The sequence below is a fragment of the Saccopteryx leptura genome, chromosome 1, assembly GCF_036850995.1.
Source record: "Saccopteryx leptura isolate mSacLep1 chromosome 1, mSacLep1_pri_phased_curated, whole genome shotgun sequence".
NCBI classification, from domain to species: domain Eukaryota; kingdom Metazoa; phylum Chordata; class Mammalia; order Chiroptera; family Emballonuridae; genus Saccopteryx; species Saccopteryx leptura.
The window spans coordinates 331,933-557,099 of NC_089503.1; the positions used below are offsets into that span (position 1 = coordinate 331,933).

General features: G+C 55.1%; 16 protein-coding genes, 2 long non-coding RNA genes and 1 pseudogene across 35 annotated transcripts in view; 11 read left to right on the plus strand and 8 right to left on the minus strand.

Annotated features, from left to right (window-relative positions):
- The first annotated feature begins 1,202 nt into the window (after positions 1–1,202).
- SCGB1C1 (secretoglobin family 1C member 1) lies at positions 1,203–2,616 on the plus strand. Its single transcript, XM_066360331.1, has 3 exons — positions 1,203–1,339; positions 1,769–1,968; positions 2,454–2,616. The coding sequence occupies exons 1-3, from the start codon at positions 1,285–1,287 to the stop codon at positions 2,484–2,486; spliced, it is 288 nt and encodes a 95-aa protein (XP_066216428.1). The 5' UTR covers positions 1,203–1,284; the 3' UTR covers positions 2,487–2,616.
- Positions 2,617–4,070: 1,454 nt separating this feature from the next.
- Positions 4,071–6,894, plus strand: CIMAP1A (ciliary microtubule associated protein 1A). Its single transcript, XM_066360332.1, has 6 exons — positions 4,071–4,179; positions 4,340–4,540; positions 5,176–5,277; positions 5,434–5,555; positions 6,236–6,376; positions 6,744–6,894. Exons 1-6 carry the CDS (start codon positions 4,071–4,073, stop codon positions 6,831–6,833), a joined length of 765 nt encoding a protein of 254 aa, XP_066216429.1. The 3' UTR covers positions 6,834–6,894.
- Positions 6,895–9,889: 2,995 nt separating this feature from the next.
- BET1L (Bet1 golgi vesicular membrane trafficking protein like) lies at positions 9,890–11,954 on the minus strand. Its single transcript, XM_066363210.1, has 4 exons — positions 11,865–11,954; positions 10,635–10,726; positions 10,352–10,408; positions 9,890–10,234 (listed from the first exon to the last, which is right to left on the minus strand). Exons 1-4 carry the CDS (start codon positions 11,881–11,883, stop codon positions 10,067–10,069), a joined length of 336 nt encoding a protein of 111 aa, XP_066219307.1. The 5' UTR covers positions 11,884–11,954; the 3' UTR covers positions 9,890–10,066.
- A 37-nt stretch (positions 11,955–11,991) lies between these two features.
- On the plus strand, positions 11,992–19,234 carry RIC8A (RIC8 guanine nucleotide exchange factor A). The gene is made up of 10 exons (XM_066363321.1): positions 11,992–13,068; positions 13,312–13,359; positions 13,445–14,035; positions 14,430–14,521; positions 15,066–15,216; positions 16,205–16,300; positions 16,379–16,523; positions 17,375–17,519; positions 17,819–17,938; positions 18,606–19,234. Exons 1-10 carry the CDS (start codon positions 12,985–12,987, stop codon positions 18,724–18,726), a joined length of 1,593 nt encoding a protein of 530 aa, XP_066219418.1. The 5' UTR covers positions 11,992–12,984; the 3' UTR covers positions 18,727–19,234.
- On the minus strand, positions 18,679–37,721 carry SIRT3 (sirtuin 3). Of its 3 annotated transcripts, none has more exons than XM_066363409.1 (8): positions 37,489–37,721; positions 30,128–30,319; positions 29,814–30,046; positions 27,827–27,927; positions 24,311–24,472; positions 22,085–22,294; positions 20,250–20,433; positions 18,679–20,203 (listed from the first exon to the last, which is right to left on the minus strand). In XM_066363409.1, exons 1-7 carry the CDS (start codon positions 37,719–37,721, stop codon positions 20,413–20,415), a joined length of 1,152 nt encoding a protein of 383 aa, XP_066219506.1. In that variant the 3' UTR covers positions 18,679–20,203; positions 20,250–20,412. The 3 variants fall into 3 exon arrangements, with proteins under 3 accessions (XP_066219506.1, XP_066219575.1, XP_066219649.1); XM_066363478.1 differs by lacking the exon at positions 37,489–37,721 and adding an exon at positions 37,012–37,133; XM_066363552.1 differs by lacking the exons at positions 30,128–30,319; positions 37,489–37,721 and adding an exon at positions 37,012–37,125.
- A 17-nt stretch (positions 37,722–37,738) lies between these two features.
- On the plus strand, positions 37,739–49,892 carry PSMD13 (proteasome 26S subunit, non-ATPase 13). 2 transcript variants are annotated; one of them, XM_066363665.1, is made up of 13 exons: positions 37,739–37,870; positions 39,056–39,134; positions 42,772–42,806; positions 42,891–42,946; positions 43,177–43,220; positions 43,387–43,473; positions 45,179–45,350; positions 46,253–46,332; positions 46,407–46,532; positions 47,789–47,851; positions 48,536–48,616; positions 48,761–48,877; positions 49,552–49,892. In XM_066363665.1, the coding sequence occupies exons 1-13, from the start codon at positions 37,776–37,778 to the stop codon at positions 49,645–49,647; spliced, it is 1,131 nt and encodes a 376-aa protein (XP_066219762.1). In that variant the 5' UTR covers positions 37,739–37,775; the 3' UTR covers positions 49,648–49,892. The 2 variants fall into 2 exon arrangements, with proteins under 2 accessions (XP_066219762.1, XP_066219845.1); XM_066363748.1 differs by lacking the exon at positions 46,407–46,532.
- An 8,309-nt stretch (positions 49,893–58,201) lies between these two features.
- Positions 58,202–59,796, plus strand: LOC136388509 (uncharacterized). The gene is made up of 2 exons (XR_010748183.1): positions 58,202–58,580; positions 59,445–59,796. It is a non-coding gene; the product is annotated as an uncharacterized lncRNA (long non-coding RNA).
- Positions 59,797–64,893: 5,097 nt separating this feature from the next.
- Positions 64,894–73,318, plus strand: NLRP6 (NLR family pyrin domain containing 6). 3 transcript variants are annotated; one of them, XM_066363972.1, is made up of 8 exons: positions 64,894–65,160; positions 66,519–66,814; positions 67,079–67,117; positions 67,371–69,144; positions 70,122–70,217; positions 71,314–71,484; positions 71,565–71,732; positions 72,494–73,318. In XM_066363972.1, the coding sequence occupies exons 1-8, from the start codon at positions 65,132–65,134 to the stop codon at positions 72,630–72,632; spliced, it is 2,712 nt and encodes a 903-aa protein (XP_066220069.1). In that variant the 5' UTR covers positions 64,894–65,131; the 3' UTR covers positions 72,633–73,318. The 3 variants fall into 3 exon arrangements, with proteins under 3 accessions (XP_066220069.1, XP_066220143.1, XP_066220212.1); XM_066364046.1 differs by having other exon boundaries at positions 70,125–70,217; XM_066364115.1 differs by having other exon boundaries at positions 66,534–66,814.
- A 2,220-nt stretch (positions 73,319–75,538) lies between these two features.
- On the plus strand, positions 75,539–82,098 carry PGGHG (protein-glucosylgalactosylhydroxylysine glucosidase). 2 transcript variants are annotated; one of them, XM_066364231.1, is made up of 14 exons: positions 75,539–75,782; positions 76,022–76,305; positions 76,668–76,878; positions 76,953–77,388; positions 78,185–78,304; positions 79,272–79,403; positions 79,601–79,712; positions 80,509–80,581; positions 80,679–80,815; positions 80,908–81,041; positions 81,163–81,258; positions 81,455–81,552; positions 81,632–81,843; positions 81,919–82,098. In XM_066364231.1, the coding sequence occupies exons 2-14, from the start codon at positions 76,047–76,049 to the stop codon at positions 82,002–82,004; spliced, it is 2,106 nt and encodes a 701-aa protein (XP_066220328.1). In that variant the 5' UTR covers positions 75,539–75,782; positions 76,022–76,046; the 3' UTR covers positions 82,005–82,098. The 2 variants fall into 2 exon arrangements, with proteins under 2 accessions (XP_066220328.1, XP_066220386.1); XM_066364289.1 differs by having other exon boundaries at positions 78,221–78,304.
- A 2,901-nt stretch (positions 82,099–84,999) lies between these two features.
- On the minus strand, positions 85,000–88,133 carry IFITM5 (interferon induced transmembrane protein 5). The gene is made up of 2 exons (XM_066364734.1): positions 87,793–88,133; positions 85,000–87,307 (listed from the first exon to the last, which is right to left on the minus strand). The coding sequence occupies exons 1-2, from the start codon at positions 87,982–87,984 to the stop codon at positions 87,095–87,097; spliced, it is 405 nt and encodes a 134-aa protein (XP_066220831.1). The 5' UTR covers positions 87,985–88,133; the 3' UTR covers positions 85,000–87,094.
- A 1,476-nt stretch (positions 88,134–89,609) lies between these two features.
- Positions 89,610–100,996, minus strand: LOC136392743 (interferon-induced transmembrane protein 3-like). Of its 6 annotated transcripts, none has more exons than XM_066365570.1 (4): positions 100,921–100,973; positions 98,573–98,732; positions 90,654–90,867; positions 89,610–90,065 (listed from the first exon to the last, which is right to left on the minus strand). In XM_066365570.1, exons 3-4 carry the CDS (start codon positions 90,837–90,839, stop codon positions 89,904–89,906), a joined length of 348 nt encoding a protein of 115 aa, XP_066221667.1. In that variant the 5' UTR covers positions 90,840–90,867; positions 98,573–98,732; positions 100,921–100,973; the 3' UTR covers positions 89,610–89,903. The 6 variants fall into 6 exon arrangements, with proteins under 6 accessions (XP_066221667.1, XP_066221508.1, XP_066221417.1 ...); XM_066365411.1 differs by lacking the exons at positions 98,573–98,732; positions 100,921–100,973 and adding exons at positions 96,401–96,498; positions 96,801–96,854 and having other exon boundaries at positions 90,654–90,847; XM_066365320.1 differs by lacking the exons at positions 98,573–98,732; positions 100,921–100,973 and adding exons at positions 96,401–96,498; positions 96,801–96,854.
- Positions 100,997–121,235: 20,239 nt separating this feature from the next.
- On the plus strand, positions 121,236–122,353 carry LOC136388510 (interferon-induced transmembrane protein 3-like). Its single transcript, XM_066360334.1, has 2 exons — positions 121,236–121,521; positions 122,110–122,353. Exons 1-2 carry the CDS (start codon positions 121,336–121,338, stop codon positions 122,254–122,256), a joined length of 333 nt encoding a protein of 110 aa, XP_066216431.1. The 5' UTR covers positions 121,236–121,335; the 3' UTR covers positions 122,257–122,353.
- Positions 122,354–125,752: 3,399 nt separating this feature from the next.
- Positions 125,753–126,905, minus strand: LOC136392694 (interferon-induced transmembrane protein 3-like). The gene is made up of 2 exons (XM_066365186.1): positions 126,582–126,905; positions 125,753–126,049 (listed from the first exon to the last, which is right to left on the minus strand). The coding sequence occupies exons 1-2, from the start codon at positions 126,762–126,764 to the stop codon at positions 125,867–125,869; spliced, it is 366 nt and encodes a 121-aa protein (XP_066221283.1). The 5' UTR covers positions 126,765–126,905; the 3' UTR covers positions 125,753–125,866.
- Positions 126,906–158,331: 31,426 nt separating this feature from the next.
- On the plus strand, positions 158,332–159,484 carry LOC136392283 (interferon-induced transmembrane protein 3-like). Its single transcript, XM_066364402.1, has 2 exons — positions 158,332–158,661; positions 159,185–159,484. Exons 1-2 carry the CDS (start codon positions 158,476–158,478, stop codon positions 159,362–159,364), a joined length of 366 nt encoding a protein of 121 aa, XP_066220499.1. The 5' UTR covers positions 158,332–158,475; the 3' UTR covers positions 159,365–159,484.
- Positions 159,485–170,603: 11,119 nt separating this feature from the next.
- LOC136392430 (interferon-induced transmembrane protein 3-like) lies at positions 170,604–171,769 on the plus strand. The gene is made up of 2 exons (XM_066364624.1): positions 170,604–170,940; positions 171,471–171,769. Exons 1-2 carry the CDS (start codon positions 170,692–170,694, stop codon positions 171,627–171,629), a joined length of 408 nt encoding a protein of 135 aa, XP_066220721.1. The 5' UTR covers positions 170,604–170,691; the 3' UTR covers positions 171,630–171,769.
- A 4,466-nt stretch (positions 171,770–176,235) lies between these two features.
- On the minus strand, positions 176,236–184,120 carry LOC136392570 (interferon-induced transmembrane protein 3-like). Of its 3 annotated transcripts, none has more exons than XM_066365051.1 (3): positions 184,055–184,120; positions 177,410–177,749; positions 176,236–176,518 (listed from the first exon to the last, which is right to left on the minus strand). In XM_066365051.1, the coding sequence occupies exons 2-3, from the start codon at positions 177,593–177,595 to the stop codon at positions 176,324–176,326; spliced, it is 381 nt and encodes a 126-aa protein (XP_066221148.1). In that variant the 5' UTR covers positions 177,596–177,749; positions 184,055–184,120; the 3' UTR covers positions 176,236–176,323. The 3 variants fall into 3 exon arrangements, with proteins under 3 accessions (XP_066221148.1, XP_066221056.1, XP_066220962.1); XM_066364959.1 differs by lacking the exon at positions 184,055–184,120 and adding an exon at positions 178,127–178,181; XM_066364865.1 differs by lacking the exon at positions 184,055–184,120 and adding an exon at positions 178,127–178,172 and having other exon boundaries at positions 177,410–177,814.
- Positions 180,352–182,192, minus strand: LOC136388511 (lupus La protein-like; annotated as a pseudogene).
- Positions 184,121–188,552: 4,432 nt separating the features above from the next.
- LOC136393080 (uncharacterized) lies at positions 188,553–194,727 on the minus strand. 4 transcript variants are annotated; one of them, XR_010749059.1, is made up of 4 exons: positions 193,977–194,727; positions 192,786–193,040; positions 189,199–189,311; positions 188,553–189,032 (listed from the first exon to the last, which is right to left on the minus strand). It is a non-coding gene; the product is annotated as an uncharacterized lncRNA (long non-coding RNA). The 4 variants fall into 4 exon arrangements; XR_010749053.1 differs by adding an exon at positions 193,256–193,365 and having other exon boundaries at positions 188,553–189,311; XR_010749038.1 differs by having other exon boundaries at positions 188,553–189,311.
- A 21,006-nt stretch (positions 194,728–215,733) lies between these two features.
- B4GALNT4 (beta-1,4-N-acetyl-galactosaminyltransferase 4) overlaps positions 215,734–225,167 on the plus strand; it is a 16,855-nt gene continuing 7,421 nt past the window's right edge. Inside the window, exons 1-14 of one of the 2 annotated variants that reach the window (XM_066365879.1) lie at positions 215,734–216,144; positions 218,843–218,946; positions 219,208–219,303; positions 219,373–219,468; positions 219,558–219,648; positions 219,741–219,841; positions 220,420–220,487; positions 220,675–220,753; positions 221,837–221,903; positions 222,039–222,173; positions 222,258–222,367; positions 222,469–222,569; positions 222,728–222,825; positions 222,905–223,844. In XM_066365879.1, coding sequence (XP_066221976.1) covers positions 215,994–216,144; positions 218,843–218,946; positions 219,208–219,303; positions 219,373–219,468; positions 219,558–219,648; positions 219,741–219,841; positions 220,420–220,487; positions 220,675–220,753; positions 221,837–221,903; positions 222,039–222,173; positions 222,258–222,367; positions 222,469–222,569; positions 222,728–222,825; positions 222,905–223,844 — 2,237 coding nt within the window. In that variant the 5' untranslated portion in view covers positions 215,734–215,993. The remainder of the gene's footprint in view (positions 216,145–218,842; positions 218,947–219,207; positions 219,304–219,372; positions 219,469–219,557; positions 219,649–219,740; positions 219,842–220,419; positions 220,488–220,674; positions 220,754–221,836; positions 221,904–222,038; positions 222,174–222,257; positions 222,368–222,468; positions 222,570–222,727; positions 222,826–222,904; positions 223,845–225,167) is intronic. The other variant, XM_066365941.1, reaches the window with a different exon arrangement.

Genomic DNA, 225,167 nt, shown 5'->3' on the forward strand with positions numbered 1-225,167 from the left:
CGCTGCTGCCCAGCGCAGGCCTCCTGCGACCCTGAGCCCACCTCCCACACGCCGCTGCCCAGCGCAGGCCTCCTGCGACCCTGAGCCCACCTCCCACACGCCGCTGCCCAGCGCAGGCCTCCTGCGACCCTGAGCCCACCTCCCACACGCTGCTGCCCAGCGCAGGCCTCCTGCGACCCTGAGCCCACCTCCCACACGCTGCTGCCCAGCGCAGGCCTCCTGCGACCCTGAGCCCACCTCCCACACGCTGCTGCCCAGCGCAGGCCTCCTGCGACCCTGAGCCCACCTCCCACACGCTGCTGCCCAGCGCAGGCCTCCTGCGACCCTGAGCCCACCTCCCACACGCTGCTGCCCAGCGCAGGCCTCCTGCGACCCTGAGCCCACCTCCCACACGCCGCTGCCCAGGGCAGGCCTCCTGCGACCCTGAGCCCACCTCCCACACGCTGCTGCCCAGGGCAGGCCTCCTGCGACCCTGAGCCCACCTCCCACACGCCGCTGCCCAGGGCAGGCCTCCTGCGACCCTGAGCCCACCTCCCACACGCTGCTGCCCAGCGCAGGCCTCCTGCGACCCTGAGCCCACCTCCCACACGCTGCTGCCCAGGGCAGGCCTCCTGCGACCCTGAGCCCACCTCCCACACGCCGCTGCCCAGCGCAGGCCTCCTGCGACCCTGAGCCCACCTCCCACACGCCGCTGCCCAGCGCAGGCCTCCTGCGACCCTGAGCCCACCTCCCACACGCCGCTGCCCAGCGCAGGCCTCCTGCGACCCTGAGCCCACCTCCCACACGCTGCTGCCCAGCGCAGGCCTCCTGCGACCCTGAGCCCACCTCCCACGCCCAGATGCACCAGGAAACCCCAGAAAGCCCTCCCTCTGCTGCTGCGGAGCCGCCAGCTCGAGTCCCTGGGCTCTGAGCCAGACGCCGACCTGTCCAGTGCAGGGGAGCTGCCCCCAAAGACAGACCCAGGACCAACCCAGAGGCTGCTGCTCTGAGCCTGGGCCAGAGACCCTTGGCTGCAGCCCCCACCATTCTTGCTCACTGACCGGGCTCACATCACCCCTCACCTATGTCCACTCATGCCCAAACCTTTTGCAAAACACAGCTCACACCCACGCGTGTGACTGCTCGCACCCACCGGAGGACGCGAGGAAGACACGCCTTCGCTGCCCCACCTGTGCTCTCGCTGGCCAGGCCCTGAAGGGCAGGTCGGCCCGCCCCCAGCGAGGTGCCTCCGCCCGGCAGACATAAAGCCGGCTGAGGCGGCTCCTGGGAACCCCGCTGTCTGCCATGAAGGGGAGCAGCTCCTTCCTGCTGGTGGCCGTCACCTGGCTCTGCGCCTGCGGTGAGTCTGCACAGACAGGTGCTTCCAGACATTCGCTGTGGGAGGTGGGCAGGGGCCTAGGAAGCTGGAAGTCCAGGTGCTGGGCCCCTTACAGCAGGCGGTGCCCACCTCCAGCCACTGCCTACTCCAGTCCCCGAACCAGCCCAGCCTGACCTGACCCTCCGAGCCCCGGGCCAGCCAACCTCACAGACACGGGAGGGGACCCTGCAGCAGGGGTTTGACCTTCCTGCCTCGTGACCCAGGGAACAGGGAGTGAGTAAAGCTGAGGTTAGGGTGGCAGGTGGATTTGGGGGTGTGGAGGAAGGCGGGGGCAGGTGAGGTGGGCGCTGTCGGGGAACATCTGGAGACCAGGGAGTTTGGAGATGAGGAGGTCAGGGGCTGGGGCTGGACTTCCCTCCCGCCCCGGCATCATCTTGCCCCACCACACAGGGCTGGCCACAGGGGAGAACAACAATGAGTTTTTCATGGACTTCCTACAAACGCTGCTGGTGGGGTCCCCAGAAGAGCTCTGCGTGGGGCCCCTCAGCAAGTACGACGTCAGTGCAGATGCCAAGGCGGCCATAACCTCGGTCAAGTCCTGCATAGACGGCCTGCAGCCCAAGCACAAGGCAGACCTGGTCGACTTGCTGGTACTGTGTCTGGGAGGGCACCCCACTCCCTACAGCCCTGCCCCCCAGACCCTGTACCCCCCGACACCCCAGCCTGCCTCAGCAGCAGCCCTCAGTGCGCGCGCACGCACACACACACACACACACTACACACACACTACACACACTACACACATACTACACTACACACACACTACACACACTACACACACTACACTACACACACACTACACAAATGCGCGCGCACACACTACACAAACGCGCGCGCACACACTGCACACACTCTACACACACATACACGCACGCACACGCACACACACACATACACACACTACACACACACACACTCACACACACACACACACACACACACTGCTTTCCCAGCTGCCATGTGCCAGAGCCCACCGTCCCCCCAGAGGGTGGCCTGGGCCTGTTTTTGTGATAGAGCTGTGGCTCTCTAGTTATTGATCATGATGGATGGGACCCCACCTGTTTCTGCTTTCCAGGTGGAAGTGCTGGGCGATCAGGACAGCAAGTGACAGACTCCAGATGTGGCTACAAGCAACTAGAGGACTTGCTACACAGGCAGTCCTGGCCACACCCCCACGACCACTCCAGCTTGCTTGAATGTATCCTCAACTGTTCAATCAATAAAGCCCCTGCCGCTCAGACTCTGGCCCCTGCCTCTTCCCACACTCAGCGAACTACATGCACATCCAATAGCACATACACAGGGCCACACGCATGAAGCACGCACATGTAACTTCCCACACAGAGGGCAGACCCACCCATGGGAACCCAGTCTGACTCCCATAGAGGCCAATGGGCGGAGCAAGACCGACAGGCAGGGAGACACCGGACAGGAGAAGGTGTTCAGTCGCGGGTGGAGGGGGAACGAGCTCAGAGCAGGGAGGGCAGAGAGCCCCCCAAACGAGGAAGGGGGCAGGCGGGGAGGCCAGGCTGAAGGGTGCTCTGTTCCAGGCAGTAAATACACACAGTACACGGAAGGCACAGGTCCAGGGGTTGAGAGCGAGCTCTCTCACGAGAGTCCGGAGGACACTCAAACCAGAGCCCCCAGAGGAACCCTGAGGAAGTAAAGAGGACCTGCACCTGCTCATGCAGACAGAGTCCGAGGGAGCAGCTGGCCAGCCGCGGTGCAGGAGACAGAGCAGGGTCTAGAGAGGGGCTGCAGGAGAGCACCCACTCCCTCTGGCTCTCACCTGCCCCAAACCGGTGCAGGCTCCACACTCACCCCGGCCCGGGACTCTCTCCTGCCTCTGGAGGAGATACTTCCTGCTCAGCGCTCCGCCGGGGGCCGGGCTCAGAGGGCTCAGCTCCGCCCCTACTGCCTGGCTCTTTGGCAACCTGGATCTGGGCCCTGTGGCCTCACCGACCCCTTCCCAGACTGTTTCCTGCAGCGAGGAGCAGAACAAAGTCCTGAGACCAGAGCCCTGACTGGCACGGGTGGGAGTCTCTCTGGGACTCCCATGGGAGGTCCTGGCCCTCTGGGAGAGGCCATTGTCTCCATCACACAGACGATGATCTAGAACCCACCGTCCCACAGAGCCACATTCTAGAGCTCAGGGGCCAGGACCCTCCCCAGCTCTCAAAGCCCACCCGGGTGGGAGAGGCGAGGCGGGTGGAGGCCTCCTCTTCACTTCTTTTCTGGGAAACCCCCGACACCAAGGACCACCTCTGAGGCTCGGTCCTTGGTTGCTCTGCACACACCTGGACCAGAGCGGTAAGGGCCACTCCAGAGGGCCAGCACCGCCTCAGGCGAGAAGCCTCCCACCCCCGCCCCCTGCTCCTGCCCAGGCGTGCCCAGCACTGAGCAGGCAGAACCTCAGAGCCATGATGGGTGTCAGCAAGGCCTGGAGCAGAGAGCTAGTCTGGGCTTGTTCCCGAGGGTCTGACGCTGCTGCCTTGGGCACTGGAGTGGGCAGAGCAAGCCCACTACTCCTCACAGAAGCTTCCGCTGCCCTCAGACCTTGGCCCCAGCGTGTGAGCCCGCTGAGGAGTGGGTGTTCTGCAGTCCTGACCATCCGTGGGGGCAGAGGCAGGGAGGGGTGGGGCCGGGGCCTCCCAGCCCCTGCTCACCGTCTCATCCACAGACAGAGCCGGCCATGGTGGAGGAAGTGTGGGTGGGAGCCTGGAGGCCCCATCGCCCCAGGGGGCCCATCATGGCCCTCTACAGCAGCCCTGGACCCAAGTACCTGATCCCACCTACCACAGGTAGGTGCCTGGAAGCCGGGGAAGGTCTGGGGGGGGGGCTGGGGCTGTATGAGCAGGCATGGGGCTCACCCCGGCTGCCAGCAGCAACTCCTCTGGGGTCAACAGGGTGGGGAGAAGGTTGGGGTCTGGTTCCAGACTGCTGAGAGCCCCCGCCCCACAGGCTTCGTGAAGCACATTCCCACCAAGTTGTGCGCGCCGGCCTTCAGTTTCCGCGGGGCCCCCATGCTCCTGGCAGAGAACTGCTCCCCGGGGCCTCGCTACAGCGTGAACCCCAAGATCCTGAGGACCGGCAAGGACCTGGGCCCCGCATTCACCATCCTGGGGCGCTACCACACCAAGACCACGCGGACCCCCGGTCCCTGTGAGTGACAGGGGTGCAGCCTCAGCTCGGCCCAGCCCTGTGGTGGCCGCTGCACTGAGCCGAGCCATGCGGGAGCACAGGCACCCGTGTCCTCCTGGTCCCTTTCTTCTTGAAGGGGGCAGCCACCGGGCCAGGGCAGAGGGGCTGCTGGCTGCTGACCCAGGGGCCCTCTGAGACACCTGGGCCCTTACCCCACACACACACAGCGTTTCCCTCTGGACACCCTGACTGGTCTCCGTCACCCTCCATACTGGGGCCCAGAGACCCCCCCCCACACACACACACAGCGTTTCCCTCTGGACACCCTGACTGGTCTCCATCACCCTCCATACTGGGGCCCAGAGACCCCCCCACACACACACACACACAGCGTTTCCCTCTGGACACCCTGACTGGTCTCCATCACCCTCCATACTGGGGCCCAGAGATACACACACACACACACACACACACACACACACACACACACACACACACAGCGTTTCCCTCTGGACACCCTGACTGGTCTCCGTCACCCTCCATACTGGGGCCCAGAGACCAGCACCACACTGTCGGGGTTCCCCTGAGGCTCCCGCGCTGGCCAGGCATCTGCAGGACGGCCCTGGGCCCAGAACCCCTCTGCTCCTCCTCTGCAGGCGACTACTTTCCAGAGAAGTCAGCCAAGCACGTGTTCGACTCGGCGCCCAGCCACTCTATTTCTGCACGGACCAAGACCTTCCGAGTGGACAGCACCCCAGGTCTGCAGCTAGCCCCACAGACCGGGCGGGGATCTGGTGGGGCAGGCAAGGTGGGCGGCCTGGTGTCTGGAGGCGGAGAGCCCCAGGAAGGAGCCAGCAGGGACTCCAGGCACGGAGGCTGCCTGGCCTGGGACTCAGCGCTGCTGTGCCCTGCAGGCCCCGCCGCCTACATGCTGCCCATGGTGATGGGGGCCCACACCGTCAGCAAGGTCTGCCAGCCCTCCTTCTCCATCAAGGGCCGCAGCAAACTGGGCGGCTTCAGTGACGACCTGCACAAGGCAAGGGGTGCCCAGCAGGGCAGAGCTTACCCCCAGGGACTTGGCCTGTCTGGTCCCTTCCCCAGAACCCAGGACCCCGCAGCCTGACCCAGTCCTCATAAAGCCCCTCAGCTCTGCATCCCTGGGTTCCTGCCACGGGCCTGGGTCACATTCGAGTGCTGAGGAGGGCTGTGCAGGGACGTGGTCCACAGACCCCTGCGTGGCAGGCCAGGGACAGGGAGGCGGGACACGAGCCCCGACAGCTGGGGGGGACGCCAGGTGCGACACCAGAAACAGGCCCTGTGTGGGCACCAGAAACAGGCCCTGTGTGGGCACGGGCCCGGGCTTGAAGCGCACCGTTACCCCCGCCTGTCCAGCTCTGCCCACGGCCCTCCGGCCCAAGGGACAGCATGCCAGCCCAGAAGAGGCCTCTCACCCGCTCACAAGGGGATCCGCCCGGGGCTGCCACACACTGGGGTGTCATGTAGCTGCCACACACTTCAGGTGCCATGCAGCTGAAGTCAAGGGTGACATTCCACAGACGGGGTCCCACAGTGTGGGGAACTGTTTGGAGACAGAAGGGCCCCTGACAGAGGCACAGTGACTCATGGCCTGAACCCCAGCCTCCCCAGCTGGCCCCTTGACCTCTGGGATCACATGCCCTGGCAGGCCACGTCTGTCTGAGCCTCTTTGCCCCCCAGACCCCAGGTCCTGCGGCCTACCATCAGACTGACATGCAGCTGACCAAGCTCAAGGCCCCACAGTACACCATAGCTGCCCGAGTGGAGCCCCCAGGAGACAAGACCCTCAAGCCAGGACCAGGAGCCCACAGCCCTGAGAAGGTCTTGGAAGCAGGGGGGTACAGTGACAAGGGGGTGGGGACAGGGGTGACGGCCCAGAAGGCATGGAGTCGGGAAGGGCTTGCGAGCCTGCAAGGGTCCCAGTGGCCACGCACCCTCAGAACGTGGTGCATTTCGGCAGCTGGCACTTCTTCCCAGCTGGCAGGCTGTGTCCCAACATTGGTGACAGTCAATGCCACTGAGGGCTCACCACACACCAAGATGGTTAAAGCTGGCAGTGTGGCCCTCACGCTGGGCATCCTGGCCTGGGGCTCAGCAAGGACAGTAGAGCCGTCAGCAGCCCCAGCCTGTGATGGCAGGGCCTGTGGGGTGGATGGGTGCTGTCTCCTCACAGCCTCTCCTCTTCCAGGTGACAGTGACCAAGCACTGCGCCCCCATCGTCACCTTTGGCATCAAACATTCCGACTACATGACACCCCTGGTTGTGCATGTGGAATAGCTCTGGTCCCCAGCCCACCATCACCCCAAGCCCAGCACGTCACATCCCACAGGCACCCTGGTCCGTGGGCTCAGGACACTCCTCCGCCAGCTGGGCTGGGCCTGCTATTCTGACAACTCTGATGTTTTCTCTGTGCTACTTCTCCATTCGCTAGCCTGCTTCCCTGCTGTACCCACGTTTAATAAATCATGATTCCAATAGTGATGGGCTCGTCTGTGGGTGGGATGGTCATGCTTACCCGTCTGTGGTCTGAGCAGCCGGAGGGCGTGGGAGCGTGGATGCCGCCTGCCCCGATTCTGCTTGGAGCCCAGCCCTCCTTGCTGTGCTGTAGTCATCCCTGCCCCTGTCCCTCCCATGAGACCCTCCCCCTCTAAGAGAAAGGGGTCTGTATCCCTCCCCTCAAATTTTGACTAGAGCCTGTGACCACCCTGAACCAAGTGATGACAGGTGACTCCAGGGCCAGGCCACACAATGCACAGAGGAGCAGCTTCCGCCTGGACCCCCACCCAACCGAGCCCACCTTCAGCACCAGCACCAGCTAGCACAAAGCTTGGGCAGCACTCCTGCAGCCGGGCCAGCTGGCCCTCAGCTCACACCAGCACTGACGGGGACTGGGGGGGTGGGGGCTTCAGGTGATGGCAACACAGGCTATTTCACCCGTGAGGCCTTGACATCCTATCTTAAGTTCCAACCAGTCCCTGTGGGACGTAAATCATGGCTGCAATTTAAGAAGCTAAGTTTTAAGGTGATCAGTGACAAGTCACAGACAAGGAGGCAATCACAGGGCCGTGTCCTGTCTTCACTCTAAGCACCTCACTCACGTTCACTCAGTTAACCCCTGAGAGCTAATACCCTCCCTCCTCAACCCCACGTGAGTCTCAGGAACGTGGGCAGAGAATGCCACCGGAGAGAACAAACGAGTGAGGTGAGGGGCCTGGGAGAACCTGACAGGGAAGGAGGGGAGCCGGTCCAGCCCCCAAGTGCCCCTCACGTCCATGGACCAGGGCCAGTGCCCCACACGTCCCTCTCAAGCCAAGCCCCCAGGGACATAAAGAAGCTATTTATTCCAGATTTTTATTGTTTAATGTCTTGCTCTTGGTCATGGGATAAAGCCTGGCAGCGTGTCCTCCTGGGACACAGACTGGTCTCAGGGGTGAGTGTTGGCAAACCCTTCCACCTGCAGGGCTGAGCAGGAAGGTGACCAGTGCAGGACACCCAGCTCTGACTTAGTCACCCTACCCCCTCCATGGAATGCATCCTAACACAGGGGGAACAGGAAGCAAAAAGTAAACCAGACAGGAACTGAACCCCAGGCCCCCAATGGCTGGAAGCTGCAAGGGGCCGTGGAGACCGATGGGCATGAACGGCAACCAGACGAATCAGACCCAGAAAGCAGTTCTGAAGGCCAGGCCAAAACGCAAACCTCACACCTAGTCTGCACCAGACACGAGGGGGCACAGCCACCCTCAGGTGTGGCCACCTGATGCCACAGCCCAGCTGTGTTCTCAGGGCGTGAGGTCATCACTGCGAGCCCAGGGAGGGCTGGGAGACACGGAGCTCAGATCCAGGCGTTTGCCGTGACCAGATGTGTGCAGAAAGCAGCCGTGCAGTGTGAGAACCATGAACAAACCCCACGGTGAGGACTCGTTTGAGATGAGCAGAGGTGGGCAGGGTCAGCGGGAAGCGGGCAGCAGGCTGCACTGTCAGAGGGGAGGCAGCCCCGAAGATGCAGGGGCAGATCAGCGACCACGGCAACATGAAGACAGGCGTCCAGGGCTCAAGGCCAGAGCAAGGCAGGAGCTGACAGGCCCACGGACAAGACCATATGGGGTAGCCATGCGGGCAGGGAGAGGACAAGCCCACAGTCCACAGGCAGTGAAGGGGAATGTCCAGGAAGGCAGAGGATGGACATAGAGCCAATGACAAGTGTTTCTATGTGAAGACAAGGGCACCGAGTTCTCACTGTGAGACGAGAAACCGCTGACCTGGCTGCACCTGGGTCTGCTCTGTGTGCACGTGGGGGTGGCCAGGTGGGCAGTTACGGCTCAGGGACAGGCAGTTGGAGTGGACAGTCTGGAGAAACTAGGGATGAGGGGCTGGCTCAGAGCTCTCTCACAGCAAAGGAAGACTCCCTGTGGGAGGAAGGGCCTGGTTTGATGGACAGGAAACTGCCCAGTGACCCTCAAAGGCCCTGGACGGTTAGGTCAGTGGTGTCGGCCTGGCCTGTGGATGTCCCAGGTTTGATTCCTGGTCAGGGCACACAGAAGCGACCATCTGCTTCTCCACCCCTTCACCACTTCTCCCACAGCCATGGCTCGATTGGTTCAAGGGCATCAGCCCTGGGCACTATGGATGGCTCCATGGAACCTCTACCTCAGGCGCTAGAACTAGTTCGTTTGTGATCATGGCCCAAGATGGGCAGAGCATTGGCCCCAGATGGGGGTTGCCAAGTGGATCCTGGTCGGGGCACATACGGGAGTCTGTCTCTCTCTCCCCTCCTCACTTGGAAAAGAAAAGTGACCCATGGGTCCTACGAAGAAAGCCCTTGCACAGAAGCCCCCACGACACACACACTGCCTGACTCTGAATCACCACAAGGACCTGTTTCTAGTGATCTGATCTCCAGAAAAGGCATCTTTGGGTAGATCCTCAATGCCGAGAAAATGTGGGTTTCTGCTCTTGGATAAATGGCTGCAAGATCCGCAAGGATCCGGGCCCAGGGCCTCCAGCCAGGACTGTAGTCCACTCCTTCATCCACTACCCCACCCCACCCTCCCCCAGATGCCTGGCTTCAGCCGTGGGGCTGGACGGCAGGCAGAGGCCGAGCGGTGGGCCCTCGGCACTGGCCCACCAGTCTCGGCACCCCTGGCCAGGAGGAACTGCCACCCCCAGGCTGACACTCGGGTGGAGATGATGGCGCCCCGTCACAGGTCCAGTCACCTCAGAGACCACAGCGGCCTGACTCAGACAAGGTGGGGCAGAGGAGCCTTGAGATCTCAAAGCCCTCAGGGCTGGGGAAGGCCATGTCCCCGCCTTCCAGCTGCTCTGCTCAGACACGGCAACAGCCAGCAGTCAGAGACAGCACGGTCTCCCAGCCGCACAGGAAGAAGATTCCTAAGCCACGAGCGTCATTTCAAAGGGGTATTTTGTAGGAGGTCCTCTGGAGCCCAGGACACCGGGCAGGGGAAGACCCTGGCCGCCCCGGGCACCCAGAGCAGCCAGCGCTCCGTGGCTCACGTCCTTGCCCTCGACAGGAGATAGGAGAGGATGAAGAAGACGACGACCAGGCTCACGGCCACACCGCACAGCAGCTTTCGGTGGTCTCGCCCAGACCGCGCCATTGTGGAGAAGCGCTTCACGCTGCCCGTGAGCAGGCCTGTCATGCTCGTGAAGTCCGTGTCCTGAGGGAGGAACCCCGGCGGTCACACAGGGAGGAGCCTCCACGACCCGGGTTGGGGCCTGCACCGCAGGCAGAGGGAAGAGCTGACCGAAACACTCGTGCACGTCGCAGACCTTACCATGCTATCCAGGTACCGGTTCTGGTCCTCCGTATCCCTATCGATGTCCAGGGCGAGCTGGTCGGAGCACAGGGGAGCAGTGTCGGGCCAGAGCACACACTGGACAGCGCCTAACCCCCCCCCACAACAGCTCTGCCAAACACCACGCTGCCCCCAGGGATCAGGCCCGTGGGTCACCTGGGCCTCACCCAGGTGGGAAGAACGTGAAACCCTGCCAGGCCTCTACCCCCTCTCGTCCCCGCTGCAGGGGGCCGGCTGGAGGCCAGAGTGGACCACTACTGACCGACTTGAGCCTGGTGACCTTGGAGGCCAGGCTGTCGGCCATCCGCAGGTTCTCCTGGTCTAGAATCTCCTCCACGGCGCCAGAGCTCTGAGCTACAAGGAGAGACAGGCTGAAGAGGCGTGGCCAATCATGACCCCTTGACCCCTGCACGCAGCCCCTAGCCCTTTGCGACCTCTCAGCTCTCACTACAACCCCACCTGGATGAGTCTTACATCTGGGGGGACTGCGTACACTTGTGCCTGCCAAGCAGGTCCAGCCCTAACCCAGGGTCTGGTGCATGGACTTCACACACGTGAGACAGGCTGCATGACCACCTGTCAAGTGAACATACGTCCTGTGTATACGTCCAAGATGGGATGGGCGGACACCCCTACAATGTCCATCACCAAGCAGTTCAGTCAAACTGGCACTTTCAGATAAACTGTGACAGAACTATACTATCTCCCTAAGGGTGCCACCATTGGTGTCATGATGACCTGTTCTCTGAGATTAACACTAAACTGTGCTATGGATGTAGGAAGGATTTAGGAAGAGCACCCGGGGACAGTAAGAACACCCCTGCAGGGGTCAGCTGTAAACGGGATCCTGGAAAAGGGAAAGTAACCAAAGAGAAAACTGAGCAGTACCCCCCAAACAACAGAAGGGGGCTGGTGTCCACCTCGAGGTCAGGGCCTGGGCCTGCCCACCCTGCGGCCGACACGGGGCCGTGTGTGCGCACGCTGCCTGCTTAGACAGGACCCTCCACTGGGGCCAGCCAGGCGATTCGGAATGACCACCGCACCAGGTGTGTGAAAACCACTCCCCAAAGCTGCCGAGAACCGAATGTCTCAATGTGACCCAATGGCGGGGCTGCAGCCCTAGGAAGGCGTCCCGACCCCAAAGGGAAGCGCGCTGACGTCCTACCGGCCGCTCTGCGCTCACGCCTCCCCAGTGGTCAGAGCGCAGCGAGCCGCCATCGGCACCCCTGCGCCGTGAGAACGGGGCTCCCCCAGGAAAGGACACGGGTGCGCCCCCACCCCAGGGTCCGGCCGCGGGGACGTGCCGTCGAGCCCGGAGCAGAGCGGCCCCGCGGGCGCGCCGGCGGCGGGACTCTGGGTGCCAAGACCGCGCCGCCCCGCGGACCCGCCCGCCCCCCAGGAGCTCCCCGCGAGGCCACCACGGGCGGGCTCCTGCGGACAGCGGTCGGTCTCGGCGGCCCCGCGCCGTCCGGCTCCGCTCTCCCGCGCTCACCCCGACCCCAGTCCGCCATCGCGCCGACCCAGCCCGGACTCCGACCCGACACAGCCTCCCGCGACGTGGCGCAGTCCCGCGAGAGTTCCGGCCACGCCCCTTCCGCCACGGGCCGCGACTTCCGGCCTCGGGCTGGCTCCGGCTGGGGCGGCGCGGGAGGACCGGGTGGCCCGGCTCCGAGAGAGCGGCCTCCGCTCTCGGCGCGCGGCGGTTGCTGTTTTCGGGGCCGGCTACGGGGCTGGCGGACGCGGGCTCGTCTGGCCTCCAGGCGGCAGAGGCGGGAGGCCCCGCTGACCGCAGCGGGACAGCGGAGATCGGTGCCGCGGGAGCCAGCGCGGGGCAAGCGCTCCGAGCGGGAGTGGGGTGCCTCGCCTTGCACCCGGGCACCGATTGAGTGCCCGGCACCACGTAGCTGCCCAGCAAATGCTAATTGCATACGTGACCCGCCACCGCAGTGGAGCGTTTGCTGTGTGTCATTCCGAAATGGGAACTGGTATCGTCTCGGTGTTCAGAAGGGTGAACGGAGTTGCAAGCCAGTGTCTGGGTCACACAGCTAGAAAGTCCCTGCACGAGGCCAGGCTCTGCCCCCGCCCTGGTCTCTCCTCACAGCCCCCTGTCTAGGTCATTCCCACTGGCTGCGCCTTCTGTCTGCAGTGACCTTCCTCCACACCCTTTCCTGGCTCACTTCTTATCGTCCGGGCTCAGCAAAACGACCACTTGCTCAGATCCCTTCGTGGCCCACCATGAAGCCGAGCCGGAATAACTAAATTCCCCCTCCCCCGCCCCAGTTTCTTGCAAGAAGTTAGACCCGCCCAAATAAGCGGTGAAGGGGGTTCAGTTCAAGGGCGACTCGGGCCCCGAGGTAGGACGATCACCGAGGCTGATCTTGAACCCCGGGCTCATCCGGGGGTAGTGCTTTCAGGTTCGCCACCTTAAGGCGCGCGCAGCCAAGCCCCCGCCCCGCCTCGCGGCGCCGCGCACGCCGGCTCTGCCTCCCCCGCGCGCACGCCCGGCCCTGCCTCTCCCGGCGCGCGGGACCAGGGCGGGGCGTGTGGACTAGGTCCCGGAACCACGGAACGAGGCCCCTCCCGCCTTCCAGGCTCCAGGTGCCGGGGGCGCCATGGACCCCCGAGCGGTTGCGGATGCCGTGGAGACGGGAGAGGAGGACGTGATCATGGAGGCTCTGTGCGCATACAACCGGGAGGTGAGCTAGACTAGACGTGGGACGTGCAAGGCGGAGATGGCAGGGTGGGGCACGCGCGTGGCCAACGGTGGTGTGGGAGTGGGACTGTGGGAGGGAGCGGGACGGGACATCGAGCGTGCGACGAGTTGTCGAGGAGAGGTCGGTCGGGGTGCGCACCTGGGGGCAGGTGTGTGGGGTGAGGCTCCATCTGTTCAAAGCGCTGCCTGCGGCCTGTGTTCGCTCAGTCTCTGGACCTCTTCACAGAACTCCCAGAGCTTCACGTTCGATGCTGCCCAACAGGAAGACAGGAAGGTGGGTGCTGACCGAGAGACCAAGGGTCAGGGACGGGTGGCTCCTGTCAGAGGGGCCTGCTGGAGCCCCGCTTCTCTCCCCACAGAGGTTGGCGGAGCTGCTGGTGTCCGTCCTGGAGCAGGGCTTGCCACCCTCCGGCCGCGTCACCTGGCTGCAGAGCATCCGCATCCTGTCCAGGGACCGCAGCTGCCTGGAGCCCTTCACCAGCCGCCAGAGCCTGCAGGCCCTTGCTGTCTACGCTGGCATCTCCATCACTGAGGGATCAGTCCCTGAGCTCCTGGACATGGACGTTGTACTCGAATCCCTCAAGTGCCTGTGCAATCTCGTGCTCAGCAGCCCCTGTGCCCAGGTGCTGGCAGCAGAGGCGCGTCTGGTCGTGAGGCTCGCTGAGCGAGTGGGGCTGCACCAGGAGAGCCGCTGCCCACACGACGTCCGGTTCTTCGACTTGCGCCTCCTGTTCTTGCTCACGGCACTGCGCACTGATGTGCGCCGGCAGCTGTTCCAGGAGCTGCAGGGCGTGCACCTGCTGACGGATGCGCTGCAGCTGACACTGGGAACAACCTCTGGACAGACCCCCCCAGAACTCCTTCCTCCCCAGGAGACAGAGCGGGCCATGGAGATCCTTAAGGTGCTCTTCAACATCACTTTCGACTCCGTCAAAAGGGAGGTGGATGAGGTGAGGGCTGATCTGAACCCATGGCTGGTGCTTGCTTAATAGTCTGGTCATTTCCTGCACTTACCGGGCTGATGGGGCTTGTCAAGTGTCTGGTGTCAGACAGGACGGGCGGAAGGAGCTCTCAGCTTCCTGGAAGGAGGCAAGGAGAAGACCATTCTGGGCAGGGGCCACGAGGAAGCTTTCTGAGGAAGTGAGAGGCTATAAGGACTTCCCACCACAAGGTTGAGTGTGGAGCCAGGACACAGTGTGATGTCACCAATGGGGGTGACATGCACTAGCAGTGATGCATAGTCAGTTCACATGGTCCTGGAGGGAGGCAGACAGCGCTACCTCAGCTGGCAGCAGTGGGGACAGGGTGGCTCTCTGTCACAGGACCCCCTTTCTGTTTGGTCAGGAAGATGCTGCCCTTTACCGGCGCCTGGGGGTCCTCCTGCGACACTGTTTGATGGTTGCTGCTGCTGGAGACCGCACGGAGGAGTTCCACGGGTGAGGGTGGGCCCTGCTGTGTGGAGGGAAGTGTGCTCATGTCCAGACGGTGCGGCAGGCTCCACCCTAGAGAGTCTTCATCTGCCTGGGCGGAGCCAGACTTCGCTGTGGGTCCAGACAGCCTGGACACTTACAGTACCTCCTAGGACAAGAGCCGTGAGTGGGGGACAGGAATATGCCACTGGGCCTTGGATAGTGGCAGTGGACAGTGTGTTATCAACAGGGCAGTGTGGTTACTCAGCCCTGTTCTCAGTGACCTGTATTTAGGCAGATTCTGGTTTTCCAGAGATTGCCTATGACTCTTCAGCCCAGACAGGATAGCAGGTGGGGCATCTGCAGAAAGTGCCTTTCTTAGGGACCTACCCACTGAGTGCAACCTTGTGATTGGTTTTCCCCCTACCCCCCAGGCAGCTCTGGCCCCTAGAGCTGCTCCTTCGGTTCCCGGACACTGGCTCATGTCACATGCACACCAGCAGGGTGCACCAAGGGTTGTGGTGCGCGAGGGAACTGGAGTCACCATGCTCCTCTCCCGATCTGTCCCTAGCCACACGGTGAACCTCCTAGGAAACCTGCCCCTGAACTGTCTGGACGTGCTCCTCACCCTGGAGCGGCACAAGGGCTCCCTGGAGTTCCTGGGCGTGAACATGGATGTGATGACTGTCCTCCTCAGCTTTCTGGAGAAACGCCTGCACCAGGTAGGCGGGGGGGGCCTACTGTTTGGGCTTCCCGGTGGCTGTGGCTTTCCCAAGCAGTTGTGGTCACTGCTTTGGCAAATTTCCCCAGTAGTAAGTGGAGGTCAGCTCAGTAGTGTGATCCTAGGATTCCTCCAGCCAGCCAGGAAACCAGACCCATCCTGAGGAGCATGTGGACCCCCCCACACACACATATCTGAAGGTTTCACTTGGGGAATGAAGTTTGCAGTCTAGCAAAGTACTTGGTTTTAGGGTCTATTTGTGTATCCCTCTTAAGTGGTCCTGAGAGGCACCCCAGTCCCTGCTTGTGACCCTTGACTCTTAGGGCCACTGTGGATAGGCATTCCTTGGTGACCAGCATAAGCTGTCCCATGACCCACAAAGACTTCAAGCCAGAGCCTCTGATGCCTACATCCACCAGAAGAAACTGACTGGCAGTTTAACTGGCCTCTCTGGGAGCTTGCAGACATTGTGGTCCGGCTAGAGCCTCAGACCTAGCCAGACTGAGGTTCAGTGGACCCCCTGGGAATCCGTGTCACCCACCCCACACACAGTGAGCTGGGTCACGCATGCCTGGCATCGGATACACTACTAGTGGTCATCTGTTCCTGTCACTACCACTGCTGATGTTGGAGTCCAGGGAGGCAAGGAGGGGGTGTGTGGGGAGAGACAGGAGCTTCCTGGTCTCTGCCCACAAATCCACAGGGTAGAGATTTTGTTCCTGTTTTTAGGCCACTGATTTCTGAGGGGAGTTTGCATGCCAGTGCTGTGCCAACAGCTTTAAATGCCGTTTCCCCCACAACCTGTTCTGTGGAGGAGGAAGTTAAGAGCAGCCGAGTCACAGAGCATGCAAAGGCCTCTGCAGGGAGGTCGCATCCCGGTCCGTCTCAAAGCAGACTGTCCGCTCTTGGCCCCTCAAGCGGGGCCCCTTTGTGAGTGCCTCCTGCCAGCAGCATGGGGAGTGGCCGCCTCACTGACACGCTCCTTACAGACCCACAGGCTCAAGGAGAGCGTGGCCCCCGTGCTCAGCGTGCTGACCGAGTGCGCCCGCATGCACCGCCCTGCCAGGAAGTTCCTGAAGGCTCAGGTACAGCAGAGGAGCTAGGGCGAGCCCTGGTCACTCCAGCTACTTTCGGCCCAGGCTGACGGACAGCTGCCACCCCAGGTGCTGCCCCCGCTGAGGGATGTGAAGACCCGGCCTGAGGTGGGGGAGCTGTTGCGGAACAAGCTTGTCCGCCTCATGACGCACCTGGACACCGACGTGAAGAGGGTGGCAGCGGAGTTCCTCTTCGTCCTGTGCTCCGAGAGTGGTGAGTGCGGAGGCCGCTGTGCACCCGCTCCTCCCCAGCCGTGTGTGTATGCTCCTCCCCAGCCGTGAGCGTGCGCTCCTCCCCAGCCGTGTGTGTGCGTGTGCTCCTCCCCAGCCGTGTGTGTATGCTCCTCCCCAGCTGTGTGTGTGTGCTCCTCCCCAGCCGTGTGTGTGTGCTCCTCCCCAGCCGTGTGTGCGCTCCTCCCCAGCCGTGTGTGTGCTCCTCCCCAGCCGTGTGTGTGTGCTCCTCCCCAGCCGTGTGTGCGCTCCTCCCCAGCCGTGTGTGTGCTCCTCCCCAGCCGTGTGTGTGTGCTCCTCCCCAGCCGTGTGTGTGTGCTCCTCCCCAGCCGTGTGTGCGCTCCTCCCCAGCCGTGTGTGTGCTCCTCCCCAGCCGTGTGCGTGTGCTCCTCCCCAGCCGTGAGCGTGTGCTCCTCCCCAGCCGTGAGCGTGTGCTCCTCCCCAGCCGTGTGTGTGTGCGCTCCTCCCCAGCCGTGTGTGTGTGTGCGCTCCTCCCCAGCCGTGTGTGTGTGCTCCTCCCCAGCTGTGAGCGTGTGCTCCTCCCCAGCTGTGAGCGTGTGCTCCTCCCCAGCCGTGTGTGTGTGCTCCTCCCCAGCCGTGAGCGTGTGCTCCTCCCCAGCCGTGAGCGCGCGCTCCTCCCCAGCCGTGAGCGTGCGCTCCTCCCCAGCCGTGAGTGCTCCTCCCCAGCCGTGAGCACGCGCTCCTCCCCAGCCGTGTGTGCTCCTCCCCAGCCGTGAGTGCTCCTCCCCAGCCATGAGTGTGTGCTCCTCCCCAGCCGTGAGCGTGTGCTCCTCCCCAGCCGTGAGTGGGCACTGACCCCTGCTCTCCCCCCAGTGCCCCGTTTCATCAAGTACACAGGCTACGGGAACGCTGCTGGCCTCCTGGCTGCCCGGGGCCTCATGGCCGGGGGCCGGCCCGAGGGCCAGTACTCAGACGAGGAGGACACAGACACAGAAGAGTACCGGGAAGCCAAGGCCAGGCATGTGCCCACACCACTGGGCTCCCACACCCCCCTGGGCCCCTGGGGTGAGCGGGACCTCTCAGAGCCCAGCACTGTTCCTGAGTGACACGGGTCCCGATGTCGGGATGTTTTGTTGAGAACAGAGGGTAAAGGGGGGTGGGCACTCCGGGGGAACAGGTGGCCCAGATAGCAGGAGCTGACTAATTGCTGCTCCAGGAGGGAGATCTCTTTGCACAGTTAGCTCACCTCCCCCCTCCACACAGCCCCCTCCTGTCCTGAGACTAATGCGTTCCCCACGTCCCTTCCCTGGGAAGCAGCATAAACCCAGTGACTGGGAGGGTGGAGGAAAAGCCGCCCAACCCCATGGAGGGCATGACGGAGGAGCAGAAGGAACACGAGGCCATGAAGCTGGTGAACATGTTTGACACACTCTCCAGGTACATGGTCTAGCAGGAGGCCCCTGTCCTGTCATGAAACCCAGGAGGTCAGAGGAGGGTTTGGGGTCCTAGAAGTCTGTTACTAAGGTTTGGAGCCACCTTCCCTGGAGGAAACCCCCCACCCAGCCTCGAGTTAGGGTTGAGATCAGCATTATACCCTTTCTACATGTGATGGAAACTAAGGCCTAGAAAAACGAAGAGACAGCCTAAGGTGTCAGAGCCACTGGGCTGCAGTTAGGGTTCGGGCGTGGCTGACCCGGGAAAAGGACCCACCTGCCACTCCTTTGTTAGGGTTCGGGCGTGGCTGACCCGGGGAAAAGGACCCACCTGCCACCCCTTTGTTAGGGTTCAGGCGTGGCTGACACGGGGAAAGGACCCACCTGCCACTCCTTTGTTAGGGTTCGGGCGTGGCTGACCCGGGAAAAGGACCCACCTGCCACTCCTTTGTTAGGGTTCAGGCGTGGCTGACACGGGGAAAAGGACCCACCAGCCACTCCTTTGTTAGGGTTCGGGCGTGGCTGACAGGGGGAAAGGACCCACCTGCCACTCCTTTGTTAGGGTTCGGGCGTGGCTGACCCGGGGAAAGGACCCACCTGCCACCCCTTTGTTAGGGTTCGGGCATGGCTGACCCGGGGAAAAGGACCCACCGGCCACTCCTTTCCTGCAGGCACAGAGTCATCCAGCCCCTGGGGGTGAGTCCCCGGGGCCAGCTCACCTCCCTGCAGGACGCTGTGTGCGAGAGCATGGAGGGCCAGCTGTCCTCAGACCCCGACTCGGACCCCGACTGAGGGTGGCCACCCGCTCCCGTCAGAACCGGTGCTGCTTCCAGAGATGTCCTCGGGACCCTTTCTCTTCACTCCCCAAGTCTTGTTCCTCACTCGCCTCTGGTCCAGTTTCTTTCCTCCGGGACTGAGGGTCCTGCCCTGCAGTCCCTCTGGAAACTTGCCTTCGTTTCCTCAGATGGAGTGGTTTCTGTCATTAGCCAGGAGTGTGCGGAAGCTGCCGCCAGAGGGCAGAGCTGGCGGGTGCAGAGTGCAGGCGAGTCAGTGGCTGACACGCTGGCTGCATCTGAATGGGGGGAAGAACCTACTAGAACTTCACATTAACGTCAGAAGCACTTGCAAGGGATGTGCTGCCATCTCCATCCCCAGTGAGCACAGGGCCGCTGGTCTCTTTGTCTTCTTGGCCCTAACTCAGCCACCTGCTGTCCACAGCACCCGACTTCTCACCGGTCGTGACAGTTGAATCTCAGTCTCTCCCACTGGCATAGATCATAAATACATAAGGAAAACCCCACTCGCGAGACCTCGTGTTTCTGTTGTGTTCCACAAAACATCACAGAAACATCGTCCTGGAATAGTTTCAGGCAACAGTGTGTGTGTGAATATGTGTCAAACGTCCAGTAAAGGTGCATCAAGTAGCAAGAGGAACTAATTTTGCTCAATGGCCAACTGAACATTTTTCCCAGATCAACACTCCTGTCTCTTGTTGCGCAGTGAGGCCACCAGACCCCCTCTGAACAGTCTGTCTGGTAAACTGGCCCTGGTGGTTTCCTGCCCAGGACACTGGGCAAGCATGGTGCTAGGAGGGAGGGGACACCTGGGGCAACTCCAGCAGAAGTCGCAGGTCCCAGCAGCGGTGTGGCCTGAGCACAGGTCGGAGCCCAGCAGACCAGGGCCAGCCGAGGTTTGCACGGTCGTGCCTTCCAGGCGTTACTAGAAGCCTGGTGGGGAGCATGGGGCAGGGTCTGGATCCGATGGTTTCAGGGAGGCTGATGTGAAAGGAAGGCGTCAGGTGAGGAGGACGAGATGACCTTCAGTGTGGGGGGAATCGGTGACAAACGTGTCTGTGGACACCCAAGGTCCCCTTCCCACATTCACTGTTGGGTTGCATTCCCTTTGAGGGGACAAAAATGGGATGCCCATTTCTATAGTAAAATTTATTTCATGCCAGAAGTGGAGGAACTTCCTCTAATTAAAAACAAGCCTGCTGAGGAGACGGACGAGCCCACAGAGCCCAGTGCCCTTCCTGGGACCCAGGACTGCACTTCGGGGGCAATGGCGTGCTCAGCCTGAGGCAGGGCCTTTGGGCAGATGCAGAGCCTGCCCTTCAGATGACACCAGACACAGGAAGAGTGGATGTGGTTGGAGGTCCCAGGGCCACGGTCAGAAGAAAGAGTTTGGCATTAAGAGCTACAGTAGAGTGAAGGGTTAAAAGCGCAAGAAGGCAGGCTGGCGATGCCTGTGCTGAGTGGGGGGGTGCAGCCTGGGAGGGTATGCCCGCCGCAGCCTGTGCTAAGTGGTGGTGCAGCCTGGGAGGGTGTGCCGGCCGCAGCCGCCCTCTGCTCCTCGGGTCCGTGTTCTGGGTCGGCCGTAATTTCTAACCCTCCCCACGCTGTTCTTCAGGCATGAGGTCTGTTCAGAAATGGTGGTGGCTCCATGTAACCACTCATGGTCTGGGGAACGGCTGTCACACTATCTGTCCCGTCCACTGAGCTAGAACACAAAGGAGAAAGTGAACCGGTTACCTGAAAACACCTTGGCAGGGAAACATCTCAGAGCCTAGGCACAAACTATTTCTTAAAAACGAAGCTTTTCTGTCTCTGAGAATGCTGTTGAGACAAATTAAGATGACGCCAGAAGGGTTGGGCAAGACTGGGTGGCTAAACAAAGGGCCTTATTTAAGCAGCCAGTCAAGCTGTACCCTAAACGGTCTGGCCCGAAGGACTGTGTGGTTAGAGCATCATACTGAAGCATACCGATTGACAGTGTGATCCCCGGTCAGGGTACATACAGGAACAGGTCACTGTTCCTGTCTCCCTTCTAAAATCAATAAAATTTAAAAAAAAAGAGTGTGCCAACCTGTACTCTTGAATAGCAAATCTAACCCCCTAAAATCATAACCCCAGTTTATATTATGAAACTAGGAAATTCCACAGGTCTAAACTTATAGGACTAGTTCTCAAATGGGGTGGGGGGTAATAATCTTGCTGTGATGGGAGTCAAAGCCCGAATAAGGCTCCTGAGCAAACGAGGAGGTCTGAGCGAGGCACCTGCTGCGCACAACACAGAGCGTCGGGCTGATTCTGTTTCTATAAAGCAATGAAAAAGTGGCCTGGACTTGGTTGGTCTTGACTTCCCTCCATGTCGTGAAAAATGGCACCAGCCAACATGTGAGCCCTGAGAACCAGACTGGAAGGCAAGGCCTGAGGTCCCAGTGGCACTGGTGTGTGACGTGGGATGTGAGTGCCAGTCTCACCTTAGTCAGCCTCGATTTCTCTGGACCAACGTGGTAGGAAAGGAGGCTGCTGCCAGAGGAACTGACAGCAGTCACAGCGGGCGGGGGGGGGGGGGGTCCCGAAACATCAGCCTCGGGGCCACAGGAACCAGTCGGCCCATCCTGGCGAATCCCGCAGGCAGTGTTCTGCCTGCAGAGTGCTGTCCTCTGAGGCAGCTGGACTCCAGACACTCGATGCGACCTCCTGGAGAGTCCCCCTCACAGCAAGGTGACACATGCTGAGTCTCGTGGGAAACCGTTTTCTGTAACCTCGCGTGTCTGTGGGGCTGAAGTCTAGAGCTTCAAGGCTCTGGCATGCTATTTCTGCCCTCAGCAGACAGGTCAGCGGCCCCCACACCACTTCCTGAAGCATCACCACGGGGCCTCATCCCACACAGGCACAGAGAACTCCACATCTCACAGCTCCCGCCTGTCACCTCAGAACCAGGCCTTAGCACAGAGCTGTGGAAGCGCTTTACTTCAGGGAACAAAAGGCAAGGCTGACGTGCACGCTGCACACGCCTGGGTCCCGGGCTTGTGTCCCTGCTCTGCACCTGTCAGCAGGCACTCGGCCGGTGTCTTCCTCCCTAAGCAGAGGTAATAGGAACCAACAGCCCTGATTCATGAGCCCAGAGAGTTCCAGGTCGAGCCTGGTCCAGCACTGACAGCCAGCATTACTATCACTGTTACTGTCTTAGCCCAACAGGGCTCCGCCCCCAGAGGACTCCGCCCCCAGAGGACCCGCCCCCAGAGGACTCCGCCCCCAGAGGACCCGCCCCCAGAGGACCCGCCCCCAGAGGACCCGCCCCCAGAGGACCCGCCCCCAGAGGACCCGCCCCCAGAGGGGTGACCCGGCTCAGCAGCTGGTACCTTCCCGGTCTCCCGCTGGACAAGGTCCTTCAGCTCTTCCGTCCAGCCCAGCAGTTCCACCAGCCTTTCCACGCTGTCAACCAGGTCCCCCAGCTGCACCACGTCCTTACTGCGAGGATGCCAGGCCAAGGGCCCCACTGCTTCCCGGTTCATGAACAGTCGGGGCACGGAGCTGCGCACGGCCTCAGACAGGCTGGCGAAAGGTTCCACCTGAAAGCTGCCGGACGTGAGGAGCAATGTCCAGCCTCCAGCCCCTCAGCAGGCTGGTGCTGAGCCCTCGGAGAGGGAGACCCACCACCCATCTCAGGTCCTCCTCTGCTGCTCCCTCACCCCCAGTTTTTCTGTTGCCCACTTCCAGCTACTGCGGGTCTCCCTGCCCAGGCTCGTTGAGGCTCAACTCCAGCAATTACACACAATCTCACCTGTCCTCCCCACCTCCAGGCCACATCTCCCAGCACGCCCTGACATGTGACACATCTTGTCATCTGTCCCCACTCCCTGCGGCAAGGACCTGGTCCCACACTGAGTGTATGTGAGAGATCTGGCATTTCTCTATGATCAGTGAAGTTCATCCTCTCTGACGAGGGCTCCCAATGTGCCCACAGGCCGGGTGCTGGCCCCTCTCCACAACCACCACGCAGACCTCCAGACAGGCCTGTCTCGGGCCATGTGTTTGCACCCAGCTCTCAGTAGAACGCTCATTCAAGCGTCAGTGTGGGCCCTGGCTGGTTGGCTCAGAGGCAGAGCGTCACTCTGGCATGTGGATATCCCAGGTTTGATTCCCAGTCAGGGCACACAGGAGGGGCGCCCATCTGCTTCTCCGACGGGCATCACACTGTCCCACCTGCCCCACCTGCACAAACACCCAGCTGCATCACCCCTGGGTCGCCACCTGCTCCACGCCTGTCCCCATGATCTGTTCAGGATACAGCCCTCAGAGGACAGGAGTCAGACCATCATCACTGCTGCTGTCCGTCTCTGCTGCAGTGTCTCCTCCAGACCTGTCCCCTCACACTCGCACCTCCTCCAGCTCCTGACCAGTCCCAGCCCCGTCTAGACTTTCTGTGCCAGATGTCATGCTTCCCACAGCACAGCTGGCCCCGGACACTCACCGTGTGTCCAAAGCACACACCAGACAGATATGCTGAGCCCACACACCACCCTGGCCTCTAGGGCTGGCCAGGCCCTGACCACAGGTCCCTCTTGTCCTTCTGGCCCTTCAACCCTGGTGCCTACATCCAACCAGGTACAGCCCATGCCTTGGTCGCACTTCTTGCCCTCTTCACACCTTTACAAACGGCCTTCTTCCAATCCAGACGGGGAACACTTCTCGGACATGCCCAGCAGGCAGTCTCCCTGACACCGCACACACACGTGCAGGATGTCCTCCCTTCAGATTCCTCCTCACAGCAAGCGCTCTGCACCTCTGAAGACCGAGCCAGCAGTCCCTGTCCTCAGTGTCTCACAGGCCGCAGGGTCTGACCACGCCCAGCGCTCTGCTCTTCCCAGGACCAGCCTCCTAGACACCTGCTCGCCTTAGTCCTATCCCAGCAGTGTCTGACCCTGACACTACGTCCCTCATCAAGCTCTTCAAGTCTGTCACTGCTGCTAGCACAAAACTGGTCTGTGACTCAGGAAGCCAACGTCTGCCGCACTGCTCCCACACCCCCCACAGTGCACCCTTCTCCCCCCACACACATGCACCCCCACAGTGCACCCTTCTCCCCCACACACACAAGCACCCCCCACAGTGCACCCTTCTCCCCCCCACCCCCCCACAGTGCACCCTCCTCCCCCCCCACACATGCACCCCCCCATAGTGCACCCTTCTCCCCCCCCCACACACATGCACCCCCCACAGTGCATCCTTCTCCCCCCCACACACACACGCACCCCCACAGTGCATCCTTCTCCCCCACACACACATGCACCCCCCCACAGTGCATCCTTCTCCCCCACACACACACATGCACCCCCCCACAGTGCATCCTTCTCCCCCCCACACACACACGCACCCCCCCACAGTGCACCCTTCTCCCCCACACACACGCACACCCCCCACAGTGCACCCTTCCCCCACACACGCACACGCACACACGCACACGCACACACACGCACCCCCCACAGTGCACCCTTCTCCCCCCCACAGTGCACCCTTCTCCCACACACGCACACACACGCACACACACGCACACGCTTCCTGCAACTCCGAGCCTGTGGACAAACCTGCAAGGAGGTCCCCAGGATGAGCAGTAGGTCTGCGGAGGGGAAATCCACCACATGCAGCCAAAACCTCTGGGGCAGCGCCTCCCCAAAGAACACGATGTCGGGCTTCACCACGCCCGTGCAGACTGTGCAGCGGGGGATGCTGTCCCCCCTCACAGCGGCCTGGGAAGACGCAGAAAACGGGTCTAAGATATCGCAACACATAAAAAGAGACAAAACAACTTAAAATTGCAAGCCCTCACAGCAGCCAAGTAGTATAATTAACCCCCATGTACATACCAGCTTCACCATGACAGTTTATACATTGTTTCAAAGAGCACCCAACACTTTGAGGGACTCCACTGTGATGCTCTGGAAAGGGAGCTGAGGGGACAGGGACGGGTCAGGGGCTGCCAGGGGTGGGAGGGCAGGAACGGGGCTCACTGATGTGTGGATCCGGGTTCCCTTTCGGGGTGAAGGATGTTTTCAATTAGAAAGAGGTGATGCCCCGGCTGGGGAGCTCAGCTGGTGAGAGCATCCGCCCGACAATCTAAGTTTTGCGGGTTTGATCCCCAGTCAGGGCACACACAAGAATCAACCAAAGAATGTATACATAAGTGGAACAAACATATCTCTCTCTCTCTTCCTTCCTCTCTCTCTCAAAGTAATTTTTAAAATTTTTTATTTTTTTAAGTGAGAGGAGAGGAGACAGACAGATTCCCGCACACACCCCAACTGGGATCGACCCAGCAACCCCATCTGAGGTCGATACTCGAATCAGCTGAGCTACTGGCTTTGAGAGGAGAAGAGGGAGAGAGGGGAAGAGGGCTGGGGAGAAAAGCAGAGGGTCGCTTCTCCTTTGTGCCCTGACCGGGTATCGAACCTGGGACATCTGCATGCAGGGCTGACACTGTACCCACTGAGCCAACCAGTCAGGGCTCTAAATTTTTTTTTTTCTAAAATTAATTTTTAAAAATGAAAAAATAGGCCCTGGCCAGTTGGCTCAGTAGTAGAGCGACGACCCACCATGTGGAAATTCCAGGTTCAATCCCCAGTCAGGACACAAAGGAGAAGTGACCATCTGCTTCTCCACCTCTGCCCCTCCACCTTCTCCTCTCTCTCTCTCTTTCTTCTGTCGGAGCCATGGCTTAACTCAGTGGTTCTCAACCTTTCTAATGCCGTGACCCTCCAATACAGTTCCTCATGTTGCGGTGACCCCAAACCAAAAAATAATTTCGGTGGCTACTTCATAACTGTAATTTTGCTACAGTTATGATTCGGAATGTAAATACCTGATATGCATTATGTATTTTCCTACGGCTTTAGACGACCCCGCCGGGGTCGCAACCCACAGGTTGAGAACCGCTGGCTTCACTGATTCAAGCATGTCGGCCTTGGATGCTGAAGATGGCTCCATGGAACCTCTACCTCAGGCGCTAGAAATAGCTCGGTTGTGATCATGGCCCAAGACGGGCAGAGCATCAGCCCCAGACGGGGGTTGCCAAGTGGATCCTGGTTGGGGAACATGAGGGAATCTGTCTCTGTATCTCCCCTACTCTCACTTTAAAAAGTAAAATAAAATAAAAGAGGTGATGGCTGCACCACAGGGTGAACACATGAGTGCCAGTGACTTGTACTCTAACACGACTGTTTTATGTTGTGTGGGTTTCACCCAATGAAACATAAAACGCAGGGTCCGTGTCACGTTGATGTTTCACTTTTATCTCTAAGATGCTCGTTCAGCTCTGTTCCACCGGCAGACGCCCGTCCTGCAGAAGCACAAGCGTGGGCATCTCTACTGTGAACCCCCTAAATATCCCACAACAGGTGAGAGGCCAGGTGTAATCTCTGTAGCCGCAAAAACAGGGAGCAGACTGTACTTACTGACAAAACATCCCTAAACTTCTGCTCAGTAATGAAGCAAGGTGCAGAATTTTAAGCTCAGAGGTCCCACTACTGAAAACACTGTGACTGTGTGTGGGAGGAGGTATGTATGCGTGTGTGTTTTATACACGTCTTTTTTTTTAATATTTTATTTATTGCCTGACCAGTGGTGACACAGTAGTGAAAGAGTCGACTTGGGACTCTGAGGCACCAGGTTTGAAACCCAGAGGTTGCTGGCTTGAGTGTGGGCTCCTCCAGCTTGAGTCTGAGATCACAGACATGACTCTACGGTCGCTGGCTTGAGCAAGGGGTCTCTGGCTCCACTTGAGCCCCCAGATCATGGCACAGATGAGAGGCAATCAATGAACAACTAAAGTGATACAACTACAAGTTGATCCCTCTCATTTCTCTCTCTCTCTCTCTCTCTCAAAAAAAAGAGATTTATTGATTTTATAGAGAGAGTGGAATGAGAAGTATCAACTCATAGTTGCTTCACTTTACTTATTTATTTATTAAAGGCTTTATTTATTGATTATAGAGAGAAAGGTGGGGCGGGGGAGCATCAACTCATAGTTGCTTCTGATATGTGCCTTGACCAGGCAAGCCTGGGGTTTTGAACCAGTGACCTCAGTATTCCAGGTTGCCGCTATATCCACTGCACCACCACAGGTTAGGCACACAAATCTTTTTATTTTTTATTTTTTTTGTATTTTTCTGAAGTTGGAAACAGGGAGGCAGTCAGACAGACTCCCGCATGCGCTCGACTGGCATGCCCACCAGGGGGCAATGCTCCGCCCATCTGGGGCATCACTCTGTTGCAACCAGAGCCATTCTAGCACCTGAAGCAGAGGCCACAGAGCCATCCTCAGCGCCCAGGCCAACTTTGCTCCACTGGAGCCTTGGCTGCGGGAGGGGAAGAGAGAGACAGAGAGGAAGGAGAGGGGGAGGGGTGGAGAAGCAGATGGGCACTTCTCCTGTGTGCCCTAGCCAGGAGTCAAACCCGGGACTCCTGCACACCAGGATGACGCTCTACCACTGAGCCAACCGGCCAGGGCTCAATTTTTTATTTATTTATTTATTTTTTTAACAAAGGCAGAGATAGACAGGGACAGACAGACAGGAACGGAGAGAGATGAGAAGCATCAATCATCAGTTTTTCGTTGTGACTTCTAAGTTGTTCATTGATTGCTCCCTCACATGTGCCTTGACCGCGGCCTTCAGCAGACGGAGCAACCCCTTGCTGGAGCCAGCGACCCTGGGTCCAAGCTGGTGGGCTTTTTGCCCAAGCCAGATGAGCCCGCGCTCAAGCTGGTGACCTCGGGGTCTCGAACCTGGGTCCTCCGCATCCCAGTCCGACGCTCTATCCACTGCGCCACCACCTGGTCAGGCTCAAATCTTTTTTTTAAAGGCATCAACATTACACACCAAACTGTTACAAGTGGTTGACAGGAGATTCCCCTTTCCTACATATTCCTGTACACCTTAATTTTTTACAAGCGTGTATTATATTTCTAATTTTCAAATAAAGGAGAATATTTTCACACCATTACTGTTCCATCTTTATGACAAAATGCTCATAAAATTTCACTTTCTAGATCACCCCCACCACCCCCCGAAAATGCAGAAGGGAGAACCGTCTGAATGACAACTCACCCAGAAGTCCTCCCCTGGGAAGTTTCTGAGGCAGACAGTGCACGTGGCAGAGGCAAAGGACCCATGAGCTTCAACCAGCTTGGAGTCAGGGATGCCCGACGCTGAAAGTGAAACCACAGCTGAGGGCAGCTGCCTCGGGTGGGCACACTGGCCCCAGAGCACACCTTCTGGGCTTAGGAGCCCCTGGGAGGAGTTGCAACCTCACTGAAGCCTGATAACCTTCCCTCTGTCACCAACAGGGACGCCCCTCGACCAGAGAGCAGAGCAGAGGGCTCCCCATGGGGCCGTCACATGAACATGGCCTGGAGACACAGCACACACAGGTGATGTATGCTCAGGTAAAACTTACTCCAACACCTAGGCAAACAGTTTCTACTCTACAGACACCAAATACAGGTGACAAAGTAACAGAAATACAATAAATTTCCAAAAATTGTGGGAAAACAGACATGCAGTAACATGATGACACAGCTAACTAACCACTGCTGGCTCCGGAAAACCTGTGGGTGAGCAGACATGTCCCAGCTGCAGGCGACCTCCTGCCATTGCAGTGTTTGTCCTGACTGCACAGCCTGGAGCCACGGCCAGGGGCCTGCCGCCCCACAGACCTGCCCTGCACACCTCCGGGAGCAGACACCGTCCCCACGGGCCTGCCCTGCACACCTCCGGGGGCAGACACCGTCCCCACGGGCCTGCCCCGCACACCTCCAGGGGCAGACACCGTCCCCACAGCACTGCCCTGCACACCTCCGGGAGCAGACACCATCCCCACAGAACTGCCCCGCACACCTCCAGGGGCAGACACCGTCCCCACGGGCCTCCCCGCACACCTCCGGGGGCAGACACCGTCCCCACGGAACTGCCCCGCACACCTCCGGGAGCAGACACCATCCCCACGGGCCTGCCCTGCACACCTCCGGGAGCAGACACCGTCCCCACAGAACTGCCCTGCACACCTCCGGGAGCAGACACCATCCCCACGGGCCTGCCCTGCACACCTCCGGGGGCAGACACCGTCCCCACGGGCCTGCCCTGCACACCTCCGGGGGCAGACACCGTCCCCACGGGCCTGCCCTGCACACCTCCGGGAGCAGACACCGTCCCCACGGAACTGCCCCGCACACCTCCGGGAGCAGACACCATCCCCACGGCACTGCCCTGCACACCTCCGGGAGCAGACACCATCCCCACGGGCCTGCCCTGCACACCTCCGGGGGCAGACACCGTCCCCACGGGGTGTCCACAGCTGGACAACTCTTCTAGCAAGGGAACCTTTTCCTGGAGTGGAGGTGACTTCTTTTATCAAACCACAGACATGCAGCCTGGCTGAGTGACGGTTAGGGTTAGTTGCCGGTCAGCACCGGTAGCATCGCCACAAGGAGGAAAAGGCCCCAGCGCATGACCCTCTAACGCACAGCCGGGCTCAGCACCGCCTCGGAGCCACTGCTATGGCCACTACGCAGACACAGCCAAGAAATCATCCGTCATATACTGAGTCTGACAATAGTAAGGAATTATTGGTGATTTATGTGATATTGTAGTTACATTTTAAAAGTCTTTGTCTTCTAGAGATAGCCATCATGAGTTCATACATTAAATTTATAACATGAGAAATCTGTTTCAAAATAATCCAGAAACGAGAAAGAAAAACGTGAGGAGGGCGTAAGGGATGACTGGGCATGAGGTTCATCCACTCTTCTCTTTACGCTCACATGCTCGAAACATCCCATAGCAACGTTTTTTAAAAAGAAGTCATCATATTAGATGAGCAAAACTAGATGCTTCTGATGTCAACTTCAGTTCTATCCAAAACTCAGACCTGCAGGTACACTGGAAAACAGGTCCAACCACGAGGTCCCATCAGTGACCCTCCCAGTGGGCGTCTGGGTGAGGAGCAAGGTGGCCCAAGCACAGACTCAGCACCCTGACTATCTACCTCTACGGCAGCTGAGTGGTCCCGCGGCGGGGACCCCGGGGCCGGCCTCACCTCGCTCCAGCCCGTCGATGTTCTGTGTGTAGAGCCGCAGCAGCAGCCCCTTGTCGTGCAGCAGTCGGAGGAAGTAGTGAATGACGTTGGGCCTGTAGCTCCCAGGGAACATGTCCCTGGCCCATGTGAAAAAGGGCTTGGGGTTGTGAAAGAAGTACGTGAGTTCAAAAATGGCCTCCGGGTACGGGACATCACAGTGCTGGAGGCTGCTGTAGAAGCCAGTCCCTGGAGACCTGCAGAGAGAAGCCAGGGCCATCAGAGAGCAGGCAGAGGAGCAGCAGGGCCAGAGGGGACCGCGTGGGCTCGGAGGGCACCTGAAGTCTGGGATGCCGCTGGGAGTGCTGATGCCAGCCCCCACCATGACCACCACCCTCTGGCAGGCCCTGGCTCGAATCAGCTCAGCGATGTCCTGAAGGAAGAGCTTCTCCTTCTGACTGTCACCTCCATTTCCAAAGACACTTGAGGCACCAGCAGAAAGCGATATGGGTGTCTTTCCACCTGCAATACTGACAGAAAAGGGAGGGTGACCAGGGAACCGCCACCACGTACATCCACGCAGGGGGTTGTGAGACATCCGCCCTTCCCCGATTCTACTGCTGAGATGACCACGCACGGCCCTCCTGTTCCCCATCACGAATGAATTATTGAGCTCAACTCCAAAATCAAGACTTACTTGGGGGCAAAAAAGTTTGTGTGAATGGAACTGTGCAGATGTGGAAAGCAGTTTCCCGCCCCAGTTACCACTGTCCAGTGCTGACAGGGTCAGCTCCACACCAGGGGCTCAGTGTTTCCCGCCCCAGTTATCACTGTCCAGCGCTGACAGGGTCAGCTACACACCAGGGGCTCAGTGTTTCCCGCCCCAGTTACCACTGTCCAGTGCTGACAGGGTCAGCTCCACACCAGGGGCTCAGTGTTTCCCGCCCCAGTTACCACTGTCCAGCGCTGACAGGGTCAGCTACACGCCAGGGGCTCAGTGTTTACCGCCCCAGTTACCACTGTCCAGTGCTGACAGGGTCAGCTACACGCCAGGGGCTCAGTGTTTCCCGCCCCAGTTACCACTGTCCAGTGCTGACAGGGTCAGCCCCACACCAGGGGCTCAGTGTTTCCCGCCCCAGTTACCACTGTCCAGTGCTGACAGGGTCAGCTACACGCCAGGGGCTCAGTGTTTCCCGCCCCAGTTACCACTGTCCAGTGCTGACAGGGTCAGCCCCACACCAGGGGCTCAGTGTTTCCCGCCCCAGTTACCACTGTCCAGTGCTGACAGGGTCAGCCCCACACCAGGGGCTCAGTGTTTCCCGCCCCAGTTACCACTGTCCAGCGCTGACAGGGTCAGCTACACGCCAGGGGCTCAGTGTTTCCCGCCCCAGTTACCACTGTCCAGCGCTGACAGGGTCAGCTCCACGCCAGGGGCTCAGTGTTTCCCGCCCCAGTTACCACTGTCCAGCGCTGACAGGGTCAGCTACACGCCAGGGGCTCAGTGTTTCCCGCCCCAGTTACCACTGTCCAGCACTGACAGGGTCAGCTACACGCCAGGGGCTCAGTGTTTCCCGCCCCAGTTACCACTGTCCAGTGCTGACAGGGTCAGCTCCACGCCAGGGGCTCAGTGTTTCCCGCCCCAGTTACCACTGTCCAGCGCTGACAGGGTCAGCTCCACGCCAGGGGCTCAGTGTTTCCCGCCCCAGTTACCACTGTCCAGCGCTGACAGGGTCAGCTCCACGCCAGGGGCTCAGTGTTTCCCGCCCCAGTTACCACTGTCCAGCGCTGACAGGGTCAGCTACACGCCAGGGGCTCAGTGTTTCCCGCCCCAGTTACCACTGTCCAGCGCTGACAGGGTCAGCTCCAAGCCAGGGGCTCAGCCCAGAGCCAGGAGCGCCCCTTCGTGGGCTGCAGGCATGCTTCACAGAGCCTTCCACACTAACACACCTGGATGTGACAGATATGTCGTGACATTTAAAGAGAATTAAACATCTCAAACGTTACACCAAGTATTGTCAAGTAGACAAGTGAAAAGTCAATTCTAGAGACCATTCCAGAAAGAAACGTCCACACCGTAACAGCTAGGGGTTCAGACTGCTGCCAACTTCAACATCCACAGCCAGTCTAGAGGCTGCTCACGTCAGAGCCACGGTGAGGCAGGGAGTGGGCACTCCCCGCAGAGCTCTGGCAGTCTGCTCGGTCCCCTCCAGAAGCAAGGAACCAAGACATTCACAAAAGCTCCCCCATTTAGGAGTATGAGACGGTCTTCCACAGGACCAAGGCGCAGGACACACAGTGAAACAAGCCCCAGCTCTCAGGGAGCCCCCGGGGCCAGCAACGGGAAGAAACGGAGCAGTGCCAGTAACAAACGCTGAAAGCCGGAGGCTACGCTCCACTCAAGGGCTGGGAAGGGCCCCCTGAGCCGATGACCTGCTCTTCGGCCCTCACTTGCATCTAACCAAGCTGCACAGCTCTATCTCCCGGTACCACGCTGGTCACTCACCCAGAGTTCAGGACTGCCCGCCCACTGCTCAGGGAACCTTTCTCAAACCCCAGAGGCTGGACATGTATGACTTCAGGATAGAGAGCCCTCCACCCTGACAGGAATAAGGAGGCAACAAATTGAACAAACAACCCTCCCCAGATGATGAGTCTAAGTGAACGCAGACATAAATACAGGAAACTGCCTGGCTTGTGGTGGCACAGGGGACAGAGCGCTGAACTGGAGCCAAAGTCACTAGTTTGAAACCCTGAGATTGCCTGGTCAAGGCAAATAGGAGAAGTAGTAACAAGCAAGCAATGAATAACTACACTGAAGAAACTATACTTCTTGCTGTAAAAAACAAAACAAAACACTAAACAAAACAGAAAACTGAGTATTTCTTTTTTTTTACCTGACTGGGGATCAAACTGGCAACCTCTCTGCTTTGGGACGATGCTCTAACTAACTAAGCTATTCAGCCAGGGCTCTTTAACTCACTTGTGATACATAAAAGAAATAAGAGCCCTGGCCAGTCGGCTCAGTGGAGAGAGCGTCAGCCTGGCATGTGGACGTCCTGGGTTCGAATCCCTGGTCAGGGCACACAAGAGAAGCGACTATCTGCTTCCCTCCCCCTCCTCTCCCTCTTACCCTCCCACAGCCAGTGGCTCAATTGGTTCAAGGGTCAGCCCAGGCACTGAGTGTAGCTCTGTGGGTCCAAGTACATCAGCCTTAGGTGCTAAAAATAGCTCCATCAATTCAAACATTGACTCCAGACAGGGGTTGTTGGGTGGATGCTGGTTAGGGTGCATGCAGGAGTCTGTCTCATAATTTCTCCTCCTCTCCAAAAAAAGGGAGGGAGGGAGGAAGGCGGAAGCCCCCTAAATGCAAATCTTTAGACACTTGTGAGTAAAATTTAGAGCTTATCTTCTAGGACCCTAACTCCCTGTCCTGCTTACTGTCTCTTTTGTGTCTTTTGCTCCTTACTGAATCAGCACTCAAATGTCTTACACATGGCTGCTGGGGTCTGTTGGCAGCTCTCTGCTCCCATAGGACCCTAACATCTTACCACTGCCTGTCCCACTTCAGGGACAACCCTCTCACATACTCCGCCTTTCGGCCCAAGAGCTTCCTGGTTCTTATGCGCCTACACCCAGCTTCCTCTCCATCTCCACAAATCTCCCAGGGGCGAGGCTCAGATCAAATGCCAGCTCCTCATGAAGCCACTGCTGACCCCAGTGGGAGGTCACCTGCCCTCCTCTGAAAGGTGACAGTACTGGCTCCCTGCTCCCTTCAGAGTCACCCCTCCCCTTCATGCAGAGACCCTACAGGGCGGCCCCTCACTCCATTCTAGGGTCAGCAACAGTGCAGTTCAGGGACTTGCTTGCCATTCAGTCCACATGCGTTCCTCTATGTTGTCACCTCTCATCACACAAAGTGTCATCTGGGTTATCCAAAGAACAGACCTCTGAAAGATATATAATGAGAAAAAGGACCATGACAAGGGCTGGCCTATGTGCAGGGCTGAGGACACCAAAAGCAGTCAGAACCCGAGCTTGCTGCCTGTCTCATCAAGTCACTCAAATACCCCGAGCCTCAGCTGCCAAAGCCAAGCAAGGCAGAGAGAGACGATTCTTACAGTCTTGTGTAAAAAGGGCCTGCCGCAGCTGTCAACCTGCCCGCCAAACAAGGCTCCCTCCTCCGGTGCTCCTGCAGAGACCCCTCAGTTCTGAGCACAGCTCTGTTGCATGAACACATGCAGCTCTCTGAGAAAAGTCGAAAACATCTCCAAGGAGCTTTTCTAATGAGAACTGGTCAGATGGTCAGGAAGGAATGTCAGTGCCCTGGACCCAACCATGCCACTGAAAACCCAGCATGCACTGAGCTCCTCCTAAACGCAAGCTGTTCTAAGTACAGAAGGAAAGAGAGGGAAGTTGTGACACTGTGATTTATAACAAACACAAATTTTGGTCTTCACCCATGATGGGCTCACAGCTCACCAAACATGTGGGCTACCCTAAGTGAAAAGAACACTGGGAGCACCCTTAATTGAAATATTTGGTCTTTTATCCTCAGTTCCTGACATTGAATCAGACCCATAAATGAGTGTCTTCTTATTCATAACAAGCCCATTTCAATCATACTGACTTTGTGATAATGAGGGACTTTTGGAAATCCCCTTAAGAGTGGGGACTAGCTGCCAGGAGAACCAACCATAATTAGAGGGTTGGAACCTCCCTAAAAAAACAAAAAGTGGGGGCCTCAGAGAGCTTCCAGATTGGAAAACCATAAAGCATCCATGTGCCAGGCAGGCATCAGGGCCCAGACACTGGGACTGAAACTCCTTTGTTGGGACCCTTCTGTTAGGTCAAGTAGCCAGTTAAATAGCCAGGACTCACAAAAAGGGGAAGGGGTGAATTGCCCCCATGCATTCCTGCACATCTGCAGGGTCTAGATCAAGGGTCGGGGACCTATGGCTCTCGAGCCAGATGTGGCTCTTTTGATGGCTGCATCTGGCTGGCAAATCTTTAATAAAAAAAAAATAACGTTAAAAATATAAAACATTCTCATGTATTACAATCCATTCATTTCCTACCGCTCATGTTCATGGTTGCGGGTGGCTGGAGCCAATCACAGCTGTCCTCCGGGACAACACCACATTTTTATTGGATAATGTGTAATGTACACGGGTCATTGTATGGCTCTCATGGAATTACATCTTAAAATGTGTGGCGTTCATGGCTCTCTCAGCCAAAAAGGTTCCCGACCCCTGGTCTAGATGAATCTTGGAACAGGCCTCATGACACCAAGACTGGTGGTCAGGAGTCCCCTGATACAGTATCAGCTACAATGAGCATAAAAGAGAGGAAAACCTGGAAATACAGGGGGCCACGTGGACGACGAGAACGGAAGTCTTCACTTGTCTAGTCGTGTCCTTTAGTGCCCTCTGTAATAAACCCGAGTCTAGTAAGTAAACTGGTTTCTGAGTCCTGTGAGCCACTCTAGCAAATTAATCAAAACTGGGAAGGGGGGTCATGTCATGGGAACCTCTGATTTATAGCCAGTCGGTCAGAAGCAGAGGTGACAGCCTGCACTGACATCTGAAGTGGGGGCAGTATCGTGGGACTGAGCCTTTAACTGTGGGGTCTGGTGCTATCTCCAGATTGACAGTGTCAGAACTAGGTCAAATTTATGGGATTCCTAGTCAGTGTGGAGAAAATTGAACTGCTTGGTGGTGCTGAAAAAACTAAGCACACATCGTAGAAATGACTGTTGTTGACACTGCTGAGTGCTTGTTGAACCCTGTGTCCCTTTCTCATCTGCATAAATGTTTCTCACTGAAAATCACGTGGACAGAATTTTACCAAATGTCTAGAATGTACTTAAGGTGTGAACTTAGAGTCTACAGGTGGTAAAATTTACTGGGTGTAGGGGAGCAAGCATGGGCGCTACCTGGAAAAGGGAAACAAAGATGATTTCATACAAGAGCCCAAAATCTAAACCTAAAGGGCAGAAAGACTGTGCAAACCGACAGCTCCTCACAGGCCCCTGTGCCTCCTGTCCTGGGCAGAGTGTTACAGGGATCGGCTTGAGAGATCCAGACTCTTAAGCAGCCCCCGGTCACTCCCTTCACTATTCAAGCATGCCCCACCCTCACAACCGCAGATTCCGGTGTTGGGACAGGCTGCATGGAAGCATATGTCCATCTAGCTCCTGCTGTATCCTCAGCACCTACAACAGAATCTGGAACAGATTACAGGGGGCCAGATCACTGTCCCTCAGACCGTTGGAGGGCCGCCACATACAGTGCTCCTCTCACTGACCAATGAAAGAGGTGCCCCTTTCAGAAGTGCGGAGGGGCTGGATAAATGGCCTCAGGGCGCCGAAGTTTGGGGACGCCTGGATTAAGAGTTTAAAGGCTTCTTAAACTCTTCTACGCTGAATAAAAATCTCCTCCGTATCACTTCATCAACCATTTCACTAATATTTTTAGGAACTGTGTTAGACAGCATCAAGTGACTATACCAACACTCACTTAACATTCGTCCAATATTGGGCATTGAATTTAGTTTCCTAACCAGCATGGGCTTTAAGATTTGTTTCATATGTGGCTTCAGTTTCCAGAAAATGATTCCAAAATATGCAATTACTGGGTAAAAAGAAGGCTATGAATACATGCTGGCGGAGATATTACCTGCACAACCTTCACAGGGGGCCATGAAACGCATCCAGGTTTAGACCCAGAGGTTCCACTACTAAGAATTTATCCAAAAAGTGAGCTGCAAACCAGCTAATTCACCACGGCATTGCCTGTAAGAACTCGAGAGTAGAAACTATTTCAGAAGGAGAAGGGTTAAGTGTATCGGACACATCGGTCGGATGGGACCCCACCGCTCAGTCTAGAAGACCGAGACAGCTCGTGTTCTGAAACAGATGCCCAATCGCACTGCGAAGCGAAAAGCCAGGAACACACGCGACTCCTAAGGAGTGGCGGTGTCAACAACGGACACGTGAGCGCCGCGCGCCACGCCCAGGGTCCCGCGAGAAAAAAGAACCGGGCTGGGAACCGCTCACGCAGCGCAGGTTCTCCCGTCGCCCCGCCCACCGCGCGGGGGAGCCCGACAGCGGCCTCGCGCGGCTCGGATGCCCTGCGCTTTCACTCAGACCAACGACCAGTACGGCAGCCCCGAGGCGGCCCGCTCCGCCCTGCTCCCCCCTCCCGCGCCCGCTAGTCGGACGAACCGAGGCCGACGGGCCCAGGCCCGCTCACCGCCCGGGCCCCAGAGCCTTAGAGCGCGAACAGCACGCCGAGCCCACAGCGCCATGTTTGCCGCCGGCGCCCTGCGTCGTCGCGGCCGCGCGCTCGCCCCGCCCCGCCTCGCCCCACCTCGCCCCACCTCGCGCACTAGCCCCGCCCCTCTCCCCGCCCCGCGCGCTCACCTCCCCTCGCCCCGCCCCACGCACTAGCCCCGCCCCGCGGACTCACCCCGCCCCACGCTCGCCCCGCCCCGCCCCGCGCGTGTCGGGCCGCAGACGCCAGGTCGGGGCGGTTCCCGAGTCCAAAGAGCTCCACCCCGGAGACAAAGCGGAAGCCCGCGTTCTTCTCATCCCGCACTCCCCCCTTTTTCTTCAGTCGGGTGGCGGTGGCTCTGTGAGCGCTCACTCTGATCAGTCATTACGTTTACACATAGTCCTCGCAAGACCCTACTGGGAACGTACTACCATCGTCTCCGCTGGAGAAACGGCGGGTCGCAAAGGCCGAGGCCACACAGCCACGCGCCCGCACGCTCCACCCCTTCAGCGGCGCGGCCAGCTGAGGGCAGGCGGACGACCTCCGGGCACAGAGGCGCAGTTACCCTGACAACCAGCCGGCGCGCCGAGCCGCGGACGACGCTCCCGGCCTGCCCCGCGCGGCGCGGCGCCGGATGTGAGTGAGCATTTCCGGTCGCCATCCCCGCGGCTCCAACTGCTCCGTGGTCCCTGCCGTTTGGGGGTCTTTCGCCATCATGAAGGATGTACCCGGCTTCCTACAGCAGAGCCAGAGCTCTGGGCCAGGAGAGGCCGCCGTGTGGCACCGTCTGGAGGAGCTCTACACGAAGAAGTGAGCGCCGCGCCGAGGGGGCCGCGGAGAGAGCGAGAGGGAGAGGGCTGACGGGGGAGGGGCGGCCCTGACGGACTTGGGGGACTCGGACCGCGGGGGGCAGAACCCGGGCCGGCTGGGCCGGAGAGGCGGGCGGAGGAGGCCAGAGGGCCAGGCCGGAGGAGAAGGAGGGGTGACAGCCCGCGGGGACCAGGATTGGGGGGTCTCGGGGTCCCTGCCTTCCTGACTGAGGGGCTGCGCTTCGGTCCTGAGCTGCTTTCCCTTCCTGCTGGTCTCAGGAAGAGGGGTCCGCGCCGGCCAGTGGGTTTAGCTCTGGGTCCCATTCAGACTAGCCAGCTCCGTCTCGGACACAGGCGGCCCTGGTTTCGGACCGCGGTTGCTGGCGCCTTGCTTGGCCTTGTCGAGGTGTGACTGGACCCACAGCGGCTTCCTCTTCGGTCTCGGACGGGCGAACCAGAGGCCACCGGCGCCCGCTTAGAAACATGATAACCTTCAGAACGATTACATTGTCAGGTCTTAAGCACCGACCTTTTTTTTTTTTTTTTAAACGAATAGAATCCATTGCTAGCTCCGGGTGTTCCGTGGGAGGTACAGCTCCTGTAATGACCTCCGTGTTAACCGCCCTACGTTTCGCCTAGCGCCCTTCACCTACGTACTCAATACGTGTTAACAGTTTTTGAGAAAAAAAATGTTAGTATTTAGCAAATAATTGCGTCTGTTTGGTAGCTTTTGTTTCAGATGTGCTGTCATTCCAGAGGTGTTCTGTACTCATTCGTGTCATTCTTCCACTCAGCCCATTCACAGATGAGGAAACTGGAGCTCCGTTTAAGCTCCTTGCCTGAGACGCTCGGTTAATAAGTAGAAAGAGCCAGATTTCAATTTAAGAATGTATAATTCCAATTCTTGTTTCCAGTCAGACCTCACTGTAACCATTCGAGGTAGTTTAGAAAGATGTTCTCCATTTATAGCTGGGAAAACTGTCTCAGAGAGGAGAAGTGATCTCAAGGGGACATAACCCTGGAGTAGCCAAGTCAGAAAAGAGCTCGGGTTCATTAGCACCTGTGTTAGCGTTCTTCCGGGTACACAGAGACTGGTTACTGTTGACTATTTGATGGGACCATCTAGGCTGCCCGTGTCTGTGACTGGGTATTAGTTTGTGCGTCTTACAGACCTTATGTTTTTTAGGTTGTGGCATCAGCTGACACTTCAGGTACTTGACTTTGTGCAGGACCCATGCTTTGCCCAAGGAGATGGTCTCATTAAGGTAAATGATTTATTGTGCTACATCAGGTTATATAAATATGCTCAAGGACTTCTTAAAATAATAGGTAGGATTTATATTATAATAAAAGCGAGCTGCACCTGTTCAGCAGTCACTCTGTGTTAGCTGCTATTCTAAGTGCTTTACACTTCTACTTCTTTTTCTCTTTATTCTTCATAACAACACTGAAAGACAGGCATGGCTGCTACCCGACTTTTCACCTTGTAATTAGAAGCAAAAGACGAAGGAATTTCGCTGTAGATCACTTGCTATTAAGTGACACACATTCTATTTTCTAAAATCCCAGACTAAAATAGTGCCTTATAGCATGCTCCTGTATCTTACTGTTCATAGACTTTTTTTTTAGTATTGTACTTTGGAAAACGTTACCCAAAAATTGGAAGTTCAGAACTAGTTAGGGGTGGGGTAGGATATAGAAGATCACTGTAGCATCTTTTAAATAACTCTTCTCTCAGCCCTCACTGACGTTGCTTGCTGGTCCAGACCTTTGTCCTAGGTCATGTGGAAGATGGAGTGCCTTCTGTGCTTGACTTGGGGCAGAGAGGGAAGCAATGAGAATTGCAGGGGGACCCTGCCTCTGTAATAGAGCCCTTTTAGAATTTTCTCAACATTAAAAAGTCCCTCTCTCCTGACCTATGGTGGCACAGTGGATAAAGCGTCGACCTGGAAACGCTGAGGTCGCCGGTTCAAAACCCTGGGCTTGCCTGGTCAAGGCACATATGGGAGTTGATGCTTCCTGCTCCTCCTTCCCCCTTCTCTCTCTCTCTCTGTCTCACTCTCTCTTCTCTCTAAAAATTAATAAAAATTTTAAAAAAGGCACTTTAAAAAAAATAAAAATAAAAGTCCCTCTCTGCTCCAGCCTTTCCAAGATCTACTGAGAAACCCCCATTTATTTGTTCTCTGGAAACTTCCTCTGTGCAGTTTTTCTTGAAATCTTTCTCTTGGATTCTGAATGAATCAGAGATTTATATTTACTTGAAACTGAAAGCCAGTTTGTAATGACAGCTTGAGCTATATGCCCTGGATACATAACATCATGTGTGCTCACAGTGATGCTTACCACCTTAGCTCTACCTGAGCTAAGATTTTTCTGTTCTATACACATCAGTTTGACATTTTACTACTCAAAGGAACATGCAGTCATCTGTAAGCTTGGGGGTTTTGCTGGGCTATGTGGAGAAATCATAATTGTTTATTTCTGTCTATTGCCTTTTTGTCTTTCGATTGCTTTATACACATAGCAAAACAGTCCCTCAACCTTGTAACGTGACACTTATTTAGGTCGGCAGATTTAAGTCTGCTATTTCTGTGGACAAAATAAACCTTTAAAAACTGTTGGGACCCAGCCTACATAACTTTCAGATAGATTATATTCATGAATTTGCAGTCACCAGAGGTAATTTTGAGTTTCTAGATTTAGTGGACTTATTTCTTTAGAGCTTTTTTCTTTAGACACTTCCATAACTTAAAATAGGCATCAGAAGTGTTGGTTGAAACATTCCTCCTTAATAAGGAAAATATCTTTGAAATAGCCTTTTGTAATGAAAAAGGCTTTTTATTTACATGGCTTTTTGCTGAGTGACAGATTGAAATATCTAACTGGCTGCTACAGTGACATTTCTTTACCCCCCAAGTTTTGTTGAGAAATAATTAACATACATTGTATTCTCAGGTGTACAGCATAGGACCTGATATGTGTATAAATGGGAGATGATAAACCACATTAAGTTTAGTTAACACTTACCACCTCACAGTTACATTTTTTCCTTGTGAAGAGCACTTCTAAGACCTACCTGTTTAACAACTTTCAGGTACAACACAGTTCTATTAACTGGAGTCCCCATGCTGCACAACTCATTCTCAGGGCTCTTTGATCTTAAAAGTGGAAGTTTATACCTCTTAATCCCCTTCACTCAGTTGACACCCACTGTTCCCTGCCCCTGGCAACCACCACAGTGTTCTGTCTCTGTGAGTTTGGTTTTTTCAGATTCCACGTGTGAGATTATATGGTCTTTGTTGTCCTCTGTCTGGCTGTGTCACTCAGCATCGCGCCCTCTGGATCTGTCCTTGTCACCAGTAGCAGGGTTTTCTTCTTTATGGCCGGGTGGTGTGTGTGTGTGTGTGTACACACCCATCCTCCACATTTCCTGCAGGGACATTTCTGTCTGCTGCATACCCCAGAGGAACTTCAGACTCCACCCCCGCTTGGCCTGGTCTGGAGGGTCCCTCTCCCTCCTTTGTCCAGTTACCCAGCCATAAACTCAGAGGACATGTTCAGCTCCCCTTCTCTGTGACCTACCCGCAGATCTCAGACTGGTCACCTGTCCTCACTGTCCTCGCTCCCTCAGCCTGTCTCTGCTGTTCTTTCTGCCCCCAAGTCAGAGAGAAGAGGTGTGATCACATGTCTCCAGTGGTTAGCCCTGACTTCAGACGGAGCCAGGCCTCCATGCCTCCCGCTCACTCTCTGCCCTCAGAAACACTCCTGAAACACAGTGCAGGTTTCTCTTCCGTGCTGTTGCACGTGTCGGTTCCTGTCTGGAGTGTCCTCAGCTGCCCCTCTCCACACCACGTGTGTCACCTTTCATTGCTCTTCACCTGTGGAGTAACCATTGACACCTCTTGTTGTGGCTCTCCACTGTGAGCTTTGATTCCCTGTACTCGTAAGCTCTCAGTGATGTCATCTGTTTGAGCCAGAACACTTTCTGTGTCTTGAGCACCAGCAAAGTCTGAGGAAGTGCCCTCCCATTTGCTGAATGGTGGAGGAATCTGGTAATGAGGTAGAATCAGCTGGAATCTTTCCTTTTCCCTTCTGGGGCACACCACTCAGCTGGAAGCACTGTGACACCAGCCGCCATCTCCACCACTCCCCCTCACTCCCACTCACTCCCACAGCCTTTCCAGGCCTTGCACTTCATTTAGCAGACGGACCTGGAAATGGGTCACTTGGTTCTTACGGAGTCTGCTGCCTGCAGTCTTCTAAAATCTGAGGTTGCTGAACCTTTTGAACTGGTGGTCTGTTTTGCTTAGAGCATTTTGGAGGAAGAATACAGGAATTAGTCTTCAGGAGATTTTTACAGGGAAGGTTCTTTTTGTTTGTTTTTAAGTGAGAGAAGGGGAATAGTGAAATAGACTCTCACATGCATCCCAATTAGGATCCACCTGGCAACCCCTGTCTGGGGCTGATGCTCAAATTAACTGAGCTATTTTTAGTGCCCAGGGCCGATGCTCAAACCAGTCAAGCCACTGGCTGCAAGAGAGGAAGAGGGAGAGAAGGGGGGCGGGGGGAGAAGCAGATGGCCGCTTCTCATGTGTGCCCTAACCAGGGATTGAACCTGGGACGTCCATATACTGGGCCCACACTCTGTCCACTGAGCCAGCCAGCCAGGGCCACAGGGCAGGTTCAAATTCCTAAAGTGAGAAAAATCCTAGCTTTCTTTTTATTGGTGATCATTTATGTGAACCTAATAAGCCCAAATATGGATCTTCTGTCAAATACTTAATGAGTCTTCAGCAAACATGTCTGCAGTGCCCACCGTGCAGTTGGCATTGTGTGGTGTCTGGAGTCGATTTTGCAGAGCAAAGGATATACTGTAATTTCTCTCGTGTTTTGACTCCACAGCTTTATGAAAACTTCATTAGTGAATTTGAACACAGGTAAGACTCTTTTGTCTGTTTTTGACTTTGAAAATTAAAACATTGATACTTGTTGACACTCAAAGGCTGGTGGTTTTGTTTCAGGGTGAACCCTTTGTCCCTGGTGGAAATAATTCTTCATGTAGTCAGACAGATGACGGGTGAGTCTCCCTTGTTTCTTAAAGGAATGGACCCAAACAGTAATTAAAATCTTGAAATATAATTTCATTGTACTTTTGCATTTTGATAGAAAGCATCATATTCTAAGGCATATTTTTGTCATATTTTATGTATTAAGCCTAAAGATTCCAGCTAAATCCTGGTTGGTGAAACCAGTCTAAAGGTACTCCGTTGGTGTCTCTGACTTTCCTTGTTCTGCTTGCTTTTCCAGATCCTAACGTAGCTCTTACTTTCCTGGAGAAGACGCGTGAGAAGGTAAATGAAGTTTCAACCAGACCTTCTAGAATACGTTCCTGTTGGTGTCTGTGCGCTCTGTCCACAGTGCTGGGGACCAGTGTCTGCTTGTGGCAGCCACCGGGCACAGGTGCCTGCTGTGCGGGTCTGCGCCCATCCTGAGCTCCCTCGTTTCCCACGTCTGCAGGTGAAAAGTAGCGACGAGGCCGTGATCCTGTGTAAAACCGCAATTGGAGCCCTAAAATTAAACATCGGGGACCTACAGGTTACAAAGGTGAGATTGCTGCAACACAGGCCTATCTTTCATTAAAAAGACATTTAAAACTGGGGAAATCCTGTTTTTCTTCTTTTAACTGTTTAAAAAATAATTTAAGTTACAGGAGAGTTGTAGAAATAGCACAAATACTTGTGCTGTGCCCTCACCTCAGATTATCATCGTTCATGTCCCACCTCCTTGCCCCGTCATTCTCTGTGTGTGTATATAGTTTCTTCCTCCCCAAGTCATTTAAGAGTGAGTTGCTGGTATGTTGCCATTATCCTTAAACAGAGGAGTGCTGCCTGTCGGACAAACTACATTTGTTCACTTTTGTTTGGTTTCGATTTTTTTGGTATTTACAATATTGAAGGAAATATTGGGGATAAGGTTCATGTCCTTGTTGCCCTAAAAAAACCCTTTTGATTGTTTCTTTCTACTTCCCAGTCTTAGCCCACATGCAAACTTACTAAACCTTTGGTCTGAAACAATTGGGAGAGACTGAAAGCTGTAAAATCCTGTAAAGCGTGCTGTAATGGCAGCCAGCTGCCCGCTCAGGTTAGGATGCAGCACAGAGCAGCTGGGCAGCGAGGCATCCGGCCACACCTGCCCTGATGGCACACCTCACGCTTGTGTGTCCATGTCCTCCAGCTCCTGAGATAGGGACCTGCAACTCTGAAGGACGCACAGTGGTGTGCCTCTCCTGCTGGCTGTTAGGTTTGGGGGTCACCGTGGACAGTGTAACCACATGCTTTTTCTTGTTGTTTCGGTATCTCACTGTATAAACACTTCTCAGCATCTGATTCAGAGGGCTTTGGGTTGTTTCTATTACAAACCATGCTGTTGTCAGCATTTACGTGCCTGGCTGCTCTGTGTGTGGACAGAGCCTCCCCAGGACGTGTGCCTAGAGGTGAGATGACAGGTGTGTGGTGAGTGCTGTCCACCATGGCCAGGTATTATCAGGATTTCTCCATGATGGCAATTCCCTGACATGTGGCTCCCACGGTATCCGTATTTCAGTGCTTGGTATTCTGAGACTGTTCAGTTCTTGCTGATCTGGTGGAGGTGGAATGGTATCTTGTTGGGGTATATAATTTGTGTTTTTTCTTTTTTGTGACAGAGACAGAAAGGGACAGACAGAAAGGGAGAGAGATGAGAAGCATCAGTTTTTTGTTGTGCACTTTAGTTGTTCATTGATTGCTGTCTCATATGTGCCCTGACTGGGGGTCTGCAGCAGACCAAGTGACCCCATGCTCAAGCCAGCGACCTTGGGCTCAAGCTGGGTGAGCCTGGCTCAAACCAGATGAGCCTGCGCTCAAGCCAGCGACCTCAGGGTTTCGAACCTGGGTCCTTCGTGTTCCAGTCCGACGTTCTTTTCTCTGCGCCAGCGCCTGGTCAGGCTGTATTTCTTGACTGGTGGTCACTGGAGGTCACTGGTGGTTTAGTGACCTATCTGCATCTCCACTTCTGTAAATTACCTAATATCTTTTTTTTTGTCCCTTTTCCTGTGTTGCTTGTATTCTGCAGACTGTAAGAGTTTCTTCTGTAGTGTTGGTCACGTTCCCTTGTGGGTTATTTGTGCCATAACTGTCTTTTCCTTTGGTTCTCTTTTCTGTGTTTCTGACGAACTAGTTTTCAGATTTAATGTAGTCACGTTTCTTTGTACTTTTCATCTCTTCACAATGTTGTCAGTTAAAGGGAATGCTGTCTTGCTCCCGGTGTACAGGAGACGATCGAGGACATCGAAGAAATGCTGAGCACCCTCCCCGGTGTGACGTCGGTCCACAGTCGCTTCTATGACCTCTCGAGCAAATACTACCAGACGATCGGCAGCCACGCATCCTACTATAAGGACGCTCTGCGGTTTCTGGGCTGTGTGGACATCAAGGACCTCCCAGGTAAGTGCATTTGTCCACGTCCCACGAGGAGCTCACTCTGAGACAACCTGGGCGGGGCTGGAGGCAGCAGGTCTCAGAAAGCCCTCAGGTGTACTTGTCCCTCTGAAGAAAGCCTGTGTGCACAGAGGGGAGAGCTGTTTACGCTTTAGTTTCTGCGTTGCATTTGTCTTTGGCATTTAATTCAGATGAGAATGAGGTTTAACTGCTTCTTCTCCAAGTCTTGACTGCTGTCCACGTCTCAGGTCTTTGTGACAGATACACTGATATTAGTACCTGGACCCTGACCCCGACCCTAAAACTCTTATTATGAAAACTGAAATGCTTTACCCAGGGAAATAAATTACAGAAACCTTTCACGGATTTGAGGGTAGAAAGAAAAGTGACCACTGAGTTTTGGGGATAGTGCAATGAATATATGATTAGAAAGGACACTTTGGCAAATTTTGGGGATTTCTTACGGTATACTGTTAAAGCTAATGAGACCAGCAATTCCTAGAAATGTTAGTGTAGTGTGATTGCTGCATCTCAGGAAAACATGGGAAAAAGCGACAAATGTGGTCAGGAGGGCGGGGACTTGCTGTGTGGGAACAGAGTGGGCTTGTTCCCGTCTGAAAGAGGCTGAGTGAGGGGCTGCCGTTTCCCACTCGAGGCAGGGGACATGCGGAGCACAGGACTCCCGGAAACAGGCCGGCCATGGAAATACAGTCACATTCCCACAAAGCCTGTGGGTGTGGGTTCCCAGATACTCTGAACTAACCCAGCACTTTTAAAAGGTGACGCATATTAATGCTGTACTGTAACCATCCCAGGTCATGGCTTCTGTACTTCCTGATGTCAGGTTTTTAAAGCTGAGCAGGACCATGTGTGTAACTGGTGTGTGACCAGGGGTGTTGTCGTTCTAGTGCCGGAGCAGCAGGAGAGAGCGTTCACGCTGGGACTGGCAGGGCTTCTCGGCGAGGGAGTGTTTAACTTCGGAGAACTTGTAAGTAGCCCTGGGCACAGGCTCTGCACCAGGGAGCACTGCGCTTTGCCAGCTGACCGAGTCTGTCCTTGCAGCTCATGCACCCCGTGTTGGAGTCGCTGAGGGGCACTGACCGGCAGTGGCTGATTGACACCCTTTATGCCTTCAACAGCGGCAACGTCGAGAGATTCCAGACTCTGAAGGCCGCCTGGGGTCAGCAGGTCAGTCCAGGCAGGGCTGGCTGAGCGTCCACGTGCTCCTGCCTCCGTCACCATGTGTGTGGGCGTTTATTCAACACGTGTATACTGAGCACCTCGCTCTCCACTGGGCACTGGGAGGAGACTGAGACAGCAGCCTTGCTCTCACCCAGCACAGGAGAGCTCAGCTACTGTCCTGCACTCTGTGCTGCAGAGTCCTGGGTGAGGAGTGCTGGGTGGAGGGGTGTCCCAGTCTCCCCGCAGAGTGGACCTTGCCCACAGCACAGAAACTAGCTGGTGAGGAACACGGGAAGAGCGTAGGCAGCAGAGGACAAGGGAGCCTTGAGAACAGGCGTGTGGGGGCCTGTGAGGGAGTGAGAAACTGGGAGTCTGCACGGGGTGGGAGGAGTGGTCATTGCAGGGCGAGGCTGCTAGGAACTGGGAATTAGGGAGGGGTGCTTCGCAAGGACTGGAGCTTTGACAGGAAGTGTATTCCTTTTTAATGAAATTATATCAATTGTTATTTTTGTACTTTTCTGAAACGTTCAGCTTTCTCAAAGTTTAAAAAAACTTGTAGAATTCACCCCTAATTCCATAACGAAGCAGAGTAGCTGCACACGGACCGTGAGTAGGCAGGAAGCAGACCCAGTCGTGCCTGGCTGTGTGTCAGTGTCTCAGAAGAAGACGTGTGGCTCAGAAAGGAAGAGGGGCCTGAGCCCCAGCGCCCATTGTAGGACTGGGGCCCTTTATGCAGAATCAGCCTGCCCAGTCCCTGCAGAGAGGACCCTGTTGGGGCTGCGGCATCAGGGTTGCAGTCAGGAAGCTCACTCCCTGGGGTCTGGTTCTCTGCTAAGCAAATTACCCCTCGTCCAGCTGTGAAGAGAACATGCTGGCCTGGGTCTCACAACACGCTGTTTCCCTTTGTAAAGAAAGAACCTGCTCTTCATCTCAGAGCAAGTCCCTGGAACTAGAGTCTTCCTCCGAGGCCCCCGTGCAGCTGGACGTGCTCAGGCACAGCATGTCTCTGCTTCTCCCGAGTCTTCCTGAACTGCCTCCCGTGGTCTGTCCCTGGTGTTTGTGGGTTAGCACAGCTCTGACCTTGTAAACTCCTTGTGTTGGGAATGGCCGTTCAGCTAGGACTGTTCTCGTGATTTCTTTAAGAAAGGGAGGTTGGAATGACTTGAAGCTGATCATGAGTCTCGTGACCCACAGTGCCCTTGTTTGCCTGTTTCTTTTTGTCCATCTGCTGGTCAGGTGAGTGGTGTCTTTCTGCTTCACAGCCTGACCTCGCTGCCAACGAAGCTCAGCTTCTGAGGAAAATCCAGCTCTTGTGCCTCATGGAGGTAAGCAAGCAGCAGGACCCTTTGTGGTGGAGACCTGCAGGTGAGCCCGTGGGCCCTGCAGACTCCACGCCTCCGTGAGGCCGAAACGGCAGTGAAGTCTCAGCTAAAACAATGCGGTGTTTCTCCTCTTGCCTTTCTAAGTTTCTGTTTGGGTCTCAGCGCCCGTGAGTCCTAGAGAGGCCTGGCCGGACCCTGAGCTCCCGCGGCTGCCCCTTGATTGCACTCACTGCTACTTGTCTACTGGAGAGGCCTGGCCAGACCCTGAGCTCCCGCGGCTGCCCCTTGGTTGCACTCACTGCTCCTTGTCTACAAGCCCACCTGCCTTTCCCACCATAGTCGGAGCTTTTTCAGAAAAGGGACCTCGTATTTCTGTCAGCATGGTGTAGTTCTGCCAGCTCTGAGTAGTTGCTCAGGAAGTGAACAGTAACTATTTAGAAAACTACTGTCCAGTTAGTTTCACCTTCTTATCTAAGCAAGTAACTATTTAGAAAACTATTGTCCAGTTAGTTTCACTTTCTTATCTAAGCATTGAAAGCTTGTTCTTAATAAGTGTGTAACTAATAATAAGAAAATTTTGTGTAGGAGTAAAAAACCTCATTTTCAGAGTAAGTTTGATAAAAAAACATTATCAGTTCTCTGACAATTTTTGTTTGGAAAAATAGTTAATAAGACTTTTTTTTTCAGATGACTTTCACAAGACCTGCCAATCACAGACAACTCACTTTTGAAGAAATTGCCAAAAGTGCTAAGATCAGTGTGAACGAGGTATGGTTCTTGGACTCTGTACCAGAGGGCTGGGTTTTCTAACTCAACCCACTCAACAGAACCGCGTCTTTTCCTTGTATTTTGGAGCCGGCTGGTGCACGGGGCAGGTGCTGGCACCGGCGGCTCACACGGCCCTCTGACCAGGTGGAGCTGCTGGTGATGAAGGCGCTCTCGGTGGGGCTGGTGAAAGGCAGCATCGACGAGGTGGACAGGCGGGTCCACATGACCTGGGTGCAGCCCCGCGTGCTGGACCTGCAGCAGGTGATTGACGGGAGTGCACTCACTGCAGGTGCTGGGTGTGTCTGCGTCTGTTTGCCGTGGACGGGAGCCGTTTAGGACAAAAGCATTATTAGATGAGAGAGTTTGGAGAAGGAATCACTGCTGTAGGGACTTAAGGGTTTTTCAAATAACATAACTTAGTGCCAGTCTGGGATTTGAACCCTATATTTAAACAGTGATTATGATAACAGTGTTGGTCGTGCTGGTGATGCCGTTTAATCTTAAAATTGCTCCTCTTATCAGATGCGTTCCTGCTTCTGTGGTTTGAGCTTAAATCTGTCTTGTTCATATTGGCTGGGACCGTAATCCTGTGGATTTCCTCTGTTCTTACCTGTTTTTCATGCCAGCTTTTGAAAATAAATGTCCTTGTCAGAATTGACTGGAATAGTGCCCTCCCCTGCACACCCCAGCTCAGGCGTCCCCGTCATGACTGCCGTCTCAGAGCAGCTCAGGCGTCCCCGTCATGACTGCTGTTTCAGAGCAGCTCAGGCGTCCCCGTCATGACTGCCGTCTCAGAGCAGCTCAGGCGTCCCCGTCATGACTGCCGTCTCAGAGCAGCTCAGGCGTCCCCGTCATGACTGCTGTTTCAGAGCAGCTCAGGTGTCTGGAACTGCCCTGCCGTCACCCTGACGCCTGTGTGGTCTGCTCTCTCTCAGATCAAGGGGATGAAGGACCGCCTGGAGTTCTGGTGCACTGATGTCAAGAGCATGGAGATGCTGGTGGAGCACCAGGCCCACGACATCCTCACCTAGCAGCCACGGCCTTCGGGAGCCGAGTTCTTCATTAAATCGGCCGGGTGGGGGTTCTGTTTGGAATAGGACTGTTCTTGCTGTGAAAACAAGCCGGTCATAGTCTGCAGTGTGGAGGGGCCACTGGGTCTCGGGGTGAGGCGGGCAGGAGTAGGGGCGGCCCTGAGTGTGCAGGGCACCCCCCACGTGAACATCTTTCCAGTATGGTGTGACAGTGACCCTGTAATAAATGTTTCCCGTGGTTTGTCCTTGTGGTGTGTCCTTGGACTCAGCTGCAGTCCAGCCTGTGCTGGAGAGGACAGGTGGAACCTGGGGGGGTTTGAGGGGTGTGGCCATGGCCTTGGCTCCACTCTGCTCAGAAAAGAGATCCCAGCACATGAGGGTCTGGGGTGGAGCCAGACGGAGGGCCAGGGAACCATCCCTTCCGACAGGTGTCTGCCCCCTCCCCACCAGCCAGCATTCTGTGACCCGATTGCCCGGTGCTGAGAGTCAGGGAGGGACACACATGCATGAGTCACCAGGCGAGCATCAGGTGGGGGAAGCGTTTAATGATCTTGACTCCTGGCTCAGAGCGGCGGCTGCTGGGCCTTCAAGCTGAGGAGCTTTTCTTGTAGCTGTCCAGGTGGGATAGGACCCAGCCCGCAGGGACTATGAAGCTGATGAACGTCACCACGAGCGCAGTGGCCTGCTCCTGGGGGAGGGAAGCACACATGAGTCCCCTGCGCCCGTGCGGGGGTCAGTCCTGGGTCGTTAGGGGAGGCCGTCTACCTGCCCCCATCCCTGGGTCCTAACAGCAACTCGAGCTCTGCACACACGGCCCCTCAGCCAGCCTGGGCCCCGTGACCTTCCCAGGCGCACAGTGCTCGTCTGCTGCATGCCGGTGGCAGACAGCTGAGCTACGTTGCTTGCCATCGTCTAAGTGACAGTCCTGTTCTGAAGCCTGGATGAGGGAAATGGGGTTCCCTGGCTGTCCACATGTACCCCAGAACCCGGTTTTCTCAGTGGCTGAACTTTTGGGGCCTGGTTCTGAAGAAGCAGCTATATTTCTCCTCTGTTTCCTCCTGGAACTGCCTGGCCCAGGCTTCCCATTTGCTGTCAGATGCCAAATGGGAGACTAATCCTTCCTATTGACTTCAACTGCCAGAGGTTTGAGAGCAGAGTTGGCCTTGAGCAGGGAGGGGCCTTAGGCTGGGCTCTGATGTAAGCTCCATCTAGTCACGTGCGCTTGCAGATGACCTTGTAGACCTTGATTATTCAGGCTAAAAAAAATGGCTGTCTGCTCCCCGGAGCCCAGGGGTGTCTGAGGTTGGTGTCCCCCTGTGCTCTCTCTCTCGCTGACCTTCAAAGCAGCCCACCTTCCCCTTTAACAGGTATGAAGGCGCCAGACACGGCGAGCACGGTCCCAGCCCTTAGCACCCGTCATTTGCCAGGAGAGTAGGGGCCTGAGAATGAGATCTCCTGCCCCCTGATTGCTGACTGCTGGGACCCCAGCCTGCAGTTGGAACATTGACCCAGCACCAAGACCACTCCTAGGAGCTACAGGCCTGAGCAGATGTCCCCTCCCCTCTACCAGCCTGGCTCTCTGTGCCCACCCTGAAACCCTCCTCATCCTGAGGACATCTCCAGACTACCCACCCTTCCCCGGGCCAGCCCCCTGCTGCCTCACAGCTACTTACCGGGGGAGAAGTGGGTGTTTTGGCCGGCTTGGCAGAGATGTGGGCCTTGGGGACCACACAGCCCCTCAGGGGGGCTTGTAGCAGCCGGATGGCGGGGGCCAGCTTCATGGTTGCTGGGCCAAGCTCCCTGAGTCCGTGCAGCTCTGTGTGCCCTCTGCTTGCTCGGGCGTTGGGCTTTTTATAGCTCGAGGGGAAGCCACAGCTGTCCCGCTCTGTCACAGGCCTTGGCAGAGAGGATGCCTGCTTGGAGCTGGTTCCTCGGGGAGGCCTTGGGCCTGTCTGTCCCAGACCCTCCTGCCAGATGCCCAGGCCCAGCACCTTCTCCAGCCACTGTCTCCATGGTCGCTGGATCCTGAGCCCTGGTTTTTCTCCCACTCTGTCCAGAGTCTGACCTCTACCAGCCCTGTGCCCTCTCAGATCTTATCTGCCCCCCCCCAGCTGCTCCTCATTCGCCATCAGGATGTGTGGGTGCTAACTTTTATCCCCTAGGGACCTGGACAGTAACTGGGTCCCCAGGCCCTGTGGTGGGTCCCACCATCCTCAGGTCAAACTTCTCGTCTGTCTAGTGCTCACACTCACATCCGGTCCACCACCATCACCGCACTGCAGACTGGACTCCCAGCCCCTCCCACCCCCGCCCTACCTTGAAGGTATCTCCTGCAGCTCCACACAGCAGCCGGGACAACCCCAAAACAAGCAGGTCGTGTTTCCGCCTGCGCCCCACAGCCTGTGCCCCTGAGGGTCCGTCCCTGGTCGGACGGCATCTCCTCGTGTGTACATTACTGACAACCTGCTTTTGTGGCTGTGAGCACCAGAACCAGCTCTGTCACAGAGTCTGTGGGGCCTAGAGTGGTGTCTGGTCAGCTGGCCTCAGTCCACGCTGGATGAATGGCTTGAGGTGGACAAAGGAGGGTTGGGTGGCTCGGTGTTAGACTGGAGGGTGACAGAGTTGTGTCACGTCACCATCACAGTGACCTGAGAGATTGTGCTAACAGGGACAAAGAACACGGTGCAAGCCCAGGAGCTGAGAACCAGCACGACGCTCAACCATGGAGGTCCATAAGCCCCCAGACTCGGCTGTGGGGACCATCGTCAACTGGGGACGCTCACACCCCAGTCGTTCGTTTAACAATGATGAATTGAACACATGACTGCATTACCCGAGGAACACAATCTTACTTTCGTTCTTCCCTGGAAACCACACTCATTCCGTAGTTGGGACTCGTTTCTGGCCTCTCCCTGCTGCCAGGGCCCAGGCCAGACTGCTGGCCTCTGACTCGGTTTCCCGGGCAGGAGCCCCGTGCCTGGAAGCTGGAGGAGGGGGCGTGTCCAGAGTGTCCCCTCCAGCAGCACCAAGTCCAGCTGCCAGGTCCGGCTGTGGGGGCTCTGCCCTCCTCCAGAATAATCCCTTCCGCCTGAACCTTTAATTACAGCTCTGGGGTGCAGCTGGGGATAAGGCTGTGGCAGTCACCCAGCTCACAGTGGTTCTTTCACGGATGAGACCTGCTGCCCCCACCATCCAGGCCCGCCCGAGGGAGCTCGGGTGGGATGGGGGGGAGGCAGCGGAGTCCCCGCTGGGCCGCAGCTCCAGGACAGCGGGCCTGGGTGGGTGAGGCTGCCCCTCAGGAGACAGAGCCACCGCCTCCAGCCTGGCAGGCCGCACCCATGTCAACCCGCAGCCCTTCCCATGGGCCCCTCACAGGCCTTCAGTTTTCCAACCTTTCCAGGCACAAACGTGTCCTCCTGGCTCCCTGTTCACACGGCTTCCGGGGCCCTGCCTACAGCAGGGAGCTTCAGGCCTCAGGCCCCAGAAACACCTGCTCAAACCCACTTTACACAGAGCCCTGATGCCCACACCACACACAGAGGCTTCCAGGGGTGGGGAGCCGGGCAGCGTCCCTCCTGTCATCGCCCCAAAGCCACAAGAGGCCCCCCAAAGCACGGCCCTGCGTCCTGGGCTCCTCTCCTTCACTGGGATCTGCGGTTACCTGGGAGGAAGCGATGTGACCCACGGAGAAGGAACGCCAGCCGTGTAGGTCACACTGGACAGAGGAATGCAGGGTGGGGGTGATGGCCCCCTGTGACACTGAGGGAGACCCAGCCTTGGGGAGAGAGCAGGACCCAGGGCTCAGGGCCAGCCAAGCCTGTCCTGGCGGGTGCCGGGTGCCCAAATCCTGACCCTCCTCACCTCCTTAACCAGTCCCACTCCGCACAGAGCCATCCATCTCCGCCCCAGAGGTGTCCTTCCTGCCCCCAGTATGTGTGTGGGGGACAGCCACAGTGCACACTGTCCCTCCCAAAGCTGCAAGGTCTGGGTGCTCTCCGTGGGCACATGGCACCACCGTGTGGCACTGCCCTGCTGCGGAAGCAGAGAGGAGGTGACACAGCAGGGGTCCTGACCTCAGGGACCCTGAACAAGTGCCTGTGTGTGCACATTCACATGTGACTTCCCTGCACTGGAGTCGACTCTCCTCACGTAACAGTGGCCCTCCCAGTGTGGCCCCTGGGCCGGCGGCGCCAACATCACAAGGACTGTCGGAAATCACGTGGAAACTTGGTTGTCCTGTCATCTGTTATAACAAGCACAACCCCCTCCCCCCAAGGGAATTCTGATGCACAGTCAAGTTTGAGGACTGTTTTTATGTCACATAAAAACAGTGCTTCCTCCTGTGTCATTCCAAACTAAATGGCCACTTGGAGAAAAATCAAAATCTCACCCAGGTTGCAAAACTCAGTCCCTTCCTTTCACCTACGACACACACTGGCACTAAGTATATTTTGTTTGGCAGGCTCTCTGGAAGCTTTGGGCTCATGGGTGGAGATCCTGGGGTGGGGGGGGGAGCTGTCGCTTGTCCTCAGTGCTCACCCACCCCATGCACTTGCTGCCTCTCTAACGCTCACCTCCCTTTTCCTCTGGGTCATGCCAGACAAACACCGGTGCTGCTTGACAGCATTTCACAACCCTGACAGTCTTGTTGGTGTGATGGTTAATTTTAAGTGTCAGCTTGGCTGGGCCACAGTGCCAACCTGTGCACAAAGGTTATTCTCCATGTTTCTGTGAGGGTGATTTTTGGATGAAATTAGCAGAACATTTTCATTGGTGGACTTTGAGTAAACTGGACCGCCCTCCACAATGTGAGTGGGCCTCATCCAATCAGTTGAAGGCCTTCTAGAACAAAGACTGCGCGCTCCCAGAGGGAGAGAAGATTCCCGGCAGACAGCCTTCGGACTCACGCTCCCACACTGCCTCTTTCCTGGGTCCCAGCCTGCCGCCTCCCCTGCGGAATTTGGATTTAACAAGTCTCCACCATCACTTGAGCCAACTCCTTAGAATAGATCCCCCACACCCACCCCTCCCTCTGCAGTGACCACTTCTTCACTTCATCTTGGACATGGATTTTCTCCTGCCTTCAGACAAGAGCTGGACTATCAGCTCTCCTTGGGTCTCAAGCCTGTCGGCTGCCAGGGTGTGACCCAGACTCACACCATGGGGTCTCCTGGGTCTCCAGCTTCTCAAAGCCACAATCATGTCAGCCAGTTCCTAACGACAAACTCATGTGTATATCTATATTATGGTATATCTATACGTATCTGAACAACCCTGACTAACGCCATTGGTATGGTACATTTGTTACAATCGATGAATCAGTATTGATATATTGTTGTTAACTAAAGTCCATACTTTTTCATTTTAAGTGAGAGGGCGGGGGTGGGGGGTGGACAGACAGACAGGAAGAGAGCGAGATGAGGAACATCAACTCTTAGTTGCAGCACCTTCGTTCATTGACTGCTTCTCATATGTGCCTTCATCAGGGGCTTCCAGACGAGCTAGTGACCCCTTGCTCAAGCCAGCGACCTTAGGCTCCAGCTGACGACCTCGGGGTTTCGAACTTGGGTCCTCAGCATCCCAGGCCGATGCTCTATCCACCGTGCCACTGCCTGGTCAGGCTGAAGTCCATATTTTATTCGGACGTCCTCAGTTTTGCCCAATGTCCTTTTCCTAGTCCAGGATACTGCCTGACATTTGGTCGTCACATCCCCTGAAGATCGTCATGGTTGTGACGGCTTCTCAGACTCTTTGTTTTGTTGACTGTTCAGGTGTGTGTTGAGGGTGCCCTCTACTGGAACGTGCTGTTTTTCTCAGGATTAGGCTGAAGTTGGGTTTGGGAGGATGACCGCAGAGGTAGAATGCCCTTCTTGTCAGACTTTCCACAGGAATCGTTCTGGGGACAGTGCCCTTGAGCAGGTGGCTGAGGTGGGGGCTGTCAGTCTCCAGGGCACAGCCCCTCTCTCTTCTCCCTCCCACACCATCCTCTCCGGGAGGGACCTCCCTGTGCACAGCTCACCCCTCGGAACTCTCAGCCGGGGCCCCACCTCGTGAGGGTAGTGGGTCTGCGGGAATTACTAGGCATTCTTTTTTTTTTTTTTTAATTTTTATTTATTTATATTTTTTTTACAGAGACAGAGAGTGAGTCAGAGAGAGGGATAGACAGGGACAGACAGATAGGAACGGAGAGAGACGAGAAGCATCAATCATTAGTTTTTCATTGAGTGTTGCAGCACCCTAGTTGTTCATTGATGGCTTTCTCATACTTGCCTTGACCGTGGGCCTCCAGCAGACTGAGCAACCCCTTGCTGGAGCCAGCGACCTTGGGTTCAAGCTGGTGGGCTCTTGCTTAAACCAGATGAGCCAACGTTCAAGCTGGCGACCTCGGGGTCTCGAACTCGGGTCCTCTGCATCCCAGTCCGACGCTCTATCCACTGCGCCACCGCCTGGTCAGGCACTAGGCATTCCTTTGCATCAGAGATACTCTCTCCTTTATTATTTCTTATTATTTTTATGCATTATTTCTCCATTTATTTATTCAACTATTTAAACCAGTATGGACTCATGGGTACTTGTTTGTTTTTTTTTACACGTTGGATTATAATCAATACTACCTAATTTTGTTGCTCAGATTTTCCAGCTGTGGCAGCAAGAGCTCTTTCTTTTGGCTGCTGTGTCTGTCTGATAGATCCTTATTGTTGTGGGGCTTTTTTCTTTTTAATTTGTTCTCAGCACTGCCTTACTTTACCAGCACTATAAAATGCTCCAGACTCATCCTGTATATTTTCGGCCCCGGTCTTAAAATAAGCCAACGAGCCCGACTGGGCGGTGACACCGTGGATGGAGCGTCAACATGGAATGCTGAGGACCCGGGTTCGAAACCCCGAGGTTGCCAGCCTGAGCATGGGATCTTAGACACACGACCCCCGGGTCGCTGGCTTGAGCAAGGGGTCACTGGCTCAGCTGGAGCCCCCCGGTCAACGCACATATGAGAAGTAATCAATGAACAACTAAGGTGCCACAACTACGAATTGATGCTTCTTATCTTTCTCCCTTCTTGTCTGTCTGTCTGTGTCTGTCCCACCTCCTCTCTCTCACTAAAAAAAACAACAACAACAAAAAAAAAAACAACTAAGGAACCCTGGTCCTTTTTACTCGCAGAGAAGGAGTGTGACCTGACACAGGTGTTTCACAAGACCCTCTGGTGCTGAGTCAGGCCGCACGGGTCCCCCGAGAAGCGGGGTTGCCCCTCTGGTGCTGAGTCAGGCCGCACGGGTCCCCCGAGAAGCGGGGTTGCCAGGGGAGCCCCTGGATGGTGGGAACAGGAAGAGGGGGAGGTGGAGGGAGTCTGAGTGTGTACAGAAGCAACAGAGGGTTGCGATGGGGTGGGTTTGGAGGGAGGGAGTGAAGCAACTGGAAACAAACACTGAGTCGCCACCATCTCAGATGAGGAAGCCACAGCTGAGGCTCTTTGGGGAGAAAGTCTGGGGTTTGCTTTTGACTGAGCTGGAGATCCCTGTAGGGAATGTGGGTGGAGCTGAGACAGCGTTTAGGAGACAGGGTGGAACTTTGGGTGGAAACTCACAGGTAGGCGTCTCAACATAGACATGGTGTTGAAGTCCTGTGGGGTGTCCCCTGTTACCCACACAGTCAGTGCGGGAAAGGAGGGCTGGCCAAGACTGATCTCAGGGGGAGTGTGAGCAGGGCTGTGAATCCCTGGGCCACCGAGGAGCTCGTGGGGCTCATGGGTGACTGGGGGACGGACCACAGCTCATTCAGAGTTGAATTAGGAGCAACTGGAAGTGAGAAGTGGGAGCCAGAAAACAGACAGTGGAGGACTGTCAGGGACCACCGAGGAGTGAGGAATTGCAGCAGTCCAGAGGGTAGGAAGAACAGAAGGGCAACCCCCTCCTCCCCATGTGTGACCCAGGAGAGGTCTCTGAGGTCAAAGGGCAGCTGGAGCCCCGGGGCTCAGAGCACCAGCAGGACTGCTGTGGTGGGGGCAGTGGGCTGCAGACATGGGATGTATGTTTGAGGAACCGGGAGGCAGTGAGCCCAGGAAACAAGTGTCAGGGTCCTGAGGCTCGTGGTCACTACAGTGAGCCTCTCCAGACACTCTGTCTCCAGCCGTGCTTGGCAACATTGCTCGGTCATGGGATCAGTTATATTTTTGTCAAGTGAGAACCGTGCAGCAGGAGGAGATCCAGGGGAGGTCACAGTCAGCCCAGTGACAGCTGTGAGTGTGAGCTAAGGGACACAGGTGGGGGTGATGCAGAAACTTGGGCCCAAGGAAGTCAAGAGCTTGTCTGAGGTCACACAGTGGCCAGTGAGTGGCAAAGCCAGGAATCAGCCCCAGACCTCAGACTTGGCCGCCTCTGGGCACGAGGGTGAGAGGAGGGGGGAGGCTGTCTCAGGCAGGTGGCCTAAGGCCCCGGGACTGACACCGGAGGAGGGGGCGCAGCTGCATCCACACTCCGTGTGCAGGCACCAGGGCTGCACAGCTGGTCACTCTCGGGAGAAGAGGAGGCTCACAAGTGGGCAGCCAGGGGAGGGGTGAGCCAGGCAACAGTCAGAGCACAGCCTTGGATGGATGGGGCCCGGGGCCAACTGGAGCAAAGATGAGGGCAAGGACCTCTCATTGATCCGAGGTGGGAGGAGGCTAAGTAGGTCCTGGGAGAGGCCCCCAAGGGCAGCAGCCAGGTCACAGGTGCGTTCCTGTGTCTAGTCCAAACCCCCCACCATGCCTCACGAGCCAGGAGAACCCCCAGCCCTGTGAGACAACAGGGACACCGGGCGCCCCAAGGAAGGGCTGTGTGCAGCTGTGACTGCGGTGCCACCTGGCTCTGTGCTGTGCTCCTGCCCGGCCCCCTCCTCCTGGCCTGGGCCTCCGGCAGAGGTGGACTCTGCCCTCCTCCATGTGACGAGGCAGCAAGGTGGGTCTGCTCCTGAAGCTGCCTTTTGAAGGAGAACCCCACCCATGACCCCCCCCCCCAGGGGAGACCAGCAGCAGGAACCTGGGGCCAGGCGAGGGTGGGAGGCAGTTCCCTCTCCACAGGTGGTGCTGCGGCTACAGGTTTGGACGAGGGGCTGGTGAGCGGCCTCTACCACCTGCCAGCAAGGCGATGATTCATTCATTCCCTCGCGAAGGGGTTTCAGGGTTCAGGTCAGGTCAGGCTCCAAGAGGGAAACAGGCATGAAGCGGGCACCCGGTAGGCCTCAAGGTGACAAGGGTTGATACCTGACAACCCTAATAAACCTTTATGGGCCCTTTCTCGGATAGGACATGCATTGCTATTCTCAAAGTCCTGCCGCGGCCCTTCCCAGGTGAACAGACCCACCAGTCTGGGTAGAACACTTGAGCTAATAATTAATCAGCTTGTGCAGACATTTCCTCCCTTTGCCTTATATTTGGAAATGGAGCTAAATGTCTATAACTTAAAATTCATCACCCTAACCATTTTTTAAAAATTTTTTCTTTCAGTAAGATTTAAACATTTTAATTTAAAAGCAACTAATAAATCACAATTGCATACTGCTTTTAAGATTATTTTGTTTCAAAAATGACACATTTCAGAATTAACCAAAGTATAGTTCTATTACAAATTACTTTATCCAAGTTAAATGTAGCTCCCTTAACCTAGAAGTCAGTTTTCTTTTTTGCGAAAGACAGAGAGAGAGAGACAGATAGGGACAGACAAACAGGAAGGAAGATGAGAAGCATCAATTCTTCATTGTGGCACCTTAGTTGTTCACTGATTAGTTGTTCATTGATTGCTTTCTCACATGTGCCTTGACAGGGGGACTACAGCAGAGTGAGTGACCCCTTGCTCAATCCAGCGACCTTGGGCTCAAGCCAGTGACCTTTGGGCTCAACCCGGCAACCATGGGGTCATGCCTACAATCCCACGCTCAAGCCAGCGACCCCGTGCTCAAGCCGGCAACCTCAGGGTTTTGGACCTGGGTCTTCTGTGTCCCAGACTGATGCTCTATCCACTGCACCACCGCCCGGTCAGGCTGATGACAAAGTTCATTGCCAGAAACGGGAGTGCAGGTAACCATCAAAAGTTGTAAATACAGACCCAAAACTGCTTCTACAAACTGAAAAGACCGTGGTTGAGCCCTATGAATAAAAATGGGACGTTGACACTGTGTTCAATGAGTATGGTCTTTGTGACATATTTAGGGCAGTGCCATCTAGTGGTCATGACAAGTCACAGTCTTAGCATCAAGTTGTTGACCACTTTTTAAAAAAGATTTTACTAATTGATTTTATGGTGGGGGTGGGGGATGAGAAGTTTCGACTCAAAGTTGCTTCACTTTAGTTGTTCATTGGTGGCTTGTCATACGGGCCTCAACCAGGCAAGCTCAGGGCCTTGAACCATCGACCTCAGCATTGCAGGTCAACGCTCTACCTATTGTGCAACCAAAGGCCAGGCCCATTGTTAAGTGCACGGCTCAGTGGCATTAACCCATGTATGCGGACATTGTAAATTCTGAGACTCAGTTCTCCAAACATTTTCCGAAGACTCACATCGCTTTTTGACAAGCCCCCAGCATGCCAGTACCTGCGGCAGCGACCCCCTCTGTGTGCTGCGTACCAGGGCGCACCCTCAGGAGGCAGGCGTGTGTCGATCAGACCTCGGCGATGACCGAGAGCAGTGGGGTATAAATAACCCCCACGTCACTACCGTTCCAATAATGCAACACGAGACATAAATGGGTTAAGCACGTTCACACTGTTGTACAACCATCACCACCAATGTCTCCAGAACTTTCCATCTTCCCAGACTGACTGTGTCCCCATTAAACACTCACCCCCTCTCCCCTCCTCCAGCCCCAGCACCACCATCTAGCTTCTGTCTCTGTGCTTCTGACTCCTCTGGGGACCTCGTATGAGTGGAATCACACGGGATTTATTGCTTGGTGACTGGCTAACTTTACTTAGCATAAAGTCTTAACGTTTCCACTGTGTTGTAGCATGAACTTCCTTCCTTTAAAAAAAAAATATTTAATTTTTTCTACCTTTTTAAAAGCTAATGATATTAGTCTTCTTTTAAAGAGCAGTATAAACCTGAGAATTCTGTTAACTTAAATTTTATGAGTTGGTGTATTATATTAGTGCAAGAGATGTGATTTTTTTAGAATAGAGCAATGCTCTTTCAAATGCATATGTCTTTTTTTTTTCTAATGCCACTTTTTAAAAAGATTTTATTTATTGATTTGAGAGAGAGAGAAAAAGAGAGATGGGAGGAAGGAGAAGGAAACATCAACTTGTAGTAGTTGCTTCTCACATGTGCCTTGATCCGGCAAGCCCTGGGGTTTTGAACCGGCAACCTCAGCATTTCAGGTCAGTGCTTTATCTACTGCGCCACCACAGGTCAAGCTGATTTCATCTTGTTTTAAGGCATATTTTAAATGTAGTTTTCTCATTTAGTCAAAGTTGTCTAATTGAAAAAAACAACAACAGTGCAAACCTTTCTCTCTTTGGCTGCCTTGACAGACCTCTCTGAGGGTTACGTGGCCGGGGGTGGGGGGGGGCATGTGACCAGCAGGCTTTGCTGGAGCAGGAGGTCCCCCTCTGTGGATCTAGGGGGCAGAAAGGACAGGGCATTCCTGGAGGAACTGGACACAGGGCTGCAAAGGGCGTGGCCCGGTTTTGATGGGAGACGGGGGGCCACGGATCTTGCTGGGGGAAGAGGCAGCAGAAGTGAGCGGAGGGTAGGCGTGGCCTCAGACAGGCTCAGTGAACACTGCCTGGGCATCTGGGACAGAGACCAGGGGACGAGGTCTCACCTAGGGCTCTGGAGGCGACTCCAAGCGGGCTCCGCATCCCGGACGTCATCTGTGGGTCAGGGTCCTTCACTCCCCCAGTCTCAGTAAGCGGTTTCCAACCTCATGTGCACACCGTCCGAGACCTCCTGGCCCTTGCCCTGGTCATTCCAGGACAAAGTGAGGGGGGGGAGGCCAAGAGCACAAGCCTGTGCCCACATCACCCAGGCACCCCCAGGAACACAGGCTCCCTGAACGCGTCCTCAGCAGACCTCCTGTCCCTCTCACTGGCCAGGGCTGAGCCCCATGGTCCTGGGAGAGCCCAGGGGGGCTGTTCCCAGGGCTCTGGTGCCGCTCCTCAAAAGAGAGGCAGTGGAAGGAGACATGGGGCAGGCTAGAGGACATGGTGCGTGCTGTTGTGTTCTGGGGCAGAGGCAGAAGAGGACGTTGTGGGGAGCAAGCCCGGTGCTGGGGTCTGCAGACCGGGGGCTGGAGGAGTGAGGAAGGAGGTGCCGGGGTCTGCAGACCGGGGGCTGGAGGAGCAGGAAGGAGGTGCCGGGGTCTGCAGACCGGGGGCTGGAGGAGCAGGAAGGAGGTGCTGGGGTCTGCAGACCGGGGGCTGGAGGGGCAGGGAAGGAGAGGGGAGGGAACTTCTCAGCCGTGCCCTGAGCATGGAGCTTCAGCGCTGGGAGAAATCCCTACATGTCTTCAAAGAGACTGTTCCTCTGTGATGGGCAAATAAATCCCTTGTGAGAAGTCCAAGCACCGAGTGACACGGTTGTGAGACTTCCATCCAGAGCTGAACTGATCTCTGGATGTGGCTGTGGGACCTTGGAGGAATTCAAACTGCAGTGTAGATTATTTGTGCAAGATGTCAAAGTTTTGCCTTTGGAAGTGACCCAGAAGCTAAACCTTGAGGTCACAGAAATCCAGAGAGGCGATCTTGTGGACACCCTCCTCTTATTCTCTTCCTGTCCTCTGCTCCCCCCACCTGCCCCTCCCCAGCACCACGCCCCCAACCCCCTCCCCTCCCCCAGTGCTGCTCAGCTCTCCTCACCACCAGAGTTTCTGGAAATGCTGAACCCTGTTATCAAAGCCATTCCCAGGTCTGTTATCAGCAGGTGCTGAGGGTTCACAGGGCACACAGTCCATTTAAGGAGGGTCTATCTCAGGAAATGGGGATGACCTTGGCACCTCGATATCACAGGCCTCAGAACCCTGCCCCACGCTGCTCAGGGCAGAACACACCAGAGTAGGAGTGATTCTGTGCAGAGTCCGTATTTTCTGTCCAGCTAAAGTGCCTGCTTCAGAATGCCAGCCCCTCGGGGGAGCCGATTCAGGGACCCCCACACAGAGCTCATGGCAGGCGACCCTTTTATAGAGTGGTGGCCAGACTCCGCTCAGCACGTGTCCCCGGAACTCTGACCCCAAGGAGACCCTGTGCACTGCTCCGCTTTGCTGGGTGATTCCCACACGGTGGTCTGGAGAGCGGCTCATCCCTGCTGCAGGCTTGGCTCAGGATGAAGCTGCTTCCACCTCTCAGGGCTCTGTGGAAACCAGTGAGATTTGTCCTTTAAAAGCACAGAATTCCCGCCCCCCCCAAGGATGTGTGCTGGCAGCATCCTTGCCCAGGAGGCTGCCCTGTGTGACGGGGCAGTCAGATGACCTGGTGGGGTCCCAGCAGGAGTTCAGGGAGCAGGAGAGAGCAAGGGGGTTACGTCCATGGTGATGTGAGTGTGACTACACAGAACCTTTGACAACCTGAACCCCCCTGAGGGTGAGCTGGGGTCTGTTTGTCTGACATAGAAAAAAGCCATGGGAGAAAGAGACTCCTGTGTAGGCCCCTTCCTGTGGCGGGGGTCAGGGGAACAGAGGCTCCTGAGACCCCAGGCTCTCTCCCAAGTCCTGACAGAGGCAGGAAGGAATGCAGGGACGGCCTGTGATCCACGGGAGAGGGAGCCAGGAAGGCCGTGACACCTCAGGGCACCTGCTCTGAAGATGCGCGGTCAGAGAAAGGCACAGTCACACAGGTGCCCTCGGTGACACGCTGGCCTCGTGTCTGTGGCCGCTGAAACAAGTGGCGACAAGCTCAGGAGATAAAAGCAACACGCATTTATTCTGTTACAGTTCTGCGGGTCAGAAGTCCAAAACCGGCTTCCCTGGGCGGAAATCCAGGTGTTGGCTACACTTTCCCTGGAAGATCTGGATCTGGGGAGAACACCTTGCCTCTCTCATTGCATGTCCAGCCCTGTGTGCTGCCTTCTTCGTGCTGCTTGGCACCTGGCGCTTCCTCCAGCCTCCGAGCCAGCAGCCTAGTCCCTGCCACAGTCACTGTCACCTTGCTTCCATTGGTGACGCTTGAGGAAATGCAGGGCCCACCTGGATAATCCAGGATAATTTTCCCATCTCAAATCTTGAATTTAATCACATCTGCAAAGTTTATTTATTTATTTATTTATTTATTTATTTTCTACAGAGACAGAGAGTGAGCCAGAGAGAGGGATAGACAGGGAGAGACAGACAGGAACAAAGAGAGATGAGAAGCATCAATCATTAGTTTTTCATTGCAGCTTCTTAGTTGTTCATTGATTGCTCTCTCATATGTGCCTTGACCGGGCAAGCCCAAGGTTTTGAACCGGCGACCTCAGTGTTCCAGGTTGACGCTTTATCTCACTGCGCCACCACAGGTCAGGCAATCATTAGTTTTTCATTGCACGTTGCAACACCTTAGTTGTTCATTGATTGCTTTCTCATATGTGCCTCGACCGCGGGCCTTCAGCAGACCGAGCAACCCCTTGCTGGAGCCAGCAACCTTGGGTTCAAGCTGATGGGCTTTTCCTCAAACCAGATGAGCCTGCACTCAAGCTGGCAACCTCGGGGTCTCGAACCCGGGTCCTCTGTATCTGGCGACCTCGGGGTCTTGAACCCGGGTCCTCCATCCACTGTGCCACCGCCTGGTCAGGCTGCAAAGTTTTTTTATGACATGAGAAAACTTTCACAGGGGCCAGGGATTAGGACCCTGTGTCCACGGGGACTATCATTTAATCAACCACAGAAACATCCACACAAGTCCTAACATGGTCACCTAACAGGCACACACACACGTCACACAGACACCGTCAGAAGAACACCACACTCGGGTGGCCCCACGTCTGTCACACACACCATTCACATCCAAACCTCTTCCCATCAGTCTGTTCAAGCCCCGCTTTGGAAACCTCAAAAGCCCTTCCCTGTCCCTTTATCTCCTGGCCCCAGGTGACAGCTTCTCTCTCCCTAACAACACCCCCAGCTCCTCTGTTCTCCATCTCCTTCCACCTAGGAAGCCCTTTCTCACCCCTGCCTTCAGAATTTAACTCAGTTCTGAGCCAGCTACCTCCTCCATGCAGCCCACCTGGTCTGCACAGTCTACCTGCTTACAGCCACGCCTCCCTGCCACACCCCATGGGTCCTCAGGGAACATTAACTAAATAAAGGAAAGGAGAGAACCAAAGGTCGCCAAGCAGAGCTCTTGAAAGGTGCTACAGTCTGAGTTTGGGAGCTGGATGACTATTGGACGGACATCTCAGTACTGGTTGAGCTAAAAGACCTGGACCGGGGGCATGGATGGGGCTGGATGACCCCCTTAGGACTCGGCTGTAGTCACAGTGCAGAGGGGTCACCTCTCTGAGCCCCACCTCCGCCCCTTGAGTTCTAGATCGAAGGGCCGGTCACCATGGACCAGGCTGAGGCTTCCTCCCTCAGGTGAGTGCTGGGTCTCATGCTGGTCACTCGGGACCTGCCTAGTCTCAACCCTCTGGGGCCACTGCCTCACCCTGCTAACTCTTTGGGCCTTCACACCCCCTTGTCCACATCCTTCCCCCACCACCCAGGTTCCAGATTCTAGGAACACACTGCGGGGGTCTGTTCCCCAGCAGAAAGTCACCCTCGGACTCCTGTGCAAGGCCCCCAGGTGGGAGTGAGTGCAGGTGTAGTGGGGACCCAGGACAGCAGCCTGGGCCAGAGGGTGAGTGCAGGGGTAGTGGGGACCCAGGACAGCAGCCTGGGCCAGAGGGTGAGTGCAGGGGTAGTGGGGACCCAGGACAGCAGCCTGGGCCATAGGGTGAGTGCAGGGGTAGTGGGGACCCAGGACAGCAGCCTGGGCCAGAGGGTGAGTGCAGGGGTAGTGGGGACCCAGGACAGCAGCCTGGGCCAGAGGGTGAATGCAGGTGTAGTGGGGACCCAGGACAGCAGCCTGGGCCGGAGGGTGAGTGCAGGTGTAGTGGGGACCCAGGACAGCAGCCTGGGCCAGAGGGTGAGTGCAGGGGTAGTGGGGACCCAGGACAGCAGCCTGGGCCAGAGGGTGAGTGCAGGTGTAGTGGGGACCCAGGACAGCAGCCTGGGCCAGAGGGTGAGTGCAGGTGTAGTGGGGACCCAGGACAGCAGCCTGGGCCAGAGGGTGAGTGCAGGGGTAGTGGGGACCCAGGACAGCAGCCTGGGCCAGAGGGTGAGTGCAGGGGTAGTGGGGACCCAGGACAGCAGCCTGGGCCAGAGGGTGAGTGCAGGGGTAGTGGGGACCCAGGACAGCAGCCTGGGCCAGAGGGTGAGTGCAGGGGTAGTGGGGACCCAGGACAGCAGCCTGGGCCAGAGGGTGAGTGCAGGTGTAGTGGGGACCCAGGACAGCAGCCTGGGCCAGAGGGGGATTCGGGCTCCCTGCTGAGGCCAGCTCTGTCCCAGGCTCCCAGGAGAGAGAAGGCAGGGAAGGGGTGAGGGCAGGTGAGGGCACAGGCTGTCCTAGACACCTCATCTAAGGAGTTTCACCTGGCCAGGCCAGGCGCGTGAAAGGCACCATGCAGCAGGGCAGTCACGAAGTAAACGCACCCCGAGAGGCCTGGGTCTGTGGCATCCAGTACCTGCCCGGGAGTCCCCCCACCTCACTGCAGGCAGCGACACTGCTCCAAGGCAAAGCCCCACCCCAGATCCTGGTGGGGGAGAGAACTCCCTTCTGCTCAGAGGATCAGGCTGGAGCCCCTGATCTCCGTGGGTGCCTGGGCACGCGCGCGTGGGGGGGGTGGCCGGGGTTTGGGGATGCAGCCCACGTGCTGACCCTGCTCTCCGGCCAGCCTGCCGGCCCCCAGCGAGGCGTCCCGCGCGGCCACCACCCGCGAGCTGCTTCTGGCAGCCTTCGAGGACTTGAACCAGGAGCAGATGAAGCGCTTCCGCCACAAGCTGCGGGATGAGCCGCTGAACGGCCGCAGCATCCCGAGGGGGCGGCTGGAAAGCGCGGATGCCGTGGACCTAGCCGAGCTGCTGACCCAGTTCTACGGACCGGAGCCTGCGCTGGATGTGGCCCGCAAGACCCTGAAGAAGGCGGACATCCGCGACACCGCCGCGCGGCTCAAGGAGCAGCGGCTGCAGCGTGAGCCCAGGGTGTAGGGGGACGAGGGGTCGCAGGGTCCCTGTACCTCCATTCCTTCCCGGGACACAGGCCTCCCACCCTCCCGCTTCCCCAGAAAGGCCCGGTGCGTCCCCTGCCCGTGCAAGCTTCACCCACAGATTCACGGGCCTTTAAGTGCTGGGACCCTGGGTGCCCTTGAGGGTGGCGAAGCCTCTCCATTGCGCGCGTCCCTCCCTCCCCCCGCGCGCACGTTTAAGTGGCCTCATGACAGGTGTTCCTTTCCAGGGCTCGGGCCCAGCTCTTCAGCGCTGCTCTCAGTGTCCGGTAGGTCTTTGGGTGGGACGCGTAGGCCCTGAGCTGCCCCAGCCGGGAGTCCTGGCTTGAAGCAAGCGTGGCCTCTCGCCAGTCTGGTTCTGACAGCGGCTCCCAGGGAGGAGCGGGTACGGGAGGGCTGTGGGTCGGCGAGGGGGGTTGGGGCGCATCAGGGGAAACTGAGACCTGAGCAGGGTGGGAGGGCAGCTGGCACAGCCCGCCCCATCCTCGGCCCCCTGGCCTCCCTTACCCCTCCCCCTCCCAGAGTACAAGAAGAAATACCGAGAGCACGTGCTGTGGCAGCACGCCAAGGTGAAGGAGAGAAACGCGCGCTCGGTGAAGATCAACAAGCGCTTCACCAAGCTGCTCATCGCGCCGGAGAGCGCCGCCCTGGAGCACGACGCCCTGGGACCCGCGCAGGAGCCCGAGCCGGAGCGCGCTTGGCGCTCCGACACCCACACCTTCAACCGCCTGTTCTGCCGCGACGAGCAGGGCCAGCGGCCGCTGACCGTGGTGCTGCAGGGCCCGGCGGGCATCGGCAAGACCATGGCGGCCAAGAAAATCCTGTACGACTGGGCGGCAGGCAAGCTGTACCACGGCCAGGTGGACTTCGCCTTCTTCCTGTCTTGCCGAGAGCTGCTGGAGCGACCGGGCACCTGCAGCCTCGCCGACCTGATCCTGGACCAGTGCCCGGACCGCAGCGCGCCGGTGCGACAGATGCTCGCCGAGTCGGAATCGGAGCGGCTGCTCTTCATCCTGGACGGCGTGGACGAACTGCCGCCGCCGGGGCGGGAGGAGGCGGCGCCCTGCACGGACCCCTTCGAGGCCGCCGGCGGCGCGCGGGTGCTGGGCGGTCTGCTGAGCAAGGCGCTGTTGCCCAAGGCCCGCCTGCTGGTGACGACGCGGACCGCAGCCCCGGGCAGACTGCAGGGCCGCCTGTGCTCCCCGCAGTGCGCCGAGGTGCGCGGCTTCTCCGACAAGGACAAGAAGAAGTACTTCTACAGGTTCTTCCGGGACGAGTGGCGGGCGGAGCGCGCCTACCGCTTCGTGAAGGAGAACGAGACGCTGTTCGCGCTGTGCTACATGCCTTTCGTGTGCTGGATTGTGTGCACCGTTCTGCACGAGCAGCTGAGGCTTGGCCAGGACCTGTCCAGCACCACCAAGACCACCACGTCCGTGTACCTGCTTTTCATCACCAGCATCCTGGGCTCGGCGCCCGCCTCGGACAAGCCCCGGCTGACACGTGAGCTGCGCAGGCTGTGCCGCCTGGCCCGCGAAGGCGTTCTGGGGCGCAGGACCCAGTTCCCAGAGCAGCATCTGGAAAGACTGCAGCTTCGTGGCTCCCTAATCCAGGCGCTGTTTCTCAACAAGAAAGAGCTCCCGGGCGTGCTCCAGACGGAGTTCACCTACCACTTCATTGACCAGAGCTTCCAGGAATTCTTCGCTGCCCTGTCTTACCTGCTGGACGAGGAGGAGCCCCGCGAGGCGCCGCGCGGCGCTGTAGGAGAACTTCTGCGCTGGGGCGCGGAGCTGCGCTGCCACCTCGTGCTCACGACGCGCTTCCTCTTCGGGCTGCTGAACGCGGAGCGGATGCGGGACATAGAGCGCCACCTCGGCTGCGTGGTTTCAGAGTGCGTGAAGCAGGACGTCCTGAAGTGGGTGCAGGACCAGAGCCAGGGGAGCCCTCGGACGGGGCCAGAGGGGGCCGAGGGGGCCGAGGAGACCGACTCCCTGCACGGCACTGAGGAGTCAGAGGAATTGGAGGAGGAGGAGGAGGAGTTCAACTTCCTGCTGCAGCTGCTCTACTGCCTGTACGAGACGCAGGAGGCCGCCTTCGTGCGCCAGGCCCTCCAGAGCGTCCCTGAGCTGGCTCTGGAGTGCCTGCGCTTCAGCCGCATGGACGTGGCTGTCCTGAGCTACTGCGTGCGGTGCTGCCCGGCGGGACAGGCACTGCGGCTGGATAGATGTGCACTGCCCGCTGTGCAGAAGAAGAAGAAGAGCCTGATGAAGAGGCTGCAGGGCAGCCTGAGCGGGAGCTCGTGAGTCTCGGGGCGGGCGCCCTCTCCCAGACCCACTCTGTGGGCACCTGAGTGTTCATCTGGGCATGGGGAGCCTGTCCCCGAATCAGAGGCAGAACTTTAGGGCTGGTTGTGCCCACCCTCTTGTGAGGCAGCCTTCCAGCGGCCACCTTCTTCCTCTGGGTGTCCTCTCCATGGCCAGCCCCAAACACCCCCAGCCATCCACAGCCAATCAGGGGTCTTCAAACTTTTTATAAAAACCGCCCACTTTTGCAGTGCTGGTCAACCTGGTCCCTACCGAGCAACCAAACAGCGCTGCGATTGGCCCACCAGGAAAGCTGGCCCGCCCACTAGTGGGCGGCAGGGACCAGGTTGACCAGCACTGCAAAAGTGGGCGGTTTTTATAAAAAGTTTGACGACCCCTGCATGGCCATGTAGCTCTACACTAGCCCCCACCCGCGCCCCGGGCTTCGGCACAATGACCTCTGCAATACACCTTGCCCCCTGTGCCTTGAGCCTTCGCACCTGCTGTTTCCTCCACCCAGAACCTGGCCTGCCCGCATGGCCAGCCCAGACTCCTCCGGTTGGCCTGGGACCCCCTTAGGTCTAAACAGTGCCCCATGACCACCATAGGCCATGCCTGTTTCCTTCTCCAGACTTTCAGCTGCTTCAGGGCAAAGCTATTGGTGTCATTGTTTCTGGCACTTAGCTCCAACCCAGCACCTGACCCAGGGGCTCAACATGTTAGGAGAATGAATGTCAGGACGTTGCCAAGGGCAGGCTCAAGGGCAGACCCACGGTGGCAGTATGGGAGACATGCTCCTAGTGGACGCCCATAGACAGCTCCAGTGGGAGGCACACGAGGTCGTGGGTGAGAGGTTTCACTTGGGTGTGGGGTGAGGACAGAGGCAGCTCTGACACGTGAGGACCATAGGAAGGAGGGAGGGACTGCAAGGGGCTGGGGAGGGGGGTGGACTTCACCTTCTTCTCTTTCCCAGCAGCTCTCAATCCGCCACGAGAAAACCCCAGGCCTCCCCACTGCGTCCACTCTGCGACGCCATGACCGACCAGCAGTGTGGTCTGACCAGCCTTACGTGAGTGACCTTGCCCCTGTCCCCTCCCCTGGAAGGGACACAGAGCAAGATGTCCTGGGAAGGACAGAGGCGTGACCCTCTCTGGAGATGGCTAAGGGGGGACAGGCTGAGAGCCTGTGGCTCCTGGTGTACCGTGCTGGGCTCAACAAGCCCTGCCCACGTGGGGCATAAGAGCGGAGGGCCGGGGTCTATCATTGGCTTAGGTGCTAGTTAGGAAGGGAGTTGTTGGTCCAATCCAGGTGGGAAGCAGGGTCCAGCTGAGCATTCCGGGAGGGCGTGGAGGAGACCGGAATCTATTCCCACCCAAAGGGAGGCTGCTCTGCGCCATAGGGAGGAGGCCAGGCCTGGCCTCTGAGCCCTTGAGCCAGTCAGTCGGTTTGAGCTCCAGCCTCTTCCCTCTGAAATGGAGCCAGGACAGTCGGTCTCAGAGGGCTGACGTGAGAATCAGTGAGGCCACACAGACACCGCCCTTAGGACGTCCTAACTCTCCCTGTTAGCTGTCACCCAGTGAACAGAGAGTCCGAACAATACAAGAGCCGGTGCTGCTGATGGTGATGGGGCTGGGTGGTGACAGGGGTTCGGTCCCGTCCTCACGACACGGTCACTCAGTTTATTTGGGGGGTATTTCCAGTGACCTGGAAGCAGCACAGGGATCCACAAGGTGATCAGCACAGCTGGTCCGTCAGTCCTGTCACTAAACTAAATACACAACGGTGTTTATCACAGCATTGATTTGTGATGGCAAAAAAGTAAAAGCAGCATACCTCCTGGCCGTCAGGGACTGGCTGACTAAACTGCAGCTACCTTAACGTGAGGGACGGTTCTGTGGAGGTCAACGTGTGGCCAGCAAGGTCTGTCTGGGCTCCTCAGAAAGCCCGTGGCCAACCGCGTCTTAAAGAAGACAGGAGCGTGGTCCAGTGTGCGCGCCTGTGCTCAGGGACCCCAGGGTCACCTGTGGTGACAAGGAGCAAGGGAGCTGTGCAGCCAACGCCTCTCCAGACTGAACCTCAGCGTCCAGGGAAGGGGCAGTTTGCACAGCTGGGATGCAGCGAGGTGGCCCAGGGACCTGAGATAGACCCTGTGCTCTGGACCACAGGCTGTCCTGCTGCAAACTCCCGGACTCGGTGTGCCGTGACCTGTCCAAGGCCCTGAGGAAGGCCCCCGCCCTGACTGAGCTAAGCCTCCTTCACAACGGCCTCGGCGAGGGGGGCCTTCGTGTGCTGAGTGAGGGCCTGGCCTGGCCAGGGTGCCGGGTGCAGACACTCAGGTGAGGTTGCGTCTGGGAGGGACTGAGGGACGGGACCCCCCCCCCCCCGCCAGCAGCTCCTGAGGTCAACCTTCCCCCAGGCTGCAGCAGCACGGCCTCCAGGAAGCCCTCCAGTACATAATCCGCGCTCTGGAGCACAGCCCGGCACTGACCACCCTAGACCTCAGCGGCTGCCAGCTGTCAGGACCCACGGTGACCTACCTGTGCGCCGTCCTGCAGTATCCAGGATGCCGCCTGCAGACCCTTAGGTGCAGGCCGCCGCGAGGCGGGGGCTGGGAACACACCTCCCCGGCCTGGGTTGGGGTGGGATCCTGGAGGCTGCCCCTGGACCAGCGATTTTCAACCGGTGCGCCGTGGCACGCCGTGCGCGGCAAGAACTTCTCAAACAGGCAGTACCTGACTAGTTAGCCGGGGACACTGACCTCTTTTCCCTTGAGTAACCAAATTTAAAAATGACAACAGCCAATACAACAGCTGTGTGGTGTGAAGTAATCAAAATTACACCTTTTTTTTTTTTTTTTTTGGTCAGACTGGCAAAAAAGACACATTTTCTGGTGTGCTGCAGAATTTTAGTAATTAGTTTACGTGTGCCATGAGATGAAAAGGTTGAAAATCGCTGCCCCAGGCCCTGAAAAACAGCCCCCCCCCCCAGGGTCCTCACGAGTGACCACAATCCCTGGAGACTCACCCCACAAAGCCCTGGCCCCAGCCCTTGGACGCTCTACCAGACCAAACAGCCATCTGTTGTCTGGCGCCATGGTCACAGTCGGGGTCAATGATCCCCACTCTCTCTTACTCCTCAGAGGCCTGGAGGGCAGTTCCCGCCCCTTGTCCTCAGCCTCTGGCCACCTCCAAGGGGCCATCTTCTGTCGCTGTGCAACTGTGGCACGGCCCAGGCCAATAGCCCCATCCCTGCCCCCCTGCGGCCCTCTCATCACCTCCATCCCCCCGCCCGGACTCTCCCTGCCTCCCACCAACCCCCTCCCCTGTCCTCTGTATGTGCCTGTAGTCTGACCTCTGTGGAGCTGAGCGAGCAGTCACTGGAGGAGCTGCGAGCCGTGAGGACAGCCAAACCGGACCTGGTCATCACACACCCAGCGCTGAGCAGCCACTCTGAGCCTCCCAGGGGACTGAACACAGCCTTCTGAGGCCCCGGAGGCCAGCGCCAGCGGGAGGACTACAGTCAGAGGAGTCCCTGTTCTGAAGATGTGAGGATGTCGCTCTCAGCTGTGAGGCCCTGGACAGGCAGGGAGAGGCCTAGGTGGACATGGCCCCTTTCCTGGGACAGGGTCTGGGACATGCCCCTCCCCCCCACAACATAGGGACAGCCAGAGACGACTCCTCCCTCCCCTTAACCTCCACTGGGGCTCCACCCACCTTGCTCTGCTGGGACCCTCACCCACCTCCTTGCAGACCCCCTACCACAGCACCCACCACGACGCCGAGAGTCCTGTGACTGAGCACCTGCCGTGGGTTGACATTGACCTGGTGTGCTGGGTGCAGAGTGGCGTCTTCCCTGGTCCCATCTCCATCTGCTCTAGGGGACCCGTGGCCCCACAGTTCTGCCCCTGGCCACCAAGGATCAAGTAGGGGCTGACCCTTGACCAGAGGTAGACAGGCCACCATCCCCCCTCAGGAATGTGGGTCTTGACTTGAGGAGTGAAGCCATCCCTGTGGCTATGTGCTTCCGCCCAGAGATGTCCACTTGCTGTCTCAGGTCTTCAGGAACAGAGACCAAGACAGAGTGGAATTGGCAGTGGCCCGACTCTGGGTGGTGGCTGTGATGTGGGGGGTGGGCAGCCTGCGTCTGCTAATAATAAATCCTTTGCAATCATTTGTTGTTTCTGTTGCACGTGACCAGGCATCCTAACCACCCTTCCTTTGGTTCCTAACCCATCTTCATGGGGTGGGGCTGTAGTGCCTGTTTCAAAGATGAAGACACCAAGGGTCAGGGGGACAGCCCGGCTGCAAGGCTTGATGGACAGGCCAGCAGTAGCCAGCCCTCAAGTCCCTGTTCAACACTGCTGGGCTTGGCCAGCTCTTGAGACCCCACCCAGGTGGAGGGGACCCGAGAGTCAGCCCCTCCACCTCCCAGAGGAAATGCCCTTTCATAATCGACTTCCAAATCCAGTCATTCATTCTACAAAACAGACAAAAGCCCCTGCCCTCCCCCTCACCCCCGGAGCTGGCATTCCAGCTGGAAGACAGACAATAAACACGCGTAGCAAATGGGGCGGGGGAGCCTGAACCAAGGGCTTCTGTGACCTGTAAGGGGCCTGGGAACCTCACTGAGGACAGGGGCCCTGAGGACCTCCTGAAGGAAAGAGTTCCAGGCCAGGAACGAGCAGCTGGGTGTCAACGCCACGGAGGGTAAGTGTCTCGGTCAGTCCAGGCTGCTTGCTGTAACAAAACACCATACACTGGCAGGTTATCAGCAACAGAAACTTGTTTCTGTTCCTGAAGACCTTAGACAGCAAGACCGTTCAGAAGTCTTCCCAGGGCGGATGCTGGTGAAGACCTCGTTGTGTTCACGGCTCACGCTCTGCGAACTGCGAAGTCCACAATCAAGGTCAGGGGTCCCCAAACTTTTTACACAGGGGCCCAGTTCACTGTCCCTCAGACCATTGGAGGGCCGGACTATAAAAAAAAAACTATGAACAAATCCCTATGCACACTGCACATATCTTAAAGTAAAAAAACAAAACGGAAAACAAATATAACATTTAAAATAAAGAACAAGTAAGTTTAAATCAACAAACTGACCAGTATTTCAATGGGAACTATGCTCTTCTCACTGACCACCAATGAAAGAGGTGCCCCTTCCAGAAGTGCAGTGGGGGCCGGATAAATGGCCTCAGGGGGCCACATGTGGCCCGCGGGCCGTAGTTTGGGGACCCCTGATCAAGGTGCTGGTTACTTCACTGTCTGGGGAGGGCCCTGCTCCTGGGTGCAGGTAGCTCTTCACGCGGTAGAGACCTTGCTTGCTCTCTGGCCTCTTATAAGGACACGTGCCCCATTCTTGATGGCTCTTGACTTAATTACCTCCAAAAGGCCCCGCCTCCAAATACCATCACACTGGGGATTAGATGTCAACAGACAGACAGGTTTTGGGGCCACAGACATTCAGTCCACAGCAGGGAGCACTCTCAGAACCTCCAAGTGTCGCAGAAGAAGGAAGCCAGGCTGTGTGGAGCGGGGGAGGGGGCCTACGTGGCTTGTCCTCTGCTGAGGTGGGTGCCTCTGAGCAGAAGGCCTGGTCTGACCTCACCACCCTCAGGCCCAAAGGGCAGAGCAGAAGCAGAAGCAGAAAGCATGGTGTGGGCTAACCCAGGAAGTCACTGTGGGACAGTGACGAGCAGGCCTGCAAGGCGGGACCAGCGGGTCTGGTGGGTGGAGGTGGATAGGGGACCACACAGGTGGAGGTGCGGCAGGAAGAGCAGCGTCAGGGGACATGTTGCAGCTGAGTGTCTCTGGCTGGGACCGAGTGGAGAACACCTGCGTCATTGGGGTCCAACACCTGGGTCAGCCCGTGGAGTGAGACACGAGGATGAAACAGGCCCAGGCCCAAGGCTGGAGCGTCCAGGCGGGCAGGTGGGCAGGAGAGGAGATAGAAGGGGAGAGGCTGAGGAGACCTGGGCAAAGAGGAGGACACTTCCGCAGGACCCCCGGGACTCTCCTGCAGGGCAGGCAGCAGGGAGGGCTGCAGCCAGAGGCCCCTGCCCCTCTCGGACCCGCTGTAGGGGACATCTCTGAGGTTAAGGCTGGCACTCTGCTTCTCACACACGTTCCCTCAAGGCCCATCTCCGCCCGCGGCCCACCGGGTCTGCACAGCGACCCACGCAGCCTCAGGGGTTGGGATCGGGGCTGTAACCCAACCCACATGCGCTGTCCCGGCCCCGTCTTTCCTGCGCGCCCCGGGGGCGGGGACCAGCCTCCCGTCCCGCCCGCCCTGCACCGCCCTGGGGGCGGGGATTGAGGGACCTTCCGGCCGACACGGTAGCAACAGGCCACCTCTCCGTCCCGCCCGGGAGCGGGAGCGGCAGCGCTGACCCGGCGGGGCTGCGGTGAGCCCAGAGACGGCGGTGACCCTTCCTCCCGAGGCTCTGGCCTGGCCTCTCGATCCCTCAGCCCTTCCCAGCGCCCTAGGACTGCACCCCCCGACACCCCACAGCGCCCCAAGGCGGCCTCCTTGGGGAGCAGTGTTCGTGGGCGCAGGCCTCCTCACTTCCACCCACAGGGTGGGGCTCTGGGATTGCGGCCTGGAGAGAAACGGAAGGGTTAGGACCGGGGGTCTCAAGGTGTAGTCTGGGGACTAAGTTGGGTCCTGGGACATCAATATTAGGGGTGACAGCTTTTCCTAGGGTGGCTCCAAAGTGGGGTTTCTGAGAACCAGGGCTGCCCAGGTGGGCCTACACTCCTGCCGTCATCTGTCGAGGACGTCAGCCACGTTCCAAGGGCAGGGGGCTTTGGGGTTAACTCTGTCAGAAGAGGGAGACCCAGGCAAATCGGGGGTCCCCTGATCCCCACCCTTTTCCAGACCCCTCCTTTGAAAAAGGCTTCCCATGGCGGATGCTGGTGAAGACCCCACCGTGTTCACGGCTCACGCTCTGCCCAGTGACCCCCGGCTCTGGGCCACCGTGACCAACGCATACTTGGGCACACGTGTCTATCATGACACCCTGCATGTGAGTGGCGTATACAATGGGGCCTTGGGGGATACACACCGGGCCATTCTACCCAGTCCCCTCAACGTCCAGCTGGAGGCCTCTGCAGGGACAGGAGAGCCGATGACCACGGCCTTTGTCCTGGACACTAACACAGGTAGCCGCTGCTCGTCCTGCCAGCCCTCCTCGCCCCAGCCATGGTTCCAGATTAGTGGGGGAACTGATCCTCTCCTGGCGTCTTCTAAGTCAGGATGCCCAGCTCAAAGGAAAGGCCCCGGGCCGCTGCCTTTTGAGACCTAGTGGACGGGGCAGGGCTCCTGGACTGGCAGGGCCTGGGAGCCCCAGTGAACTGGAACTTCCTGCACAGGGCAGCTCAGCTCCGGAGGCGGGTCTGCCTCCCTGAAGGGAGAGGGGGGCTCCACTCCCAGCGCAGAAAGGCCAGCAGCTTGGTAACTGTTCTCACTGGCCCTGCGTGGGGCAGGGAGGTGACGTGTCTGTTTTCCCCTCTGCCACCCCCAGGGTCCTTTCTGCACACCCTGGAGGGCCCCAGCTTCCGGGCCTCCCAACGCATCTATGCCCACCGCACCCTGCCGCATGTCCTGGCCTTCCGTGTGTCCATCACCCGCCTGGCCACGGCGAGCCGGCCCGTCACGGTGCGGCTGCGGTCTGCCTTCCGCCCAGAAAGCCCGGACTTGGACCTGCACTGGGGGCCTGACTTCCGGGGAGCCCGGTGAGAAGGGGCTGCAGGCCAGCCGGGGGGCCCGGGAGGAAGCCTGTCCCTAAGACACAGCCATGCTCTCGTAGGTACCTGTATGGCCTCACGCTCACCCCTGAGCGGCCCGGGGGGCTGCAGCAAGAGGTGCACATGCTGTGGACACCAGTGCCCCCAGCCCTCACCCTGGGGGAAGGCGAGGAAGACAGGACCTGGGAGTTCCTGACGGTGGTGGGCAGCAGCCAGGCTGAGGCCCAGGCCTGCCTCGCCGAGGCCCTGCAGCTGCAGGCCAGGGGCGCTCTGTATACTGCTCACGCCCAGGCGTGGGCCCAGCTCTGGGCAGGCTGTGGCCTGGATGTGGTGGGGCCCCTGTCGCTGCGCCAGGCCCTGCGTGGTGCCCTCTACTACCTTCTCAGTGCCCTGCCCGAGCCCGGGATCCCAGGCTACGTCTGCCACGGACTCAGCCCCGGGGGCCTCTCCAACGGGAGCCGTGAGGAATGCTACTGGGGCCACGTGTTCTGGGACCAGGTGAGCATCATCCCAACACACACCTGCCGCAGGGTGGGTGGCGCACAGGCACAGAGGGTCCTGTGGCTAAGGCACAAGCAGGCTGCTGCCTCTGCCCCGCCTGGGATGGGAACTGTGGTTGGGGAAGCACAGGGGGGCCATCGCAGAAAGGAAGGCTTCCTGGAGGAGGGGGCATCTCAGCCAAAGGATGTGGGAGTTTGATGAATATGTGATTCAGGCAAGGGGACCAGAAGGCACAAAGTCCCAGAGCTGGAAGGGTGCATGGCATCTAGCCAGGGCTGGGAGCTGTGCCCCCGCCCCCGAGGCAGGAAGGGCAGTTAGAGAGGGAGATGCAGGAGCCATAGAGACTTTTTAAATTGGGGTTGACACAGACAGATGTGTGTTCTGGAAAGACCCTCGTAGCCGCTGAGGGAGCATGGAGGGAGGAGGGTGAGGACTCGGGCAGGAGTGGGAGCCAGGAGAAGTGGGGACTTGGTGACCAGCGGGCATGGAGGGTCCAGGGAAGCCGGTGCTGTGGGCGTGGAGGGGCTGAGTCAGGCAGGCTGCCCACACCCAGACCCTGACCTGTGCCCCAGGCCGACCCAGATGCCCACTGGGGAGGTGAAGCCCTGGGCAGGGGTCCAGAGGGTCTGAGCTGGAGATGAGGATGTGTGGTGGGCAGGCGGGGAGAGCCCAGGACAGACCCAGGTGGGCAGCAAGGAGCTGTGCTGTCTCTGAGGCCCCTCCAGGGCAGAGAGAGGGGGAGGGGGAGGGGGCGAGCACTCCGGGACAAGGGACCCCTCTGCTGTGCTCTCAGGATCTCTGGATGTTCCCCAACATCCTCCTGTTCCAGCCAGAGGCCGCCAGGGCTCTCCTGCAGTACCGCGTCCAGACGCTGGGCGGGGCCCTGGACAACGCCCGTAACCTAGGCTACCAGGTGAGGGGGGGGGGGGGGGGCTGAGTAAACCCCTAGCAGGGGTCGTCAAACTTTTTATAAAGACCGCCCACTTTTGCAGTGCTGGTAGACCTGGTCCCTACCGCCCACTAGTGGGCGTTCCAGCTTTCATGGTGGACCAATCGCGGCGCTGTTTGGTTGCACGGTAGGGACCAGGTTGACCAGCACTGCAAAAGTGGGCGGGGTTTTTTTGTTTGTTTGTTTTTCGTATTTTTCTGAAGCTGGAAACGGGGAGAGACAGTCAGACTCCCGCATGCGCCCGAGGGATCCACCCGGCACGCCCACCAGGGGCGATGCTCTGCCGCGACCAGAGCCACTCTAGCGCCTGAGGCAGAGGCCGAGGAGCCATCCCCAGCGCCTGGGCCATCTCTGCTCCAATGGAGCCTTGGCTGCAGGAGGGGAAGAGAGAGACAGAGAAGAAGGGGGGGGGGGGGGGGGTGGAGAAGCAAATGGGCGCTTCTCCTATGTGCCCTGGCCGGAAATCGAACCCGGGTCTCCCGCACACCAGGCCGACGCTCTACCGCTGAGCCAACCGTCCAGGGCCAAAAGTGGGCGGTTTTTATAAAAAGTTTGACGACCCCTGCGACAGGGTCCCTCAGAAGGGCTTGATATTGCCAGACGCTTCTCTGGAAGGGGGGGGGGGGGTCTTGGATTCTTACAGGGGCTCAGCAGCATGCCCCAGCCTGTGCAGGTGGAAACGGCCTGGATAGGACCCACCTGGGGGCCCCTCACTGCCCTGCATCGGGGTGGCCCACAGTGAAACCAGCAGAGGCCACCTGGTCATACTGGGCACATGCAGTGAGCACTCGGGCAGTTGGTGCCCCCATCTCTACCCTCTGTGGCTTAAGGATGAGAGCATTAGGAAATGCATGGGCCGCGCCCCCCCCTTGCCTCCCCCCCCCCCCCCACTGAGAACAGAATCAGGTCTGCATTCCCCCCCAACCTTCAGGGAGCCAAGTTTGCCTGGGAGAGCGCTGGTTCTGGCCTGGAGGTCTGCCCTGAGGACGTTTACGGGACCCAGGAAGTCCACGTCAACGGGGCCGTGGTGCTGGCCTTTCAGCTCTATTACCACAGCACCCAGGTGAGGTGTCACTGTGCCCACCAAGAGTGACTGCTGCCAGTGTGGCCACCTCCCCCCACCGGGCTGGGACTTCCTGCCTGGAGCCAAGCCTTTCCCTCTGTGTGCTCGGAAGAGTGGCCATTGGCAGGAAGTGCAGCGGCCACTGGGAACTAGAGCCGTGGGTGCCGTGGCCTCTGTCCAGCCCTGTCCTCCCGCAGGACCTGCAGCTCTTCCGAGAGGCTGGTGGCTGGGACGTGGTCCGCGCCGTGGCTGAGTTTTGGTGCAGCCGGGTAGAGTGGAGCCCTGCGGAGGAGAAGTACCACCTGAAGGGTGAGGGCACGGTGGATGGTCATGGGACAGGGGCAGTAGGTAGCCATGGGGGGTTGGGCAGCGGTCATGAAGGGGGCGTGGATGGTCATGGGGCAGGGGCAGTAGGTAGCCATGGGGGGTTGGGCAGCGGTCATGAAGGGGGCGTGGATGGTCATGGGACAGGGGCAGTAGGTAGCCATGGGGGGTTGGGCAGCGGTCATGAAGGGGCCGTGGATGGTCATGGGACAGGGGCAGTAGGTAGCCATGGGGGGTTGGGCAGCGGTCATGAAGGGAGCATGGTGGATGGTCATGGGACAGGGGCAGTAGGTAGCCATGGGGGGTTGGGCAGCGGTCATGAAGGGGCCGTGGATGGTCATGGGACAGGGGCAGTAGGTAGCCATGGGGGGTTGGGCAGCGGTCATGAAGGGGCCGTGGATGGTCATGGGACAGGGCAGTAGGTAGCCATGGGGGTTGGGCAGTGGTCATGAAGGGGGCGTGGAGGGTCATGGGACAGGGCAGTAGGTAGCCATGGGGGTTGGGCAGTGGTCATGAAGGGGGCGTGGAGGGTCATGGGACAGGGGCAGTAGGTAGCCATGGGGGGTTGGGCAGCGGTCATGAAGGGGGCGTGGATGGTCACAGGCAGAAGGGTAGATTGTCATGGGGGAGGGTAAATGGTCACGAGCTGGGGGCAGATGGATACTCCTTGGCTCAGCATGTGACTTCCAGCCCCTGATGTTGCCAGCCCCACAGGGGCCAGTGGCATCAGGGAAGGTCTCTAAGACCCTGAACTAAGCACCGTCTTGCCTGTTGTGCCCAGGAGTCATGCCCCCCGATGAATATCACTCAGGGGTTAACAACTCCGTGTACACCAACGTCCTGGTCCAGAACAGGTCAGACCCAGCAGCCCACCCCAGCCCCGCCATTCGCCATTCCGGGAGCCAGCCGGGAGCCCCCGGGCTGCAGCCTCCCCCTCCCTGCCTCTCCTAGCCTGCGCTTTGCGGCAGCCCTGGCCCGGGACCTGGGGCAGCCCGTCCCCAGCCGCTGGCTGGCGGTGGCTGAGAAGATCAAGGTGCCCTTCGACCTGAAGCGGGACTTCCACCCCGAGTTTGATGGGTATGAGCCTGGTGAGTGGACCAGAGCCCTTTCAGCACCCCTTCCCCACATCGAGTCCCCGCCCTCCTCCCCCCTCCCCCATCACCAGCCCCTGTGTCCCCAGGAGAGGAGGTGAAGCAGGCAGATGTCGTGCTTCTGGGGTACCCTGTCCCCTTCTCCCTGACCCCTCACGTTCGTAAGAACAACCTGGAGATTTATGAGGCTGTGACATCTCCCCAGGGCCCTGCCATGACTTGGGTAAGATGGGTGGTGGTCCTTACGGCAGCTCCAGCCCTGCCCCCACTGGCCTCAGTCTGCCTCTGCCCTCCCCCCATGCAGCGGACCTCACTTCTGCGTGCCCTCTGACCTTTGACCCCAGAGCATGTTTGCTGTGGGCTGGATGGAGCTGAAGGACCCCAGGCGGGCGTGGGACCTGCTGGAGAGGAGTTTCGCCAACATCACCGAGCCCTTCAAGGCCAGCGTGACCCCAGCCTCAGCCCACGCCCTGACCACACCTGCCTCCTGATGGGCCCCCCGGGGGGTGGGGGCAGCAGGGGTCACAGCAGGGTCACAGCCCTGGCAGTTCCCACTTGACCTTCCGGGAGTAGGGACAGTGCCCCCAGGACTGCCTGTGTCCGGGGGACCCCGGACTGACCGCCTTACCCCTGCAGGTGTGGACGGAGAATGCCGATGGGTCTGGTGCCGTGAACTTCCTGACAGGCATGGGGGGCTTCCTGCAGGCGGCGCTCTTTGGGTTCACGGGGTTCAGGTGAGTGCGGTGACCGACGGAAGGGGGTCACCCGCCCCTGCCTGCCTGCCCGCCTCACAGAACCGCCCCCCTCTCCCAGGATCACCAGGGCGGGTGTGACCTTCGACCCCATGTGTCCGGCGGGGGTCTCCGGGGTGTGCGTCTCTGGCCTCTCCTACCAGGGGAACAAGCTTGACTTCTCTTTCTCTGAGGGTTCGGTGACGCTTGTGGTCAGGACTCGGGCCGGGCCCTGGGCCTCCCCGCTGGAGGTGGAGCTGTGGCCATCTCAAGACCGGCTTCCCCTGTGTCCAGGTAGGCGACCGCCCCCAGACCCAGCCAGGGGCCCGGAGCCCGTGAGCCCCCGAGGTGACCCCCCTCTCCTTGCAGGACACAAGGTCTCCTTCCCCTGCTCCGCTGGCCGCATACAGAGGTCACTCTCGTCGGAAGCAGAGGCAGCAAGTTCTTCAAAATGAGAGAAATGTTTGAAGACACTGGAACCACAGCACCCCTTCTGGGATACCCTCGGACCCTCCAGCCCCACAGGGTCCCTCGCCTGGTGCTCCCATGGGCCCCTCCAGCCCCACATATCCCTCGCCTGGGACACCCTCGGGTCCTCCAGCCCCACAGGGTCCCTCGCCTGGGACACCCTCGGGTCCTCCAGCCCCACAGGGTCCCTCGCCTGGGACACCCTCGGGTCCTCCAGCCCCACAGGGTCCCTCGCCTGGGACACCCTCGGGTCCTCCAGCCCCACAGGGTCCCTCGCCTGGGACACCATCGGGTCCTCCAGCCCCACAGGGTCCCTCGCCTGGGACACCCTCGGATCCTCCAGCCCCACAGGGTCCCTCGCCTGGGACACCCTTGGACCCTCCAGCGCCACAGGGTCCCTCGCCTGGGACACCCTCGGATCCTCCAGCCCCACAGGGTCCCTCGCCTGGGATACCCTCGGACCCTCCAGCCCCACAGGGTCCCTCGCCTGGGACACCCTCGGACCCTCCAGCCCCACAGGGTCCCTCGCCTGGGACACCCTCGATCCTCCAGCCCCACAGGGTCCCTCGCCTGGGACACCCTCGGATCCTCCAGCCCCACAGGGTCCCTCGCCTGGGACACCCTCGGATCCTCCAGCCCCACAGGGTCCCTCGCCTGGGACACCCTCGGATCCTCCAGCCCCACAGGGTCCCTCGCCTGGGACACCATCGGGTCCTCCAGCCCCACAGGGTCCCTCGCCTGGTGCTCCCATGGGCCCTCCAGCCCCACAGATCCCTCGCCTGGGACACCCTTGGACCCTCCAGCCCCACAGGGTCCCTCGCCTGGGACACCCTCGGATCCTCCAGCCCCACAGGGTCCCTCGCCTGGGACACCCTCGGATCCTCCAGCCCCACAGGGTCCCTCGCCTGGGACACCCTCGGATCCTCCAGCCCCACAGATCCCTCGCCTGGGACACCCTCGGGTCCTCCAGCCCCACAGGGTCCCTCGCCTGGGACACCCTCGGACCCTCCAGCCCCACAGGGTCCCTCGCCTGGGACACCCTCGGACCCTCCAGCCCCACAGATCCCTCGCCTGGGACACCCTCGGACCCTCCAGCCCCACAGGGTCCCTCGCCTGGGACACCCTCGGGTCCTCCAGCCCCACAGATCCCTCGCCTGGGACACCCTCGGATCCTCCAGCCCCACAGGGTCCCTCGCCTGGGACACCCTCGGACCCTCCAGCCCCACAGGGTCCCTCGCCTGGGACACCCTCGGACCCTCCAGCCCCACAGGGTCCCTCGCCTGGGACACCCTCGGATCCTCCAGCCCCACAGGGTCCCTCGCCTGGGACACCCTCGGGTCCTCCAGCCCCACAGGGTCCCTCGCCTGGGACACCCTCGGGTCCTCCAGCCCCACAGGGTCCCTCGCCTGGGACACCCTCGGACCCTCCAGCCCCACAGGGTCCCTCGCCTGGGACACCCTCGGGTCCTCCAGCCCCACAGGGTCCCTCGCCTGGGACACCCTCGGGTCCTCCAGCCCCACAGGGTCACTCGCCTGGGACACCCTCGGGTCCTCCAGCCCCACAGCATCCCTTCTGGGACACCCTCGGATCCTCCAGCCCCACAGGGTCCCTCGCCTGGGATACCCTCGGATCCTCCAGCCCCACAGATCCCTCGCCTGGGACACCCTCGGATCCTCCAGCCCCACAGGGTCCCTCGCCTGGGACACCCTCGGATCCTCCAGCCCCACAGGGTCCCTCGCCTGGTGCTCCCATGGGCCCCGCACTCCCTGCAGCTGGCTGCACCCCCACTCCTGGGCCCCCTCCCAGCCTGCTGTCTGCCTCCCGCTCACCCTCCACCTGGCAGCCGGGCTCCTGGGCCCCAGGGAAGGTCTGGATTCTTCCTCCTGAAGTTCAAGACTGCCTCCAGCCTGAGCTCTTCCTGGCCTAACCCCCCGTGGATGGGTGATTTCCCCGTGACCTTCCACAGCAGCGTGTCTGCGCCCGCCCCTCTGGGCTAGCACCCTCACCGGCTGTACCTCGGGGTCCCTTCTCCAGGGAGGGCGGGGAGCGTCAGACAGCCCTGCTGTGGAGACAGAGGCAGGCTCGGGCTGTGGTGAGGAGGGCGGCAGGGAGCGAGGGGCACGGGGGGACTCACTCTGCAGAATGATTCTGACTCACGGCAGCTTCACCACGGAGAACGTTTTATGTCACAATGCTGGGGGTCAGTCGTGGCTGGGTCCAGGTGCTCTTGGGCTGTCCTGGGCACGCAGCATCCTCAGTCGTTGACGCCTCCGGTCTCTGGGACATTTCAGGCGGGTTGAGCGGCTTCCATCACGTCCTTTCCTCAGCCAAGTGGAGCAAGACCAGTGTCCCCTCTCTGGCCAGAGGGAGCGAGCCCAGCGCACATGGGCTCCAGGCCGTGGCCCTGGGTCCATCTGTCCCGAGCAGGCTGCCCTCCGAGGCCCTGGGTCCATCTGTCCCGAGCAGGCTGCCCTCCCTGGCCCTGGGTCCATCTGTCCCGAACAGGCTGCCCTCCGCCGAGGCTCTGCTCAGCTTCTGCCGGGGCCTCAGCCCCACCGGTGGCTTGTCAGACTTGGGTCCTCAGGGGTTTCCCAAGAATGAGGTGAGGTGGCGAGGGTCCTGCCCGTGCACTGCCTGAGGAATTAAAGTCGGTGCTGGGAAAAGCCACGTCTGCTCTGAGGAGCCCCTTGGGAAGTGAGGACACGCGGTGGATCGGGCTTCCAGCCAGTCCCTGGTCACTTAGAGTGAGTGGGTGGGTCTTGTCCTCTGCTGCTCCCATCCCTCCTCTCGCTGGCCAAGTGTTTTCTGGCGAGAGGCAGTCCAGGTTCTCCGAGAAGCAGACACCAGGCAGACAAACTGATGGACATGGGGTGGGTGGAGGGGTGGGGGACCCCACGTCCAACTCCGTGTGGCTGCGGGTAGGGGTGGAGGGGTGCAGCACGGGGAGCAGAGCGGCCAAGGGAGATGGCCAAGTTGCAGCCCACGCGCCAGCACCAGCTCCCCCAGGTCCTCGGTGGGGCTCTCAGGCACCCACAGGCCACCCTTCCCCAGTGAAGGCCCCGGCAGGTCTGCTAGAACAGCGGTCCCTGTGCGGGAGCCCTGGATCCGGGCGTGGGCACCGGCAGCAGGTGGGGGTGCTGCCCTGACAGAGCGTGATGCTGCTGCACGTGCAGACCACCTGTGTGCGCGGCCACCCGTGTCTATGGCGGGGCGACCCTCTGGGGTGGCAGTGCGTGCGTGCTGGGCTCAGGGACCAGGGTAGCTAATGGCCTAAATCACATCAGGGTTCCTCTGCCTGCCCAGGACACAACCTGGGTGCCAGTGACCTTGCCCCCTACCTGACCTGACCACACACTCTCTGTCTTCATTCAGTGCCTGGAAAATCTTTGCTTCCTGATGACCCACAGACCATCCCATGCTGGGGACATATACCTGGCCACACACAGGCTGACCCTGCTCCCAGCCTCTCTATCCAGCATGGGTTGGTTCCTCCTTGGGCTAAACCTGGAGCTCAGGGTTGGCAGGCTGTCTCCATCCTGGTCCAAGCACTGGCACAGTGCCCTTGTCTTTGGTCCAGCATGGGACCTGTGCCCAGCACAGGCCAGTGCTGCGTCTTCATCCCCAGGCCCCAGCCAGCACACCCCTCTGCTTCTGGGGTCTGGCTCAGGCAGCGCACACGCCTCGGCCTGGGCCTGGGGCACTGTGGGCACACAGCCGGGGCACTGTCTGCCGGTACACTGGAGATACCTCGGTCTGCTTTTAGGGAATCCGAGTAAAGTGGTTAAGCAGACCTCCACCCCCAGCCCATGCAGAATGGGTGGGCAAAGGGGGCTCCCTTGAGACGCAAAGGACCCTGGGCGGGGTGCTCGAAACCCTGAGTCGCACTGTGCTTAAGGCCCCTGCAATTAGCCTGCCCTGTCATTGGCCCGGCCACAGCAAGGCCCAGGGGACCTCACCCCCAGCCACACAGGGTGTGTGTATGTGTTTAGCCACCCACCTCTGCCAGGCCACTGGGTCAGGGGGTGCCCAATGCCGGGGAAATACAAGGACATGCATCGAGTGCCAAGGATGCTCAGAAAATGTCCTTGCCCCACAGTGTCCCCTCTGCACAGCTCTGTGGGCGGAGAGGGGATGATCCCATCTGTGTGTGAATGGTGTGTGTGCGCGTGACGACAACATGATCATTTGTCTGTGTGGTCTTTGTGTCCAGCCTTACTGACTCACTGCAGGGACCCAGATTTCTCAGAATTAAAGGGACACAGGGGTCACAGGGATCAATACAATGACCCCAAGAAGGAGACTGGCACACACCTGACCCATAGACAGGATCGTGCAGGAGAGACCTCGCTGGCCAGGGACTCCCGCTTACCTTGCACACAGACAGACAGGCAGACACACACACACACGCATGCGCACACAGACGGGACGGGCACACGTGGAATCAGGGAGACACGCCGCACATGTTCTGGAAGACAAGCCACTAAACCACAGGACCCAGCAGGGCAGTGGAGATGAAAAGCTGAAGTTCCCGAACTTGATTCTAAAATACTCAGGCGCCTCCACCCAGAAGCCACAGGCCGCACAGTGCCCCAGGGGACAGTTGGAGGCCGCGGCCAAAAGCAGAACGTTCAGGACAGGCTGACCCAGCACCGATGCTGGGGTTCACCCAGGGGACTTGGCTGTGGGTGCCCCTAGGGTGGCGCTCCTCAGGAAGACACCCTCTCCCCCCCCCAGCCAAGAACCAGGCCCAGGTGGCACCTTCTGGAACCAGGCACTCTTTTAATTGAAACCCAGGCTAAGCCTGGTAAGTGGGGAGGGAGGGTCCGGCTGGATCAAGGAGTTAGGGGACCAGAAATCATCAAGGTTAGGGTGAGGACCCTGGGGTTCGAAAGGGGGATCTTCAGGATCAGCTTTGGGTACACAGCCTGGAGCTGGGGGGTGGGCATCAGGCCTTCGAGTAGAATCGGGTTCCAGGAGGTCAGGGTGTGGCGCCCCGGGGGTTAGTGTCCTGGGGGGGGGGGGGTTAGTGTCCTGGGGTTGGGGGCCCTGGGTCAGGACAGGGGTAGGGCCCGGCTTGTCAGTCATAGTCCGAGTCCTCAAACTTGGTGCTGAAGAAGGCCGCGGAGTCCTTGGCCAGCCGGGACAGGTGCAGGGCCCCGGTCACCACCAGCGCCAGGATCAGCAGAGGCGGCACCAGGGCCCACATGGTGGCCAGGATGTTGTAGCACTTGGCTTTGGAGCCTAGACGCCGGGCCTCCTCCAAGTCTCCAGCCACCTTCTGGTCCCGGGCCTGCAGACAGCAGCAAGGCCTGTTCCCTATGTGCACAGGACCTGGTGGGGGGCTGGTTCCCCCACCACCCCAGGCAGCCACTGGGTCCACACCTCGGAGGGCCATGCCGAACCCAAGACCTGGATGGAGGCATGTGGCCTGAGGGGACATTGACCTAGGCTGAACCCACTGCCTCCACTGCCCCCAGCTGGACACACAGGTTTGGCCCCAGGTGGGGGCGGGGAGGGGCCCCGTCCTCAGCCTAAAGCGGGGCTGGAAGGTGCCTCTACCTCCTCCCAGACCAGCATAAGCCTCCAGGAATCCTTGGTGGGTAGGGAGTCCGCTGGGGTGCTGAGACCCCCGCCAGAGAAGCTGAAGCTAGGGGCTTTGCTCACGGGAGCCTCAGAGCACCCCCGTCGCCTCTGCGCTCTTTGGAGCGGCCCAGACCCCCTCCCAGCTCCCCGGAGACCCCGCCTCCGCCCCAGCTCGAGCCGCAGCCCGCCCACCTTGATGGAGTAGGCCAGCGCCAGGAAGCCCAGGCAGCACAGGTTCAGGTAGAGGGTGCTGAACACCGACCAGATCAAGTGGTCGCGGGGCGGGGGGCACGGCGCCCCCAGCGCCACAGCTGTGTGCGCCGCGCCATCGGCCTTGCGGGGCGTCGGGGCGCGGGGGTCCTCGCGGGGGTACGCGGTGTCCATGGGTTCCAGCGCCGTCGCAGCCTCGCTCCGCTCTCGCGCGGACGGGGCGCCCGGGGCCGCTTATACCCGCCACCGCCCCGGCCGCCGGCGCCGGCGCTAAATATAACGACAAATTACAGCCCGGAGCTGCAGCCTCGGAGCGCGGCGCCCCGCCCGCCCGCCGCCCCCCACCGCGCGAGCCCAGGACGCCGAGGAGGGGGCTGCAACACCACATCCAGGACCGCGCACCCCGCGGCCCCGCCAGAGCGCCCCGCACCGTGCACAGCCCTGGGGCGGAGACACGAGGCACCTCATCACAGGCACCTGCTGGGGGTGCGGACTGGCTGCAGACCACCCATCAGAGCCTCCTCCCCCCGCAGCAAGAGTTGGAGGGGCCACCTAAGAGCCTTGGTGGGTGCAAGAGTGCCTCAGCTTCAAGGACGGGGGTTGCTGAGACCACAGACCCTCCATCCCCAGAACTCAGACTCAGAGTGCAGGCTCTGCCCATATCACCTTCTGGTCACCAGTGTCCAGCCTTGGGAATAAAGAGTCCCTGCACCTGTCCCTCCTCTTGCAGGACCACGTCCCTGGGCCTGACATCCCTCCTGTGAGACGTGGGACCCCTGGGGACAGGGGCACCCTCGTTTAAGGCATTGCCCACCACAGACAAAGCACAGCCCCCATTGGGCCCAGAAGTTGGGGTGCTGCAGGGGGCTGTCACAAAGCACCTGTGGGTGACGGGACTGAGCAGGGAACCCACCAGGAAGAACTGCTGACCACAGACCAGACCCAGCAGGACGGACCTCTCCCCACAGCTGGAATCCAGGCTCACCCAGGTCCCCAAAGGGCAGGACTGGTGTCGAGATCGTTCACCTCCCTGACACCTGTGGCCACCAGGCTTTCTCTAGCCTCTCCAGAGTGACTGTGCAGGACATGGGGTGGGGGGTGTTCAAGCTCAGGACAGCCCCACCACACGTGTACCAGGCCCAGACAAAGGCTTAGACCAGAAGCCTGGGGGGCCCAACAGCTGGAGAACCTTCTTGGGATTTGACAGCGTCTCCAGCCAGCAGCCCCAGCTGGTTTAGTGAGATGGTGGGAAGATTGGTCCTTCTCAGGGTTCCTCCTGTCCTTTGGGGCTGAGAGCTCTGTCTGTCCCTGGCCCCTGGGTGCCCCTGCCTCGCTGCAGGGGAGCAAGGACAGAGCTGCTGGGCTAGGAGAGGCAGCAACAGGACACAGTGATGGTGGGACCACTCGGGAAGGGCTTCGGGGCCTGAGCTCCATCTCTGCACCCTCCGTGCAAACACCCATCCGTGCAAACACCCATCCGTGCCAACACCATGGCCTCAGAGGCCCTGCATGCCACGTTCACCCAACACCTGGACAGTTCAGAGTCAGGGAGGGTGAGCAGTGCCCCCTGCCCAGGAAATTATAGCATTGTCACATACAATGATGCTTTACTGAGGTGAGCTGCGGATGGGCATGCTTTACAGCAGGGGTCCCCAAACTACGGCCCCACGGGCCGCATGCGGCCCCCTGAGACCATTTATCCGGCCCCCGCCGCACGTCCGGAAGGGGCACCTGTTTCATTGGTGGTCAGTGAGAGGAGCATAGTTCCCATTGAAATACTGGTCAGTTTGTTGATTTAAATTTACTTGTTCTTTTATTTTAAATATTGTATTTGTTCCCGTTTTGTTTTTTTACTTTAAAATAAGATATGTGCAGTGTGCATAGGGATTTGTTCATAGTTTTTTTTATAGTCCGGCCCTCCAATGGTCTGAGGGACAGTGAACTGGCCCCCTGTGTAAAAAGTTTGGGGACCCCTGCTTTACAGAGTGCTGTGAGAAGAGGTGGGGCGTGGGGGCAGGACCAGCAGTGGGAGGGGGGACTTGGTCCACCTGCCACAGGCAGCCACGACTGGCCTCTGCTACGCTGGATGTCTTTCAAAACTTAATGTGGATTGAGAAGCTTGTAATCGCCAGATAAATAATTAATGCGATAATCCCAGTGAGGCCCAGGACCAGGGCCATGGTGTTCAGGCACTTGGCGGTGGACGCGTAGCTCTGCGCCCCGATCACGTCGCCCACCATCTTCCGGTCCCTAGACTGGGGGAGAAGAGATGGTGAGGGGGGCTTGGAGGGGGTCCTGGGGAGATCCAGGTGCTATGACTGAGGTCCTGCCCTGGCTGGTCCCTGCCCAGACCACCTCCACCAGCCCTTCAGCCAGATCAGGGGCCCTCCCCTCCCCGACCCTGGGCCAGAGCAGGACAGCGCCAGGTGGGCCCCTCCCTCACAGACTCCCAGCCTCTCCAGGGGCCCCAGGGCTCCTCCTCCCCCTGCCCTGGCCCCTCTGCTGGCCTCTCACCCCACATGGGGCAGCGTCTTTGAGGACCTTTTCCTTTTTCTGGACCAGACTTGAGGTCTGAGATGGATGTGTGAAGGACATAATTTCTCTAATTAGGCTGGAAAGGAGGGCTCCTGGGGTGGTGGAGACATAGGTGACCCTCCCCTCTGCACGCACGGGCATACAGCCCTCCCCCCGCGGACTCTCACTGGGAATGGACCCCCACCTGACCCACAGGCACTGATACCCAGGAGAGTACTCTCACGAGGAGTCCCCAGTCCCAAGGGCCACCAGGGCAGGAGACCTCTGCGGGCTCACACACAGTCTCTGACGAAGCCCCACGCACCCACCTTCACTGAGTAGGAGAACGCCATGAAGCCCAGGCAGAAGGGGTTGAGGTAAAGCGCGCTGAGCAGGGACCAGACGATGTAGTCGGGCACGACCGTCTCAGGCTGGATGTGGACCACGGTGGACATCACAGGTCTAGAGTCTTGGGGCGTCCCCTGGGTGGCTACCTCGTGTTCCTCCTTGATCATCTCTGGCTCTGGGGAGTAGATATTGCTTCTAGTGAAGAAGGAGAAAGCTTCCTTAAGCAGAGACCTGAGCACCGTGGGTCCACAAACAAGGCTCCTCCCTCTCTGGGGTAATTTAGATTTCTCAAAAGTGTGTATTTCCTGGTGTTTCTTTTTTTTGCGATGGGGGAGGGGAGAGAGAGAGAAAGAGAGAGAGAGAGAGAACAAGGTAGACAGGAAGGGAGAGAGATGAGAAGCATCAACTCATAGTTGTGGCACCTTAGTTGTTCATTGATTGCTTTCTCATATGTGCCTTGGCGGGGGGGTGGGGGGCTACAGCAGAGCGAGTGACCCCTTGCTCAAGCCAGCAACCTTGGGCTTCAAGCCAGTAACCTTTGGGCTCAAGCCAGTGACCATGGGGTCACGTCTGATCCCACACTCAAGCTAATAACCTCGGGGTTTTGAACCTGGGTCCTCAGCAACCCAGGCCGATGTTGTATCCACTGCACCACCGCCCGGTCAGGCTTCCTGGTGATTTGTAGTTGGTGATTTGGATGGATCCTAGGGGTCTGGGCAAACTACTCAGTGCCACCTTACACTAGAACAGTGTGGGAGGTGAGCCTTTGGTCTAAGAAGAGAGGGCTGCCCCATTCAGGCACTCAAGTCAGAACTGTGTTAGCTGCCCCCACCTCCCCATCGAAGGCTGTGGTGGGCCCTGGGGACCTTTCCCAGCCTGGAGTCACCCCACCCTTTCCTCGCTCCAGGCCCAAGCCCGTGCCTGCGTCACTGTCCCCGTGCAGGGCCACCACCAATTGTCACACAAGGCTCCCCACCAGCCCCAGAAAGAGCTTTATACTGATTCCAGTGTTTTATTTTTTTGTTAAGTATTCCTCTGATTTCATCAAGCTTGGAATAGTTGCCAGAGTCTAAACATGTTAATTTTGGTCATTTTTTTTTAAAAAAGAAGTCTAAGCAACTCGAGCACATATGACTTTTTATTTATTTTTATTTATTTATTTATTCATTTTAGAGAGGAGAGAGAGAGAGAGGAGAGATAGAGAGAGAGAGAAGGGGGGGAGGAGCAGGAAGCATCAACTCCCATATGTGCCTTGACTAGGCAAGCCCAGGGTTTCGAACCGGCGACCTCAGCATTTCCAGGTCAACGCTTTATCCACTGTGCCACCACAGGTCAGGCAATTTTGGTCATTTTTGACAGGTTTGTGGGGGGGGGGGTTTGCTTCCCAGTGGCGGGATGGGCTTCTACAGGCCCCTCAGCAAAAGTTCTCATCATGGCAAGTGTGAGGGCTGCATCGTCCCTCCATTTTTCAACACGGAACAGCTAACATACGTGCATATCATGGGAAGTAAATGCCAATGAAGAAGTGGAAGAGCCTGACCTGTGGTGGCGCAGTGGATAAAGCATTGACCTGGAAATGCTGGGGTCACCAGTTCGAAACCCTGGGCTTGCCTGGTCAAGGCACATATGGGAGTTGATGCTTCCAGCTCCTCCCTCCTTCTCTCTCTCTGTCTCTCCTCTCTCTCTCTCTCTCTCTCTCTCTCTCTCTCTCTCTCCCTCTCATCTCTAAAATGAATAAATAAATAAATAAATTTAAAAAAAAAAAGTCCCCAGCACCTTAAAGGTATCATGTCCAATTAAAAAAAAAAAAAAAGTGGAAGAAACATAAGACGAGGGTCAAGAATGACGAAATGACAGAAAGAATGACAGATGACATACAATTAAGTGTGCTTACCTACAGCTAATTTTACAGACATTGGGAGGGCATGGGGGGTGGGTCGTGGTCCGGTAGCAGAAACCCGCACATCCCGAGCAGCTTCCTGTCTCCCACCCCTTGCAGAGACCCGGGAGCTGGAGGCCTGGAGACAGGTGTTCCTGACATCAGCCTGACAGCTTCACCTCACCCAGGACATCAGCCTGAGAGCCTCACCCCACCCAGGACCCAGAGCAGGCACTGGAGACAGGTGTTCCTGACATCAGCCTGAGAGCCTCACCCCACCCAGGACCCGGAGAACTGGAGACAGGTGTTCCTGACATCAGCCTGACAGCTTCACCTCACCCAGGACATCAGCCTGAGAGCCTCACCCCACCCAGGACCCAGAGCAGGCATCGGCTCTCGGCCCTGAGAGCTCGGGGAGAAACACACAGGTTCATGCTGCAGCCCCACGGTCCACGGATCAACGCCCCACAGTGTCACGTCAGCTGGGCCAGAGTACACAGAAGAGACGCCCCAGGAGCCAGCTTCAGATGACAGCACAACTGGAAGGGGGACAGCCCCTTTTAGTGATCTGAGCCCCCCCCCCCACCTGAGAAAATGTCTGCAAAACGCCCTGTGCTCTGGGAGACAGAAATGTTAGGAGGCAGGAGAAGGTGGACATTCCTCATCTTCCAGTCACTGTTCAGTCCCTGGTGGACCTTGTCTTAGTGGGATCCTTCTTTGAATGAGGTCCAGATGTCATGGGGAGGGGACAATGGCTGAAGCCCCTCCATCCCTTCAAGGTTGGATGAATTCAAATGTTGACCCTCATTTCGGTCACCTCTGACCAGAGCCATTGTATCAGCAGAACCTCACAAACCCTTCTTCTTGGGCTAATCTCAGCCCAACTGATGTGGCCGATGTCACCCTCCTGAGCCCATTAGGGCTGTCCCCTTGTCCTCAGTCCTGGGCCTGCAGAGGCTGGGCTCTCCAGGCATAAGGAAGAAACAAGAAGAGTCCTAGGAGGTTGCTGTGGCATCCGGATCACTCCCATGCTTGTCACTCGGGCCTTGTCCAGCCCCTGTTGGTCCTGTTGATGCACCAGCCACTTCTGCCCCTGCTTCTGTTGGGGGTCTGAGTATGGCCCAGTTGTGGCTGTGCACTAAGGTGCTCTCTCTTAACCCGGCCACTCCTTAGAAGTTGTCACATGGGCCTCAGCTGGTCTCCTACCTGGAACATCACAGACCTTCTCTGTTCAGGGTGAAAACTAAAACACCAATCAAAAAAAAAAAATACACACACTCCTATGTTCCCTGCAGCATTACTCACAAGAGCTGAGACATGGCCCACACACAGGAAAAAAGTGTAGCCAACAGAAATTGTCTCTGAGGAGGTTCAGATGTTGACTGTAATGACTAGAAAAAGACTATGCATCACTTATCTGACATACGTTCAAAGAAATAAAGGAAATCATGCCAAACAAACTAAGGAAAAGTATTAGAAGGATGTCGCACCAAACAGAGAATGTCAATAAAAAGATAGAAGTCGCCTGACCTGTGGTGGCGCAGTGGATAAAGTGTCAACCTGGAAATGCTGAGGTTGCCGGTTCAAAGCCTTGGGCTTGCCTGGTCGAGGCACATATGGGAGTTGATGCTTCCTGCTCCTCCCCCTCTTCTCTCTCTCTCTCTCTCTCTCCCCCCCTCTCTATAATGAATAAATAAAATCTAAAAAAAAAAAGATAGAAGTCATCAAAAAAGGACAAATAGAAATTCTGCAGTGAAGGAGTACAAAAACATGAAAATTTCATAGAGGGACTGAGTAGCATATCTGAGGAGAAGAGAAAGAACCCGTGAACTTTAGGAAACATCCATTGAGATCATCCATCAGAGGAATGAATGGGTAAAAGAAACTGTAGCAAACACAAGCAAAGGAAGATGACTCAGCCATCAAGAAGAATGAAATGTTGCCATTTGCAACATGGTGGGTGAACCCTGAGGGCATTAGTTAAGTGAGATACTAAGTCAGACACAGGATCGCAAACACCTCATGGTCTCTCTGGTATGTGGAATGAACCAATCAAACGAACAAAGAGCCCCATATACAGAAAGCAGATTGGTGGTTGCTGGAGGGAGGGGTGGGGTGAGATAGGTGGGTAGAGGAGGACCAAAGGTAAAAACTTTCAGCTACAAGGCCCTGGCCGGTTGGCTCAATGGTAGAGCGTCGGCCTGGCGTGCGGAAGTCCCGGGTTCGATTCCCAGCCAGGGCACACAGGAGAAGCGCCCATCTGCTTCTCCACCCCTCCCCCTCTCCTTCCTCTCTGTCTCTCTCTTCCCCTCCCGCAGCCAAGGCTCCATTGGAGCAAAGATGGCCTGGGCGCTGAGGATGGCTCCATGGCCTCTGCCTCAGGTGCTAAAATGGCTCTGGTCGCAGCAGAGCGACACCCCGGATGGGCAGAGCATCACCCCCTGGTGGGCATGCTGGTTGGATCCCGGTCGGGCTCATGCAGGAGTCTGTCTGACTGCCTCCCTGTTTCCAGCTTCAGAAAAATACAAAAAATACTAAAAAGAACAACAACTTTTAGCTACAAATTAAATACGTCACAGGGACATAGAGCACAGACTGGTAACTGCAGTTGACAATACTGTATTGCACAGGTGAAAGTTTCTGTGACAGTAGATCTTAAAAGTCCTCATCACAAGAGAACAGAGAAGCCATGTTTGGAACGATGTGTGGGGTTAGGATGTTAACTGGGTTTGTGGTGGTGATCGTTTTGTAGTGCATGCGAACAGAAAATCCAGACGCTGTACACCTGAAGCTGACATGATGTCATATGGCCATATGGTTATTTTGTCATATGCGATTATTTTGTCATTTGAAGAGAAATACCCCACATGTGGTTTTTCTAGTGGTTAGAGAATTCGTTGTTCTGTGCAACAGTCAGTGCTGGCAGATGGAAAAAGGGGAAAAGAATTTACTCCAACCAATCCATGCATCAAAGTCTAAAATGTCACATGATGAGTGCTGGCTGGATAGCATAGTTGGTTAGAGCATTGTCCAGAAGAACAGAGGTTGGCGGTTCAATCCCCAGTCAGGGCACATACAGGAACAGATTGATGTTCCTGTCTCTCTCTCTTTCTCTCTCTCACTCTCATTCTAAAGTCAATACAGTAAACATTAAAACAAAATGTCACCTGATAAAACTCTTGTCTTCACTGGACCCCCAGGATGGTACTTTTGACTGAATCTCCACCTCACTTTTTTTTTTTTTTTTACTAGTCCTGTTACCACCAGGACTAAGAGAGTTTCAAGGTTCCCACCAGGACTAAGAGAGTTTCTAGGTTCCCATCTGCAGTTTTTCTAGTAACTGTTGGGACACCTGCTTATCCTGTTTGGTCTGGGCTCAGGAACGCTGACTCCCTCATTCAGTGGGGAGACAAACCGCCCTTGGTCCCCCCCCCCTTTTCCCTGTCCTGATAACTGTCTATCCTGCCCAACAGAATGGTAAGATATTAAACTCATTCAAATTAAATTATTGATTGCTAAAGCTGATTTAAAATTTCAAGAAATCTTGATGCGTTTTATATGATACAAACTTTGAGAAAAGGCTAGAAAACCTTAAATCTTATAAAATAAAACATATACACCATGAAACATCAACCAAAAAGGGGGCTTTTGCATTTATATTAATACTGGACAGTGTAGACTTTAAGGGGGGAAAAAACCTTATTAGTGGGATATTTCACTGTGATGAAAAACCCACACAAAGGCTTATCATATTCAAAGTGCAAAGATATTGCCTGACCAGGTGGTGGCGCAGTGAATAGGGTGTCAAACTGGGACGCGGAGGACCCAGGTTCGAAGCCCCAAGCTCACCAGCTTGAGTGCAGGCTCATCTGGTTTGAGCAAGGTTCACCAGCTTGAGTCCAAGGTCGCTGGCTCGAGCAAGGGGTCACTCGGTCTGCTGTAGTCCCCTGGTCAAGGCACATATGAGAAAGCAATCAATGAACAACTAAGGTGCCACAGTGAAGAACTGATGCTTCTCATCTCTCTCCCTTCCTGTTTGTCTGTCCCTATCTGCCCTTCTGTCTATCTCTGTCTCTGTCCCCTTCCCCCACAAAAGTACAAAAATATTAAAAATAGACAGATTAAAAACCAAGGCACCTTTTTTCAACAGAAAATCAAAAGATGAGAATTGCATCAATGCTCACATTTGAAACCACACCAGCAAGAAATGAGGCAAAGTACTGACAATGTTGAAAAAGCAAAAACCCACCTGTCCGAGGTCCTGTGTCTAGGTAGGAGCTCGCTCCTCAAAAGTGAAGGAGGAGGCCCTGGCCGGTTGGTTCAGTGGTAGAGCATCAGCCTGGCGTGCAGAAGTCCCGGGTTCGATTCCCGGCCAGGGCACACAGAAGAAGTGCCCATCTGTTTCTCCACTCCCCCCCCCTCCTTCCTCTCTGTCTCTCTCTTCCCCTCCCGCAGCCAAGGCTCCATTGGAGCAAAGATGGCCCGGGCGCTGGGGATGGCTCCTTGGCCTCTGCCCCAGGCGCTAGAGTGGCTCTGGTCGCGACAGAGCGACGCCCCAGGGGGCAGAGCATCGCCCCCTGGTGGGCAGAGCATCGCCCCTGGTGGGCGTGCCAGGTGGATCCCGGTCGGGCGCATGTGGGAGTCTGTCTGACTGTCTCTCCCCGTTTCCAGCTTCAGAGAAATACAAAAAAAAAAAAAAAAAAAAAGTGAAGGAGGAAAGGGTTGCCTCAAACACACAAGACCAGGGAATTGGTCAGCAGACTTACCCTGTAAGAAACGTTATTTATTTATTTTTTTATTCAGTGAGAGGAGGGGAGGCAGAAAGACAGACTCGTGCAGATGCCCTGACCGGGATCCACCCGGCAAGGCCACTAGGAGGCGATGCTCTGTTGCTCAGCAACCGAGTTCCTAGTCTCTGAGGTGAAGCCCATGGAGCCATCTTCAGCACCCAGGGCCAATTCCCTCTGTTGGTCAAATAAGTTTGTAAATATGATATATATGTCTGCTCGCTTAGAGTTTGCATTGGGTGTGGGGGAGAGGCTGTAAGCAGGCAGGGTCGTTATAGCCTAAGGCTTAGTTTTAAGACTAAGCCTTTCCCACCCTAAGTGACTTTGTATCAGAGACTTCCTTGTTTGTATATTGGATTAAAGGTTTGGATTTCTACACTATAAACTGGGGCAGAGGAGCCCATGCTGGAGGAGAGCAGAGAAAGGCCATGTGGAGGAGGCCAGGAGAGGCAGCCAAGATGGTGGAGTGCTGAAGGAGAAGCCAGTTTGTGCAGAGAGAAGGAGATGGGGGACAGAGGTGAATAAGGCTGGTGAGGTAGAAACCTTTGATTCTAGGAAACTCGGATAAGTCAGTGGCTTTGGGAGCCCTGAGTAGAAAGAGAAGTGTTTTTCCGCTGTGTGTATTTCTTGCCCACCAGGTGCAAGCTAGGATTAAAGATGATGGCCCACCAGCTCTTGGCTCCATTGTTTCATTACCGTCTGTCTGAATCAAATTCAAACCTGCATGGGCCAGGCAGCTGTGATGGTGGCCGTGGCTACTGGCTTTATACCCTCCAATCTAGCCGTGTCTGCAGGAAGGGAAATGAGAGAGAGAGAAGCGGGGGGGGGGGGAGAAGCAGATGGGTGCTTCTCTTGTGTGCCTAACCGGGACTTGAACCTGGGATTTCCACCAGCCAAGCTGATGCTCTACCACTGATTAGATTTTTAAAAGATTTTTACTTATTTATTCATTTTAGAGAGAGGAGAGAGAGAGACAGAAAGAGAGAGAGATAGAGAGAAGGGAGGAGGAACAGGAAGCATCAACTCCCATAGATGCCCTGACCAGGGTTTCGAACCGGCGACCTCAGCAGTACTAGGTCGATGCTTTATCCACTGCGCCCCCACAGGTCAGGCAAGAATTGTTAAAAAGTTTTCACTCAGAAATAAAACTGCAATTTTTAAAAATCTCCATTAAGAAAGGAAGTGCACGAGAGAAGGAATAAAGAAAGGTAAAATAAAATATTCTGTTTCTTACTTTAAATTGAATGAGAGGGAAGAACAAGGTCAGGGCAGATGGCAACAGCGATGGTGTCGTTGGTCAGTGTCGAACGCGGCTCCGGGAAGAGAGCATCAGAGACGCTTTAAGGGACGGGAGGGAGGACCTGGAAGCAGCTGCTGTAAGTTCCTTGCACAACCTGTGAGGTTGTGGTATTGTTTGAAGGTGGGGCACTTAGTTAAAAATATATAGCGGGTGTGGCCCTGGCCGGTTGGCTCAGTGGTAGAGCGTTGGCCTGGCGTGCAGAGGTCCCGGGTTCGATTCCCGGCCAGGGCACACAGGAGAAGCGCCCATTTGCTTCTCCACCCCCCCCCCCCTTCCTCTCTGTCTCTCTCTTCCTCTCCCGCAGCCAAGGCTCCATTGGAGCAAAGATGGCCCAGGCGCTGGGGATGGCTCCTTGGCCTCTGCCCCAGGCGCTAGAGTGGCTCTGGTCACAACGGAGCGACCCCCCCCAGGGGCAGAGCATCGCCCCCTGGTGGGCGTGCCGGGTGGATCCCGGTCGGGCGCATGCGGGAGTCTGTCTGACTGTCTCTCCCCATTTCCAGCTTCAGAAAAATACAAAATAATAATAATAATAATAAAAATATATAGCGGGTGATTATAGCAAAAATGATAAAGTAACATCCCCTCACCCCCCGCCAAGCCCTCTTTGCCACAAAAGGTATATAACACTGGAAAAACTTGTAAGAATAAATCTTTTCAGAACGCTATGAATTATAAAAATTCTCGCACTACTTTGCTGATGGTTTAATCAAGGAAAGCACTTGAGTCTTTGTCAGAGCAGGAGCTTTGTGGCATTTGAACTGCTCCTGTTCCCATCCTCGGCCACTCCCACCAGCTTTTGGTAACTTGGAAACCAAGCCCACAGCCCTGGAGAAGCTCTGCCCACAGAACTGCCCCTGTTAAACCTCTGTGATGACACCCTGCAGACCCTGCCCACCGTGACCTTTTCCTGCCCAACTCGGAGCTTTTCCCAGGGACATCTGTCTCAATTGACAAGAGCGATTGTCATCGATGGCTGCAGTGGCTTGAGGGGGTAGAAAGCCCGTGGAGGAAACAATAAGCTGCCTTGCAGGGTAGCTCAGCTGGGTAGAGCACTGCCCACTGTTCCAAGGTGGTGGGTTCAATCCCCAGTGAGGGCACATACAAGAACCAGCCAATGACGCATAAATAAGTGGGACAACAAATCACTGTGTCCCTCACTCTCTCTTCGTTCTCTCTCTTTCAAATCAATAAATTTAAAAAATAATGTTTTGGGGTTTTTTTTTGTATTTTTCTGAAGCTGGAAACAGGGAGAGACAGTCAGACAGACTCCCACATGCGCCCGACCGGGATCCACCAGGCACGCCTACCAGGGGGCGACGCTCTGCCCACCAGGGGGCGATGCTCTGCCCCTCCGGGGGGTCACTCTGCCACAACCAGAGCCACTCTAGCACCTGGGGCAGAGGCCAAGGAGCCATCCCCAGCGCCTGGGCCATCTTTGCTCCAATGGAGCCTTGGCTGCGGGAGGGGAAGAGAGAGACAGAGAGGAAGGAGGGGGGGGGTGGAGAAGCAAATGGGCGCTTCTCCTGTGTGCCCTGGCCGGGAATCGAACCCGGGTACCCTGCACGCCAGGCTGACGCTCTACCGCTGAGCCAACCAGCCAGGGCCAAAAATAATAATTTTTTTAAGAAAGTAAATGATAAGCTAATGAGAAAACTTAAGAGAACAAGCTGGGGGCAAGATGTCCACGGGGGGGCTTTGAAAAGCTACAACAACAGTTTTTATTCTTTCTTTTTTTTTTTTTTTTTTTTCTTTTTCCGAAGCTGGAAACGGGGAGAGACAGTCAGACAGACTCCCGCATGCGCCCGACCGGGATCCACCCGGCATGCCCACCAGGGGTGATGCTCTGCCCACCAGGGGGCGATGCTCTGCCCCTCCGGGGTGTCGCTTTGCCACGACCAGAGCCACTCTAGCGCCTGGGGCAGAGGCCAAGGAGCCATCCCCAGCGCCCGGGCCATCTCTGCTCCAATGGAGCCTTGGCTGCGGGAGGGGAAGAGAGAGACAGAGAGGAAGGAGGGGGTGGGGGGTGGAGAAGCAAATGGACGCTTCTCCTATGTGCCCTGGCCAGGAATCGAACCCGGGTCCCCCGCACGCCAGGCCGACGCTCTACCGCTGAGCCAACCGGCCAGGGCCTACAACAACAGTTTTTAAATGAGCAAAGGAATGGGGATCACGTTTCTTCCAAGAAAAAGACATACAAGTGGCCAACGAGCATGTGGAAAGTTATTAAGCATTATGCTCATGAAGAAATGCAAATTAAACCACAATGAGATACCATCACATACCCATACGGATGCTGTTACCAAAATACCAGGAATGAACAAGTCTGGGTGAGGATGAAGAGAAATAGGAACCCTCCGGCAGTGCTGGTGGGAGGTGTAATGGAGCAGCTGCCCTCAGACTCTGAACGGAGTTACCGTGTGACTCAGCAATTCTATCCCAGGTGTCTACAGAGACGCCAACACCTAGGTCCGCACAGAAGCCATACACCCTGGTCACGGCAGCATTCTGCTAATGGCCCATGTAAGTAGAAACTACCCAACTGCCTAGCAGTGGAAGAAAGAGTGCACAAATAGTTACCTACACACACAGGGGAAGGGGCCAAGTCCTGACACGGGCTACAACCTGGATGAAACTCAAAAATGTTTTGCTAAGAGGAAGCAGACAGACTCAAAAAGCTACAGATTGGCCCTGGCCGGTTGGGGTTGGCTCAGCGGTAGAGCATCGGCCTGGCATACGGGGGACCCGGGTTCAATTCCCGGCCAGGGCATATAGGAGAAGCGCCCATTTGCTTCTCCACCCCCCCCCCTCCTTCCTCTCTGTCTCTCTCTTCCCCTCCCGCAGCCAAGGCTCCATTGGAGCAAAGATGGCCCGGGCGCTGGAGATGGCTCCTTGGCCTCTGCCCCAGGCGCTAGAGTGGCTCTGGTCGCGGCAGAGCGACGCCCCGGAGGGGCAGAGCATCACCCCCTGGTGGGCAGAGCGTCGCCCCTGGTGGGCGTGCTGGGTGGATCCCGGTCGGGCGCATGCGGGAGTCTGTCTGACTGTCTCTCCCCGTTTCCAGCTTCAGAAAAATACAAAAAAAAAAAAAAAAAAAAAAAGCTACAGATTATATATGAGTCCTTTTCATATGCTATGTCTGGATCAGGCAATTCTGTGGAGACAGAGAGCAGACTCGTGGCTATCAGGAAGGAGATGAGAGGAGAAGGAAGTGGAGTGATTACCTAAGGGACACGGTGTCTTACGGAGATGAAGAAAGTTTGAAGGGTGTGGTTGCAACACATTGTGAATACAGTAAGTGCCACTGATTTGTACACTTTTTAAATGGCTAATTCAGTGGTGGGATTCAAATAATTTAATAACCAGTTATCTGCCCTAATTGGCCATTTTAAGTATATAAAAAAAAAAAGATATACCAAAAGGTAGTTTATTATCTCATGCATTTAATACTTAAACAAGAACAATAAAAGAGGTATGCAAAACTAGATTATGTTACGAGTTTTAAAATACTAATAAAAATATTAAATAGTACCTGACAAAAAAAACCCAACAAGCTGTTATTTAAGATATTTCCACATTGCTTCTTGTTTGGCGTTCTCACTTGCAATTTTTTTTCACCTATGGATGGAATGAACATCACTATGGGCACTAAGAATATGCTGTCGCACAGGTGAACTTTAAAAAGGAGTAAGGGCCTGACCTCTGGTGGCGCAGTGGGTAAAGCATCGACCTGGAAATGCTGAGGTCGCTGGTTTGAAACCCTGGGCTTGCCTGGTCAAGGCACATATGGGAGTTGATGCTTCCAGCTCCTCCCCCCTTCTCTCCCTCTGTCTCTCTCTCTCTCCTCTCTAAAAAATAAATAAATAAATAAATAAATAAGTAAAATAAAAAGGAGTAAGGGCCTGACCAGGTGGTGGCGCAGTGGATAGAGCATCGGACTGGGATGTGGAAGACCCAGGTTCGAGACCCCGAGGTCCCCAGCTTGAGCGCGGGCTCATCTGGTTTGAGCAAAAGCCCACCAGCTTGAACCCAAGGTCACTGGCCCCAGCAAGGGGTTACTTGGCCTGCTGAAGGCCTGCGGTCAAGGCACATATGAGAAAGCAATCAATGAACAACTAAGGTGTTGCAACGCGCAACGAAAAACTAATGATTGATGCTTCTCATCTCTCTCCGTTCCTGTCTGTCTGTCCCTCTCTCTGACTCACTGTCTCTGTTAAAAATAAAAAAATTAAAAAATAAATTGTTAAAAAGGAGTAAGGAATGTAAATTTGTGATTTCCACATTGGGCAGCTGCCCAGGCGTCCACCTTAGAGAGAACCCTGATTACAAACACTATTTTAACAACCGATTCACCAAACTCAACAAAAATTAGGTATCGGTTCTGCTGAACCAGTGCAAACTGGCTGAATCCCACCACTAGGTTAATTGTAAGTTATGTGAATTTCTTCTGATGCCAAACACAGGTGTAGGGATGTTCCCGCCCTCAGAAAAAAACCTGCCAGGGTCCTGTGTTCTCCACTCTGTGCAGCAGGAAGAGAAGTTCCCGGCAGCCTTCTCATCTGCCTGTGGCAGATGTGCCCGGGCACGTTATGGAACCCCTTGGCAAAGCTGGAGGGCTTACCGGTTTCAGGAGTTTAAGTAATCTCTGTCCAAACATTCACTCACCACAAATTTCATCAGAGACACCTGTGAACACACAAGACACGGCGAACAGATGTCATAGAATTACTCAAGAGGACAACAGAAACGGTAGCAATGAAAACAACAGAAAGGGGAAGGGGTGAATCTCATTCTTTTGTGTTTGGGTTTTTTTTTTAATTTTTATTTGTTGATTTTACAGAGAGAGGTAGGGGAGTGAGAAGTGTCAACTCATAGCTGCTTCACTTTAGTTGTTCATTGCTTGCTTGTTGTATGCGCCTTGACCAGGCAAGCCCAGGGTTTCAAACCGGGAACCTCAGTGTCCCAGGTCAATGCTCTATCCACTGCACCACCACAGGCCAGGCTAAATCTAGTTTTCAAGTTGCCACATTTATAATTTTTAAAAGCCCAGTTTTCAACCAAAAGAATTATAAGACATGCAAATAAACAAGAAGCTATAGCCCATACACAGGAAACACATGCAGTCAACAGAAATGGTCTCTGAGGAAGAAGTCTATAGACACTGTAATTACTAGAAAATGACTCTAAATATTTTATCTGAAATATATTCAAAGAAAGAAAAAAACCAATCTAAAACAAACTAAAGAAAGATAGGAAAAGAATGTCTCCCCAAACAGAAAATGTCAATAAAAAGATAGAAATCAACAAAAAAAGAATGAATAGAAATTTTGTAGTGGAAAAGTGCCCCCAAAGTAAAAAACTTCATAGAGGAACTCAGAAACTCATTTAAGACAAAAGAGAAAGAACCTGTGAACTTAAAGAAAGGGTCAATTGAGATTACCCAGTGTGGCCTGACCTGTGGTGGCGCAGTGGATAAAGCGTCAACCTGGAAACACTGAGGTTGCCGGTTCAAAACCCTGGCTTGCCTGGTCAAGGCACATATGGGAGTTGATGCTTCCTGCTACTCCCCCTTCTCTCTCTCCTCCCCTCTCTAAAATGAATAAATAATAAAAAAAAGTATGAATGAGATTACCCAGTGTGAGAAGCAGAAAAGATAAAGATAAGGAAAAATCAATTTAGCCTGGGGAGGTCTAGGGGCTGCACAAAGCATATTAACACGTGAACGATGGTGTTCCAGGCAAAGAGGGGTGGTCGAGGGACATAAATAATATTGGAAGAAATAAGGGCTGAAACCTCCCAAATGTAGGGAAAGCCATCATCTATCTATCCAAGAAGTTCAACTCCAAGAAGGACGATACAAAGACATCCAGCCGGGACAGATATAACCCAGCTGCTGAAAGGAAAGTCAAGGGGAGAGTTCTGTGAAGCTTCACGAGGGAAGCGGCTTGTCACCTACCAGGACCCTGAATGCAATCAGGAAGATTCCTCCGCAGAACTTGGAGATCGCGAGAGGCAGGACGCGCAAAGTGCCAGAGAAAATGGCTGTCGGTCAAGAAGTCCGCATAGGACCCTGAATGCAATCAGAGAGATTCCTCCGCAGAACTTGGAGATCGCGAGAGGCAGGACGCGCAAAGTGCCAGAGAAAATGGCTGTCGGTCAAGAAGTCCGCATCCAGCTCAGCGGACCTCACAAAATGAAGGAGACTCAGACCTTCCCAGATAAACAAAACCAGAAGGAGTTCTCGACTACAGACAGACCTGGTCTACAGAAACACCATCTTCTCTAGGCTGAAATGAAAGAGCAGTCGACAGTGACTTATATGGACAGAAAGACATACTAGCACCAGTCAAGGCAACCATTTTGGGGAGAGAAAAAAAAATGGTATACATGTTATTTTGTTTTGAATTTTTTTCATCTGTCTGATTTAAAAGTCACGTGCTTTGAGAAGTGTTACAAATCTGGTGTGTATACCAGATCTCTTTAAACACAACGAATAAAGGTGCCATGTGTGTGACCATCAAGACACGATATTTAGAAGGGTGAGTGAAGCTTCTTCACAGGAGTGAGAGGTTTGCATATCACTGAAACAAAGTTGAGATGAATCCGACCCGTTTCATTATAGGTACAAATGTTAATGAAAAGCCCCAGGGCAACCACTAAGAAAGTAACTTGCAAAAAATACAGTAAGAAAGTAAAAGGGGTCCTGGCCGGGTGGCTCAGTGGAAGAGCGTCGGCCTGGCGTGCAGGAGTCCCGGGTTCGATTCCCAGCCAGGGCACACAGGAGAAGCGCCCATCTGCTTCTCCACCCCTCCCCCTCTCCTTCCTCTCTGTCTTTCTCTTCCCCTCCCGCAGCCGAGGCTCCATTGGAGCAAAGTTGGCCCGGGCGCTGGGGATGGCTCTGTGGCCTCTGCCTCAGGCGCTAGACTGGCTCTGGTTGCAACAGAGCGATGCCCCTGATGGGCAGAGCATCGCCCCCTGGTGGGTGTGCCGGGTGGATCCTGGTCGGGCGCATGCGGGAGTCTGTCTGACTGCCTCCCTGCTTCCAACTGCAGAAAAATACCAAAAAAAAAAAAAAAAAAAGTAAAAGGGGAGTTGAAATACAAATGACCTGATTCATGCAAAAAAGGCAGCTGCTAAGGAATAGGGAACATAAAAAATAAGAAGCAATCCACAGAAAAGAATGGCAAACCAAAGACATACCCTTCCCTTATCAACGACTACATTAAATGTAAATGGATAAAACAAAAGACAGATGGGTGGGATGGATTGTGTGTGTGTGTGTGGGGGGGGGAACTTGACCCAAATATTTTCAGTCTACAAGTGACAACCTTCTGACCTGATCACACCAACAGGTAGAGGGTAAAGGGACGGGAAGACACACGTCCTGGCGATACTAACATCAGGTGACAGTATCTACCTTTTCACCTTATGAAACTAAAACGAAAGCTTATAGCAAAAAAAAAGAAAATTATAAAGGCGAGAGCAAATATTCAAAAATCGAGCCTGATGGGTGGTGGCGCAGTGGATCAAGCATGGACCTGGAACACTGAGGTCGCCGGTTCGATACCCTGGGCTTGTCTGGTCAAGGCACATATGGGAGTTGATGCTTCCTGCTCCTCCCCCTCTTCTCTCTCTCTCTCTCTCTCTCTCATCTCTAAAATGAATAAATAAATAAAAATAAAACAAAAACCGAGACTCTCAGGGGAACAGCCGGGCGGGAGGGAGACTTGACTTGAGGTGGTGAACACACCCTGCAACATACAGATGACGCCTTACAGAACTGTGCACCCGGAACCTGTATCATTTTATTAACCCACGTCACCCCGACAAGTGTTGCAGAAATTTTTTTAAATTGTCCATAAGCAAACCAATGCCGAAAAGCAACCAAACCAAAAGCTGTCTCTTTGAAAAGATCAAACATAAAGAGAAAGGACTCAAATTTCTAAAATTAGCAATGAAAGTGGGGACATTACAACCAATATTCAGGAATAAAAAGATGATAAGAGAACACTAGGAACAGTTTGACACCAACAGGTTGGGGTAAAACACGCCAGTTCCTGCAAGCACACGGTCTGCGAAGCCAAATCGGGGAGGTGACAGGTAACACAGCTCAGCTATAGAAAGGCCAACGAGCCAATGCAAAAGGGGGAAAGGGTTCGAACCAACCTTTCTCTGGGACAAAGGCACAAGTGCCAGCAACGCAGGGGATGTCGGACATATACGCCACCGCCTCAACACAAATAACGCTCACCACGACGAGAGGCCACCTTTCTTCAGGGTGAGTCTGCCGGCTGGTCTTTGACTGTGACAGTTTGACTCTGAGGTTTCTGGGTGTTATCTCTTATCCTTCCTGCCAGGTGTGGAGCTTCTGGGATGTGTGGATGAATGCGGAATTTCATCACATTTGAGAAGTTTGCAGACATTCTCTCTTCAAATATCCACCCTATGCCCTCTCTAGTCTCCTCCAGGGCGTCCCACACATCCCTGAGGGTCGAGTCGCGCTTCTTTACTGTTTTGCCTTCTTTTTTTCTTCTTCTTCTTTTTTTTAACAGAGAGTCAGAGAGAGGGATAGACAGGGACAGACAGACAGGAATGGAGAGGGATGAGACGCATCAATCATTAGTTTTTCATTGCAGCTCCTTAGTTGTTCATTGATTGCTTTCTCATATGTGCCTTGACCACGGGCCTTCAGCAGACCGAGTAACCCCTTGCTTGAGCCAGCAACCTTGGGTCCAAGCTGGTGAGCTTTGCTCAAACCAGATGAGCCTGTGCTCAATCAAGCTGGTGACCTCGGGGTCTCAAACCTGGGTCCTCCGCATCCCAGTCCGACACTCTACCCACTGCACCACCGCCTGGTCAGGCCTGTTTTCAGCCTTCTGTTCTGCCTGTCTGCCTCCAAGTCCTCTGCCAGGTCAACACTCTCTGGTCCCCACTGGTTAACTTTCCACTTCACATGTTATGCTTCTCAACTTCAGATTTACTTATTTGGTTCCTTTAAAACTTTTCACTCTCTTTTTCCTTATGGTCACTAATTAGCAAAAACACAGTATTCTCATACTTTCCTTTAATTTGTTAGACATGGTTTCCTTCGGGTTTTGGAACAGATTTTCAACGGGTGAGATAAACTCTTCATCAAGTGCACCCAGTGTCTGGACTTCTTCAATCGCTCTCTATCCCCTGCTTCCCTCCTCCAGTCAATACTCAGTAACTTTAGGTCAGAAACTGGACATCTCAAATAGCAATGTGGCAATGTGGCAGTCCAGGACTCCCCCACCAGGGCTGGTTGTCGATGCTTTTGCTGTGTGGCCATTGCTATTTGTTTGGTGACATTCCTGCACTGGTTTCGCATTCTCTGCTGTGCGTAGATACTGAGCCGCAGGTCAGATGCTTGGTGGCGAGCTCATGTACAGACAGAGACTAAATGGCCGGAACCGGTACATCTCCCAGTCTTTGCTGAAGGGTGTTCCGTGTGAGGTTAGCGAGGGTGGTTTCACTCCCTGCTCACACAGGGCTTCATGGTGAACCTGAGAGACTGGTAAAGTGTATATATCCCGTCAGAAATATTTTGTTAACATATTTATACGGCCTGACCTGTGGTGGCACAGTGGATAAAGCATTGGCCTGGAATGCTAACTAAGGTCACTGGTTTGAAGCCCTGGACTTGCCCGGTCAAGGCACATACAGGAAGCAACTACTATAAGTTGATGCTTTCTGCTTCTCCTTTCTCTCTCTCCTCTCACTAAAATATAATAAATAGCCCTGGCCGGTTAGCTCAGTGGTAGAGCGTCGGCCTGGCGTGCAGAAGTCCCGGGTTCGATTCCTGGCCAGGGCACACAGGAGAAGCGCCCATCTGCTTCTCCACCCCTCCCCCTCTCCTTCCTCTCTGTCTCTCTCTTCCCCTCCCGCAGTGAGGCTCCACTGGAGCAAAGATGGCCCGGGCGCTGGGGATGGCTCCTTGGCCTCTGCCCCAGGCGCTAGAGTGGTTCTGGTCGCAACAGAGTGACGCCCCGGAGGGGCAGAGCATCGCCCCCTGGTGGGCAGAGTGTCGCCCCCTGGTGGGCGTGCCGGGTGGATCCCGGTCAGGCGCATGTGGGAGTCTGTCTGACTGTCTCTCCCCGTTTCCAGCTTCAGAAAAATACAAAAAAAAAAATTAAAATATAATAACTAAAAATTTTTTTAAATATATATTTATACGCTTTAGAGTTCTGAGAGACACACAAAGCAAATACACGCACTATTACATAAATGGATGGAAACGACAGACAGGTGAATGAGTTGGAGGGAAACACAAGGCCCCACTAGGACATGTTTCTCTCTGCCCCCGCCCTGGGGTTCAGCCCTGTGCACGGGGGTCCTGAGTGCCCTGAAACCCCGCTCCCCACCTGGCCACCCTGCCCCGGAGGTCTTGCCTGAGCTCACTCTGTTGTACAGTGACACACAGCCATGACTCACACTGGCAGTGACGGGGCTCAGCGGCAGGGACAACTGGGTCTTCGACACGTCTCTGGAGACGGAGCTGTGGGTCAGGAAGTAAGGGTGGCATTTGTGATTCCAGAGTATCTCACTCTGCCATCCACTGGGGCTGGCACATCCACACCCACAGGAGCCACTGGTGGTGCCGTGCGCCCTGAGACGGTGCAGGTGCAGAGAGGGTGTGTGAGGGTGCTACCACCTGGACCAGCTCCCGCCTGTTTCACTTGGGACAGGATACCCTAGGACAGACAAAAAAAAAATAATCAGCTGTGACAAGTATCCGTCTCCTCGTGCGAGTCTCCCACCGGCCTGTCGCCAGGGAAACTAGTGATGATTATTTACTTTTTTTTTTAAATTTTATTTATTCATTTTAGAGAGGAGAGAGAAAGGGAGAGAGAGAGACAGAGAGGGAGAGAGAGAGAAGGTGGGGAGGAGCAGGAAGCATCAACTCCCATATGTGCCTTGACCAGGCAAGCCCAGGGTTTCGAACCGGCGACCTCAGCATTTCCAGGTCGACGCTTTATCCACTGCGCCACCACAGGTCAGGCCTTTTTTTTTTTTTAAGTGAGAGGCAGGGAGGCAGGGACAGACTCCCCATGTGCTCCCCAACCAGGAGCCACCCAGCAAGTCCCCTACAGGGTGATGCTCTGCCTATCTGGAATCACTGCTCCATTGCTCAGCAACCAAGTTATTTTAGCACCTGCACGAGTCTGGCCTGGGGCCAACTTGCTTTAATTAAGCCATGGCTGCAGGAGGTGAAGAGAGAAAGAGAGAGAGAAGTGAGAAGGGGAGGGATGGAGAAGCAGACGGGTGCTTCTCCTATGTGCCCTGACCAGGAATCAAACCTGCGACTTCACACGCCAGACAGATAGATGCTTTACCACTGAGCCAACAGGCCAGGTCTGATGATCATTTACTTGAACAACCATGTAAAGCAGGGGTCCCCAAACTACCGCCCGCGGGTCACATGCGGCCCCCTGGGGCCATTTATCCGGCCCCTGCCACACTTCTGGAAGGGGCACCTCTTTCATTGGTGGTCAGTGAGAGGAGCATAGTTCCCATTTAAATACTGGTCAGTTTGTTGATTTAAATTTACTTGTTCTTTATTTTAAATATTGTATTTGTTCCTGTTTTGTTTTTTTTACTTTAAAATAAGATATGTGCAGTGTGCATAGGGATTTGTTCATAGTTTTTTTTCTTAAATATTTTATTTATTGATTTTTTAGAGAGAGAGGAGTGAGAGAGAGAGACAGAGAGAGAGAGAAGGGGGAGGAGCAGGAAGCATCAACTCCCATATGTGCCTTGACCAGGCAAGCCCAAGGTTTCGAACCGGCGACCTCAGTGTTCCAGGTTGACGCTTTATCCCACTGCGCCACCACAGGTCAGGCTTGTTCATAGTTTTTTTTATAGTCCGGCCCTCCAATGGTCTGAGGGACAGTGAACTGGCCCCCTGTGTAAAAACTTTGGTGACCCCTGATGTAAAGGCTCTGGAAACGGTGAAGACAAACAGTCAATGAAGAAACACGTATTCAAGAATATTTGTGACAATTTAGGGAGAAAGGTAAGAGTCTACACCACATGAACCCAGACCACTCCCCCCCCCCCTCTCCTGCAGGTCCTCAGGCACAGACCCCTTGCTCAGTCAGACGACTTTCCCATCTCTTGCCGCCCAGGGCACCTGCGGCTAAGGACGTGTCCCAGGTGGGTGGAGTCAGGACAGGCTCCCACTCACAGAGAAGAGGCTGGGCCTCAGGCTCTGAGCCCTGACCATCTTTGCTTCCGCTCATGACCCGGTGGCTCTCCGTGCCAAGAGGGCTGCAAGCTGCTCGCATCCCCTGAGCGCTCAGACTGTGGGTGTCACTTAGAGAGGAGCTTGCCTTGTGCCACCTGCAGCTCCAGAGCACCGGCCAGCGGTTCTGGAGGGAGCAGAGGCAGGTGATGAAGCAGACGGCTCCCAAACTCTGCCCAGAGGAACTGCTGCATTCGCCGAGAGCACGAAGTTCAGGAAATACCGACCCTGACACCAGAGGCTGTTCCTTCAAAGGAGCCAGAATTGGATGGGCTTCGCGTGCGGAGCCATCCACGCACCGGGGCACTGGCGAAGCCGCGGAGTGACCCGCTCCGCTTGCGCTTGCGGAGTGAGCAGCCGGCCGCCTCTCCGGGCCTCTCCCGCCACACTAATGAAAGGAACTCATAAAGAGGAACCCGGCAGTCACTAAACAAACTCGCAAAGAGCGATGACAAGCCATGAGAGGGAGAGACCCACACCCTGAGAGACTGCAACATATTATCCAAACTGAGAAGTTCCCAACAGAAACTTATGAGGCATGCGAAGAAACCTAAATAAACGACTGTTGGTCAAATAAGTTTGTAAATATGATGTATATGTTTGTTCGCTTTGGGTGTGGGGGACAGGCTGTGGGCAGGCACGGTCCTTATAGCCTAAGGCTTAGTTTTAAGACTAAGCGTTTCCCTCCCTTCTAATACTAAGGTCTTCTCAACACTAAGCTTTTCCCCACACCCTTGACTGTTGCATGATGTGGGGTGGTGCACTCTTACGAGGAATCCCATTTATGCCTCAGATAAGTGGCTTTGTATCAGAGACTTCCTTATTTGTATATTGGCTTAAAGGCTTTAATTTCTACACTATAAGTTAAGGCAGACCTCTCTCTCCTATCTTGCCATCAGCACTGCAGAGGAGAAGCAGCCAAGATGGCAGAGTGCTGAAGGAGAAGCCAGTTTGTGCAGAGTTTGTGCAGAGAGAAGGAGATGGGGGAATAGAGGTGAATAAGGCTGGTGAGCTAGAAACCTTTGATTCTAGAAATACTCGGATGAGTCAGTGGCTTTGGGAGCCCTGAATGGAAAGGGAAGTGTTTTCTCACTGTGTGCATTTCTCGCCCACTGGGTGCAAGCTAGGATTAAAGGTAATGGCCCACCAGTTCTTGGCTCTATTGTTTCATTACCATCTGTCCCAATTAAATGCAAACCTGCACAGGCCAGGCGGCTGTGATGGTGGCCGTGGCTACTGGCTATACATTTGGCATAGTCGGCAGGATTCGGATCAGATCAGTATGGAGCCACCACCACCTTTGAGCGGTGGAGTGGAGGACTGATTCCTGTTATGGTTTCCCATGGCTGTCCTTTTGGGGACTGTAGGCTGGCAGGCTTTTACGGCCATGCATGAGGAAACCGAGAGCTCTGTGGAAGAGGCTGCCCGGGACCTGCAAACCGAGCAGCGGAAGGAGCTGGAGCAAACGCGGGAGAAAGAGATGCTGACCCTGGAGCTGGAACGAGCACCGGAGCAGGAGGCCGACCAGGTTCGTGAGATTCACCTGGAAATGGAGCAAGTGCTGGAGCAGGAATCACAGGTGTGTGAACTGCAGGTTACCCTGGATGTTGCCCAGAGCCAGCTGTGGCAGGAGGCCGGGGCTGAGGCCAGGGTCAGCGCTGCGAGGCCCGTGGGACAGCAGGCAGTGGCAGCCTGGGGCTCAAGCCCGGCGGCGGGAGCTGGCACTTCCAACTCCTCTTCTGAGGATGAGAAGGCTCAGGCTGAAGCTGCCGTACGCCCACTCAGAGCCCGACCACTGGTCGCCAAGAAGGTGAAAACCCAGCAGCAAAGAGTCCCTCAGGGGCAGCCACAGCCTCCTGCCCAGGTACTGGAACACTCTGTGGTCCGGCCCTATACCCAGGCAGAGCTGATGGAGTTGGGGGCACAAGTTAGGCAGAAACCTACTGAATCCCTGGTAGCCTGGTTACTACGATTATGGGACATAGGGGTGGATGGCATCATGCTCTCCGGAACAGAGATGGAGAAATTGGCCGCCATTACCACACACTCCTCCTTGAGGCAGCGTCTTCAGAACTGCCATGGCAACCCAGGAGACCATACCCTATTAGAATGGGTGATGGCTGCCATTCGTATGGTCTGGCAGAATGCTGGAGAATTGCCAGGGGCAATGAGTCAGTGGCAGTGCTACAGTGAGTTAGTAAAGGTCCTTCGAGAACTAGGTATGAAGAGTGCTGCTTTCAACGCTGGGCCCTGTGGGCCAGACGAGGAAGTGTTTATGGCAAAAATGAGGGAATTTATCCTTGTTAATGCTCTGTCAGCCCTTTTTGGGTCACTTGTGGCTATCTTGGGCCCCTTTGTGGGGCAGCCCATCAATGCAGTTACACAGATGGTAGCAGATTTGGGAGAGCTGGAGGCCGCTCGGGATCATAAAGCAGTGAGGGCTGCTGCCTATATTTCCCCCCCAACTAACAAGGGAAACGGGCCTGTAAAGGTTACCCGAACACAGATGTGGGTAGATTTGATTGCGGCTGGAGCAGATAAGGGGAAATTGGATGGCCAGTCTAAGAAAATTCTTTTGGAGCTTTGGCGGCAGCTTAAACCAGAACGGAAGTTCCAGCCACTGAGACGAAAGGCCCCAGCGGCTACCAATAAAACGTTTGGTGCGCGCACAGCTCGGTTACAAGATTATATATGATAGAGACGGCCGAGGGAGAGGAGAACTTCCAAGACCCATTGTACCAGTTTGAATAGGAAAAAGGCCGAGGGACCCATCTAACGGGGGTGGGTGGGGACCGGAGGCCACACGTGGAACTGGCTATCCACTGATCCCCTTCCAATGTACAACAGGTGTTGGCCTTGGTGGATACAGGTGCAGAATGTTCCCTCCTCTATGGAAACCCAGAGTGGTTTGCTGGGACCCCAGTGGCCATTGACGGTTATGGGGGCCAAACTGTTCAAGTGAAGCCAATAACTATTCCATTGGGGATAGGGAGACTGCCTCCTAAGCCATATAAGGTGTATGTATCTCCTATTCCTGAATACATTTTGGGGGTAGATGTCTTGCAAGGATTGTGGTTGGAAACTACAGCTGGGGAGTTCTGGTTGCGGATCAGGGTTGTGAAGGCAGTATTGCGGGGACATGCATCACATTCCCCTTTGCAATTACCCATCCCTCGGCGTGTGACTAACACCAAGCAGTACCGCCTGCCAGGTGGTTATGAAGAAGTCACAGGGACAATCCTTGAACTAGAAAAGGTGGGGATCATCTGGCCAGCACACAGTCCTTACAACTCCCCAGTATGGCCTGTGCGCAAAGCAGATGGAACCTGGAGAATGACAGTAGATTACAGGGAACTTAATAAAGTTGTTCCTCCTTTGAACGCTGCTGTTCCCTCGATAGCTAACATGATAGATCGGTTAAGCCATGAGTTGGGAACATAACACTATGTGGCAGACTTGGCCAATGCTTTTTTTCTCTATTGATATAGCCGCAGAGAGTCAAGACCAATTTGCCTTCAGTTGGGAAGGGAGACAATGGACCTTTACAGTGTTACCCCAGGGCTATTTGCATAGCCCCACCTTGTGCCATGGGCTGGTGGCTGCTGACCTGGCTAAATGGAAACAGCCACAGGCAGTTCATATGTACCATTATATTGATGATATTATGCTAACTAGTGATTCTCTTCCAGAATTGGAGCAAGCAGTCCCTACCCTGCTATCCCATTTGAAAGCATGTGGCTGGGCAGTCAACCAGAACAAATTACAAGGGCCTGGGTTATCTGTTAAGTTCTTGGGAGTTGTCTCATTTCCATCTGTCCAAATCAAATGCAAACCTGCACAGGCCAGGAGGCTGTGATGGTGGCCCTGGCTACTGGCTTTACAATGACCTGTATTCCAGGAAAGAAGCAAGCCACAGGATCTGCCTGTGGGCACAATCATGTGCTGCCTTTAACAGGAAAGGGATTCAAAATAGCCATTATATATATACATGGTTGCAGAAATAAAAAAAAGCTAATGACAACATCACTCTCGATTGAAATAGATGAATTATTTAGGAAAACAAATAGAAATTGGGGAGCTGGAAGAGTTCTTTAAATTTGAATTTTAAAATAGAATACAAATTCTCATGCCTCACCAGGCGGTGGTGCAGTGGATAGAGTGTCAGACTGGGATGCAGAGGACCCAGGTTTGAAACCCTGAGATTGCTGGCTTGAGTGCAGGCTCATCAGCTTGAGTGTTGGGTCACTGGCTTGATCGTGGGATCATAGATACGACCCCATGGTCGGTGGCTTGAGCCCAAGGTGGCTGGCTAGAGCAAGGGGTCACTTGGTCTGCTGTAGCCTTCCAGTCAAGACACATATAAGAGATGGATACATGAATTTACCAAAACTTCCAAACTGCCCTTTTGCTGTTCTGCTTGGCTATCTGACCCCACCCTTACTGGACTATCGCCCCTGAAACAGAAAAGTTCTAGGAAGCTGGTCAGCCACCCCGAGGAGAAGTGTTCCAGGAAGCCAAAATCCTAAAACTACAGAAGGGAGCACACCAGAATTGCTGACGCAACACACACTTGCTCAGAGATTTCCCTTAACCCTATAAAAAAATTTGCCTCAGAATCTGTTTGGGTGCACTTCTCCTAGAGGAGTGCCCCGGCAGGTCTTTCTCCTCTAATAAAGCCTGCACACCTGGTGTTCGAGTGCCGTCTCATTCTTACAATAAGAAAGCAATCAATGAACAACTAAGGAGCCACAACGAAGAATCAATGCTTCTCATCTCTTTCCCTTCTTGTCTGTCTGTCCTTCTCTGTCTCTGTCACACACACACAAAAAAATACAAACTCCCAGTTTTCAGTAGAACATGTAGCCAGGCTGATTGGCCCTGGCTGGTTGGCTCAGTGGTAGAGTGTCAGCCCAGCTCGTGGAAGTCCTGGGTTTGATTCCCAGTCAAGGGCACACAGGAGAAGCGACCACCTGCTTCTCAACAACTCCCACCTCTCTCTCTCCTCCCCTCTTGCAGCCATGGCTCGAACGGTTTGAAAGTCATGACGCCCATCCTCACAATAAGAAAAAAGATGAGAAGCCTGACCAGGTGGTGGCACAGTGGATAAAGCATTGACCAGGGATGCTGAGGACCCAGGTTCGAAACTGCAAGGTCGCCGGCTTGAGCACAGGACCATAGAAATGGCCCCAAGGTCGCTGGCTTCAGCAAGGGGTCACTGATTTGGCTGGAGCCCACCTCCCTTCAGGTCACATATGAGAAAGCAATCAATGAACAACTAAAGTACAGATTGATGCTTCTCGTCTCTCTCCCCCTCCTGTCTTGCCTATCTCTCTCTCTCTCTCTCTCTCTCTCTCTCGTTAAAAAAAGATGAAGGAACTGAAAGTCATGACCTCTTCTTAACTCTATCAGAGAAGTAAGTTCACATGCAAAGTGCAACCCCCAAAACAGGAAGAGCTGGTGCCTAGAAGGACACAGCTTCCCAGGGGCAGAAATCATAGCTGGAGCCAGCTCCCAGTGGGGACTCCCAGAGGGAAAAGCTCCCTGCACTGGGGAGGGGGGTGGGGCTTCTCTGAGGATTGAAACTCTGGGCCTGGCCTGCGGGGTGCCCCAGACTGCTGTGAGGTTTACCCCCAGGAGCCACCTCCCCAGGTTCTCGGAGTGCAGAGCTCTGGCAGGAAAGGGAATGTAAGAATCTGAAAAGCATTCCTGGCTGTCAGGCCTGCGCAGGGAGTTGTTCCCAGCAGCTGCTGGTTTCAGTGGAGATTAGGAAAATAACTGACCCTAACAGAATCACAATAGGCCAACCCCACGCCAGTTTCAGCCAGGCTGTAAAAATAACTCACTAGACACGAATCAGGACAGTTTCCATCAGTTCAAGTTGCAGGAAGGAAGGAAACTTTCACACACACACACACCCCCCGCCGAGGGCACAAAGGAACCTCCGTGAGAACGTCTGCCAGACAGACAGACGGACAAACTCACCGGGCCGGCAGCCACACCGCCTATGCCCCCACATAGCCTCTCCCCTTCCACTTCCTGAGAGCCTTGTCGTCCCTAAGCCGTGACCTCCCACAGTTCAAACAAGCCTCAAATAAATATCTGTCTTGATTGGTCCCGGCTGGTTGGCTCAGTGGTAGAGTGTCAGCCCAGCTCGTGGAAGTCCTGGGTTTGATTCCCGGTCAGGGCACACAGGAGAAGTGACCACCTGCTTCTCAACAACTCCCACCTCTCTCTCTCCTCCCTTCTTGCAGCCATGGCTTGAATGGTTTGAGAGGTTTGGCCCCAGAAGCTGAGCATGGCTCCATGGCCTTGTCGTAAGCGCTGAAATAGCTTGGTTGCTGAGCAAGGGAGCAGTGGCCCCAGATGGGCAGAGTATCACTCCGTAGGGGGCTTGCTGGGCAGATCCCGGTCAGGGTACATGTGGGCATCCGTCTGTCTGTCTGTCTCCCTGCTGCTCACTTAATACAAATATATATATATCTGTCTTGATCAAAAAAAAATTTTTTTGACAGAGACAAAGAGAAAGACAGATAGGAAGAAAGAGAGATTAGAAGCATCAATTCTTTGTTGCAGCACCTTAGTTGTTCATTGATTGCTTTCTCATATGTGCCCTGACTGGGGGGCTACAGCAGAGCAAGGGACCCCTTGCTCAAGCCAGCGAGCGACCTTTGGGCTCAAGCCAGCAACCATGGGGTGACGTTTATGATCCCACGCTCAAGCCGGAGACCCTGCACTCAAGCTGGGGAGCCCACACTCAAGCCGGCGACTTTGGGGTTTTGAACCTGGCTCCTCTGCATCCCAGTCCAATGCTCTGACCACCGTTCTACCACCTGGTCAGGCTGTCTTGATCCATTTTGATCCCCCATGACTTCTTTCCGGCCACACCTGACATTAGCAAAGGCCTGGCTTCGATGAAGAGGCGAGCCAATGGGGGAGGGACATGCCCACCACCAGCTCTTGAACCTTCTCCTGTCTCACCTCAGGGTGAAAGGAAACACCTGAGAGGAGCATGAAGGCCCCGGGTGGACGCAGCTTCTCCAGAGGCCCGGCCGAGTCCCAGGATTGTGGGCAACCTCCTCTCACAGCCGGGCCACCCCAACAGGGCTCCTGGGACGTAAGAGGCCCGGCCGAGTCCCAGGATTGTGGGCAACCTCCCCTCACAGCCGGGCCACCCCAACAGGGCTCCTGGGACGTAAGAGGCCCGGCCGAGTCCCAGGATTGTGGGCAACCTCCTCTCACAGCCGGGCCACCCCAACAGGGCTCCTGGGACGTAAGAGGCCCGGCCGAGTCCCAGGATTGTGGGCAACTTCCTCTCACAGCCGGGCCACCCCAACAGGGCTCCTGGGACGTAAGAGGCCCGGCCGAGTCCCAGGATTGTGGGCAACCTCCTCTCACAGCCGGGCCACCCCAACAGGGCTCCTGGGACGTAAGAGGCCCGGCCAAGTCCCAGGATTGTGGGCAACCTCCTCTCACAGCCGGGCCACCCCAACAGGGCTCCTGGGACGTAAGAGGCCCGGCCGAGTCCCAGGATTGTGGGCAACCTCCCCTCACAGCCGGGCCACCCCAACAGGGCTCCTGGGACGTACCCGGACCAGAGCTGAGGAGAAGCTGGGCCACCGCTGCAAACTGAACACAGTCTGGCTGTCCCACAAGGAATCCAGCCAGAACCCAGGAGCCTGTACATCACGGCCCGGAAATGAGAAGTGAGATGTGCTCGCACACGATGTTTAAAGCTACTTTTTTTTTTTTTTTTCAGAGACAGAGAGTCAGAGAGAGGGATACATAGGGACAGACAGACAGGAACGGAGAGAGATGAGAAGCATCAATCATCAGTTTTTCGTTGCGACACCTTAGTTGTTCATTGATGGCTTTCTCATATGTGCCTTGACCGTGGGCCTTCAGCAGACCGAGTAACTCCTTGCTCGAGCCAGTGACCTTGGGTCCAAGCCGGTGAGCTTTTGTTCAAACCAGATGAGCCTGCACTCAAGCTGGTGACCTCGGGGTCTCAAACCTGGGTCCTCCGCATCCCAGTCCGAGGCTAAAGCTACATTATTAATGGCAGACAAATGGTGGAAACAGCTGAAATGGTCCCTGAAATTATTATCACTGGGTGAAAAGACTGACGTATCCACACCAAGGAGGGTTATTGGGCCACAGAAAGGGGAGAAGCATCGATACACGCGGGCACACGAGGGAGTGTCGCACATCATTCTAACTGAAACAAGCCAGTCACGAAAGACCACGTGTTATGTGACTCCATACATATAAAAATGCAGACTGCCCTGGCCGGTTGGCTCAGTGGTAGAGCGTTGGCCTGGCATGCAGAAGTCCCTGGTTCAATTCCCGGCCAGGGCACACAGGAGAAGCGCCCATCTGCTTCTCCACCCCTCCCCCTCTTCTTCCTCTCTGTCTCTCTCTTCCCCTCCTGCAGCCGAGGCTCCATTGGAGCAAAGATGGCCCGGGCGCTGAGGATGGCTCCTTGGCCTCTGCCCCAGGTGCTAGAGTGGCTCTGGTTGCAACAGAGCGATGCCCCCTGGTGGGCGTGCCGGGTGGATCCCGGTCAGGCGTATGTGGGAGTCTGACCGCCTCCCCATTTCCAGCTTCAGAAAAATACAAAAAGAAAAAATGCAGACTGTCACAGACAGAGATACAGAGAGAAGTACGTGGTGACCAGGGACTGGGAGGACATGGGTGTGATTTATTTCCTGTGTTATAAAAACATTCTGCAAAAGAAAAAAAAGCCTTTCATAATTAGATCATTGTAACAACAGTTCACAACATCAGAGATGTACAAAAGGCACTGACTGGTACTCTGTGAAAGGGATAAAGCAGGATATTTTATGTTACGCAATTTTTACACAAATAAAAATAAAGTACTACAAATACGAGTTTCACATATTAACGGAAAGTGAAGGTTATTCCAACAGGTCACGTGGCCGCTGTGTGACGACAGGTCACTGTGGTCTCTGCACTTGTGGTTACTCAAACCCGCTTCATCAGCCACGTGGTGGAAAGCGGCCCTGGGCTGGGGAGCACTCCATGGTCAGGGGCATCCTGCTGGCGGCTGGAAACCACTGTGTTGGGAGGGTCGTCCCCCAGGCACTGGTGTGTGCAGCCCACCGGGACTTCAACTCCCTGACCTCTCCCCAGACCAGGCAGCAGGGGAAGGGCTCGCCCTCCACGCCCTCTGACTGCCCAGAGCACGAGGGTTCTGTCGGTCAGGACCGCCTCTGGGTCAGTGGGGTCCAGAGGAGCACGAGCCACCCCAGCTATTTCAACAGGACCATGTCACATAGGAATGGCTGCAAGTGACACCGGCAGGAAGCAGCTGACACACTGAGGGACCCAGGAAAGACCCTCATCTGATCAGAATCTGGAAACTTGGAGGAGGCCCGGTGACAGGGACCCTGACCTCTGGGGCCACATGGGGGGTCCCTGGGGGCACTGGCCGGCTGGTTTCGAGCCTTGACCCAACTGGGCTGCCAGAGTGAAGACGTGGGCCCCGAGAGACAGTCCAGGCTGGGCCATCGGCATCCCACACTTCCTCCCTGCAGGTAAGACCTGCCGGTGGCAACGGGCACAACTGGACTTCTTGTCTTGAAAGAGCTGGGTCCTGGCTCCTCAGCTGGCCTGACCCTCTTCATGAGAAAGGGCCCAGGGCCTGAGGACAAGAGTCATCCTGCCCGCCTTGAGCTGGTCCCGTAACCACAGCGACGACACCTTTGCACAATGACGAGGGACAGGAAGGAAGAAGGAGAGAGGGGGGTGGCACGAGCTGCTGCCGACTCGCCCCTCCCCCGCCCAGCTGTCCCCTGGTGTCAGCAGTGCCCGTATCCTTGTTCACAAGGCAGCCTCCAGAGAGGGGCTGTGGGCTCCCATGGGACAGACAGCAGGGGCTCCTGGGCCCTGGGGTGCAGCCGGGAGGCACCCCGCCCCATGTGGGGTGTGGACTGTGGAGAAGAGGCCTGGGACAGGGGAGGGGTGGGCTGTGTGTGGGCTGGCACTGCCTCTGGGGCTGGAGTGTGGAGTCTGTGTGACAACTAGGAAGGGTCCTGCATGGGGACAGTGACCCCTGCCCAGGCTGGGCCTGGGGTGGGAAGGACGGGGTGACTCCGGGGGCCCCCCCACATCCCTTGCGGAGGAGACAAAACCTGGCTTGAGTGACGGGAACAGAGAACGTATACTTCACTCACGGGACTTCCTCCTAATTGTTATTGTGTCACCCGCCGCTCATGGGTTTCGTCCACCCTCCTAGTGACCAGAGCAAATCGTGGATTTTGAAATCCTCAAGAAATACACATTTCTGAGAAGTCAGGTCTCCCCTGGGGAGGGAGGGGCCCTGAGCACTGTCCCAGCATATGTACCCACACTGCCCGCGTCTCTGCACCGGACGGCGTCCACCTTCCCCACCACAAGCAGCGCCTGCTCCCCAAAGCCAGAGATGATCAAGGAGGACAACGAGGTGGGCATGATGGAGGCGCCCCAGAACTCAAGGCCCATGATGTCCACCGTGGTCCACATCCAGCCCGAGACGGTCATGCCCGACTACATTGTCTGGTCGCTGTTCAACACGATCTTCTTCAACCCCTGCTGCCTGGGCTTCGTGGCCTTCTCCTTCTCAGTGAAGGTGGGTGCGTGGGGCTGCGTCAGAGACTGTGTGTGAGCCCGCAGAGGTCTCCTGCCCGGATGGCCCTTGGGACTGGGGACTCCTCCTGAGAGTACTCTCCTGGGTATCAGTGCCTGTGGGTCGGGTGGGGGTTCATTCCCAGTGAGAGTCCGCGGGGGGAGGGCTGTATGCCCGTGCGTGCAGAGGGGAGGGTCACCTATGTCTCCACCACCCCAGGAGCCCTCCTTTCCAGCCTAATTAGAGAAATTATGTCCTTCACACATCCATCTCAGACCTCAAGTCTGGTCCAGAAAAAGGAAAAGGTCCTCAAAGACGCTGCCCCATGTGGGGTGAGAGGCCAGCAGAGGGGCCAGGGCAGGGGGAGGAGGAGCCCTGGGGCCCCTGGAGAGGCCGAGAGTCTGTGAGGCAGGGGCCCACCTGGCGCTGTCCTGCTCTGGCCCAGGGTCGGGGAGGGGAGGGCCCCTGATCTGGCTGAAGGGCAGGTGGAGGTGGTCTGGGCAGGGACCAGCCAGGGCAGGACCTCAGTCACAGCACCTGGATCTTCCCAGGACCCCCTCCAAGCCCCCCTCACCATCTCTTCTCCCCCAGTCTAGGGACCGGAAGATGGTGGGCGACGTGATCGGGGCGCAGAGCTACGCGTCCACCGCCAAGCTCCTGAACATCGTGGCCCTGGTCCTGGGCCTCCTTGTGGCCATCATTTTGATTATTTATTTTGTCGTTGGTACATTCAAATGATTCTAGCTGCCCATCGCCTGAGGGCGTCACCCTTTCCACAGCTGTTTATACGCACACGTGTCTACAATGGAATTCAATAAAGGACTTGTATGTGACAGTGCTCTGTTTTTACCTGGGGACGGGGTCTTGCTGAGAGTCCCACCTGCCCCTGAGACTGAGCCCACCCCCCCGTCCCACCTACTGGCTGCTCTGGAACTGGGGTGAAGCGTGTCCTCAGGCCCTGCCTGCACCCGGGACCCAGGCAACACGTGGAGAAGAATCTGGGGTGGAAAAGAATTCGGAATGAAAGTTTCTTTTCTCCAGCGGTTTGAAGCCTGAGCCAGGTTTGGTTCCTTTGGGGAATGGTGGTCCTGGTCCAGAAGGTCCTTGGCCCCCAAGGGCCCCCTCAGCTTCAGAAGGCTGCAGGGGGCAGGACTGGGGGGGGGCCCACAGGCCGCGTGTGGAGAGAACCCAGGGGTTCCCTGCTCTTCAGGTGGAGAAGAAACCCCAGGCCTGACCTGGAAATAGGCTCCGTACCTGGTTCTGTCCGTGTTTCCAGACGTGTGGGCACTAAAGGGTGCTACCTACAAGCAGTGGGGCAGGAGCGTTGGGAGCTGGGGCCGCCATGGCCTGCCCCTTCCTCCCTGTACCCCGGACCCCAGCTGTGGCTCTTCCCCACTCCCCACCCTCAACCTCTTATCTGACTCCACGGCAGCGCCCTGACTCCAGCGGGTGGCAGGCAGGTTGGGGCCCCCAGGATAAACCACCGGAACTCGTGAGGGTGCCCTGTTTGCCAACCTCCCCCTCCTGTAGAAGCGGCTTCCCCAGTCCTGAGCCTTCTCCTGCTCAGATGTGAGACTCCTGGGGACAGGGACACCCTTGTGTGAGAAGCCTGGCCCGCCCACAGACAAAACACACCCCCTGTGTGGCCCAGGAGTTGGGTGCTGCAAGGGTTGTCTATTGTACAAAGCGGGTGTGGAGGTTTAGGCAGTCCATCCCTTCTTGGTGCGGAGAAGCCACAGGAAGAACTGCTGACCACAGACCAGACCCAGCAGGACTGACCTCTCCCCACAGCTGAAACCCAGGCGAGCCCAGGTCTCCAAAGGGCAGGGCTCATGTAGAAATGTGTCCACCTCCCTGACGCCAACCTGTGGCCACCTGGACTTCTCTGGCCTCTCAAGGGTGACTGTGCAGGGCATTGGCGGTCAAGCTAAGGACAGCTTCCAGGCCCGGGCAGAGGCTCAAACTGAAAGTCTGGGGTCACCAGTGGCTAGAGACCAGTGTAGAGACCAGTGTAGAGACCAGTGTAGAGACCAGCGGTGGGGTTCAGCCAGTTCTCACCCGTTCGGCAGAACCGATACCTGATGTTTTGTTGAGTTCGGTGAAACCGGTTGTTAAAATCGCACTTGTCATCAGGGTTCTCTCTAAGGCGGGCGCCTGGGCAGCCACCCGATGTGGAAATCACACACTGACCTTCCTGACTCTCTTTAAACATTCATCCGTGCAACAGCGCATTCTAAGCACCCGTGGTCGTGTTCATTCCGTGCGAAGGTGAAAAAAAAAATGCAAGTGAGGATGCCAATCAAGAAGCAATATGGTAGCCCTGGCTGGTTGGCTCAGTGGTAGAGCATTGTCCTGGCATGCAGGAGTCCCGGGTTCGATTCCCAGCCAGGGCACACAGGAGAAGCGCCCATCTGCTTCTCCACCCCTCCCCCTCTCCTTCTTCTCTGTCTCTCTCTTCCCCTCCCGGCAGCCAAGGCTCCATTGGAACAAAGATGGCCCGGGCGCTGGGGATGGCTCCATGGCCTCTGCCTCAGTTGCTAGAATGGCTCTGGTTGCAACAGAGCAACACCCCAGATGGGCGGAGCATCGTCCCCTGGTGGGCATGCTGGGTTGATCCCAGTCAGGCGAATGCAGGAGTCTGTCTGACTGCCTCCCTGTTTCCAACTTCAGAAAAATACAAAAAAAAAAAAAAAGGCAATATTAAGCCTGACTAGGCGGTGGCACAGTGGATAGAGCGTCGGACTGGGATGCAGAGGACTCAAGCTGAGACCCCAAGGTCGCCAGCTTGAGTGTGGGCTCATCTGGTTTGAGCAAAGTTCACCAGCTTGGACCCAAGGTCGCTGGCTCGAGCAAGGGGTTACTCGGTCTGCTGAAGGCCCGCGGTCAAGGCACATATGAGAAAGCAATCAATGAACAACTAAGGTGTTGCAACAAAAAACTGATGATTGATGCATCTAATCTCTCAGTTCCTGTCTGTCTGTCCCTATCTATCCCTCTCTCTGACTCTCTTTCTGTCTCTGAAAAAAAAAAAAGCAATATGGAAGCATTTTAAATAACAGTTTTGTTGTTCTTGTCAGGTATTATTTAATAGTTTTTCATTAATATTTTAAAACTTTCTTATAACATAATCCAGTTTTGTGTACTTCTTCTATTGTTCTTATTTAAGTATTAAATGCATAGAACAATAAACTACCTTTCGGGATATCTTTTTTTAGACTTAAAACGGCCATAGGGCCGAGAACTGGTTTGTTAAATTGTTCGCATCCCACCAGCGGGCCAGGCCCTTCCTGGGCACTGACAGCGGCTCCTGCCGGCAGGCCTAGCTGGTTTGGTGAAAAGATTGGTCCTTCCCCTCAGGGTTCCTGTCCTTCAGGGCTGAGAGCTCTGTCCCTCTGGCCCCTGGGTGCCCCTGCCTCCTGGCAGAGGAGCAAGGACAGAGCTGCTGGGCTAGGAGAGACAGCAACAGGACAGAGTGATGGGGGGACCACTCAGGAAGGGCTTCGGGGCCCGAGCTCCACCCCTGCACCCTCCGTGCAAACACCATGGCCTCCCAGAGGCCCCCCCCCATGCCACGCTCACCAACACCACTGCTCCCAGCTAATCCACAGTCAGAAAGCCACGCTCACCAACACCACTGCTCCCAGCTAATCCACAGTCAGAAAGCCACGCTCACCAACACCACTGCTCCCAGCTAATCCACAGTCAGAAAGCCACGCTCACCAACACCACTGCTCCCAGCTAATCCACAGTCAGAAAGCCACACTCACCAACACCACTGCTCCCAGCTAATCCACAGTCAGAAAGCCACGCTCACCAACACCACTGCTCCCAGCTAATCCACAGTCAGAAAGCCACACTCACCAACACCACTGCTCCCAGCTAATCCACAGTCAGAAAGCCACGCTCACCAACACCACTGCTCCCAGCTAATCCACAGTCAGAAAGCCACGCTCACCAACACCACTGCTCCCAGCTAATCCACAGTCAGAAAGCTTGTCCTCAGGGCCAGGGAGTCCTTGACCCAGCGCCCCTTGGGTCAGGGCTCAGACATGGGTAAAGAGGAAACCCCCTCCATAAACCCCAGTCCAGCTGCTGATCCCAGCAGAAGGCCAGAACCCGGGAACATTGGAGAAGGTGCTGGCCTGACCCGAGCAACCAGCAGGTGTGCGAGTGGGCTCAGTCCCAGGGGCAAGCTGGGGGCTCTGCAGTGGCCCCTGCCCAGGAAGTGTCAGTATTCTTACATGAAATTGCACTTTATTACGGTCAGTTGCAGGCTGGGCCCCAGCGGCAGGGCCCGCAGTGGGCGGGGAGGCCTTGGTCCGCCCGCCGTGGGCAGCGACTCTTCGCCTCAGCCGTCCTGAACGACCTTCGCCGTCACCTGGAAGACCGCCGGGAGCATGAGCGCCAGGAGAACAATGAACCCAATGATCACCAAGATGCCCAGGACCAGGGCAATGATGTTCAGGCACTTGGCGGTGGACGCGTAGCTCTGCGCCCCCATCACGTCGCCCACCATCTTCCGGTCCCTAGACTGGGGGAGAAGAGATGGGGAGGAGGGCTTGGAGCGGGTCCTGGGGAGATCCAGGTGCTATGACTGAGGTCCTGCCCTGGCTGGTCCCTGCCCAGACCACCTCCACCTGCCCTTCAGCCAGATCAGGGGCCCTCCCCTCCCCGACCCTGGGCCAGAGCAGGACAGCGCCAGGTGGGCCCTTCCCTCCCAGACTCCCAGCCTCTCCAGGGGCCCCAGGGCTCCTCCTCCCCCTGCCCTGGCCCCTCTGCTGGCCTCTCACCCCACATGGGGCAGCGTCTTTGAGGACCTTTTCCTTTTTCTGGACCAGACTTGAGGTCTGAGATGGATGTGTGAAGGACATAATTTCTCTAATTAGGCTGGAAAGGAGGGCTCCTGGGGTGGTGGAGACATAGGTGACCCTCCCCTCTGCACGCACGGGCATACAGCCCTCCCCCCGCGGACTCTCATGGGGAGTCCCCAGTCCCAGGGGCCATCCGGGCAGGAGACCTCTGCGGGCTCACACACAGTCTCTGACGCAGCCCCACGCACCCACCTTCACTGAGTAGGCAAAGGCCACGAAGCCCAGGCAGCAGGGGTTGAAGAAGATCGTGTTGAACAGCGACCAGACGATGTGGTCCTGTACTACGGTCTCGGTCTGGATGTTGACCACGGTGGACATCACGGGCCCTGAGTTCTGGGGCGCCCACCCAGTGGCCACCTGGCTCTGCCTGTTCATCCTCGGTTTCAGGGGGCAGGTGTCGCTTCAAGGTGGAAGCGTCCTGAAGCGAAGACCTGAGGAGCCCGAGGTGGCTGGACAGTGATCCGGGCTGCTCCCTCTCCAGGGCAGTTTTGATCTCTCAGGAGGTGTCTACTTCCTGGTGTGTGTGAGCTGTTATAATTGACTGGTTATTTAGGAGGGTTGAAGAAATGAATGGGTGTCTGATAAAACTTTATGGCCTTGTTCTCCGGGGTGGAACAGAACAGAGGCCAAAAGTTCTGACCTTGCTGGGAAGAACGCCCGAGCTAATAATTAATCAGATTATGAATTCATAGACTCTCTTTATTTTATCTAAAATTTAACATTTTAATTTTTAATTTTTTTTTTTACAGCGCAGAAGCTGTCTCAAGTAGGGTCTCTAACCGGCCACGTCACCACCGCCGGGGACCTCGTCGCAGCTGCTGAGCTCCTTGTAAACAGACCTAGCCAATCTGAGCCTCTGCCCCAGCGTCTGTTTTAAAGAAATCACCCAGATAATTCTGATTCTCAAGTTTGAAAACGACTGACACAAAGAGATACGAAATACTTAGGAACAGACAGACTACCGTTGGGTCCTAGTCCGCGTAGACGTTAAGTGTGGCACGTCGCCTGTGCTCTGAGGCACCGGCGATGGATGTCCTCTGTTAATAGTTCTGGGGCGAGAATCTATTCTGCACGTTCTACCACTGTGTGCGCTTAGAACCTGGGGCGAGCGCTGCAGAAAGGTGGCCGTGTCGCTTTGAGGAGCTGTTCACCTGAGGACAGGTGGTCCCACGGTGGCATGGTCTGCAGTGTCTTCTGATCTTGAGTGTTTTTTGTTGTTGTTTTTTTGAGTGTGGTCACAGGGTTCACAGAAAGCCGGGATAACTGTAATGCAAATGTTGTATCACAGCCATTTTCAAGTTCTTCTGAGACTGCAGAAGATTTTATTTAAACAAAATAATAGGAAACAGGCCTTGGCTGGTTGGTTCAGTGGTAGAGCATCAGCCCGGCTATGAACATCTTGGGTTCAATTCCTGGTCAGGACACACAGGAGAAGTGCCCATCTGCTTCTCCACTCCCCCTCCCCTCTTTCTCTCTCTCTCTCTCTCTCCTCCCTCCAGCAGCCATGGTTTGATTGGCTCCAGCAAATTGGCCTCAGGCACTGAGGATGGCTCTCTGGTGACCTCTGGCCTCAGGTGTTAAAAATAGCTCAGTTTCTGAGCAATGGAGCAATGTGTCAGATGGGCAGAGCATTGCCCTTTAGAGGGATTATAGGAGTCTGTCTCTCTGCCTCCCCTGCTCTCACTTAATTAAAAAAAAAAAAATTAGGCCCTGGCCGGTTGGCTCAGCGGTAGAGCGTCAGCCTGGCGTGCGGGGGACCCGGGTTCAATTCCCAGCCAGGGCACATAGGAGAAGCGCCCATTTGCTTCTCCACCCCCCCCCCTTTCCTCTCTGTCTCTCTCTTCCCCTCCTGCAGCCAAGGCTCCATTGGAGCAAAGATGGCCCGGGCGCTGGGGATGGCTCCTTGGCCTCTGCTCCAGGTGCTAGAGTGGCTCTGGTCGCAACAGAGCGAACCCCCCCCCCCCCCGGAGGGGCAGAGCATCGCCCTCTGGTGGGCAGAGCGTCGCTGCCTGGTGGGTGTGCCGGGTGGATCCCGGTCGGGCGCATGCGTGAGTCTGTCTGACTGTCTCTCCCCGTTTCCAGCTTCAGAAAAATACAAAAAAATAAAAATAAAAAAAATAAAAAATTAGAAAACAGAGAGGGTCTGATCAGGAAATTAGGACCAGGCTTTGGGGATGGGGTGCTGTACTTTTTCATCAAACGGCCCCCCCACTTCCAGATCCATGAGGGGGCCACCACAGCCAAAGGTCCCCCCTTCTCCTCCTCCCTAGACAGCTACAACATACACCTGGACTCAGTATGGGGGTTTCTTTCCCCCCAAGTTCAGACGCCGCAACCCCACCTCCGTGTGGTGGTCCCCCGAGGACCGGCACACACACACAGACCCTTGTCCCATTGGGTCAGGTTTCTTGTCCTCTCCTGTCTGTAGGGCGTGAGGGGAGAGGAATGTGGGAGTTTCCTGGCTTGCAGAGACAGACTGTGTAGGAAACTCCCTTTGACTAGGAAGCTGAAAGGGCATTTTATGATTTGGGCTAAGCATACAGAGAGATATTGTCAATATAATTGTTATACTTGTGTGTGATCTGCTCCACCTCAGGGTGGACGACAGCACAGTGTTGTCAATAGAGAGATTTTGTGCTGGGTTTTGAGTGGAAGCGGAAAGGAACCTCGGGTTCCCTCCCTCCCCCCGCACCTGTGAGGAAGAGAGATTCAGGAAGCCTTTCCCTTTCTCTCCTTTTTTTTTTTGTATTTTTCTGAAGCTGGAAATGGGAAGAGACAGTCAGACAGACTCCCACATGCGCCCGACTGGGATCCACCCGGCACACCCACCAGGGGCGACGCTCTGCCCACCAAGGGGCGATGCTCTGCCCCTCCCGGGGGGTCGCTCTGTTGCGACCAGAGCCACTCTAGCACCTGGGGCAGAGGCCAAGGAGCCATCCCCAGCGCCCGGGCCATCTTTGCTCCAATGGAGCCTCGGCTGCGGGAGGGGAAGAGAGAGACAGAGAGGAAGGAGGGGGGGGGTGGAGAAGCAAATGGGCGCTTCTCCTATGTGCCCTGGCTGGGAATTGAACCCGGGTCCCCCACACGCCAGGCCGACGCTCTACCGCTGAGCCAACCAGCCAGGGCTTCTCTCCTTCTTTAATGGGTCATCACAAACGCTTGTGCCTTGGCCCCACGCGGGCTCCCCTCCCTTCCTGAAGGCCTACGGTTAATGTAGGTTAATGTATATACCTCTGGACAAAGGGATGGCCAGCCAACACTAGAAGATTTGGGAATGTCTTTTAATACGTAAAACAACATTTTTCCACTATTCTCTTACCTTGTAAGTTTTGATGTGTAGGAATATTTTTTATAACTCCTAGAGACGAATGTTATAAACTTGCTAATGGATTGTGTCATCTTCCCCACCTCCTCCTTTTCCTCCTTAAAAATTCATTTGGACTTGGTGTCTCTACATAAACCCGGTGGAAGGTACTTTACAACAGGATGTCTGTACACCGGCTGACGCTCTACCCACTGAGCCACCAGCCAGTCACTTTTCTGTTTCTACCCATCAGTTCAGAAAGAATGAATGAATGAATCTGGCAGAATCTATATTGAGTCTTCTTTTATTATTATTATTTAATATTGTGGGTTTTCTTTAATATTTAATTTTGCTTATTTATTTATTTATTTATTTATTTATTTATTTATTTATTTTAGAGAGAGAGGAAGGGAGAGAGAGTGAGAAACAGGAATATCATTCTGTTTCTGTAGGTGCCCTGATGGGGAATTGAACCAGCAACCTCTGCGCTTTGGGACAATGCTCTAAGCAACCAAAGTATCCAGGCAAGGTTATAAGTGAGTCTTCTAAGCCATGAACTTGGCATCTCCATTTATTTGCACCTTCTTCAATGTCACTGATTACACGGGGGAAAATTTTTTGTTGCATCCACAGAAACACTTGTTTTTACCTAACTCGAGTGTGCTGATCTCAAATCTGACATTAGTTTTTCTCTGTAAGCTACAGTTTCTTTGCAATTCAAGACTCTAGGTTTTCATCTTACTGTAAAATTTTCAACATGTAGTTTAACATAAGGAAGTAGGATGTCTTCTTGGGCATCATCTTTGTGAAAATATAATAATTTATATAATGCAGTAAATACACTAATACACTAAAAGATATGATTGCATCAGAATTTGTCTACAATTTCGAGATAGAACTTTTTTTTTTTATATATAGAGACAGAGAGAGAGTCAGAGAGAGGGATAGATAGGGACAGACAGACAGGAACGCAGAGAGATGAGAAGCATCAATCATTAGTTTTTTGTTGCGACACCTTAGTTGTTCATTGATTGCTTTCTCATTTGTGCCTTGACCGCGGGCCTTCAGCAGACCAAGTAACCCCTTGCTCGAGCCAGCAACCTTGGGTCCAAGCTGGTGAGCTTTGCTCAAACCAGATGAGCCTGCGCTCAAGCTGGCAACCTTGGGGTCTCGAACCTGGGTCCTCCGCATCCCAGTCCAATGCTCTATCCACTGCACCACTGCCTGGTCAGGTGAAATAGAACATATTAAAACACTTATTTTAATCATAAAATTTGTGCAAAACTTATATAAATTTTATTCAGGCAAAAATTTGCGTTTGTAGCTCTTGCGTTTGTGTACTTGTTAAGGACAATCTCGTTTGATGCTCCAGCAGTAGTCTGCTCATCACTAACAGCTCCAAGCTTTTCGGGAAACTTATCAAGGTGACTGTTCAGGAAGTGAGTCTTAATGCTCATATTACATCCAATGTTACAGAAAGCCAACAGCATCCTTTGAACGAGGAGTTCATAGTTTTCTGCTTTTTTGTTGCCAAGGAAGTTTTTTGTAACTGCCACAAAAGACTTCCATGCTGCTTTCTCCTTCTTATTCATCTTCCTGGCAAATTCTTCATCCCGTATGAGGGTTCGAATTTGAGGTCCATCAAATACACCTGCTTTTATCTTCTTGAAAGACAAGGCAGAAAAAGCAGAAATAATATGTTAAAAGCATTCACTTTCTCTATTCAAAGCCTGAAGAAACTGCTTCATTAAGCCAAGTTTGATGTGAAGTGGGGGAAAAATGATCCTGTCTCGATTAACTACAGGTTCATTCACAATATTTTGCATCTCTACTTCCAGAGCTTCATGTTTCGGTCACTCCTTCTGTGTCCAGTGTTTCTCCTGAGCTCGGCTGTCCCACAAACACAGAAAGCAAGGATACTTCATAAAACCTCTCTGTTGTCCTAGCAGGAAATTTACCATTTTAAGATCCACAGAATGATCCAGTTATGCTCCTCATACTTCAGAAAGTCGAGGACAATTTTTAGATCATTCTTACTAAGTCATTCAATTTGGGTTGGCTAAACTGCTGAGGGGTTAATGACTGCTTGGCATCAGAAGAAAACCCTTCAGATTCTACAACCATTTCCTCATGCATGTTATCAAAATACACTTGATCACCATGTTCACTTTCTTCGTCCTTAGAAGAAATAAAACCATTGAAAACTGGAACCGGGAGTGTCTCAGAGTGTGGGATAGGTCGTATTACTGAAGGAATATTAGGATATGCAATCATATGCCGTATTTTCTTGCCGATGCCCTTTGTATGGATCAGACAGAAATAACAGTCACTGCTGTGGTCCTTAGGTTCTTACCAAACCGTAGGAATACCGAAAGGCATTTCTTTGCGTTTTCCTTTTGTCCAGTAACGAATCATTTTCTCACAATTATGACACACAATATGATCACCAAGGGAAACTTGAAAATAGGCAATATATGCACGTGTCACAAATGATGAAATATTGTGCTTTTGACGTTGAAGTGTGTAACAGCCACATATATAACAGAAGGTGTCAGGACTGTTCCTACATTTACGCCTACTCAAGAAGCCATGATTCAATCTTAAAACAAAATAAGAAGGTGTTTTTATCAGATAATTTTTTACATTTAAAAACAACTACAATTATGTAAAAGTGATGTTTGTAAAACATTAACTGCCTTGTGGTTATGTTCAATCCAAGAGTCGTGGCCCTTTAACTCCAATTTAAAAACCAATGCATGCCATCAACTGTAACAAAAAGAAATTAAAATTGCATAAAAACTAGAGCATGCACCACAAAACAGATTTCAGATTTTGAATCAGTGATGCAGAAATATATAGAAACAGTTCTAAAACTTCATGCAACAGAAAAAAAAAAATTGTTCCCTAGTGTCATGTTTTATGATTTTTCTTACAGTTATGTTGTGCATTACTCCTGGGTTTTTGATGCTGTTACAAATAATGTCTATTTATGAAATTTTATTTTTTGACATAGTTGCTAATATATAGAATTAAAACTGAATCTTGTGCAAAGATTTTTGAATCCAACAATTTGGCTAAACTCCCCATTAACGGCCGTAGTGTCTTTGTAGATTCTCTTGACGCCTCCACACACCCGGTTGTATCATCTGCACATAAAGACAGAGTCGTGTCTTTCTTTACAAACCGTCCCCACCCACCAGCCACATCCACACTGACTTCCGGTGGTGGTGCCAGTGGGCGTCTTTGTGTCCACTTCCCATTAACTCGATTACTCCCTGAGGTTTTTATGAGATCACCAGTGTTCCCTTTCCTTCCTAAACAGCTGAGTCATTTCTTTAATAACAGGTGCAAGGCCAGAGGCCACCATTGTCATGACCATGCAGATGCAGGTTCTTATTGAATTCAGGCAGACAGTCAAGAGACAGTGGAGCCAAAAAAATGGTGGGCCATTCCTTTATTAAAGTCACGCACCGGCTGACGAGCAAACACACAGGGAAAACACTTCCTTCTGGTTCCACAACCAGGAGACTCTTCTCCGGTTCCTCCTCGAGTCAAAGGCCTCACCAGTCTCAGCGGGGCTTGCAAAGCCCCTCAGCTGCGGTTCCCCCATCTACACACCTCCCCCTTCCCTGCCAACATGGCTTCTCCCTCAGCACTCTGCATTCTCTCTGCTCTCTCTGCAAACGTAGCTTCTTTCTCCTCCTTCTTCTCTCTCTTTGCAAAGTTTTCTGGCACCAAAAACCTCTCCTCCAGCAAACGTTAGCAAAACAACAGCCCCTCCCAAGCAGGAATGCAATTTGCAATTTCACAGACCAGGTATACCTGGTGCTGCCCAACCCCCAATGCAAACTGCAAGCAAGCAAGCAAGCATAAAAATCACATTTTACAAACGGATTTGACCACCAAACGGAAGTTGAATTTTATGGGGATGGGGCACTTCTTCCGTGTCTGTTGAAATGATCACACACCTTGCATTTTCAACATAGTAACATGGGGACGTGACTTGGTTGCCGAGAGCACTTACAGTTTCGGGAAGAGGAAGACGGAGTTACTACTGCTGGGAAGGGAGGAGGCCAGAGGAATGAATGGCCCAAGCTCACCCTCCCACACCCCTCCCACACCTGCCCGCCAGCTGGCTCTTCCTTGTCCTGCCTTCTTTCCGGTTCTCCATCTGTCTGTTTGGTCTCCGTTAGTCATAAGGCCAAAGGAGCAACTGACATGGTTCACACCTACCCTATAATCCACATTCTGAGCCAGCCTCTTATCCATTGACAGACCCCGCCAGTGTTCCCCAGGGCCAGGTGCAGCCCATACCCGCTGGAGCTATTCAAACCAACCCATTGTAACCAGTTTCCTCCACCCACCTTTCCTTCCCCTCTCCTCCCGCCCTCCCCCCACCCCCGTGGCCCTCATTTCTAGGGGTCTGTGAATAACATTGAGCTTATCTTTCAGGGGCAGTGGGCTGCCTGTGTCCTCACTCTGTCGCCTTTATAGCTGAAGACTCAGACCCAGATCAGCCCTTTGGCATCTGTGAGCCGATTTGCAGGAGGGGACCCCGTAGAGCGCAGCGCGGAGCGCTCTGTGTTCCGGCCATCCGTCGGCGGAAGCGCTTTTCGCCGCACACCGCGCACAGTTAGAAATGATGTTTTCCAAAAAGGAATCTTATGAAACAGAACTGACCCCATCTGCTGCCGTTCAGGGCACAGGGCGCATTCTCTGCGTGGCAGGCAGAGCACGCGGCAAGAAAAAACCAATTTCAATCAACCACCCTGGAAGAAAGAGCGCTGCCTTCCACCAGACCTAGGATAATGTGCCACATGCTGCTCTGGCCAGGGACGCAGTGGCTAGAGCGTCCTCCCAGAGCGCTGAGGTCCCGGTCCAGTCCCCGGATGCTGGCATAATTTTCCCAAGGATGCCACAGCTCAATCCCCAGTGGGTAGGACTTTGCTCCCCCATCTCTCCCTTTTTCTCTCTCTCTCTCTCTCAAAAAAAAAAAAAAAAAAAAGCGCCTGACCAGGCGGTGGCACAGTGGATAGAGCGTCGGACTGGGATGCGGAGGACCCAGGTTCGAGACCCCGAGGTCGTGCCAGCTTGAGCGCGGGCTCATCTGGTGTGAGCAAAAGTTCACCAGCTTGGACCCAAGGTCGCTGGCTCAAGCAAGGGGTTACTCGGTTTGCTGAAGGCTCCCGGTCAAGGCACATATGAGAAAGCAATCAGTGAACAACTGAGGTGTCACAACGAAAAACTAATGATTGATGCTTCTCATCTCTCTGCGTTCCTGTCTGTCCCTGTCTATCTCTGTCTCTGACTCTCTGTCTCTGTGTAAAAAAAAAAAAAAAAAAAAAGGAAAAGGTCACACACTGAGGTGACCACCAAGTATGCAGGCAAAAAGGGATGGAACAAGTATTATGGGATGGACCAGACAGCCAATTCATGAATAAACTGTTCATGTTTTCCTGTGTTTTATGTATTTTGGTATCTGTCAGATTTTTAAAGCTTGTCATTTGTCTCGAAGTCAACGTTCACTTTCATGTGAATTTTGTTTCTGTACGTTCGTGTTCTCTTCTGTAAGAGAGCTGACAACTGTGTGAGCTTTGGGCCTCATAACACCTGGGGCCGACTTGTCTCCTGCCCACGGCCACCGTGGCAGAGACCCTGTGTCCAGGGTGAAGGGACGACGGGGAGGAGCCCTGGGAAGCCGTTGTCACTGCCGAGCTCATCGGCGTTCGGTGCTTAGCGGCACCCGCACACAGTGGGCTTCTCAGATGAGGCTCCCACATGTCACCAGCACAGGCATGGCTGGGGCTCACATTGGTGGTCTGTTCCTTCTTCCCTTCTGTTGGGCAGATAAAATATATTATGCTCACTTTGTTAAAGATGGCATTGCCCACGTGGAGGCCGTTGCCCAGGTGATATTAATATGTGTTGGGGGCGGGCTGTGGGCAGGCAGGATCCTTGTAGCCTGGAGCTTGGTTTTAGGACTAAGCCTTTCCCACCCTTTTTGATGTGGGGTGGTACAATCCCATCATGCCTCAGAGAAGTGACTTTGTATTAGAGACTTCCCTATTTTGTATATTGGATTAAAGGTTTTGATTTCTATACTATAAAATGGGGGCAGAATGGGAGCTTTCTCTCTTGGTTCCTGAGATTAACATTAGAGGACAGAGCAGAGAGGAGAACAGAAGGAGGCCACATGGAGGAGGCCAGGAGAAGCAGCCAAGATGGCGGAGTGTTGAGTGAGAAGCCAGTTTGTGCAGAGTTTGTGCAGAGAGAAGGAAGGATATGGGGAACAGAGGTAAATAAGGCTAGTGAGCTAGAAACCTTTAATTCTTGGAAATTCGGATAAGTCAGTAGCTTTGTGAGCACTGAATGAGTGGGTTTTGGAGCCCAGTGTGTGTTTTTACTTGCCCACCAGGTACAAGCTAGGATTGAAGATGATGGCCTACCTGACCAGGTGGTGGTGCAGTGGATAGAGCGTCGGACTGGGATGCGGAAGGACCCAGGTTCGAGACCCCGAGGTCGCCAGCTTGAGCGCGGGCTCATCTGGCATGAGCAAAAAGCTCACCAGCTTGGACCCAAGGTCGCTGGCTCCAGCAAGGGGTTACTTGGTCTGCTGAAGGCCCGCGGTCAAGGTACATATGAGAAAGCAATCAATGAACAACTAAGAAGTCGCAACGCACAATGAAAAAAAAAAAACTAATGATTGATGCTTCTCATCTCTCTCTCCGTTCCTATCTGTCTGTCCCTGTCTATCTCTGCCTATGTAAAAAAAAAAAAAAAATGATAGCTGTTGGGCGGATAAAATGTATTATGCTCACTTTGTTAAAGATAACACGAGGAGGCAGTCGCCCAGGTGATATTAATGTGTGTTGGGGTGGGCTAGGGGCAAGCAGAATCCTTGTAGCCTTGGTTTTGGGATTAAGCCTTTCCCACCCTTTTTGGTGTGAGGTGGTACAATCCTATCATGCCTCAGAGAAGTGACTTTGTATTAGAGACTTCCCTGTTATGTATATTGGATTAAGGGTTTGGATTTCTACACTATAAAATGGGGACGGAACGAGAGTTTGCGCTCTTGGTTCCTGAGGTTAGCATGAGAAAGCGGAGAGAGTAGAGCCAGCAGCTAAAGGAGGCCACGTGGAGGAGGCCAGGAGAAGCAGCCAAGATGGTGGAGTGCTGAGTGAGATGCCAGTTTGTGTAGAGTTTGTATCTGGGATAAGGAAGGAGATGGGGAACTGAGGAGAAGAAGGCTGGTGAGCTAGAAACCTTTGATTCTAGGAAACTCGGATAAGTTGTGAGCACTGAGTGTGATTGGGTTTTGGAGCCCAATGTATGTTTTTACTTGCCCGCCGGGTGCAAGGTAGGATTAAAGGCTATGGCCCATCAGTTTTTGGCTCCGCTGTTTCTTAACCGACTGTCCGAATCCAATGCGAACCTGCATGGACCGGGCTGCTGTGATGGTGGCCGTGGATACTGGCTTTACACCTTCCTTCAGGAAACGTTACCTGAGCCCTTACCAAGAGTCAGGCTCCATGCGGGGTATGGGGACGTGAAGAGCTGAGCCAGCCAAGGCTAATCTTGAGGCACCCCCATCCAGGAAAGAGTCAGAGACAGTAAAAAAAGACAGTCTGGGCTCTTTTTTCAAGTGGGAGCCGTTTTGCACCCCCTTCCCAGGGGCCATTGGCTACTCCAGGACATAAGTTGGTTGTCACAATTGAATGGGAAGAGGGGGAGGGGGTAGAGAAGCTGTGGGGTTTCTGCGGTGCCCAGGACAGCCCCCCACAAAGACTAGCCAGCCCCAGACATCAACAGTGCTGGGCAGGGCGCCTGAGGTCGGCCAGAGAGGCTGGGGGCACCCAGTCTGGGAGGCTTGGGGGTGGGGGGCGTGCACCATCCACACACAGCCTTGCAGTCCGGGCAGTTAGGGCTCCGTGAAGGGGTCAGTGCGGTGGCAGGCAAGGGTTCCTGTCCTCATTTCCTGTCCTCGTTTCACAGATCCAGGGACTAAGTCCGGCCAGGCCTGCAGTCTCGGTGGCCGGGCCAGCAGCACAGCTCAGGGGCTGAATCCTACTTACCTTGTCAAACAATACTTCACAAGTGCAGAGAAATTCCACCTTCCTCAATCAGGTTCCCGCTCTGTCCTCCCGAAAATGCAGGAGAACAGGTGCCCCCCCCAGTTTGCAGGAAACGAGCGGCAGCACAGACCAGACCGTTGCCCACCCGGTACCTACTTCCACTGCTCTCCACCACCTACCCCAGAGCCCGCACTCCAGGGCTCCTGACCTTATCCTGCGGACCTTCTGAACGGCCTAGGAGCAAGGCCTTTGGGGATCTCTAAGGGTTATCACTCCACTAATTGAAAAAATTCCCCCAGTGAGGCCTCAGGGCCTTTTCGCAGTTTGGGGAGAGGTGGGACTCAGAGTGTCACAGTCAGATGGCAGAGGAGGCCCTTGAGCTGCCTTTGCTGTGTGTGAGGAGCAGGATTCGTTCGGGATGGAGCAGGAGTCTCCTTGTGCCCCTCACCCCCACCCCCGCACCCGCTTGTGCTCACAGCATGCTCCCTGCTCCAGTCATTGCTTCCTTTCTGTGGATAGAGGAGCTATAGGTCAGAAAGGTGCCCAGGACCCCAGATCCCACGACCAGCTAGCAGCAGGGCTGAGATGTGTTCTAAACCAGGGCTCTGACCCTGGCCAGCCTGCCCCTCAAGGCCTGGCCACCCCAACTGGGGTTCATGTCTGACTGACCTGCTGGGTGGGTGCTCTTTGGATACAGGGCTGGGTGTGTGCGTGACAACAGGTGGGGGCTGTGTGTTAAGTTGCTGCTGCTCTGCATCCTGGCTGTGTCACCTGGGCCATGACTTAGCTTCTCTGAGCCTCCTTCTGCTCCTCTGTAAAGGGGGCTGGAATCTATTTCTGTCCAGGCCTGCACGTGGCAAGTGCTCCAGTGTACACAGTGCCTCGGCAGTCCCGAAGGGCAGGGTGGGTCAGGAAGAGGGGTGGGGTAAGCCAGAGTTGTTTCAGGCCAGGGAGGAACTGGAGACAGGACCCAGGCAGGACCCAGGCTGCAGCCCAACTGCAGGGACTCCTGCCAAGGAGGGTGGGAACTCAACCTCACCCTGTCCTGTGCTATCCAGTGACCTGTGAGTCAGAACCATCCTGGGCCACAGGGAAGTGGTTTGAGCAGGTTGGGACCGCAGGGCAGAAGGGGACCCATACTGTGGGACAGCTGTCACCTGCCTCAGGTGTCATCCAGAGAAGACTTGAGGCTTGGGTACCGTGTTCTCTTGCTGGGCACCTGAAAGACATTGCCCAGCGCTCCGCCTGTGGACGAGGCCAGTGGCTGGTTCTGCACTGTGTGCCTGGTGGGCATAGACAGGTCTATGAAATCACAGTGCACACATTATCTGTGTAGAGGGTAGTTTTTGTTTTTTTTTTCCTGAAGCTGGAAGCGGGGAGGCAGTCAGACAGACTCCCGCATGCGCCCGACCAAGATCCACCCGGCACGCCCACCAGGGGGCGATGCTCTGCTGCAACCAGAGCCACTCTAACGCCTGAGGCAGAGGCCACAGAGCCATCCCCAGCGCCCAGGCCAACTTTGCTCCAATGGAGCCTTGGCTGCGGGAGGGGAAGAGAGAGACAGAGAAGAAAGAGAGGGGGAGGAGTGGAGAAGCAGATGGGCGCTTCTCCTGTGTCCCCTGGCCGGGAATCGAACCCGGGTCCCCCACACGCCAGACCGACATTCTACCGCTGAGCCAACCGGCCAGGGCCGAGGGTAGTTTTTTCATTTTGACTTTTCACAATGAAATTTTCCAAAATGAAATTTCAAGTTGAGTTCTACAGTGAGAGCCGAAGGTGTGTGGTGCCCTGCAGAAGCTTGAGATCAGCCACAGTGGGGTCTAACCCCCCTGGAACCCTGCAGTGGTGAGCACTGCAAACCAAGCATTTCCCCAGGAGCTGGATGGGAGCGTTCAGCAGCACACACTGAGTTCTGGGAACTGCCCTGCACCTACTGCAGGAATCAAAGGAGGGCAAAAAACGCCCAGACAACTTGATGAAGGAATTCGGACTTATTAAAGCCGGCGCAGCACATGGGACTGGTAGCTCCAAAACACGGGCTCCCTGAAGTTGACAGGTTACATCCCTTTACAGTATCTAAGCAATGAGCACATGAGTTCCTTAAGGTTTCCCCGGGCTCAAGGAGAGGGGAGGGAAAGTTCGGCGGGGTCAGCAAGGGGGAAGGAGTTTCCAGATCACTGGCCATAGTTACATATAGATCCTGCTGTTCTTGTTTTGTATTGTAACTATGGGATGTAGTTAATGTATCACTGGCTCCCTTCTCTTGTCCTCTTCCTCTCTTCCTTCTCGGGGAAGTGGGGGCCTGCCCCTCCTTCCTCACACTCACCTCTCCTCAGGGCTTCCCAGCCTCCCCTACAGGGCTGCTTCCTGGGTCTACCAGAAAAAAATACCTCTGAAGAAGGCAGGTCTCGAGAGAGCCGTCTGGGCACATCTCAAGCCACAAGGCCAGGAGGAACCTTGATTCAGAATATCCCTGCACACCCTCTGACCACACCCCCTGACCTAGTGCCTTGCAGGACACCATAACTCGGTTGTCAAGGGTGTCCTGAGTGGCAGGCACGGAACCCAGCCTGGGAGCCACCTTGCACTGGAATGGTCCTGAGGAAGCTCCCATTCCTTACAGCTAGCAGCTCCTCTTGGGAAGTGCACATCCCCCTTTCTGCATCATGGGCGGGATATGGGACCCCCACGGCAGTCTCAGAGCTCTGCCACATCCTCACATGTGGCCTCTGTTCACTTTTCTTCTGGTTCCCTCCACTGCAGGAGCAAACAGCCCTTGCTCACCCCAGGGCCTTTGCACAGCCCTCTCCTCTGGCCAGGTCTCTGGGGCTGGGCTGTCATCCACCTCTCCTCCTAGAGGTTCCTGGGCACTCCCTCCCCTCTCATCACAGTTTAGACGGCACTCTTCACAGACTTCCTGGCCTTATAAATTCTGAAATTATCCCGTTTACCTCTTGGTTTGTCTGTTCCCTGCTGCATTTTAAGCTCCATGAGGACAGAGCCTGGTCCTTCTTTGCCAGGTGTCCCCAAATGTTGGGAAGATTTACCTGACCTCCTCTTCCTGAAGGAGGGAGGCTTAGAGAGAGCTGTCTAACTGCTTCTGTGCCCCCAGCACCTCTGCTCCCCACTCTGCCCTCGGTTGACTGTTCAAACAACGAACAGCCCTTGGGGACGACCAGCAGCACTGAAGGACTCTGGGGAAACTTAGCAGTCCCTTTCTGCATTCCCTGGCTCTGACCCAGGACAGCAGGGGCTTGTCCAGCCACCCGTCTCGCCCGCCATCTGTGCAGGTCATCAACAGGTGCGCGGGGCCAACAGCCACAGGTTAAATCAAGAAAGAGCCCTTACATTCGGTCCAGGGACTCCACTCCCGCCCCTAGTTCAAGAGCGTCCTATTTTGGGCTTTGGTCCGAGAAGAAGTGCGATGGGGACCGATCAGGGTCAGAACTCGGATGAAGTCAGAACTGTCTGGGGTCGGAGGACGGAAGGCGGCGACCTCGGAACAGTTCCTGTGCGTGGAGCCCACGCCTCGCTCTCCTCTCCCAGCGCCCACACCGTCCGTGCCGTCGCAGTTCCCCGGGCGGCCACCAGGTGCCGACGCAGGCCTGGAGGGGCGTCGCGAGGCTGCCCGGCTCCTCCGCAAACGTGGGTGCCCGCCCTGCGGGGTGCGCGTCTGACCCCGCGGGCGGCCCAGGGACCTGACTGTCCCGTAACTCGTGCGCTGTGTTGGGAGGGGGCGATGCGTCCCCCAACGCGTCCCGGGAGATGTGCACGCGGCGCTGGCGGCCGGACTGCGTAGGGACAGTCCCAGAGTCCGAGGACGCCGGGCGGAAGGAAGGGGCGGAGCATCGAAGGGAAAGACTGCGGCCCGGGTGGGGGGAGGGGCGGGGTGCGAGGGTGGTCACAGCCCAACCTCCCTGCCTTCCCCCGGGGTTGTTTTCTCCGTTTCCCCGAAGTCACGGGTGCTGGGTGGGGGTGGGCCTGGGGCGGAAGCGGTGAGGACGGGGCCACAAGTGGGGAGTGGGGGGGGGGGGGCGCTGGCTCAGAGGCCACGAGGGCGGAGGGTGAGCGGGTCTCTGCGTGACTGCAGCTGTGAAAGCGGGAGAGACAGAGCGGGTGGGTGCGCTCACCCCGCGCACCGGGACCCTGTTTAGAAGGAGGGGGCAGGGCGAGGGAACGTGTCCTCTGCCGAGCCTGTGACCCCAGCAGGGACGGGATCCAGCCCCAAAGAGCGGCCACAGGTGGCCCCGGACATTCCCCTGAGGTTTGAGCCTGGGGGACTGTGCCCCAATCTGGGAAGGAAGCGCCTTACACAAACTTGCCTGCACCTAACACCTCTTGGCCTGCATGGCCAGTGTAAAGCCAGTAGCTGCAGCCACCATCACAGCTGCCTGGCCCTTACAGGTTCGCATTAGATTCGGACAGTCGGTAATGAAACAACGGAGCCAAGAACTGGTGGGCCATCATCTTTACTCCTAGCTTGCACCCAGCGGGCAAGTAAAAACACACACTGGGCTCCGAAACCCACTCACATTCAGTGCTCACAGAGCTACTGACTTATCCGAGTTTCCTAGAATCAAAGGTTTCTAGCTCACCAGCCTTATTCACCACTGTTCCCCATCTCCTTCTCTCTGCACAAACTCTGCACTAACTGGCTTCACCTTCAGCACTCCGCCATCTTGGCTGCTCCTCCTGGCCTCCTCCACGTGGCCTTTCTCTGCTCTCGTCTCTAATGCTAATCTCAGGAACCAAGAGAGAGCAAGCTCCCGGGAGGTCTGCGCACTTCATAGTGCAGAAATCCAAACCTTTAATCCAATATACAAACAAGGAAGTCTCTGATACAAAGTCACTCATCTGGGGCATAATGGGGTTCCTCATGAGAGTGTACCACCCCACATCAAAAAGGGTGGGAAAGGCATAGTCCCAACACCAAGCCCCAGGCTACAAAGATCCTGCCTACCCACAGCCCACCCCCAACACACATTAATATAATCATGCCCATCCCAAGCAAGAAGGGCAACCAAGGCCTGACCTGTGGTGGTGCAGTGGATAAAGCGTCGACCTGGAAATGCTGATGTCGCCGGTTCGAAACCCTGGGCTTGCCTGGTCAAGGCACATATGGGAGTTGATGCTTCCAGCTCCTCCCCCCTTCTCTCTCTCTGTCTCTCCTCTCTCTCTCTCTCTCTCTCTCTCTCTCCCTCTCCTCTCTAAAATGAATATATATATATATATATATGAAGGGCAACCAATACCATCACCTGGGCAACAGGCTTCCACATGGGCAGCACCATCTTTAACAAAGTGAGCATAATATATTTTATCTGCCCAACAGCCGGATACAGGGAGACCCCAGATCTGCCGATAAAGTGAGAATTCAAGGTGGGGGGACCCTGATCCCAAGACCAGGGTCCAGCTGGAGAGGAACCAGGACAGTCCGGTGGCTAACCCAACCCTTTCGCCTTGTGATAAGGTGCCAAGGAACTGTAAAACTCAGCATCAGCAATGCCATTTTGGAGAGGAAAAGTCAGGCCTCTTACCCCCTCCTTTCTGTGGGGAAAGGAAAGAGAAGAATGCAAGAGCTTCCTGGCTTACAAGGGCAGCTGGGTCATCTAGTCATAGTTAGCTATGAGTTCTCTGAAAGGGTGCCTGGGGCCACTTGCCACACAGAGCAAAGAAGATAGAACTTATCTGAAAACCTTAGAAAACAATGTTTATGTACCTTCATCAAGAATTCCTGCCTGATCAGGCGGTGGCGCAGTGGATAGAGCATCGGACTGGGATGCGGAAGTCCCAGGTTCGAGACCCCAAGGTCACCAGCTTGAGCGCGAGCTCATCTGGGTTGAGCAAAAAAAGCTCACCAGCTCGGACCTAAGGTCGCTGAGCAAGGGGTCACTCGGTCTGCTGAAGGCCCACGGTCAAGGCACATATGAGAAAGCAATCAATGAACAACTAAGGTGTCACAATGAGAAACTGATGATTGATGCTTCTCATCTCTCTCCGTTCCTGTCTGTCTGTCTGTCCCTATCTCGCTGGTTACATTACAACAGCCCCCAGGCCACGCCCACAGCATACATCTGCATGATAGCTTAATAACAACATAATATCCAAAGGCATTAATTGCTATTGCTTCTATGGTTCCCACAACATTCCTCTCTTTTATCTCAAGGAATCACCTTGAAAGGAACAGAAATCTTATGAGAATGTTTTACTGAGAAGAAAGCCCAGCAACTGCCTTCAAGTCACATAGACCTGTTTCAGTGACCCGCCTTCGAGTCACAAAACAATTTTCTTGGCAAAACATTCTTTTCTTGTTGGCTGTGTTCCCATCCAAGGTCATGCAATGGGTTATTCCGCTACAGTAGCTGGTGGTAGAATCGCTGTGTTCTTTTTGTCTCTTGTTACCACCTTTGATTGAAAGCTCATCCTGTCTGATATAAATAGTGCAACCCCGGGTTGCTTTTCTCGTTTCATGAGATACCTTTCTCCCTCCCTTCACTTTCAGTCTGTGTCTTTCTATCCTAACGAGTCTGTTGTAGACAGCACCTGCGGGGGTCTTGTCTGGGTCCTCCCCAGATCCCTGTGGGTGGTGGCTGGGGTGCTGTTTCTATGACAAGGTCACTGTCCTTTGTCCCTCATCTGGGGTCTGTGTCTTCTGAATGTGTGCAGGCTCATTTGACAGCTTGCAAGGTGAGCGGAAACCCAGGCCCCTCAGCTCCCAGGGAAGAACCTCCAGACTCTCTGGAAATAAACACGGGGGACTTGCTACCCCAGCAGGCCCCCATCCCCAACCCAGCTGTTGGGCAGATAAAATATCTTATGCTCACTTTGTTAAAGATGGCGCTGCCCACGTGGAAGCCCGTCCGTCACCCAGGTGATTGCTTGGGATGGGTGTGATTATGTTCATGTGTGTTGGGGGAGGGCTTTTGGGCCAAAAGGTTTTAAAAGGAAGAGATCACATGGTTCGGGGGAAGAGTGATTACGTTCTAGGAGAAGCCCACGCTGCAGGAGAGCAGAGAAAGGCCACGTGGAGGGGAGGAGAGGCAGCCAAGATGGCGGAGTGCTGAAGGAGGAGCCAGTTTGTGCAGAGTTTGTGCAGAGAGAAGGAGATGGGGAACAGAGGTGAATAAGTCCAGTGAGCTAGAAACCTTTGATTCTAGGAAACTCGGATAAGTCAGTAGCTTTGTGAGCATTGAATGAGTGGGTTTTGGAGCCCAGTGTGTGTTTTTACTTGCCCGCCGGGTGCAAGCTAGGATTAAAGGTAATTAATGGCCCCACCAGTTCTTGGCTCCATTGTTTCATTACCGACTGTCCAAATCAAATGTGAACCTGCATGGGCCAGGTGGCTGTGATGGTGGCCGTGGCTACTGGCTTTCCACCAGCCATTGTTCTCTTAACCAATTCAACCTGATACTGGGTTTGGGCACCCAGGCTGCCCCCTACTCGAAAGCATCACCCGTCAGGGCGGGTCAGGTCTCCCACACAGCAGCCCTGTGTGTGTCCTCCCAGGCTTGTTGGGGGGGGGGCACTTTTGTTTCCTTCACACTCTGATGTGGGTAAGAAGAGGGTTCTTTGCAGGCGCCATGCAATTTACAGCCCCACAGTGTGCAGCGAAGCCTAACCCAGGTTCCACGCTCGGTGGACAGCATCACAGGGAAGCTCAGACACCGAGCACAGTGACTCAGAATACCCAACTGTGAGGACAGGCCCCTTCCCAGTGTCCAGTGTCCCGGGAGAAGTCACTGCACAGTTCAAAAGACACACGGTGGCTGAATGGATAAGGAGACAAGACCCTTGCAGGTGTTGTCTACAACAGACTCGTTAGGATAGAAAAACAGACTGAAAGTGAAGGGAGGGAGAAAGGTATCTCATGAAACGAGAAAAGCAACCCGGGATTGCACTATTTATACCAGACAGGATGAGCTTTCAATCAAAGGTGGTAACAAGAGACAAAAAGAACACAGCGATTCCACCACCAGCTACTGTAGTGGAATAACCCATTGCATGACCTTGGATGGGAACACGGCCAACAAGAAAAGAATGCTTTGCCAAGAGAATTGTTTTGTGACTCGAAGGCGGGTCACTGAAACGGGTCTATGTGACTGAAGGCAGTTGCTGGGCTTTCTTCTCAGTAAAACATTCTCACAAGATTTCTGTTCCTTTCAAGGTGATCCCTTGAGATAAAAGAGAGGAATGTTGTGGGAACCATAGAAGCAATAGCAATTAATGCCTTTGGATATTATGTTGTTATTAAGCTATCATGCAGATGTATTCCATGTATCTTTAAGTAAAAGTTATGCTTGATGCTATGCCAATTTCTCAGTAAACAAGCTTTTTGAAATCTTGTGAGTAAAAATAGGACACAGCGTGAACTCGGGGCCATTTGCCTGAGCGAGCGGTGGTCCTTTGCTAGTTCACGAATATTTCATCTGCTGATCTCTCTCTCTGCACCCCCAACTCACAACCACAGGCTACTTAGCTGAAGGATCCCCAAACACTAATCGGAAAAGAGATATGCCCCCATACGTCCATTGCAGCAGCATTTACAGCAGCCAAGATAGGGAAGCAGCCCAGGTGTTCATCAGTAGATGAGTGGACAAACATGGTGGTGCAGGTGGACAGGGGAATACTACTCAGCCCTAGAAAAGAGTGAAATCTTGCCATTTGTGACATATGGACCCAGAGGGTATTGTGCTGTGTGACACAAGTCATCAAAGAAAGACAAGCACCGTAAGATTTCACTTAAATGTAGACTCTAAAGAAAAAATGAACAAAACAGACAGTTGCCAGAGGGGAGGGGCTTGAGGGGGCTGGGTGACAGAGGGGAAGGGGTTAAAAAGCACAAATTGTCAGTGACAGAATACAGTGGGCCCCAGTCTATTGTGGGGGTGAGGTTCCAGAACCCCCACGATAGGCAAAACTCTGCCAAGTAGCAACCTGATATTTATTTTTATTAGTCATATATATTTTAAGGCTTTATAAACCCTCCCCACACTCTTATACACCTTTCCCACATTATTATTATTAACCTTTCCCGCACTCATTTTGCTTCTGTTACTGCAAAAATAATTAAAATAACAAATATATAAAAAATACCTATATACCACAAAATCCCACAATATAGCAAAAAAAAAATCCACGATACAAAATTAGATGTATGCAATTTAAAAATCTGGAATACAGTGAGACCGCGAAAAGCGAACCACACTATGGCGAGGGACGACCGTGGTCACGGGATGTCAATCAAGTACAGCTTAGGGAATAGAGTCAGTAACGTGATCACTCTGGGTGGTGTCCGACTGCGCGAGTCAATCACTCAGATACGGCTGTCAGGCAGGACAGAGTTGTCATGGTGGGAAAAGAGGAAGTGGAACGAGGGCGGGTATCTCACCCCTCAGTGAGAAAGTCAGCCGTGCTAGGCTGGGACAAAATAGATAACCAGGTGTTCCCACAACTACAGAAAAAATAATACAAAGTGGAAGTGAAACCAGAAAGATAGAGCGGAGTGTGTGCTGCCTAGAGCCAACTCAGAGACAGAGAATGAAGCTCTCGTTCTTTCTTCCTTTTCTAAAATTGAGAGGAGGGGAGGCAGAGAGACAGACTCCCACCTGCGCCCAGACAGGGATCCGCCAGGCAAGCCCCCTACCAAGTGATGCTCTGTCCATCTGGGGCCGCAGCTCCATTGCTCAGCAGCTGAGCTACTTTAGAGCACCTGAGGTGAGGCCATGGAGCCATCCTCAGAGCTCAGGGGCCAACTTGCATGAGCCATTAGATCTGTGGCTGCGGGAGAAGAAGAGGGGGGTGAGGTGTGGAGAAGCAGACGGTTGCTGCTCCTGTGTGCCCTGACCAAGAATCAAACCTGGAACTTCCACATGCCCAGCCGACATTTACCACGGAGCCAGCTAACCAGGGCTTAAAATTCTTAAATTCAAGTCCAAAAAGTTCACATACTAAGAAGGAAACTCATCCCAAACAAGGGAAACAGCGCGTTGTCAGGGAGAGCGGAGCTCAGTCCCTGTTTCTGATTAAGCGCCCACGTGACTCCGGGCTATGCACCCGCCCGCTGCCAGGCTCCCAGGGGACAGGATGCGGATGGATCCGCCCTGGGGAGCTGCCCAGACAGGGCCCCGGCTTTGCAGTTTCCCTGGTTCCTGGCATTGGGTGCAACGAGCACACGTTCGAGGCTGCGTTTTGACCACCAGAAAAGGCTGTTTGTTTCACAGCCTCTTTCTCAAGGTCTTCTGTGGCTCTGCCTGGAGCGGAAGGGAGGGACTGGGCCCCTCACCGCTTTCTGCCGGGTTTTACCCCCTTGGTCTGTGGGTCTTGCAGCCTCCAGGGTTAAGGTAAATCAGCTGCCCTGAGCCTCTCCTTTGAAAAGACCCAGAGTGCCTGGACCTGTGGTGGTGCAGTGGATAGAGCACCAACCTGGAATGCTGAGGTCGCCAGTTCGAAACCCGGGCTTTCCCAGTCAAGAAACTTACGACAAGCAACCACTAAACAACTAGAGTAAAGCAACTGCTTCTCATTCCCCTTCCCCACCCCCACTCCTCTGTAAAATCAATAAATAAAATCTTTTAAATAAATCAATTAATTAAAAGATCCAGAGTTACTAAAATGAGTAAATTTTAACATCACCAGGTCTACGCTCGCTATTTAGAAAACGGATCTCTCGCCTGACCAGGCGGTGGCACAGTGGATAGAGCATCAGGACTGGGATGCAGACAACCCAGGTTCAAGACCCCGAGGTCGCCAGCTTGAGCACAGGCTCATCTGGTTTGAGCAAAATGCCCACCAGCTTGAACCCAAGGTCACTGGCTCCAGCAAGGGGCTACTCGGTCTGCTGAAAGCCCGCGATCAAGGCACATATGAGAAAGCAATCAATGAACAACTAAGGTGTCACAATGTGCAACGAAAAACTAATGATTGATGCTTCTCATCTCTCCGTTCCTGTCTGTCCCTGTCTATCCCTCTGACTCATTGTCTCTGTAAAAAAGAAAACGGGGCCCTGGCCGGTTAGCTCAGCGATAGAGTGTCGGCCTGGCGTGCGGGGGACCCAGGTTCGATTCCCGGCCAGGGCACATAGGAGAAGCGCCCATTTGCTTCTCCACCCCCTCCCCTCCTTCCTCTGTCTCTCTCTTCCCCTCCCGCAGCCAAGGCTCCATTGGAGCAAAGATGGCCGAGGCGCTGGGGATGGCTCCTTGGCCTCTGCCTCAGGCGCTAGAGTGGCTCTGGTCACGGCAGAGCATCGCCCCCTGGTGGGCGTGCCGGGTGAATCCCGGTTGGGCGCATGCGGGAGTCTGTCTGTCTTTCCCCGTTTCCAGCTTCAGAAAAATACAAAAAAAAAAAAAAAAAAGAAAAGAAAACGGATCTCTCTGCTTCTCAGAGACATTCAGGCAAAATCCCAGGGCTCCCCAGCAGTGGGTGCTAGGGGCACCCCAGGGAGAAGGGAGAGACACCAGGAGCCACTCTGCTCACTTCAAATGACAGAACAGATTAAGCTGCTGCTCCCTCCCACAAAAAAACATCCCTGTGGAGGGACTGGGTGCCCTGAGATCCCTGTGCCCAGACCCCCCACAAATAGCTTGGTGAGGAAGGTGCCAGCCCTGTGCAACTGTCTGGATTGGCTGCAGAAAGTGTCACTACCACCCCCCACACCAGTACCTTACTATGGTCACTCCCACCATCTCTCCTCCCAGGACCAGAGTCCCACCATCTCTCCTCCCAGGACCAGAGTGGAGGGAGTCTTTAAAGAAAAAAAAAAAACAACACCCAAAACAGTCAACAGAATTCACAGGGGCACTGAATCCACACCAGGTGGGCCCATGACACTAAAAAGCTTGATCAACATCATTAAGGAGATGAGCACACACCAGGAGCCAGATCACCTTTGCAGGTTGTGCCCAAACCGCATGAAATCCTAGGCGCTGCCCAGGCAGGGACTCGGCCCAAGAGGGGAGCCGGAAGTCCAGGGTTGAGCTAGGGCACAGATGGACTTGTAGATAAGCAGGCTGGGTTCTGATCAGGAAGCACACAGCAGATCGGAACCACAGTGTAAAAGAAGGCCTCCCGATAAGAGTTCAAGTTGAGACGCAGCCTAACAGATGAACCCGCTTAGAGAGGAAAGGGCTCCCGGAGAGGCAGAGGGTGGTCAGCCAGGACACGGCAACCACTGGAGGAGGCAGAGCTGAGGTCTGAGCACGTGGGGGGGTGCCTTGACTGAGGGGTCCTGCCCGCCCTTAATCTCATGTGAGAACTGGACAGAAGCATGCGTGCCTCTTTGTACACACGACCTGGACTGCTCACTGTTGAGACAGCAGTGAGAACTAGGGGAAGGGAGGCAGCACGGAGCCTGTAGGGTTAGGTAGGCCCCCCAGGGGCCGTAGGGAGCCATGGTTTTCCATGTAGATACAGACAGGAACAGAAATACACACCTGGGGGGGGGGAGCATACCTGCATATATGTCCCATCCCCCTCTGTGGAGGGGCCAGGAGGCTTCCATAGTCCAGGGCAAGGAGCCCTTCATGGCCCGGGGCTCAGTCCCTAAGACCTTCTGCCAAAAAGAGACCAGGGGTCCAGGGAGAAACGGCTGGAATGACTCTGGAGGCGCTTGTGGTCCCAGAAGGTAAGGAATAAATAGCCCAACAGACAAAGAACACCGGACAGGGCTGCTGGAGGAACACGGCAGCCATGCTGCAGGGACTCGTGACAGTCACATCAGAAACACCTGGAGCAGCCCTGGCCGGTTGGCTCAGCGGTAGAGCGTCGGCCTAGTGTGCGGAGGACCCGGGTTCGATTCCCAGCCAGGGCACACAGGAGAAGCGCCCATTTGCTTCTCCACCCCTCTGCCGCACTTTCCTCTCTATCTCTCTCTTCCCCTCCCGCAGCCAAGGCTCCATTGGAGCAAAGATGGCCCGGGCGCTGGCAATGGCTCTGTGGCCTCTGCCTCAGGCGCTAGAGTGGCTCTGGTCGCAACATGGCGACGCCCAGGATGGGCAGAGCATCGCCCCCTGGTGGGCAGAGCGGCGTGCCGGGTGGATCCCGGTCGTGCGCATGCGGGAGTCTATCTGACTGTCTCTCCCTGTTTCCAGCTTCAGAAAAATGAAAAAAAAAAAAAAAAAAAAAAAAAAGAAACACCTGGAGCAGCAGTCCCATGAGCGTGCTGGGCAGTTAGCCAGAGAGGGGAATCAACAACCTCCCTGATCTAAATAAGTAGCTGATTACACACACGTGGACAGAAGGGACAGCTCGTCGTCATGGTAGAACAGAACTGGTCAATGAGGGAGAGAAGAGGGAAACGGAACATCACCACCAGGCCAGTGGCACCAGAATGATCTGTAGGAAGACCCACTGATGGGCTGAATTTGTGGGTCAAAATTCGGGGAGACACATGTTTGGCATAGTCTTAAGGTATCTGCATGTTGTACCAAGAAAACAGTGATGTTTCAACCCACAGACACCTCCCTGCCCTGTGATTAGGGTCACATCCCAGTCCTGAAGGTCAGTGTGGTGACATCCACCATAGGACATCATTTCTGCAACATTGTTGCCACAAGTGAGTGACCTCAATCAATCCCCAGAAAGAACCCAGGACTCTTCTACAAAGTAACTGATGGCTACTCTCCAGTGTGCTGTCATCCGGAAACCAGGAAGGACTGCAGGGCTGTCCAGACCGGAGGACGGACACGCAAGGGACAGAACACCAGGGAAAACGCTGGGGAGTTGAGTCACGTGCTCAGTTCAGTCCACTTCTGCATCGGGGTCAAGTCCTGGTCTGGGCCACGGTGCTGTGGGGAAGACAGCCACAGGAAATTCTGGGTGAGGGTCCTAGAAGTCCCTGGACCGTCTCGCAATTTCTTCCGAGGTCCCAGTTTGCTTCAGAATACAAAGCTAGAGAAAAACTGAGGTGGGGGTGTTGGAAGAAATACACGAAAGGGGGACGGTGGCCGAGGACGGACTATGGAGCCCGCCGGCCTTGGTGCCAAATCCCTGCTCTGCAGCTTCTCGGCGGCGGCGCGAGGCGGGACCGGGACCGGGACCGGGTGTGGCATCTCCGTGCCTCCATTTCCAGTTCTAAAACCTGGAAACTGGCAGCGCCGGCCGGGCTGCGGGTGAGGCTGAGTCGGCTGGTTTGTGTGAGGCCTGTAGAGGAGCGCTTGGTGCAGAGGGCCCGTCCTGGAACTTCCGGCTCCTGGATTTCTGGTCCTGGGATGACCGGAACTATAGACGGGGAGGGACCCTGCCCCAGGGCTGACTCGCGCACGGCAGGGTCAGTGCTGATCCCGCCCAGGAGTCTCACCCGGGAGAACAGAGACGGGAAGTGCACACGAGCTCAGAAACGTGCTCTAGAACGGAAGGAAAGAGACGCAGCCGGAGCAGAGGAAATACTTGAATTAGAGGCGCAGTTTCCCAGGGTTAGAGGCAGAAGGGCTTCGGATGGAAAGACCCAACGGGGCGGCCCACACACAGACCAGCCGCAGGGAAGTTTAGGAGTGCCTAGAAAGAGCTCCCAGAACAGATCACCCGCAAGGGAGAAGAGTCACGTGGTGCCCGACTTCTCACAAACCCTGCAAGCCCATCAGGTGGTGTTTCAAAGCCCTTGAAAGGAAAACATCTAGTATGATCCAGCCGAGTTATCGTTCAGATGTGAGTGGAAGACTCAGGATGTGTTCCTGCCGTATACTTGCTTTTCAGTAGAAACTGAAGGGCCCAAAAGCCACCAAAGAGAAAGGGAACCACTGTCTTAAGAACAAACTCCTCCCACAGGAAGGGAGGAGCAGAGTTGCCTGGGTGAAGGCAGGGCCGCCGCACAAACGCCCAGCAGCTTCCGGGGCAGCCAGCTGGTGGCAGGGGCAGGAGGACAGGGGGAGGAGGTCCAGGAGCAGTGGGGTCTGGGGCCGGAGCCCTAGGGAAACACACACGGGGGTCCCACGGGCTAGTCCCGAGAGTGAATCCACGCACCCCAGACCGGCTGGGCATTCACACCCCAGAGCAGTGCTTGCCACAGAGGCTGCGTTCAGGTATCCTTGTTGGATACATAAAGGAATACCACTCTTTATAAAAGTCATAAAAACAATTAATCCGTGAACAAATAAGAAATGGGAAACAGGGAGTAGAGCAAAGGTACTATGAGAACGAGGACAGAATTAAGGTGAATAAAGGGATTGTGACAATGAGTACGAGTTTAAGGACAGAGATCCAGCAGGAGATACAATATGAGAAAACACCCAGAAATGGGGAGGCATCTCAGTCTCGGGAAGAGGGTTTGGGGGAGTCAAGTGTTTCCAGAACACGGAGGGCCCCGTCTGGGGCGGTGTCACCGGCCAGCAACCACCTGAGCGCCCGGCACCCAAAGTCACAAGAACACGAGGCTGAGGGTCCGCAGGAGAAACAGGCAACAGAAACTGAGGACACAGGCATTTCCAGGCAACCAAGGAGCTGCGCTGAGAGCCTGTCACAGACACACCGTGAACTTCCACAGTGCAGCCGGGAAGGGGTGCCTAGGGGGCACGGCAGCCGCACCGGGCCTGGCGCAGCGGGTGGAATGTGGGCTTGGAGTGCAGAGCTAGCCCGTTGGGTACACTGGGCTTGCCCGGTCAAGGCGCAGACGGGAAGCAACAAGGACTTGATGTTTCTGGCTCCTCCCTACAGCTTTCTCTCTTTCTCTCAAAACAAGTAAAATCAGAAGAAAAAAGTGGCATCGCAGAACTGAGCAGGAATTAGCCAGACAGGTGCACGCGGATCCCCGGGGTCTTCTCACCGAGCTGCGGTGTCCGGGCTCCGCGTGGGGAAGACAAGTGAGAAGACAACTTTCAGACAGAAGCACAGAGACAACAAATGCCTGACAAATATGGCAGAAAGAGGGACAACGTTCTAGAGGAGGGAGTGAAGAGTGATAGAGAATCTGTAGTTGAACGTACACTGGATGAGTGCCGGCCGATGGCCCCGTTGGTTGGAGCCTCGTCCAGAAGCGTGGAGATTGCTGTTCCCTCCCCAGTCGGCACACACAGGAACAGACTGAGGTTCCTCTCTCTCTCTCTCTTTCTCTCTCTCTCTCCATTTCTCTCTCGCTAAAATCAATACATAAAACAATTAAAAACATAGAATAAAAGAAAAAATATATATACAGAATGGGAATTTACCAAAACTGTTGGGAGACATTAACTCACAGATCTCAGAAGCCTGAGAAATCTCTACCAGAGGAAAGGGCGAGTCCACACCAGCACTGGGTGGCAAGACTACAGGAACCAGGCTGCAAACAGAACGAGTAACCGCCTGATCACAGCACAGGTTTCCCAGAAAGGCTGACACTTCGTTGGTAGCTGATGTCACAGCCACAGTGGACTTAGTGAATGATGTCACCACAGTCCCCCAGAAATCGCACAGCCAGTGAAAACGCTATTCAGGAACGAAGGCAGAATAACGATGTTTTTAGGGAAAGAGAACGGAGGGGCTCAGGTCACCAGCGAGCCCCTCGAAGGGGGTGCAGAAGGACACCCCTCACACAGAGGGGACGAGGAGTGGGGTTGCCAGTGCCCAGTGACACAACTCTCAGCCGCACCCAACGACAATGACGTCTCCATGTGTAAGACAGTAAAAAAGAACACACATGTCGGCCACCAGGACACAGTCCGTGGGCAGTGAGTGGGACCGATGGTCCAAGGTCCTGCGGCCTCGTGGGGCAGGTCAAGTGCCTGATGGTCCGGATGCAGAGAAATCACAGGGTTACATTATAATTTATAGGGAACCACTGAGGTAACCGGGAAAGACTGTGGAATAGCCATGCTTTTAGATGAGATAATAAGAAACAGCAGAGCAGAGGGGTTATTAGAATCAGTACGAGTCTGGAGAGGCTGCCGGATGCAACGTTCACGGACAAACAGTGGCTGTCTCTGTAGCCAGCAAGTGGCCATCGGACAAAGGAAAGGAGCCCTTTCTTCAGTGAGTTGATTGCTTCGTCCCCAACACAGGACCCGTGCAGGAAGACGTGGCAATGACCACTGCAGAGAACAACGCGGTCGGGTTCTCGGGGGTGTAGACACACGACCTGACCCGGTTCTCATCCTACAGAACCGCATCCCACCCCCATCAGGGGAGGCGGGAGCACGGATGTTCTCGGCACAGTCTTGCTCCAAGGTACGCTCTGTCCTCGGCAGTAACGGTCACTGTCGCGCAGATGAGCCCTTGCAGAGTGGACACAGTGAGTGATGGATACAGTGGAGTCTGCGTCAGTCCCGGCTGTGCCTCCGAGTGAGGGAACTCAGCGCAAGACACGTGGGTCATGACTTTCGCTGAAATCAAGCGAAAATAAACCATGTCCTGTTTCACTTTACACTCAGGTCCAGGAGACACAGGCCTGGGGGTGAACACGCCGGAGGAGAAATTCGGGGATGCGGTCAGCATACAGCCAGGAGGGTGGTGACGCCCTGGGGGAGGGGCTCGCACCCTGGGGGGTGGGCGGCTGCCTTCCGCGGAGCGGGCAGCGCACTAATGTTTGACCTCGTGGGTCATTTCGCAGATGTTGCGTCTTAGCAATTCCTGAGGCACTAGGGTTAAGATGTATGCACTTTGCTGTACATTTCTTAAGTGTCACACTGAGGAAAGTTAACAATTACCCAACAGCAACGTCTGAACACACCAGGCAGCCGCCAGAAGAAATGCTGGGAGCAGTGATTCATCGTTGGTTGTTGTGTGTCTGCAGCCGCCCACGCTCCGCCGGGGGGTTTGGAGAACATGGGAAGCGGCTCAGAGCTCTGAGCTGAGGAGGCCCCAGAAGGGAAACAGCAACGGGGCGGGCGAGTTCAGGCCGCCACCGCAGCCCTGACCACCACATCTGGGAAGGTCACCGTGGGGACACTCCTCCCTACCATCAGGCGTGGACCTGGCGCTAGGAAGACAGCTCAGTGAGCCCCCAGCATATGACCAGATTCAAGGGGGCGGGCAGATTGACCCAGCAACCCACTCAGGAGAGCCAAAGGCGCTGGGGGACAGCAGCAGTGACCGCTGGCCTCATTCAGACATCTGGTCATGAAAGCTTGGACACTGTCCTCCCCACCCCCCCACCCCCACCGCGGAAGGAATGTCCCAAGTCTCCTGCCCTCAGCTGAAGGTCAGAAAGGCAGAGTCTCTGTTGGTGCCTGGTTGTGACTCCTCTCCAGCAAGCTCTGAGCGGCAGAGAGGACTCCTGCACCCCCACCCCCAGCACCCAACTGAGGCGCAGGGACAGGTGAGCAGCCCACACTGGTGAGGGGAGAGGGCTGGCCCCACGGTCCTGCTGATGGTTCTAACGTCCTGTACCTGTGACCCCGGGGTGTGCATGCTCGCACTGCACCTGCCAGTTCTTCTAGGGGTGCCCTGGTCCACCTGGGCCTTGGCCACTCCCTGTGTACCCCTCACCCACCTCACCCCGGCCTCTACTCCACCATCAAGCCCTCCCCTCGGCCAGAGAGAGACCCTGTCCAGTCCCGTGTTTTCCTTAAAATGCTGCCCAGGCCATTCCAGAGCCTGGACTTCACATGCTCATCACTCTGCTCAGACGGTGCTCACCAGATACACCCGTGCAGCATCCGTCTGAGGTCCTGGGCCCAGTAGAAAGCCATGTGAGGTGTCAGACCTGTTACCTAGTTGTTCTGTCCTCTCTGGTGATCGGCCCCTAGAAATCCATTACAGAAGGCTTGGAAAGCCCTGGCCAGTTGGCTCAGTGGTACAACATCAGCCCAGCATGTGGAAGTCTTGGGTTCGATTCCTGGCCAGGGCACACAGGAGAAGCGCCCATCTGCTTCTCCACCCCTCCCCCTCTCCTTTCTCTCTCTCTCTCTCTCTCTCTCTCTCTCTCTCTTTCCGCTTCTCCTGCAGCCGTGACTCAAATGGTCAAGCATGTTAGCCCTAGCTACTGAGGATGGCTCCATGTCCTACCTCAGGCTCTAAAATAGCTCAGTTGCTGAGTAACAGGACAGCAGCATCAGGTAGGGGCTTGCTGGGTGGATCAGGTCAGGCTTATGCGGAAGTCTGTCCTGCTGCCTCCCCGCCTCTAGCTGAATAAAATAAGAAAAGAGAAAGGCTCGGAACACGCTGAGCCCTCATGTGGCACTGGCCTCTACATACGCCACCTCGCCAGTGATCCTACTGGGCTGGGGACAGGGACGGCCGCTGTGTGACCCCCCTGCCTCCTGCTGTGCAGGGACCCGGGGCTGGAGTCCGACTGGAAGAGAGCTGTCCCACTGGGCACCCGGGGAGCAGACAAGGGTGCGCGTCCACGCGGCGACCCTCCTGACCCTCACCAGACGCCTCCTCCTGGGCTCGTAAGGACGCCAGTGGGAGGGACCGGGTCCCCTCTCCTGCCCCACAGGTCCTCCACGGGGAGTGTCGTGTCTGTGAGGGGCCCACCCTTTTAAATATTCCAGTAGCCACAGTAAACAGAAACAATCAGACACGGGTAAGACTCATTTTAATGATCTATTTTATTGGGAGCAATGTATCCAAAATAATATCTCAACATGTAATCAGAAGATATTATTGATGAAAAATTTTAGGTCTTATCAAAAAGCCCTTTTTTTTCTTACCAGGCCTTCAAAATCTGAGGACACTCTCTACTGGAACGGGTCCCATTCCAGGGTCTCGGGGGCCACAGTGTCCCCATGGAGCTCAGCCAGCTGGAGGCTCTGAGAGGAGGGGGAGGCAGCTGGGGGTCCCCCAGGCTGGCACTGAGTGTGGCCCCTTAGAAGACAGTGGGGAGGGCCGGGGAGAGGGGAGGCGGCCCTGCCCTGGGGTCTCTCAGGGGCGTGGGGTGCTGAGGGCAGGGTGGTGACCACTGCCGCTGAGTCCCAGCACCCGCTTCTCCGCAGGTGACACCCCTCTCTCCACGCTCGTGTCCACGGCTTTCCATGGAGTGCACTGAGGCGGGAAGACAAAGTGGGTGATTTCGAGAACGCCCGGGCCCGTTCGGCACACGCCACCGCCCCCATAGGCTTCGCTGGTGCCCACGACCCTTCTTTATCGCCTCATTCCTGGTGTGAAATGTGTCCCTGTGTTTCGAGGCTGCTGGCCAACACCCTGGACACGTCTGACCCTCTCCCAGCACACCTGCCTCCTCTCGTCTTGGAGCCCCATGCCGTGGTTTGCAGTGGCCCCTCCAGATAGGGCCACCAGGCTCCCATGGGACAGACAGCAGGGTTTCTTGGGTCCTGGGGTGCAGCCGGGAGGCACCCCGCCCCGTGTGGAGTGTGGACTGTGGAGAAGAGGCCTGGGACAGGGGAGGGGTGGGCTGTGTGTGGGCTGGCACTGCCTCTGGGGCTGGAGTGTGGGGTCTGTGTGACAACTAGGAAGGGTCCTGCATGGGGACAGTGACCCCTGCACAGGCTGGGCCTGGGGTGGGAAGGACGGGGTGACTCCGGGGCCCCCACAGCCCTGAATGAGCAGATATCCCTGACTTGGGTGCCGGGGATTGAAAACACACTGTTAGACAACAGGCTTTTCCCTCACTCCCTTCCTTGTAACCTGACACTCAGTTAGTTCTTCCAGCCTGCTAGGGTCTAGGCAAATTGCCAGTGTTCAAAACCTCAGGAAACAGAAACTTCTGAGAAATCAAAACTATGCTGGAGAGGGAGGGGCCCTGAGCACTGTCCCAGCAACGGAAACACACTGCTCGGGTCTCCGCGTCAGGAAGCTCCCACCGTCTTCACTAGAAGCAGCCAGCACCTGCTCCCCAAAGTCAGAGATGAACAGAGAGGAACACGAAGTGGCCATCCTGGGGGCGCCCCAGAACTCGGGACCCGTGATGTCCACCGTGGTCAACATCCAGACCGAGACAGTCGTGCCCGACCACATCGTGTGGTCCCTGTTCAACGCGCTCTTCTTCAACCCCTGCTGCCTGGGCTTCGTGGCCTTCGCCTACTCTGTGAAGGTGGGTGCATGGGGGACTTCTCCAGAGACTGTGTGTGAGCCACAGAGGTCTCCTGCCCGGATGGCCCCTGAGACTGGGGAGCCCTAGTGTGTGTGTGTGGAGCTCGCAATGAGGCTGCATGGGGTGCATGGGGTCATGCTTTGTCCGCAGACTTCAAGGGGTTCCCTCTTGACAACACCAGAAATTATGTCCCTCAGATTCAATATGTGGCTCAAGGCTCTGGGAGAAAGAACAGAATAGCTCAGGAAATCTTGACTCCTGTTGGGGTGAGAGGCCAGCAGAGGGGCCAGGGCAGGGGGAGGAGGAGCCCTGGGGCCCCTGGAGAGGCTGAGAGTCTGAGGGAGGGGCCCACCTGGCGCTGTCCTGCTCTGGCCCAGGGTCGGGGAGGGGAGGGCCCCTGATCTGGCTGAAGGGCAGGTGGAGGTGGTCTGGGCAGGGACCAGCCAGGGCAGGACCTCAGTCATAGCACCTGGGTCTCCCCAGGACCCCCTCCAAGCCCCCCTCCCCATCTCTTCTCCCCCAGTCTAGGGACCGGAAGATGGTGGGCGACGTGATCGGGGCGCAGAGCTACGCGTCCACCGCCAAGTGCCTGAACATCTGGGCCCTGGTCCTGGGCATCTTTGTCACAATTGGTGTCCTCGTCACAGTCATTGTTGTTGTCATCCCTGCCCTGATTGAAATTTTCAGGAGACTTCATAACTGACATTATGAAGACTTACCGAAGCCTCTAGTAGCTGCCCATCGCCTGAGGCCGTCGCCCTTTCCACAGCTGTTTATACACACGTGTGTCTACAATGGAATTCAATAAAGGACTTGTATGTGACAGTGCTCTGTTTTTACCTGGGGAGGGGCCCTGCTGCGCGTCCCACCTGCCCCTGAGACTCAGCCCACCCCACCTGTCCCTGTCCCACCCGCCTGCTGCCCGCCCAGAGGTCAGGAAGGGCCAGAGTCCACAGCCAGGAGGGCCAGGCCACCCTCCTGCAGGAGTACACCTGGCCTGCTCTCTGCCCTTGCCCGCCTGAGGCCCTGACCCGTTCTGGGCACCTTCCAGAGTCCCCTATGCCCCGCTGTGTTCCTCTGGGTTTTGCTCCAGGCACAGCAGGAGGGGGACGGTCTCCCCGAGAGAGGGCGTGTGAGGGCAGCTGGGGAAACCGCAGTAATGCTTCCACCCCGAGCTTTACCACCTGCTTCCACCCACCCGCCCCCCGTCACCCCCCACACCACAGACACAGACAGACACACAAGCACGGGTTCCACCCCACCAGCCAGCTCTCCTCCTGCCTGACAGCCCACAGGTTAACCTGCCTGCCCGTCAGCCCTCTGCCCACATCGGCCTGTTCACCTGGCAGCTCTGCCCGTTGCACAAACCAACCGGCTGATACTGCTCTGCCGGACACCCACCCCGCCCACCAGCCCACGCCCCGACTTTAAAGCCATTATGGCCACTCCCTGAATGATAAGGACCACAGAGGAAATTGTTACGGGGTCCCCTCTAACCAGCGTGTACTCCATGTGTGGGAAGCCCTCTCGGCCCCTCATTACAGCCCTCTTCCTTCAATGAGCTACCAAAGTCCCTGTGACCTCCTTTGGTGACTTCCCCTCACATGACACTTTCTAGGTTAGTCAGCCTGGTCCCCGGGCTCTCCTCCCCTCCACTCAACTACAAAGCTCCCACGATGGCTCCACACTGACCAATCGCCTGCTGACCACTCGGCGAGCTGCAGGCCACTGCTGTGGGTGACACTGCTCATGGTTCACAGAGGGAGCCTATTTAAGAACTGACAGCGGTCAGTGGCATGCTGGGCAGGCGAGGGTGACCCCTTAGGAAGGCGTCAGGCAGCACCCTTGCCTTTGGACACGTCGGCCCAGCGGGCTGATGTATACGCTCTCACCGGACTGTATTTTGCCCAAGGCCAAAGCTGCCAACCTTCGCAATGACAGCAGCCCAGCCTTCGGAGAAGCGGGTGACTTTGGGAAGATGTGGGACCACGCGGCTTCCTCGCCTCCGGTGGAGACAATTGAGGAAGGGCCTGTGCGTTTGGGGACTCACTGGACGCCGTACTTGTACCTGCTGGGTCAGCTGCTCACAGTCCCAGCACCTGCTAGATGTGACTTTCCTGGAGGCTAAGCGAAGTCACCTTGTGCCACTTCTGCTAAGAAAGCTGCCCTTGGCGAATCAGCAGCAGTCGCACCTCTGTCGTTGCCCAAACGGATATCTTCCCAGATGATAACTTAGAAAAATTTTCCAGAGACGCCCAACGTTGACTCCAGGAAAGGGAAGTGAGACTGGAAAGCCAGGGGTGGTCTGATGAAAAGAGAAAGCTCTGGTTCAGACCAAACCACAGCCCCGTCGCCCGGGAGACGCCAGGGTCCATCCCGAGGGCTGCAGCTGCGCCAACCACGGGCCACCGACAGGGTGGCCCTCGCGAGTCCGTCGTGGGGGGGGGGGGGACGGAACACGGCCGCGTCAGGCACCCACCTCGCTGACCACCTGCGCAAAGCACAGCCCAGGGAAGCGGGTCCACGTGCCCGTGGGCGTTTCCAGTCGCCTCCTGGACCACTGGAGGTTTGGCCAATACACTTCACGCGGCTTCCCCATCTCATGGGCCGAATGTGACTCAGTGGTGGCCGCTGTGTCCCCTCACTGAATGGACACTTTCCCGTGGACAGCCCACGGCCTCTTCTGTCAGAGGAGATGGTCCCACCTGGGGAACCCTCTGGGACGGCACAGCAGTCCCATTTTACTGGTCAGGTGCTTCAGAAATTTTCCCTTTTCACCACACCGACCGCCTCAGTCCTCAGGTGCGCTTGAATGCTCTAAGGGATATTATTGAGCGCCAACTGGCAAAATTCAGAGAGGCCCTCCAAATCCCTCGGCCAGGAGCACTGCCATGGGTCCCTTTAAATCTCAGATCCGCCCCTCTGGGCTCGAGAGTTCTCATCTTTGAGATAACTCCAGGGCACCTCAGGCGTGATAGATATGTAAATTTCAAACTGCCCTCTTGATGTTCCGCTTATCTGTCAGACCTCACCCTTACTGGACTATGGCCCCTGAGACAAAGGAATTCCAAAAAGCTGACAAGCCGCCCCAAGGAGGAGCATTCCGGACACACCAGGACTTTTGATTCAACACCCACATGCTCGAAGCCCCCAAGGAGGAGCATTCCGGACACACCAGGACTTTTGCCTCAGTATCCCCTCAGGCTCTCCCAAACACTATATAACTCGCCCCTAGTCTGTAACCAGCGCTCTTCTCCCCCAGGAGAAGTGCCCGGCAGGGTTCCTTTCTTCCTTTCAATAAAGCCTGTTACTCTGGTCTTTCGGACTCCCATGGATTCCAACAATGCATCTGGCTGCTGCTTCTTGCCATCTACAGCTGATGACGGGAACACACATCGCTGTTGTCACAGCCAACTACCGCTACTGAAGACAGCCATGCTCTGGGGGAGCAATCTTGTCGCTGCACTCCATGGAGATGAACGCCTGGCCCCACTCTGCAGCCTGGGGACACTTTTTGCTGCTGCGCACGCCTCTGGCCTGGGGACACTTTTTGCTGCGGCACACGCCTCTGGCCTGGGGACACTTTTTGCTGCGGCACACGCCTCTGGCCTGGGGACACTTTTCGAGGCAGCACAGGCCTCCAGCCTGGCTGGAAGGGCCCCGTCTGTCCGTGTTGGAGGCAACCTGGCTGCTGGACCCCACCCATGCGCTGACTGGTAGATGTACATGTCACACCCCAAGAAGTCACCAAACCCAGACTGGAGCTGCATGCAGCCTGGTGACCTGACTGCAGTTGTCTAGACTGAGGCGGGTGGCTTTCCCAAATGACCAGACCCTGGTGGAGGCGGGTGGCTTTCCCAAATGACCAGACCCTGGGGGAACAGCCCTTCTTACAGAGGCTTCTTGCTTTATTTCCCTTGCTCGCTCTTGGGAGGAAAACGCCCTTCTCCACATTTCTCAGCCTCTTGTGGAAGGAGCACTCTGTGCTTGCTGGGTCTGTGGTCAGGAGCTCTGATCTGGCCAAGACAGCAAGCCCCATGCCGCTACCTACAGGTGCCGGCGCCTGGGTAACTGTCATCATATGGACCCATGTTTCTCAGTGGCTGCTCTGCCCACCAGACATTCCGTGCTGACCCACAAAAGAGTGAACCACCTCGGTGCCCTGATGTTGTACGAAGATTAGAGACCCAGTGATCTTAGGCAAATTCTCTTACGCTCAGGGTGATTTCCGCCTTAGCTGTCCCCGAAATAATTCTCCTAATGTCACTGGTCACCAAGCGTAAAAAGGTCGAAAGCCACCACCGATACAGACTGCCCTGGCTGTGTGGCTTTGACGTTCGTTCTTCTTGTGACTGAGCTCGGCACTGTGGCTTGAGGAACCTGGCCGGGCGCTAGGGGGTCTTGTCTGTGCCCGCCCCGATCAACACAACCCAGAGTAACAGCCCTTTCTCTACTCTAACTTCCTCTTCTCTGGGAGAGAGAGTCCTGCTCCCTCCTCCTCTTTCCGCGGGCACGTGAGGCCCCACGTCTGCATCGCTACCCTTTCTTATTCTGAAGTAAGTCAATTTTGGTGTCCGAAAACCTAGTAAGACAGAGAGAGAGAGAGTTGACACAGCAGAGGTGGAGGCCACGGTGGGGCTGGCTCTTTATAGGGTGTGGGGTCTGTGTGACAACTGGTATGGGCCCTGCCTGGGGACAGTGGCACCCGCACAGGCTTGGGCCTGAGGTGGGGAAACAGTGGTTAGGATAAGAAAAATAATTTTTTTTTCTCTACCCTTCTGTAGCCACAGAACCAGCTCAAAAAGGTGTGATCCAACTTGACCAGCTCAAAAAGATGTGCTCCAACTTGACCAGATACTGAGTAGCTTTTCAGAGACAACAGACCAAGATGCCAATCGTGAAGCCAAAGCGTGAGCAGCGGTGAGGATCTTGACCTCTGGCTGCACCTGGAACCAAGTCTGTATCCACGCGCACACAGGGGACCGAAGAACCAGGGCGCGGCCAGGACTTGGACGCCCAAGTCTTCTGGAAGCAGAGGGTCTGGCCCAGTGGTGGGATTCAAATAGTTGTAACAACTGGTGCTCGGCGCTAATGACCGTTTTAAGTATAAAAAAAGATATACCAAAATGTAGTTTATTATTTCATGCATTTAATACTTAAATAAGAGTAATAAAAGAGGTACACTGTTGGGCAGATAAAATGTATTATGCTCACTTTGTTAAAGATGGCGCCACTGCCCACGTGGAGGCCGTTGCCCAGGTGATATTAATGTGTGTTGAGAATCGTTGTAGCCTGAGGCTTGGTTTTGGGATTAAGCCTTTCCCACCCTTTTTGATGTGGGGTGGTACAATCCAATCATGCCTCAGAGAAGTGACTTTGTATTAGAGACTTCCCTATTTTGTATATTGGATTAGAGGTTGTGAAGCTACAATATAAAATGGGGACAAAACGGGAGCTTGTGCTCTTGGTTCCTGAGATTAGCATGAGAGAGTAGAGCCAGCAGCGGAAGGAGGCCACGTGGAGGAGGCCAGGAAAAGCAGCCAAGATGGTGGAGTGCTGAGTGAGATGCCAGTTTGTGAAGAGTTTGTATCTGGGATAAGGAAGGAGATGGGGAACTGAGGAGAATAAGGCTGGTGAGCCAGAAACCTTTGATTCTAGGAAACTCGGATAAGTCAGTGGCTTTGTGAGCACTGAATGTGATTGGGTTTTGGAGCCCAGTGTATGTTTTTACTTGCCCGCCGGGTGCAAGCTAGAATTAAAGACTATGGCCCACCAGTTTGTGGCTCCGTTGTTTCTTTACCGACTGTCCGAATCCAATGCGAACCTGCATGGGCCAGGCTGCTGTGATAGTGGCCCTGGCCGTGGCTTCTGGCTCTACATACACAAAACTAGATTTTAAGTTTTAAAATATTTTTTAAAAAATAGTGAATAATACCTGACAAAAAACAACAAAACTGTTATTTAAGATGCTTCCACATTGCTTCTTTTGTTTATTTTTCTTTGTTTTTTTTTTTGTGACAGAGACAGAGAGAGTCAGAGAGAAGGACATATAGGGACAGACAGACAGGAAGGGAGAGAGACCAGAAGCATCAATTCTTTGTTGCAGCACCTTAGTTGTTCAATAATTGCTTTCTCATATGTGCCTTGATGGGGGGGGGGGGGCTACAGCAGACCGAGTGACCCCTTGCTGGAGCCAGCAACCTTGGGCTCAAGCTGGTGAGCTTTGCTCAAACCAGATGAGCCCACGCTCAAGCTGGTGACCTCGGGGTCTCGAACCTGGGTCCTCTGCATCCCAGTCCGACGCTCTATCCACTGCGCCACCGCCTGGTCAGGCCTATATTGCTTCATGATTGGTGTTTTCATTTGCAATGTTTTTCACCTATGGACGGATTGAACATTTCTACGGGTGCTTAGAACACACTGTTGTGCAGATGAACGTTAAAGAAGAGTAAGGAATGTAGATTTGTGATTTTCACATTGGGGCCCTCACTTCTCTCTCCTTTCATCTTTCTGTCCCTTTTTAAAAAACCAAATTGTAAAGCCAGTAGCCACGGCCACCATCACAGCAGCCTGGCCCTTACAGGTTCGCACTGGATTCGGACAGTCGGCAAAGAAACAACAGAGCCAAAGGCTGGTGGGCCATTGTTGGGCAGATAAAATATATTATGCTCACTGTTGGGCAGATAAAATGTATTATGCTCACTTTGTTAAAGATGGCGCTGCCCACGTGAGGCCGTCGCCCAGGTGATATTAATGTGTGTTGGGGATCATTGTAACCTGGGGCTTGGTTTTGGGATTAAGCCTTTCCCACCCTGTTTGATGTGGGGTGGTACAATCCAATCATGCCTCAGAGAAGTGACTTTGTATTAGAGACTTCCCTGTTTTGTATATTGGATTAAGGGTTTGAATCTACACTATAAAATGGGATGGAGCGGGAGCTTGTGCTCTTGGTTCCTGAGATTATCATTAGAAGAGAGAGCAGAGGAGAGCAGAGAAAGGTCACGTGGAGGAGGCCAGGAGAAGCAGCCAAGATGGTGGAGTGCTGAGTGAGATGCCAGTTTGTGTAGAGTTTGTATCTGGGATAAGGAAGGAGATGGGGAACAGAGGTGAATAAGTCTGGTGAGCTAGAAACCTTTGATTCTAGGAAACTCGGATAAGTCAGTGGCTTTGTGAGCACTGAATGTGACTGGGTTTTGGAGCCCAGTGTGTATTTTTACTTGCCCGCCGGGTGCAAACTAGAATTAAAGACTATGGCCCATCAGTTTTTGGCTCCGCTGTTTCTTTACCGACTGTCCGAATCCAATGCGAACCTGCATGGACCGGGCTGCTGTGATGGTGGCCGTGGCTACTGGCTTTACAGCCATCATCTTTAATCCTAGCTTGTACCCGGCGGGCAAGTAAAAACACACACTGGGCTCCAAAACCCACTCACATTCAGTGCTCACAGAGCTACTGACTTACCTGAGTTTCCTAGAATCAAAGGTTTCTAGCTCACCAGACCTATTCACCTCTGTTCCCCATCTCCTTCCTTCTCCCTGCACAAACTCTGCACAAACTGGCTTCTCACTCAACACTCTGCCATCTTGGCTGCTTCTCCTGGCCTCCTCCACGTGGCCTCTCTCTGCTCTCCTCTCTCCTCTCTAATGCTAATATCAGGAACTAAGAGCACAAGCTCCCGTTCTGCCCCCTTTATAGTGTAGAAATCAAAACCTTCAATCCAATATACAAAATAGGGAAGTCTCTAATACAAAGTCACTTATCTGAGTCATGATGGGATTGCACCACCCCACATCAAAAAGGGTGGGAAAGGTTTAGTCCTTGTAACCAACCAGGCTACAAGGATCCTGCCTGCCCACAGCCCACCCCCAACACACATTAATATCACCTGGGCGACAGGCTTCCATGTGGGCAGTGCCATCTTTAACAAAGTGAGCATAATATATTTTATCTGCCCAACACAAATCAATCAATAAAAAAAAAAAAGTGAGCCCAGGCCAGATAGCTCGGTGGGAACGTAGGCCTGGAACGTGGAGGTTGCCAGTTCAAGTCCCCGGTCAGGATGTTGCAGGAGCAACCGTGACAGAGGATAAGACACTCCGATGACTTAATTAATGGAGGGAGGAGAATTTATTAGTAGCCAGCAGAGCACGTGGGGTTCGCAGCGCCAAAGCAAGAGCTCCCTGAATTAGATTTTCTCACAGGTTATATACCTTTACACTAGTATCTAAGCAACGGGCCTGTGATTTCTTTGTTTAAGGTTTCTGTGTGGCCAGTAGTCGGGGCTGTCGTGGCCATACACATGCAGGTTCCCATTAGATTCCGGCAGACGATATAGAAACAGTGGAGCCAAAAAATGGTGGGCCATTTGTAAGGCCAGGAGCCGCCATCGTGGCCATTCACATGCAGGTTCGCATTGGATTCGGACAGTCGGTAAAGAAACAATGGAGCCAAGAACTGATGGGCCATTACCTTTAATTCTAGCTTGCACCCAGTGGGCAAGTAAAAACACACACTGGGCTCCAAAACCCACTCACATTCAGTGCTCACAAAGCTACTGATTTGTCCGAGTTTCCTAGAATCAAAGGTTTCTAGCTCACCAGACTTATTCACCTCTGTTCCCCATCTCCTTCCTTCTCCAGCGTCAAACTGCACAAACTGGCCTCTCACTCAATACTCCGCTATTGGCTGCTTCTCCTGGCCACATGGCCTCTTTCTGCTCTCTGCTCTCTAATGCTAATCTCAGGAACCAAGAGAGCAAGCTCCTGTTCTGCCCCCATTTTATAGTGTAGATTCAAAACCTTTAATCCAATATACAAAATAGGGAAGTCTCTAATACAAAGTCACTTCTCTGAGGCATGATTGGATTGTACCGCCCCACATCAAAAAGGGTGGGAAAGGCCTGACCAGGTGGTGGCGCAGTGGATAGAGCGTCGGACTGGGATGTGGAAGGACCCAGGTTCGAGACCCCGAGGTCGCCAGCTTGAGCGCGGGCTCATCTGGCTTGAGCAAAGAGCTCACCAGCTTGGACCCAAGGTCGCTGGCTCCAGCAGGGGGTTACTCGGTCTGCTGAAGGCCCACGGTCAAGGCACATGTGAGAAAGCAATCAATGAACAACTAAGAAGTCGCAACACGCAACGAGAAACTGATGATTGATGCTTCTCATCTCTCTCCGTTCCTGTCTGTCTGTCCCTGTCTATCTCTGCCTCTGTAAAAAATAAATTAAAAAAAAAAAAAAAAAAAAGGGTGGGAAAGGCTTAATCCCAAAACCAAGCCCCAGGCTACAACGATCCTGCCTGCCCACAGCCCACAGAGACACACATTAATATCACCTGGGCAACGGCCTCCACGTGGGCAGCGCCACTTTAACAAAGTGAGCATAATACATTTTATCTGCCCAACACCATTCTTTTATTCAAAACTCGTACTGGCTAACACGAGGAAACACACACAGGGCTGGAAAACCCTGATACAATCTTTTCGTTCTACAACCAGGAGAATATTAGTATAACAATGGCCCTTCCCGTGCAGGAAGTTAACCCACAATTTGCAATCAACTGCCCTGCTCTGCAGGCAAGTGCACACGTGGCTGCCCAGCGCCTTTTTTAACAATAAAAGTAAGCAAACTCAAAAAGCACAAATTTTACAAACTGGTCTGTCTGCCCAGCAGTTTCCCAGAACTCAAGGAGAGGGGAGGGGGAGTCTCCTTGGCGTCAGCAAGGAGGAAGGGGTTTCCAGATCACTGGCCGTAGCTACATACAGATTCTGCTTCTCTTGCTTTGTATTGTAAGTGGCTCTAAGCAACCGGTTAGAGAACAATGGGATGTGGTTAATTAATAACTGGCCGACTCAGTCATCCCCGCTGGCTCCTTTCCCTGGTATTCTTCTGGTTTCTCCCCTCTCAAACCAGAAGGGAGGCTTGCTCCCACCTCAAGGGCACATGCAAGAGCAGCTTGATGTTCCTGTTTCTCTCTCTCCCTATCTCTAAAAAAAAAAAAAAAAAAAATGCAGAGGGCTAGCTCTCCAGGTAGATTCGATGCTGACACCCCTTACCAGACATGGCCACTGTTTAAGGTCCTCCAATGAAGCAGCCTTCCACATTTCTGTTCCCCTAACCCTTAAAAACCCTTAACCTAGTCCCATGAGCAAGACAGCGTTAAGGAACTAGTTAGGTCTCCCAGCTTCATGGTGGATGCCTTCTCCGTCAATGGACTTTCCATACTCCAAAGTCTCACCGTTCGAGATCTGGTCTTTTGAAGCATTGCCATGAAAACTTGGAAACTGTAACATTTTTAGGTTCCTGGCTGAGACACCCCTGTATGAAAAACAGATTAACGGCTCTGGTTGTATGGCTCAGTGGCTAGAGCATCAGCCCAGCGTGTGGACAACCTGGGTTTGATTCCAGGTCAGGGCACATAGGAGAAGCCGCCATCTGCTTCTCCACCGCTCCCCTTTCTTTCCCTCTCCCCACCCCCACCACAGCCAGTGGCTCAGTTGGTCCAAGCGTAGGCCTCAGGCACTAAAAATAGCTTGGTTGATTTGAGCATCAACCTGGAGAGGGGTTGCTCAGTGGATCCCAGGTGGGGCGGGTGTGAAAGTCTCACTATCTTCCCTCTCACTTAAAAAAAGGAAGAAGAAGAAGAAGAAGAAGAAGAAGAAGAAGAAGAAGAAGAGGAGGAAGAGGAAGAGGAAGAGGAAGGAGAAGGAGAAGGAGAAGGAGAAGGAGAAGGAGAAGGAGAAGGAGAAAGAAAAACAGATTAACAGTAGACAACCAAGAGTTTGCTAGCTTGTGTGCCTCCTGCAGACATGGGAGACCTAGAACACTGAGGAACCATCACTGTAACTATCACCAGGTTCTGGCCTGATAGCTCAGTCAGTTAGAGCGTCCTCCTGAACTACCTAGGTCATGTGTTTGGTATCTAGGCAGGGCATGTGCAAGAAGTGACCAGTGAATTGAATGAAGAACTAAGTGAAGCAAAAGATGAAAGCTTCTCTCTCCCTCCTCTCCTCCCTCTCTCTGTCTTTCTAAAATCAATGAGTAAAAGAAATATTTAAAAATATTATCTCCAGCCTGACCAGGCGGTGGTGCAGTGGATAGAGCGTCAGCTAGGATGCAAAAGACCCATGTGTGAAATCCCAAGGTCGCTGGCTTGAGCACAGCTCACCAGCTTGAGCTCGGGGTCGCTGGCTTGAGCCCAAGGTCGCTGGCTTGAGCAAGGGAGCACTTGCTCTGATGTAACCCCTTGGTCAAGGCACATATGTGAAAGCAATTAATGAACGACTCTGGCGCCGCAATGAAGACTTGATGCTTCTCATCTTTTTCCTTTTTCTGTCTCTCTGTGTCCCTATCTGTCCCTTTCTCTGACTCTCTCTCTGTTTCTGTCAAAAAAAAAAAAAAAAAAAAAAGATCTCCAGCTAACACAGAACATGGCGGGGGAGGCAGAGGCCACTCATGGGGAGCTGACCAGGAAGAGCACAGTAAACAAGGCAGGGAGTTGTGGGAGCCCTCTGTCTCCGGCAGTGGGAAGCATAGCCACAGAAGAGGTCACCCCTCAACCAGGTACAGCAGCGAGACTCACTGAGAAGGTAAAACCTCTTACAAAGGTGATTTCTGCTTCATTTTCACAGCTGCTCTGTTTTTTAAAAACAATAAGCCTAAAATAGTCGTTAGGACAAAGAAGCACACTTCGTAGACATAAATTCTGCTGGCCTTTTGAAGGGGTGCTGATGTCTACACAACGGTCCCCAAGTGCCCCTCACTCCCTGAGACACCAGGATAGCTGAGACAAAGCCTGACTAGAGTGATAAGGGCAGGAAGACCTCCCACCCCCACCCCCGCCCCAGCCCCGGACCCTCAGCTTCCTCTGCTGGGCGCTTGTGTAACCTGACACTTCTCAGCGGTGACGCATCTAGGAATGCAGCCAATGCTCCATTTCACAAGCCCAGGAAACAGAAAATTTTGGAGAAATCGAAACTACCCACTGAATCCCCATCTTCCTGAGATCCAGAGGGCAGCTGCTCAGTTTCGGCGCCATGAACCGCAATTTCCAGCCTTTCCTCGCTAGCCCGCACACCGGAGCCTCCCCACCCTATGACGTGCTCAAGGAGGAGCACGAGGTGATGATGCTGGGGGCGTCCCAGAGCTCGGCACCCCTGAGGACCACCGTGGTCAACATCCAGACTGAGACCGCCGTGCCCGACCACATCGTCTGGTCGCTGTTCAACACGCTCTTCCTCAACCCCTTCTGCCTGGGCTTCGTGGCCTTCGCCTACTCAGTGAAGGTGGGTGCGTGGGGCTTCGTCAGAGACTGTGTGTGAGCCCGCAGAGGTCTCCTGCCCTGGTGGCCCTTGGGACTGGGGACTCCCAGTGAGAGTCCGCGGGGGGAGGGCTGTATGCCCGTGCGTGCAGAGGGGAGGGTCACCTATGTCTCCACCACCCCAGGAGCCCTCCTTTCCAGCCTAATTAGAGAAATTATGTCCTTCACACATCCATCTCAGACCTCAAGTCTGGTCCAGAAAAAGGAAAAGGTCCTCAAAGACGCTGCCCCATGTGGGGTGAGAGGCCAGCAGAGGGGCCAGGGCAGGGGGAGGAGGAGCCCTGGGGCCCCTGGAGAGGCTGAGAGTCTGAGGGAGGGGCCCACCTGGCGCTGTCCTGCTCTGGCCCAGGGTCGGGGAGGGGAGGGCCCCTGATCTGGCTGAAGGGCTGGTGGAGGTGGTCTGGGTAGGGACCAGCCAGGGCAGGACCTCAGTCATAGCACCTGGATCTCCCCGGGACCCGCTCCAAGCCCCCCTCACCATCTCTTCTCCCCCAGTCTAGGGACCGGAAGATGGTGGGCGACGTGATCGGGGCGCAGAGCTACGCGTCCACCGCCAAGTGCCTGAACATCTGGGCCCTGATCCTGGGCATCTTTGGCATAATTGGTGTCATCGTCGCAGCCATTGTTTTTGCCATAGTACAGGTTCATAACTAATTTCCAGGAAATTTTGACGTTATTTGAAAGAGTTACCGAAGCCTCTAGTAGCTGCCCATCGCCTGAGGCCGTCACCCTTTCCACAGCTGTTTATACGCACATGTGTCTACAATGGAATTCAATAAAGGACTTGTATGTGACAGTGCTCTGTTTTTACCTGGGGAGGGGCCCTGCTGCGCGTCCCACCTGCCCCTGAGACTCAGCCCACCCCACCTGTCCCTGTCCCACCCGCTTGCTGCCCGCCCAGAGGTCAGGAAGGGCCAGAGTCCACAGCCAGGAGGGCCAGGCCCCCCTCCTGCAGGAGTACACCTGGCCTGCTCTCTGCCCTTGCCCGCCTGAGGCCCTGACCCGTTCTGGGCACCTCCCAGAGTCCCCTACGCCCCGCTGTGTTCCTCCGGGTTTCCCTCCAGGCACAGCAGGAGGGGGACGGTCTCCCGAAGGCGGGCGAGGGTGGCTGGGGAAACCGCAGAGATGTTCCCACCCCTCAGCCTCCTCCACGTGCCTGGGCACCGCCTCGCGCCCCAGGCCCCGCCCGCCCGGCCCTCCCACTCAGGCCCCGCCCGCCCGGCCCTCCCACTCAGGCCCGCGCCCCGCCCCCTGCCGATGCTCCGCCCCCCGTGTGGCTCCGCCCTCTGCCCAACCCGCAGGCTCCCACCGCTTTCTCAACCGCTGCCAAGACTTCTCCCCACCCACCGTCCTCGCAACGCCCACCCGCGCATCGGTGACACCTGAGCGACTGGTGGTCTCCCAGGACCTAGGCTGCTCACTGAGTCCCGCGGGCATCACCCAGGACCTTTCCACTGACCTGCAGCTGCAAGTGTTATAAAGTACTGCCATCCGCGGGTTACATAGAGACACCAGGCGGGTTACAGAAGAAATGTGAGTTTATTAATTAGCCAGCTAGCTGCACGGGGCACGATCCCAAATCGTGTAGGCCAGGCGTGGCCTACAGTTTTTGCCCCACTCCGGCCAGATTTAGAAAAAAATTTTTTCATGGGCCAGATGAAATATTAAAATTAAAGAATGTTAAATACTAAAACGATTTGTTTAAGTAAACAACAATTTTATTATGTAATTTGTTTATGGATAAATGTAAACGAGTGAAAACATTTTTAATATCCGATATTATTTTAATAAAAATATAATTACATACCGTATAAATATCCAAACTGGATATTTATCCATACCGTATAAATATCGAAACAATTTTTTTTTTTTTTTTTTGTATTTTTCTGAAGCTGGAAACGGGGAGAGACAGACAGACTCCCGCATGCGCCTGACCGGGATCCACCCGGCACGCCCACCAGGGGGCGATGCTCTGCCCCTCCGGGGGTCGCTCTGCCCTGACCACAGCCACTCTAGCGCCTGGGGCAAAGGCCAAGGAGCCATCCCCAGCGCCTGCGGGAGGGGAAGAGAGACAGAGAGGAAGGAGGGGGGGTGTGGAGAAGCAAATGGGCGCCTCTCCTATGTGCCCTGGCCGGGAATCGAACCCGGGTCCCCCGCACGCCAGGCCGACGCTCTACCGCTGAGCCAACCGGCCAGGGCCCGAAACAATATTTAATTAATAGAATGAGCTTGAAGGGGTTATATCGCAAATAAAACAATTATTTCGTTTTACAAACAGCCTGGACACGTTTTCAGTTATCAACTGCAGCTATTGTCTGTGCTACAATGCCAACTTGATTCGGCACACTTGACCCCAAAAATAACGAATTGTTTGACCTTAGGCGCACACTGGCAAACTCTGCCTAAAAGAATGTGGGTTTCACATCGCCGCTAAACGTCAAACAGTTCATATCGAGTACAGACGAGTACAAAAATTGTAAATCTTTATAATAAAATTTTTCTAAAAAATAAAAAAGTATCGCGAATCCATTCAACCAATTATTGGAAGTTAACCCTAGATTAGTCACACACGGAATTCTTTTCCGCATATCACTATCTTCTTAAATATCTCGATTTCCAATAATCAAAGACACTTCCACTTCTAAGTAGCTGAGATTTTAAAGTAGCGGAGAATATTAAAAATTTAATTGCGGGCCGCATAAACTCATTTCGCAGGCTGGATCCAGCCCATGGGCCATATGTTGGCCATATGATGTAGGCTCTCTTATTGTTTTAGACCTTCTTATATACAAAATCAAGTACCGGAAGTACTGTTTGGGGTGGGTAAGGAGGGAGCATGGTACAATAGTCAATGACTAACAAGCTTACATCTATACAGGATCTTTTGAAAGGAAAAAGCGTTCTTACACATCCAGACCACAAGATAACACAGTATGATCATTGTTTTACATACCCTGCAAAGACATTGCCAAATCTTCCAGTGTCTACCCCCCATCGCTGTGGCCACGCCGAAATGGTTAGCTTAGGATAAGGAGAGAGGCTAAATGAAAATAACCTTTGCTGAAAGTGTTGGGGCTAGCTTATTTTACGCTAGTCTCCGCTTGTTTAGTTTACAAGTTTTATACATATAAAGGATTTCAAGAGGGATGATTATTAGAAAGCATAAAAATGTTACAGAATGAAGGTTTTTCAAGCAAGGGGAGTGGGCTCGCGTTAGTATATGTCACTCTCAGGACTCCAGGAGGGGAGGAAGAGTTAGAATCAGTGTCGGAATTACAATTAATTAAGATATGTAAACATTTTCTTCCAAAAAGATCTTAAGGAAGGAGAAGGGGGAGTTTCCAGATAAGTTTTATCCTTCCAGAGAAATATGATTAGATACTAACTAACTTTTGCCCCTTTAATCTCTTTCTCTGGGTTTCTTTCTTTTCAGAGAGGAGGGATAAGGGGGCCTGACTCTTCCTTTAAAAAGACTCATGTTAACAATGTTTGCAATTCCTTGGCACCTTATCACACAAGCGTCCATGTAATTTCTCCAGAGCTCAAGATTGCTGGCTGCACGAGAGAGTGCTCCTACGTAGCAGCACCCTCGTCTCACGTCACAGCAGCTCAGACGGGGTCTCTTCCCGTGCTGACCGTGCTGACCGCCTTCCTGCCCGCTGCCTGGAAGGGATGTACAACCGGCCCCAGGCTCCCAGGCCGGGTTGGGTCACGTGGCGAAGCTCCCTCTCCTGTCCCACCGAGGAGCAAACCCTTCCCTGAACCCACAGGAGCGGGTCCACCAGCCTCCCCTCCAATAGGGGCGGCTTCCCTTGGTCCTGGCCCGTCTCCTGCTCAGATGTAGAACTCCGGGGGGCAGGGGCATCCCCATGAGCTCCAGTGGCTTATCCTGGGAACCCCAACCCACGAGCTGCGTCCTGGAGTCAGGGCGCTGCTGTGGAGTCAGATAAGAGGTTGAGGGTGGGGAGTGGGGAAGAGCCACAGCTGGGGTCCGGGGTACAGGGAGGAAGGGGCAGGCTACGGCAGCCCCAGCTCCCAATGCTCCTGCCCCACTGCTTGTAGGTAGGGTCTGCCAGGGGCACCCTTTAGTGCCCACACGTCTGGAAACACGGACAGAACCAGGTACGGAGCCTATTTCCAGGTCAGGCCTGGGGTTTCTTCTCCACCTGAAGAGCAGGGAACCCCTGGGTTCTCTCCACACGCGGCCTGTGGCCCCCCCCCCCAGTCCTGCCCCCTGCAGCCTTCTTTTTTTTATTTTTTTTATTTTTTAAATTTTTTTTTATTTTTCTGAAGCTGGAAACCGGGAGAGACAGTCAGACAGACTCCCGCATGCGCCCGACCGGGATCCACCCGGCACGCCCACCAGGGGTGACGCTCTGCCCACCAGGGGGCGATGCTCTGCCCCTCCGGGGCATTGCTCTGCCGCGACCAGAGCCACTCTAGCGCCTGGGGCAGAGGCCAAGGAGCCATCCCCAGCGCCCGGGCCATCTTTGCTCCAATGGAGCCTTGGCTGCGGGAGGGAAAGAGAGAGACAGAGAGGAAGGAGGGGGGGTGGAGAAGCAAATGGGCGCCTCTCCTATGTGCCCTGGCTGGGAATCGAACCCGGGTCCCCCACACGCCAGGCCGACGCTCTACCACTGAGCCAACCGGCCAGGGCCCCCTGCAGCCTTCTGAAGCTGATGGGGCCCTTGGGGGCCAAGGACCTTCTGGACCAGGACTACCATTCCCCAAAGGAACCAAACCTGGCTCAGGCTTCAAACCGCTGGAAAAAAAGGGACTTTCATTTCAAATTCTTTTCCACCCCAAATTCTTCTCCACGTGTTGCCTGGGTCCCAGGTGCAGGCAGGGCCTGAGGACACGCTTCACCCCAGTTCCAGAGCAGCCAGTAGGTGGGACGGGGGTGGGTGGGCTCAGTCTCAGGGGCAGGTGGGACTCTCAGCAAGACCCCTGTCCCCAGCCTGACCAGGTGATGGCGCAGTGGATAGAGCGTCAGATTGAGACGCAGAGGACCCAGGTTCGAGACTCCAAGGTCCCCAGCAAGGCTCTCCGGCTTGAGCCCGAGGTCGCTGGCTCAAGCAAAGCACACATGAGAAAGCAATCGGTGAACAACTAAAGTGCCACAACGAAAAATTGATGCTTCTCATCTCTCTCCTTTCCTGTCTGTCTGTCCCTGTCTGTCCCTCTCTCTGACTCTCACTGTCTCTGTCACAAAAAAACAACAAACAAAAAACAACCCCGTCCCCAGGTAAAAACACAGCACTGTCACGCACAAGTCCTTTATTGAATCCCACTGTAGACACGTGTGTATAAACAGCTGTGGGAAGGGTGGTGGCCTCGGCGATGGGCAGCTAGTAGTGGCCTTTCTGACTCTTCATAATGTCATAGGGTAAATGTGAAACCATCAGGGAGCCAGTTGCAAATATAATGATCAAAATGATGATGGACAAGAGGCCCAGGAGCAGGGCCCAGATGTTCAGGCACTTGGCGGTGGACGCGTAGCTCTGCGCCCCGATCCTGTCACGCACCATCTTCCGGTCCCTAGACTGGGGGAGAAGAGATGGTGAGGGTGGTCTGGAGGGGGTCCTGGGGAGATCCAGGTGCTCTGACTGAGCTCCGGCCCTGGCTGGTCGCTGCCCCGACCACCTCCACCTGCCCTTCAGACCTCCCCTCGCAGTTCCTCTGGGACTGAGCTGCACAGGGCTAGATGGACCCTTCCCTCTTGGGGCCTTGATGGCCTTCCTCCCAGACTCTCAGCCTCTGCAGGGTCCCAGGGGTCCTTCTCCCCGTGCCTTAGGCCATTGTCTGGCCTCCCACCCTACCAGGGGGGTCAGGGTTTCAGGTTCCCTTTGTTCTTTTTGAGGGATCCTTGAAGCCACATGGTAAGTTCAAGAAATGTAATTTCCGGCCTGACCTGGCAGTGGCGCAGTGGACACAGCATCAACCTGGGACTCAGAGGTCCCAGGTTCCAAACCCTGAGGTCATCTGCTTAAGAGTGGGCTCATCTGGCTTGAGCGCACGGTCACTGGCTTGGCAAGGGGTCACTCATTCTGCAGAAACCCCCCCAGTCAAGGCACATATGAGAAAGCAATCAATGAACAACTATGGTGACACAAAGAAGAATTGATGCTTCTCATCTCACCCCCTTCCTGCCTGTCTGTCCCTCTCTCTGTCTCAGTCTCTCTTGCCAAAAAAAAAACAGCAAAAAATATGTGATTTCTGGAGGGTCAGTAGGGAATTGTTTGGAGTCTGTGGGCAAAGTCTGACCCTGCCTCCCATGCAGTCTCACCATGAGCCACACACACACACACACACACACACACGTGTGCACACACACGTGTGCACACACAAAAGAGCTCCCTAACCCCAGGGGCCATCCGGGCAGGAGACCTCTGTGGCTCACACACAGTCTCTGGAGAAGTCCCCCATGCACCCACCTTCACAGAGTAGGCGAAGGCCACGAAGCCCAGGCAGCAGGGGTTGAGGAAGAGCGCGTTGAACAGGGACCACACGATGTGGTCGGGCACGACCGTCTCGGTCTGGATGTTGACCACGGTGGACATCACGGGTCCCGAGTTCTGGGGCGCCCCCAGGATGGCCACTTCGTGTTCCTCCTTGATCATCTCTGGCTTTGGGGAGCAGGTGCTGGCTGCTTCTAGCGAAGAAGGTGGGAGCTTTCTGTCGCGGAGTCCAGCGCGGTGTGTTTCCGTTGCTGGGACAGTGCTCAGGGCTCCTCCCTCTCCAGCATGGTTTTGATTTCTCAGAACTTTCTATTTCCTGAGGTTTTTGAAAATTGATGATTTGCCAAGGTGCTTAGAGGGTGGAAAAATACCCGTGAGTGTCTGGTGACAAGAGAAGAAGATTTAGGAGAGCCTGCGCTCTAACAGCATGTTTCTGATCCCTGTCCTCATGTTTGGTCCTGTCTGCTCATTCTGGGCCCTGTGGACTCTGCAGTCACCCCATCCGTTCCCCACTGCAGGCCCAAGCCTATGCAGGTGCCACTGTCCCCATGCAGGACCCCTACCAGTTGTCACACAGGTCTCACATTCCAGCCCCAGGGAGAGTCCCATCCCCACAGTTCACACCGTAGCTGTCACACAGCTCTTTGGAGACTAAAGGGTCAAGTTGTGCCTGTTGCCACCTGCAGGTCTTACCTGCATGGAGGAGGCGCGGGATGCTGGTGGCTCAGCTTGGACTCGTGGAGACAAGATATCTCGACAAGGCAACTTGAATAACTTCTGCAGAAGGCCGTGCTGCTGCTATTGAAAGCCAGTCAGCAAGTGTGGGCAGAGGACGAACTCTTGTTTTATCCCTAACACAGGCCCTAGGAGGCTGGGTCTGGCTCCGTTGGCTGGAGTGTTGACCAAACAATCTTATCTTTTCCCGATGGGCTCGTTTAAATGGCCGCACCAAGGTGGGAGGGAGAGGTGGGGATATCATTAACTAGGTAAGGGGGTTGAGGAGTGGTTGATGACCGGAGGAAGGGGGCTGGGGGATTGATAAACAAGTGAGCTGTTTCTCATTCTATTCCTCAGTCAGAGGAATTCGACTGAAGGTGGGCTGGGAAGTTAGTGGAAGAAAAGAACCTGAGTTAAACATTTCTTTCAATTCCCCCTATTTTTTTTAGGTCTTCATTCTTTTTTTTCAAATTCGATAAGCAGACTCCGACCCTGAATATTGGTGTTCGTTACTAGCATCTGGTTAGTGTAGGGGGGAGGGCTCTGCTTGGTTGTGGCCACGTCAGTCAGTCTTTGAATTAGGACTCGAACACATGGGACGATGCAACATCCGATAAGAATTACAACTCCAGTAACAGTGATCAGGGAGGTAAATACAGAGGTCATTAATCCTTTTTTATTTTTTGAACCATTGTTCCATTGAATCAGTAAATTAAAAGGGGTCATTTAAAACCTGAGCTTTTGGCTAACATCTGTTAGGATGGTCAGCCCATGTAAGGCTTTGGCTATCTGGGGCTGTGTTATTGGGGGTGTCGGTACAACCTTGGGTTTCAACACATAACTCGCCCTTTTCTGCTAGCATCGTATCTAAAGCTAGCTTGTTTTCCCAGGCTATTTGGCTGGTAGGGCCCTTCCTCTCATCTCTAATGTAATTGACAAATCTTTGTTGATTATAATATATATAGTTTATTCCATTTATATTCTTGTTTATAGTTACCCACCAGAATAAGGTTGATTCAAATCCGGCAGCTTATTTGATTGCGAGTTTTGAACTCATTTGGAGCACCCTGCGGAACTCCAAAAGCATACACACACACACACACACACACACACACACACACACACACACACACACACACACACACACACACACACACGGTCGGATCAAATGACCCACTGGGACTTGCGACACTTTTGTTTTGCTTACTTTGTGCCAGGCTCAACTAGAGAGGTATTAGGGAGCAAATGCCGCCCCAGTTGACCAGTAGAGTCTCATCGATTTTTGTCCCACAATACCACCAAATGTCAGCTCTGGGGATTATAAGGGCAGATTGGTTGGCTAGCCCTGTGAACTGTCGACTTTCACTGCACTGAGTCAAATTTCCTACAAAGGCCAAATTGTTCCCCCCACCTAGAGAGGCTTGAAGAGAAATTGGCTGTAGGATTAAGCACTCTAATAGCCCTTGGGGGCTGACTCACAGGACCCTTGTCCTCAGGAAATAGCAGTGACAATGACCAACATGATTTCTGTTGCCAAGCAGTGGCACGTTGTAACAGGGCTACCATGCAGTTCATCCCATCAGGGTCCGAGGACCACCCAAGTGGACCCGGGACTATCAGAGCCTCCAGTCTTTCTGTAGCACAAGCGTAACAGCTGCTCTTGTTCACGGTGCTGACCGAATATTTGCCTCATTTTACCTAGGCATTTATATCTTGGTATCCTGCTTCTATTGCTAGGGTTCATTTTAAATCCTTCACTTCTACTACGGTTAATATATAGATGGAAGCCTGGAGCCCCCCCCCCCCCCCGCCTTCAATTTGGAATCTTAGTCCTAATCTTACCATTAAACCTCTTCCTAATAAACTGGTCCTACCTCTAAGTTCACAAGGGGCCATGGGTGGGACCCATGGGAGTAGAAGAGCCCCAGACTCCCCTGTTCTTCATCCAACATCAGGAGGGAGAACAGGTTTTTCTCTTTATCCCATTCTGGGACTCGCTCTTAAAATGACTCAACTTTTTTTTTTTTTTTTGCTCTTTTTATATAGAATGTATTTTATTAGTTTGTACTAATACATTCTCATATTACAAAGGCAATTTAGTACAAGAATATTTCTTTTGATATTTGAATCTGAAGTAACAGAACTGTACATTTTTTTTTTTTTAAATCCTCATTTGGATAACAAAAAGACAAGCTAAACAGTTTCCTTTGTTACAGGTGGACATTGATGTGGACCTAATCCGATTTCTTTTTGAAAGCCTCTAAAGATAAAAGCAGTTGAGAACCTAATTAAATTTAATAAAAAAATTTGTTTACTAAAACTACGGGTCTCCGGCACCATTTTCTGTTTTCTGCTGTTTTGATGCAGGTTCTTCTCTGTCTGTTTCTTCTCTTGCTCTTTTTACTGGTCCAGATGCACCATTTTTGTCACGTCCATCTGTCATCACTATCAAACCTAGTTTTCTTGCCCGGAAACTGTAGGTTTCCTTTAGTGGACCCAGTCTGGGCAGCTTTATTTCTCTTTCCTTTTCCTTTAAACCTGTGACCTTCTGACTTCATTTGTTCAGGGATTCTTGCTGATCGTCTATGATTTTTTTTAATGCTTCTTTTTCCACGTCGTCTCCCTCGAGTATGTCCCCTGTCACTTCTTGGTTTCTTTAACTGCGAGTTACCATTATTTGCATCTTTGGCTTTATTCGGTGCTTCCGTGGCTTTTTCTTTTCTTTTTTTTTTTTTTTCTGAAGCTGGAAACGGGGCGAGACAGTCAGACAGACTCCCGCATGCGCCCGACAGGGATCCACCCGGCACGCCCACCAGGGGCGATGCTCTGCCCACCAGGGGGCGATGCTCTGCCCCTCTGGGGCGTCGCTCTGCCGTGACCAGAGCCACTCTAGCGCCTGAGGCAGAGGCCAAGGAGCCATCCCCAGCGCCCGGGCCATCTTTGCTCCAATGGAGCCTTGGCTGCGGGAGGGGAAGAGAGAGACAGAGAGGAAGGAGGGGGGGTGGAGAAGCAAATGGGCGCCTCTCCTATGTGCCCTGGCCGGGAATCGAACCCGGGTCCCCAGCACGCCAGGCCGACGCTCCACCGCTGAGCCAACCGGCCAGGGCCTTGGCTTTTTCTTTAAATAGAGTTATTCCCTCTTTTGCTCCTCCGACGAAGTCTATCCATTTTATTTCACCGTGATTTGAGAAAAGGAGGTGCAAGTCTTCTCTACAGGTCTGACCATCTAGGTCCCCCGAAAATTTTAGCAAGCGGCCAATCTTTTCTTCTAGAGATGTCATTTCAGCGTTTTCTGCTAACTTTTGCTTTTGTTTTTCTTCTTGCTCTTGTTTAGCTCATAATTTGGCTTCCACTTTATTTTGCTTTCTTTCTTCTTCTTTTTTTTTGTCAAAGAAATCTTCCTTAAAACGTATTAGCAGATCTGTGTCTTTGTACTTTTGTCCAGGGGTCTCCACAAACTTTTTAGCAGATTCAATGTTATCAAACACAACAAATATTGATCCCTGAAATGTTTTGTGCAATGTTCTTCTCATCTGACCATTTAGCACTTGACCTTCATCTTCTAACCATTCTTTTACGTCATCAGGGGTTGCATCAGTGGGGAAGCCTTTTGTATAAACAGATCCGTTTTTCCACATCATTTTTATACTCATCAGTCACTTCAGGGAGGGGTTTGTCTGGCGATCTTCTGATTTTGGTTTTATCTTCACTTATTCCCATGAGTTCTGCCTTTGATTTGCTCAGTGCTTCTACTATTACATTTATGTCTGTTGTTCAAGACAGTTTAACCTATTGAATTTTATCATTGTTTCCAAAGGTAGCCAGCCTTCATCCGGTTTGATTTGTTCCTTTAAAAGTTTGACCCATGGTAAATGGAAGTCACCAAAGTAATACTCAATTTGATGACAGATTTTGGCCTCCAGAGCAGCCATTTTTTCATCACCATTTTCGGCCATTGTGGCTATCTTTAAGATCCTGGTCCCGTTGTTAATCCAAATTCGGGGGGACCTGAAATATGGAAGACAGGAGCAAGGTCTGTCGTTTACACATCAAAGCTTTATTGTCTAGCTTGGCCAAGCGGCGGGAACTCCGACAGAAATCTGACGGAGAGCGCGCTGGCCCTTTGTTCTACTTAATTTTTATAGTTTTTTTTTTTTTTTTTTTTTCATTTTTCTGAAGCTGGAAACAGGGAGAGATAGTCAGACAGACTCCCACATGCGCCCGACCGGGATCCACCCGGCACGCCCACCAGGAGGCGATGCTCTGCCCATCCTGGACGTCGCCATGTTGCGACCAGAGCCACTCTAGCACCTGAGGCAGAGGCCACAGAGCCATCCCCAGCGCCCGGGCCATCTTTGCTCCAATGGAGCCTTGGCTGCAGGAGGGGAAGAGAGAGACAGAGAGGAAGGCGCGGCAGAGGGGTGGAGAAGCAAATGGGCGCTTCTCCTGTGTGCCCTGGCCGGGAATCGAACCCGGGTCCTCCGCACGCTAGGCCGACGCTCTACCGCTGAGCCAACCGGCCAGGGCCAGTTTTTATAGTTTTGTAAGTGGGAAGTACAGAAGCAAAAATTGCAATTAGGAGCCCCTTACCGCTATTGGTTATAGTCATATGTCCTTTAACATGATAGGACCACATTCAATTTGCAAACCATACATCATTTTGGAGAAAACAAATTTACAAGCCAACACAATGGTAGAAAGATGTCTCTTTACATATTAAAGGCATTCCTATATTATCTAGTGTTTATCTGCTATCTCTCTGTCCAGAGTCACACACGCATTTACATAGGAGAGGTAGCTTGGTGGGGACAAATGCCTGCAAATGGCTCATTGCTATAAGAAAAGGTTTATTTTGGCTTTTCTCTCCCTGTACCTGGCTAGCCATTCACCCCTTTCCCCACAGGCATGGTGGAATGTCTGGGAATCCATGTTTTCCTCCCCTTGCATTTACAATACAATGCCAAGGGCCATCCTGGTTATGCCAATCACACAGCACAGAGACTATTTCTCACAATTTCTCTGCACACCTTAACCCAAATTAATAAAATGTTCTCCAAGCCTCCTAAAATATTAATATTAATTCTGTAGCCTTTGGTACTTGACAACACCTGCGGGTGAAATGGCTCAGTGGCTCCTCACCGTGAAACTGGGCTACAAGACCCCCGAGAGCCTCCCTCCCAGCGCCCGAGCCGGCCTAACACCAAACTGACTCAACTTGTTACACTTAAAGCATTTGTTCCCCCCTTTCCTCCTCCTTGTCCCTGTCGACTTGTCTTTATTCCCCCCCCCCTTTCGAAAGTACCTTCAGATCTTATATCTTCTATTATTAAAACCATACGATTTCTTTCCGATTAATTGGAATTCTCTTTCTAAAACCCTTAATTTTCAGTGAGGACTGTTAGTAATTAGCAATTTTAGATGGATACTTTTATGAACTGTGGAAAAAATAAAAGACAGGGCCATGAACTAAAACTGATAAGCTCAGATGAGCCCTGCATAATGGCCCCGCCAACTCAGACACCCCAAGTCAACACTCAGGATGGTCTAAATCAAACCCTTCTAGCCAAAAGCAGTTTATGGCAGGCAGGCATTTTCTAGGGAGGTGTTCCCTCTCAACGAAGGTCAATGCTCACCTCCACTCCAGCCTGCTTGCTGTCTTCTGCATCTAAGATAATATACCATTAACATTCCTTTGAAATGTGAAGGTCAATTCCCTACCCCCCAATGTTATCATTATGTGAACCATTAACTGTTAACTGTCTTGTTCCTCCCCATGTAAAAGAAATTTCAGCATATATACTTTACTTTTTACCTAATCCTATTTTTAAATGTGAGATAACCCAAGTATTTCATTGCAGGTGAAGAGATTCAGAATTTGTCCCAGAAAAGATATTATCTACATACCGGGTTGGAGTGAAATCTCTGGAAAATTCAGCACTATTCCAGTCCTACTAGGTGGGGCTTTCCGTGGGACTCTGGAGCACTACTGTCCAACTAAACTCCTAACCTCCCAGGTGGAAGCAGAAAGGTGTCCCTGTCCCTTTATTTTTCAGACCTGCTCAAACAGGCACTACATGACTTTATCACCATTGAAAAATATTGGATTACAGGGACCTTTCATAAACCCAGGCAAAACAAACATTTTCTGTCAAGAACTTTAAAAGGCATTAATTAAATTAAACTACTGGTAGTATTAAATGCTTTTCTAGACCACCTGGTTAAAAAAACACTCGGAATAACTTATATTTTATAGTATTATTAATAGTTGCAGAGGAGACAAAACCTCTTATTTGTTCTTGGGGGCCAACTGAGCCTCAGCTTGGACTTTAAAAGTGCCCTTCTTTTCCTTTCCACTGAGGTCCTGGGGGGACCCCTCCCATTTTCACAGCCGGGCCCAGAGTCCGAAGATGCTAACTCCCCTATTGTTCTCAGAACTACAACAGTTTTTAGACCTCCTGGAAGAGGCTTTCAGATATTTAAATAGCCTGTTGTTGTTTTTTTCTGTGTTTTACTGTCTGGAAAGGGGGGGGAGGGTGAGATGTCTCCCCTACTGTGAATTCTTAACTTATTTATTTTCCACATAGACGAGTAAGAATTTCAGACAGACAGATGAGACAGACGAGGGCCCTCAAACTGAAACTGACTTCTCCTGCTTCACAGACCTGAGTATAGTTTTACGTACAAACAAGACAGTTACAGTTCAGAGACAGGAGCATGACACATAAGTAAATCTGATTAATTCTAACAGAGTTGCTACTTGACCCTTAACTCTGAAGACAAAGAACACAGAGCACAGTAATTAGTGCGACAAGACCTGACAGCACAAACCAAGTTTAGAATCCAAAATTCCATTTTATTTAAGTTTATTTTATTTTATTTTATTTTATTTTATTTATTTTTACAGAGACAGAGTGAGTCAGAGAGAGGGATAGACAGGGACAGACAGACAGGAACGGAGAGAGATGAGAAGCATCAATCATCAGTTTTTCATTGCGTGTTGCAGCACTTAGTTGTTCATTGATTGCTTTCTCATATGTGCCTTGACCGCGGGCCTTCAGCAGACCGAGTAACCCCTTGTTGGACCCAGCGACCTTGGGTTCAAGCTGGTGAGCTTTGCTCAAACCAGTTGAGCCCGTGCTCAAGCTGGCGACCTCGGGGTCTCGAACCTGGGTCCTCTGCATCCCAGTCCGACGCTCTATCCACTGTGCCACCGCCTGGTCAGGCCATTTTATTTAAGTTTAAATGAGCGCTCCTTACATAGTCTCATTTTAAAGCAACAATGCCCGGAGTATCTGAATACAAGAATGAATCTTATTTAGTTCACTATTAGAGCCGGCATTTCCAGTTTTGCATGCTAGAACTTAGACCTCAAAAGAGCCATATCTCGGCTCTCCTGGATTGATATCATTCATTGCTTCCTTTTCCCAGTCTTTCGGGGTTTATCATCCCAGTAAGTGAGCATTCAGTCCGGTGAAACATTGGCAGGTTTCTTCCCCTTTTTCGTTTGGTACCATCTTTCTCTAGTTGTTATCTTAGAGGTGTGATTTCCCATCCTGACTGTGGCCTTCTAACTCCCTATCCTGACTGGGGTGTGGCCCTCGAGGGAGGCCCAACCCCCCCCTTCCCCCCCCTTACGGAGGTTTCTTGCGCTCCCGGTCCTGACCCTCAAGGAGTGCTTCACCGCACCCACGGCTTTTCTTACCGGGGTCCATGCCCGGCGTTGCCTGATCGCCGGGGTACCTCCTTTTAGGGCCCCTTCCCTGTGTTGCCGAGAGTCCGGGTTTGTTCGCTGCCTCATCGCCTTAGGGCCGCCACAATGTAGCAGCGGATGGGTCTTCCTCGACAAAAGGGCTGCGACCCCTCCTAAGGGGGATGGGGATCCCAGACGAATGAGCCCTCAAATTGTTAGGGATGAAGTTAAACAAGACTCGTGGATACAAAATACCTCGGCAAAGCAACTTGAATAACTTCTGCAGAAGGGCGTGCGGCCGCTACTGAAAGCCAGTCAGCAAGCGCGGGCAGAGGACAAACTCTGTTTCATCCCTAACGCCGGCCCTAGGGTGCTGGGTCTGGCTCCGATGGCTGGAGTGTTGACCGGACAATCTTATTCTTTCCCGACGGGCTAGTTTAAATGGCCGCGCCGAGGTGGAAGGGAGAGGTGGGGATATCATTAACTAGGTAAGGGGGCTGAGGACTGGTTGATGACCGGAGGAAGGGGGCTGGGGGTTTGATAAACAAGTTAGTTCTTTCTCATTCTATTCCTGTCAGAGGAATTCAATGAAGGGGGCTGGGAAGTTAGTGGAAGAAAAGAACCTGAGTTGAACATTTCCTTCGGGACCCACATCTTCACACTGACGGTTCAGCTGGATCAAGGCTCCAACCAGCCGGGCAGTGCCCCCAGGGACCCCCCATGTGGCCCCAGAGGTCAGGGTCCCTGTCACCGGGCCTCCTCCAGGTTTCCAGATTCTGATCAGATGAGGGTCTTTCCTGGGTCCCTACAGTGTCAGCTGCTTCCTGCCGGTGTCACTTGCAGCCATTCCTATGTGACATCGTCCTGTTGAAATAGCTGGGGTGGCTCATGCTCCTCTGGACCCCACTGACCCAGAGGGGGTCCTGACCGACAGAACCCCCGTGCACTGGGCAGTCAGAGGGCGTGGAGGGCGAGCCCTTCCCCTGCTGCCTGGTCTGGGGAGAGGTCAGGGAGTTGAAGTCCCAGTGGGCTGCACACACCAGTGCCTGGGGGACGACCCTCCCAACACAGTGGTTTCCAGCCGCCAGCAGGATGCCTCTGACCATGGAGTGCTCCCCCGCCCAGGGCCGGTTTCCACCACATGGCTGATGAAGCGGGTGTGAGCAACCACAAGTGCAGAGACCACAGTGACCTGTTGTCACGCAATGGCCACGTGACCTGTGTAAATAACCATTGTTTGTGTTCTTGTAATTTATATCATTTACAGGTTACAATTTTTTAATTAGGTCAAACTGCCTGATACAAAATTTGCCATTCTCCCCAGTAACGGTGTAAAATTTAGTGTGACCTTGAATATATCTGGTATGTTTGCCCTCGGAAGTTCCAGCTCTGGGCAGGGCCTTTAACCACCAGTCTCCGTTTATACGGATTTTCCCATTTGGGGCATTTCATGTAAGTTGAATCATACAGCATATGGTCTTTGGTTCTTGTCTTATTTCACAATGAACATAATGTGTGTTTGTTTTTTAAAATTGATTGATTTTTAGAGGAAGAGAGAGTGAAACATCGATTGGTTGTTCCATTTATTTACGCAATCATTGATTCTCCTGTGTGCCCTGACCGGGGATTGAACCCACAACCTTGGAGTATTGGAATGACAAACTGAGTTCCCCGGCTGGGGCTGAGCATCATATTTTCAAGTTTCCCCTGTGCTGCGGGTGTGGGGGAGACTTGTGTGGCTTTTATGGCCGATTCCCGTGTCGTAAAGACACGTCAACCGAGTGTTCCATTGCTCAGTGTGCCCGGGTGGGTCTGCCCGCTTTCTGGACCTGATGAAGAATGCTGTTGTAAACATGCGTGTGCGAGTGATTGTGCGGACAGCTACTTTACTTCTCTTCAGTAGACACCTTGAAAGTGAATTAATGGGCCACAGAGCGACTCGAGCTTTGACTCTTCGAGCAACATGTGGGGCTGTTCTCCACAGCAGCCGGCCACCTACTTACATCCCCGCATCGGTCAGGGGAGCGTCGGCTCCTCTGCGTCCTCGCCGGCACGCGCCACGGCCCCTGGTTGTCTGGGCATCTCGGGCACTTGCTCCACGGCTGGACTGTCGGTGCTGAGCTCCCCGGGGACCTGTGGGCTGCTACGTGTCTGGAGAAGGTCTGCTCGAGCCCTCCGTCCTCTGCCTCCCGGGCTGCTGGACTGCCGGTGCTGAGCTCCCCGGGGACCTGTGGGCTGCTACGTGTCTGGAGAAGGTCTGCTCAAGCCCTCCGTCCTCTGCCTCCCAGGCTGCTGTGTTGTTCTTGTTGCTGTTGAAATGTAATAGTTCTTCCCCGTTCTGAATCCTAGGCCCTACTCCCATCTGTGAATTGCAAAATTTTCTCCCATTCTTTTCACTTTCTTGATTGTCCTTTCAAGCACAGATGTTTTTGTTTTGTTGTTGTTGGTTTTTCAGTGAGAGAGACAGAGACAGAGAGAGGAACAGATAGGGACAGACAGGAAGGGAGAGAGGTAAGTATCAACTGTTCATCGGGGCACCTTAGTTGTTCATTGACTGTTGTTTTTTTTTAACATTTAAAAATTTTTTTTTATTTTATTTATTCATTTTTAGAGAGGACAGAGAGAGGGAGAGAGAGACAGAGAGAGAGAAGGGGGAAGAGCTGGAAGCATCAACTCCCATATGTGCCTTGACCAGGCAAGCCCAGGGTTTTGAACCGGCGACCTCACCATTTCCAGGTCGATGCTTTATCCACTGTGCCACCACAGGTCAGGCCATTGACTGCTTTCTTATACGTGCCTTGAATGGGGGGCTCCAGCTGAGCCAGTGACCCCTTGCTCAAGCCAGCAACCTTTGGGCTCCAGCCCACGACCAGGGGGTCATGTCTATGATCCCACGCTCAAGCCAGCAAACCCGCGCTCAAGCCTGCAACCTCGGGGCTTTGAACCTGGGTCCTCTGCTTCCTAGGCCGATGCTCTATCCACTGAGCCATCACCTGGTTGGGCCAGGCACTGCCATTTTTAATTTGCCAAAGTGCAGCTCACCTGTTTTCTCTTGTTGCTTCAGTCATAGGTAAGAAGCCGTGGCCTAATCCACGCTTACAAAGGTTCATGCCTCTATTTCTTTCTAATAGTTTTGTAGTTTTAGCTCATCTATTGGGTCTTTGGTCCATTCAGGGTTAATTTTTGTATAATCTGTAAGGTAAGGATGAAACATTATTACTTTCCATGTGGATATCCAGCTGTTTCAGCACCATTTTTTTTTTTTTTTTGGAAGGCCTTGGCACCTTTGTTGAGAACAAATTGACCCTAGAAGCAACAGTTCGTCACAGAGCTCTAAAAATTTTATTCTTTGCTCTACATGTCTGTTCTCATGTCCTCATTACTGCAGCTCTGTAGTCGGCGTTGCAAACAGGAAGTGGGAAGCCCCAGCATTGTTTATCTTTTTTCGGATCGTTTTTGGCCTCTCCTTACCTGTGGTGGCACAGCGGATAAGGGCGTGAGCCTGGAATGCTGAGGTCGCCGGTTCAAAACCCCGGGTTTGCTGGGTCAGGGCACATAGGAGTGAGTTGAAACTTCCCATTCCTCCTCCACTTTCTCTCTCTCCTTTCTCCTCTCTCTAAAAATCAATAAATAGCCTGACCTGTGGTGGCGCAGTGGATAAAGCGTCGACCTGGAAATGCTGAGGTCGCCGGTTCAAAACCCTGGGCTTTCCTGGTCAAGGCACATATGGGAGTTGATGCTTCCAGCTCCTCCCCCCTGTCTCTCTCTCTCTCCTCTCTAAAAAATGAATAAATAAAAATTAAAAAAAAAAGCCTGACCTGTGGTGGCGCAGTGGATAAAGCATCGACCTGGAAATGCTGAGGTCGCTGGTTCAAAAACCTTGGGCTTGCCTGGTCAAGGCATATATGGGAGTTGATGCTTCCAGCTCCTCCCCCCTTCTCTCTCTCTGTGTGTCTCTGTGTCTCTCTCTCCTCTCTCTCTCTCTCTCTCTGTCTCTCTCTCTACTCTCTAAAAATGAATAAATAAAATAAAAATATTTAAAAAAAAATAAATAAAATAAAATAAAAATCAATAAATAAAATCTAAAATAATAATAATAATATTGTTTTTGGCCTGACAATTCCAGACGCATTTCAAGGTCAGCGTATCCGTTTCTGGAGAACAGTGGTGAGTCTGAGGGTGGCTGCCCTGAACCTGCTCGTCGGATCTGAGCACCAGACGAACTTTCCTTTACTGAGGCTCCCAGTCCCTGTGGCAGGGCTGTGTAGATTGGAGCATGCACCCACCTGGTTAAGTTCCTCCCTGTTTTATTGTATTTTATGTGTTTGACACCATGAAAAGTGAAATGTCTTCTTCACTGTATCGCCAGGTTGCTCGTTGCTAGCGGTTTGTGGAGGCCGACTCTGTCCCCTGTCACTTTGCTCATCTCCAGTAGATTTCTAGTCTTTGGTCCGTCTCCTGTGGTTCTGACCTGAGCCGTGTTTTTCCCTAAATCCCCTCTGTCGGTCAGACTGAGGGAATACCGGTCTGCTTCTGCTTTTTTGAGGGTCTTTTATCATGAATGGATGTTGGATTTTGTCAAATGCATTTTCTGCAGCAATTGAGATGATGACATGGTGTTTTTCTTTCTTTTTTTTTTTTTTTTCTTTTTTTTCCGAAGCTGGAAACGAGGAGGCAGTCAGACAGACTCCCGCATGCGCCCGACCAGGATCCACCCGGAACGCCCACCAGGGGGCGATGCTCTGCCCATCTAGGGTGTTGCTCTGTTGCAACCAGAGCCATTCTAGCGCCTGAGGCAGAGGCCCCAGAGCCATCCTCAGTGCCCGGGCTAACTTTGCTCCAATGGAGCCTTGGCTGCGGGAGGGGAAGAGAGAGACAGAGAGGAAGGAGAGGAGGAGGGGTGGAGAAGCAGATGGGCGCTTCTCCTGTGTGCCCTGGCCAGGAATCGAACCCGGGACTCCTGCATGCCAGTCCGACGCTCTACCACTGAGCCAACCGGCCAGGGCAACATAGTGTTTTTCTTTATGCCATTAAGACGGTGTGTTATATGAATTGATTTTTATCTCTTAAACTACACTTGCACTTCTGGGGTGAATCCCACTTGGTTGTGGTGTATAAACCTTTTAATATGCTACTGTATTCGGTTTGCCAGTACTTTGTTGAAGATTCTACTGTCTCTGTTCATACAGGTTGTTGGTCTATGGTTTTCTTCCGTTGTAGTCTATCTGGCTTTGGTATCGCGGTGATGCTGGCCTTACAGAACGAGTTAGGGAGCAATCCCTCCACTTCAGACTTCGGGAAGAGTTTGAGATGAATGGCAGGCTGCCGTCTGCAAGGCCGGCTGCCCCTGAGCTGGGGAGCTATGTACTGAGTTCCCACTTTATTTTTTCTGTTTGTTTATTCATTTTAGAGAGAATGGGTGGGGGCAGGAAGTATCAACTCCCATATGTGCCTTGACAAGGGCTTGGTTTCAAACTGGCGACCTCAGTGTTCCAGGTCGACGCTCTATCCACTGCGCCACCCCAGGTCAGGCCCACTTTTTTTTTTTTTGATAAAACATTTGTCTAGTTGCTGCCAGCTTTCTGTACTTTCCAGAGGCTGAACACGTGTACCCGGTGATCTCTGCCAGCTTAATTGCTGGGGAGATGGGCTTTGGGAATTCCCTACCCCAGGGTTTTCGCCAGAGGACTCATGGCTGTGTCACCTCTGACACACACATTCCTGGAAGTTGAAAGATCAACTCTGGCACGAAGGTGGGAGCTGGCTCCTACAGGACGGATGTTCTCATTGTGACAAGTGTGGGGGCCACACGGTGGCTCCAGTTTCCAAAATAGAACAGATGAGATTTGTGCTGTCGATATAGGTAAATGCCAGGTATGAAGCGTAAAGCCATAAACTGAGGGTAAAGAATGGCAACATAACAAAATGACAAAAAGAATTCTGGATGACAAAAATAGCAAAATGTTGTTAATTGTGTGAGGCTGTGTGTGTGGAACAAACAGAGGTGGGAGGGTGGTGTGTCCCTCAGGCCCAGCACTTACTGAAATCACACACTTTGTCTTCCCGCCTCAGTGCCCTCCATGAAAAGATGTGGACATGAGCCCTGGCCGGTTGGCTCAGCGGTAGAGCGTCGGCCTGGCGTGCGGGGGACCCGGGTTCAATTCCCGGCCAGGGCACATAGGAGAAGCGCCCATTTGCTTCTCCACCCCTCCCCCTCCTTCCTCTCTGTCTCTCTCTTCCACTCTCGCAGCCAAGGCTCCATTGGAGCAAAGATGGCCCGGGCACTGGGGATGGCTCCTTGGCCTCTGCCCCAGGCGCTAGAGTGGCTCTGGTCGCGGCAGAGCGACGCCCTGGAGGGGCAGAGCATCACCCCCTGGTGGGCAGAGCGTCCGCCCCTGGTGGGCGTGCCGGGTGGATCCCGGTCGGGCGCATGCAGGAGTCTGTCTGACTGTCTCTCCCCGTTTCCAGTTTCAGAAAAATACAAAAAAAAAAAGAAAAGATGTGGACATGAGCGTGGAGAGAGGTGTGTCACCTGCGGAGAAGCGGGTGCTGTGACTCAGCGGCAGTGGTCACCACCCTGCCCTCGGCGCCCCACGCCCCTGAGAGACCCCAGGGCAGGGCCGCCACCCCTCTCCCCGGCCCTCCCCACAGTCTTCTAAGGGTGCCCGGCCCTCTCGCTGCCAGCCTGGGGGACCCCCAGCTGCCTCCCCCTCCTCTCAGAGCCTCCAGCTGGCCGAGCTCCATGGGGACACTGTGGCCCCCGAGACCTTGGAATGGGACCCGTTCCAGTAGAGAGTGTCCTCAGATTTTGAAGGCCTGGTAAGAAAAAAAGGTCTTTTTAGTAAGACCTAAAATTTTTCATCAATAATATCTTCTGATTACATGTTGAGATATTATTTTGGATACATTGCTCCCAATAAAATAGATCATTAAAATAAATCTTACCCGTGTCTGATTGTTTCTGTTTACTGTGGCTACTGGAATATTGAAAAGGGTGGGCCCCTCACAGACACGACACTCCCCGTGGAGGACCTGTGGGGCAGGAGAGGAGACCCGGTCCCTCCCACTGGCGTCCTTACGAGCCCAGGAGGAGGCGTCCGGTGAGGGTCAGGAGGGTCGCCGCGTGGACGCGCACCCTTGTCTGCTCCCCGGGTGCCCAGTGGGACAGCTCTCTTCCAGTCGGACTCCAGCCCCGGGTCCCTGCACAGCAGGAGGCAGGGGGGTCACACAGCGGCCGTCCCTGTCCCCAGCCCATGGGATCACTGGCGAGGTGGCGTATGTAAAGACCAGTGCCACGTGAGGGCTCAGCGTGTTCCGAGCCTTTCTCTTTTCTTATTTTATTCAGCTAGAGGCGGGGAGGCAGCAGGACAGACTTCCGCATAAGCCCTGACCAGATCCACCCAGCAAGCCCCTACCTGATGCTGCTGTCCTGTTGCTCAGCAACTGAGCTATTTTAGAGCCTGAGGTAGGACATGGAGCCATCCTCAGTAGCTAGGGCTAACATGCTTGACCATTTGAGCCACGGCTGCAGGAGAAGCGGAAAGAGAGAGAGAGAGAGAAAGGAGAAGAGGAAGAGTGGAGTAGCAGATAGGCGCTTCTCCTGTGTGCCCTGGCCAGGAATCAAACCCAAGACTTCCACATGCTGGGCTGATGTTCTACCACTGAGCCAACTGGCCAGGGCTTTCCAAGCCTTCTGTAATGGATTTCTAGGGACTGATCACCAGAGAGGACAGAACAACTTGGTAACAGGTCTGACACCTCACATGGCTTTCTACTGGGCCCAGGACCTCAGACGGATGCTGCACGGGTGTATCCGGTGAGCACCGTCTGAGCAGAGTGATGAGCATGTGAAGTCCAGGCTCTGGAATGGCCTGGGCAGCATTTTAAGGAAAACACAGGGCTGGACAGGGTCTCTCTCTGGCCAAGGGGAGGGCTTGATGGTGGAGTAGAGGCCGGGGTGAGGTGGGTGAGGGGTACACAGGGAGTGGCCAAGGCCCAGGTGGACCAGGGCACCCCTAGAAGAACTGGCAGGTGCAGTCCGAGCATGCACACCCCGGGGTCACAGGTACAGGACGTTAGAACCATCAGCAGGACCGTGGGGCCAGCCCTCTCCCCTCACCAGTGTGGGCTGCTCACCTGTCCCTGCGCCTCAGTTGGGTGCTGGGGGTGGGGGTGCAGGAGTCCTCTCTGCTGTTCAGAGCTTGCTGGAGAGGAGTCGCAACCAGGCACCAACAGAGACTCTGCCTTTCTGACCTTCAGCTGAGGGCAGGAGACTTGGGACATTCCTTCCGTGGTGGGGGTGGGGGGGGTGGGGAGGACAGTGTCTAAGCTTTCATGACCAGATGTCTGAATGAGGCCAGCGGTCACTGCTGCTGTCCCCCAGCGCCTTTGGCTCTCCTGAGTGGGTTGCTGGGTCAATCTGCCCGCCCCCTTGAATCTGGTCATATGCTGGGGGCTCACTGAGCTGTCTTCCTAGCGCCAGGTCCACGCCTGATGGTAGGGAGGAGTGTCCCCACGGTGACCTTCCCAGATGTGGTGGTCAGGGCTGCGGTGGCGGCCTGAACTCGCCCGCCCCGTTGCTGTTTCCCTTCTGGGGCCTCCTCAGCTCAGAGCTCTGAGCCGCTTCCCATGTTCTCCAAACCCCCCGGCGGAGCGTGGGCCGCTGCAGACGCACAACAACAACGATGAATCACTGCTCCCAGCATTTCTTCTGGCGGCTGCCTGGTGTGTTCAGACGTTGCTGTTGGATAATCGTTAACTTTCCTCAGTGTGACACTTAAGAAATGTACAGCAAAGTGCATACATCATAACCCTAGTGCCTCAGGAATCGCTAAGACGCAACATCTGCGAAATGACCCACGAGGTCAAACATTAGTGCGCTGCCCGCTCCGCGGAAGGCAGCCGCCCACCCCCCAGGGTGCGAGCCCCTCCCCCAGGGCGTCCCCACCCCCCTGGCTGTATGCTGACCGCATCCCCGAATTTCTCCTCCGGCGTGTTCACCCCCAGGCCTGTGTCTCCTGGACCTGAGTGTAAAGTGAAACAGGACATGGTTTATTTTCGCTTGATTTCAGCGAAAGTCATGACCCACGTGTCTTGCGCTGAGTTCCCTCACTCGGAGGCACAGCCGGGACTGACGCAGACTCCACTGTATCCATCACTCACTGTGTCCACTCTGCAAGGGCTCATCTGCGCGACAGTGACCGTCACTGCCGAGGACAGAACGTACCTTGGAGCAAGACTGTGCCGAGAACATCCGTGCCCCCGCCTCCCCTGATGGGGATGGGATGCGGTTCTGTAGGATGAGAACCGGGTCAGGTCGTGTGTCTACACCCCGGAGAACCCGACCGGGTTGTTTTCTGCAGTGGTCATTGCCACGTCTTCCTGCACGGGTCCTGTGTTGGGGATGAGGACTTGGGCCACTTTGCCAATCAACTCACTGAAGAAAGGGCTCCTTTCCTCTGTCCGATGGCCACTTGCTGGCTACAGAGACAGCCACTGTTTGTCCGTGAACGTTGCATCCGGCAGCCTCTCCAGACTCGTGCTGATTCTAATAACCCCTCTGCTCTGCTGTTTCTTATTATCTCATCTAAAAGCATGGCTATTCCACAGTCTTTCCCGGTTACCTCAGTGGTTCCCTATAAATTATAATGTAACCCTGTGATTTCTCTGCATCCGGACCATCAGGCACTGGACCTGCCCCACGAGGCCGCGGGACCTTGGACCATCGGTCCCACTCACTGCCCACGGACTGTGTCCTGGTGGCCGAGTGTGTGTGTTCTTTTTTACTGTCTTACACATGGAGACGTTGTTGTCGTTGGGTGCGGCTGAGAGTTGTGTCACTGGGCACTGGCAACCCCACTCCTCGTCCCCTCTGTGTGAGGGGTGTCCTTCCGCACCCCCTTCGAGGGGCTCGCTGGTGACCTGAGCCCCTCTGTTCTCTTTCCCTAAAAACATCGTTATTTTACCTTCATTCCTGAATAGCGTTTTCACTGGCTGTGCGATTTCTGGGGGACTGAGGTGACGCCGTCCCACTGTCCTCTAAGTCCACTGTGGCTGTGACATCAGCTGCCAACGAAGTGTCGCCTTTCTGGGAAACCTGTGCTGTGACCAGGCGGTTACTCATTCTGTATTCAATGCCTGGTTCCTGTAGTTCTACCACCCAGTGCTGGTGTGGACTCGCCCTCTCCTCTGGTAGAGATTTCTCAGGCTTCTGAGATCTATGAGTTAATGTCTCCCAACAGTTTTGGTAAATTCTCATCCTATATATATATATTTTTTTCTTTTCTTTAAAGGCTCCCTCCACTCTGGTCCTGGGAGGAGAAATGGTAGCAGTGACCATATTAAGGTACTGGTGTGGGGGTTGGTAGTGACACTATGTTTTTAAGTGTTTTATGTATTGATTTTAGCGAGAGAGAAATGGAGAGAGAGAGAGAGAGAAAGAGAGAGAGAGAGAGGAACCTCAGTCTGTTCCTGTGTGTGCCGACTGGGGAGGGAACAGCAATCTCCACGCTTCTGGACGAGGCTCCAACCAACGGGGCCATCGGCCGGCACTCATCCAGTGTACGTTCAACTACAGATTCTCTATCACTCTTCACTCCCTCCTCTAGAACGTTGTCCCTCTTTCTGCCATATTTGTCACACATTTGTTGTCTCTGTGCTTCTGTCTGAAAGGTGTCTTCTCATCTGTCTTCTCCGCGCGGGGCCCTGACACAGCAGCTCGGTGAGAAGACCCCGGGGATCTGCGTGCACTTACCACGTGCCACCCCCCCCACCCCCCCACAGAGCGCTGGACGTTGGTCACTGCGCAGGCACTTCCAGAATGTCCAGCTACTTCCTGCTCGGGTCTGCAATGTCACTTCTTTTTTAAACGATTTTATTTATTGATATTTGAGAGAGAGAGAGAGAGAGAGAAAGGGGTGGGGAGGAGCAGGAAACATCAAGTCATTGTTGCTTCCCGTCTGTGCCTCGACTGGGAAAGCCCAGGTTTCGAACTGGCGACCTCAGCATTCCAGGTTGGTGCTCTATCCACTGCACCACCACAGGTCCAGGCACTCTGGGTCTTTTCAAAGGAGAGGCTCAGGGCCAGCTGATTTACCTTAACCCTGGAGGCTGCAAGACCCACAGACCAAGGGGGTAAAACCCGGCAGAAAGCGGTGAGGGGCCCAGCCCCTCCCTTCCGCTCCAGGCAGAGCCACAGAAGACCTTGAGAAAGAGGCTGTGAAACAAACAGCCTTTTCTGGTGGTCAAAACGCAGCCTCAAGCGTGTGCTCGTCGGACCCAATGCCAGGAACCAGGGAAACTGCAAAGCCGGGGCCCTGTCTGGGCAGCTCCCCAGGGCGGATCCATCCGCATCCCGTCCCCTGGGAGCCTGGCAGCGGGCCAGTGCGGAGCCCGAAGTCACGTGGGCGCTTAATCAGAAACAGGGACTGAGCTCCGCTCTCCCTGACAGCGCGCTGTTTCCCTTGTTTGGGATGAGTTTCCTTCCTAGTACGTGAACTTGAACTGAAGAATTTTAGCTCCATTTCTTTGAGACTCAGCTCAGTGAAGGAAAGAATTCTCTCTCTCTCTCTCTCTCTCTTTGAGAAAGGGAAGGGCAGGAAGGGAAAGAGATGAGAAGCATGAACCCACAGTTGCAGCACTTTAGTTGTTCACTGACTGCTTCTCACACGTGCCTTGATGGGGGCGGTGGGGCTCCAGCTGAGCCAGGGACTGCTCCTTGCTCAAGCCAGTGTACTTTGGGCTTCAAGTCAGCAACCTTTGGGGTCAAGCCAGTATAAGGTATTTTTCCGCATCAAGGAAGAAGGAAGGGCGTAGCCACGAAGTGTGGAATAGTACAAGATTTATCCAGGGCGCTTCCCAGACGAGGTTCTCTGGTCCGAGAGAAGGGGGCCAGAGAAGTCTCGCGGTGGGGGAGGGATCCGCGTGGGGGGGTAATTTATAGGGTCGTTGTGGGGGGGGGGTCAAGTTGATATGATGTGGCGAAATTTCATTGGCTGACAGACGGTTGCTCTTTTCCAAAGGACTCCTGGGAAGTGTCTTTTGGCGCACATGGGTGTGGGCGGTTCCAGCCGAAGTTCCCCGGCCTGGTTCCTCCCGTGCCCCTCCCCCACTGCCCACCAACCTCACATTCCGACCTTTTATGTTAGATAGGGGCACCGCTGTTCCCTATTCGTGGGGCTACTTCCTGCTGGTGAGGGGCCTCGTGGGGAGGGGAGGTCGGAGGGTGGTGGCTCTGAGGGGAGTCACGTACATGGGTGTAGGAGCATCTGTTTGTTTCTCGTGACTCGAGAAACTTCGTGGATGCAGTCATGTAAGGATTTTAAAAAGGGGAGCAAACATGAGTAATATGCTGATAACTAGAAGAGGACCTAGGGTAGGGGCAGCCCAGGTGAGGATGGGTGGCTGCCACCAGGAGTCAAGCGGGTTGTAGAAGGAGAGGTCCTTGCGCAGTTTCTCCTGCAGACGGTGGAGGACATTGAAGCTTTCTTCCATCAGGCCAGTCTCACTGAACGGCATGGCTTCCTGCTTCAGCTCACTCTGGCTGCAGGTTCCCGGTGGGAGGGACGGGAGCAACAGGGGGATCAGCAGGGCCCAACCTTTCAGTGAGCCGGAGACGGGTGGGGCCCAGTGGTTCCGACTGCCAGCGGTCCTGCATGGGGGCAAGCTTGAGGCGAGAGACAGGTTAGAAATAAGGGTAGTACTGATTAAGGGGGAGCCCTTGGTAGTGAGGAAGATGTTGTCAGCTGGATAGTGGCTCCGAGACTTTGTAGAATGTCCCGACCCAGGATCGGTACAGGGCACGATGGAATAACTAAGAAGGAGTGCGAAAGGGGGATTCCATCCAAACCACATGTCAGGTGTGGTGTGTGAAGGGGAAAAGAAGGGGTCCCATCCACTCCCATAACCGAGACCCGTGAGGGAACTAGAGGTCCAGAGTGTGATGGCAAAACAGAGAAGGTAGCCCCCGTGTCCACAAGAAATGAGACGGACTTACCCGCTACCTGCAGTATTACCCTGAGCTCGGCGAGGGTGATGGGGTCTTCGAGTCCGGGCCACGTCAGTCGTCCATGAGCCCGAGGCGTTCGAGTGATGGGCCCGGCTGGCTGGCTTGGCCTCCTATTTGGGGGGCTTGTCCTCCACGTAGAGGCGCCGAGGAAGAGAAAGGGGTCATCATTCTGCCAGTGACCACGCTGCTTGCAGTTAGGGCAGGGCTCAGTGGGCGGCCGCGGGCAGGGGCACTGCCGGGACCAGTGACCCTCCTTGCCACATTTAAAGCAAGCTCCTGGTGGGGTTCCCTTTGTGGCGTGGACTTGGGTAGGGCACCTCCTGGGCCTTGCCCCTGTTGCTCTGCCGGCCTCAGGGCTGCCACAAGAGCCTGGGTTTGGAGCGTTACCTTCTGCTGCATGCGGGCCTGGTGACCAGCCTTGGCCTTTTCCTACTAGCCGCAACCATTAAAAACTTTAAATGGCCCTGGCCGGTTGGCTCAGCGGTAGAGCGTCGGCCTGGCGTGGGGGGGACCCGGGTTCGATTCCCAGCCAGGGCACACAGGAGAAGCGCCCATTTGCTTCTCCACCCCCCCCCCCCACCTTCCTCTCTGTCTCTCTCTTCCCGCAGCCAAGGCTCCACTGGAGCAAAGATGGCCCGGGCACTGGGGATGGCTCCTTGGCCTCTACCCCAGGCGCTAGAGTGGCTCTGGTCTCTGCAGAGCGACCCCCCAGAGGGGCAGAGCATCGCCCCCTGGTGGGCAGAGCATCGCCCCCTGGTGGGCAGAGCGTCGCCCCTGGTGGGCGTGCCGGGTGGATGCGGGAGTTTGGGCGCATGCGGGAGTTTGTCTGTCTCTCCCCGTTTCCAGCTTCAGAAAAAAAAAAAAAAAACCTTTAAATGCCATGTTCACAGGTCCCGGATAGGGGTTTGGGGGCTGAGAATAAGAGAAGGGGGGATCCTGAGGAGCCTGGCGCCCAGATCCGGCTGGAAACGCCAGAGCCAGAGGCAGAACAGGGCCAGGCCTTCCTGCAAGAAGACCAGGGTTGGGCCGTGGGGTCAGGAGCCCTGCAAACCCGCGTGAGGGCCAATGGCCGGCGGAGGGCAGCCTGAAGGGGGAGGGGCTTAAGAACACAGCAGAGAAGGGAGGGGCCCCTGGCTGGCAGGGGAGGAGAAAGAGGGACTGGTATTTGCAGGTGAATGAGAAACAGGGTCCAGGAAGAGAGGGGGAGGAGCCCAATAGGACAAAGGGAGCCGTACAGGAGGGGAACAGAGTTGGGGGTCGGCAAAGGAGGAAAGATCAGGAGTGGAGGGTTTAGGTGAGGTTTCTCTGGCCGAGAATGGGCCTGCACCATGTAGCAGCCGGCACAGAGATTAGGACGGGAGCACAAATACTAGAAGCCCCGAATGTAAGGGATCTCCAGCCAGTTCCCAGTTCCTTGGCAATAGTTAAATTGGTGAGGGTGTTAAAATCGAAAGTCCCTTCAGGAGGCCACCTGGTCTGGTTATCCAGTGGGTTCTGTGGCCTGGCCACAGCGGAGAAGATCAGTTTCTTCTTCTTTAAAGAGGGAGAGATTCCGGATAAGGCACTCCAGGAGTGTTTTTGAGTCAGGTTTAGATTCCTGTGCCTCTATGGCCGCCCTCAGTCCTCGGAGTGGTCAGAGATGAGAATTGGCATCCTGCAACTCAAGCTCTGGCCACCGGATGGTTAGATAGAGTGGGTGTTTCCGGGACATCTCCACGGGCACACACGCACTCGGAATGGATAAGAGTCTCTGACGCAGCTGTGATTACGGACAGGGAGTCTCGGTGGAAAGAGCTGAGGGGAGGCTGGGGGCAGGGGAGTTACCGCACCGTGTGCCGAAGTGGGTGGGAGGTTGGAGGTCCTGGTTCTTCCTTGGAAGGGAAGGGAAGGGGAGCTACCCCAGCTGGCTTCAAGCTCCTCCCGGGTTTCAGCACCCAATGTAAGGTATTTTCCCCGCCAAGGAAGAAGGAAGGGCGTAGCCACGAAGTGTGGAATAGTACAAGATTTATTCAGGGCGCTTCCCAGACGAGGTCCTCTGGTCCGCGAGACGGGGGCCAGAAAAGTCATGCAGGGGGTGGGGGGATCTGCGTGGGGGGTAATTTATAGGGTCGTTGATATGAATGACATGACAAAATTTCATTGGCTGACAGATGGTCGCTCTTTCCCAAAGGATTCCTGGGGAAGTTTCTTTTGGTGCACACGGGTGTGGGCAAAAGTTCCCGGGTCTGGTTCCTCACATGACCTCCCCCCTTGCCGACCGACCTCACAGCCAGCGACAATGGGATCATTTTGAGGACCCCACACTCAACCCAGAGATGTCATGCTCAAGCCGGTGAGCCTGCGCTCAAGCCAGTAATAGCCTTTGAGCTACAAGGACAGGACTCTCGCTGACTATGAGCCAATCAATCTTGGCTGTGGTCTTATTAACTCTCCCTTGAAATCCCCAAACCCTTGCCCACCCTTTCCTCCCCTTTATAAAAGGGTTGGCTGGGGAAAGGGAGTTGAGATGATTTGGGAATGCAACCCCTGTCTCCCCAGATTGCCGGCCGTTGGAATCAAACACTCGTAAAGATCCGTTCTCTGCCTCTGAGTTGGCAACAGGCAGCACGTCCTCCGTTACCTCTTTCTGGTTTCAGTTCCACTTCGTATGTTTTATCTGTTTATTTTTTGTAATTGTTGGGACACCTGCTTATTTTGTCCGAGCCTGGCACTGCTGACTCCCCTCGCTGAGGAGGTGAAATAACCCTCGTTTTTCCACTTCTCCTTTTCCCACCCTGAAAACTCTCCTGCCTAACAGACATAACTGACAGACTCAGCAGATCTGACACCACCCACAGTTATTGTAACATTACCATGTTCCCTGAGCTGTGCTTGACATCCCTGTCACTGTTCTGTCACTGACCATTTGTGCTTTTTCATCCCTTCACCTTTGTCACCCAGTCCCTCCCCTCTGGCCTCTGTCAAAATGTCCTTTGTATCTGTGAGTTGGTTCCTGTTGTTTGTTTTTTTCTTTAGCGAGAGAGACAGGGACAGAGAGAGGGACAGACGGGGAGGCAGGGACAGAGATGAGAAACATCAATTCTTTGTTGCAGCTCCTTGGTTGTTCAGTGATTGCTTTCTCATTTGTGCCTTGACCAAGAGTGGGGGAGGGGGCTCCAGCTGAGCCAGTGACCCCTCACTCAAGCCAGCAACCATGGGGTCATGTCTATGATCCCGCACTCAAGCCAGCAACCTGGCACTCAAGCTGGTGAGCCCGCACTCAAGCCAGTGATCTTGGGGATTCAAACCTGGGTCCTCTGCATCCCAGTCCAATGCTCTATCCACTACGCCACCGTGTGGTCAGGCTGTTTCTGTTTTGTTTATTCATTTTTTTTTCTTTCGATTCCACATTTAAGTGAAATCCTACGGTGCTTGTCTTTCTTTGGTGACTTATGTCACAGAGCACAATACCCTCTGGGTCGGTATGTCACAGATGGCAAGATTTCACTCTTTTCTAGGGCTGAGTAGTATTCCCCTGTCCACCTGCACCACCACGTTGGTCCACTCATCACCTGATGAACACCTGGGCTGCTTCCCTATCTTGGCTGCTGTAAATGCTGCTGCAATGGACGTATGGGTGCATAGCTCTTTTCCAATTAGTGTTTTGGAATTCTTCAGATAAGTAGCCTGTGGTGGAATCACTGTGTTCTTTTTGTCCCTTGTTACCATCTTTGATTGAAAGCTCATCCTGTCTGGTATAAATAGTGCTACCCAAGGTTGCTTTTCCCATTTCATCAGATACCTTTCTCCCTCCCTTCACTTTCAGTCTGTGTCTTTCTATCTGAACGAGAAGACACAGACCCGGGGGGTGAGGGACAAAGAACAGTGCCCTGCCCTTCTCACAGCAAAGGCAGCTGGGGCACCACCCACAGGGGTCTGGAGAGGACCCAGACCCATGCTGTGGGCGTGGCCCCGGCCCAGGGAGCCTGACTCCTCTACAGGAGCATGACCTTTGCCCCAAGGAAGGCACTGTGGTAACTACACTGGGCAGTAGACAATCCGCCCTCACAAGGCCCAGCTGTCTCCATCTGCTAAGGCTGGTCAGCAGAGCCGAAGGGGGTGAGTTAGCCACCAGAGTGTCCTGTCTCCTCCCCAGCTGGACCCTGGTCTTGGGATCGGGGTCTCTTCACCCTGAATTCTCACTTCACCGGCAGATCTGGGGTCTCCCTGTATCCGGTCATGCAGGCCAAGGGGCGTTTGGTGCAGAGCAAGTTTGTGGAAGGCGCTTCCTTCTGGGGATGATGGGGCGCAGTCTCCCCAAGCTCAGACCTCAGGAGAATGTCCAAGGGCCACCTGTGGCCGCTCTTTGGGGCTGGATCCCGTCCCTGCTGGGGTCACAGGCTCGGCAGAGTACACGTCCCCTCGCCCTGCCCCCCTCCTTCTAAACAGGGTCCTAGTGCGCGCGCGCGCGCGCGCGCGCGCGGGGAGTGGGGGTGTGTGCACGCACCCACCCGCTTTGTCTCCCCGGCTTTCACAGCTGCAGTCACGCACAGACCCGCTCACCCTCCGCCCTCGTGGCCTCCGAGCCAGCGCCCCCCCCACTCCCCACTTGTGGCCCCGGCCTCACCGCTTCCGCCCCAGGCCCACCCCCACCCAGCACCCGTGACTTCGGGGAAACGAAGAAAACAACCCCGGTGGAAGGCAGGGAGGTTGGGCTGTGACCACCCTCGCACCCCGCCCCTCCCCCCCACCCGGGCCGCAGTCTTTTCCCTTCGATGCTCCGCCCCTTCCTTCCGCCCGGAGCCCTCCCGGGACTGTCCCGACCCAGTCGGCGGCCCCTCCAGCCACGTGTGGTCCTGCCTCGCCACCTGGTGGCCGCCCGGGGAACTGCGACGGCACGGACGGTGTGGGCGCTGGGAGAGGAGAGCGAGGCGTGGGCTCCACGCACAGGAGCTGTTCCGAGGTCGCCGCCTTCCGTCCTCCACCCCGGACAGTTCTGACTTCATTCGAGTTCTGACCTTGATGGGTCCCCATCGCATTTCTGCTCGGACCAAAGCCCAAATTAGAAATTAGGACGCTCTTGAACTAGGGGCGGGAGTGGAGTCCCTGGACCGAATGGAAGGGCTCTTTCTTGATTTAACCTGTGGCTGTTGACCCCGCGCACCTGTTGATGACCTGCACAGATGGCGGGCGAAACCGGTGGCTGGACAAGCCCCTGCTGTCCTGGGTCAGAGCCAGGGAATGCAGAAAGGGACTGCTAAGTTTCCCCAGAGTCCTTCAGTGCTGCTGGTCGTCCCCAAGGGCTGTTCATTGTTTGAACAGTCAACCGAGGGCAGAGTGGGGTGCAGAGGTGCTGGGGCCACAGAGGCAGTTAGACAGCTCTCTCTAAGCCCTCCCTCCTTCAGGAAGAGGAGGTCGGGTAAATCTTCCCAACATTTGGGGACAACTGGCAAGAAGGACCAGGCTCTGTTCTCATGGAGCTTAAAATGCAGCCGGGAACAGATAAACCAAGAGGTAAACGGGATAATTTCAGAATTTATAAGGCCAGGAAGCCTGTGAAGAGGGCCGTATAAACTGTGATGAGAGGGGAGGGAGTGCCCAGGAACCTCTAGGAAGAGAGGTGGATGACAGCCCAGCCCCCAGGGACCTGGCCAGAGGACAGGGCTGTGCAAAGGCCCTGGGGTGAGCAAGGGCTGTTTGCTCCTACAGTGGAGGGAACCAGAGGAAAAGTAGAGGCCAGATCTGGATGTGGGGATGATGTGGCATGGTCTGTATTGTGCTGGTCTGAAGCTGTATGACCGTCTGACCTTTCATGCAGGGGCTGAGCTGCTCATGACCCACATGCTGGGAGTTACCTGGCACCCCTCCACAGGGGCTGAGAGCAGCCAGCAAGACTCAGGATCCAGCACGTGGCCTCACACGGCAGTACCAGGGTTGCTGTGACGGGCTGCTCACAATAAGTCAGATCACGGGTGAGGGATCCAGGATCTGGGAAACCCACGAGGCCCTCCCCGGGGAGCAAGCAGTTGAGGCTGGTCACCCTTGAGTACCCTAGACGTGCCTAGCAGCTAGAGTCCACTTTTCCTCGGACCGCTGGCCCAGAGGCCTGGCCATTCAGCAAGGATATACAGGACCCACGGGACACACCGCCAACAGCCTCCCTCAACCACCCCACCCCCAGCTGAACTCACATTGTCAGAGATGGGCCCCCCCACCCCGTCACAGGTCAGACATGCTGATGGGCTGGGACCACACCTGCTCATATCGTCTCGTATATGTCCGGTCAGTCCACTTTCAGGGTGAGGTGACCCCCGTGCCAGCCTCCGCCATGCTCCCAGGGTACGGACTCCGATCATGAGTCAGAGGGGGCACAGGCACAGGTCACACCTCCGATAACTCTTAGCTTCTGTTCTGAGGGTCTGACAGACGCAATAACCCAAACACATCCGGAGCCCCCCCCCCCCCCCCCCCGTCCCCGAGGGTCCTCAGGCTGTCTGTTGTTCCTTGTGACCCACACGGATGCCTGGTCAAACCTGCTGACCTTAGTACTGGGCCTTCGCACCCTCCTGGTAGACTGGGTCCTGACCATCGTCCCCGGGCATGGACTCCACTGCCAGGAGACAGTCCTGATGCCTAAAGCCAGTCTTTTCCCCACCAGGACAACCTGGAGGTCCAAGGAGAGGACTAAGTTGTTGTTGTTTTTTTTTGGGGGGGGGGTCAGGGGCAATCATTAGAGGCAATGGGGCCCACCCTCTCCACATCTGAACCTGTAACCCAGGGTGGGCCCTGGTCTGGACCAGCATCACTACAGTGAGAAATGAATGAGAGGTGTCACTTCTGGTCCCGTGGACACTGCAGGAATGATGAAGGAACTACCACAACTCTGTCCACAAACGACAGATGCCATGGACCCATCCCTAAACGGTCCGTCCTTAAATGGACCAATACCAAAACTCACACAAGGAGAAAAAGATAAACGAAATAGGCCTATATTTACTAAATAAATTAAATCACTAATTAATAGTCTTCCAGCCTGACCAGGCAGTGGCGCAGTGAACAGAGTGTCGGACTGGGATGCGGAGGACCCAGGTTTGAAACCCCGGGCTTATCTGACTTGAGTATGGGCTCACCAGCTTGAGCGCAGGGTTGCTGGCTGGAGCAAGGGGTCACTCGCTCTGCTGTAGCCCAGTCAAGGCACATATGAGAAAGCAATCAATGAACAACTAAGGTGCTGCAACGAGGAATTGATGCTTCTCATCTCTCTCTTCCTGTCTGTCTGTCCCTATCTGTCCCTCTCTCTGGCTCTCTCTCTGTCTCTGTCGAAAAAAAAAAAAAAATCTTCCAAATGAGAAGCACAAAGCCCACAGGTTTCCACTGATGATTTGTATTAAACATTTAAGAAAGAAACGATATCCATTCTCTACAATTTTTTTTTACAGGAAAGAGAAACGGAGAAAATGCTTCTTCCCTCACTTCCAGGCTGGCATGACCTTGAAGAAGGCGCAAACAGATAAAGACGTAAGAAGAAAGGAGCGTGACAGATCACAACAGACCAACGCCTCTCACGCATACATGCAAAAAAACCCTCAACAAAAACTGAGCCAATCAAATCCGACAAGGAATTACACTCCACAAAAGAACTATATGGCCCTGGCCGGTTGGCTCAGCGGTAGAGCGTCGGCCTAGTGTGCGGAGGACCCAGGTTCGATTCCCGGCCAGGGCACACAGGAGAAGCGCCCATTTGCTTCTCCACCCCTCCGCTGTGCCTTCCTCTCTGTCTCTCTCTTCCTCTCCCACAGCCGAGGCTCCATTGGAGCAAAGATGGCCCGGGCGCTGGGGATGGCTCTGTGGCCTCTGCCTCAGGCGCTAGAGTGGCTCTGGTCGCAACATGGCGACGCCCAGGATGGGCAGAGCATCGCCCCCTGGTGGGCAGAGCGTCGCCCCATGGTGGGTGTGCCGGGTGGATCCCGGTCGGGCGCATGCGGGAGTCTGTCTGACTGTCTCTCCCTGTTTCCAGCTTCAGAAAAATGCAAAAAAAAAAAAAAAAAAAAAGAACTATATGCCTCCACCAAGTGGGGCTGATTCCAAGTGTGCAAGGCTGTTTTAGTATTTTAAAAATTAATTAATGTAGTTCACATCCACAGGCGGAGCAAGAATGATAATAGGATCTTATCAATTGATGGCAAAAAAAAAAAAAAGCATTTGACAAAGCCCAATACTCATTCATGATTAAAATTTGCAACAAACTGGGAATAGAGGGGAATCTCCTCCACTTGATAAAGAAGGTCTACCGAAACACATTCCACGAGCATCACACTCAACTGCGAGAAGCCAGGGGCCTCCCCTCTAAGATCAGGAGCAAATGTCCCCTCTCATCACTCCTATTCACCTCCATCCTAAAATTCAGGGTCGTGAGGTAAGACAAGAAAAGTGAGTCAAACGTACAGATTGGGAAGGAAGAAATAAATCTATCTTTGTCCACAAATGATAACGACTAGAAAACCTAAAGAAGTAACAACCAGAAACAACCCTAGAAGGAGTCTGCTCCGAGTGACTGTCACAAAGCTGCAGGAAACGAGGCTGCAGGAAACAGAGTTAGCATACAAAAAAAAAAAAAAAAAAAAAATCCGTCATTTCCCTACACACCAGCAATGCACAGTGGAAATCTGGCATTTAAAACACAATGCCATTTACATCAGCACCATAAATATTAACTGCTTAAGTATGAATCTAACAAAATATGTACAGGATCTCCCCGCATGCAGACGACAAGACTTTGACGAAAGAAATCAAAGAGCTAAATAAATGGAAATATTAATAAAATCCCATGCTCATTGATGGGAACTCTATGTTGTTAAGATGCCAATGTTTCCCAACTTGACCCTATTTATTTATTTAATTGTTTTATTGATTGATTGTAGAGAGAGAAAGGGAGAGAGAGAGAGAGAGAGAGAGACATAAATTTGTTTCATTTATTTATGCATTCATTGTATGTGCCCTGACTGGGGATCAAGCCTGCAACCTTGGTATATTGAGACAACACTCTGAACAACTGAGTTACCCGGCCAGGGCCCAATGCAATCATAATTTATGAAATCCCAGTAAGTTCTTTCTTACATATTGACAAACTGATTCTAAACTTGATAAAGTCAAGGACCCAAAATAGCCAACACCATCCTGAAAAGAATAAGACAGCTTGGAGCCCTGGGTGATTGGTTCAGTGGATAGAGTGTAGACCCAGCATATAAAGGTCCCAGGTTTGATTCCCAGTCAGGGCACACAGGAGAAGTGACCACCTGCCTCTCTGCCCCTTCCCCTCTTGCTTCTCTCTCTCTCTTCTCCTCCCCTCCTGCAGCCATGGCTGGATTGGAGCGGGTTGGCCCCGGGCGCTGAGGGTAGTTCTTACGGCCTCTGCCTTAGGTGCTAAAAAATGGCTCTGGTTGCAATGGAACAAGGCCCCTCATGGGCTTGCCAGGTGGATCCTGGTTGGGGCACATGTCTCTGCCTCTCCTCCTTTCACTAAAAAAAATAATAATAATTTTTAAAAATAGCAAATAAGAAAACCTAGATGAGCTTGGATTTGGCGATGATTTTCATGTACATCATAAGCCCGATCCATGAAGGAAAAGATTGATGTTAGACTTTATTCAAAATTTTAAAATTCTACTCTGCTAAATATACTGTTAAGGCAATGAAAAGACAAGTCATAGTTAGAATGAAGTATTTCCAAACCATATATTGTATATAAGATAGTATCTAAAATGCACCAAAGACTCTTAAAATTCAATAATAAGAAAACACAGGTCCTGGGCAGTTGGCTCAATGGTAGAGCATTGACCCAGTGTGTGGATGTCCCCAGTTCAATTCCTGGTCAGGGCACACAGAAGCAACCACCTGCTTCTCCACTCCTCCACCTCCCCTTTCTCTCTCTTCCACTCCTGGCTTGATTAATTTGAGCACATCAGCCCAGGGTGCTGAGGATGGCTCCATGGAGCCTCTGCCTCAGGTACTAAAAATAGCTTGGTTGTGAGCATTGGCCCCAGGTGGGTAGAGCTTCATTCCCAGATGGGGGATTGCCGAGTGGATCTGGGTCAGGGCACGTACGGAAGTCTGTCTCTCTCCTCCTCTCAGTTGGAAAAGAAGGGGAGAGGGAAGAAAACATGGATTTAAGATAGGTTATTGCCTGACGTCTGGTGGCACAGTGGATAAAGCATCCGCCTGGAATGCTAAGGTCGCTGATTCAAAATCCCAGGGTTGCCGGTCAAGACACATAGAATAAGCAACGATGAGTAATGTGTCCCCCTCCTCCTTGCCCGCCTTTCTCTCTCTCTCTCCTCTAAAATAAAAAATAAAAAAAAAGTCTTTAATGAGTTTTAATGCCCTGGCCAGGTCTCAGTGGATAGAACACCAAGGTAGCAGGTTTGATTTCTGGTCAGAGCACATACAAGAATCAACCAGTGAGCCTGACTGGTGGTGGCACAATGGATGGAGCATCGACCTGGGACGCTGAGGGCCCAGCTTTGGGCCCCAAAGTCACTGGCTTGAGCGCAGGCCCATCTATCTAGCTTGAGCTCAGACTCAGCAGCTTGAGTGTGGGGTCCCTGGCTGGAGTGTAGGATCATTGACATGATCCCATGGTTGCTGGCTTGAGCAAGGGGTCACACTGGCTCAGCTGGAGCCCCCCCCCCACACACACACACCATTAAGGCATGATGAAAACAATCAATGAACAACTAAAGTGACTCAACTACAAATTGATGCTTCTCATCTCCCTTACTGTCTCTCTCAGAAAAAAAAAAAGAATTAACCAATGAATGCATAAATAAGTGGAATAACAACTCAATATTTCTCTCTTCTCTCAAATCAGTAACACAACTGAGGAGAGCAGGGGATCCCAGGAAGGAATGCTGTGATGAAAGCATGTCGCTGTGTTACAAATGTGTGACATCACCTCACTGGGGGGCTGGGAGGAAGGTGTGACCTCAGTCACTTTGGGAATGGAGTCTGAGAGCAAAGGCAAGGGGACCACACACGAAGACTGTGCCCTCGTGGATGCTGGTGTTTCCCCACAGGTGCACATTAGCAACAGTGTTACTGCTGCACGTGGTACCAGAACCCACCAGGGGAGTCCGTGGTCCCTGGGTGGAGGAGCCAGGCTTCCCACAGGCCATCAAGGGGTGGGGGGTGAGGATGACACACGCGGTAATGGATTGGAGACATCGATAAGAACTCGTGTTTAACTCACGATACGCACAGATGTGTAGGCGCGTGGTTAGCGCACACACAGTTCTTTGCTTCGTCTGCTGAGAGGGCACAAAACACCCCAGGAACACCAACTACCCCTATCGTCCAGATCTTGGTTTCTAAGACCATTCTCTAATAAAAGAGAGAGAAGCAGAGCCCTGGCCAGATAGCTCGGTCGGTTAGCGCACGGTCCTGATACGCAAAGGCTGTGGGTTCGATCCCTGGTCAGGACACATATAGAAATGTGATTGATGTTTCTTTCCTCTTTCTCTCCCTTCCTCTCTCTGAAATTATTAAATTTCAAAAAAAAAAAAACATTTTAAAGAGAGGAAGAGCTAAGAAATATACAGGATGAGCCTGGAGCAAATAAATAAATAAAACAAACAAGCAAAGAACACCATGGTGTGTCAAAGGGACACAGGAGCCAACTGACAGCTCCTCCTACTGGCCAAAGCTGGAACCGTCTGAGCAACAAAGTAAGGAAGCAGCTTCCCATTGTAACCTGACGTGAACGCACACATCCATGCGCTCACGCTGATGGATCGAGAAGCGGGGGAGCCATGGCTCGCCCCCATGTCGTGAACCGGTTGCCACCTGACCCACCAGCCCTAAAGCTGGGTGTGCACAGCAGCACCTCATCACCCCTGGAGCAGCAGTGGGGCCACTCCCGTGGGACTCACCCCAGGTCCCCAACTCCTGGAGGCAGTGAGAGAGAACAGTGACAGAGAGAGTGGGACGGGCTTTCGGACACGTGTGGCCCCAGCTGGCAGCAACACCGTGGAGCTGGGGTCGTGTTCACCGGGTGATGCGGGCGCTTACAATCAGTGACCCGTGGCTTCTCCCTCAGGGTCCCGGGTCCAGGTGTCCAGAAGTAGAGATGGCTGCGTTGTTATCGCAAACGGTCTTCTAGGGAAATACTTACTGTCCGCCCTGCAACCGAGGACTCGGCCGGTCCAGACCCTCCAACGCGGAGAGAGACCTGCTTTAGGGTGACGGCTACTCCGGAGTGCTCCAGACATCCCGGGTTTAAAACTGCAAAGTCCCCTCTGTCCTGGACAAACCCCAGAGGGCTTCCACCAGAGGACACGTTAGACAGGAGCATTAGGTGCCACCTCAACCCAGGAAACTCCCGCTGTGCAGGCTGGGATGAGCAGCCTCGTCCGGGAAAGGTGGGTTTTCCTTACAGAACAGGGAGGAGGAGGTCTGGGAGGCAGGAGGAGGCCCGTGGGTGTCGGCGTAGCCCCGCGTCCCGGCGGAGAGGCCAGCGGAGCACCAGGAACAAGGGTCTGAGTCACTCCACCAGCGGGGGACAAAGGGAACATGGGCGGAGGGGGGTGGAAGGGGAGTTCAGACACCAGCGACCAGTGTGTGACCGCAGGGGTGCCAGGTGCTCGGTGACCACGTGACTCGCTGGTTCTTCCCCCTCGCCCTCTCCCCTTCCCCTTCCACCTGACGTGACCTTACATCTCCGAGTTTGCTCCGTAACCTGAGAGCCTCTACGTGCTCAAAGTTCTGTGGGAGCAGGGGACTCAGGCTTCGCGTCACCCGAAAGTGGGTAAAGTGACACGGAGCCTTCCTTCCTTCCGTCTCCTCCGGAGGACCCGTCCGCTCGGGTTGGGACAGCTGCACCAGACGAAGCAGAAAGAAGCACAATTCTGCCCGACTCCCTCGGACGTGGAGGTGAAGTCTGGTTGAAGACAGAGCGGGTGTGCACGCCCGGCTGTCAGAAGGGGCCTCTCAGGTAGGTGTCGTCCGCTTGTGAGAGCCGGAACCTGGGTGACGTGGGCGAGGCAGCAGCGAGGGGTGGCCGTTACTCGCTGTGGGGTGTCACGCCTGCTGTGGTCACAGATGAGAGATGTCTCTGCCCATCAATGTCTCTGCTGGCCTCCAGGCCGGCCAGTGGCCTGGCTGTGGACTCACTTTCTTTTCTTTCTTTTTTAAAAATTCTATTTATTTATTTCCTGAAGTGAGAAGCAGGAGGCAGAGAGACAGACTCCTGTATATGCCTAACCAGGATCCACCTGGCATGCCCACCAGGGGGCGATGCTCTGCCCATCTGGGGCGTCGCTCTGTTGCAACCAGAGCCATTCTAGCCGTCCTCAACATCCAGAACAACTTTGCTCCAATGGAGCTTTGGCTGCAGAAGGGGAAGAGAGAGACAGAGGGAAAGGAGAGGAGGAAGGGTGGAGAAGCAGATGGGCGCTTCTCCTGTGTGCCCTGACCGGGAATCAAACCTGGGACTTCCACATGCCAAGCTGAGGCTCTACCACTGAGCCAAATGGCCAGGGCTGGACCCACTTTCTAATGCCTGCTTTCTAAGATTTATTCATTTCACTCGACCAGGTGATGGCGCAGTGGATAGAGCATCAACCTGGGACACTGAGGACCCAGGTTTGAAACCCCCAAGGTTACCAGATTGAGCATGGGATCATAGACATGACCCCAAGGTCATTGGCTTGAGCAAGGGGTCATTAGCTTGACTGGAGCCCCCCGGACACCCTCCTGCCCTGGTCAAGGCACATAGGAGAAAGCAGTCAATGAACAACTAAAAATGCCACAACTATGAGTTGATGCTTCTCATCTCTCACCCTTCCTGTTGGTCTGTCTGTCTCTTTCTTCCCTGCTCAAAGAGAAAAGAAAAAGATTTATTTATTTCTCAGATCAGATGACACTCCCCCAAAGGGCGATCACTTTGGCAGAAGAAACCACCCCCTCCAATCCATCTACTCCAGGGGTCGGGAAGCTTTTTGGCTGAGAGAGCCGTGAACGCCACACATTTTAAAATGTAATTCCGTGAGAGCCATACAACGACCCATGTACATTACTCATTATCCAGTAAAAATCTGGTGTTGTCCTGGAGGACAGCTGTGATTGGCTCCAGCTACCTGCAACCATGAACATGAGCGGTAGGAAATGAATGGATTGTAATACATGAGAATGTTTTATATTTTTAACGTTATTATTTTTTTAATTAAAGATTTGTCTGCGAACCAGATGCAGCCATTAAAAGAGCCACACCTGGCTCGCGAGCCATAGGTTCCCAACCCCTGATCTACTCCATTGCCCATTTCACTTCCTTCACAGAACTTACCACCATCTGAAACTAATGTCTGTGCACATGTTCATCTCTGCTTAGAAAAATGTAAGCTTCATGAAAGGAGGGACCTTACCTGCCTTGTTCATTCCTCTGCCCCTCAGTCTCAGCAATGAGTGAGCGCCCGGGGCCAGAGATGCTCAGGTAGTGGCCTGCTTGCAAATACAGGACTTTGGAGACATGTAAGAAAGTGAGATTTATAACACAGCACCGTTTTAGTTTGTTTTTTAATTCAGTGAGAGCAGGGGTGGCCGAGAGACAGACTCCCGCAGATGACCTGACCGGGGTCCACCGGCAAAACCACTAGAGGATGATGCTCTGTCCATTTGACATGTTGCTCCGTTGCTCAGCAACAGAGCCCTTCTTAGCGCCTGAGGCAGAGGCCATGGAGCCATCCTCAGCACCTGGGGCCAATTTGCTCCAATTGAGCCATAGCTGCAGGAGGAGAAGAGAAAGAGAGAGAAGTGTGAAGGGGAGGGGTGGAGAAGCAGATGGGCATTTCTCCTGTGTGCCCTGACCAGGAATCAAACCCGGGACATCCACACACTGGGCCAATGCTCTATCACCGAACCAACCGGCCAGGGCCAACACAGTACTGTTAACATAATGTTAAAATTGATACAATTTGATATGTATTTTTTTAAAATGCATAAATAGCATCATTATGGAAAGTGAATTGGAGGTAGGCATGAAAGTGGGAAGTAACAGGGGAAGAACGTTTGAATTGTCATGTTGTTTGAAGGAAAGATGACAATGACATAAACAGAGGAATGTAGCCATTCCATTCCCTGACCGGAGGTTAGAATAAAAGGACGAGGGCCAGTGTGTCGGTGTGAGAACTGCAACTTCTTGGACAATCTTCCCAGGGTGACATGGGGTCCGTGTCCCTTCCTCAGACCTAAGAAGCCTGTGACAGCATGTGACAGAATGGTGTGCTGCCACTCCCTGCCTGGTTTGCTGCAGCCCAGAGGCGAATGCCCTGGAGTGGCTACACTCAGGAACTTTGCTGAACTGTCTCTGTGGAGCCCAGCCATCTCCCCAAGGCACCGACGCCGTGCAGAACTCCCCAGCAGATAACCCAGCCCAGCCACCAGAGTCACCCAGCCAGGAAGGTCTTCCCACCCAGGGGCCATGACGTCATGGAGCAGAGGAAAGCTGTCCTGTTGGGCCCTGAGTTCCTGACCCACGAGGTGTCAAAAAGAGTGGCTTTATACGGCTACGGTTGGGTGGCGTGTTCCACAGCCAGGGAAGATGGGAACGAACAAACAGCGGGCAGGACAGGAGGGCAGGAGGGTCAGGCTGGAGCGGGGCAGAGGGAACTGGAGAAGACAGGGGTACAGAACCAGAGCCGAGTGGAGCAGAGCGCATCTCTCACCCACACTCCACCAGCTGAGCAGGAGCCACGCTGGACCCCTCCTTTCAGGTTGGCAGTGGAAGAGCCAGCTTGTGCCCATCTGCTGCCCCCTTCCAGTGGGTCCTGCCCTTCGGCCTGGGCCGTTGCTTGCTCTCCATCTTCTCTCCACTGCCCTTGTCCACCGGGCCGCCCCCTGGTGGCCCCATAATCCTTTGGTGCCTCGTTATCCTTCTCAGAGCGAAGCCACGTGCTCTCAGACCCTCCACAGCCTCGCCTCTATCCAGCCTGTGGACCCGGCACAGCCCCACCCTTTACACCATCATCAGCTACCCGTGTGTCTGTCCCCCAGACTTCCCTCTCTTCCTCCACCGTGAGCCCCACTCCTTCTGGGAGGCTGTTTGCCAGAGGCTGTTTTGCAACTCCAAATCCAGGCTGCCCCTCATCTCCGGCCTTTCCCTCACTCTCCTCAAGCCCCCAGTGTCTTCCCATCACCCGGTTCCCCGTGTCCCCACTGTCGCCCCCCACCTGTAGCCTGCACAGGCTGCGGACTCCATTCCTACACATCCTAGTGTCCGGCCCCATGTCTCCAAGTCTGCGAGTCTCCGGTCCTTAGCACCTCCCACCTCTTCGCACCTCCCCATCCATTGTGTCTGGGACCTGCCCTCTTCCCACTCCATCCTCAGAGCAACCATCTAGCAGTCCCAACCCTCTGTCCCCTGTCCTCTCTCCCTTGTCCCTGAGTGCCCCGGTGCTCCGCACCACCCCCGTCCCCCGCGCACCTGACCCGTGTCTGCCTGTCCGCCATCCTCCGTCCTCTGAAACACCCCCTCCCCGGCCCCCTGAGCACTTCCGACCCATCCCCGTCCCTGGTACTCCGCACCTCCCCAAACCCTCACCCACCGCCCCTTCCCCGCGTCCGCGCCAACCGCATCCCCCTCTCCCCGGCCCTCTACACCCCCTCGTCCCCTCCACCCCCGGCCCTGCGCTCCCATCCCTCCCACCCAACCCCGGGTCCCCGCGCCCCCGCGCGGCGCCGGCCCGGGCGCTCAGGTGGATGGGCGCGCGTTGCGCGCGGATAAGCGCCGGGCACACCCTAGCACGCCGGCCCGCCTCCCGCGCCGCGGATTGGCTTCCCGCGAGCTGGTGGGACTCGATTGGCTGGTGCCGCGCGCCGGCCGGGTCAGTTTCACGGTGGGTAGCACCGCAGCGTGGATGCTGCTGGGTCCCGCCGCGGCCCCCAGGAGCGTGGAGCCGGAGCGGCCGGGCGGGGCCGGGCGGGGGCACCGCCTGAGCCGCTCCGCCGCCCACCCCAGGCCCGCGGCCGAGGGCAGCCTGGGGTCGCAGCCGCAGCCCGTGGCCGCGGGCGGCGGACAAAGGACCATGCGGGGCTGGGGGATGCGGCGCGGGGCGCGCGGGAGCCGCAGGCCGCAGCGGCGCCGCTGAGCGCGGCCCCGGGGCGAGGCGGGGCCGGCCGCGATGCCGTGGTTCCCCGTGAAGAAGATCCGCAAGCAGATCAAGCTGCTGCTCGTGCTGGTGCTGCTCACCTGCGCCGCGTGGCTCACGTACGTGCACCTGAGCCTGGTGCGCCAGGGCCGCGCGCAGCCCCAGCGGCTGGGCTCCGGGAGAGGTACGGGAGGCGAGGTGCGCCCCGGGCCGGGGGGCGGGGAGGGGCCCCCGACCGAGCCCGGCTCTCGACGTGGGCCGGACCCGCCCGCAGACTCCGTCCGAGGCAATCTGAGGGCAGGGGGCGCGGTTCTGCCAGGCCCGGGCGCCCGATGACGTCACAGGGACGAGCGCGACCCTCGGGGAGCATCCCTGACCCTGGGGCGGACTCCGCCTCCGGCCCGGAGCCGGTAGGGACAGGGTTAACGGGCTCCTGGAGAGAGCTCCTTCGGGCCTTGCCCGCTGGGATTTCCCGAGGCCAAGCCTGGCTTCTGCCTCCACCACTTGCCTGTGAACTTAGCAGAGCCTCGGTTTCCCCGCCTGCTGGGGGCAGGGGTCAGAGAGCCAGCCTCCAGCAGTTTAGGGCGAGCGCGTGCTGTTGAAAGGCTTCCTGGAGGGGGTGCCCTCGGTGAACCTGGGACCTGGCTCTGTGTGTTGGGGGAAAGCATGGTCATGGCCATCTAGACTGGAGTGAACCCTCCCAGACTCCCCGAGCGCACGCTCCAGTGGGGACAGTGAGCCCGGGAAGCAAATCAGGTGCCGGTGCGCTGCGAAAGGGGTCCTGCCGCTTTCACCAGGAGGATCCTGGAAGGCCTCTTGGCGGTGGTGGTGACCTTTGACACAGCAAGAGCATCCCAGCAGCAGGAATAGCATGAAAACCCTGAGTGGGATAAGGAGAAAGGACATACTGGAACCTGAGAGGTGGAACAGGGGAGAAGGGACACCTCGGGACGGAAAAGATCCTAGCCAGGCTGCCCCCCCCCCCGACACTTCTCAAGGAAGTGGGGGTGTCCTTGGGTCGGGGGAAGGGATGAGAGTCTTGCTTCTTAGACTCAATACAATGACTGACTCACTACATCCGGGGCGCCTCCACAAAGGGGTCCAAACCTCCCTGTTCAATCCCATCCCTGCCCTCACGTGCTGAAGCCCCTCTGCCTCCCAGGGGTCTACCCGACATCTGGCCCCACAGACCCCAAGCCAGAGGTCTGTGCTTGTACCAAACCCTTCCAAGCCCCCACCCCAGAGTCCACACACCTGACAGCGACCACACCCTCCAACACTGTTCCGTCCCTCAGAGAAGCACCCCTTCCCCCAGCTGTCAGCAAGTAAGTCTGGACCCTGGAGCATGACCCAGCCACAGAGAGCAAAACCAGCTCCCTCCTCAGACGCCTCTGCGGTTTCCTCAGCAACCCCAGCACTCCGCAGCTAGACTTCCTGTGCAGACAGGGAGTCTAGCTCAGCAAACGGGAGGGGTGCAGGTGTGGGAACCCCACTTTTTTTTTCTCCCCACTTCTGAGACCATGAAAACCAGGCGGGCAGGAGCTATTCAGGGAAGACTAAGCCTTGTGGCACCACCTTCCAGAAACAGCCTCAACAGCCCCTAAAACTCAGCCCTGGACTGCAGCCCCACCTCCTGTCCAGCCACCTGGGCTCACCAGGGCAGCAGCTGGATGCGTCCGAGGCCATCCTGACTGTGGGCATCCATATGCTGTTCAGGTTCCACTGGAGAGGTGGCCCGGGAGCAGGGCAGGCGGTCTGCCTTCCCGGTGTACAGCAGTCTGTGCAGGGAGAGGAAGCGGGGACCATGGTGGCAGCCTGGGCTGGGAACTCACTGCAGAAGGCTCCCAAGGCCCACGGATATCTTGACAGGAGTGAGCCCTAGGGGGCAGGCTGTGGGGACTTGGCTGGTAGTCCCTGGGGGCTCACCTCCTAGCTGGACAGAGGACAGAGACGGGTAAAATCCAGAATGAGCAGCTACGCTCCCCCGGAGACAAGGCCCAGGACAAGTGTGCACACGGGAATCCAGCTCCGGGCTCTGAACTGAGGAACGGGTGTCAACGCCCAGGCTTGGCCCTTTGGGGTTGAGTGTCCCTGGAAGGGTGCTGCAGGAGGGACAGAGCTGGGGTACCGTGAAGCCTCCCCTCAGGCTCAGGACCCCCAGGGGATGAAGGGCATATTCAGGAAGGAGGTCTGGGTAGTTGAGGGAGTTGGGGTTACAGAGGTGGTGTGCCCCAGGCTAGGGGGGTGTGGGTTGTCAAGCTCTGAAGATGTCTGTAGACAGACCTGGGGAGGGTTTCCAGTGTCCTGCCAGCAGCCACACCAGTGTGCTTATCCTTCCTCTGGCTTCTTTGGTACCAAACCCCAAGCTCAAGGGAGCAGGTGGCACTGCCATAGCTGGGGCAGCTTAGCCTCAAGACAAGCTCTGGCACTAACCAACCCTTAGCTCTCTGTTCTGGAAAGGGAGGCAGACCCAAAACATTCCAGCACACAGGAAAAGTGCCAAGGGCACAGAGCAGTCCTGGGGGTCTTCCTGGAAGCGGAGCCACTGATGAGGATGGCCAAATGGGTGTGTGTGTGCCCACATATACACTGGCATGTGCACACACATAACTGCTCCCGCGCATCGGCCAGGTGGAGGGCTCTGGTGCGTCCCCCTCCCACAGTGGGATGTGAGAGAAGGACCCAGCAGAGAGCACTTGTACCACTGAAGGGTGGGGTGGCTGGCAGTACAAGGCAGCATGAGGGGTTAGGGCCTCAGCAGGAGACACTGGCCTTTCTGCCTTGGTCCCGCCATTTGTGATGGGGGTGCCTGACCCCAGCAGCAGGGACTGTGGCCTTGGAGAGAGCCTGGGCCCGGGTCACATCCCGTGTGTCACCCACAGATGGTGAGAAGCTGACCGGTGTGACAGACGGCCCAGGAGTCCGGGCTGCACTGTCCACACAGAGGCCAGAGGACTCCAGCGAGAGTCGTGAGGAGGAGCAGGCGGTGAGCAGGGCCATTGGGGAGAGCGCATGTGTTCTGCACAGAAGGCGACCTTGAGGCCACGGGTGGGGGCTGGGCGTGACGGGGTGCAAGGTGCGCTCCAGCGCCAAGCATGGCCCAGACACAGCCAATCCGTGTCTGCACGGGTGTGGGTGCTGCACGCCTGCGTGGCTGTGTCCCGGACGGTGTGTGTGTGGCTGTGAGACCCCCACCCCTGCCCTCACAATCCTCAGCTTTGACCCTGTGCCCCTTTCTGTCCTGTAGCCCGAAGGTCGGGACCCAAACATGCTGTTTTCTGGGGGGGCTGGAAGGCTGCCCCCCGTGAACCTCACCCGTCAGGCACCCCCATGGCGGGAGGAGGTAAGCCTCTGCATGTTGGGGGGAGGGCTGGGGTGGGCTTTGCAGAAGGTAAGAACCCCTCCCCCCCAGTACAAGGGGCAGGTGAACCTGCACGTGTTCGAGGACTGGTGTGGGGGCGCCGTGGGCCACCTGCGGAAGAACCTGCACTTCCCCCTGTTCCCTCACGTGAGTGCCCGAGTGGGGGAGGGGCGCGCTGGGTTTCCAGGGCGGGCGAGGGTTGAGGAGGTGTTGATGTCAGAGGTCGCTGCCCCCAGACCCGCACCACTGTGAAGAAGTTGGCCGTGTCCCCCAAGTGGAAGAACTACGGACTCCGGATCTTCGGCTTCCTCCACCCGGCAAGAGATGGTGCGGGGGAGGGGAGAGGAGGAGGTAGGGGCCTGTGGGGGAGGGGCGCCCCAGGGCCCCACCGCCTCCTGAGCCCCTGTCCTATGGCCTAGGCGATGTCCAGTTCTCGGTGGCTTCGGATGACAACTCGGAGTTCTGGCTGAGCCCAAACGAGAGCCCAGCAGGTGCCCAGCTGGTAGCCTTTGTGGGCAAGGTACCCCCCATCCCATAGCCCTGACCCCAGCTCTACCCTCTGCCCACACCCCCCTCACTTCACGACTTGCTGTGGCCTCGGTCTCCTGTCTCCTCTGACTTCTTTTTTTTTTCTTTTTTTTTTTTTTTCATTTTTCCTAAGCTGGAAACCGGGAGGCAGTCAGACAGACTCCCGCATGCGCCCGACCGGGATCCACCTGGCACGCCCACCAGGGGGTGATGCTCTGCCCATCTGGGGCATTGCTCTGTTGCATCCAGAGCCATTCTAGTGCCTGAGGTAGAGGCCACAGAGCCATCCTCAGCGCCCAGGCCATCTTTGCTCCAATGGAGCCTCGGCTGTGGGAGGGGAAGAGAGAGACAGAGAGGAAGGAGAGGGGGAGGGGTGGAGAAGCAGATGGGCGCCTCTCCTGTGTGCCCTGGCCGGGAATCAAACCCGGGACTCCTGCACGCCAGGCCGACGCTCTACCACTGAGCCAACCGGCCAGGGCTCCTCCAACTTCTTAGGAACAGGGATGGGATGGGGCTGGTGTTCCGAAGGAGAGGGTAAGCTGCCTCTCCCCTCTTGACCCCGCCCTCCAGACTGGCTCGGAGTGGACAGCGCCTGGAGAGTTCACCAAGTTCAGCTCCCAGGTGTCCAAGCCCAGGCGGTGAGTGACTGGGAGTGTGTGTGCACCTGCCTGAGGCTCTCGGTGACATGGTGACATCACAGTACAGATGTCCTTCCCGGCCCCTCCGAGGGAGGGACGAGCCCTGAGCCTTCCACCCACTCTGGTCTCTATCTGTCTGGGGTTCTTGAGGCATATTGAGGTGCCCCTCTGATTCTCGTGTCCCCAGGCTCATGGCTTCCCGGAGGTACTACTTTGAGCTGCTGCACAAGCAGGATGACCGAGGCTCAGATCACGTGGAAGTGGGTGTGAGTGCGCCCCCAACTTCCCCTTCCCGGCCTCCCCCTTCCAGCCAACTACTCCCCACAGAAGGAAAGATGACTGCGGACCCTGCCCCCAGGAGCTTCCTGTCTAGTTGACATGGCAGTTAATTAGGGACAGGGCAGTCAGCACTGCTGGGCGGCTTCCTGGAGGAAGCGGCCCTTGAGTAGAATCTTGAGAGATGAAAGATTCCCAGGGAGGTCCAGGAGGGAGAGGATCTGGGAGTCATCCATACTGGGGATAGCTCAGGCTTCTCCTGAGAATGAGGCGACTGGATTTGTACCTCGGGCCCCTGTGTGGAGAGAACCCGAGGGGACTTGTACGGGCCATTGGTCCCTGGATGGGGAGGTGCGACCAGAAGGGTGTCAGGAAGAGGGCCTGGGCCTGGCTGAGTGTGCGAGGGTGACACCACAGTGGTCTGGGGGGTCCTCTAGCCCCACCTCTGAGATGTCCCAGGTGTTTGTGGCGGGTGTTACCCAAGCTCAGCTTGGCAGAGGATCTAGGCTGAGATGCAGGTTTGGGATGATCTTGTAGAAGCTGGGGGGTGGGGTAGTTGACGGGGCCCAGATGAGCTGAAAAGGGAAGAGACCCTGGGACGGCCCCCAGGAACCCCCACTTGACAGGGGCGGGAGAGGGACGAGGTCTGCAGAGGAGACTAAGGAGCAGCCACAGGAGTGAAAAAAATGGGGAGGGGGCACTGGCTCTGGCCCTTGGCAGGCCAGTATGACCTCTAGGAGAGCAGTGGCTGCAGAGGGTGGGGGCACGGGGGGGGGGGTAGGTGGGCTGGAAATCATAACCAGCCAGTGAGGGAGCACTCAGAATGTCAGGAAAGGCCTGAAAGGGGCATGCAGTCCCCTTACCTGCCACCGGGGCCTTCCCCCAGCTTCCCTGCTGTCCCTTCCTGGGGCCCCTCTCCCATCCATCCTCAGAGCTTCCTGCGTCCTTGAAGAGGTGGCCCCCCACTCGCTCCCCTGCATTTGTCAGAGGAGACTCGTTCCTCTCTGTCACAGCCATGTTCCCACCCCCATCCCACCCTTTGACCCTGACCACCCACCTTCTCCACCCACCAGTGGCGAGCCTTCCTGCCTGGCCTGAAGTTTGAGATCATAGGCTCTGCTCACCTCTCCTTGTACACAGGTGCGAGGCTGGTACCTGGGGGGGGGGGGGGGGGGGGGGGGGCTCTTGATGGGCAGTTTCTCTGGACGGCCTCTAGATGTGGGCAGGGGCTTGTGAGGGGGGTTCTTGGGGCCTCACACTTCCCTCTGCCTCCAGACGAGTCAGCCCTGAAGATGGACCGTGTGGCCCACATCCCCCAGTCCCCAGCCAGCCACGTGGGGGGACGCCTGCCACAGGAGGAGCCCAGGGCCGACATGCTGAGGCCAGACCCCAGGGACACCTTCTTCCTCAGTGAGAGGAGGCCTGTGGGAGTGGGGGGGGGGGGGGACAGTGCAGGGGCTCCGGGCTGTCTCGCAGTGACCACCCCTCCTGTAGCTCCTCGAGTGGAGCCTTCGAGTCTGGAGAACGTGCTGGAACCCTGTGCCTACGCCCCCACCTACGTGGTCAAGGACTTTCCTATCGCGAGATACCAGGGACTACAATTTGTAAGTACTGCTGGCCAAGACAGACCCTGAGACACGGACCCTCCCCACCAGGGTCCCCTGAGCCCCTCCAGCCCCGCCCTGAGCCCTCTGCGCCGCCCCAGGTGTACCTGTCCTTCGTTTATCCTAATGACCACACGCGCCTCACTCACATGGAGACGGACAACAAGTGCTTCTACCGCGAGTCTCCGCTCTACCTGGAAAGGTAGGTGGGCGTGCACCTGGGGGAGGTGGGCGTGCACCTGGGGGAGGTGGGCGTGCACCTGGAGGAGGTGGGCGTGCACCTGGGGGAGGTGGGCGTGCACCTGGGGCAGGTGGGCGGGGCCTCTGCCAGTGGGTCTCTTATGCCCCGCCTCCCACCAGGTTTGGGTTCTATAAGTACATGAAGATGGACCGGGAGGAAGAGGGGGAGGAAGACGAGCAGGTGCAGCGCCGAGCCTTCCTTTTCCTCAATCCGGATGGTGAGGAGCCCCCCCAACCCCCCAGCGCCCCAGGCTGGCTTCGGCTTAGGCGTGTCAGGCTTACCCACACTTTCTACAGACTTCCTGGATGATGAGGACGACGGGGAGCTGCTTGACAGTCTGGAGCCCACTGAGGCGACCCCGGCTCAGAGCAGCCGCCTACTCCCCACCCCGACGGCCCCCGCAGAGGCCAGAGCCACCCCCATCCCGTCCACGCCCTCCAGCCCAGCACAGGAGCGAACCCCCAGGCGCTCCAGGGCATTGAGCTGGGCCGCCAGGGCTGCGAGACCCCTGCCCCTCTTCTTGGGCCGCGCCCCGCCCCCCCGGGCTGCAGCAGAGCCGCCTCCCTCAAAAGTATATGTGACTCGGGTCCGGCCGGGCCCGCGGGCGCCCCCTCGGCCTCTGGCACCCCTCAGTCAAGGCGGCCCAGCCTGGCCACCTTTCCCGGGCGTCTTCCTGCGCCCCAGACCTCTGCCCAGGGTGCAGCTGCGAGTGCGTCCACGTCCACCCCAGTCTCGAGGCCATAGGACCGGCAGCTCCCAGGCCACGAGACTGAGGCTCTCTGCCCAAGCGCAGGCCACCCCCGGGAGCCGGGAGGGTCAGGCACGGCTGCTGGGACTGGCAGTACCCACGGAGAACTTGAACACATCCTCCGAAATGCGGCCTGTGACCTCCTTCCTGAGCTTGTCCCAGGTGTCTAGGCCACAGCTGCCTGGAGAGGAGGAGGAAGAGGAGGAGGAGGAGGAGGAGGAGGAAGAAGGGGACGATGATGGGACCCCTGGCGATGATGTTGCCTCTGAGGACAGCGAGGAGGCAGCTGGCCCCACTCTGGGCCGCTGGCGCGAGGACGCCATCGACTGGCAGCGCACGTTCAGCGTGGGCGCGGTGGACTTCGAGTTGCTGCGCTCGGACTGGAATGACCTGCGCTGCAACGTGTCGGGGAACCTGCAGCTGCCTGAGGCCGAGGCCGTGGACGTGGTGGCTCAGTACATGGAACGGCTCAACGCACAGCACGGAGGGTATGGGGGGGGAGGGGAGTGGAGACCCTGCCTCCTCGGAACCCTCCACCTTCCCCAAAACTGAGCTGGGAGTAGCATTCACAGCCCCTAGGCAAGTGTCTTCTCTCCATTTTGGTCCCCCTTTATACCTGGGGCACCTGTCCCTTCATACCCCAGCCTGTCACCTTGACTCTGGATCTGAAGATGCTCTGAGCCACCCACCCAGGCCACTCCTCCAGATAGACACACCCAAAGGTCAAGCTGAGAGCCCCTAGACCCCTCCTTTCCGGGCACATTTCTGCTGGGCCTTCCAAGGGGGGTCTCCACCTGATTTCAGGGGAGGGCACAGGGCTTCTGCCTCGTTGCCCTCTGTGGTCTTCCCAGGCCCCAGTTTGGCCTGAAGGGAGGCGTTGGGAGTTCTCAGAGTTGTGCCAAGCCTTGAAGAAGGGCAGAGCCTGGTCATGGACTCTGAAAGCCACACTCAGGAATTTTTTTTTTTTTTTTTTTTTTTTGCATTTTCCCGAAGCTGGAAGTCAGACAGACTCCTGCATGTGCCTGACCGGCATCCACCCGGCATGCCCACCAGGGGGCGATGCTCTGCCCATCCGGGGCGTCACTCTGTTGTGACCAGAGCCATTCTAGCGCCTGAGACAGAGGCCACAGAGCCATCCCCAGCGCCCGGGCCAACTTTGCTCCAATGGAGCCTTGGCTGCGGGAGGGGAAGAGAGAGACAGAGAGGAAGGAGAGGGGGAGGGGTGGAGAAGCAGATGGGCGTTTCTCCTGTGTGCCCTGGCCAAGAATCGAACCCGGGACTCCTGCACGCCAGGCCGACGCTCTACCACTGAGCCAACCGGCCAAGGCCGATTTTTTTTTTTTTTGCCTGTGATATAAGGTTTTGAGCAGGAGAGGGTTTTGACATGTTTGAGTTGAAAGCAGGCATGTTGCCTCTGAGGGGAGTGGACAGGAGAGACCATGGGGACCAAGATGGTGGGCCTGATGTGACTGGGACATGACCATGGCCATGACGAGACGGCCTGGACTTTGAGGGTGGGAGATTTTATTCTAGGTGGCTGAGAGGACAAGCCTGCCCTTGGCTTTAAGCTCAGCATCCCATAGGCACAGGAGGTCTATTGAGTCAAGTGGTCATGGCTGTTGCCCCAAGAGTGAGAGTCCAGACCCAGAGTGTTTCGGGCAGAAAGTCCCTGGCTTTGGGGAGAGTGTGGTGGGGATGGCAGGGGCTAAAGGGGTGAGCCAGGACCCCTGGGAAGTCACAGCTTCCAGTGCGGGGGCAGTGCCTGCAAGAGGGGTACACATGGCTAAAGGAAGCCTGGCCTTAGTCAAGGT

Coding starts and splice junctions, on each gene's coding strand:
- SCGB1C1 (XM_066360331.1), top strand. CDS start 1,285: ATGAAGGGGAGCAGCTCCTTCCTGCTGGTGGCCGTCACCTGGCTCTGC. Junction 1,340..1,768: donor CACCTGGCTCTGCGCCTGCG/GTGAGTCTGCAC, acceptor CCCACCACACAG/GGCTGGCCACAGGGGAGAAC. Junction 1,969..2,453: donor CAGACCTGGTCGACTTGCTG/GTACTGTGTCTG, acceptor TCTGCTTTCCAG/GTGGAAGTGCTGGGCGATCA.
- CIMAP1A (XM_066360332.1), top strand. CDS start 4,071: ATGGTGGAGGAAGTGTGGGTGGGAGCCTGGAGGCCCCATCGCCCCAGG. Junction 4,541..5,175: donor CACGCGGACCCCCGGTCCCT/GTGAGTGACAGG, acceptor CCTCCTCTGCAG/GCGACTACTTTCCAGAGAAG. Junction 5,556..6,235: donor TCAGTGACGACCTGCACAAG/GCAAGGGGTGCC, acceptor TTTGCCCCCCAG/ACCCCAGGTCCTGCGGCCTA.
- BET1L (XM_066363210.1), bottom strand. Junction 10,409..10,634: donor AGGTCACCAGGCTCAAGTCG/GTCAGTAGTGGT, acceptor TGCTCCGACCAG/CTCGCCCTGGACATCGATAG. Junction 10,235..10,351: donor ACCGGTACCTGGATAGCATG/GTAAGGTCTGCG, acceptor TTCCTCCCTCAG/GACACGGACTTCACGAGCAT.
- RIC8A (XM_066363321.1), top strand. CDS start 12,985: ATGGACCCCCGAGCGGTTGCGGATGCCGTGGAGACGGGAGAGGAGGAC. Junction 13,069..13,311: donor TGTGCGCATACAACCGGGAG/GTGAGCTAGACT, acceptor ACCTCTTCACAG/AACTCCCAGAGCTTCACGTT. Junction 17,520..17,818: donor TACCGGGAAGCCAAGGCCAG/GCATGTGCCCAC, acceptor CCTGGGAAGCAG/CATAAACCCAGTGACTGGGA.
- SIRT3 (XM_066363409.1), bottom strand. CDS start 37,721: ATGGCGACCGGAAATGCTCACTCACATCCGGCGCCGCGCCGCGCGGGG. Junction 30,320..37,488: donor CTCCAGCGGAGACGATGGTA/GTACGTTCCCAG, acceptor CTTTTCTGTCAG/TATTGCAGGTGGAAAGACAC. Junction 27,928..29,813: donor CATCGACGGGCTGGAGCGAG/GTGAGGCCGGCC, acceptor TTTCACTTTCAG/CGTCGGGCATCCCTGACTCC.
- PSMD13 (XM_066363665.1), top strand. CDS start 37,776: ATGAAGGATGTACCCGGCTTCCTACAGCAGAGCCAGAGCTCTGGGCCA. Junction 46,533..47,788: donor AGGCCGCCTGGGGTCAGCAG/GTCAGTCCAGGC, acceptor TCTGCTTCACAG/CCTGACCTCGCTGCCAACGA. Junction 47,852..48,535: donor AGCTCTTGTGCCTCATGGAG/GTAAGCAAGCAG, acceptor TTTTTTTTTCAG/ATGACTTTCACAAGACCTGC.
- NLRP6 (XM_066363972.1), top strand. CDS start 65,132: ATGGACCAGGCTGAGGCTTCCTCCCTCAG. Junction 70,218..71,313: donor TGTGGTCTGACCAGCCTTAC/GTGAGTGACCTT, acceptor TCTGGACCACAG/GCTGTCCTGCTGCAAACTCC. Junction 71,733..72,493: donor TGCCGCCTGCAGACCCTTAG/GTGCAGGCCGCC, acceptor ATGTGCCTGTAG/TCTGACCTCTGTGGAGCTGA.
- PGGHG (XM_066364231.1), top strand. CDS start 76,047: ATGGCGGATGCTGGTGAAGACCCCACCGTGTTCACGGCTCACGCTCTG. Junction 78,305..79,271: donor CCCGTAACCTAGGCTACCAG/GTGAGGGGGGGG, acceptor CCCAACCTTCAG/GGAGCCAAGTTTGCCTGGGA. Junction 81,042..81,162: donor AGGGCCCTGCCATGACTTGG/GTAAGATGGGTG, acceptor CTTTGACCCCAG/AGCATGTTTGCTGTGGGCTG.
- IFITM5 (XM_066364734.1), bottom strand. CDS start 87,984: ATGGACACCGCGTACCCCCGCGAGGACCCCCGCGCCCCGACGCCCCGC. Junction 87,308..87,792: donor CGCTGGCCTACTCCATCAAG/GTGGGCGGGCTG, acceptor TGCTGTCTGCAG/GCCCGGGACCAGAAGGTGGC.
- LOC136392743 (XM_066365637.1), bottom strand. CDS start 90,839: ATGATCAAGGAGGAACACGAGGTAGCCACCCAGGGGACGCCCCAAGAC. Junction 90,066..90,653: donor CGTTCTCCTACTCAGTGAAG/GTGGGTGCGTGG, acceptor CTTCTCCCCCAG/TCTAGGGACCGGAAGATGGT.
- LOC136388510 (XM_066360334.1), top strand. CDS start 121,336: ATGATCAAGGAGGACAACGAGGTGGGCATGATGGAGGCGCCCCAGAAC. Junction 121,522..122,109: donor CCTTCTCCTTCTCAGTGAAG/GTGGGTGCGTGG, acceptor CTTCTCCCCCAG/TCTAGGGACCGGAAGATGGT.
- LOC136392694 (XM_066365186.1), bottom strand. CDS start 126,764: ATGAACAGGCAGAGCCAGGTGGCCACTGGGTGGGCGCCCCAGAACTCA. Junction 126,050..126,581: donor CCTTTGCCTACTCAGTGAAG/GTGGGTGCGTGG, acceptor CTTCTCCCCCAG/TCTAGGGACCGGAAGATGGT.
- LOC136392283 (XM_066364402.1), top strand. CDS start 158,476: ATGAACAGAGAGGAACACGAAGTGGCCATCCTGGGGGCGCCCCAGAAC. Junction 158,662..159,184: donor CCTTCGCCTACTCTGTGAAG/GTGGGTGCATGG, acceptor CTTCTCCCCCAG/TCTAGGGACCGGAAGATGGT.
- LOC136392430 (XM_066364624.1), top strand. CDS start 170,692: ATGAACCGCAATTTCCAGCCTTTCCTCGCTAGCCCGCACACCGGAGCC. Junction 170,941..171,470: donor CCTTCGCCTACTCAGTGAAG/GTGGGTGCGTGG, acceptor CTTCTCCCCCAG/TCTAGGGACCGGAAGATGGT.
- LOC136392570 (XM_066365051.1), bottom strand. CDS start 177,595: ATGATCAAGGAGGAACACGAAGTGGCCATCCTGGGGGCGCCCCAGAAC. Junction 176,519..177,409: donor CCTTCGCCTACTCTGTGAAG/GTGGGTGCATGG, acceptor CTTCTCCCCCAG/TCTAGGGACCGGAAGATGGT.